The 230,110-nt window shown below is 40.9% G+C and overlaps 1 protein-coding gene across 1 annotated transcript; it reads right to left on the bottom strand.

Annotated features, from left to right (window-relative positions):
- Positions 1-49,180: 49,180 nt before the first annotated feature.
- On the bottom strand, positions 49,181-229,132 carry MTHFD1L (methylenetetrahydrofolate dehydrogenase (NADP+ dependent) 1 like). Its single transcript, XM_072140896.1, has 28 exons — positions 228,867-229,132; positions 212,800-212,884; positions 210,547-210,597; positions 210,255-210,308; positions 208,869-208,987; positions 204,689-204,789; positions 203,857-203,996; positions 197,625-197,718; positions 190,385-190,458; positions 190,209-190,306; positions 183,584-183,757; positions 180,749-180,885; positions 178,108-178,154; positions 176,133-176,240; positions 175,877-175,951; positions 168,425-168,527; positions 167,437-167,513; positions 165,389-165,529; positions 160,553-160,621; positions 147,082-147,193; positions 114,871-115,010; positions 112,653-112,694; positions 109,429-109,529; positions 107,306-107,483; positions 100,791-100,898; positions 99,516-99,668; positions 69,450-69,550; positions 49,181-49,384 (listed from the first exon to the last, which is right to left on the bottom strand). Exons 1-27 carry the CDS (start codon positions 229,019-229,021, stop codon positions 69,461-69,463), a joined length of 2,826 nt encoding a protein of 941 aa, XP_071996997.1. The 5' UTR covers positions 229,022-229,132; the 3' UTR covers positions 49,181-49,384; positions 69,450-69,460.
- Positions 229,133-230,110: the final 978 nt, after the last annotated feature.

Raw genomic sequence — 230,110 nt, forward strand, 5'->3', positions numbered from 1 at the left:
GATGCATCATGAATTGTGAAACTAAATTAGAACAATGAAATAATTCCACAAACTCTACATGTTTTACTTTTGAGCAACAATGGTCATTCTCTGCACCGTATTATGCAATATATCCCCATATCCTTTTTGTCCCTACTGCCTCTTTTTATGAAATTTTCATTCAATAAAAAGTAAACAAAAGAGCAAAAACATTTTTGTGAACATGAAATGTTTCTCTGTGGTCATTGAGATTGAGGGTGGACAAGATGACAAATATCTGGGTCCTTCAGGACAGGACTTTTCTGAAGGCATCTTTTAGGCAACACAGCTAGATTTTAAGAAATATTTATTATCTTACAGTTGGTGGCGAGTAGAATATATATCACTGCCTAAATATTTGATGCTTATGTGAAGATGTGAGATTATGAATCTGATGATGGAGGTTTGTACTGTAGCCTCATTTATACAGGTATTTCTCTTTAATTATGTAGACACAACAAAAGTGTTTAGTCTGTAATTCAGAGGAATGTACATGAGCTATCACCTAAGGAATCAGGTACATTCCTAGGTATTTTGTATAGACCCAGGGCCGTATCTACAGCTCCTGCTACCCTAGGAACCAAGTACAATTACACCCCCTTTAGACTGATCCAGGCCTGGTTTCTGGCATGAAAATTTACTACAATTTATTCCAATTGTAGCAAGGCTGTGCACTTATGAGACCAGTGGCTTGTCATATAATAGACTTATGCTACACAGGGCTAAAGGGGTATCAAGTATGGGGTGAAAGATGCCAGTCTTGATACAAGCCTGCCACTGTCTAAATATGCATCTTTATAGTTGATTTAAACCACAGATTTTTTTCCTCTTCAATCGAAAGTGGACAAATACAGCTAAAAATAAAAATAAGAAACTTTAGAGCGAAAAAGAGATAAATATGGTATGCAGTACATGTAATGATGGATATGAAATATATACACTCACCGGCCACTTTATTAGGTACACCTGTCCAACAGTTTAACACTTAATTTCTAATCAGCCAATCACATGGCGGCAACTGAGTGCATTTAGGCATGTAGACATGGTCAAGACAATCTCCTGCAGTTCAAACCGAGCATCAGTATGGGGAAGAAAGGTGATTTGAGTGCCTTTGAACGTGGCATGGTTGTTGGTGCCAGAAGGGCTGGTCTGAGTATTTCAGAAACTGCTGATCTACTGGGATTTTCACGCACAACCATCTCTAGGGTTTACAGAGAATGGTCCGAAAAAGAAAAAACATCTAGTGAGCGGCAGTTCTGTGGGTGGAAATGCCTTGTTGATGCCAGAGGTCAGAGGAGAATGGGCAGACTGGTTCGAGCTGATAGAAAGGCAAAAGTGACTCAAATCGCCACCCGTTACAACCAAGGTAGGCAGAAGAGCATCTCTGAACGCACAGTACGTCGAACTTTGAGGCAGATGGGCTACAGCAGCAGAAGACCACACCGGGTGCCACTCCTTTCAGCTAAGAACAGGAAACTGAGGCTACAATTTGCACAAGCTCATCGAAATTGGACAGTAGAAGATTGGAAAAACGTTGCCTGGTCTGATGAGTCTCGATTTCTGCTGCGACATTCGGGTGGTAGGGTCAGAATTTGGCGTCAACAACATGAAAGCATGGATCCATCCTGCCTTGTATCAATGGTTCAGGCTGGTGGTGGTGGTGTCATGGTGTGGGGAATATTTTCTTGTCACTCTTTGGGCCCCCTGGTAACAATTGAGCATCGTTGCAACGCCACAGCCTACTTGAGTATTGTTGCTGACCTTGTCTATCCCTTTATGACCACAATGTACCCAACATCTGATGGCTACTTTCAGCAGGATAATGCGCCATGTCATAAAGCTGGAATAATCTCAGATTGGTTTCTTGAACATGACAATGAGTTCACTGTACTCAAATGGCCTCCACAGTCACCAGATCTCTATCCAATAGAGCATCTTTGGGATGTGGAGGAACGGGAGATTCGCATCATGGATGTGCAGCCGACAAATCTGTGGCAACTGTGTGATGCCATCATGTCAATATGGACCAAAATCTCTGAGGAATGCTTCCAGCACCTTGTTGAATCTATGCCACTAAGAATTGAGGCAATTCTGAAGGCAAAAGGGGGTCCAACCCATTACTAGCATGGTGTACCTAATAAAGTGGCTGGTGAGTGTAGATAGAAGATAGATAGATATGGGGAAGAATTTAACATAATAAAGATGATAGACACAGAATGGAAATAAGAGATAATGGCAATGAGAGACAGACATGAACATTTAAATCCTTTGTTGTAACTATATTTAGATGCCTGTGTTTCACGATGTCCCCTCCTCCCCCACATGTCGCGACTTCTCAGCTGCATAGGGGAACACTTACTAAGAACAGTGCAAACTGCACTACATCCAGTTTGCCTATGTAGTGTGCACCATTTTTTGGGTATCTTTAACAGGTGGCACACAACACAATTCTGTAGGACTTTAAATCTGGCATGCGGTCCGACTGAGCACTTAAGTCCATAAATTTGTGTGGCATGAAGAATAGTGCAGCCACGACACAAAAGGGTCGCGTGGCACGGACCCTTCTTAAATACCTGTGCAAGTAGTTTGCACTAGAAAGAGCATACAAAGTCTGACAGAAAACTGGCACAAAGAGCTTAGTAAATGAGCCCCATAATGAGCTGTTAACATGAAGCAGCTGAGGCAGGTGTCAGTATTTCAGGTCCTGCTGGATCAGGATCAGAATGAGGGAATCAGGAGTCTCCAGAGTGGACAACACAGAGGAAGGACCCATGTCTTTGATTGGTGGAGCAGTAGAGTGACTGGCCCCTCATCAAAAGGCAAGCGTCCGGCTGATAAAAAAAAATTAAAAAAAGGAAATCTCACTGCTGGAGTTGCCCCTCTATATTAGACACCATAGTCACCGCACCCCGTTGCCTTTGGCAGCCCTTTCAGAAATGTTTTTGCAAATGTTGGAAATGGGGTTGCCATTCAAAGTTATCCTTTATCTGCAGTAGGATTATCTCTAATCTAGGAAGCTCCTTCTAAATGGTAAGTTACATCAAGTAGGCAGGCTACTTCTCTATTTATTCTCTAGGGGACTTCTGGAGTACAACACATGGCGCAACTATGTCCAAACCATCTCATATAAAGTGAAAGTGGCAGCAGTGGAGATGGGATAGCAAAATATTGCTCTTATTAGTTGTTCCAGAATTTATGTGGTTCCTGAATTTCTGTTAGATAGAGGATAAGGGTTCCTAATCACCTTTCCATGAAATCCACACTTTTTCAATCTCTTTCTAATGCCATGAGCACAAAGATTTTGTATGTTTACAAAGGACTATATGTCGGGTTCTGTAGTTCTGACTTTGGCCTTGGAAGACTGCAAGTTGTCTTCATTTGTACATCATTTTTCAAACTGTGGAATTATCTGATGTCATGTCTCCTGAAACCTCCCCATATCCTCTCACAAGTAACTTATGATCCTCACAAGACCTCCTACATACCCCCACATCCTGCTCTCTTTTTAAGGGTACATTAAGAGGGCAGTCTGTGGGGATGCATATACGTCCCCATAGACGGCAATGGTGGCCCATCAGCGTTACGGTGCCACACATGTGAGATAGAGAGGCGTCGCTCCGTGATGCACATGGGGAGAAGATAGAGCATGCTCTATCTTTCCCCATGTGTGCGGCCGTGCACCACTTTTCTCTATGGAGGGGTCACCACCTCCTCCTCCTCTCCAGTGCACAGCGGTATGGCCACCGGGCGGACATACGGCTGTGTAAATGTGCCCTTCCCCTGTGTGTGCAGCCGTGCTCTGCTTTTCTCTATGGAGGGAAGAGGGGTCACCTCCTCTTCCTCTCCAGTGAACAGCGGTATGCCCGCCGTCTGTGTAAATGTACCCTTAATCTGTTCCTCCTGTAATTGTCTTCAGGATTTCTACCTTTCATTCTACATCCTCTGTAATGAGGATGATATTAAAGCCTACTGTAAAGTGTAAAGTAACCCTATTATGCAACCATATGGGTATCTTCGGTCCTTACCTTCTACCTCCTTAAGATAGTAAACCTTTACAATTCCATCTCACCCTCTGTACCAGTTTATTTAATTTTGTGTAATTGATTAACAACATTTGGCTACTAATCAGAGGTGTAGCTAGGGGTTCAGCATGGGGGTGGATAAAGCCACCCAAGGGGGCCCTAAACCAGGTGTGCCAATATTCCACCATACAGTGACCATACAGTTTTATATACTGGTTCTCCTTGGCCCTCATTATTAACAAGCACAGGACATAACTTAGGGACTTACAGGAGACATCTCTGTACTCATACATATTTCCTATCTCTTCCGTCTGACTGACTTCTAGCAGCACAATCTTGGATTTGTTAAAGAGAATGTGTCAGATGGATTTGGGACACTAAACCACGCACAGGTCTTTATGGGGTGTTGATACTCATCTAGATCAGCAGGGGCCTAACTTAAGGAGGTGCACAAGGTTTGGTCGCAACCGGACCCGAGAGCTTTAGGGGCCGTAAAAGTGTTGCTTTCCCATATGAGTAAACTATACAATATCGTTCAAAAATAAAAAAATGTAGTTAGCTCACCTGGACGTATGAAAACGGCAACAATGTGACAATTCGTGAGCAATGGAACCTTCTGCTCTGAAGTACATAGAATATGCAATATATGTGCAATATATGCAATAGGCAATATTGGTCTCCTCACTACCCTAAGGTTGTCTGCTTCAACCATTTTCTTTTTTACGAAGTTGTCTCAATAAAGGTAAAAGATTTTTTAACTTACTTGGACATCGTTTGAAGCTGGATTTGTTCGTTATTGCATATACATTATAGTTGTGGGGCTGGCACAGACTTTGCACTGGGGCCCATCAGCTTCAAGAAACCCAACTGCCAACGGGGCACATTGGACTCACATCTGGAGCTCTCTGCACCTCCTCTCTCAATGCTTCAGTGAAGCTGGAATAAAACATAAGCTTAATAGGACAGTGTATTTGGATCTTAGACTTCAGTCTATGGGAGAGTGAGGGAACAATAAATTCCCTGCTCTGCCATAGATAATCAGAGGTTTACCAAGATGGCTGCAGCAGGAATGTCCTGCCATCTTGGTACACCTCCGATATCCACTATCCTGACACTGCAAGGGAAGGGAAGGAGGTTGGCGCGCATCGGGGGAATGATACAAGGCAAGTACAATTATTTTATTATTTTATTTATTATTTTACCTAGGACTATATATAGTTATTTTAGGGGAATTGTATATAGATATTGTGGAGGAGTGTATATAATTGTTATCAGGGGACTGTATATAGTATGTTATTATAGGGAGGCGGTATATAGTTGTTATAGGGAGACTGTATAAATTTAGTTACTAAAGGGGGACTGTAGATAGTTATAGAGGACTCTATATAGTTATTACGGGGAGGCAGTATATAGTTATTACGTGGAGGCTGTATATAGTTATTACGTGGAGGCTGTATATAGTTATAGGGGGGCTGTATATAGTTATAGGGGGACTGTATATAGTTATTATAGGGAGACGGTATATAGTTATTATAGGGAGACTGTATACAGTTATTATAGGGAGCTGTATATAGTTATAGGGGGACTGTATATAGTTATAATTTGAAGCTGTATATAGTTACTATAGGGAGAAGTATATAGTTATAATGGGAGGTTGTATATAGTTATAGGGGGCTATATATAGTTAGAGCTGGACTGTATATAGTTATTTTAGGGAGTTTGTATATAGTTATAGGAGGGCATTATATAGTTATTATAGGGGTCTGTATATAGTCATTATAGGGGTCTGAATATAGTTATGATGGGGAGGCTGCATTTGGTTATTATAGGGAGACTATATAGTTATTATAGGGGGCTGTATATAGTTATAGGGGGGACTGTATATAGTTATAATTTGAATGTATAATGAATCCTTGGGAAGCTGTATATATTTATTGTTGGGGACCTGTATATAGTGACTACTGGGGTCTGTATATATAGCGATTGCTGTCTGGACTAGGCCTGCACCAGATTTTGTTATGTGAAAGGAAAATCTTCAATTTAGATCCATTAACTTAGCTTTTGCATTACTAGTACTGAGCCAGATATAACAGGATATGGGTAGTAGTTATATTTGGACTAGTTTAACCGGTCAAGGACCGGGCCCGTTCCAGTTTTTTCATTTCCATTTTTCACTCCCCACTTTCAAAAATCTATAACTTTTTTATTTTTAAACGTAAAAAGCTATGTGACGGCTCGTTTTTTGCATAACAAATTGCACTTCATAGTGATGGTATAAAATATTCCATGCCATGTACTGGGAAGCAGAAAAAAAATTCCAAATGCATACCAAATTTGTATAGGTTTTATAATGTTTTCATACATTTACAAAAATGAACAAAAATTTTTTTTTTATTTTGCCCTCTTCTTGTGCTTATAACTTTTTCATACTTTGGTGTATGGAGTTGAGGGTGGTGTCATCTTTTGCGACTTTTGATGATGTTTTCAAAGATATTATTTTTAGGACGCATGACCTTTTGATCACTTTTTATAGAATTTACACAAGCACTAGTAGTAGAAGACAGCGCTCGGCACTATCCAATTTCACTGATCGCGGTGCACACCAATCGTGAGGCACTCTTATATCACTGTGACGGACTCCGGTAATACAATCCTTGTTGTCAATTACACTGCTGGTGGTGCTCTGCTAGATAGACAGAAAGTCCAATGGTATCCACAAACGATAAGAAGAAGAAGCGGCACTCACCATTGCTGTGAAAAAGTAGATTTCTTTATTTCGGGTGCATAGTACAGGGAGGAGCAGGACCGTTGTACTATGCACCCGAAATAAAGAAATTTACTTTTTCACAGCAATGGTGAGTGCCGCTTCTTCTTCTTATCGTTTTTATAGAATTTTTAATTTTTTTTTAAATGGCAAAAAAGTGCCAGTTTTGACTTTGGACACGATTTTCCGTTACGGGGTTTAAACGCTGTGAAAAACCGTTATTATATTTTGATAGATCAGGCATTTTCGGACGCGGCGATACCTAATGTGTTTATGATTTTTACTGTTTATTTATATTTATACCAGTTCTAGGGAAAGGGGGGTGATTTGAATTTTTAGGTTTTTTTATTATAATTTTTTTTTTAACTTTTTTTTAATTTTTATTTTTACTATTTTTCAGACTCCCTAGGGTACTTTAACCCTAGGTTGTCTGATCGATCCTACCATATACTGCCATACTACAGTATGGCAGTATATGGGGATTTTACTCCTCATACATTACAATGTGCTGATAGCACATTGTAATGAATTGGTTAACCCGAAGTAGCTTCAGGTCTTCGTGAGACCCGAAGCTACCATGTCAACGGATCGCCGCTCCCCAATGACGTCACGGGGAGCGGCGATCCTTGGAAAGATGGCGGCGCATGTGCAAGAGCTTTGCCGGCGCCGTTCTGCAAGAAAACACCCGCGATCGGTGCCGGCAGAGACTTACTGGCTATGGAGAGGGCTCGGCCCGCAAGCCCTCTCCATGCATTGGAACGCGACCGCCGCCGTGAATACACGGCGGGCGGTCGCGAACCGGTTAAGACTTTGGATTCCTAGTTTGTCTAGTTTATGACTGAAGTTTCTGGCGCTCGGGCTAGGCCATGCCCCTTTTTCTCAAGACCATGCACTCGATTCTTACAAGTCTGAAAACTCTCTAAAATGGTTTAAAACCCTCAATAAATGTGGCAAAGAAAGGGCCCAATTACTCCACACTTCAGTTTCCTTTGAGTCCTCCCGTTTCCTCCCACACTCCAAAAACATACTGGTAGGTTGATTAGATTGTGAGCTCCATGGGGACAGGGACCAATTTGGCAAGCTCTGTGTGCACTATATAAATAAAGAATTATTATTAAAGAACTATTATTATTTCTGCCATAGAGTCATTGATACATTTTCCCAAATATAATTAGGGTTCAATGGATGGTTACTTGTGGCTTATTAATTCCTGTGTAGTTTGAAGGTTTGTATGAAATCATAAAAAAATAAAAATTTGGTCCTTAATAACTTTGCAAATCAAGCATTTTTTTACATCCCTAAGGGTATGGTTAACTTTTTGTAAAAACTATTTCTATTTGTTTGGACCTTTTTTTTAAGTCAGAAGAGGATGTTCATGTGATAGAAAATTTAAGAAAAGAATAAAAGGAATGTGTCTTTTTTTTTCTTATGTTTGCATCCATTACACATATGGTCAGAAGTTTTGAAAAACATTTAGTTATACAAATCTGATAAAATCATGTAAGCTCTTAACCATAATTGCATTTTGCTGAATGATTACATGTAGATTTTATTTAAATCTAATAAAATAAGTAAAACATTTTTTATCAGATTATCCAAGTCACATGAATTGTTGCTCAATGACTTTCAGATAAGTTCAAAGTTTTCATTATTTTTACACGCAAAATGTTTATCCTTGAAAGACCTACGGATTACCGAGGTAGGGGTTACCCCTTGTAGGGTGTGAACGATTAAAGGGGAACTTCCATTAAAATTAACTCACCAAAAATAAATACTACTTAGTAAAACTATGATTTAAAAGCATTGCTCTTATCCTTAAATGGTTCCTTTCCATGGCTGCAGGGTGATGTCATATAAGGTACTTTTCTAACATTTGCAAAGTCTATCATATGTACAGTATTTATGTCATCACATGAAATAACAGCAGTGCATCCCTGGAGGCATGGGGAGAACAAGCTGCATTCCGGGTAGGATAATACAATTGATTTTATGAGGATGCATTTAGTAAATAGGCCTCTAGATTACAGAAACATAGTATGAACTCATAGAGAAAAAATAGTAGAGATTCAGCTCACCCTTCTGTGGTCAAACATCAGGTGCCGGTGCACGGATATGCTGAGCCGATTCAGTGCATCTTGGACAAACGAACGATTGATCCAGCAACCAGGCTTGAGATAAGTGCTATAAAACTTCTATTTATTTCATCGTGGTAAAAAAAGGCTTAAAAAAGGTACCATTATACAGACATCTGACGCGTTTCGAACTCTCAAGAGTTCTTAGTCATAGATAAGATTCTAGTAAATGTGAGCATTCATTATAAAGACATATCAAACGGAAGTAAGAAGGTTGCGAGCAGGTAATTAGTCACGTCATAGAACCAGAAGGTAAAGGGGAAGAGGAAAAACGGGAGCAGGAGGAGAGAAACAAACCAGCAAAAAACATATGAAAATATGAAAAAAGAGAAACACTAGTGAAGCAACATCATAATGATAAATTAATATATGTACTTTAAATCATTTTTCAAATTTAAACCATACGGAGATCGAGTTTGCATGGTGAGTATGCAATATGCTTCTCTGTTACGCAAGGCTTTAACCCAGTCTCCACCTCTTTTTGGGCACTTAACCCTTTCAATGGGTGTAACTGATAAATATGATGTCTCTCCATTGTGTATATCCCTACAATGTTTGGAAACTGTGGATATATGACGATCGCGATCATGACAAAAAGATGAATTGATATGGGCTTGTGAAGTGTGTTCTGCAATTCTAGTTTTAAGACTACGTTTTTTACTTCCTATATACAGTAATGAACAAGCTGTACAGGTAATTAAATACACTACATATGTGGTATTGCAATTTATGAAGGACTGTATTTTATGTTCCATACTGTTTCGTAATGATGATACCACATGTGTCTTTTGTATGTATTTGCAAACAGAACATCGTGATGAGCCACATTTGAAGCTGCCTTTCAAAGTTAACCAAGTGTTGGGTTTCTGTGTAGAGCAAAATAGATTTGGGGATAGTAGGTCTCCTAAAGTAGCAGAATTTCTAGCAGAAAAGCGGCAGCCTGGTTTTAATATTTCATAAAGAACTGGATCCTGAAATAATATAGGCAGATGTTCTTTAATAATATTAATAACTTGATTGTATTGACAGGTATATTCAGTGGAGAATGTAAGCTGATTAGTGTAATTTTTGACTTTGTCGGATCTCTCAGTGTGGAGTAAGTCTGATCTGGATCTAGAAGATAAATCTTCTCTAGTGCTCCGTGTAAGTGTTTTGTTGTAACCTCTGTCATGTAATCGTTGTGCTATTTGTGTAGATGTTTGTTCATACTGACTCTCTTGTGTGCAGATGCGTTTTGCTCGTATGAATTCCCCTTTGGGGAGATTTCTAACTACATGTGGAGGATGACAACTGTTGGCATGAAGCAGGGTATTGCCTGCAGTGGGTTTGCGATATAAGCTACATATTACATCATGGCTTTGTGAAGATCCAGTTAAACAGAGATCTAAAAATGTTATAGTGGTGGAAGAATAGGAGAAGGTGAATTGGATATTGTAATTATTGCAATTTAGATCATTGATAAACATAGTTATATCTTCTTCTTTACCTGTTCTTATCATGAGGCAATCGTCAATGAAACGACCATACCATTGAATATTAGATATGTAAGGGTTATGTGAAGAATAAATGTATTCCTCTTCGAACCATGACATGAAGAGGTTTGCCAGGGATGGCGAAAACCTTGAGCCCATTGGGCAGCCTTGCTGTTGAAGAAAAAATTCTTTGTCAAAAGAGAAATAATTATTAGTTAATAGAAATTGTAATACATCTAATATAAAACAAATTCGTGTTTTGGAAAAAAGACTGTACTTCTCAAGGTGATATTGCACTGTGGTAATGGCTAGATTATGAGGTATACATGTATACAATGAAATTACATCACAGGTAACCCCAAAAAAATGCTTGTTCCAAGTAAATGAATCCATGATTTTCAACACTTCAAACGAATCCTTGATGAACGCTGGGGTCCTTGTGACAAACGGTTGTAAAATATTGTCCAGCCATGTGGAGCTGAATTCCAACAAAGATCCAGTACCAGAAATTATAGGACGCATGGGAGGAGGGAAAATGTTCTTATGATATTTTGGAAGGGCATAAAAAAATGGCCATATTAGGAAATTTAGGGACAAAGGTTTCCTGAGTCCTTTTATCAAGAATGCCTAAGGCAATGCCATCCTGAAGTAGTTTAGTAAGTCTCTCTGAAACATGTGCGGTTGGATCATTCTTCAAAGGTGAGTAAACATTTTTATCTAGTAGGAGTTTTCTGCATTCTTGAGCATATAAACCGGTGTCCAATACAATGATGCAACCACCTTTATCCGAATTTCGGATTATTATGTTGGTGTTATTTTTCAAATCTTTAATTGCTGTTTTTTCGGCATAAGTAAGATTGTTTTTAGATTTAACTGTAGCTTTGTTTGATAATTCAGCCAGTTCTTTTTCCACACGTGTCTGGAAAATGTCCATAGTGGAGACTCTGGATTGAATTGGATAGAAGCTGGGGTTAGGCACCTTTGTAATATCAGACAAATTAACATGAGTCTCGCTTAAAGGAGATGAAATTTCTTGTAACTCAAGCAGTTGCATAACAGCAACTTGTTCATTGAAATTCTTGATGTCTGTAAAGGACGTGGTTCCCTGTACATTGAAGAAATTTTTTGGTTGTCTTGTTCCCAATTCAGTTTTATCTGCTTGAAAAAAGTGTTTTTTAATGGTTAAAAGTCTCATAAATTTATTCACGTCTTTTACCGTTTGGTATAAATTCATGTTTGTTGACGGAATGAAACTTAAACCTTTTGATAAGAGTCTGATTTAGACATCCGATAAAATGCATGCAGATAAGTTTACCACAGAAAGATTTTTATTTGTTTCAGAGGAGTTTGTGTCTGTTATTTCTGTTTTTTGGTATTCTTCTTTGAAGCGGTTTTGGTTGTGTTTCCTTCCTGATCTGCGGTTGCGTTTCTGTTTTTGTTCTGAATTAAGTCGTTTTTTGAACCCCTTCTGGTTTGCATGCCTTGAAAGGAAACATTTCTTTGTATATTGGTATACTCTGTGTTCGAGATATGAACTCATAGACTTAAGACCCCATTACAAAAAGTGTATGTGGCTTCCCAATACTTCTAGGCCCACAATATTGTGGGAAAAAAGGTTTAGGGAAATGGAATTCAACTGCTGAATTCTTTTGTTCTTCCAAGATAAGCCATTTTAAGAGTTGTCTAAGTGTAACTCTCTCCAGCCCACAGCAATCTCAGGTGAATGGAAACCTATTTGTAGAAACCTTACTATAGTTCTACTGTACTCAGGACTTACAGGAATAATACTGTCCTGTGATTAAGAACTGAAGGAAATTTCTGCCTTAAAGCGGTTTACAAATGAAAAAATCCATTGATCACAAAAATGAGGGTTGCCTTTCAAGGGAACTTGTCTCCACATTTGCACATATACAGCCACTAACACAGGGTTAGGGAACCTATGGCTCGGGAGCCAGATATGGCTCTTTTGTTGGCTGCATCTGGCTCTCAGGCAGATCTTTAATAAATATTGATGGCTCATGTGTGTCTCTTAGAATTAAAACTGGACACAGGCAGCAATGTTACCGCTGCCTACGTCCTTTGTACGGCCCAGGTGCCATCGCCGCTATCATCTAAGCCTGGGTCAAAGATAAGAGCGTGGGAGCAATGGGGAGCTGGCTGCAGGGAGCGCTGGGAAGTGAATATTCATTTTTTATTACCTATCTACTGGGGGTAAATGCTGGGGCTACCTATCTACTGGGAGGCATGTGCTGTGGCTACCTATTTACTTGGGGGCATGTGCTGTGGGACTACCTATTTACTGGGGGTATGTGCTGGGGCTACCTATCTATCTACTGCGAGGCATGTGGTGGGTGTCAGGATTTGGAGAAGTGAACCCCCTGGACCGCCATGGACGATGATGTAAGCAGACACCTTGGACCGGAATCTAAGTGGCACCTGGTCTTCACCAGAGCCCGCCGCAAAGTAGGATGGTACCACCTGGTCGTTCCACAGGTACGACTTGTCTGCGGTGGCAGCCAAGGTTGAGGTACAGGATCACTAGAAAGTCTTGTGTTCAGGAACAGGCAGGCGGTCAAGGCAGGTGGCAAAGATGCGAGGTAGGGGACGGAGCAAGAGGTCAAGGCTGGCAGATCAGGAACAGGTCCGAGGTCAACGGAAGCTTCCTCATATCCATGAAGAACTAAGATCCAGCGGGGAACCAAGAAAGTGGGTAGCCCCAATCATCAGAGCGCTTGCCCTTTAAATCTGCGAGTGCTGGCGCGTGCGCGCAGCCAGGACGGTAGCAGTCACATGGAGACGTGAGTGAGCTCGGAAAGGGGCATTGCCACAGTGAGGGGCATGGGTGTGCCTGCGATCTGAGACGTAGATCGCAAGGGCACCCATGACACTGAGACTACCTATCTCCTCGGGGGCATGTGCATATTGTACGGCTCTTCTGGAATAACATTTTAAAATATGTGGCGTTCATGGCTCTCTCAGCCAAAAAGGTTCCTGACCCCTGCACTAACAGGTTCCTATAAAGCTCCATTAACTGACTGTCCCATTCACAGCCTCCTCCATAAAAATATGATGTACTCTTTAGCACAATTTTTAGTGTTCCTATACATTCACTGTATTCCTGAGATTATTTTTCCATCAACATTCACAACTTTGTACGCTGCATTTTATTGTTCAATAAAACACAGGCATGCTGGCATGTGCCCTCTTGGTTTAAATGCCAACCATGCTGGGAGATGGAGGCGACTTCATGCCTCTTGCATGATGTTACCCCACTCTCCCAGCATGGGAGACAGATGAGGTGGGGCATGCATAATTAGTAGGCAGAGTGTCAAACATCTTGTCCCCATGCTGATAATAGTAAGTTTGTTGTGTATGTGAAGAGGAGTGTGGGGGAGTATTTGTAGCCTTTTTATGTTTCATAGGTGGTTCATTTTCTTTAAATCTCCCAGAAAATAGGACTATGCCAAATAGTTCTCTTTAAATAACCATGGCCAGTGATATCACTGGCATTGTGGAGTGTCCAGAAGGTAAGAATGCATGTTGAATTAGAACCCAGACAGGGAGTAACATATCCAATTTATGTCCTATTGTATATGAAAGCGAGAATCTAAGGCCCGACCAGTAGTTACCAATTCTAAACAATTAAATATTTTAAAAATATTTCAGTATTTGTCCGAGAGAAAGACATAAAACCTGTTCTACTTTTACCAAGGCAATTGAATTTATATACTAAGGGGCAAGGTCTGGCTGGCTGTATACTGGGGGCAGGGGCTAGCTGGCTATATACTGGTGACAAGGGGCTGCTGGCTATTTACTAGGAAGCAAGGTGGCTGGTTAGCTATATAGAGGCAGTCCCCGGGTTACATTCAAGATAGGGTCTATAGGTTTGTTCTTAAGTTGAATTTGTATGTAAGTCGGAACTGTATATTTTATCATTGGAACCCCAGCCAGAACTTCTTTGGTCTCTGTGACAATTGGATTTTAAAAATTGACTAAAGTACAATAAACTACCAAAATCCAGAGGTCCGTTTGTAACTAGGGGTTGTATGTAAGTCGAGTGTTCTTAAGTAGGGGACCGCCTGGTACTAGAGGGCATGGGCTGGATGGCTATATACTGGGTGGAGGCTGTGACCAATGCATTTCCCACCCTATGCTTATACTTGACTCAATAAGTTTTCCCAGTTTTTGTGTTTAAATTAGGTACCTCGGCTTATACTCGGGTTGGCTTATACTCGAGTATATAAGTGACATGGGAAATCTGTAATGCTTAATTTCACCTGTGGAGCCGCTGTAGAAAATGAAGCCCTAAGAAAGCCTTGTAATCAGCTTATCATCAGGAGACCCTACTAACAAAGAACTTTAAGTACTGGGTATGGAAAATATTTTTCTACATGATCTTGTGCTTATTTAATTTAATACTCAATGTAAGTAAACTAAAATCATCAGATGCGCATGAGTCTTAATCTATTTTCCTACTTCAAGCCGGGTCTAATGGAATTACAAATGATAAAAAATGGATTAGAAACAGTGGGTACACCCTGAGTTTACGCACAAAATGCTGGATGTTTATTTTACCAATACAAACTAAGAACCTTTTCTATTTTTAAATATATTCACTATTTTTTTTAAACACACAAATATATGAATTCAGTTTGTAAGGAGTCAGATATGTAAACATGTAAGACGTGCTTTGGACATATGTGTTAGGTTATGTTCACATCATGGTTTTTGAACTCATTCGGTGTATATGGAAAAAAAAGTTCCTGGCATTTACCTGGGCATCCTTTAGGCCTCTGTCTGATCAGTGTACTACGCATATGGCCAGAAACACAGTGAACACAATGAAAAAGCATAGTAGATGTCACTATTTCTTCCTGCAAGTTGCTATAGAAAAATACAGTAGTATAATATTCAGCAACACATAGCATGTATACAATGGGGACAGATGCTGTATACCATTCACACATACATGAACCGTTACCCCAATAGGGAGACACCCTGAACATCAGCAGCAGCAAATCACTACCCGCTGCCAATGTTGGCTCCTCCTCATGCTAACAGGAGAGAAGCAGTTAAACAGGAAGTATCAAACTGTATAAGCACACAGTGAGATACGGTGCCAAACTCTGCTGTATGTAGACATTGAGAATCCTTCAAATGCAGTAATACAATGGAGTAAAAAAAAGGATATATGACCACGATCATGGCCTTATTCAGTTAAATCAAATTTTTCTTATGTTATACTGTAAACCGAAATGTAATGCTATAAATGCCACATTATAGCAATTTAATGTACATTGGCTCATATTGGTGTTATTGTGCATTTATATTGAAATTATTTCTAGGAAACTTTAGTGCAGCCCCATTAGACTGCATTAAATGTTTGTGCTACTTTAAAGGGCTTTGCTTAAAGCCTTACCAACGCGCACCGTAATAGTATGGCGTGCGTTGGGTGCCGGTGCATGGAGAGGGCTCACGAGTCCTCTCCATAGCTGGTAAGTCTTTGCTGCATATTGTAGCAAAGACTTACCAGTAACACCCGCGATCAGTGCCGACGATCGTCGCTACCCGTGATCCATTGCGATGACAGCTTAGGGTCTTCTGAAGACCCAAGGCTGTCTCGTTTTAACCCATTCATTATAAAGTCACATTTTTGCCATTTTGAAAAATATATAAAATTCAATAAAAAGTGATCAAAAGGTTGTACAGTTGTATGGTAGCATTGAAAACATAATCAAAAGTCACAAAAAATTACACCACCCACAGCTCCGTACACCAAAGAAGCGCCAGAAGATGACAAAATAAAAAAAAATTGTACATGAGGTTTTAAGTTTTATAAATGTATGAAAACATAAAACCTATACAAATTTGTTATCCCCATGATTGCACCGTCCCAAGAATAAAGTAGAGATGTAATTTGTGGCGCACAGTGAAAACAGTAAAATCCAAGCCCACAAGAAAACTTCGTAAATGCGTTTTTTTTCACCATCTTCACTGCATTTGGAATATTTTTCCTGCTTCCAAGTACACAACATGGAAAATAAAATACCATCACTAGGAAGTGCAATTTGTTACGCAGAAAACAAGCTGCCACAGAGCTCTTTACATGTAAAAATAAAAAAGTTATAGATTTTGGTGGGGAGTGAAAAATGGAAATTAAAAAACAAAAATGGGCCAGGGCGTTAACGGGTTAAAAAAACAACTAATTCCCTATAAACATCTAGAGATAGCAGTGATGCACTTCCATAAAGAAAAATAAAAAGCAGGGACCCAATGAACGGTTTTCGGGACTATTAGAGCATCTCAAATTAGTGATGAGCAGTTCAGTCCATACCGAATTTCACAGTTTTGGCAGCCACATACAAAAGGATGAAGCTGCTTAACAGAATGCTGAAGCAGCCAATCAAGCAGCTTGCAGCTCCTTAGCAACCATAGGCATGTCGTCTGTAGACATGCTTGTGATTGGCCGAGCTTGACATGTGCAGTGTCCGGTTGCCATTATACACAGGAGACAGCTAGGGAGAGGTTGCTGCTTGTCATATGGTCAGTAAGCTAAGCTAGGCCTTGTGAAATAGCAGCTACTGCTGTGGCCGTGGCACATACCTGTATAGCAGAGGCTCCTATTATTAGTGACAGGTGGAAATTGCAGTTGTAATGGCACTCTGAAGACCTGCATCAGTGCAGGGATATTTTTACTGGTTATAAACGATTATACAGAAATATTTGCAGAGCCAGATGGGATTTTTAGCATTTAATGCATCTTCCAGCAAGATCGTGAAGGCAATGTCTGCACATCCGGTGGTTTCATAAAAGACAGGAGGATCCGCCTCTATACAACCATTGTGGATATCCTAACATTTATTAAGATTAACAAAACATCGATTCCATGGAACTTGGTTTTGTGTGTGTGTAGATAAGTTCCGGATTCCCATAATGTAAATTTCCCATTTTTTAATTACGCATTCCTGGAACTTCAAATATTTCAATTCCAGATTAATGGAACTTCAATTTCATTTTAGATTAATCGAATTAAATTCAAAATTCTATTCTGCATTCAAATAACTGGGTCTGAACACTCAGGGTGCCTTTAACCTCAGTGAGAGGAAGGTTGTCTGGTTTTCCCATTGCTTCTTTCACCACTATGAGAATGACGAACTCGGTCTGAACACCCAGAGCAAAGTTCAAAGCTGAGCTGAGCAACCAGAGTTCAACTCAAAGTTCCCCCCAAAGTCTGTTTCCGGAACCAAATTTTGTAGGGGAATTCAGACACAGCTGAATTTCAACCAACCATCTCATCTCTTTCTCTTAGCTCCAGTTCCACATCCTGCTGGACCCAGGAATTACGTAGCTGAATGGGGAAAGATGAGAGAAGGTGCTGGAAGTCCAGTAGGGATAAAGTTTTGAGGTGCTCTGCTAACACCCCCATAGCCTGATTTGCATATTTCTACAATGACATTTCTTATATGCACACTGTTTAAGTAGTAGAGATCCAAAACAGAGCTTACAACAAACAGCACAGACGGGGACAAATATGGACAGAGTGGCAGCAAATAGTAGGAAGAAGACATTAAAAGGAAACAGAACAATGCAAAACGATTACAACAGTTTCAGTTAGAAAGTGCAATAATATATCAAAAACTCCTACAAAATATCAGTGAAATACAAATATCACATGTATGACTCAACCACCCTGAAGAACAAAAAACAAGTGCTGTATGGTGCAGTGAGGGGGACACAGCCACTGACAACTTTATTTTCTTAATTCTCTATAATTCTTACAAGTCTATACAGGCTCAGACACACAGGTGAATGTGTGCCCTCAGAAACCTATATGACTGTTGCATTAAGGAGTTGCAAGACAGATATTAAATGTACTGTATATACATCATGCAATAGAATAATAATGACCACCAAGTTAAGCGGTTCAAGGTAAGAGCCAATCAGCAGGTAACTGGCAGTAACAGTTGAAAGAAAGGCTTAGAAATAAAGATAATACTGAAAAATGTGTATCAGCTATATTCCTGGAATTTGCCAATGGACACCAGGTAATATTTACATGTAATTGTACAGTGTAGGTTCCCAATAATGGATTTTAATGGTGGCCCCTAAGCATCCCAATCCAACACTGTATCTATGGGGGTCATTTACTAAGGGCCCGATTCGCGTTTTCCCGACGTGTTACCCGAATATTTCCGTTTTGCGCCGATTTTCCCTGTATTGCCCCGGGATTTTGGCGCACGCGATTGGATTTTGGCGCATCGGTGCTGGCATGCACGCGACGGAGATCGGGGGGCGTGGCCGAACGCAAACCCGACGGATTCGGAAAAACCGCCACATTTAAAAAACAAAAAGTGTCGCGGGACTTGCACTTACCTTCACCAGGAATAGGCCGGTGTACTTGAGTGCATTCCAGCAGGCCTCAGGGAACTTCATTTCAGCAGCGCCACCTGGTGGACGTCGGAGGAACTACCTTAGTGAATCCCGGCCGGACCCGAATCCACCGCAGAGAACGTGCCGCTGGATCGCGAATGGACCGGGCAAGTAAATCTGCCCCTATAGGTTTTGGTGTATGATAAGTGATTGCTGGTACTGTTATGAGTTATTATACATTAGACTGAGATAATAGAATGAAAGGAAATCAACCATTATAGCTATACTAATTTACACCAAATATACGTACTTGATGCCGGGACGTATCTTTATTAACCTTGATATGTCAACTACATGTAAAAAAAGAAAAAAAAAATGTAAAAAATATGCTCTGTGTACTCCAGGCTAAAAATTATGCACATGCGATACTCACTTCCTCTTACTTGCTGGAGCCCACTAGGTAACACACAGCGGCTGGCGCTCTCTGCTCAAATTTATGCATGCCTCCTGCAAGAAGTCACTGCGTTTTTTTAAGATAATTTAATAAAAGATTACAGATTTTTTTAGGAAACCATGCTATTAGGGAATATGTCAACAGGCAGGCGCCTTAGCTAGTTTCAGAGCAAAAGGATGGACCATGTCATTACAATATGCAATTTGCACATTCTAATGAATGAGGTGGAAAATCCCCATATACTGCCATACTGTAGTATGGTAGCATATGGTAGGATCGATCAGACAACCTAGGGTAAAAGTACCCTAGGGGGTCTGAAAAATAGTAAAAGTAAAAAAAAGTTAAAAATATATATATACATGATTTAAAAAACCCTGAAAAAATGAAATCACCCCCTTTTCCTAGAACTGATATAAATAAACAGTAAAAATCACAAACACATTAGATATCGCCTGAAAATATAATAATGGTTTTTAACTGTTTTAAACCCGTAACGGAAAATAGTGCCCCAAGCCGTCAAAAATGGCACTTTGTCATTTTGTAAATTATCAAAAATAAAAATTTCTCAAAAGGTCGTACAGTCCTAAAATTGGTAGCATTGAAAATATCATCAAAAGTCGCACAAAATGAGACCACCCACAGCTTCGTACACTGAAGTATGAAAAAGTTATTGGTGCCAGAAGATGGCAAAATCCCCCCAAAACTTTTGTCCAGGTGGTTTTAATTTTTGTAAATGTATGAAAACATTATAAAACCTATACAAATTTGGTATCCCCGTGATCACAGTGACCCGAAGAATAGAGTAGACATGTCATTTGGGGCGAATAGTGAAAGCTGTAAAATCCAAGCCCACAAGAGAATGTTGCAAATGCGTTTTTTCCCCCATTTTCACAGCATTTTTTTCCCACTACCTAGTACATGACATGGAATATTAACTGGTTCGCGACTGCCCGATGTGTATTCACGGCGGCGGTCGGGTCCCACTGCATGGAGAGGGCTCACGTTACTGCCTTTTTAGGCACAGGGTCTCTATTTGTCTCATAACTTTTATTTAGTATTCTTAAAATCTGCTTGAAAGTGTTATATTAAAATAGATGGGGATCACAGATCCCTAATCACAGATTGATAACAGAATTGTTCTGAAACCACCGCTTTGATATGTTAGTTGTGGAAGGTGAACCTTTGGCCCTGTCTGTGGTGCGAAATACTCCGGAAAAGCTTTTGATCCAGGATATGTCTGTGCTTGGCTACATTTATCTTTCCTTCAATTGCAACCTGTTATCCTGTCCCTGCAGCTGTAAAACACCCCATAGCAGGATGCTGCCACCACCATGTTTCACTTTTGGGACTGTATTTGGCTGCTGATCAGCATTGCCTGAGCTCCTCTGTACCCCCGACACTTTTTCAGCATCTGAGCATGCAGATTATTGGGAAAACCCCCAAGAAAATCCCTGCTAAAATCCCCCAACCTCCTGCACCTACCAAGTCTGCTTTTGGGCACTTTTTGCGCGGAAATCCAGCCAGATGAGGATGTCTGCTGCAGTCCCCACGTGGTCCCAAGATGGACACCTCCGCAGCGCTATTCCTGAATCTCTTCCTGCCAAGCGCCGGATCACTCCCCTTCTCCAGGAATAGTGGCCAGTGCCTCTACTCCACCTAATCACTCTACAGCCCAAGAGCAGGTGGCGACCCCTGTCTGTGGGTCCAACACGCTGCAGCCCAGCCAGCCATCTCCAGCAGGGTACTGGATACTGCGCGACTCTGCTGCCCCACGGCACATATCTGCATTACAGCTCAACCAGCTACCTCCAGCAGGGAACAAGAGCCAGTGCAACCCTGCTGCACTACAGCATACGTCAACACTACAGCTGTCTCCAGAAGCCCATCAGCCTCAGAGCCTCCTGCCTTGGACTTCCACTTACTAGATAACTCCCACTGCTTCTCCTCAGCAACCTTTTCCCCAGTGAGCACCAGCACCTCCCCGCTCACCCTACTCACACGTTCCTGCTGCTAGGGCATCTAGCCTCCACCAGCTCCATTGCCTCAATCCCTGAGGTCCATACCTCCATTACCCCTCCCCACTGAATGGAACTGTCCTTAGCCTCTCAGCTTACACTCATTATCAGCAGGATCACTTAAGGGGATACTGGTGGTCTCCGAGCCCCACCTCTGTCCCCCATTTTAATCCCAAGCAATTCCCCTCAGGCTTCCTACTGTACAGGATATCCCTGTTCTCCCCCCTACCTTCTAAGAAGGATGTGTCTCAATTTGCCTAAAAAATCTTGGCTAAATGCTGACAATAGTTTACCAGCCTCTGTTCTGATGTTACTTCTTTGTCTGCCAGAGTAGACAACCTGGATCAGGCACAATCTTCTAATCTGGGCCTGGAACTCCTGCAGGATATGATTCAACAACACCGAACGCAAATACATGGATGATATAGAGAAAAGAAGCAGGTGCAACAACTTGCATATCACTCTCAGAATCTGTCCAAACTGCATCTCTGTTCCCCACAGTTACTGAAATTCTCAACAACATCCTAGGACAGCCTTCTAACACGCACACTGAAATTAATAGAGCTCATCAAGCCCTGCGTCATCCTGATCCAAACGCATAAAATCCAAGAGACGTGTTGTGCCGGATTCATTTTTATTCAACTAGAAGTACAGATTCTGTTGAAACTGAGGAATCAAAAGCAGATCATGTACCAGGGAGTCCACTCAGGATTCTGCCTGATTTCTCCAGTTCACCCCAGTTCATATCTTCAGTTCACTACAGCCTCTGCTGCACCTACTAAGAGAGAACAATCTTCCTTACAGATGGGGTTTCCCTTTTTCTCTTGTACTGGAGGGAAAGATGTCATCCTACGCTTCCCTGATGACCTGCAGTCATTCCTTCAAGCCTTACATCTACCCATGGTGAAATCGGGGCATTGGCCAACATATCTCCCCCCCTGAACTTTACCCCCAAAGACCTCCGCTGCTAAACTTGCGCCTCCCCAGGATGCGATCCCTGAAGCAGCAGGTGTTTAACGGGAGCGGTGGCTCAGCTCTATCCTCCTATTTGTTACAACTCCAGTTCCATTGCGATGGCCTGTTTTGACTCACCCTGTTGGTCGATTTGCTTGTTATCTTATGCACCTTTGCATGGGAGAAATGGACTGTGTGATGCTCATCAAGCCCTGACTATTTGCACTCCTCAGTACACCCCCCAGTAGGTTAAGGGATCTCGGACAACACTAGTTTTTGGCCTGACAACGTTCTAGCTTCAGCTGCTTGTTTACACACCTAAGTTGTTGCTGGTTTCCTATTTATTTCTCTGCTAATCTTTCTGTTCTCCCCTTCTTTCCTTAAGCTACTAAGCCTCTAAGGTTCTATGCTAACTACCCACGGACACGATAAGTTGTGGTTGCAATAGCCTTGAACAAATCCCTTCCCCCACACAATTGTGGACTGTATGACTGATCCCAATGGTAAGAACATTTTGCTTAACTTAATCGTTAGTGGCCACCCATTCTCTATCCTCAGTATGTATGCCTCAACCAAAAACAGGAGAGGAGGGCATAGGCCAACAAGACTATGTCAAAGGTAGCAAGGAAGGGGAAATAAATGTTCTTTGAGAAATATAATTTAGTTATTAGGACTGACAGTCAATTAATAACAAACTTTATAATTTGTTAAAATACTACCTGAACAGCCGAACAGTATAGTAAATTTTGTCTTCCATTTTAGTTAATTTTACAGTTTTTGGTTTTCTTTTCAATTAAAGCCATGTTAGTCCTAAAAGTATAACAAAAAAGGAAAGTACATCAATGCAGTTAGCAACGATAAATAAAAAAGAATTAAAAAATGTATCAACCTATAGAAACATTACTCTCCAGGGAGATGGAATATTTCTGGACAAAGCACACACTATATGGGAAAAAGTTTCAGCATTTATTAGACTTGCAGAGAAGTAGCTGCTAAACAAAAACACATGGAAACACGTACAAGTCAGCTGGTATTGGATTGGATTTTTGGTGTAAACTTGATTTAGATCACTTTAGATAGTCTCTTAGGACAACGGCTCACAACTTTAATAAAAAAAATTGACTATTTTCTTATGAAGTCCTTGCTAGTAAGTGGGTATAGACAGGAGCATGTCTCATGAGGCATTGGTATTTGGTAGCACAGCAGGAATATTCAATACAAAAAGAGAACCCATTGAGCAGTGAGGAATGTCTGGTCCCTTCTGTGAGGGCTTAACAACTTTCAACAACATTGACAGCAACTTTTCTAAAGCTTAACTATTACTCCCTGTTGTGTCTTGAACCAGTGTCATTCCAGAAAAATAGGTGGTGGCAATGTAATTGTTCAACCCCAACATCCCACAGCGAATGTCAAATTCCCACGTTTGCTTTAATGACCAGGCATAACTCATACGGCTCAGTATATTGCCTGCAATAAAAAGAAATGTTAATAAAATCCAGGTCAATAATTTTTAGTGTTAGCAAAAACTCTAAAACTGGACAAAATATCATGGTGTTGCCTTTTTTTTTTTGCACATAACATAAAATGACAATATGAAATTTACTTGTGTTAACTATACATTTAAAACTCTCCATTATTTTAGTTGCATTCTAAAACTAGACAATTAAATAGCAACTTATGAAAACACATTAAATGCATATGTAAAATATATTTGTAACATGTACATCCTAGTATGTTATTTTAGGTAACGACCTATAAGACCATAAAGTAAACCAGATACTGTATATAAGCCCATGGAAAAATTAGGGTAAATGTTAATCATTAAAATAAAATATTATGGTAAGCCTAATTTTCATGGTTGTGAAGTCAAGAAAAGGTCAGATTCAGCCTATCCAATGGATTTACACACTCTAATTTCCCAAGATCTCCAATATAGGGTAAAGTTTATTCATTAAATTCATCTGATATAAGAAGGCATATCCTCCATGGTTGTGACTTATCTTATTACTGGAAAAAGAGGTTACATTGTGCCTATGCAATGGTATTTCATACTCTATTTCCTGAAGACACTTATGATGCTTCGACTACTTTGAGTTTTTGAGTCTTGGACTGTTAGTTTCATGGACACAGATATGCAGCCTTATCAGAGCTTATGGTGGCTGTTCCATACATACATTATAGGTAAGGTAGAAGGAAAGTGTTCCTGGAAGCTTTCTAAGTTGAATGGGAAAACCTAAAAACCCACTGTACTGTACCTTAAAATTTGTAATCAAAAATATATGAAAAGGGCTTTATTATGGCAATAGGGTGAACATATCTGATTTAACAGAGTATATACACTCGGTGCCAAAAGGGGATCTACATGCCACCTCTAGGCCAAAATATAAAGATACTGAAGTGGTTGTCCAGCTGTGACAACAAGTTAGCCCCTATCCATAGGAGATCTCATCACTGAGACCCCCACTAATCGTAATCCTGTGGATAGGGGGTAGTTTGTCACCGGACAACCCCTTTAATCCTCCCACAAGTGACGAAAGTCTACTTACAGCATATCTATTTAGAGTAAATTTAAGAGCCAATCACAAGCAGAGAGTTCATAAAAATTGGACAATAATTCTATGAACTAATTACAAAAACAAAAATTACTTGTGATTATATGATAGATAAGTATTAGAATTCAAATTATTGCATTTTTTATAATGAATATTGGCTAAAGACCACCTACTTTTACAGGTTATGTGCTACAATACACTGCCATGGCCAGTCTGTGAATCATGTTCTGTGCAGTGGCCAGACCAACCACAGTACTGAGGACATCCATCATCAGTCTCTGTGCATCATATTCATACATGATGCAAGGAGTCCCTTCACCCATACAAAACAACAGAGCCAAAAAAAGAAAACATAATTCTGCTCCAGGTTTCCCTGGGAATCTTTCCCCAAAATATTTAGCCTCTAGGTCCTCATTTAGTGCCTTTTTTGGTCGATAGCAACCATGGTTTCCAGCTCTCAAAAAAACTACAAATCAGCAAGATGGAGGGGCGGGGCCTGCCTCCTGTGACCTCATCACAAGCATGTGCTGCTGAACAATGAGACCATATCTATCTAATATCTATCTTTCTATTAGTCTATCTATGTATATCCTATCTATCTATCTATCTATGTACCTACCAATCTATCTATACCTTCAGCACAGCACATGAGAGGACAGCTTGAAGACTTGGAGAGTCTCTCTGCTATTTCCTGCTGTGGAGTGTGAGGTGAATGGGGGAGGGGGGTTGTGATTGCTCTGATTCTTGTGTCTGTGTGGAATATTAGTTTATATACAAGTGTAGGGAAAGCTGAGGGAGAGAAGTTTGTAGTTGTTACTACATTAGTTAGCAGCACATGAATGCTGGAGCACTAAGCTGTGAGGTAAACAGTTGATTGCAGGGTGGAGGGGTGGGTGTGTCTCTACCTCCTAGTCAGCTGCCCAGTAAAGACAGAATGTGCCTAACAACAGCTATCTAAGGAGTCACTAACAAACAGGGGGAAGGCTGCAGAACGCAAGAGGAAGGAGCAAAATTCGGGTAACTAATCCAATTGCAAAAGGGATTAAAATTACCTGCCCTACAATATATCAAAAGTTTTTTAAATGACGGTTACACTTTAATGAGCCCTTCCTGTAAATTTATGGACAATTGACTGATTGATCTGATGATGATGATAATGAAGATGACGTAATCACTTTTCTCCCTGCCAGACAAAATAATCAATTGCTGCACCATCCCCCAGCTGCTGTGTACGAGTGATCCAGCTCAGGTTGATTAGTGCTTGATTAGTCATGCTTAACTAACTGCCATTTGTATTTCCAAGCTCCCGTGTGTTGTGCATTTATCTTGGCAGCCATGCTGTCCCAGCTCCTGAATGTAATAATGGTTTTTCAGCAAAACCACTGAGCTCAGGGATTAACCAAGATATGATCCTGCATCAGTGTAGCTACAGCATTCTCAAGGTATGTTTGCTTCATAATGCATCAAATCAAATGGTAGGTTTCCTTTAAGAAGTGTGATACTTATGATATAAATCGGTGGAGAGAACTAGTGGCATCCGTACGGATCCACTGATATGGACATGGTTGGTTGGTTGGTTTATTTGTACAGGTGAAAGGCCCGTTCCACACTTGCGAGTGTGATGCGCTGCACACCAGGAGTGAACTGACATGCTGAGTTCACTCCCGCGGTGCAGCGTTCGGGCCGTGCGTTCCCAGCATCTTGTGTTGCGAGTTCATCGCATCACACTTGCAAGTGTGGAACGGGCCTAAAGCCTATTCCTTATTATTTAGACCAGACAATTCCTATAAATACAAAAAGTGTCAACTAACCACAAACAGATTTATGGCAATTATGAAAAAAAGATATTAGGGGAATGGTTGCTATGGTTGATATTAAAATATTAGAAAAAACAACCACAAATCATCAATTTTAAACTCAAGGACTCATGAGAGACCAGGATAGTCTATTTGACTTGATCTTACACTGGATAAATTCTCTTTCAAGATATCTTGCCTTGTTTGGGCACAGAATATCTTGTAATAAGACAATTTAGTATCATATGGATCCATTTATTCCCTGACTGCATGTTCATTCTTTTACAATGATTTGTTCAAATGCACCTAAAATATTATTAGGGTAGACCTGGGAGTGAGAGGAGGTGTGCACAAAAGTATATGTTCTCTCCCTCTCGTGACAGAGCAGGTTAACAAAATTCAAAAGAGATACGAGCGCTAAAAACGATATATGTGAAAAAATCCCTCCTTTGTAAGCGGTTGGACTCTCACCTGGTGTGGTGGATCAAAGTGCATATATGATCAATTTCTGAGTATCCTGGCAGCATTTCCACAAGCAGGTCCCGTCCCCCGTGTTCCAGGGGCACCGGTGGATGGTTTTCAAAGATGTGCAGGTACTGCTGGTATTTCAAGCTTGTATATTGGTAGCGCCTCAAAAGGATATCTCGGACTCCCGTTCTTAAAATCAATATTGTGCTTTATTTCATTAAAAGCATAATTAAAACATTGCGACGTTTCGGTTCTGAACTAGAACCTTCCTCAGGCGGATACAATGTTGCGACTAATGCATTTCCCACCCTAGGCTTATACATGACTCAATAGGTTTCCCCAGTTTTTTGTGTTAAAATTAGGTGCCTCAGCTTATACTCGAGTAGATACAATAATCTCATCTTTCAGATCGCAACAGGCTGTATATCAATCTGCAACTTACATTCTCAACTAGGTCTGTCCCATTCTGTAACTCAGAATCACAGGCATGAAAGATGAGATTTCTATCTTCAACATGACATCAAAACACATTTTTCGAGGTACTATGGGACCAAAGATATGAGCAACCTCTAAAAGTGGCTCATCTTATTCTCATATGAATTTGGAAGCTATGCGGGTGAGATTTCACATAAAAGAGGACATTCTAAAAAGGGCATACTGTAGTTTACTGGAGGACGCTGGTAGATATGTGGGTAAAATCTGGAGAGTCCCTTTAAATTGTGCTAAAAGCAAAGAAGCCATTAGGCTGCCTATATGAAGGATCTAGTGACCATATTAGATATATTGATCTAGTTGCTTAGATTGTAGGTGGATGATTTCTCCATAAATATAGCATATCTGCCAGCATCCCAGTGTTTTAATTTTTGGTTACATATACAGACAAATAAACTTGAATGTGATCCCAATAATCCCTCAGTATAAAAAACAGTCATTAAATTATGTGTGAATGAAATATAAAATATCTTGGTTAATTATTATTTGACACATTATTTGATCACTTGCTGTACATTAAAGTAAAATAAAATATTAATTGAATCCTCTACCATTCCCTTACAACAAGACAAGGTCATGAAAGGTTTCTTTCACTGCCAGCTTTTTGGGAGAGGTCATTAAAGGAAGATAACGTCACAATCACTTCTCATCACCCTTTTTTTCCAAGGATTCCTTGGATAGAAGATGAACATATGATTAAATAATTTGGTCATTTGGATTACATCACCTGTATATAATTTAGGTAATTAATAAAATATGTGGAAAAAAATGAGGTCCAGTCTTAGAACATAACTGGGCACCATGTTCATGGACTTCATTTACAGAACTACCTGTCTAAGTACAGTGATTGACTGTAAGGTGTTGATTGTCTGATGAAACAAATCTCTATCCCACCAGACTCTAATCATCTAATCTCCGATGCCCAGGTGGAACATATGGCGATCCTCCTCAGTGAACGGCTTCTTCATGCTGATTGAGTTATAGTTCTGGAATTTTAATAAGATAAAGCGTGATCATTTCTGTGAACAAGAAGGATAGTCTGGATTTGATCCTTTTTTTTTCCCTTAAAAGTAGCAACAATATTTTTTCTCCAAGTCACAAGTCTTTAATTTACGGTAATGAATTCCATGTGCATTTTACTTTATAAAACGAATCAAAGCAGCATTTTGTTTCTGCATTGCACGAGAAGTTCTGTTCGTGTACTTTTATTGATGTTAACCTAGATGTCTATGATTCAAAGAATTGTAACAATTTCAGAAATTACAAGATGTATAATTTGTGTATGAGATTCCTTACTATAGACAAATTATATAAAAACACACTGTAAGTAAAAATTTAGAGGATAAATATGGATGGATATACCTTAGGTTTACCTTAGTTGAATTTTTATTTAAGTCAGAATTGTATCTCCTAACAGATTTTTTTTTCCTCATCAAAGAAAAAGGGTTGTAAGATCAAGCTCCATAAAAACAGCTCGCTACTTAATTGATCCATTTGTAAATACAGAGAATGCATCAAATAAAAACACAACGTACACCAGAAGCGCGACTGCCTCATTTACATAATAAAGAAAAGATGATCTTGGGGTGATTAATGTATGAATTAACTAGATAAAGGCTGGGATGGAATCCTTGTGAGCTGCTCTAACAGGTAGAATTGACAGAGACCTGATGACAGGTGTCCTTTAAGTCGGGACCGCCTGTATATAGAAACTGAATAATTGGCATGTGCCCTGAGAAATAATCCTTGTCCTATCTTATTCAGAAAAAATTGGGGCTGGTATCGCACTGCAGCAGCAGCCTTCCTGGAATACATAAGACCACATTTTCACTATGGAGAGCATCTAGAGGATTAGAAGGCCAGTTAGCTCATTGAAGAAGACAAGTGTCCAGGTGATTAAATTAAACCATGCAAAGTCCTGAAATAAAATCTGACATAAGGCAGAGGCCAACGTTGTTATAATACATGAATCTGACAAGGGTTCTAATTTTCCAAAATGTAGTGATATACCAAAATACTTATGTTTTTTTGTGCCAGTTTCACTCCTACTCTCTACTACACATTTACAGGGATTGCAACAAACTGATTTTCAATATCTGCTTTAAGTTTAAGTTGCAATGGCCATTTGGACAATATTTGTTTGGAGAAGTTGCAATGGTCATTCATGTTTACGTCTATTGCAACTTCTACTGTAGTATACAATGTAATCTGTTACTTTGTCTTGTAATAATATCTCTAACAGTACCGTAAGATTTATAGCCTCAAAAACAGCGGCGAAACTAGAAGAGGCTGGGCCCCATAGCAGATTTCTATATGGGGCCCCCCTTTCCCATAAAAAAAAATATATACATATTTAGGCTGCATTCACATAAACGTGTGTCCGCCCGGCTATAGCGTGGCAGGCACACGTCGGGCGTGCTAGAGAGGAGGAGAGGTGATCGCAGCTCACCCCTCCCCTCTTCATAGAGAATGGAGCCGCATGGTCGTTCTTACGGCCATAGATAGTTCAGGCTCTCTCTCTTTTGCGGCCATGGCTCGAAACAGTGAGTACTCGTTGTGCTCACCGTACCAAGCCCAGGCTACAGACGCCTATGAGGGAAGTATATCCCGCAGTAAATTTGCAGCCAGATATATGTCCCTCATACACTCTTATGAATGTATCTTTATACAGACATGTTTATACAATTACACACATTTATAAACTCCTATATACGTACATTTATATACTTATATACACACACATACATTTTTACACTCGTATGCACCTAAATACATACAAGTATACACACACATTTATGCACTCTGTTACACTGTATATACAAACTCAAAGTATATACCCACATACTGCATATAAATATCACACATACTGCATACACATTATAAACTATATATATATATTAAACACACATACAGTATACACTGACCATAAATACACATACATGCAGTATATAAACGCCATATACACACATGCTGCATATACATACAGAATATACACACATACAGCAAATACACACACATTCAGTACATACAGCATATACATACATACCATATACACAGCATATGCAAAAACACACATACATCATATATGAGTATATATTTAAATGTGCACATATATACGCTTATATAAATATGTGCGTGTATAAATACAGTAGATGCATATACACAGTATATACATATATACACAGTATATACTCAAGGAAAATACAAACAGCACACAAAAGTAGAGAGTAGTGGGTGCAAGCTCAATAGGACCAGGCCCTAGGTCCTTCAATATATAATCACGAAAACAGGCAGCACTCCAAGACGTCCAGCTTTAGGTGAAAAAAATGTTCTTCTTTATTCCATGTATGAAAAAGGCTCCTAGCGAGCCAAAACGTTGCTGTACTTTGTTGTACTTTTCAAACACGGAATAACGAAGAACCTTTTTTTCACCTAATGCTGGATGTCTTGGAGTGCTGCCTATTTTGGTCATTATACACAATCGACGCATATATACACACATTATATACACATATACACAGTATATGCATATATACACATATACACATAGATATATAAACACATACACATAGATAACCCAAATTTAGTGCGTCCTTCAGTTTAGTTAGGATGAATTCCCCCCTAAACTCTAATCAAATACCCTACAATAAGGGAAACTCGAGAGTAGTACATTTAAAAAAAATATTTTAAATTTTTATTTCATATATATTAAAACTAATATAGACATTGATCTATACAAAAACTAAAAATGATCCCAAGATAGTAGGGGAGACTTCAGCAGCTCATCTGTAGCAAGCTAGTTACAATTTTAAACAATGCATCAGATAAAAAACATTTCTTTCTATAGTAAGTAGTGTGCAGGTTATTACCTTCTTGCTATGGCTGTTTGTCTGCCATGCGCCCCGATGCGCGTCTCGCCTATTGCTTCCTCAGGATGCTGGATGTCTTGAAGTGCTGCCTATTTTGGTCATTGTACACATAGATATATACACATATACACATAGATATATACACATATACACATAGATATATACATATGTATATAATATATACTTACCTCTTCAGATGTTTTGGGGCTGTATGGGTGAACACCCGGCCGTGACTTTAGGCGGGTATTTTGGCGGGTAGGTGGGTGATCGGATGGGTGCTTGTTCGTCCGCGGGGAAGGAGGGGGGTTTGGCTGGGGGACACGCACTCTGGGGGAGTGTGCACCGCAGGGGGGCCTTTGCTTATTTGGCCTGGGGGGGAGTAGTCGGGTGGGCGCTTGTTTGTCCACGCGTGGAGGGGTTGTTCGGGCGAGTGCTTGTTTGTCTGCAGGGGGGGGTTCTGGTTAGTGGGGCGGTTGCTTGTTTGGCCACATGATGAGTTTTAGACTGGGCCGTAGAGTGGGGAGGAGGGGCATCCTGTGCCAGGGGGTGGACGGTCTCCTGTGCAGGGAGCGGGTTTAGGAATGGACACAGAGGTAGGGGCCCGGGGGCACGATCTGGCATGCACCGACACTGCAGGGACACACGGAGTCCATGCATCCCGGGCCCCGTAGCAACCGCTACGACTGTTATGGCGGTTGTCACGCCACTGCTCAAAAATGATACCAGGAGATATTTGGGAGACCAAGCCACTCAACTAGTTTTTTGTATCATAGTTTAAAGCAGGACTGAATTATTTTTTATTGACCAGATTTGTGGCTGTGATGTGGCCCAAATCAGGGCAGTCTTACCCAAAGACTTGCCAAAATTGTACATTTTTCAAGGTGGTGGCTGTCCCAAGAGGTGGTGATTAAGAAACTAATATGTAGACAAGAAGGAAAGGGCCCTAGTACCTCTGGATTAGATAACCCCTTTGTGTTTTGCCAGGCCAACAGTTTCCCGCTCAATTTCTCCAGTCTTCTTCTAAAGGAAGGACTCAGAAAAAGGTCTGTTCCAAAAGGGAGACTATAAAGGACATATATACGTTAAATGGTATATTCCACCACCTAATACAAAACTCATTCACATCCAACCTATGTTGTGAATTCATTTCAGTAAAAGGAATTATTGTAACAACTGTTAGGCCAAAATGACCGCCATACCCCTCAATTATTTCATTGCGGGATGTAGTTTGCAAACTTGATTTTATTTTTTTATTGAGGTTTTATATTTTCCCTCCAAGACTCTTGATTTGTTAGCACATCCTGTGTAATTCTCCAAGTTCTGCCTGAAATGCACATAGTGTTTTATCATTCCAGAATCCTTTTGTATTTTCAGGCTAGCATTTAGGATCACATGTTGGGTTTTCTCAGGTCAGGAGGCATGGCTTCCTAATCAGAGCCCAGACATTTAACAGTGGCACAAACTGGGCATCACATAATGGGCACCAAACTTTCCAGGAATAATTGGGCATCCATTGCACATCATATTTGGAAACCACTTGTATGTTCAAAATGCTCACTACACCACATACACTCACCGGCCACTTTATTAGGTACACCATGCTAGTAACGGGTTGGACCCCCTTTTGCCTTCAGAACTGCCTCAATTCTACGTGGCATAGATCCAACAAGGTGCTGGAAGCATTCCTCAGAGATTTTGGTTCATATTGACATGATGGCATCACACAGTTGCCGCAGATTTGTCGGCTGCACATCCATGATGCGAATCTCCCGTTCCACCACATCCCAAAGATGCTCTATTGGATTGAGATCTGGTGACTGTGGAGGCCATTTGAGTACAGTGAACTCGTTGTCATGTTCAAGAAACCAGTCTGAGATGATTCCAGCTTTATGACATGGCGCATTATCCTGCTGATAGTAGCCATCAGATGTTGGGTACATTGTGGTCATAAAGGGATGGACATGGTCAGCAACAATACTCAGGTAGGTTGTGGCGTTGCAACGATGCTCAATTGGTACCAAGGGGCCCAAAGAGTGCCAAGAAAATATTCCCCACACCATGACACCACCAGCCTGAACCGTTGATACAAGGCAGGATGGATCCATGCTTTCAAGTTGTTGACGCCAAATTCTGACCCTACCATCCGAATGTCGCAGCAGAAATCGAGACTCATCAGACCAGGCAACGTTTTTTCCAATCTTCTACTGTCCAATTTCGATGAGCTTGTGCAAATTGTAGTCTCAGTTTCCTGTTCTTAGCTGAAAGGAGTGGCACCCGGTGTGGTCTTTTGCTGCTGTAGCCCATCTGCCTCAAAGTTTGAAGTACTGTGCGTTCAGAGATGCTTTTTCCCCGAGCACCCATACAACATTTTATATGCACGTGTGGGGTACTTAGTTTTACACATTTTGGGGGGGGTTATTTTATCTGTTATCCCTTATGGCTTACAAAAATTAGGAGTAATTGTCACCTTTAGGGTTCTACTCCATATTGGGATATGAAGGGTCTTCAATTTTAATGCCACAGTAGCCGTAGAGTTGGTCTTTGACTTTGATACAAGAAATGGCTACCACACCTCTATCCAGTTGTAGGGGATGCCTAGGTTGCTAATTGTTTGCCATGCAGCTTGTAATACAGGATGCGAATTTTCGAGCACCATATGTTCAGACTGGGAGCTTCTTTCCAACCCTTAGTAGAGTCAAACTTGGGACGGCTCGTTGCTCGGACGAGTATTTCCCCTGCTTCATTGAAGAACAATGAAGAATAGAATAAAAACAGTGAACACAGGATCATTTAAGTGAAAAACACAGTGAAGAATAGATTGCAGATGTTTGGCACATCTGCGTACTTGTCGGGAGATACGCGCGGAACGGTGCGAACAAAATAGTATGTGAAGAACAATATATATGTGTGAAGAACACATTGAAGAACACGGTGAGCAGGACAGAGACACCGGGGAGCAGCACAGAGACATGGGGCAGCGGCAGAAGCACGAAGACATGGGGCAGCGGCAGCGGCACGGAGACATGGGGCAGGGGCAGCGGCACGGAGACATGGGGCATCGGCAGCAGCACGGAGACATGGGGCATCGGCAGCAGCACGGAGACATGGGGCATCGGCAGCAGCACGGAGACATGGGGCATCGGCAGCAGCACGGAGACATGGGGCATCGGCAGCAGCACGGAGACATGGGGCCGCGGCAGCAGCACGGAGACATGGGGCCGCGGCAGCAGCACGGAGACATGGGGCCGCGGCAGCAGCACGGAGACATGGGGCCGCGGCAGCAGCACGGAGACATGGGGCCGCGGCAGCAGCACGGAGACATGGGGCATCGGCAGCAGCACGGAGACATGGGGCATCGGCAGCAGCACGGACACATGGGGCATCGGCAGCAGCACGGAGACAAGGGGTAGGGGCAGCAGCAGCAGCACGGAGACATGGGGCAGCGGCAGCAGCATGGAGACATGGGGCAGCACGGAGAGATCAGGGAGATTTCAGTGGAAGAAGAGGAGCGGATCCCGGATCTCCCGACAAGTAAGCAGATGTGCCGAACATCTGCAATCTATTCTTCACTGTGTTTTTCACTTAAATGATCATGTGTTCACTGTTTTTATTCTATTCTTCACATCTGCTAACTTGTCGGGAGATAATAGACGCGTGGAACAGTGAAGAATAGATTGCAGATGTTAGTATACATCTGCTAACTTATCAGAAGACATTCTTTTTCAATTAACACATTGTATTCCCGAACCATGGTCCCTTTGAAAAATGCTCGAGTCTCCCATTGACTTCAATGGGGCTCGTTATTCGAGACGAGCACTCGAGCATCTGGAAAAGTTCGTCTCGAATAACGAGCACTCGAGCATTTTAGTGCTCGCTCATCTCTACTGGCCACCAATCCTCAGATATCATAATATGTCAAAAGACAGAAGATACCATATCACATACATCGGGAAGAAGGTGAACTCCAGCGGACCTCATCGGGGAAGCAATATATGCAGGAAATTGGCCGCACAATCTTCGTGAATTGCGCCTGAAAACGCACCTTGGGGATCCTGACAGCACCGGGTAAATAAATGTGCCCCATTGAGATTTTGTCTGGATTGTAGCATTGTATAAGTCTGATAATTTAGATATTTATCGAATGTTGAATGTTTTTCCTTTTTTTTAACACTTGGATGAAAGTATTAGTGATAATGCATGGGCCTTGCACACTATAATATTGTTGTGGTATTTTTAATATTTTAGTAAATCCAAATTTGTACAGCCATACTTCTCTCATTATTTGTAGTGCCAGTCTATATATGCACATTCATCTTATAAAGATCCTGAATTTACCCAGTCACTACGGACAAAAAGTTTATATTCCCAGTTTTTTTTCCTGAAGTTGTAGAATTGAATAAATGTAACTAGCTGCACAAATTTACAGTGACAAAACTAAGAGCAATTGCATCTACTATTCTTCAAGGAGGGGTGATGACTGAAACATAATTGATTTAAACAGAATTACTATGGAATTATAGTTTTAAATGAATTTATACATTTAAATCATATAAAACATTTGGGTTGATGGAATCTCCTGATCCCTTTATGTGGTTTCTTCATGAAATTAAAATTTTAAGTCATAATTAATAGAATTTTTGCAAATTTATCAAGTCTTATGATTTCATTTTATTTCAAACGTTTTGATAACTAACGTTACTAACAAAATATAGTTTTAGCAAAGCTGGAGATAGACTTTAATAACAATTTCAACTATACCTGTATCATGCAGCTGAGTTTTTCCTAGCCTGAGATATATCTGGTATATTTGAAATTATTTCTTATTAAATCAGATTCAGCTATTCCTGATGTGGGTGGGTACTTCCTGGTTGTGACATCAGCTCAGGGCACTGAAGCCAGAACAGGACAGCATGTTTGTAATTGGCCAATCTGAAGCATGTGATCACTCAAAGTCCAATTTTTTTCCATTCCTCTAAACGAACAAGCCTCTTGTCATCTCCAGCTGTTCTATACAATTTCCCATGTTTACCAGAAAGCATGGCAAATTGAGATTAGCCTGGGGGGCAAGGTAAAAACCTCTGCTAGCTGCTAAACACCTGCAGATTGCTAATTAGAGTAAATTTGAGATCTGCTTATTTTGACTTAGTGCAGGGTTAAGCAAAAGTTTTTATTCTTTACAGGTTTACCTTAATTGTGAATGCTGACATGCTTCTGTGAATCACATCTGACACTATGTCTACACAATAGGAGAAATGCAGTTATTTTAATAAACAGAAAGAGATGCTGAAGGAGGAGAGCGTGTAATTTATTTTTCCTCTCTAGTAAGAGGGGGACATTTATCATGAAGTCTCTGTATGTGAGGAAAGCCCAGTACCCTCAGAGCTACCTGATGCATTAGGAGGCTCAGGCCAACCCTGTTCCATGCACAGATTCTTGTCCTATTCTGCTACAGCATATCACAAACATATGATTATGACTAACATTTTACTTGGGCTTTTAAGAGATGGTGGCCTCCCCAACCTTCTACTTTTTTAATAATGTGATGTTTGTTGCATAAAAACAGTAAAAACAGGACCTATTATGATTTTTCATTTCCACATTGGCATACGCAGGAATAAGTAACTAGTCACCTATCACTGTAGATTTTCCATGTGTTGCAAAAGAGACACTTTTGCAGCCAATGTTTTCAGCAAAGTGTGTATGGGATTGTCATATACAGGCGATCCCCTACTTAAGAACACCCAACTTACAGACAACCTTACAGACAACTCTTAGTTACAAACGGACCTATGATCGTTGGTAATTTATTGTACTTTAGCCCTAGGCTACAATAAACAGCTATAACTTATTAAAGGTGTCTGTAATGAAGCTTTATTGTTGACAATCCAACATTATTTAAATCCAATTGTCACAGAGACCCAAAAAAAAAATTTGTCTGGAGTTACAATTATAAAATATACAGTTTAGACTTGCATACAAATCCAACTTAAGAACAAACCTACAGGACCTATATTATACATTACCCAGTGACTGTCTGTATCCCACACACTACACAGCTACTGGATTTTGCTGCAGATATGCAGCGTGGAAATGCTTTGCGGCAAATTTGCTGATAACAGACAATTGGGGGGGGGGAGATTTATTAATGCACTTGTGCCACAATTCTGGTGGTTTTGCAGCAAAACACTGTCCAAAATGACTTGCACCCCATGTATCAAGGCTTTCAGACCGTTTTTGGCAGTTTTCTGCCTGGTCTAAGTGGGCGTGGCCTCCGTTAGATGGGTGTGATCTCACAAGAAAGGGTCGAGGTTTGTAGGAATCGACAGGCTTATCCTGCATCAGAATTCATTATTACAGTGATAAATCTGGCGCAGGGAAAGACAAGTGTTTTCCAGCTATAAAGTGGTGAAACCTGAGACACCTGTTGAATCCCCCTAATGTGCGCAAATTCTCTTCAGGGACTCAGCATGTTTTGTGAAGCGAGGCTTTAGTTTTTACAGTATAGCCTTTAATTTATGAAAGCTTATTATATATATTGTAAAGGTTGTCCTGGTTATATTAATATAATGGCTAATTTAGTTTGAGTCTTCCACATTACTTAAATTGTATTAATTTTTTGTGTTAAAACATTTTTGTTTAAAAGGATAATATAGTGACCTATAGAGAGATCTCTTAGAAGATACATCTCTATATACCAGTGCATTGAGTTGTTGTAACAGTGTAAGGCCCCATGCACAGACCCGCATGATGGCAGCCTTAGACATCCATTGCATGCAGGAATGGTGAGCACATTTTTGTCTCACTGCACAGTGTCTGAGCTGAGCGCACGCACCACAAAACAAAACTCCTTCGGCCAGCTCGCGCCTCACAACACACATCTGCTGCTGCGGAAATGTGGATGAGGCCCAACTGTATGGAAGCTCTAGTAAAGCTATTAGATAAAATCCTTCCACTGACAGTAGGTAAGTGTATATGGTAGTGGTTCAGATCACTGTAATACTATTGCCAGCAAGAGAATCCGACCAAAAGAGAGTTAATTGGGTAACATTAAATAATTCAGAGACCTTGTGTGTCTGTGGAAGCCCTCAGAAATGTAGAAATACCAGATATGGTGATGTGATTTACCCAATTACATTGGTTCCTGCTCTGCAGACATTCAACATCTTCTCTTATAGGAACCAACAGAGTACCCAAACTCATCCAACACTACAGAAAAATAGGCAGGCTAAACTATATGGGCGGTGACCACCGGTTAGGAGTATCAACTACATTAACCCCTTACCAACATGTGCCGTAATACTAACTGGGCTGAGCCCTCTCCATAGCCGGTAAGTCTTTGCTGCATATTGCAGCAGAGGCTTACCGGTGACAACCCCGATCGATGCCAGCGCCAATCGCGGACGTTTTCCAACTAATCGCCACCGGCAACTTCAAAAAGGTGGTGGCGCATGGGCGCATCCTTTCTGAGGGTCATCGGTCTCTGTGCCGTCATCGGGGAGCGGCGATCCACCGCCATGGTAGCCTCGGGGCTATCAGCACATTGTAATGAATGAGGAGTAAAATCCCCATACATATATATGATAGGATCTTACAGACAACCTAGGGTTAAAGTACCCTAAGGAGTCTGAAAAATAGTAAAAAAAGAAATTTAAAAAAAAAAAAAAAAAAAAAAAAAAATTTAAATCACCCCCCCCCTTCCCTAGAACTGAAATAAAAATAAATAAACAGTCATAAACACATTAGGTATCGACACATCCAAAAATGCCCGATCTATAAAAATATAATAATGGTTTTTCACTGCGTTTAGTCCCGTAACGGAAAAAAAAATTTAAAATTTAAAACTCTAAAATGTAATCAAAAGGTTGTAAAGTCCTAAAAATGATAACATTGTAAACATCATTAAAATCTGCATAAAAACTACACCTCCCAAAGCTCCGTACACCAAAGTCTAAAAAAGTTATTAGCGCCAGAGTACGGCAAAATCCTCCCAAAATTTTTTGTACAGGAGGTTTAAATTTTTTTAAGTGTATGATAACATTATAAAACCTATACAAAAATTTGGTATCCTCGTAATTGTACCGACCCAAAGAACAAAGTAGACATGTCATTTGGGGTGTACAGTGAAATCCGTAAAATCAAAAGCCCACAAGAATATGGCACAAATGCATTTTTTTTACCAATTTCACTGCACTTGGAATTTTTTTCCCACTTTCCAGTACACGGCATGTAATATTAAATACCATCATTTTGAAGTGTGGTTTCTTACGCAGAAAATAAGCCATCACAGAGCTCTGTACATGGAAAAATAAAGATTTTTGAAGGTGGGGAGTGAAAAATGAAAAAGCAAAACGAAAAAGTGCTGTGGCAGGAAGGGGTTAAACACTGGCTCCAATCCAATATAAATTGTTGACACAAACAGATTATATAAAATGTTATAAGATAAAAATACTAGTCTTCACTCCTGTGCACTTGTATGAGTTCTATGAATCTGTGCCTCCTTTGCTCTCTAGGCCTCTGACTGCAGTTACAGCCCTGCCAGCGGAGGTCTTAATCTCTAGTTAAGATGCATTTGTCACATGAATTGCTCAAACGTTTTGTGAGGTTTTGTGCAATTTTTAATGGTTTCTATAATATGTACCTGATGTACATGTATGTCATAGGGCTGTTGTGGATGAATGAAAAGGGCTCAAAGACTGAGCCCTCTTCATATATACCAGGTGTTTGCTGCATTACACAGCAAACAAAACAGCAGTGTTACATACTAAAATGCAGCCACCGGCATTTAAATCCTGGAAGGGCATGGGGGCAGGTTGTGGCTACCCATGATGTTATTGGGGAGTGACGATACATGCCATGACAGCCTGAATCTATACACCATTCTAGACCTTGTCATTTCAGTAGATCTGTTACAATGGGCCACTGGCACATAAATAAGGACAAATCATAAACATGTCAGATATTGCCACGTGCCATATAACAGTGTTAAAGGTCGTACAGTCACAAAAATGGTAGCTTTGAAAATGTCAGATTATCGTGTAAAATATTACACCACTCTATAAACAAAAGTATGAAGTATGTCCTAATGATGAACTTTCATTAACCCTTTCTCTTAATATATTTTTTGTAAAAAAGAACACAAATCTCAATTTTTTTCTAGTAATAATATGTTGCTGTATTTATTGTGGATCCTAAAAAAACTTTGTGTCAATACCAGATTAATATTTATGTGCATAATAAAATCATTTTGGGAGAAAAAACTTTTTTCGATGTTTACTTCTGTCCCCAACTTTAGAATTTTTTGTCAATGTGAGGGTTTTTTTTTTTATATATATAGACCTGTAGTTTTCATTTGTACAACATTGAGGTTCATAAAAGTTTTTGATCCCATTTAATGTAATTCTTTGTGTGATGGATGATGAAAAAAAAAATGTCAAATTTGGCAGGATAATTACATTTTCTAGAATGTTTTGCTAAGGCCTGAAGGTACCAAGTTTTTTTGTTTTAACTTTTTTTTTGAAGGTTTGGCATTAATGTATCGGTTTTATTTCCTTTTTTTAATACATAATTGTTATTTTTCAAAATATTATGTACTTGTGGTGTTAATTAATGTAATGACATTATATTACATTGTATTATGATTATATTTTGTCGTCAGAACAAACAGGCATGCCTCTTACCCTCAAAGGGTCCCCATCTTCTGTGTGACACCACCAGAACCCTACAGTTGCTTTTGTTGGGAATCAATGTAACTGTGGGAGCCCTCTCCCTTTTTACCCATTTAGACACCACAGCCCATGTTTGACTACAACATGTAAGTGGCTAAACATCCAGGATCTGAGCTTTCCTAATCCCGGTTGTTAGTGCCAAAACACAGCTGTGATAACACAGCCAGGCACCAGCAGCAACATGACACTATGTCCTGCAGTCCTGTGTTGTCACCATAGACACCTGGTGCATCCAAAACCACAAAAACCAGATGCAATGGTCATTAATGGGTTAAGTAGAACATAACTGTTTGATTAGAATCCTAGACCTGTTTATACTGTTTATCAAAGATAGCAGTAATTTCATCTTACTACAATAATACTCTTCCAGGGCCAATTTCCCTATTCCCCTTGTTCAATCTAATGTTGATTACTGTATTTTTCTTATTATTTCACCTTTTCAAAATTTAAAAGGGGTTAGGGTTATGTGGGTGATATGGAAGTTAACCATTAACCCTGGGGCATTTACAATGTCATGCAAAGGCGTTTTCTATCACAAAGTTCAACTCTTGGTACCAGTGTCCATTCCAAAGAGGCAACAATGGGAGAATGGATCAGCCCTGAAAATCCCCTGTACTTTGTTCTCCAGTAAGGCTGCCTCTATCCACGCCATTCTAAAGACAAATGTTAGTACAAAGAATGTTTTTGATGGGGGGGGGCAGCTGATATAAGTAAAAGGGGTTTAGCTGATCGGCTAGGAATGTCACAGGCAGAGTCCCTAGTGCCAAATATTGCCCATTGTGGGGCAAGTTTGAAGTCGGAATCTATATTGGAGACCACAAATCTTTTTATCTCATCCCCCAGAAAGTGTTAATTCGGAGACATTCCCGTACCACAATTAGTGGTAAAAAGTAGCAGCTCGCAGCAGGTTGTTTATCTTGTGCCCCTGTGAGGGGGAAAAATAAGCCTTAGCTAGCAACTTCAATGTCATGTCCGAGTACACAGAGTATGGCATATAACTGAAAGCCTTAATATCTGGAGGTCCAAGTTGGGAAAATGTAATGACCATCTAAAAGACCCTTTTGCACTGTATTTATCATATTATGACTTGTCAAGACTTTAACCGACTTCTACTTTTTCAAGAAAAAGCACCACTGAATTTGGTCAAGCTGCAATACTCAATACAAGTGTTTCTTTTTTCTTTTTGGGAAACAAAGTATTCAATATCATTTAAAAGGTAGGGGCTGGGTAAAGTCTGGGAGGCTGATAGCATGTGGTGGTTGAATGAGAGACTTATGGCAGTAATCAGTCTGGTGAACATTTTTTTTCTTGTGTAATTTTTTTTCTGCCATCAGGGCTTCTGGATTTTCCTTAAAGATAGCTATATCTGCCCTCAAGATTTCAAAAATGTAGCTTTGCAGGAAGTCTAGCAGCAGTTACCATGTTTGGAAACAAGCCTGGAGATCTGTGTATCCATACCTTTCTGTGTGTTAGTAATAGAAGGATTGTGAAAAATGCATTTATATTCCAGGATCATGGCTGGACTTGTAGCACTGGGGGAATCCTCTCGATTTTATATGTTCTTGGACCTGTGCATTCAAACTGCTCCCAAGCACCTCACTTCTGCTGTTATATCTTACCAGAAGCCAAGAGCAAAAGGATGGGTCATTGCTATGCAAGGTGATGAGATTTCACGCACCAGTACAATCCTTAAAAAAAAAAACTTCAAAATAAGTACAATTAACACAGTCTTGCTGTTACTCACACAAGCAAAGCCATAGGTACACTTCTTTCAAGGACTGTTATCCAACTCTGTTTGCTGCTTTGTGTGGTTAAACTACTGATAGATTTCCTATAAATGTTGGAACCATCTTTATTTATGGTCATTGTGAAATTTAGACTAAAAAGGGATGGATTAGAGGAGTTTTTCTATTCATCAATATCATATGGAAGTCAGTCTTTTACTACTTAAAATGTTGTTCTTGAAACACAGAACTAACACAATTACATAATTTAAGAATTGGATTTAGCAGAAACAAAAACCACAAGCTAAAGTCCTCCAAGTCTTGTATTCGTAAAGAAGAAATGTGATCTGGCAAAGCCTTCTGTTTGTTCACCCAGCTTACTGATGATTTCACAGCTGCCTGCCCACTCAGGAAACCCACTAATCTGCTTCACCACACTCACCCAGAAAGTTGGCATTTGACCAAACCTGGCCACTGAAGCACCTGCTAATTCAGAATCCCATAGCCAATTAGTTTGGCCATAAAATGTAACAATCTACTAACATCAAAATGAGAAATTCTGAATGTGGTTCACAATGGAAACAGTACAAACATTATACAGTACATACTGGATAGGTATGAAATAAAAGACAATAAAACCATAAAAAATATTTGAATCAAAGAAAACACAAGGATGGGTGCACCTTGTGTTATTTCTATTTTTTTTCTTAATAGCAGGAACAAATCCAATTAAAGTATATCACCTCCAAAAGTTACCCATAAGTTAAAATAGCTTTTGGTTATTTTAAAGAAAAGCTCAGTTTTATGCAAATTACAATCTCTATGCACCAGGGTTAGGGTGGTGAGTGCTGAACAGGTTTTCTTACTTCTACATCTTCTTTCACAAAGAGGTAATCACTGTAGATATGCAGAGAAAAAGGGAGGGGGACAGAGAGAAACAGCGCTACCTAGTGCGAGATTATCCTTGGTTAGTTCCGGGGTGCTCTTGAGTAAGAGGTGTTCTTGAGTGAGATTGGGTACTCACCTTTGCTGGATGTGCTAGAGACAGGCACAACGCTGGGTCAGGCATAAGTGATGAGTAACCGCTACCACGCAAACATAGGAATATCTTAGAGTGTGTGTGAAACTAAATGCCGCTGGTAACAAAAGCTGGTGACCTGCACCCAAACTTCAATATGGATCGCTAAAAAGTGAACCACTAGGAACAATAAACATAAAACAATGATACAAAACAATGATGTAAATGACTGGATATACAAAGAAATTACAGCCAAGACACCTCTTAAACACCTTCTATCAGTACCTATACTCAATAAATATACTTGTTATGAATTAAATAACTAGCTATATGTGGAATTGGGTATAGTGGTGTACATGTAGACAATCTGTTTGTATGATGGTACCAGAGTTAAGGCTGTAGCAGACTTGGTCTCCGAAGTGAAGCTCTTTCCTCGGAGTCCAAAGGTGTGTAAATTCTTGTAGATCCACAAGAAGTCTTCTCTGAATTAGTATATCCAAAGATAATCCACTGGTTGTTGGGTTTAAAGACTTGGAAATAACTTTTGCAGGTGGAGTGAAATCCCGGCTGGTGGCTAACACTCCGTACACAGTCCCGATGCGTTCCATGTGGAGACGTCACCAAGCTACGGTACGGTAAGTCCAGATGGACAAACTGTGGATACAGGTCTTTTCTAATAGTCTCTGGTGTATCTAGACATTTTAGAGCCAGCTTGTTGAACCCTCAGTAGAGGTGGCACTGATAATGTGTTCCAGGGTAACTAGCAGAGGCAGGGTCCCATAGCAGACTTCTGAATGCCCCCCCCCCCATTACAGTGTATGTTATGACTGAGATAGCAGAGCTGAGTATGTCATATGTTATATGCATCTCATTGATCTTATCAGATAAATGAAAGTCTATATAAGACTGGACCTTGATAATCTAACCACATTGTCAGCACACAGCATTTCACAGCACTAGAGGGATCATAAGAATGTTGTCTGCATCCTCCATATGGTAAGGTTGTTACAAAGGGATTATTTTCACTGTATATGTGTTTCTAATCATATCACGCTACATGTAGATTAGCTACATCTACTGTGTATAATTGCAATTCATCAGAAAAATGTATTTATATATATTACACACACACATTATATATATATTTAGAGAAGATGTAGCTCTTATAGATAAATGGTATTGAGGTATAACTGTGTATAGGGAATCTATAGACCTCTAGGCTTAGACCTCTACATATCCTGTGGGTGGCTTTGCCTGCCATAGTTTATCGTAAAAAAACCTGCAGACATTCGGTGGTTAATGCGCACAGGAGCGGGACAGGAACAACCCGCGCTGGGGAACTCTGCCACCGGCCATGTCCTCTTCACGTGGAGATGGTGTGAATGGGAAAATAATCGCAATTACGGAAATTAAGGACTTGTCCCTTTAGGTCAGTGATGGCGAACCTTTTAGAGCCAGAGTGCCCAAAATACAACCAAAATCCACTCTCATGTTGCAAAGTGCCGACATGACTATTGAAGCAGTAACTTGTTCCTCACTGCTGTATGACATGTTTCAATCATATTGCTATCCTGAGGACATGAATACAATAGAAAGAAGATGGAGAAATTTGAAATGTACCTTTCTTCCAGGCAGCCAAGGATGTGTCGCTTTAAAATAGCACTGAGCATGGCACATCCTCGCTGTCTTAGACCACAGTAGAAAGCCTTTAATCCTTTCTGGCAAAGAAACTATGCTGGGGTGAAGGTTTGAGTGTCCACAGAAAGGGCTCTGAGTGCCACCACTGGCACCCGTGCCATAGGTTCGCCACCACTGCTTTAGGTTTTTAACTATTAGTATCTCCAGTTCTACAACACAAAGAACTGTATTTCTGGTGTCTTTTGAGCCTCAGAGCTTTGTGCTTTTCTTCAGCTCATTTTCATTTAATTTTAAAGCAGATTTTCTTGTAGTATTAGCATAGAAGAGAGAATGCTTACAATTAAATATACCCAGCCATGTGTGGGGAAAAAGAAAAAAAACAAGAATGGTGAAAATGCTACTGACCAACTGTCTAAGTATGTATTAATGCAAGCTGCAGAAGCCAGTGAAGTTGGATGTTTTATCCTGATATCAATATCAATGATTACGAGAAGGTTAAGACATATGCTACATTAACTCCAGATCAAATGTTTCTCAAGTTTATCTCTACATGGCCCTACTGCATTGGTTATTGAAATATTTAGACCCCTTTAAAAAATGTTCACTCTTTGTTTCATTGCAGTTAATTGGTAAGATCAAATAAGATTTTTGTTTTGCTAATTAATGTACACTCAGCACCCAATCTTGACAGAAAAAACTGAAATATGTAGATATTTTTGCTAATTTATTAAACATTGGCGAAGTTAAAAAAAAAAAAAAAATCAAAAAATAAGTATTTAGACCCTTTGCTGTAAGACACATTTAAATCGCATACTGTCCATTTCCTTCTGAACCTCTTTGAGATGGTTCCACTCCTTCATTGGAGTCCAGTTGCATTAAATTAAACTGATTGGACTTGATAAGGAAAGGCACACACCTGTCTATTAAAGAACTCACAGTGCATGACAGAGCACATAAGAATCATGAGGTCTAAGGAACTGTCCAGGGAGCTTAGACAAAATAGTGGTAAGGCCCAGATCTGGCCAAGGTTACAAAATAATTTCTGCAGCAAGCAAGGTCTAAAGAGCACAGTGGCCTCAGTAATCCTTAAAAGGAACGACCTGGCCATCCAGCCATACTAATCATGGGAGAAGAGCCATGGTTAAAGAACAACCCCAAGACCAATGTGGCTGAGTTCCAGAGAAGCAGTAGGCAGATCGAGAGTTTCAAAGTCAACTAACACTGCAGCCCTCCACCAGTCAACGCTTTATGGAGTTTGCCGATGGAAGCCTCTTCTCAGTCCAAGACATGTGAAAGCCGCATACAGTTTGCAAAAAAAAAAAAAAAACATGAAGGACTCCCAGACTATGAGAAATAAGATGCTCTGTTTTGATGAGACAAAGTTTGAACTTTTTGGTGTTCATTGTAAGCATTGTGTGTGAAGAAAACCAGGCACTGCTCATCACCTGCCAAACACAATCCCAATAGTAAAGCATGGTGGTGGCAATATTTTTCACCATCAGGCACAGAAATACTTGTTGCAATTGAAGGTAATTTGAATGCGGCCAAGTACAGAAAGAAATTGATAAAAACTTCTTCAGAGTGCTTCTGGATATCCGAATGAGGCGAAGGTTCCCCTTCCAAAAGACAATGACCCAGCTAGAGCCCTGACCTAAACCCAATCTCTGCTCAATTTGGCTGTCCATTAACATTCACCATTGAACCTAAAAGAACTGCAGAGGACCTGCAAGAAAATATGGAAAAGTATATCCAAATCCAGGTATGAAAAATTTGTTGAATCATTCCCAAGACAACTCTAAAATCTTCAGGCTCCTCTAAAGTATTAGGGTCAAAGCTTACAGATTTACATTCATCCAGTCTAGTATATTACAGGATTCATTGACAGCCCTGGCACCACCCACTTCAGATGTTCTTTCTTCTATTGTATAAACAGAGCTAAAAATTTTGTATCTCCTCCTTCTCCAGTCACCAATGCCCCAATTTCAGAATGTAGCATTGATATACTTAAAAATTTTCTTTGTTTTGCCATCGTTGTCCACCTGTCTGGCTGATTTTATCTTCTTCTTACATAACTTCTTGTAACTCCCTGAGCTTCTACTGTCTTCTCTGTGTAGCCCATGGCACAGAAACTATTCCAGAGAATACTACCTTGGAAGTCCTTCACATAAGCTGAACTTCAAAAATATTGGAAGGGTTACTAAAAGACTATATAGAGGAGTATGTGACATTATATTGTATGATAAGTAATAGCCAGCATGGGTTTACGAAGGATAGAAATTGTCAGGCTAACCGGATCTACTTCCACGAAGAGGTGAGCAGATGCCTGTACAAAGGAGCTGCTGTGAATATTGTGTTCTTGGACTTTGCAAAGGAATTTGACACTGGCCCTCTGATGCCTGATGGGTAAAATCAGGTCTATTGGTTTGGAATAAATCCTTTGCAATTGGATTGAAAACTGGCTGAAGGATCGTATCCAGAGAGTTGTGGTCAATGATTCCTACAGAGAATGGTCACCAGTTATGAGCGGTGTACCCCAGGGTTCTGTACTTGACCCACTACTATTTAATATAGTTATTAATGATATTGAAGTAGGAATTAATAGCACTGTACTTTTGCAGATGACACTGAGCTGTGTAGTGTAATATAGCCTATGGAGGATGTTCATAGACTGCAGGGTGACTTGGACAAACCATGTTTGGTCATTCATTTGGCAAATGAGGTTCAATGTAGATTAATGTAAGGTTATGCATCTGCATCTAGGGGCTAATAATCCACATGCAACACGTATCCTTGGGGGAGTAAATCAGGGACAGTGCCTTGCTGAGCAGGATCTGGGTGTTAACGAGATCATAAATTAAATAACAGCATGCAATGTCAATCAGCTGCCCCCAAAGCCAGCAAGATGTTATACATCAAAAGTAATATGGACTCTTGGATAGTAATATTACCACTGTACAGGGCACTGGTTCAGCCTCGCCTGGAATATGCTGTCCAGTTCTGGGCACCAGTCAATAAAAAGGATGCCCTGAAGCTGGAGAGGGTACCACAAAAAGCCACAAAAATGATAAGGGGTTTGGAGGGTCTCAGTTATGAGGAAAGATTAAAACAACTAGAAACGACTATGGGACAACTAAGGGACATAATTAATTTATATAAATATATGAATGGTCCATACAAAAAGTATGGTGGAAAGTTGTTCCAGGTTAAAACAAATCTAAAAAGACAAGGGGGCACTGTCTAGATCTGGAACAAACAAAGTTAATCAAGAAGGGACAGGGCTTTGTTACTATGAGGATGGTTAATCTATGCAATAGCCTGCTTCTGGTGCTGCAGGGACAGCAGAGAGCTTCAAAAGGGGTGTAGATGCCTTTTTACACCTAAATAACAGACAGTTATGTTATATACAATTGTTTCCCCAAAATCCCTTCTTCATCCAATCCTTTCTGTATCTAGGTTGAACTTGATAGATAAACTAAAAACTAAAGTATGCATATACAAACTATGTAAAAAAAGTGTGTAAAAAAAAACCAAAAAAATCAACAACTTGAGAAACCTCTCGACTATATAGAGCAGTACTAGAAACAAACACACTGCAGATGGTGACCCTTTTGCTGAACAGCAGAGGTACTAGGATTGATCTCAACAGATCAGCCGTTAAGCAGAGTTCTACTTTGCAGAAAGCAGCATTTAACATGTATGAACTATAAAGGCTTTTATTTTGAGGTAACATGAAAAAAGTAGAACTGAACACACAGACTTGTTGTCCTTTCTTCCATTTAGAATTGTATTACTTATTAAGAAAAAACAGGATTCTTAGAAGGTCCAGTTGGCTGGGTGAAAATCGAGTCATATGCATTCTTGGGATTCACGCAGAGATTCCAGGCACAGGCAGTGAGGAATTCTGGGGAGGAAAAGAAAGTAGATACCTATTTTAATATTTTGCTTCACAGCAGGACTGGTGAAACACACAATCAATTCACCAAGAACAGACAAAAGACCCATTGTACTACTGAGACATAGTTTCATGGCGGGCAGATGAAGATTAGATGGAAAACAAACACATGTGTAAACATTACATATGCTGGTCGTATAATACCAAATGATCCAATATAGCTTCATAGTTGTATATAGTAACTGCAAAAATGGTTGGCTACTTAAAGGGGTTCTCCAGCCACTGGGGTCAATTTTATTTATAGCCATAGCTAGCACATGTTAGCAATTGTATATTTATACAGTCCTTTTGGGTTATAATTTATAAAGCATACCTTTACCCCTCTGTTTAGCAGGTCCAGTAAAAGAGGATGGGGCGCCATGCCTCCTTGGGACTTTGAGGCCCATCAACCTTTGGGGTTGGCACGTGCATGATATACGCTGCTCACTAATTGTGGTCGTGCCACAACGTCCTGCGCATGCACATCAGCGCAGCAGAGGGCCGGTGTGTGAGCACACCTGTATGCGCAATAACACAGCGTCTGCACTCTCTGCTCTGTGTGGCATGTGGGCGCATTCACAGTAGATGCAAGTGAAAGAGTGACCCCGCAGAGCACGCTCCCTATTCACACACAACAAACAAGGGGAGAACTACGAGTCGCTACAGTAGAGTTTCAGCTATGAAGAAGAGCTGGTAATAAAAGTTACTTTTATATCTAAAGAACAGCTATTTATTGGTAATTAAAGCCAATTAACTTTTGGGTTGTATAACACATTTACACCTTATGAATGATAATCTTCCTTCCACAGTGACATTTATCCTCAAACCTTTTAACCCTTTCATGACTGCCATACCTCCTTTATACACAGGAGCATCTCTCCTTTAATATGATCAATCATTTGTGTATGGATGCTTAACAGAACCAGAGATATTCACCTTTAAAGGAAACCTACCATTTAGAATGGTAGGGGTAAGCTGTAAGTACCGGGCACCAGCTCAGGGTGAGCTGGTGCCGGTACTTACTTTTGTTAGTGTTATAAACCGCGGTATCGCGGTTTTAACACGTTTTAAACTTCAGAGCAGAAGGGGCTTCGGCGCTGCGCGCGACCGTGCGCGCGCAACATCTCCGCTATTTCCTATGGAAGCGCGCGCCTGATCGTGCGCACGCAGTGCCGAAGAGTCTTCTGCTCTAAAGTTTATAAAGTGTTAAAACCGCGATACCGTGGTTTATAACACTAACGAAAGTAAGTACCGGCACCAGCTCACCCTGAGCTGGTACTCGGTACTTACAGCTTACCCCTACCATTCTAAATGGTAGGTTTCCTTAAAGTTGTACTTAAAATGTGATTTTTATGTACAGCTTTCTATTTGTAACTTTAAGAGAGGATATCTCCAGTTTAATATGACAACAGAATTGTGTTTCTAGGTGCAAGGGTGCAGGAGAGGGAGGCATTTAAAGCCGGCCAGCTGAAGGCAGAATATAGAAGAAGCTGCTGAAGATATACACTTTCACTTTGCAGAAGTATATGCGCCGACATTCACAATGTGCTGTGAATATAGCCTTAGTAATTAAAAAAAACGTATTGAAAAATTGACAAAATAAGCTTATTTTTTCACATTTGTAGTCAATTATTGGCAAATTTTATAAAGAAAAAAAATGTAATAAATAAAACTATCCTATCAAATATAAAGTCGCACATGTCATGAACCAAAGTTAAAATTGTTATGATATTTAAAGCTTTTTCAGAAATATCGTCATTTAACGCCTTCCAGCCGCAGCCCTTTTTCGTTTTTGTGGTTTCATTTTTCACTCCCCACATTCAAAAATCTGTAACTTTTTTATTTTTCCATCTACAGAGCTGTGTTATGGCTTATTTTCTGCGTAACAAATTACACTTCAAAATGGTGCTATTTAAAATTCCATGCCGTGTACTGGGAAGCAGGAAAAAAAATTCCAAATGCAGTGAAATTGGTAAAAAACGCATTTGTGCCGTATACTTGTGGGCTTGGATTTTACGGATTTCACTGTACGCCCCAATTGACAGGTCTACTTTATTCTTTGGGTCGGTACGATTATGGGGATAACAAATTTATATAGGTTTTATAATGTTTTCATACATTTAAAAAAGTTAAAACCTCCTGTACAGAAATTTCTTCTGGGATTTTGCCATCTTCTGGGGCTAATAACTTTTTTATACTTTGGTGTATGGAGCTGTGGGTGGTGCCGTTTTTTGCGGATTTTGATGACGTTTATAATGTTATCATTTTTAGGAATGTACGACCTTTTGATCACTTTTTATAGAATTTTAAAAAATTTTTAAAAATGTCAAAAAATGCCATTTTCAACTTTGGGCGCAATTTTCCATTACGGGGTTAAACACAGTGAAAAACCATTATCATATTTTGATAGATCGGGCATTTTCGTACGCAGCGATACCTAATGTGTTTATGATTTTTACTGTTTATTTATATCAGTTCTAGGGAAAGGGATTTGAATTTTTAGGGGTTTTTTATTATAATTTTTTTTAAACTTTTTTTTATTTTTACTATTTTTCAGACTCCCTAGGGTACTTTAACCCTAGGGTGTCTGTACCATCCTATCACATACTGCCATACTACAGTATACTACCATACTACAGTATACTACATACGACAGCAACCCTCCAGTTTCTCAGTTTGAGCTAACGCATCTTTGCCTGATGAGTCAGAGGTTGCAGGGAAAGCAACACTTTTGAAGCCAATATCTTGGGTTCTGTTAACAAAAAGGGAACTGAATCTTTATCTGTAGCACACATTACTAACTATGACTTTACCTGCACATATTTGTGGTCCTGTAGATCACAATACCACAAGCCTGATAACTTCCTTTTTCGATACCAAAACCCTAGATACTGGGATACAAACCGATGTTCCCCCCTCCAGCCACTTAGCTAGAATTATCTCAGTCAAAATGTTACAGTTTTCTGCTAATTTTGGAAGAGCGCTAGAGGATATTTCTTACCCTACCGGAGAGGGCTGGTAGTTTGGTGGGGATAAAGCAGGTTCCCTTTAGAATGAAGTCTCTTCTTACTCATAAAGCTCTCTCTATTTTTTAAATCTAGAAAAAAATTTTTATTTTAATCCTTACTTATGGAGGCAATATTAATTTAAAAATTCAAAAACTACCAGTGGTTGCAGGTAGGGTAAATAAATTCATGCAAATAATCTGTGAAGACCCACACAAATAGCAACTTAATAGTTCAGCCAATTAGTAGTAATTCCACTGTTCTAGTTGTAGTGATTCTGATATTTAACACACAGTAAATGCTGGGGAATTGATTTTATATGCAGATTATACAATACATCCTTCATGGTTCTTCAGCTGACCAAAATAGACTATTTTCCCCCACCAGATAACATCTTTCTGTGTAAAAAGGCAGATACCCCAAGTGAAATTACAGTTAATCTGCTTTAAAAGGGCCTTTTATGAACAGTATAAGATTAAGGATATAGAGCAGTGGTGGCGAACCTATGGCACGGGTGCCAGAGGTAGCACTCAGAGCCCTTTCTGTGGGCACCCAGGACTTCACCCCAACACATAGTTTGCTAGATACGACTCAAGGCTTTCTCCTGCAGTCCAATACAGCCCAGGACGGGCTCAGCACTATTTTAAAGCAACATCCTTGGCTGCCAGGACTACAGGAGGCGTGAGAAGGTGTGGATAGAGATGGATTGTCATTGGAGCTCCTACTCTGGGTCCCCTGATTCTTCCTCTTCAGGGCACCCTGGAGGGAAGCTACAATCCAAATTTCTCCATCATCTTTCTATTGTATTGGTGAACTCAGGACAACAATGTGATTAAAACCTGTGATACAGCAGGGATCAGCAACTGCTTAGTTACTGCTTAGATTGTCATGATGGCACTTTGCAACATACAAGCTTATTTTGGTTGTAGTTTGGGCACTCTGTCTCCAAAAGGTTTGCCATCGCTGATATAGAGGATAGAGAGTAGTACTTAAGTCCTAACATCTGGGTACATGTTGGTTTGGATGCTGGGGGGCCCTAGTCGTATGAACAGCCAGGGGCCCATGGGACCCTTAATCTGCCACTGTCGACAAATATACTCAAAACTGTAAATTGATGCTAGATTTTCTATGTGCTTTTTATATTACGCTTTTTCTTATAGTAAGAGTGCCTTGGATGTTACATTATCCAAGTTCCTTGGGTATCCAACTGCTGCATTTTTTACTTAAGCCATGGCTAAAGTCGGAGGGAAGATTATATGTACTGCAAAAAACTTGAGCATATCATTAAATAATAAACATATTAAAAAAATACTCTGAGGTATTGAACTGACATGACCTACTGTAGTCTGTACGGTTTTGTACATTTTGTGGATCTATAGTACCAGCATTAATGGAATTCTTCGAAAGGAAATGACATGAATACAGCAAGCGCATGATACAAAGAAATGAAGTTTAAGTGAATTAAGTCAATATCAGGAGGATAACCACCAGTGTTTGCCGTGTGACTCAGTCATGGGAACCTTATCAATCTTACATAAGAAAAAGATGATGAATAGAGGGATTTACAATTGTCGATCATTGTTTCAGCTGTAAAAATAAGCCTCACACTGGCAGCCATGTGAAACTTTCAATTCAAAACATTTCATTAGTATACAGAGTTCAGGTCGCTGTGAGACATGAAATAGTAAGTTACTTTATATTTTCTTTCTTTACTACTTTATTTACTGCTACATTTTACTCAAGATTCATATAAAACAGAGATTTAAGCTTTTCTGATAAAAAGTATTTGAAATAACTTAAAAAATGTATTACTTAAAAACAATATAAAAAGTATTCAAAATAGTATAAAAACTAAAACAAAACAATACTTTGAGTCACACCTATGTAGGCGCGCATCAATTATCTGGACTGGAGCTGTAGTTTAAGGCCTTGTTCAAACATTGATTTTTTTCCCCTTTCAGTGTGGAACTACAGTTTTTGGTGGGTGGTAAAATACATATATAGAAATCGATGCATCTGTGACCGAGACAAAGACTAAATTCACAAGTCAATGAAATATAATCAAGAGAGTAATTCAGGACCACCATCAGGGCAGTACTGGCGGTACTACTGTCTTGAGCCAAAGGTTGATCAATAGATTTCCTGGCATCTTTCCGAATGCTTGTATGCTGTCCCGAATGCAAACAGTGTGATAATATCAACAAAGTTAACTCACCTTCTGACGCCCCCCAGGAGGTCCTCTTCTGTCCATCGATCCCTGTCTCCGCACGGTACCGTCGCTCGAGCTGTGACGTCAGCGGCTCGCTGACATTCTAGTGTGTGCGCCACCATCAGCACACACTGTGATGTCAGCGAACCACTGACAACTCAGTTCGAGCGAGGGCACCGTGCGGACACAGGGAGCCGGGGCATTGATTGACAGAACAGGACACTTTTTTTTTTCTTATAGGCTGGACAGGGGCTGTGTACTCGCGGCTGCTGCCTCACTCTCTTCTCCTCATTTTGAGGGGTACAATAGGTAGTATTTATTTTGGGGCTGCAGGCTGTACACTGGGGGGCCGGGGGCTGCAGGCTGTACACTGGGGGGCCGGGGGCTGCAGGCTGTACACTGGGGGGCCGGGGGCTGCAGGCTGTACACTGGGGGGCCGGGGGCTGCAGGCTGTACACTGGGGGGCCGGGGGCTGCAGGCTGTACACTGGGGGCCGGGGGCTGCAGGCTGTACACTGTGGGCAAGGGGCTGCAGGCTGTATACTTGGGGGCAGGCTCAAACCAATGTATTTCCTACCCTCAGCTTTTTTACTCAAGTCAATAGTTTTTTTTCCATTTTTTTGTGTTAAAATTAAATACCTCGGCTTATACTCGAGTATATACGGTAATTTGCTATCTATGGTATATATAATATTATAATTCATTATTTTAGGTTTCAATTTATAATGGGAGCACTATAGTAATATATTTTACGGAAATTGTGGGGCATCTCTACAGATAATATAATTCATTATGGTCCGCTCTACTTAATTCATTTTAAAAAACATACGATATGCATCATCAGGGAACAATAAATAATTAAATGGGCAAATACATACATAAATTTTATTTCTGGGATATTTTCAGTACCAAACATGTTATAAAAGACCCTTGTCCCTGCCTTTCTGATAGATCTGAATTTAATTACATTGATTAATGCATAGTGAGTGCTAAAGAGAAAACATGGTCGCTGAGCAGTATATTTTATTTAAAAGCACAGTATGGGACAAAAACCAAAAACCCAGAAAAAGGGATTTAACATTTTCTGTAACCTTTAAATTGAAGAGCTCTGAAAAAGCTCAAGTCAGACTAGTACCTTGCTATGTTTTTTTAAGCCATATGGTGGGCTTTTAAAACAATTTTAAAAAGTAGCAGCTACTTTTTATCCCAATAGAGTAAGGAAATTTCAACTGCAGATTGTATTATAAATGCATATGAAACATAAGGCCATCTGTACATGGTACATATCAGTTATGATAACTCTGCAACGTAATTGAGTACCAACTCAAACTGCATGGAAATCTGTTTAGGCTGCAGATTTTTTAAAGAGCTTTGTTCGCACTGCTGCAGCATAAAAGTGCCAAAGAAATAAATAAATTTGGCTGGTCTCTATCAGTAAATTCTGCAGCCCCTGCATCTAGTCACAGGGTACAAATGCATGTTGCAGGAACTGCATGAGGCTCAAGCACTATTATTTTGGATTTACCTGAGAAATCATGCAGGTTGTATTACTGGACCCAAGCAGTGCAATGTTACCACTGCCTGTGCCCTTTATGTGACCCAGTTGGCGCTGATGGCTTGGCACCTGACACCAGAGAGGATGTTGGCTGCCTGTGCTGGGCTACCCGTCGGCTGGCGGCCTGTGCTGGGCTACCCGTCGGCTGGCGGCCTGTGCTGGGCTACCCGTCGGCTGGCGGCCTGTGCTGGGCTACCCGTCGGCTGGCGGCCTGTGCTGGGCTACCCGTCGGCTGGCGGCCTGTGCTGGGCTACCCGTGTACCTCGGGCATGTGTTGGGCTACCTGTATACGGGCGGCATATGCTGGCTTACATACATACTAGCCGCGTGTGCTGAGCTTCTATTTGCGCTCGATTTACTGCATTTAGGGCTCCTTGTAGATGATCCCAGCAGTTGGAATATTTTTTTAAATTAAGCATGGGAGCCATTTCATTTTTCCCCTCATGACCAGGCCCCAATTCTGCCACATTTTTGCTACAATTTTATGGGCAAGGGACACAATCTTGCTTGTCTGCTGGCCATACATGCAGCAATTAGCAAATGCAGTAGGTGGGGTGAAATTTCATCCAATTACAGTGCAGCATCCACATTTATTGAGCCCCACGTCTCTGCATTAGCTATAGCCTGCGCAATTCTACACCCTACAGATTCAAACCTGTTCGTATACAAGGCAGGGACATGCAGGCAGATCATGACGTGCTGGTGCCTGATCCACCAACACTGTTAAAATTCCCCTCTTTGTGACAGAGTCTGTGCAATCGGCAGCTTCAGTGAATGAATGGGAGAAGCATGCAACTTTTTGATACTATGTGGAAACAGTGCCTCTGCATAGAGCAGGGGTCAGGAACCTTTATGGTTGAGAGAGAGAACCATGAACGCCACATATTTTAAAATGTTATTCCGTAAGAGCCGACCATATGCACATGCCCCCCAGTAGATAGGTAGTCCCAGTGTCACGGGTGGCCCTGCGATCTATGTCTCGGAGAGCAGGCACACCCCTGCCCCTCTCCATGGCGGCGCCCATTTCCAAGCTCACTCAACTCACCACTTTCCGGCTCCCTTCCCGGCTGGCCAGCGTGCGCGCGCTGGCACTTGCAGATTTAAAGGGCCAGTGCGCCGCTTATTGCTGCTGCCCACTTCCCCGGACTCTTATAAAGACTGGCAGCTCCCAGCATTCCCGCTTGATCTTAGTGCTTCATGCCTATGAGGAAACTTTCCACAGTGTTTCCTTCCCATGTGTTGACCTCCCGTTGTGACCCCGGACCTGTTCCTGATTCTGCTCCTTCACTGCCAGCCCTGGTCTCTTGCTCCATCCACAACCTCACATCATTGCCACCTGCCTTGACAGTCTGCCTGTTCCTGACCACGAGATTGCCTAGGGGGTTCACTATTCCAAATCCTGACACCCACCAAATGCCTCCCAGTAGATGGGTAGCCACAGCACATGCCCCCAGTATATAGATAGCCACAGCACATGCCTCCCAGTATATAGGTAGACCCAGCACATACCCGCAGTAAATGGGTAGCCATAGCACATACTCCCAGTAGATAGGTAGCCACAGCAAATGCCTCCTAGTATATAGGTAGCCCCAGCACATACCCCCCAGTAGATGGGTAGCCACAGCATATATTCCCAGTAGGTAGGTAGCCACAGCACATGCCCCCAAATAGATAGGTGTCCACAGCACATGTCCCCAGTACCCCAGTATATAGGTAGCCACAGCAAAAAAAAGAAACAAATATTCACTTACCAGCGCTCCCTGCAGCCAGCTCCTCATTACTCCCATGCTCTTCTGTACGACCCAGGCGCCTTTCCTGTCATCGTCTATGTCTGGGTCAAACAAAGGATGTAAGCAGCGGTAACATCGCTGCCTATGTCCAGTCATCAGTTTAAGACACACACAGCAGCCATCACTATGTATTAAAGATCTGTCTGAGAGCCAAATGCAGCCAACAAAAGAGCCATATCTGGCTCCCGAGCCATAGGTTCCCTACCCCTGGCATAGAGTATAGAGAAAGTTCATGCAATATATGAACTATGGTCAGTGTTGTTATAATGAAGCATTATTCCACTTGAGAAATGTTCTTTTATTGGTTATTGATTCTGATGCATGCATAAGTATACACACAGTAGTCACACATTTGTCTGAATGGTTAGAAGGTTAACATTTCCTTTAAGCTTAATGGAGTAAAGAAAGGATTGCTGTTTTTACAACCATCCTAGACAGGAAAGATTAGTGGAATTCAATATTCAACCGCCAGGCCTTGAGATAGTTTCCAGTGTCAAAAACATTTTCCATTCCCAGACTAGAAATAGTTGTAAATGATGACTGGAAGTATATTGAGTGTGGGATGCAGAAGGCATTTGATTTTATATCTCAGGCATGAGAGCCCATTAAATACCGTGTAATAAGAAAGAATCATTAAAATACCTGCAATTCTTGGACCGTCCCTCCTAAATTTCCCGATTCTACTTTTAATAATTGTAAAAACAATGTTACCATTGGAAAGAAGTACATCATTAGGTACATTAAATACAACTTTGAAAAGTTAATATCATTCGAATCTTTTTATAATTTACAAACATATCTGAATGAAAAGTAATTCTATTGCCGGAACAAAATAGGGAAATGAGATCTAACTTTAGTAAACCATTGACTAATCTGGACAACACCTTCTAAGACTGCCCAGCATCTACCTCTCCAATCAGTAGTTAATATTCTTCAAGGTTTAGTGACACTATTTTGTGGACCCTGCTAAACATTCAAAAGGTCCTAAACACATTTAATTTTCCACATACAGCGAGTTTACAATGGGGCTATGAATACATTTTCAACATTACAGACAAACATTTGACATTTTTTGTTTTGAGCAACACAAAGTATCAAGTATTTTAGGATGTGTAAAGTAAATAATACTTCATTTTCCAAAAGTTAGCAACTTAAAAAATAAAAAAAAAGTGTGGAGAACATATGTATTCAGAGTCAAAACTTTTTAGGAAGTAGAATTTTTCCAGATTCTTTTTTGCAAAATACCTCTAGCTCTGTCAGATTGGTTGGAAAAGTTTGTAGACAGCTACCGTACTTAAGTCAAGCCACAGATTCTCAACTGGAGTTGGGTCTGGAATTTGGGCCATTTAAATGAGTGAATATGCTCTAATTTAAACAATTCCACTGTACTTTTGGCTGTATTTTAGGGTCGCTGTGAGCCTCTGCCCCAGTCCCAGGTCGTTTGCAGCCTCCAACAGGTTTTCCTTCGGGGCTGCTCTGTATTTACTTTCACCCACATTCCCTTAAAAATCTGAGCAGCTTCCAAGTCCCTGTTGAAGCAAAGCATCCCACAGCATAATCATTATTTATGGTGGTGTGTCCGGGGTGATGGATTTCATGCACATATAGTTCAGATATTCAGATGAGACAAAAACTGAATATCTTTACCTAAATGGCAGAGTACCTCCTTCCATATACTTGACACCGAGCCTTAAGAAGTGCTGATTGCAAAAATGGCCAACATTCACATAAAGTCTAGATTCGTGGAGCACAAGACTAACTCGTCTTGTGAACGGAATCTCCCAACTGTTGATCTCTGCAGCTCTTCCCTCTTTCAGACGGATTCTTGGCTTTTACTCCATTTAGCACTAGGCTGTGAGTTTAGGTGGATGGCCATGTCTTTGTAGTTTAGGTTGCAAGTTGCACCATGCTCCTTTTATGAAAGATTCAACAGTGCTCCAGAGATTTTTTTTAACCTTAAAACTGCAATACACTTGGTTTTTGCTTGGTTTTCATGATGCTGTTTATCAATGTTCTGTAATACTTCTGAGAATTTTACAAGACAGATGTAGCTACACAGAGAATAAATTAAATACAGATGTACTCTATTTACTAATCAGGTCACTTACAAAGACAAATTAGACGCACCACATTTTCTCTAGGAGTATCAAACAAATTTTGAAAGGTCTTATTTTCTTTATGGTTGATATTTTGTGTTGCTCATTCACACAATCTAAAGTTTTGGCTATAACATGCAGAATTTAGGAAAAGTTCAAGTGTTAAAAGAAGAAAGATTTGAATTTATTCTCTCTTTTACAAATTCTATGCATTTCAGTGTTTTAGAGAACCTCTTCTCCCCACCAGAGAATAGCATAAAGGAGACCATATCACACATGGATCTACTGCACTGTGGTGTCTGTTTTAAGTAGTTAAACTAAACTAAACTGTTGAGGGCACCTTTAAAAGCATATAGACTCTTCAGTACCATGTATGCTTTGCTAAGGATTGTGGATGCCATAAATAAAGCAGATCCCTATAAATGTCAGACTTATTTAATTTTTTTTTTTTTTTTATAATTGTGGTTAAAAGGCAGAAGTGCTTCCAGGGGCATCACCAGCGCTCGCAATGCACGTGGCCTGCTTCTACGCAGTGCACCTGCACAAGCCTGAATAAGCAGGTGCACTGTGCAGAAGCAGGCAGCATACAGCGAGATTAAATGGCTGTGCGGGAAGTGGTTTAGGAGATGAATCCAGAGCCATCCAGGGATCCGATAACCCCGCTTCTGCCTAGTGAGAATTATAAAAACTAAATCTATATGGTATTGAATGGTCAGAGCCACTGAATAAAAGTCTATCTGCGATATGTCTTCTAACAGCTACACTGCAGTGCAGATAGTTTAAGGGAGTCAAGATCAATGGTTTCCTTTAATGCCTTTGGGACTCAGCCTATTTTGGCCTCTAGGACAGGGACGATGATATCTTTTGTGTTTAGTTCAGAATAAAATGGAAAAAAAAAAATTAGAAAAATTTAAAAATATGAAAAAAATCGTAAAAAAAGTAAAAGTTAAAATCACCCCCCTTTCCCTAGAACTGATACAAATATAAATAAACAGTAAAAATCATAAACACATTAGGTATCATCGCGTCCCAAAATGTCCGATCTAACAAAATATATTAGCGATTTTTCCCAGCGTTTAACCCCGTAACGGAAATTGCCATTTTGAAAAATATAAAAAATTCTATAAAAAGTGATCAAAAGCCCATACAGTCCTCAAAATGATAGCATTAAAAACGTCATCAGAGGTCACAAAAAATGACACCACCCACAGCTTCGTGCACTGAAGTATGAAAAAGTTATTGGTGCCAGAACATGGCAAAATGAAGATTTTTTTTTTTGTACAGAAGGTTTTAATTTTTTTAAATGTATGAAAACATTATAAAACCTGTACAAATTTGGTATCCTTGTGATCATTCCGAACCAAAGAATAAAATAGACATGTGATTTGGGGCGCTCAGTGAAAGCTGTAAAATCCAAGCCTACAACAAATCAGCGCAAATGCGTTTTTTCACTGCATTCTGAATTTTATTCCTGCTTCCCATTACACGGCATGGAATGATAAATACCATCACTATGAAGTGCAATTTGTTACGCTGAAAACAAGCCCAAACAGAGCTCTGTACATGGAAAAATAAAAAAAGTGAGATTTTTTTTTTTTTAAAGGTGGGTAGTGAAAAATTAAAATGCAAAAACGGGCCACGTCCCTAAGGGGTTAAGAAGTTTAACCCTTTAGGTGTTTTATAGGGGTTAAAACAAAATGGAGGTACGGTCTACAAATTGTAATATTTTTTGACAATACACCGACTTTGGGTGGAAAATTAAACATTTGCAAAGGATTAAATGAAAAAAGGCTCCACAAAGTTTGATACCCAATTTCTCAGAATACACCGATATCCTATATGTGGTGGTGACCTGCTGTATGGGCACACAGCTGGGAATAGAAGGGAAGGAGGCGCCATCTAGAGCAGATTTGCATTGTCAAATTGTAGACTATAATTTATTTTCTTTTTTTAATGTGGACCTATAGGGGCTTATTTTTTTGCCACATGAGATGCACTTTTGTGGTACATAATTCTGGGGCATCTATAGCTAATTGGTGAGAATTTATTAACTCTTTGTTAGTGGAGGAAACGAAAATCATCAATTTTTTAGGAAGATTTTTTGGGGCCGCTTACCATACCATAAAAGTAGTGTATTATTTTTATTCTATGGGTCGCCACAATCATTTTTACTGAATAAAAAGCAATTTGGCGAAAAGGTTGTTAATTTTGCATCACCGTCTTTCATATGCATAACTTTTTTATTTTTCGGCTGACAAATCTGATTAAGAGCTTATTTTTTGCGAGAAGTGTTGTTCTTTTTAGTGGTCTTATTTTAGAGTGCATAACTTTTTTTTATAACTTTTTAGAGCATTTTTTAAAGGGTATTAATAAAAAATTATCTTTTTTCCGAGCGTTTTTTGGAGTTGTTTATTATGGGGTTTACTGTGCGGGTCCAATAACTATTCTGTTTTATTATACATATTGTCAGAGACGCAGCAATATCAAATATGTGGGGGTTTTGTGTATTTTATTCAATTTTACTGTATAAAAACTAATTTGGAGAAAATCTCGTTCATTTTAGCATCAACATCTTTTCACAAGCATAACTTTTTATTATTCGGCTGACAAATGTGGTTAAGGGCTTAAATTTTCGTGAGAAGAGTTGTTCTTTTTAGTGATCTTATTTTAGAGAGTGTAACTTTTTTTAAATCACTTTTTAGAGCATTTTTTAAAAGGTATTAATTAAAAATTATCTTTTTTCAAAACTACTTTTGCGGGTTCTTTTTTTGCCTCGGCCTTTACTGTGAAAGGTCCAGTAACGATTCTGTATTATACAGGATATTACAGACAGGGCAATATCAAATATGTGGGAAGTTTTTGTATGTTTGTGTTTTTTATACTTTAATTGTTTTTATGGCAAAAGTGACATTTTAGGGGCTTACATTTTTATTTACCTTGTATTTAAACTTTTTAATGTTTAAACTTTTGTGTTTTCAACTTTTTTTTACTTCTACAAACTGAACCAGCGATGCTCTGATCCGATCCGTAGGGGGATGACCCTTTCACTCCGCTGTCATGCTTGGAGTCCGCTCCAATCGCGAGTATTAGAGCGCGGTGTCAGCTGTAATATACAGCTGACAGCAGCTGCTTCTGGTGCCGGCTCCATTCCTGAGCCGGCGCCAGAAGCGTGACGTTATAGAACGTCCCCGTGCGCGTAGGGGTTAAAAAAGCCTAGGATGATATTATGTGCAATAAAAGCCAAAACATTAAGTTTTTTTCCCAAAAGACAAAGATGCCTAAATGAATATAAGGCTGTTTGGATGTCAGTGTCCTGCAAAGACAAACAAACAAATCTCCACAATGTTATCTGACCCACATCTTTGGCATCTTACCTACCCAAAGGGCAACAACTGGCAGTGACCGCTGCTGCAATAATATTGTGTAGGCCGGCATAAATTGGGCAAACTGGGACTGCTGGCTGTATAACGGGGCGCAGGGAGAAGGCTGGCTATATACTGGGTCAGGCTGTGACCAATGCATTTTCCACCCTAGGTTTATACTTGAGTCAATAGGTTTTCTCAGTTTTTTGTGGTAAAATTAGGGGCCTTGGCTTATAATCGGGTCGGCTTATACTCGAGTATATACAGTAATTTCTTCCGCGATTATCCAAAATCATATAATTAGGATTCTTGAAATTGCTGTAGATGGAGCCTTTTTATTTAAGGTAGCACTAAGAGCATAGTTTTACATTTTCCAACCTTGGAAAACCTATTTTCAAGTGTATTTAAGGGAAGAATAGTGATACAATCTGTGTTATTCTTTTTTTCATATGAAGAAATCTGTTGCGACAACAATTTTGTGAATATAGGACCACAGACTAAGGCAACTCTGTGCTACATGCAAGTGTTAAATCTATAACAAGATGGATAAGTATTTTACAACATACACAAATCCACATGTCACATTTCTAAAAGAGGACAAATTAAAGACAAATAAATGTGTTAGTGTTGAATCTTAAAATTTATGGACATAATTTTAACTTTATGGATCTGCGTTAATCATTTATAATGTAGAAGCTTTTTTTTCTAAATGAAAGCGCATATTGTGCTGACCCAGCTCTTTACGGAATGCTCTTAAAAGGGACCATACACTATATAAGTAGTTCATGAAGGATGAGTAAAACACAAGTACCAGTAGTTCTACCTATATGTTTATTTTGTGTCTGCATTGTTCACAGAGAGAACAAAAAAACAACAAAACCAACTGATGAGGCCTCATCGTATCCATCTTGTTACCCCATGCCACCAAAGTCAATTTTCCCCCTCCTGACTGCCCTATTTTTAAAATCTGAAGTGACGATTTAAGTGGTTATAACTTTGGAAGGCATTAACATATCCAAGTGATATTGAGAGTGTTTTATCATGAAACATTGTACTTCACGAAATTTGAAAAATTTGGGTGATGTGTCTAACGTTTATTTCTGAAAAAAGGTATGGCCAAATTTGTAGCAATTCTCCATTTTCAAAATGTTCTGCTTTACAGAGTGACAGTCTTGCCACCAATGTAAACTTAATATTTACTGAATGTCTGCTTTATTTTTTTACGCATCCTCTCATTTCTGAAGGATGTTAGGAGGCTTAGAACACATTTTCATGAAATTGCCAAAACTTGCATAATGATGGATCACATTTCATGAAAGAGTCCTGAAAAATACACCCTATTTTAGAAACTGCACCTTTCAATTTATGTAAAACAAATTTGTAGGAAGTTTGTTAACCATTTGTTTCACATGGGTTAAAAATTAAATTATTTGAGCCTAAATGAATGTAGTTTCCAAAAAAAATGAAACATTCAATGAAAAAATGCACTGGAAAGTTTGATACTTGATTCCATTAACCTATATATATGGTGGTTGAAGGGAAGGCGCACCACTGCAGAGAAGTTTTGCCTTTTTTTTACACTGTACAGGTTATTTTTTGTTAAGAGATTTGTTATAAGGGCTTTTTTTGGCAGGATGAGATGCGCCCTTCAGATACTTCTTTTTGGGGAGTTTAGTTTACTGAAGAGATTTTAAAAATTCTTTCTGGGTAGAGGAAAAGGAAACCATCAAAACTTGCTTCGGATTTATTTTTTGCTGTTCAACATACCATAAAAATAATGTTAACTTTATTGAGGAGTCACTACAATTATAGGGATACCTCACTTTTACATATACAAGCGGTCCCCTACTTAAGGACATCCAACTTACAGACGACCCCTAGTTAAAGACAGACCCCTCCACCCACTGTGACTTCTGGTGAAGCTATCTGGATGCTTTACTATAGTACCAGTCTGCAACGATCAGCTGTAAAAGGTGTATCTAATGAAGCTTATTTGACAATCTTTGGCCCCATTACATCAATAAATTTTGAAACTCCAATTTTTCCAAAGCTATACTTGAACAAGTGTTCATCTGATCACTTGTTCAAACTAATACAACGGAAGGAGGATCTGACATTTAGTGACATTGGGTAACTCCAGTTCTCAACACAATGCAGTACTATAACTTCCACTGTCAGGTGTCTATTGGGAGTGTCTATTGGGGGTGCCTATTTACGTGCCACAAGATCTTCATATTTTTAATGCTTCAATGTAATTTTTTTCTTCTTAAATTTTGCTTTAATCCCAGAAAAAACATGAAACACTTAAAGAGGACCTAACAATCCCTCTAGGTGCTCTTACTAAAGTAAGCAGCACCCTACCCCCAGTAATAGAGTTAAATCGCTAGTGCCTGGCAGTCACCACCGGCATATGGTGTGGGAGTGGTGGCCCGGGGAAGAAGCTGAGGAGAGGGGAGTGCCTCGGGCCGCCCCTTCAAAAACAGCTTACAGTAGTCTGGGATTTGGACGGCTACATACTGCAGTGCTTACCGGCACGTTCTGATATAGCTAGCGATTTAACACTATTATTACTGGGGGAGGGCTGGGGAGCTACTTACTTTAGTAAGTGTTCCTAGAGCGTTTATATCGGTCGACATGTCTTCTTTAGATAATGATTTTATGGTTGATGAAAGGGGAATTATAGATATACTCAGTTAACCTGCACGCGTTTTTATATATGTAATAATAAAGTCCTGAGGAATGTGGTGCTGGGTGTCCTTTATGATCCCTAGCTAAACTCAATGTCAATCAGATGGTTTTAATTAATTTTGCAACTACTTCCTAAATACCAATAGTTGGTGAAATATCAATCACATACTTAGTTGTCCTTCTATTTTGAAGTATAATGATGTCTGAATATAAGCTCCACATTCTAATGTCAAATTTTGATTTAGGGCTTTGTGCTGCCAAATCATCAATAAATTGGACAAACCGCTTCAGAATGCATTGCAGAAGCAATCCCCTGAGGTCTAGTTTATATGGTTTATAAGGGCATTTTAAATAAATCCAGTGCTTAAAGTAAGGCACAGCTATAATACGCGATGTATTAAACGATTACCCAAATATAATGGGTATACAACCCAAGTTCATATTTGTCATAGCACTTACAAGAGGACTACTCCATTACACAAACTCAACCTGGAAAGCAAGGTCTCTGTCCAATCTGCTTTTTATGGGCAGATTTGTTTAGGTGGCATTGGTGACAAAAAGTCCACAGTTTAATGTCTAATGGCTCTTTTTTATATCATTGGTTAGAATATTCATTTGACACTTTCAGAAAAATAAAATGGATTTTGAGAATGTAAATTATTGCCCAATGGACAACAAAAAAAAAATTTCAGGAAAAAAAAAAAAAAAAATCAGAAAAGGGTTACATTAGTCTTTATACTGGATATTATATGCACAGATATTAAGAAATTGGTGCATATTTACTTATCTGGACCCTGCACGATCTCAGTTCCGGACTGTCCAACGAGGATGAACTCTGCCACGATTCATGAAGATTGTGTGCCCGGCGGAGTCACCTTCTTCATGGTGCATGTAAGTGCAAGGCTCGCGACACAATTTTTTAAGTTAAATCCCGCGGTTTGTTAGAATTCGTCGGATTGTTCAACGACCTGGACCCAATTTGTGTTGCATGAAAGCCGGCGCGATTGTGCCAAAAACCCCTTTTAAAACCCTGTTCCAGCGGCCCAAAACGGAAATAGTCGGGATGTCCGAAAGTGCGATCCGCGGGGCCCTTAGTAAATGAGCCCCATTATGCTACAATGGGCTGTAATGAGATTGTGGTATACAACATTAATAGTTAAGTTATAATGTAAAGTAATAAGCAAGTTATTTTACAGCATAAGATCATATAACAGCATCGCCTGGACCTCTAGATTAGAGAACTTCTGAAAAACCACTTGGTCCACTTAGCCAATGATTTACTAAATTAAAGTGGCAATGATTATCTGTATTCTGAATACAATTTGTAGTCCAAATTCCAATTAGACGACACAACCAAGACCTATATCCTTTTCCAAGTAACCTAGATTATATTATTATAATCTACCCATTATCTAACCACTTCCCTACTGCTGTATGACTATACACATTGTAAAGCAGTAAGAGCTGTATGGAGAGAACTCACAGGCTGAGTGGTGAGGGTCAGGTGAATTATACAGCTAACACTCATATGTCTCCGTGGGTAGTAAAAAATGGAAATGCAAAAGGGCTCTGTAAGAAAAGGGTAAACACCGAGGTTGTTCACCCATGTTGACCCAACATCTGAACATTGGGGCCCTGCAAAACACTGAAAATGGATCCCAAGCCCTTTTTTCCCCTTTTTGCTGCATGGCAGAGGATAAGAGGTTGTAGTGATACATGTCTGTTGGCTGGAATTTCATCTAACACCTACTGTATTCCAAAGTTAAGTGATTAAAGGGATTTTTCCAAAATCAACATTTAACAAAAAAAAACAAAAAACCCCTCACAAACGTATATTAGGATTAAGGGTTAAGAAGACTAGCATTTCATTAATGTTAGTCTGTATCGCAAAACTGAAAAAATAGTAAGTGGAAAAAATGGTTTTAGCAGCTGGCACCCAAGTGACAAATGTTATAGTCAAGGATTTAGTCAATGGTTATTGCAGTCACATGTGAAGCCATTCCGGCCTGTTATGCACATTAAGACTTCGACCACAGTAAATGTGTTGGATAACAAGACAAAACTCTCCTTTACTGTCCTATGAAACCTTTGGTTGATGACCAAATTTCAATGATGCTGTGCCACTTTCCATTTCTAAGACTAAGGTGGTAAGAAGTCTGGACAATATACTATTTAAACAGTTTTGCAAATGATAAGGGCGGTTACCGGAATTTTAAGAACATTATTCTATTGATAAATTATTAAAGTTAACCTACCATCAAAGTCAAGCATGATAACCTGGGGTACTTACTCATAGGTAAAGGCACAGCGAGAGTGGTATTCTTATATTTGTTATTCGTAGCCTCCTTCCTAATAAACAACATCTACTATAATAGTACGGAGCACGCTGAGAGGATAGAGAAGGCTCACGGGCTGAGCACCCTCCGTATCAGGTGGGTGTCGGCAAACACCCAGCAGTAACACCCACAGTGCAAAAAATGAGACCATCCACATATCTATACGCTGTAGTATGAAAAAGTGATTATTTTTATTAAACCTTATATAAATTTGGCATCCCAGTAATCGTACCAACCCAAGGAATAAAGTGGTGTTATCAATTGGAACGAAAAATGAAAGGCATAAATACAGAGCCTACAAGAAAGTGCCGCAAGCATGTTTTTGTTTGCCAATTTCACCACACTTGACAATTTTTTCCCACTTCCGAGTACACGCCGTGAAATATTAGATATAAAATCAATGGAAAATACAATTTGTAAAACAAAAAACAAGCACACACACAGTACATATAAAGAACTTATAGATTTTTCTTTTTGAAGGTGGGGAGCAAAAAATGGGAACACAAAAATGAAAAAGAGCCAGTAAGTCATTAACGGGTTAAAATTATGCTTGTGAGCCAGAAGGGCTATGGGCGTGTTACAGAAGTCCTCTGGCTTCACAAATCATTGTTACAAGCATGTCTCAATATTCCCCATGCTCCCTCAGCACTTTCTGTAATCTCAGCAGCAATGAGCAGACAGTGGGAGGAAGGAAGGAAGTAGAAATTAAACATGGATTGGTTATGGGCAAAAAAAAGAGAATTTAAATCACATATCATCCACAATGTCAATTTACAGATTCTGCCTTACTGATGAATGAGCTCATAGGAGTCTCTAGTTGATGTAGCTCTACATTGACCAGAAAAAGTTAAAATGTTTTGGAAATTGGGAGGACAAAACATCTTTGATGTATGTATCATACATACCACTGAATTGATAATAGATAAGAAAATATATGGCACACCACACTGTTTTTTACTAAACATCAAACAATAAGTTAACAAAAAGTAGTTTACCTGCTGCACAATTAAAACAATCCCTTCACTTCTTCTGTGTCAGCATCAAGATCAATATCATAGAAACAAGGTCTTGTAGGTAGCCCAGGCATGGTGCTCATCTGTAGAAAGAAAAAAATGCAGAACTCAATATCTAGACAGTGCCCTTATAAACATATATACCCAGTGCCCATAAAATGATGTAGCCTCCATGCACAAGATGTGTGCAGTTATACAGGAAGCAAACCAGACTGCCCGGGATGTAAACCAGACCAGGAATAGGACATGTTCTATATTATGCGTCTTGGGAAGTCAGCTCAGCTCATCCTCTGTCTTGTGCATGAGATCAAAAAAGAAAATGGGGAAATGGCAGGCAAATGTCCTAAATTCCTTGTTGTAATTCAAGCACACTGAAATACTGGCGTGCGCTCCCTCCGGCAGGATCTGCTCTTCTTTTATCTTCATATGCCTTGGTTTTCACAAAAAACAAAAAGGCTTTTAAAATTATTCAAATGAGTGACAGGCTCCATTAACAACTATGGAACCTGGAGCCTCTCAGTCTAATTTGCATAATTTTAAAACTTTCTTTTTTCATAAAAAAAACAAGGACATAGGAAGATTAAATAAGAGTGGATCCTGCCAGAGGGGGAACACCAGTATGTCAGTGTACTTGGTTTACAATCCTTCATCCTGGTGATAGAATAAAGGGACGTGTTAATAGCCCCACTGACATGTCCAGGTGTGGTCTGACAAAACTATAAAAAGCACTTTGACAGTAGACTGATCTTGTGAATAAGCCTGCAGTGTTATACTCCTTTCTTTGCTCAGAATTAGCTTTTGCTTCACAAATTCACCATAATAAGCAGAAGTTTGGAGAGAGCAATTTCCGCAAGCACAAGGATGAAGATTTGGAATCAACATGTGCCTCACTTAGTGTGCAGAATACTGCAGTTTATCCATGAATGAGAATCTCACTTTACAAGCTTATAACAGCCTGCCAATGAAAAACCGCAAAGGTGACCATACAGAACACGGTGTATTTTATACTGGCCTACATGAACGCTACTTTACGAGTTCCTGGAACTGGATTTCAGGGCAATACAATTATTGAGTCAGATCATCTGATTAGATAACTTTATGGTAAAATAAATCTTCGTGTGGTATAACAGGATTTTTTTTGTTTGCAACCAACAATAAAAGCATTGTAATGTTATAAAACAAACACACTATGCAGTGTACAGACTTCACAACACCAATAACAGCACGTTAGCATAGACATGGGTAATATAAATTTAACATACACTTCAATTGATGGGGTCCTTCATATGCCCTTTAAGGGTACATGTGATAAACCTGCCTCTCCCGAATTACATCATGGGGTGCACTTGCAATAGAGAGCTGCCAATTTAGTTTATCTACTATCTAGCCCAGTCCACCTACACAAGATTGCGTCTTTACACTAAATTCTACTCTTCTAGCACCCAATTTTGTCAGGGACACCAGATTCTACGCAGCAAACACATACATACATACATACATACCAGTTGTGGAGTGCACAACCACACTTTTACCCCCCTACCACTTATGTGCCACTGCATACAGCCACTCTGCCACCACTTGTAATTATGGCTTAAGAGATGCCTTCACCAGGACCGCACACATACACGCAGCTACACAGTTATACAATTCACCTGGACACACAATCCATATAGCTAGCTGCTATCACATACACTCATACTCACAAGGTTACACAGCTTAGCGGTAATTCACATCTCCAAAAGGCTTGGAAATGTATATAGCAACAAGGAACAAACTTATTACAGGACAATTTAATATGCAAAAAGGTACAATGCTTATAGGTTACAAAATGATGAAATAAACAGACATACATAAAAGCAAGACAGTCAAAATAAAAACGGATTACATAAAGAAAAAACAGCGATGCCTCCAGCGAATGGACGTGTCTCTGCCTGCACTGCTACGAGGAAAGAGAAGAAGGAAGAAGAGACAGAAGGCAAGTTTCATTTTTTATACACTGCAGGGCATTTCATTAGGGGACTGCAGATAATTTCATTATTTGCGGGACTGCAAAGCAGGTCATTAATTGGGGCTACAGGGAATTTCATTAAGGGGACTGCAGAGCAGGCCCGGCGCCAGCACCCGGCTAACCCGGGCAAGTGCCGTGGCCCCGTCTTACTGGAGGGGCCCACTCGGGCCCCCGTCTTTCCCCGGGTCAGCAGAACGTCTGCTGCAGGGGGGGCAGTGTGTATACAGGGGGAGGTGGGGGCAGTGTGTATACAGGGAGAGGAGGGGGGGCAGTGTGTATACAGGGAGAGAAGGGGGGGCAGTGTGTATACAGGGAGAGAAGGGGGGGCAGTGTGTATACAGGGAGAGGAGGGGGGGGCAGTGTGTATACAGGGAGAGGAGGGGGGGGCAGTGTGTATACAGGGAGAGGAGGGGGGGGCAGTGTGTATACAGGGAGAGGAGGGGGGGGCAGTGTGTATACAGGGAGAGGAGGGGGGGGCAGTGTGTATACAGGGAGAGGAGGGGGGGGCAATGTGTATACAGGGAGAGGAGGGGGGGGCAATGTGTATACAGGGAGAGGAGGGGGGGCAGTGTGTATACAGGGATAGGGGGGGCAGTGTGTATACAGGAGGAGGGGGGCAGTGTGTATACAGAAGGAGGGGGGCAGTGTGTATACAGGGAGAGGAGGGGGCAGTGTGTATACAGGGAGAGGAGGGGGCAGTGTGTATACAGGGAGAGGAGGGGGGGCAGTGTGTATACAGGGAGAGGAGGGGGGGCAGTGTGTATACAGGGGGAGGAGGGGGGGCAGTGTGTATACAGGGGGAGGAGGGGGGCACTTTGTATACAGGGGAGGAGGAGGGGCACTTTGTATACAGGGGAGGAGGAGGGGCACTTTGTATACAGGGGAGGAGGAGGGGCACTGTGTATACAGGGGAGGAAGGGCGGCAGTGTGTATACAGGAGGGGGGGGTGTGTACATGGGGATGAGGGGCCGTGTGTCCACGCGGCAGAGGGGGGGGGGGCAGTGTGACTACGGGAGGGCGCCCCATAAAGGGACCCACTAAATCCTGGAGCCGCCCCTGCTGCAGAGCATTTAATTAATAGGGGGGCTGCAGCATGGCATTGCATTATGGGGGGTGCACTGGGCATTTCATTACTGTGGGAAGCTGCTGGGCATTACATTACTGGGGGAGGCTGTAACCAATGCAATTCCCACCCTAGGTTTATACTCAAGTCAATAAGTTTTACCAATTATTTGTAGTAAAATTAGTGACCTTGATCGGCTTATACTCGAGTATATACGGTATGTTCTTTTTGAATAACCACAAATTGGCACTATTGTCTAGGTGTAGCCCCGCATCTCTTGCATGACTAAAGGTGAGACGTTGGGGACATGTTTCCTAATTAGGTCATATCTTCTTCCAGTGATCTCCTGGAAACAATTTGCCCAACACATTTTCCAGGATGAATTAACAAATCCACCAAAAACAAACACCATTATGAAATATTTAGCCAATTGCCTAATATCTACACTCACCGGCCACTTTATTAGGTACACCATGCTAGTAATGGGTTGGACCCCCTTTTGCCTTCAGAACTGCCTCAATTCTTCGTGGCATAGATTCAACAAGGTGCTGGAAGCATTCCTCAGAGATTTTGGTCCATATTGACATGATGGCATCACACAGTTGTCGCAGATTTGTCGGCTGCACATCCATGATGCGAATCTCCCGTTCCACCACATCCCAAAGATGCTCTATTGGATTGAGATCTGGTGACTGTGGAGGCCATTTGAGTACAGTGAACTGATTGTCATGTTCAAGAAACCAGTCGGAGATGATTCCAGCTTTATGACATGGCGCATTATCCTGCTGAAAGTAGCCATCAGATGTTGGGTACATTGTGGTCATAAAGGGATGGACATGGTCAGCAACAATACTCAGGTAGGCTGTGGCGTTGCAATGATGCTCAATTGGTATCAATTGGCCCAAAGAGTGCCAAGAAAATATTCCCCACACCATGACACCACCACCACCAGCCTGAACCGTTGATACAAGGCAGGATGGATCCATGCTTTCATGTTGTTGGCGCCAAATTCTGACCCTACCAGCGGAAATCGAGACTCATCAGACCAGGCAACGTTTTTCCAATCTTCTACTGTCCAATTTCGATGAGCTTGTGCAAACTGTAGCCTCAGTTTCCTGTTCTTAGCTGAAAGGAGTGGCACCCGGTGTGGTCTTCTGCTGCTGTAGCCCATCTGTCTCAAAGTTCGACGTACTGTGCGTTCAGAGATGCTCTTCTGCCTACCTTGGTTGTAACGGGTGGCGATTTGAGTCATTGTTGCCTTTATCAGCTCGAACCAGTCTGCCCATTCTCCTCTGACCTCTGGCATCAACAAGGCATTTCCGCCCACAGAACTGCCGCTCACTGGATTTTTTTTTTTTTCGGACCATTCTCTGTAAACCCTAGAGATGGTTGTGCGTGAAAATCCCAGTAGATCAGCAGTTTCTGAAATACTCAGACCAGCCCTTCTGGCACCAACAACCATGCCACGTTCAAAGGCACTCAAATCACCTTTCTTCACCATACTGATGCTCGGTTTGAACTGCAGGAGATTGTCTTGACCATGTCTACATGCCTAAATGCACTGAGTTGCCGCCATGTGATTGGCTGATTAGAAATTAAGTGTTAACGAGCAGTTGGACAGGTGTACCTAATAAAGTGGCCGGTGGGTGTATATTGTTGGCTTCCTAAGTCCATGGTACCCTAGAAATAGCAGAGGATGCTGATTGGTTGTCAAGAATTTCAAATAAAATGAGATATGACAAGGCTAGCTTTTAAGTATGATTATGACATACTCCTAAACAGCCATTTTATCAGTTATATACCTGGCATTTGGGGACAAAGTCTCCATCAATTAACATTTGCTATTCATGGGACAGAGGACACATAGAAGAAACTGTTGACCTTGTAACTTGGTGCTGATTACATTACCTTTTAGCCAAGGTGGTTTGAGCTGGTGGGAAGGGGGCATCATACCTCACAAATCAACACAGTACACTAATGTTAAAGTGAAGGGTCTTGTTCGGTAGTAATAAAAAGATTAAGACTGGCATATATGACATTAGAATCTCTTAAAGGGGAATGCTAAAATTGCTTCACATTGTCCCTATGCAAGGTATGGACTTAAATGTGGCTCAGTGATTTATGTTCGCATATTTTGGCTCAGCAGTGAAACAGATTTAGAGCTACAGATATAAAAAACAGAAAAGAATCTATAGGCAATGTCACCGTTAAAAGGCAGAGTAATTATCAAGATATATTAAAGAGTTCTTTGGACCTACAAAGGACAAATGAATGGATACAGTCTGTTTTGTTCCAAGTCATTTACCTTTGGCTTTGCAGAAATCATTACGAACAAAAGGATAAACATTTGGTGGTTTTCACATGTGAATAGTTCTGTAGTTGCACAGTTTATGAAGTGCATGTAATTTCATGAAAAATTTACATTTTTTGGTGCTGTACATCCATAAACATCCACACCAGATGTTGGTGGAGAAACCTGCAGATGACCATCGTTCTTCTAAATCAGAATTTACAGAGGTAACATAGGGAGCATTAATAATTCCCATCTAAATATTTGCAATGTCTCCCCACTCGTCTGACACAGAATTCCAGATGCTGCAACAGTTGACGGATAAATCACGGCACAGTTTGCTTTGTCTTGTAACAATGTGGAAGACTTTGGATTTATTTTAGAAAAAAGTGTGACCTGAATAGAGTCAGATGGCGTGCCAAACAATACTGCAGAGGCCTTAGGAGAAGAACCATGAAAAATATCACTGCATCCAGAATACTTCAGTTTTCGCAAGTGTCTTAAATCTGAATGGGCTCAGTGCAGAGCCTATTTAAAACACTGCACCCTACAATGGGCAGTGTGTATCAAGCCCATATGACAGAAACACTGGGGTTGATTCCCACAGCAACCAGAGTACAGTGTTGTATAACAATTATCTGAATTATAAATTTTTTTTGGCAAGTACAATATATATGTAGAAACCCGTGTCCAAGTCTGATCAAAATACCCCTCTATTCTATACGTGCTCTATCTTTCCCCTGTGCACCGTACAGAAGCACCTGGCGCAAATTGCCATATTTTAAAAAGTACATTTTTTTGGTGTAACAAAGGTGTTTCAGGACAAATCAATCAGGCAGACCAGTAAGTTTATTTTGTTAAAATCTTGTCTATCAAGTGGTCTAAGCAATTTTAGGGTCTTAGGACCAGGATGGATTTTTTAAATTTGCCCTGTGTCGTTAAAGGAGGTCATACATTTGTAACGCTTTAACATATCCAGGGGATTTTGAGATTGTTTTCTCGTCACACATTATTCGTACTTCATCATGTCAAGTTATAGAAAAAATTGATGATGTCTTTTGTGTTAAGTTATGAAAAAAATGTTAATTGGCAAAAATTTGTAAAAAAATATTCATTTTCAAAGTTCTAAATGTTCTGCTTTTCAGGTAAAATTAGTCATAGTACCCAAGTAACTTTATAACTAACATTTCCCAAATGTCTGCTTTATATCGGAGTGGGCTTTTATGCATCCTCTCTCTTTTCTAGATTGTCATGACGTTCAGAATTGTGGGTGGAATTTTTCTCATTTTTATGAAAATCACCAAAACCCTTAGAGGCACCTGCTCAGCTTTAAGCGACTTTGAGAAGGCTAAATAGTAGAAATGGCATAAATTATGCCATTTTAGTAACTACACCCCTGAATGTGTGAAAAATCCACTTTAAGAAGTGTTAACCCTTTAGAGGTTTCACAGGGTTAAAACAAAATGGAGGTGTAATTTACAATCTGTAGTTTCAGACAATATATTATATTTTGGTATAAAAGGTATAAAAGTATTAAATTATGAAAACTCCACAAAGTTTGATACCCAGTTTCTCCCGAGCATGAGGATGCCCCATTTGTGATGGTAAACTGCTGTATGGGCACAATGGGCATAGACAGCTCAGCATTGAAGGAGATCTGGTTAGTGATGCGTCTGGATGCAGGACTGTCAATTATAATGAAGAGGGCATTCTGAAGTGAGGAAAGCTTGACTTCAGTGTCAATCTCTCCGCCTCCTTGACTTTATACAACCAAATTACATGTCACTTCAAAGTTGATTTTCTGGATGAAGCCACCACGCTGAGTCATGAAATAGACATTGGGGCACATTTACTTACCCAATCCTGTCGCAATCCCCGATCCGGGCGGTCCAACGAAGATAAAGTCCGGCGCGATTCACTGTGCGCCCGAGAACATCGAACATCATGCATCCGAGATCCTGCATCTGTTGCTTCCCCGCTGAGGTCCGTCGGAGTTCACCTTCTTCCCGGTGTATGTGAGTGCATGTTTTGTGTCACAATTTGCGATGTTAAATCCCGCATGTTGACCGAATCCGTCGGATTGTCCGACGGCCTGCCCCCCCGATTTGTGTTGAGTGATGGCGCCGGCGCACAAAAATCTGATTGCGTGCGCCAAAAACCCCTGTTAAATGCCGCGCAAATGCGGCCCGCGGACCCTTAGTAAATGAGCCCCATTATCTAGAAGGTGTTCAGCTGTTTCATGACATACTGGGAGTGGTTTATTAGGTCAGTATATTTAAAGGCTCCCTTTAAATATACTAAAGATAACAAAACAACACACTATCTCACTGTTACCGTATTTTTCGGCCTATAAGGCGCACCAAAAATCCTTTAATTTTCTCAGAAATAAAAGGTGCGCCTTATAGGCCAGTGCGCCTTATATATGAACTTATACAGAAATGTACTAAAGACAAGATGTACTGTACATTTACCAGTGTTTAATAGCTCCATCCCCAGAAATGTCCTGCACCTTACCACACAGTATACAGGGTCCCTAGCTCCTGAAGTGCCCTGGCACCACAACTAACATTGTGTCCATCCTGCCCTCCCCTAGTATGGAGAGACCAGAGCTGCCATAGTGGCGACCACGAGGCAATCATCATCATCAGTAAACAATCCCCCATACCTGACAGCCCTGTAACAGGGAAAGAGAAGGAGCCACAGGGAACCCCACAGGAATAACACCCTGGCTGAGGAGGGAAGGAGAAGGGGCAGAGGGAGACCGCTTAACCCCTGCTGCATCACCCTCATTAACCCCAGCAGCCCATACCTCTGAGATCGGAGCTCTCTGACACGCTGAAGACAAGTTTCCCGGGAAGTGTAGCTGGCTTGAACTGTGCACAGGTCTGCCATCTGCTGGTCATTTTTAGGTACTGCATTTGATCCTGCGCCTTATACTCCAGTGCGCCTTATATATGAACCTAGATGTCTTAGCAGGCATTTATTAGAGGTGCGCCTTATAGTCCGGTGCGCCTTATAGGCCGAAAAATACGGTAACTTAAATACAGCATTTCACAGATATTCGGTAATTACAACCTGTCTCCATCAGTCCTGGTCTTTGCAATTTTTTAAAATTTTATTCTACACTTCTGGACAATAAAGGGATCAACATCCTGTATCAATAGAAGTCAATTTAATAAAGGTGCTATGTCTTAAGGCTTATTAGTGAATCTGATGACAGGTTCCGTTTAATCTTGTAACTACAGATAAGAACAGATACTTGCAACAGTGCACCCAGAAGAGTGTATAAACAAGGACTATGGCTCTTCCCTTATCAAGGCATCATCACATGGGAGAAAATCCTACTGGCTATGTTGTGTGTTCAATGACAGTATACAGCTGAATCTCCCTCTGGTGGTAAATATTTGGAGATATTAAAAAAGATTTTAGAATTTGTAATATTTCCACAAATGTGTAAAATTTTATAAAAATGTGACACCTCCAAAACAATGAACTAAATCAGTAGGTATGTAAACAATTCAGAAGTGAACAATTCAGTATATACTTGAGTATAAGCAGAGGTACCCAATTTCTCCACAAAAAAGTAGAAAACCATTGACTCCACTATATGTCTAGGTCGGGAAATGCAGCCACTACTCTCCCCTCATGAATGTTGACAGCAGCCCCTCCAATTAATAAAGTGTCCAGCAGAGTCCCCTTAAAGACAAACTTCGTATTCACCCTCCGGCCCTAACCCCGGCGTCCTGTTCTCCCCGCAAGTCAGCAGGCGGCGATAGTGCCACCTCATAGTTTCTGTGCTGCCATCTGCCGAGACCCCAAAGGCTTGCTACAGGGAGAAGAGGATGCCGTGGGTCAGTGTCGGAGGGGAGTACCAAGTTTGTTTTTTTTATATAAAATACTATATAAAATTGTGCTGAAAAACTCTGCATATACACGTGTATATAAAAAATTATAAATTGAGAAGTGTTGCAATACACTGTGCCGTAAATCATGAAACCAGGTTCCCTCGGTTGCATTTACGTGTAAAAAGACCAAACCTAAAAAAATAAATATATGCATGTGTGAGGAAATATAAATAAACAGAGTTTATAATTCTTTTGATAATTATAATTCCTTTATTTATATAGGACTCACAATGTAATCAACCTACCAGTATGTTTTGGCGTCAAGAAGGAAACTGGAGGACCCAGAGAAAACCCATGCAAACACGGAGAGAACATCCAAACTCTTTGCAGATGTTGACCTGGTTGGGACTTGAACCCAGAACCCCAGCGCTGCAAGGCTGTAGTGCTAACCACTGAGCCATGGTGCTGCCCTATAGAGTTTAGAAAGGTCAACTGAAATTACAATTAAATTAAAATTTTCATTTCTGTGTGTTGAGCACTTGACATATTTTCAGTTTGGGGTTTAAAATGAGAACAGAATTTCAATGCACCGATGCAATTAGTGCTTGAGTTTGTAGGATGCATCAATAATGCATATCACGTTCTTTTATCTTGTTCCATGGGCTGAAGAGCACAATGAAAACACCAGCAATGCTGTCAGGTTTATTCATAGATTATCACTCATCAGCAAAATACTATGAGGGAGATGTATTGATGTGTCAGTCTTTAGACCAGTGCACAGTGCAACTAGACAGAGCTCTACTACTGCAGACTGGTGAGTTGTACTTTGCACTTCCCATTAGTTGGTCTAGTTTGCTGCACCACAATATTGAATTTTCTGGTGCGGCCATACCCCCTTTTACTGATGCACCCCTTATTTCGGAGGAGTTGGAAAACATCCTAAAATGGTCTAAAATCTTCAGTAAATGTGCAACAGATGGATACATCTCCCCCTCAGGAGGGAATTAAGCTCACAGGATAAAATGTTCTACTAAAGTTAACTAGACAACAGTACAGTCATGGCCAAAAGTTTTGAGAATGGCAAATATTATATTTTCACATGATCTGTTGCCCTCTGGTTTTTATGTGCGTTTGTCAGATGTTTTTATCACATACAGAAATACAAGTGCAATCATATTATGAGTAACAAAAGCTTTTATTGACAGTTAGAAGGAGTTAATGCAGCAAGTCAATATTTGCAGTGTTGACCCTTCTTCTTCAGGACCTCTGCAATTCTCGCTGGCAGCTCTCAATCAACTTCTGGACCAAATCCTGACTGATAGCAGTCCGTTCTTGCACAATCAATGCTTGCATTTTGTCACAATTTGTTGTTTTTTGTTTGTCCAACCTTCTCTTGATTGACCACAAGTTCTCAATGGGATTAAGATCTGGGGAGTTTCCAGGCCATGGACCCAAATTTTCTATGTTTTGTTCCCTGAGCCATTTAATTATCACCTTTGCTTTATGGCAAGGTGCTCCATCATGCTGGAAAAGGCATTGTTGATCACCAAACTGCTCTTGGACGGTTGGGAGAAGTTGCTCTTGGAGGACATTCTGGTACCATTCTTTATTCATGGATGTGCTTTTAGGCAACATTGAGAGAGCCGATTCCCTTGGCTGAGAAGCAACCCCACACATGAATGGTTGCAGGATGCTTTACAGTTGGCATGAGACAAGACTGGTAATACTGCTCACCTTGTCTTCTCCGAACAAGCTGTTTTCCAGATGTTCCCAAACAATTGGAAATGGGATTCATCAGAGAAAATGACTTTACCCCAGTCCTCAGCTGTCCACTCCCAGTACCTCTTGCAGAATATCAGTCTGTCCCTGATGTTTTTTTGCTGCCCTCCTTGACACCAGGCCTTGCTCCAAGAGTCTCCGCCTCACAGTGCAACAATGGAACCTCTCTCCTTGAATTCCTTGATGATGCGATAGATTGTTGACTGAGGTGCAATCTTTCTAGCTGCGATACTCTTCCCTGCTAGGCCAGTTTTGTGCAGTGCAATGAGGACTGCACGCGTTTCTTTAGAGATAACCATGGTTAACAGAAGATAAACAATGATGCCAAGCACCAGCCTCCTTTTAAAGTGTCCAGTGGTGTGACTCTTACTTAATCATGACGGATTGATCTGCAGCCCTGTCCTCATCAACACCCACACCTGTGTAACTGGAGCAATCACTGGAACAATGTTAGCTACTCCTTTTAAGGCAAATGAGTTTTGGGGGAAAAAGTTAATTTTCTAGGCAAATATTGACTTTGCAATTAACTGCTGTTAAGCTGATCACTCTTTATAACATTCTGGAGTATATGCAAATGGCCATTATAAAACCTGATGCAGTAGACTTTGTAAAAATTACCATTTGTATCATTCTCAAAACTTTTGGCTATGACTGTAGAAACCAGGGAAGATGTCTCAAAACCATGGGTGTCTTGGAAAAAAAAAGAAGTCACTAAGTGGTTAAAATATTCCTTTTCAAGGAATCAACCATTTAGGGCCAGTTCCCATTTAATTTCATTCATCAGCTTTTTGAATCAGTTTTTATGAGCAAAACCTAGGTCTGGTAGAACGTAAAGAAAAGTTGCAATCTTAGAATGTGTCACAATTAGTCACAAATTCTGGATTTATCTGTATTGCTACAGAAAGTTCTCTCTCTAAAAATAACAATATACAAATGTATATATGAATTCTTCTACAGTACAGGGAACACAAGCTTTAGGACTGATGTATACATCAGTTTTTATCGTGTGACCCATCAGGGTATGGGGGAAGGAGCACTAAGTTTTAATGGATTCGGAAGTCTGATTATTCAACATGTCCTATTATAGTCCATTTGTTATTAAAAGACTTTAATTCCATGAATGGGTTCAAGATCAATAAAAAAAAAAATTATTAAAAAAGTGAACATTAAAAGATACTGAATGTGGAACTGCCTAAAAAAATGAACACTCATATCTGTTCTTTATGGATGAAAAACAGATTCCTAGCTCACAACCTGCATCTGAATTACTAGTGCTGGTAATAATTTGATACAAAGATAATGATTAGTGACTGGTTAATATGACTTTAATAAGCAGGTGAAAAGTATTAAACCAATTTTCTTAGGTGAATACGTTTGTAAAGATGCTATTGATCTGAAATTCTCACCAGATACAATCCACAATCATAAATGTCTGTAAATGAAGTAATGCATAATAAAGAGCAATGACACATGGAAAGAGTATTGAACACATTTACTGAAAATGTTAATAATTTGTTGCCGATGACAGACTCAAGATATCTTCTGTATGGAGAAACTAGTAGCATGCATTGCTTAGGTGAGATTTTGGGCGATTCTTCCACACAAACACTCTTAAGAACAGTTCTGTTGGCTTTCCCTAAACTCTGAGCTTTAGTCCCTTCCATAGATTTTTTATTAGATTCAGGTCTGTTGATTGGTTGGGCCATTCAAGCAGCATTGTTTTATTTTTTAGAAACCAATTGTCTTTGCTTGGCGGGATAATTTATCAGCACTTGTGCATCAGATTTCCAGGAATTATGATTATTTTGCCCTCCATCTAAGCGTGAGTAGAGGGGCATTAAAGGACACCTGTCATCAGGTCACTGTCACTAGTTCTATCACCTCTACCTGTTGGAGCAGCTCACAAGGATCCATCCCAGCCTTTATCTAGTCAATTCATACATTAATCATTATAAAATTATCTATTCTTTATTATGTAAATGAGGCTGGTCACATGGTCAGAGGCAGTGATGTCACTCCTGTTACCCCTCCCCTCTCATCCCCCTGCTCATGTCTGTGTGTAATGTATAGTAAAGCTTGGCTAGTGTGTGTGCTGTATCTGCTGACATGCTGCATCCTCCTAATACACAGAGACACAGACATCAGCTACACAAGTACCTGACATGTTCTGCTATAACATGGTTGCCTGGAGCTGATGCATCTCTCCAATACACACATGGGCTGCAGGGGGTGTGGCCACCAGCAAGCACATTGAGCAGCCATTACATCATTATACAGGCTGTCAGTCGAGCCCTGGAGGGTGTGGCTGTGCCTCCCACTCATGAATAAGCTGGACAGCTTGAATATGCTAATGACTCATTGGACATTTCACAGATCATTTGAATACAGCTTTAGGAACTCATTGCTTAAGTTTACAGGGAAGTAGAGGGACAATGAAGGGATAGAGGCAATGCTTTCTAAAGGCAGGTTACGAAAATCTATTTAGATTAGGGGGGTTATTTGGCATGACGGGTTCTCTTTAAAGAGGTCACAGCCAGCAGAGTGGGCTATTCTTTTCCCATCTCACCATAATTTTGCCTTCACACTTCATTGTAGGCATGTTGTGGTGATACTGTATGCAGTGCCTTTTGCCCTCCAAAAATGATCTGTATTACGGCATACAAAATTTGTTTCATTTGACAAAATTTTCCCAGTACTTTACAGGTTTGTCTAAATATGGTTGAGCAAACTTTAAATGCATTCGCACATGTTTTTACTTCAGCAATGGAATCTTGCACGGTGACGGTGCATGTAGATCATGGAGATTGGGTGCATCTATTACGATGACTCCTGTTGACTCCAAGTCTTTCTGCATCTCTCCACAGGTTGCCATTGGATCTTGGACAACTTTTCTAAAATCTTGCGGGGAGATCCTGAGCATGACTGGTTAATAGTGAAATTATGTTCTTTCCACAGTGCTTCAGTAGTTTAGAAATTATTTAATAACCAATTCAATCAGTTGTTTCATAACAATAAGGTTGTAAAGGTCTTGAGGGAGCTCACTGGTTTTACCCATCACCAGAGGTTTCCTGTGTTGGTAATGAGGCACCTTTTAATTGGCAATCACCTAAACCAGCTAATATGAAGCGATAGAGTTCAGGTGGTGTTATGGCTTCCATGTCTTCTTGCACTTCTTAATTTAGATGTTCATTACTTTTTCCTGGTGCAAGTTCTCATTATTACAAAAAAACATTTTTTGGGCACCTATACCCTGATTTATTTGCCTGTATGGAGTGGATGGGTTGTCACCAAATTCTAGTAAGGATTTCATTATCAAAACATTTAGCAATAGATTTGCCTACAAAACTGGTGAATTGTTTGCAAATTTATTTAACCCCTTGAGTATTTTGCCTTATTTCATATAAAAGAAATAATGAACATGTTAATATGTTAATCTTCCAAATGTTTACAACAGTTACTTGCATAGTTGTGATGGTTCGGCACTCGGTCACTTGCGCCTCGTGCTCGTGGACAAATGGTGCTTATAAATAGACACGGAAAATCCCGGCACTTCGAGGTAGGTGAAAATCAAATATTCTTCTTTTATTTAACAAGACATCATAAATAAAGTATAACACGCAAGAAAAACACGTTTTTTCGGCTCCACCTGAGCCTTTATCAGCTGGCGTCTTCCTGAACAGTGGTGTTTCTTAAGCAGGTGAGCGTCCAATGAATGCATTGCTACCGGAACACATCATCATTCTGCTGCGTCATCAATCATGTGATCTAACATTAACCATGTGACCGATCACGTGATCGTGATCAGTTTAAATGAAAAACAAAATCTAGCGGATGCTAGTTACTTGCAGCCAGACTTATCAATCTTTTATTGAAAATCTGCATAATTTGTAAGATTCCAAAAACATTGGAATAATAATTGTTTTCTTAAAAGGGTATTCTAGGAATATAAACATCTCATAGAAAAACCCATAATACTACAAATAAATGAATACAACAAAACGCAATGTCAAATGACAGAACGGAGCGTAATTAGTTTCTATTTTATTATCGACAAAATTTTATGCACTTTCTAAAGTAGGTGGAGTTATCTAGAAGATGGCTACCACTGGATACTATATGATCCTGCAGTTCTCAGTAACAGCTCCTCCCTCTTATGCTCTGCTCCCAGTGATGATCTAACAAGACTGTTATACTCAGTTACCATGGTAATGATGTGTGCAACTGCCATCACTGCCCACTGAGACGTTTGATGTGGACATGTGACCAGCGGCCATCTTCTGTCCTGTGTCTTCTCCACAGGGACAAAGTCACAGGGCTGATTAAAGGGCCAGTAGCATATTAATTATCCATTATAGTGTATGTCCACCACAATTTTCTGCTAAGGGGAACGCATTTTTTAACATTAAAAGTTTCTATGAATTGACCACACACAAATCTTAAAATTGCAGAAATTGTAAAATTGGTTCTATTTTATATGTAACTTAATACACTGTTTGCATTCTCCATAAATCTTATTAAACATGTGTCACATTAAAATTTCTCAAATTTCAAAGAGTGTTTTGCTAACTCCACAAGGTCTCTGCAGTTCTAACCACGTAAAGATGTCTTTTGATGCAATGTACACAGGACCAATAACTGTGGATCAAGCCACCAGCTTACGCTGCCCAATTTCAGGAAAAAAAGATTATATCCCTCAGAAATAAACAATTTTTAAAGTCTTACTTTTATGTAACAATGATATGACCCAAAAAACAAAAAGGTAATCTGCAGCACCTGTAGCAACTTATACACGTGTATAATCCACTTCCTCTAGTACATCCTCATAGGACTAACAGAATAAGTAAAGAATGAATGGAAAAGCAAATAGCAACTTTTGAGGAAATTGTGTTTCTAGCCCATTGTAATATTTGAAAATTTAACCTCTTAACAACTTGCAACTTTTGCAACTTCCTGGCCCATTTTTTAAAATCTGACATTATACACAAAAATAACAAGTAAACATAAAAAGTAACATTTACCGAATGTCTGCTTTATGTTGACATGGTTTTTTTTATGCATCCTCTCATTTTTGTAGAATGTTATAAGGCTTAGAACTTTAGGTGCTATTTATCATTTTCATAAAAAATGCAAAATCATATTTTGGAGGGTTCCTGCTCAGCTTTCAAGTCCTAAATAATACTAAAACCCCATAAATTAACAGATTTTAGAAACTACACCGCTCAACATATGCAAAACAACGTTTTTTTGTTTGTTAACCCTTCAACAGGGGTTAAGACTAAATCAGTTGCAATTTTGAAATTTTCATTTTTTATATGTCTACTTGATGTACACTGCTCAAAAAAAAAAGGAACACTCAAATAACACAAAATATCCTCATTGAATACTTTGTTTTGTAGTTGAATTCACGAAAAAAAAAAAAATCAGAAAAAATTTATCAAAGGAAATCAAATTTATTAACCAGTGAAGGGGTGGATTTGGAGTCACTCACAAAATTAGAGTGGAAAAACACACTACGGGCTTATCCAACTCTGATCTAATGTCCATAAAACAAGTCAAAATGAGGCTCAGTATTGTGTGTGGCCCCCACATGCCTGTATGACCTCCCCTACAATGCCTCGGCATGCTTCTGTTAAGGTTGCGGATGGTCTCTTGAGGAATCTCCTTCCAGACCTAGACTATAGCATCTACCAACTCCTGGACAGTCTGTGGTGCAACATGACATTGGTGGATGGAGCTACACATGATGTCCCAGATGTGCTCAACCGAATTCAGGTCTAAGGAACGAGTGGGTCAGTCCATAGTTTCAATGCCTTCATCTTGCAGGAACTGCTGAGACACTCTAGCCACATGAGGTCTAGCATTGTCCTGCATTAGGAGGAAGCCAGGCCCAACCGCACCAGCATATGCTCTCACAGGGGGTCTGAGGATCTCATCTTGGTACCTAATAGCAGTAAGCAGATCGCGCAAAACACAGGCCAGCGGCTGCAGGATCACGGCTCCAAAGCTGGAGCTACTACGGTTGTGAAAAACTCCGGCTTCGTGGACAAGTGCGCGCAGCTCCTTGTAGCTCCGCGCTGAAGATGTAGTAGAATCAAAGTGGCTACTGGGGCGTGGAGTAGCAACGCCGTATAGCCTCAGCTCTGGCTACTCCACGCCCCAGTAGCCTCTTTAGAAAATTTGCATATTACCCTGATTAAAGATTAGCAAAGGTAGAGGGGAGTAAAGGTTTAGCCCTAAAAAGGTCTATCCTTACATACGATAGATGCACCTACCACTGTAATAGGTAGATCAGTTCGGCTGTGAATGTTAAATAAGAGGTTTGTCGTTAATGGCACATTGTCAGATTGGACCCACAATGGTCAGTACTGGGGCCAATTCTTAATATTTTTTATTAATGGCTTCATAGAGGGTTTACACAGAAGACTTTCGATATTTGCAGATTAAGGTCTGTAAAGTAATTCATACAGAGGAAGATTGTATAACATTACAGAGGGGTTTGTGTACACTAGAGGCCTTGGCTGACAAATGAGGTCCAATGTAAGGTAATGCACTTCGCTTGAGAAAATGAAAATTATTATTATGTTTAACCCCTTAACGACCTTGCCTTTGTTTTTTCATTTCTATTTTCACTCCCCACCTTCAAAAATCTATAACTTTTTTTTATTTTTAAACGTAAAGAGCTGTGTGACTGCTTATTTTCTGTGTAATAAATTGCACTTCATAGTGACGGTATTTAATATTCCATGCCGTGTACAGGGAAGCGGGAAAAAACTTCCAAATGCAGTGAAAATGGTGAAAAAACGAATTTGCCGCGTTTTCTTGTGGGCTTGGATTTTACAGCTTTCACTGTGCGCCCCATATGACAGGTCTACTGCATTCTTTGGGTCGGTACGATTACGGGGATACCAAATTTGTGTAGGTTTTATAATGTTTTCATACATTTACAAAAATTAAAACCTCCTGTACAAAATTTTTTTTATGGGATTTTGCCATCTTCCGGCACCAATAACTTTTGCATACTTGAGTATACAGAGCTGTGGGTGGCGTCATTTTTTGTGACTCAAAGTTTTAATTGATATAATTTTTAGGACTGTGATACCTTTTGATCACTTTTTATTGTTTTTTTAAATATTTTTCAAAATGGCAAAAAAGTGCAATTTTTTTACTTTGGGCGCTATTTTCCATTATGGTGAAAAACCGTTATTATATTTTGATAGATCAGGCATTTTCGGACGCGGCGATTCCTAATGTGTTTATGATTTTTACTGTTAATTAATATTTTTATCAGTTCTAGGGTAGGGAGGTGATTTGAATTTTTCAGACCCACTGGGGTACCTTGTTTGATCGATCCTAACATATACTGCTATACTGCAGTATAGCAGTATATGGAGATTTTCCTCCTCACTCATTACAATGAGCTGATTGTACATTTTGCACATTGTAATGATGGGGTTAACACGAATCAGCCTCGGGTCTTCGGAAGACCCGAGGCTGTCAAGATGACAGATTGCCTGCCACTCCCCGATGTCACGGGGAGCGACGATCCTTGGCAAGATGCCGGCACCGATTGGCAGGAAAACACTCACACTATGCAACAAAGACTTACCGGCTATGGAGAGGGCTCAGCCCGTGAAAACTCTCCATGCACCGGGACCCGTCGCACACCGTACTATTACGGTACGCGTCGGTAAGGGTCTAAATTGTAACGGTCTTGGAAAGACTGAAGGAGAAAAAAAGACTTGGGGGTATTTGTGGATAGTTAACTTAAATTTTAGTGATTAGTGCCAGGCATTTGCTGCTAAAGCACATACAGTTATGTGATGTGTAAAGAGGCACAGATTCTTATGACAAGGACATAGTTTTGACTTTATACAAATCACTGGTCAAATAACAGAGAATATTGTATACAGTTTTGGACATTAGAGTATTAAAAAAAACAAAAACATAGAATTGGAACGGGTGCAGTGGAGAGCAACCAAGATTATTAAGGGAATGGGGGGACTAGAATGCAATGACAAATTGAAAAGATTGGGACTATTCAGCTTAGAAAAAAAAGACAAAGAAGGAGAGACCTCATTACAATGTACAAATATCTGAATGGGCAGTACAGAGATCTACCCAAAGATCTTTTTATACCTAGGCCTGTGGCCAGAACAAGGGGGGCACACATTATCCATAGAGTAGAGGTGGTTGTAACATCACCATAGACTTGGATTCTTTTCTATGCAAGCAGTGAGACTAAGGAACTCTCTGCCACTAGATCTTGTAGTGTTTAAGAGGGGCCAAGATGCCTTTCTGGAGAGCAATATAACATCTTATGAGAATAAAAATGTTTGAACAAAGTTTCTGTTGATCCAAGGAGTTAGACTGACCACCATAATAAGGGTTGAGGAGGATTTTTCCCCTAAATTGGACCAACTGCCATAGTGTCATTGTTCCATGTCCAAAAATGTATGTTTGCACACCACACTGTACCTCCGTGTGCCAATCTCATATCCTGAAGAAACATCCTCACACTTATATTGTCCCTTTTCCTGTAGAATGCCCTCCTCATGCCAATGCCCCCTTTCTCTTTAGCTGTCCCCCCTCCTCCAAAGTCCCTTTTCCTGTAGCATGCCTCCGCTGCTTCCCTTTAGTGTAGCATGCCCACCTCCTTCCAATGTCCCCTTTCCTGTAGCTGTCCCCCCTCCTCCAATGTCCCCTTTTAAGTAGCCTGTCCCCCTCCTCCAATGTCTTTCCTGTAGCTGCACTGCAAAATGTTCACAAGACCCCCCCCCCCCCCAATAAAAGAAAAATTCTCTCAAATGACAGTTACACTTTAACAGCTAGTGCCTTGCTCAGTACTGTGCTGCTGCTACAATTTCTTCACTGCTAGACATCTTAAGCCTTGGACATCATGTTCCAAACTGTATTAATGTCCCTACACAACCACAGGTCTCTTGTCCACTGCACGGCCAGATACCTGCTGCACAAATATATTGTTGTTACAGTGTTCTATAATTTCTAGCAGGGTTCAGGTTTTAAAGAGCTGTCCAGTTGTTGGATATAGTCTAGTACACCTCAGTGGGCCATAAATATCTTTTCAGGTTATTTCTAGCTTATATCTATTTATATGTAATAATTCAGACAGAGTTGGCTAGGAAGCGAAACTGGGAAGTTCTGCTTATCTATCAAAACAAACATACACACATACATATACATACACGCATAAAGTCAGAAACAATATAATATCAAGCAAACGTTCTTCTGCACATTTTAATATGAAGTAGGGTGAAGAAGAAAAACTTGGTTGAAAATGAGAATAGCTTCACCCAAACAAAACCTTCATCCTTTGTAAAGTAACTCTGGTGGTCTTCAAATTTTGATTTCCAAGAAAAACTCAGACCTTGCCTCATGTCATACCCTCTGCAAATTGGAATAACTAGCTCCAGCTGTCAAAGAGAACACACTTCCTGATGAAAAATACCTAGCTGCAGATATCATCCGTAGGTTGGAAATTAATCTACAGAAGTACATGTAATTAGATCTAATCACTGAAATGTGCAGAATGTTATAATGAATACAGCTAGAAAAAAAACACAAAACCACCAGGAATCTAGGGTCAGGAAAGGAAATACATTCCTGCGAGTATTTCATCAGCTGGGTGGAAGCAGGAAAGAGGAGAAAAGTCAAACAGAAGACAGAGCCAATTCCCAGTTTCTTGAATGGATCAAAATATCTGATAAAAGGGAAATAACTTTTTTGTAATATGTATCCAAGGTTAGTATGCACCCAAAAAAATTGCATCTAAAACTGCTTCAAAAATGTTGTCATATAGAATACAATGCTGATGCCCCTTTATTAAGCTAAAACGCGCATTTATGGAAAATGAACGTTGATACAGTGAGTCTGTCTGTATAGTTGCTTCTTACTCAAATACTGTTGGATGGAGACTTAGCTTGCTGATGTCAATGGTCACTCTCCCCTCGGCTGAGAACTTCTTGAACCTCAGGGAGCTGAGGAATGGAGAGAATAGAAACCAGTACACCAGCAGGCTTAGCCACAACCTTTGTTAACATAGAAGCTTCTCTGCATAAAATATTCCCACAAATGTTCTTTTAAATGACTGTACAGTAAGAAAGAGGAAAATATGCTTGACAAGCTTATCATGTCCATGACACAATTCTGTTTTTACTTGTGAGCTGCTTGGGAGCAAGTAGACTCCCATTAAGATTTCTTTTATTAAAAGTTACATTGAAAAACAAAGGTGCTATAAATGTCCAAAATTAGGCAGCATTTCTTTTCAGAAAAATATGCTTATTGAATGCAATTAGCCTTGCATGTCTATGCATTATGCATAGGCTGTGATGCCCTCACAAGTCAGTGCTAAGAATCTACACTAGAGAGCCTTAATTATTCCCACATCAAACCCTAAGTTTCCAGATTTAATCGATTTTGCAAAGATGGGGTGACATTCCAAAAAGACAAACCCTCCAGCAGCAGTTTGACCAGATGGCGGCCAAAGGGAGACTTAGCCCTGCCAAGTCTGTGATTTCAAGGATACTGCATCTTTACAACACCAACACAAACTAATTCAAGTCAATCAAGAAGGCTGCTTTCCCTCAAAAGACAAATGAAAGAGGACAGGATATTGCAGAGAATCTCCATGGGTAATCATTTCAACACTATAGCTGGAATTACTTGCTATTTTAGCACCGAACAGGCCATTTGACACAGTGCCACTATGCAGTGACCAAACCTCTCATTAGTAGAAAATATAAAAAGGCTAGACTCGCCTTTGTTGGAAAGCATATTGTGTGGACAGAAGAAAAGTTCATTTTAATGATAAAAGAAAGTTTAATTTGGATTTGATGGGAAACATTGGGGGCAGATTTATCAAGCCGTCTGAAAGTCAGAATATTTCTAGTTGCCCATGGCAACCAATCACAGCTCCCCTTTTAAATATTCATGAGCACTGGTAAAATGAAAGCTTAGCTGTGATTGGTTGCCATGGGCAACTAGAAATATTGACAGCTTGATAAATCTGCCCCATTGACAAACTGGGGAAAGACTGTATCCAAAGTATGTAAAGAAGTCAATGAAAGGTGGTGGAGGAAATGCTATGCTTTGAGGAATGCTTTTTGCAGGAGTTGGATCTCTCCTATAGCAACAAGGCAGAGTGAATGCAAGTGCATATCAGAACCTCTACCATCATATGGTTCCTTGCTTTCTTACTATCCTATACTATACTATTTTCATGCAGGACAATGCCCCGTGTCACACAGAAAAATGGGCCAAGCTTTTCCTTAACCACTAGTGCAGCACCTGACCTCGCCTCATGCACAGGCAGTGGTGAGGGAAAGCATGCTTGGTGACGGCCTGGTGCTCAGGCGTCGTTATATCGACGACGTCATTTTGATTTGGGACAAAAGTGAAATTTTTGGACTTGCAAATTGACATAAAAGAAGGCAAGCTAGAGAGCAGTACTTACAGAAAACCCACGTCGAGAAACAGCTACATATCTAGGCACAGTTGCCATCTCCCTAGATGGTTAGATAATATACCTTATGGACATTTCCGAAGACTGAGAAGGAACTGCACGACAATAGAAAAATTTGAAGAAGAAGCAAGCCAACTAATATTACAATTTCAAGAAAAAGACTATAAAATCACTACACTAGAACCAGCTTTACATAAAGCAAGACAACTCACAAGAGAACAATTATTGAAAAACAAAACCAAACCGTCACACAATAAAACAAATGAAGAAAAAGACACAGAAAACACCCCACAAGAGAACAAAACTAAAATCATTTTACCATATAAGACACAGTATAAGAAAATACAAAACATAATTACTAGACACTGGGATATGTTAAAAACGACAGAGCACTTTATGAAATGCTACCTGACAGACCACCTATAGTCTATACCAAAGCTCCGAATTTAGGCTTACAAATAGCTCCATCCATCAAAAAGAAAACGCGAACCACACCTGAGACCTGGCTCAATCTAAAAGGTTTTTACAGATGCGGAGAATGCACTTGTTGCAAAAAAACTTCATTTAAAAAAAGAACTTCCCAAGTCAAATAACAATAACACATGCATATAATAAATGAGCTGCTCACGTGCAACAGCACAGGAGTGATGTACATTGTAACTTGCACATGCAATAAACAATATATTGGCAGAACAATCAGACCCTTGAAAGAAAGGATTTCAGAACACATAAGAAATATTAAGAAAGGCTTGGAAACACATTCTTTATCAAAACATTTCAAAATAAGTCACAATATGGATTTTTCTCAGCTACAATTCTGTGCACTCCAGTCTATTGCAAAAGACTGGCGAGGTGGAGATTATATCGCAAAAATGTCCAAGGCAGAATCTAGGTTTATATATGAGTTTGACACGCTGATACCTAAGGGGTTAAATGCAGAGTTGGAAATTTTTGGCTTTTTGTAATGGATGGGGCACAGCTGAACACTCTCCACGATAGTCAGGCTGTTTTCCAGCACTCGTGGGGGTCTCCTACTGTCCCCCACCCAACATACAAATATAATTGTATTGTTCTACTGTGAAACTACATTTATTGACTATATGTAGGTAATCTTCATATACCGATCTCAAAAAGAACTTTTTGAAAAATCCACACCAGGTTTACAAGGTGACCAGGGGAAGGAATCCAGGACGGGTATTAACAAACAACCAACAAGGGGTATAAAAGTGAGTGAACAGAAGGAGGTATACACATTTTTTTAAAGCTACTGAAGAAGAAGCTTCATTCTTCGAAACGCGTCTAGCATATATCATAAGGATTGAGCAGCTTCATACCTTACAACATCTATGATTCACATTGGTGGACTATTTATTTGAAAGTACAACATAACCTTGCTCCGGAGCTTCAACGCCGTGTGTACCACAAAAGCTGACAACACGTGATATCAAGATCAGCTAGTTTGGGCTGCGGGAGGTGAAAACCCATGATCCACAAGCCGGTCAAAGGCGCCATCAGAGGCGTCTTCAACGGCGTTCCGAACGTCACTACAGAACAAAGAACGCATCCAGCTTGCACAGCCCAGAGACACTCTACATAACGTCCCCTGGGACGACAAAGCGGCGAAATAGACATAGCTGGTGATCGGAACCCGCAGAAAAAGGCATCACGGTCCCGCTAAGAAACACTAACATCAGCCCAGCTGAACATCAACTAACCGTGAGTGCCAAATAATATAACAAAACAGTCGCATATTACAGACCATAAAGGGACCACATGAAGGCTACAATTGTCTTAAAAGATTGAAAGCTGCTCAAAGAAACAAATTTTATTGTCTATTTTTTTTTTAATTTTCATTTTATTTTTCATTTTTTTGCACAAAAACGTGTATTACAGGCATAGGGCCCTATGACCTGAAAACACAAACCTCCTGGAATACTTACCCCTTGGTCGTAAACCTCAACACATATATGTTAATCAACAAATATATATTTCATCTATCAAATATCTGCAAACCTTTTTTTTTTTTCTTTCCCTTTTGGGAATTTTATGAAAGTACCTTAAAAAAGGATTTCATGTTTTACTTCTTTGTATAATCGCGTCTTTTGTCTACATATAATTGCTATTTTCTTATGCGTGAATATGTTTTTAAATGTCTTAAACATTGGTCTTCAACTATTGTAATTGAATATTATATCGAGACAAGCAAATGGAATTAAATTGTTTTTGTTAACAAGTTGTTTACAAATTGGGTTTATGTTAACAAATTGTTTACAGATTGGGTTTGTAGACACATTGTTTACAAATTGTTTTTTGTCAGCAAATTGATTACATTTTGTTAACAAATTGTTTGCAAATTCTTGTTAACAATCTGAGACCGTTTCTATTTTAGTGCCCACATTCTTTGCAAAAAATCAGTGGTGAGGGAAGACTGAGGGCCCACTGTTCTGCATTATTCCTGTACTTCTGAACAGTGCTTGGGCATAGCTCTTCCTTGACTTCTCTCAGGCATTATGTTGTTGAGTCATGGTGGGCAGAGCTACCAAAGCCACATCCCTCTGCATGTTGATGCCTCTGGACTGTAGTGATGAACAGTCCGGCTTTTTGTAGTGAGCTGGATCATTAGGTTCATGTCATTATAAAGAGACTGCTCTTCTGGCTCATGAGCAACTCTTGCATGTAAGTACATGGAAGAGTTGACTCATTTACCTGAAAGATCTGGGTCAGTCATGAACGATCCATCATTTCTGGATTACAATATCCTGTGGCTGCAAGGCACATCAACTTTCTGTTCAGATGGAAAAATGAAAAATATGCTGAAAAGAACAATGCCCTTACTGTGAAACACGGAAATAAGAAAAACAAAAAAGGAAGGAAAGCGCAAATCATGTAGTATTTTCAGGTTATTAGATTATTCTTTGCAGTGATAGTTGTTTGCTCACCTTTCGAGGTTGTGTATTAGTCACAACCAACTGTTTCAGCTTTTTGATGGTGATCCACGGGGCAGCCCACGGTAATCCCACCTTCCTAAAGGTTTAGTGGGTGTAGTAGATCCAGGATGACGTGCTCGGTACAAGCCATGAAACACATCTCCACATTTTTATATGTTAATGCCTTAGCACTCAGCTCCTACTAGTATGGTGCGGGCTCCCATGATTCGCGCTCAGCGAAGTACTAGAACAGCGCTGAGTCGATGCCGGTTTGGCTCTGCACCGAAGCCGAGCCGGCATTGGGAGTCGCGGGGTGTCTGTGTTAATCTACCGCTGACATCCTCCAGTAACACCAGCGATCAGAGTGAGCTCCGAGTGCAGGTGTGTAACCTGTTAAATGCCGCGGTCAGCGCGGCCGTGGCATTTAAACAACCTTCTGGGGATCTCTGCCCCACGATCACCCCCCCTCCCCCATCTTTAGGCGGCACCGATCGCTCCCATGGCAGCACTGAGGTCCGATCAGAGCCAAAAATTATGATTTTTACCTATTTACGGTAATCCCACAAAAAATGCAATGAAAAGTGATCAAAAAACATATGTACTCCAGAATGATACTGTTGTAAAGTACAAAAATCCAGCAAAAAAAAAAATCAACCAGCTCAGTATCCAAAAAAGTAAAAATGTTATGCCACTTAGGAGACGGCGATGAACAAATGATAGATTTTTCCGCACATTAGGGTTTTATTTGTCAAAGTAAAACAGAAGAAAAAATATTCAATATGGTATCCCCGTAATCGTAGTGACCCATAGAATAAAAGTAAATATAGGGAAAAGAAAAAAAGGTAAAAATTTAGCACAGAATTGATGCTTTTGTACACCTGCCCTAAAAAAAAGTTCATAAATTTTCAACAATGGGGGATACCAACCCCAAAATGGTAACACTGGAAAAACCATTCTGAATTTCACCTCCATTTTAATTTAATTACCATGAAGATTTCAAGGGGTTAACAATATTCTTTTGGTTTGAGAGGTGCAGATTTGAAAATGGGTTGATATACAGGGGGGGGGGGGGTTAAATGTTAAATATTTAAAATTTCTGTCAAAAACAGTAATTATCCCCAAAATAGTCAATTCTGAAAACACAGAAAACCGATATTTGATTTGTAAGACGTGGGACTTCAAAATAACTTTTCCAGACATTTCAGGTTATCCAGGTGGTAAATCTGCCTGAAAGCACAAAGATTTAGAATTTCAAAAAATTCTGTTTTTTTTTCTTTTCTTCTTCTATAAATAAAAGCAAAACTTATCAGCCAAAATTTACTACTAAAATGAAGTAGAAAATGTGAGGTAAAAAATCTCAATCGCTTTGATAAGTAACAGTGTTCAAAAGTTATGACCATATAAAGGGGCTGATCCTTAAGCTATGAACTAGCTATGTCCTTGAGGGGTTAAAAGGGGTGTTCCCATTACAGAAAATCAGCAAATTAATGTTATTATTTGCAATTTAAAAAGTTAAAAGTTAAAAAGAGGAATTGATACAGAAAGTTTATTGGAAAATTGCATAACTTTTTATCATAAAATCATTAATATTTATTTGCTAAAATGGGAACACCCCTTTAATATGTTTTTACTGTGCATTTGCACATTTTTAATGAAATTTTAAAAAAAAAAACATGTTTTGGGCGCCATTTTTTTTCGCAAGGGGCTATATGCGCACAACCCCTGTATCTACTGTGAAACATGGAGGAGGTTCTGTTGTGTTGTGGGGCTACTTTGCTGCATCAGGCACAGGGGTCTTTAATATGTGAAGTATACAATTAAATCTTAAGACTATTAAGGGATTCTAGAGAGAAATATATTGGCCAGTGTAAAAAGCTTGATTTCAGTTGCAGGTCATGGGTCTTGCAACAGGATAATGAAAAACACCCAAGAATGGATAAGAGGAAAACATTGGACTATTCTGAAGAGACCTTATATGAGCCCTGACCTAAATCCTATTGAGCCTTTTTGGAAGGAGCTGAAACATTCCATCTGAAAAACGCCAAACCCCGGACAACTGGAGCAGTTTGCTCATGAGGAGTGGGCCAACATACCTGAGAGACGTGCAGAAGTCTCATTGACAGAGACAGAAAATGTTTGATAGCAGTGATTGCCACAAGGCGTTGTACAAGAAAATATTAATTTAAGGGCACCAGGATTTCTATTAATTATGTTGAAGCTTGTTAAAAAGCAAGGTCTTCCCTTAATTTGTTCGATAAATTTAACTTATTTTTACTTTCATCAGATTCATGTTATTTCGGTGAGCATTGTGGGTTTTTCTTTCATCAAAACAAGGGGTACCAACAATTTTGTCCATGTTTGTATATCTCAGTGGGACCATGAGCATGTCTGCCAATGTCCCTTTATGTTTCCTTCAGTAAGATTGATTTTAACTTGCATGTTGCATGCCACTGGAACAGTCATTTCCTACCAAGGAAAATGACAACTTGCTAAGCTGTAAAATGTTACACACACCCACATGACTACATTTTAAAGTAAATGGTCATATAAGTGGCTGTGTCATATTTCTGATATCTCACTAGATTCCTTTGGCTTATCTGATATGTTACATGCGAATATATTAGAAGTGACTAATAGATATTTAAAGCTTTAATTTTAGTTAGAGAGGAAAATTTCACAACAATGACAAGACAAGTGACTTCACGCAATCCGCACGTCATCATGAATGAATTCTTCTTCCGTAACAAGCACAGGGAAAGCTATGCTCGAGGCAAAGAAGAACATATCACAAGTCTTCCTGAATTCCAGGAACCTTTTTGTTCTGGAAGTACTTCCTTTTCCAAATACATCATTGTTCTTAATGGTAATGAAAAAGAAATGTAGCCAGCCATGCCTTCTAGGCTTACGTGAGCCAGAAAGACTACAGAGCGATCTGGGTGGGTGAGATAACACAGCAGAAGAGCTCATGCGGAAATAGGGTCTTTGCAGCTCGACATAAGCGCAGCTATGGGACCTTTCTATGTATAGAGGACAATAGGAAATTAGGTCGGGGTTTCTTTCAGATAGTATGAAAAGAACTACAGATGGGAAAAGAAATACAAAGCCACAACACAGAATCTTTAGAAGTTGTCCCAAATTTATATCCTGGTGTTTTGTGATGACAGTGCAGACTTGTACTACTACATGAACAAATAAAGTTTATTATAGAAGAGTATTCCCAACTACCACGAATGCAGATTCTGCTTTTGCTAAAATGCATGGGAGATTTTTTTTCTCTTTGCTGTACACTGAACTGCCTTATGCGCTTTTAGCACTAGTGTGGCTTTATGCTGGTATATGTACATAAAACTGCCAAGTTATAATATAGATGTTAATGTCCAACTGTCCACCAACTGTGTACAGCCTTCTGATATTTTTTAACAAAGGCTCAAGGAAAAGCTTTTGGCCAAGTTATTTATGTCCTTATGACCTACAGAAGTCACACCCAAATCAATTCAAAGCAATATGGATTTGTATAACAGACATTTGTTATATATCCTTAAGTACTGATTTGGCTATATGAAATGCAAAAAGCCAGCAGTGCCCTGGAGTAAGGACAGAAAGTTTCTACCAGAGATACTTTGTCCATGACCAGTCTTGGCTCCATTAGACTGCATTCACACGATCTTAGGGGGATGTTCATATGCCCCCCATAGACCGGCAATAGCTGCACGGAGCAATACAGTGCCGCACACGTGCTTCACCGTCCCGCTCCATACACTGGAAAAAGATGGGACATTTCCTATCTTTACCATTGTTATGGGCCTTACGTAATGCATTGCAATGGAGAGGGGGTCACGCCTCCTCCTCTCCATTGCGATGGATGTATTCCCGCCCGGGTGTAGCTGTGCGGGCATACATCAGTGTGAATGCAGCCTTACATAAATGGGAGGACCCCTGAGTCAGTACAGAAGTTGTAGTTTTGAACAAAGTTCCACGTCCAGATCACAATATCTCACAATATCATACAACAATATTACAGGCGGTCCCCTACTTAAGGACACCCGACTTACAGACAACCCATAGTTACAGACGGACCCCTCTGCCCACTGTGACCTCTGGTGAAGCTCTCTGGATGCTTTACTATAGTCCCAGACTGCAATGATCAGCTTTAAGATGTCTGTAATGAAGCTTTATTGATAATTCTTGGTCCAATTACACCAAAAATTTTGAAACTCCAATTGTCACTGGGGCAAAAGAAAAAAAATTGTCTAGAACTTCCATTATAAAATATACAGTTTCGACTTACATACAAATTCAACTTAAGAACAAACCTCCAGACCCTATCTTGTATGTAACCCGGGGACTGCCTGTATACTCAAAATTAAAATAGAAGGGTCCAAAATTTAGTAATAAATCCCTGACCAACTTCATTTCACCATTTTCCAGGTCCCCTGTTTCAATGAGGACATCAAAAACAAGTAAACCATATAGATTTTTTTTTTTTTTTTTTTACCAATACCAACATAAAAAATATCTTTGTTATGAAATCCTTATGAATAAGGTCTTATGTGTTCCAATATTTTAAGCTGTAGGTTGTGGATTATGTCTTTGTGTAATATTGTACATATATTAATGTCAAATATAATGCAAGAATTTTATATACCACATAACTTACCGTTCCCACAAGTGGATATATGAATCCAGCGCCAATACTGGCACGGACATCGCTTATGGGTAGAATGAAGCCTGTGGGTACGCCTTTCTTATCAGACTGGTGTGATAAAGACAGGTGTGTCTTGGCCATGCAGATTGGGAGTTTATTAAATCCCTGGAGTAAAAAAGAAAAACAAAGAAAGTTAATTTAACAACAACATTTTAAAGATAACTGGTCCCACCATTTTTTACAGTTTTAACATTTACCAAAATTGCCACCTATGATATAGAATTTTATTTTTCTTAAATGGGTTAAGCAATGTAGACATTGCCCTCAGAGGCTTAGTTAGGAGCTTTTGTCTCAAATGCCACAAAAAAAGCATGGGAACTAGAGTCCTGCATGTAAAATAACAGAGGTCTTTTGGCTGCTGTTGGTGATTATCATTATATAGCACAGGGACTTCTCTGCAGTTTTTTTCTTTTATTATTAAAGGGTATTCCAGGATTAAGCATAATTTACATACAAATAGACATTAAAATATAAGCTAATATGTAATTAGTTGTTTAAAATGTGGCCGCTGGATACATGTCCACATCACATGTCCTGCAACTGGGCAGGTCATGTGATCATCACTATGTTTAGCTGTAGTCCAGTGGTGGCCATGTTGGTGATAACTCCGCCTACTTCAGAAAACCCATAACATTTTGTGAATCATAAAATCAAACTATTTAAGCTCCATTTGTGACTAATGACATTGAGTTTTGTTATATTCAGTTATTTATAGCATTATGGGTTTTTGTATCAGACGTTCATATTCCCAGAATGCAGATTCACTGCATTTTAAAACCTCACATAGATGTTATTATTGGTCAGATCAGAACCCCTGGCAAAAGCAAGATTAAACTATTTAAGCTGGCAAGAAATAAACCCAAATGGACTTACCAAAACAAATCTGCCACTGCTCACCTCTACATAGCACAGTATTAATTTTTATTACTGTAAACCAATGTTGTCTATTAAATTGTCATATTACCTAGACTTAGTGGTAATACAAACTAAATAAAAATCAAATTAACCAAGGATGCTAGTATTAGCTAGGAATGTGAGCTCTATTTTTAGGCAAAGCTCAAATAATATTTGTGTCTTGCCTTTATATTCTTATTAAAACTAGTCTGGACGTTTAGTAAGGAAGAGAGGATATTTAGTCATTTTGCTGCTCTTGACTTGATCATAATTAGTTACTATAAAAGATATGGTAAGGAAATCATTTCCCCACAATGAATAATAGGTTTTTACCTGTTGTGTGTAGATCTCAACCTTTGACTGAGCTTTTGGCGAGAGTTCAATATCTGATGCTCCATACACCTTCTGAGCTATGGTTCGGATTTTTTCCACAATAGGGAGCTGATAAAAATAAGCAGAATATGAATAATATAAGAGGTTTTGTAAAAAAAAAAAGATAAAACGGAAATTCTAATTCTTATGTAAAAAAAACAATGTACCAGTAGAAATGTTTGTTACTATGTATCAATAAAGCAAGTCACTCGGATTCGTCTTTTCATGCAGATAAATGAAACATTTTCAAGAAAAACCTGAAAATTGTTTGCAATGCTAATTTTGTAGTCAATATACTGTACATGTGCTATGAGAGTCTTGCTATTACCTGACTCCAAGCTGGTCAAGCTATTGGTGAATTGGAGAATATTACTAAAGAGGCATATTGACAAAATAGAAGCACTGTCCTCCCAGCAGGCAGAGAGGCATGTTCCACATTCTGCATGTATTTTGCAATCAAGTCAGTTTTTTTTTTTTTTGTTGGACTCTTATAGTAGATGAGTGTGTCAAAGCAGAGCCCAGTTTAAGGATTTAAACAAAAACTTCTTGTATGAAAAGAAAAAAAGACATGACAGAATCGCTCTATGATCAAGTTTCTAAATTAAGCAATACTAAAGAATAAACAAATAAATGACTAACCAATAAATGACTAACAAAAACCAGTTAACTAATTTCCCCAGATAATCGGTCACACTGGACACAGCGGTAATGGCTTATGTGCTCAACGTCTTTAGCTTTGCTTTCCTGCCTTTCATTGATCTAAGAAGTCAGTATCAGAAGGCTAACCATCTGCACTAAGTGCTCTATGCCTATAATGTATAAAATATTTATACATATATACATACATACATACATACATACATACATATACACACACATACACACACACACACAAACATACGCACAAACACAACTGTATAAAAATTTTTAGTGCCCCATCTTAACATCAAGGAAATGTTAAGGAAATGGTATACAAAAAGGATGCCATTTCTGCATATACATAATATTCTGGAACATTACAAATTTACTTTATTGGGTTAACCTCTCAAAGTCTCAAAGCTCCAAAAGAAAATGAGTGAAAATCACTTAGTAAAGAATAACCAGATAGATAAAAACACAATCATTTCATGTAATTCTCGGTGTCCTTGTCCGTTAAAAGGGTTCCATCTGCTGACTAATTAAGTAACTTTAGATGATATCTAGAAAGACAACATACCTTTCTTGTACAAGGTCACCAAAAGCATTAGCTGTACCAAATACAGAGAGAACATCTCAAATGAACCCCCACATCTGCTGTGTGGGAAAGCAGCAGAGTTTAATAAGTGCTTCTTGTACAAAAACAGGAGAAGTTCATCCTGACACAATCGCTCTGTGATCAAGTTTCTCAATTAAACAATACTTACATTTCTTTAACCTGCTGAACAACCCCACCCAAACACTGCTATAAGGGAGAACATCTTCTCATCTTAGAGGGGCAGAAATCAAGAGGAGTTGTGCAAGGGAAAATAGTTATCTACAGAGTATCCCTTAAAGGGTTTTCCCAGGATTAAAGGGATTTCTTTATTTTTGTTGTTATATAGGTCCTGGGAGAGTTAAAACTCTCCTCACTCTGGCTTTCAGGCCCAGCATCACATCCCATCATGGCCGATTTGTCCAGGTGGCTTAGTGATTATGTGGCACCAACAGGATGAACTTACTACAGACTGTGGCTGTGGCCTGTAGTAGGCTGTAACAGGAAGGATAGCATGGAGCCTCCGTATTCAGAAGTCCCTGGTTATGGGAGACGCCACACTGCACTAGCACTGGAGATGTGCAAGTTTATTTTTATACACCCAGAAATCTTATCTCCCATTTATAGACACATTCACATTGCAAACACATCATCACCAAAAATCATCACCGAAGGCATTTGCATTTGGACAAATACATGCGTTTGCAAGTAGCAACATGTGTTTTGGATTGTAATGTGGCTAATTGCAAAGATGTTACATGTTGCAAAGACAGCAGCTAGCTCACAGCCGCCATAGATGTGCAGTATGCAATGCAGTGTGGTCAACACTGGGGCACACTTACTAAGGGCTTTGCCAGTCGTCTCTCAGACTTTGCACTTTTTTTTCTAGTGCAAACTGCTTGCACAGGTATTTTATAAGTGTCTGCACCCTTTTGTGGTGCAGCTGCACTATGCACCATGCGACAAATTAGGGGGCATTCCGGTGCTCAGTCGAACCACGCACCAGATTTTACATGCAAGTTTGACAGAAGTGTGTCGCATGCCCTATGTTAAAGATAGACCAGAAAAATGTAGTGCACTCTGTCGGACCAGTTCAGGGAGCGCCAGATTCATGAAGAATGAGCGCCAGAAATCGTGAATCTGGTGAACCCTGCATTATACACAGGCAAGCCACACTTTGTACAGTTTGAACCATTCTTAGTAAATGTTCCCCACAGTGTCTGAGCTGTGCAGGGGCACCGCTAAAGATAGAGAAGGTCCTATTCCTGCCCGACTTTGCAACGTGGCCGCTCAGCTCCAAATGGAGAGGGGAGGGGCGAGGATCGCTTCCCCATTCAGCTTACAGCACAAGGCACTTGTGCTGCTGTGAACTGATGCATGTCGTCAACTGCCACAGATGTGCTGCTATATAAGTTTCACCTGATCACAAGTGTCATACAGCTATATACATACCATATATACTCGACTACAAGCAGAGTTTTCAGCATAATATTTTTTGCGCTGAAAATTCCCCACTCTGCTTATACGGTATACAAAAAATAAATAAACTGCGTACTCGCCATTCCAACGCCCTTAGCAGATCTTCTTCTTTCTTCGTGTGCGTTGGCTCGACTAGAACGCATACTATGATGTCAGCAATTAACATAATAATTTGTGCGGTTGCCGGGCCATGTGCAGGGACCTGTCTATGACCTAGAGCCGGCGCACATTAAGAAGAAAGAGCAGCTGCCCGGGGCATGGGAATGGTGCTGGGCATACTGGGTGCTGGCAGGCTATATTCTCCAGGGGGCTGGCTGGCTACATATAGGGAGGGCTGTGACCAATGCATTTCCCACCCTAGGCTCAGTCAATAAGTTTTCCCAGTTTTTGGTGGTAAAATTGGGTTATTCGGCTTATAGGTCAGCCTCTAATCGAGTATATATGGTATGTGCGAAAGGCACATAACCTGTAGAGAGGGCACTCATGTCAGGGCAGGGGCACATTTCAAACTGCTTATACCATTTAAATTGTGGTACCTAGAAACAGACTCCTAATGCATTAAAGAGATAAATCTCCCCAAGGTCTGTCAAGACTAAAACAGACACACAGTCTTGTTCTAGAAGTTATAGATGATGTAACTACATACAAAAAAAAAATCTTGAAAGTAATTAATCCCCCAAACCTCTTTGTTGGAAAGAGGTCTATTAGTCTTCAGAGTTCATGAGTTTTCTATGTCAAAAGATAACTCAGCTTTTTGTGCAAGCAAAATTTATTGAAACAGATTTTGGAAGAAAATTGTAAACAAAAAAGAGGTCTGCAAAATGTAGGCTGCTTATCTGTTATTTTACCGAGTTCCTGTGATTCCATAGTAATACCATAAAAAGGAGTTTGCCATTTTTGACATAAAGTGAACTCGTTTGTTTAAACCATTTAAGGTCAGGAACAGACAAAGCTTATTTTCCCTGGGTTTACCAGGAGGAATTGCCTCCTGACCAGTCTTATGTTAAACAATTGCCAAGCGGCTAATGCCCCAGAGACACAGTTTCACAAACTCTGCTCCTCAATGAAAAAAATAATATTTACATCACCTGAACGTGAGTTTATACAAGTTATATGCAGATTATGGTTTCCAAAGTTTGACTGCAGGATCTGTTATAAATCCTCAACTAAATAGCCGGGTAAATTATACACAATTAACAAATCCAACATAATGAACTCATCAAAATTGCTTTAATTTACATATTTGAGTAACGTTTTACAAAGATTTCAATAAACAGTCCCACCATATTATCGCATAGAGTGATGACAACAAGAATCACTGCTTTATAATTATATGCTTTTACGTATCAGGGAACAAAAACAAACAAACATGTTTCTTAGAAGGTGTCAGATCAGTATGTACAATTATGCAAACACAACTTAAAAGAAAAGCACAGTATTTTACGGACTATAAGGCGCACCATCAATAAAGGCCTGCTAAAATGTCTAGGTTCATATATAAGGCGCACCGGAGTATGAGGCGCACCTGATTAGGATGAATGACTGTAAGTAAGGTTCGTATATAAGGCGCACTGGACTATAAGGCGCACCTTTTATTTCTAAGAAAATCAAAGGATTTTTAGAGTGCCATATAGTCGGAAAAATACGGTATACCTCTAAAACCCCCTGCACGAATGTGTGGTGGAAACAGGCCCTTATGTCGGTCCGATCCAATCCACAGCACACCTTATATGGAAGGGAATTCCATGCAGTATGGCTAAATATGGGCTGGTTTTTCAGCATCAAATCCATACATGTGCCAGATTACTAGTCAAGAACCAACTAAGCTGAGACAGCATTTATGTTCGAATTTGAGCCAATAAAAACACTAAATACAAACTTAGCAAACGCTACCATCAGAGACCAGCCTTAGACTTGTTGCCCATTAGTGTTTTTCACCTTTGAGTCATCACATTGGATTCGCACTAAGCTCTGACACATAGCTGGTATATAGTTTTATTCAGACATTTTAACCGGTTAAGGACCGGGCCCTTTCCTGTTTTTTAATGTCCATTTTTCACTCCCCACCTTCAAAGATCTGGAACTTTTTTATTTTTACACGTAAAGAGCTGTGTGACGGCATGTTTTCTGCGTAACAAATTGCACTTCATAGTGATGGTATTCAATATTCCATGTCATGTACTCGGAAGCAGGAAAAAAATTCCAAATGCAGTGAAAATGGTGAAAAAACGCATTTGCGCCATTTTCTTGTGGGCTTGGATATTAAGTCTTTCACTGAGCGCCCCAAATGACATGTCTACTTTATTCTTTGGGTCGGTACGATTAAGGGGATACCAAATTTGTAAAGGTTTTATAATGTTTTCATACATTTACAAAAATTAAAACCTCCTGTACAAAAATTATTTTTTTGATTTTGCCAACTTCTGGAGCTAATAACTTTTTTATACTTTGGTGTACGGAGCTGTGGGTGGTGTCATTTTTTTGCAAATTTGATAATGATATGATATCATTTTTAGGACTGTACGACCTTTTGATCACTTTTTATAGATTTTTTAAATATTTTTCAAAATGGCAAAAAAGTGCCATTTTCGACTTTGGGCACCATTTTCCATTATGGGGTTAAACGCATTGAAAAACCGCTATCATATTTTGATAGATCGGGCATTTTCGGACGCGTCGATACCTAATGTGTTTATGATTTTTACTGTTTATTTATATTTATGTCAGTTCTAGGGAAAGGGGGGTGATTTGAAATTTTAGGTTTTTTTATTATAATTTTTGGGCACTATGAATACATGGCAGGCGGTCGAGAACTGGTTAAACAAAACAAAAAGAAAAACAAACTTGTGATTCCCCACACTAAGCACACACACGCTTGCGATATTCAATTAACAAAATTTAAACGTGCTTTGTCGGCAATAGGCCTCCCAGTTTCTATACTAAGTTGGGTGTCTCTTCATTCTGCTTATTATCCTAGGTCATGTTACTAGGCTTCTTGAATGTGAAGAATTGAACTCTAAAAGGAGCAGCTTTCTTTAAAGGGGTTGAACCACAAAAGGTATCCAGCACTCAGTGGAAAATACCACTCCAATACTTAATTCTATTAAAAGCATATTGTACAGCGCTCCATATGTAGATGCAAACATGTTACCAGGTACACAGACCTATGTGTTTCACTTTACAGCTTAATCATGGTCTTCTTTAAAGGGGTTGTACTAACTTTGATTGTTAGCCCTTTTTGAGGTTCCCAGTGCTGATCACAAGTACAAACAACGCAGTTCACAAAAAAGGAGGCCCCATTCTCAATAATTCAATACTAAATTAACACTGGAAATTGTTAATCACAGTGGTCAGCAAGGCAGTCATCTCCCTGTCCTTGCCAGAACACTATTCCTCTCACGGAATGGGGAATTTAGCAGCAAGTGAAAAACTGCAGATTTCATCACTATATCACACACCCCTCATTGATCAGAACCAAACTGCAGTGAGGGGAGCCCGATGGGGATGGGCGGAGCCAACAAAGTTTGGGGTGTGATGAGACAGGTTTAACCGGGGACACTTGTACTGCACTTTTCAACAAAGTCACAGTGGGGGAAATGAGGGGACGTGACCTCACAAGTTTGAAAATATCTGACCGCGTTGAACTCTGTATGTGTGGTGTGGAGGAGGGAGGGGGATAAGAAACTTTTTTGAGAAATAAGGTAATTACTACAAACATCAGCCCAGTATTTTCAGAATGCAGAACTAGATGTGCAAAGTATCTTACCTCTAAATCATAAAGATATTGGAAGTCATTATCTTGATTTGCAGCTCCCTTCACCGCGTCCGCTAGTTCCAGTGCACCTTTACCACCATACGACCAGTGATTACATGGAACTGCGTCATATGCTCCAGAGTCCTTGGCAATTTTGCAGACTAGGTCAATTTCAGCTTGAGTATCTGTTCTGTACATTTAAAAGAAATATACCATTTAAAAGGGTGAACACAACAATAGTTTTGGAAGAGATAACATAAGAGCTATGAGAAAAGATGTTTGCTCTTTATAATCAGGCTCTGTAAGACAGCCTTTGTATGACAGCCATCATCCTCCTCAACCTGGACTCATTACATATACCTGCACAGTATAGAATAAAATCTTGGACCTAATTGCGGATATGTCCATCATAGATTTGTCAAAAAGCCCAATCAATAGTTTAGCAATAGTTTCTTAATATATGCAACTATAGATTTGAACGAAGGCAGCAAGGTGTCAGCAGATGCAGTAATTCCAGCCCCATGACATAATGTAGCGGCCATTAGTGCCTTATACTTGTGTCAAGAACAAGAGTGATGTCAGTGTCCTGGTTCTTCTGAAAACATGCTCTTGCAGCTGGGGAAAGTTACACCCAACAATAGTTAGCGCTACTAAATAGCAATTAGGAAAATTGGGAGTTTAATTTTACTCACAAGACATCACACTTAAGATAATAAATAAATATATATTTAAAAAAAAGGCTGTGATGAATAAAACGATGGAATAAACATTCCTTTTCCATATACATTAGGTAATGCAGAATAATAAAACTATTCCTGTATTGTGAGACCTCGTTATTAAAAAGCAGATGTGGTATGGATAGGCCTGTGAAACTATGGCCCTTAACAAGTACCCTTATTCTTTGGAGTAAGTCAGACAAATAATTGGGCATAACAAACCCCATGTGGGCATAATAGGTCCTATTGGTCATGCAATGCTCCTCCGGAATAAATGTTTGAAATTATTTTTCCCAGAATAAAAGCCAACAGTAGTAAAGGGGTTATCCGGGTTTAAAAAATTTCTTATGGCCGGGCTGGGGAGGACTATTTAAACACAATAAACATGTACTTACCTCCTCCGGTGCTGCCGATGTCCCGCGCCGCGGCCCGTCTTCTCTGTGCGCCCGTTTCATTACAAGTGCGCACAGGGAGCTTCCGGCCGGAAGCTCCCATGCGCACCATCTCCCAGCGCTTACAACGCTGAGAGATAGGGATGGATGGGAGGAGCTGTCCACAACGCGGACCGGAAGCTCCCTGTGCGCGGCTTCCGTGCCCCTGTAAACAAACAGGGGCACGGATCGAAGGGACCGCGGCGCGGGACATCAGCGGCACCGGACGAGGTAAGTACATGTTTATTATGTTTCCCTAGCCCGGCCATAAGAAATTTTTTAAACCCGGATAACCCCTTTAATTAGAAGCTGAAGAACCCCAGCATTATGTGCCTTTCACATGGACGTTATTGGGATGTATAAATCGACAGCAAATTTGTGACCGAATACATGTCCCCATAGTATGGTGCCCAACCACGGTACAGTGAGCACACACGTGTGCCACAGTACCATGCACAGAAAAAAGACAAAGCATGATCTATCTTTTCCTGTGTATCTGTCTGGGTCTCATGCCGAGCTATGGAGAGGGGAGAGGTAAGGAGCGCTCATCCCTCCACCTCTCTAGTGTGCGGTCGTCTGCTCGCTTGGGCTAAGGACGGTCAAGCCTATGTCCATGTGAAAGAGGCTTTATTTTGTAATCTAGAACTCTGTTTGATCTTGATGTTATGGGGAAATATGTGAAGGCTGTAATTAAATGCTAGACAAGTTGTGTTCAGTTCTGGTGAGCTAAATTAACCAAGTAAACTTGCCTCCCTCTGTGTTTTATGGATAGATTGTGTGCGATTCAGAATGGTACCTCTTGGGCACACAATGGTTAGCCAGTAGGATAAACTGTAAGAAAGGATAGGACCACTTCTTCAAAGCTGGTCTTCTTTTCTGAATTAGGTCTGAGCACATGGCAAGCTATCTGCTACAATAAACCCACAAGATCCACATCCATGCTAGGTTAAACTTTAACGGATTCTATTGGTGGTACTGGAGAACTTACTTGAAAATATTTAAAGCGACCACGACTGGGACACCAAAGAGCTGAGAAATCTGGATCTGCTTCTGTAAATTGCAGCATCCATCCTGGACCAGTTGGAGATTCTGTAGGCAGACAATAGAGGTGTTCTTAGTATCTCTGTATTCTTCATTCCAGAAGAAAACACAAATACCCGTGTTTCCATGCACGTGAATTATTAATAACTGGTGATCTAAGTTGTTAATGTTTGAACATATGGCAAGGCTGATGCTTTCAAGCATGTTGCGTGAGACCTGTTGCCAAATGTCACATTGTCATCATTATGCCAGAGCAGGCAGCTTGAGAAAACCTGGCAGGCAAAGCTATAACAAGCAGGCAATGATATGGCTACTATAGCTCCATCTACAGTAAATATCAAGAAAAACAAGCTAAATACATATGAAATGATAATTTTATTGAAAGCACCTTTATGTGCTATTCAACTACCTATGAGCTAATGTCACTACTTTGGTAACTACCAGGTATTAGAATAGATTTCACAATTCCAACTAAATGATTCATATAGTACAATACCCAATTGTCATATTTGTATTATGGACCTAAGTCTTCATCCCTGTAACTTTATATGATCATAGAAATAGTTGTCTACTTCTGAGATCTCATATAACACTTACAGATAAAGGGCAAAGAACTGGAAGTATTCATATAACCCAAGCGTTGTGTACAGGAAGCCCCCGGGTTACACACCATAAAGGTTATAGTGGTTTGTTCTTAAAGGAAACCTACCATTTCAAATGGTAGGTGTAAGCTGTAAACACCGAGCAACAGCTCAGGGTGAGCTGGTGCCGGTGCTTAGTTTCATTAGTGTTAAAACCGCGGTATCGAGGTTTTAACACTTTTTAAACTTTATAGCAGAAACTGCTTCGGCGCTGCGTGCGCACGATCGTGCGCGCGCATACATAGGAAATGCCGCAGGCGTTACGCGCGGACGGATGCGCGCAGCGCCGAAGCAGCTTCTGCTATAAAGTTTAAAAAGTGTTAAAACCGTGATACCGCGGTTTTAACACTAACAAAACTATGCACCCTGAGCTGGTGCTCGGTGTTTACAGCTTACACCTACCATTTGAAATGGTAGGTTTCCTTTAAGTTGCATTTGTATGTAAGTTGTTACAGGTATATTTAGTAAGTGTAATTCCAGCCAAATAATTTTTTTTTCTGTGACAACTTGATTTTAATAGTTTTGGGTTGGAAACAAGGATTAACAATGAAGCTTCATGGCAGACACCTTACAGTTGGCCACTGCAGCCTGGGACTAAAGTTTAGTAAATTATTAGAATCCAAAGAGTTTCCCAGGGGGCACAGAGGTCCATACCTTATAAAGGTATGGGAGTGGGGCAAACAATGCATAATGCAAAGATTTCAAATATAATGCAATGTCCCTAGCAGAGCCCCCCAATGCAATAGCAGAGCCCCCCAATGCAATAGCAGAGCCCCCCAATGCAAAGTCCCAAGCAGGGTTCCCCCCATTACAATGTCCACAGCAGCAGAGGTCACATTAACGCCTCACCATCTGTTGACACATGATCAAGCAACACATGACCCCCAAAAATAATTTCCAAGCATAAAAGTACACTTTGCAATTATCCCCTGTAGCGCGCAGGCTGAGTGGTCCAGCACACGCTGCAAACCTGCGAAGGATGGAAATATCAGTAGCAGGATTGCAGTGCGTGCCGGACTGCTCAGCAAGACACGCAATGCAGTGTCCACAAGACTGATAACAAAGCTTCTGTCACACTGCTGATATTAAGCAGGGTGAAAGGGGCTTTGTTACTGGCTGCCCCTCTACCATGTATTATTACCCCCTGTCGCTGTATCCTGTGACTGAGCACAGGCTGTGGATGCTGCGGACACAGGTCTCCAATTCAGGGGGTTCAGCTTCCCGGTAAGTTTGCCGAGCCCCTACATACAGGCAGTGTATTTCCTTGCTGTGTGCCAAGACTGCCAGCACTGCTGATCCCTTTGCACATTTGCACTAAGCCATTGGCAGGATCCGGGCTGTCTGATACCATCGGTACCCTGTCACAGCAGCCCTGAACAAAGCGCTCATACTGAGTGCTGTGCCTGCGGAGGGATCCTGTGATGTCACTGATATGTCATTGGGATTCCCCAAGAAGGGCAAGATGGATGCAGAGAAGATGCAATGTGTATCCCCTCTGCATGTCTGTATATAGATCACTGATAACAGTGATCCTGTGGGATGTCATTGTTTTATGAAAAACACAAAAATTACAAACACACAAATTGGGGAGGAGACAGGGGGTTGCTAGTTGGTATTGCCAGCCACAGTCTGGTCTGGGGTTTTTGGTGGCAATAGCCACAAGAGGGGGGGTGGGGCAGGGCATCGGTGACAGGGTCAGTCAGTCTGTAGGTTGAACTTTCTAAGATGACAAATAAAAAGGTTGTGTACCCTCTGTTTGTATAAATAGCATCTATTAACATTATAGATAGCTACGAGTTAAATATTTGTATTACTAAAAAATTTCATCCTCCTCCTCGGCTAAAAATAATCAGCAAAAACAATAAGAGGAGTATTATTATCCTTCTGTAAAATTGTTAGTGCGACCTCTGCCCAGCAGTGCTCCCCCCAATGAGACTTCTCCAGCAGTGCTCCCCAGCAGCTCTACACCCAATGCAATGTCCCCAGCAGTGGTCTCCCCACATAAATGAAATGTCCCCAGCAATGCTCTCCCCCATTAATGAAATGTTCTCAGCAGTGCTCTCCCCACATAAATAAAACATTCCCAGCAGTGTTCTCCCCCCATTAATCAAATGTCCCCAGCAGTGCTCTCCCCCCAGAAAATGTCCCCAGCAGTGTTCCCCTATTAATGAAATGACCCCAGCGGTGCCCCCCTATAAAATGTCCCCTGCAGTGCAACCCCCCCTCCCCCCCATGAAAGCAGCTGGAGCTGTGGGGTGAAGAGGAGCGCAGCAGGTAAGTACCCAGTTTTTTTTGGAAGTTCAAGTTTTTTGGAGTGTCCCGGGACCGGATGTTCCACAGCCCGGTGGTTTAGCGGAAATGGGTAAATTATACTCTCAAATAGAGTAACGCTAGAAAAATTGTAATCCCATCATAATCTAATTAAAATAAATATTTTAAAAACCGTTTGGAGTCTGCTTTTATTGTCAGGTGACACAGGATCTGATAGGATCAAAGACATAGATCATGAAGTTACAGAAATATACATTACCTCTTCTGTGTACTCTTTTGCTAGTGGAGCCCCAGCAGTAACCTGAAATTTAAGGCATATAATTTAAATAGACATTCTGAGAATTACTAAACTGTGTTAAGCAAAATGACATATTTGAAAGATCGTAAAATGAGCTGCCTTTTATTTTATTAAAGGGAACCTGTCAGCAGAAACTGATCTAATAAACTCCTACCAGTTTGTTGTCCAGCAGATTAACACCTTCCCACATTTATCTGCACTGCACTATGTGCAGTTTGTCTGTGGAGAATGCAACAGATTCATAAAAAGTAGCGCATGGTCTTCTTTAATCTGAATCCCCCCCCCCACCACCACACACTTTGTCCATGCTGCAGATTTGTGGCACACGTCAGTAATAAATGTGGCACAAACTCCAACTAAGCAGTAACAGCCCCTTTAGGTGCACATTTTTTCTGTCTTGTCAGACACAGTGCAGTCGCGACACAAAACTGCCGCAGGCACTTCATAAATACATGTGCAAGGAGTTTATACATTTTTTCAGTGCAAAGTCAGACAGAAAAGTGGAGCAAACACTTTAGTAAATGTGGGACAATGTTGGAGGAGCCCAGCATGGAGGAATAATTCAGAAAATCTGATCTAAGCGAGCGGTAAAGTGTGGCACAAAAGTCAAGCTCTCAGCATTACAACATCCCTTCTGCTGTGATTGAAATCACTCACCAGACTAACCAGAGCCAATTATGATGCCTTTGGATGCAGGACCATCAATCACAGTGAAGGGGGAATTCTAAATAGGGGAGAATTGAATTTAGTGCTCCCCACCTCATTGACTTTATACAGCATATTTACATCTCACTTCAAAAGTGATTTTCTTTATGATGCCACCACACTGAGCCATGAAAGAAACATGATCTGGAAGGTACTTACATGATTTAAAATATACTGTTATTGGTTTATTAGGGAACCAACACCATTATAAAGGTAGATTTGGCAACAAAGTAACAATGTAGACTATAGCACTGAATCACAATATCCAACTTATTATGTGCCCTTCCATATAAATTTAATTCACGAATGAGTAGAAAACACTAAAATGTAACCTATAATCATATTAGTTAAAATATTGGAGGACCAAACTAGCACTAGGCCCTATCTTTGTGAACCATAAAATATTACATATTTAAACTGGCAAGACAGTGATTTCACAGGAGACCATTTTGTCAATTCCATAAGAGTGGCCACTGGGTACAGTACATGACTATGATGCTCAGACCGGAGGGTTCAACTAGGATAAAATTAAATTACGTGATAATAAATAACATGGTTTCAGAGGAACTAGAATACAATAAGATTACAAAATTTGGGATTATTCCGTTAATAAAAAAAAAATTTTTTAAGGGGAGACCTCATTACAATGTACAAATACCTGAACGGACTGTACAAGGATCTCTCCAAAGATCTTTTTATACCTAGGCCTGTGACCAGGACAAGGGGGCATCCTCTGCGCCTAGAGGAGAGGCGATTCTACCATCAACATAGACAAAGGTTCTTTACTGTAAGAGCAGTGAGACTATGGAACTCTCTGCCGCAGGAGGTTGTTATGGCGGACTCTATGTACATGTGCAAGAGAGGCCTGGATGCCTTTCTGGAGAGAAAAAATATCACGGGTTATGGGGATAAAACATTTATTTAATTCTTAGAGGTTTTGACTTGATGGACTTGCGTCTTTTTCATCAACCCTCATATACTATGAGCTCATCCGTTTCACGTGTGAAAACCCTTTTTGAACTGAGATTATATATAAAAATATATAAAATCTCAGCTCATTAATATGGGAGTTAAATAGCATGCAACGGTAGGCAAGCAGCTAACATTTATCTATAGCGTCAATTATACTTCGCTAGAGAGGAGTCTGACAAGTTGCAATGAAATGATCTCCAGCAAAGTATAGCCTGCCCTTGTGTCACAGTTGGACATGAACCCCAAAACTCACTAAAGAGTCTGTTTTTGTTTGGAATGTGAACACAGGAAGCTCCCATATAGATATTGGACATCAACCTGTTGGTGGTTTAGTGTTGAAAATATACCATACCAAAATGTGATATTTTTCCTTTCATATAAATTTTGTAGTGAAAGAGGCATATACTTCATAAAGCCTTTAAACATGATATTACTGTTTAACTTGATTGAATATAACTCTACCACAAAATAAAATGTAATAAGAAAAGCTTTGGAAACTCACATTGGGTCCTCCTCCATGCATCTTCAAAGCTCTAATAGTAGCCACAAGCACAACCACATTGGGAACTAAGCCAGAGGCTCGGCACTTAATATTGAAGAACTTTTCCATGCCAATGTCTGCACCAAAACCAGCTTCTGTCACTAGAAAACAGAAAAGAAGCACACTATAAAGCGATATACAGCACATATCTGTACACATACAAATTGACCAAATTTGTTGAATTGTCGCAAAAAACAGAGCATGCAGTAACATTTTAGTAGTGTGCCTCTAGGGGATAGATTTTTGACTGCTAGACCAACAAACTTGCCTAGTTTACAGAGGGATGTTGCATTATTGGACGGTGAGCATGATGGTTGTTCCAACATAGCTGCTGGAAAGTGTTTATAAGAGAGGTTACATGATTCTAGATGGCCAAGAAAAATTACCGGTAGAGAAGATGGTTTTATCCATTGACAAAATCCATTGATAATTTCCAGGTTCTTAGAAGAAACACCTTAAGCACTGAATTGGAAACTTACATCTCAGTGATATGAGAAGGACGTCCAAGAGCCATGTGTTGCCTCATATGCTAGAGCTTTCAACTGGCATTTTTGCAGCAGGATACTACCCATCCACTTCCAAGTGTATCCAAGGAAGGTCTCCACCAAAATGCAAGGCTTCTTGGCATGACTGGCCACCATTTGTATCACCGACTTAGCAATAACTAGACCAGCGAAGATTCTAATTTTGGTAACCTTCAGTGTGCTGGTTCTACAGGCCCAGCTTCAACATCTTTGAAAACTCCACTTTTCAAATCACCTCTAAAAGCATACTACTAAAAAGTAGAGATGAGGAGGCTTGAGGTCCGTGTTCAGCTGCTTAACTCAGACACGTTGCCGGCTGTCATTTGCCAGACTGGTTGTTCAGACGCCAATCTGGCAATACATCCAGGTTGGATGGCGAACCGAAACTGGCACAGCAGGATTACTGTGGTTTCCAGGGACCCCTGAGACAACTCTCAGCTGCAAAACTCAAAGCAGTCCTATTCTTCATTGGTCATTGGTATGAATGTGGATCTCACGTGACACAGGTGGCAAAAACATAGGACTGTGGATACTTTGCAGCCAGAGAAAACACACATTTGTGTACAGGGTAAATCAAACTGAAAGTTGCAGAGATGGCATAGGGCAATTTCTAGTTTCTAATCATATGAACAGTTAAAGCACTTACAGAAAAAAAAAATAATCCATAACTGTGTCCAGTTATAGACAACCTGAAAAGGACAGGTCCAAGAATGTCAAAATGTGACGTTACTTGACAGGAAGGAAACAGGATACAGTTCTAAAGCTGCAAGGATGAAGGCTACACATTGCATAGGAAATGAAGCGGAGGCGAACGAGAAGAAAACAATGCAGGGAGCCAAACTCCCCTACTTGGAAACTTGCCTATGATCATACACACACACCACACTAACTTCTATATTATTTCCGCTTTCCAAATCTAAGTGCCAATGAAAATATCAACAAATGCAGTCCTGCAGGACATCTGAGGGTTCACTATAGTGTTACTTCTCTAATTACTAGATTAAGGAAACCATTAAAAAGGGCCATCACAAGAAAACATTAGGTTAAACACATAATTGTGTGGCATATTCTGTAAAGAATTACACAAATACAGTACAAATTACACAGTGGTGGAATTTTAAAACAGGAAAAAAATTTAACATTTTAAGAAACTGGGACTGACCAAAATCAGATGCCTTCCACTTATTGACCTAAGCTCAGCCTGTCAGATCATCAGATCAGTCCATAATTAACACCAATCATCTCCTTTTAGGAAATCTCTGATCATCAGTCACAATAAAATACAGGTGTATTACATCGATTTTCCTCATTACAAATACAATGAAACTATAATTCTTAAAGGAAACAATTTGCTTTTATGCATCATGAATCAAACATACCTTGAGAATGCTGTAGCTACATTGATGCAAAAACATATATTGTTTAATCCCTGAACTGAGTGGTTTTGCCGAAAAAACTATTATAAATTTTTGATAATGAAGGCTCTGTCGCTCCTGTAGCTGCCTCGGCGATCTCCTCTTACCCCAATTATGCCCTGCTTCAGCCTTGGCCTACCCAGCATAAGCCGAAATATGTCATCATTGTGTTGCCACTGACAAGCAGAAGTTATCTATTTCTGCACCATCCCCCAGCTGCTGTGCATGAGTCATCCACCTCAGGTTGATTAGTCATGTCTGGACAGTTCAGACAGCTCACATGTATGGAAGCCAGTCTGCACCCAGCTTTCCTAAGGTATAATTGTTTTTTGAGCAAAAACGACTTGGTTCAGGGATTAAACAAAATATGTTTCTGCATTTAAATATCTTGTCTATAACCCGTTCATTATTCTTCACATTATTAATAAATACATTTACAACTAGGTGTAACTATTCCCCTCATCAGTGACTGTAATGACAGCACAATGACAGATACACACCCAGCTAGTAATACCCACTTGTAAATGTATTTCTAAGCTTTAAAAATAGATAAAAAACAAAAATTTTTAAAGGGCTATTCAGATTTCAGCAAATAATTGATAAAGTTTCTGTATAAATTCCTTGCACTTTTCTAGATTGCTGCTGGTTGTCTTTCATCTTAAAGCTTCATTGTTTACTTCCAGTGGACAGAAATATGACCATAGTCACACAAGTGCGTGGCTTGTTAAAACACTCAGCTCTAATTACTCTGTGCACCTGTGTAACAATGGCCAGATTTCTGTCCACTGGAAATAAACATAGATACTGTATATAGAATGACAGCAAGCAAAGATCAAGAAAGCCGTGAGGGAAAAATTTATAATTTTTCATCATACAAGCTAAAATGACACTACCTGGTAACAATTGTAAAAAAAAAAAAAAAAAGCAAAATAACTTATTTTTAATAGATTTTAAGTTTAAATACATATTACATAAATACATAATAAATAAAATAAAAAGATTAAAACCTAGAAGAAATCTCTGCTGAGTTGGAAAAGAGGGGACAAGGAACTGCCTGAGTTAATAAATGTCAGGCTCCAAGGGTAGTGGATCCACTGGATCGCCGCAAACGATAACATAAGCCGACACCTGGGACCGTAATCCAAGTGGTACCCGCTTTTCACCAAAGCCCGCCACAAAGCAGGTTGGACTTGTGGCAGTGCGGTACCACCAGGTCGTTTCACAGGTGTGACTTTGTCCGCAGTGGCAGCCAAGGCGAAGTACACAGACGTCAGGCAGAATCGTAAAATCGGGGACGGGCAGGAGGTCTGGACAGGCAGTACGGGATCAGAGTTGGGACGTAGCAACATGTCATAGGTAGCAGAGGAGCAGGGGAACAGAACCAGGGTTTATATGGGTCGCAGGAAAAACCAGGACAGTAACCCCCTTCTTCTTAGGCTGGAGAAATCTCAGCAGAGATCATGGTCCAGGATATTATCTCTCCTATTGCCCGAAGCCCTTCCAGTCAACCAAAAATAAATGTTTTCCTCTCACCATCTTCATATTTAGGATCTCTTACTTCGAAGATGTCGGTGGAGTCAGCAGGAGGAGGTTCTTGCCGGGAGAAGCAGTCCAGGATGACAGGCTTGAGAGGCGATACATGGAAGGAGTTCCGGATACGCATGGTGGGAGAAGGGCGCAACTCTTAGGCCAATGGATTGATGTGGCTCACCACCTCAAAAAGGACCCAGGAACTGAGGACCAAGTTTGTAGCCAGGGATCTTCAGCCAGACATACCTGGAGGACAACCAGACTGTCACCTGGAGAGAAGATAGGAGGCGGCCTGCATTTTCTATCAGCCTGGAACTTGATTCGGGCAGAAGCCTGTAGCAAGGTCAAGCAAGTCTGCTCCCAAAAGGACTTCAGATTCTGTACCAATTCTTTAACTGCAGGAACATCAGAGAACACAGGTAGAGGCAGTGGAGGGCGAGGATGCGGTCCATAAGTGATAAAGAATGGAGCGGAGCCGGCAGATGCTGAATCCAGAGAGTTCAAAGAAAACTCTGCCCACAGCAACAGAGTTGACCAGTTGTCCTGACAGGCAGAAACAAAATGACTGAGATAGCAGCCCAGATTCTGGTTAGCTCTATCTACTTGCCTATTCGACTGTGGGTGATAGGCAGAAGAAAAGTCCAATTTCACTTGAAGCTGGTTACAGAGGGAGCACCAGAATTAAGAAACAAACTGAACCCCCCCGGTCAAAAATGATACACTGGGAAAGTCCATGGAGGCGGAAGATGTGCTGGAAGAACTGGCTGGCAAGGCGTGAAGCAGACAGCAGAGGAATAAAATGGGACATCTTGGAAAACCCTCATTTACCACCCAGATAACAGTATTGCCTGAGGAAGGTGGACAGTCCATGATGACATCCAAGGCACAAGAAAGGGAGTCAGCCCTGATGTTCTTGCCGCGGATTGGGTCGCTGTGCAGTGTGGAGAAAGAGGAGGTTCTTATTTTCTGTGAAGATGCAGACCGTAAAAATCTCCCTCCAGAAGATAATGTCATTCTTGTAAGGCAAGTTTTATTGCCAATAGTTCCCAATCTCCTATGGAGTAATTCCTCTCTGTAGAAGAGAAAGTCTTTGAAAAGATACCACAAGTAAGAGTTCGGCATTTGGGCCCTTTCTGGGTGAGCATCGCTTCCGTGCCTACAGAGGCGGCATCCACTTCCAGGTGGAAAGGCTTCTCTGTATCTGGCCGTGTGAGATCTGGAGCCGAGGCAAAGGCGGACTTTAATTTCGAGAAAGCCTCTTCAGCCGCCTGAGGCCAGAGTTGGGGATTGGCACCTTTCTTGGTGAGTGCCACAATGGGAGACACAAGGTGAAGAGGAGAAGTGCAGAATAAACTGCTGGAAATGATTTGCAAATCCCAGGAATCTCTGTATTGCACATAGTCCTACTGGGCGTGGCCATTGAAGTACTGCAGACAACTTAGTAGGATCTATCTGTAGATCCCTGTCAGAGATAATGCAGCCAAGGAAGAGAATACTCTTCTGATGAAATTGGCACTTTTCAAATTTGGCGAAGAGTCGATGGGCTCTTAGACGGCAGAGAACTTGGCGTACATGGGATCAATGGGATTCGAGTTCGATAGAGGAGAACACCAGGATATCGTCAAGGTAGACCATGACACAGGTATAAAGAGTCTTTGAAGATGTCAATGACAAATTCCTGAAAGACGGCTGGTGCATTACCAACGATTCCAAGCGGCATAACAAGGTACTCCAAGTGCCCAACACGGGTATTAAAAGCGGACTCCCACTCATTCCCCTTGCAGATACGGATGAGGTTGTAGGCCCTACAAAAGGTCCAGTTTGGAGAAGACCATGGCTCCACATAGACGATCAATTAGCTCAGTGATCAAAGGCAAAGTTTGCGGTTCTTAATAGTGACCTTGTTAAAACTGCGATATACAGGAATGTAGTGACCCATCCTTTTTAGTCACAAAGAAGAAACCTGCACCAGCCATAGAAGAGGATTTACGTATGAACACCATCTGCAGGTTCTTTTAAATGTAATCCGACATTGCTGTGGTTTCTGGCACAGAGAGTAGGTACACCTGACCCCAAGGAGGAGAAGTACCCGGCAGCAGGTCTATAGGACAGTTGGAGGGGCGGGGCGGTGCGGTGGCAAAGTCTCTGCTTGCTTCTTTGAGAAGACACCTTTAAAAGTCTAGATAGGAAGCTGGAAGATCCTCCAGAAACTTGGAGACCACGGAAGAGACCATGATGGGTACTGGAGCTGCAACTACGGAAGACCTAACATGAGGGATAAGGTGGAGCGATGCAGCACATAGAAAGATAGTCTCGCCTTATATAGAGCTCCGACTTGCAGGAACAAGGGCTCTGTGCGATACTGGACCAGATCGGAGAAGATTTGGCCAACAAATCAAGGCAGGTGGCAGAGGAGCATAGTCGGGAACAGAACCGGGGTCACAATGTTAAAACACACTAATAGCAAAGGACATGGGAACAAGCTTTTTCTAAGGCTGTGAGGCACAATGATCCGTCAGAGTATGCAGGGAGAGGCTGGAATATAAAAGGATTCTGGAAAGTGGCCAGCACCAATTAACGGTGCGCTGGGCCATTAAATCTTCTGAAGTCATGCTGGTGAGCAGCGAGGGGCACGGGTGAGCATGCGACTTGTGATATGGGTCAATAAATTTGTCATAACCTGCCTCCTCAGGTCCTGCACTAGGTATAGCCGTTTCAGATTCAGATACCATACTCTCTTAACAAGTCATTTTAAAACAATTTCCATGCAGGAGAGTAACCTGCAGATGCAGGGCCCCAATGCCAAACCTGTTCTGGTCACTGGTGCAACTGCACCCCCTTTGCTGTGACACTCAAATTTAACTCACATGCTGTCCATTCTTGAGATGGTTCTACTCCTTCATTGGAATCCAGCTGTGTTAAATTAAACTGAATGGACTTCATTAGGAAATGCACACATCTGTCTATATAAGACTTCTCAACTCACATTGCAGAGCACATGAGAATCATGCGGGAAGCAGGGAATATATGAAACTTGGGGGTGTATGCAATAAATGTGCAGCACCCCCTTTATTACCATTTACCAAGGTATCAGCTAGATTTTGGGAATGATTTGGCTTGGTGCTTTGAATGAATAGGGTGGGGCTGCAATATGCAGCCTGACACCAATATGGACTAGCTGCTGTGCCAATGTACACACAGAAAAGGAGGTGGTAAGACTGAGTAATTCATTGCCCTATCACTATGAAGACTGGCAGGGAGTCATCAATGTCACTATAGAAGTCTTCAATGCCAATGCCTTGGAGAACCCATTTAATACACAGCAACAATCCAATGATAACACAAAGGGATTTCTGCTCCATCTGTATGTTTTGCTGGTAACATAACAGACAGCTACGCGACAGCAGAAGTCCATTTCTCTTCATTAACAAAGGAGGATAGGATATTTATGTACAGGCTATACACTTGTATACTTTACATTAATCTCTTCATGATTTATTATGTCCAAACATGACGTATGAAAGGAGTCCCTCAGGATTCTGTGCACATCTGGGATTTCAACAGCATTCTGCAATCTCCACAGGCAAAGCCAAGGTCAACTTCACTACCACAAATCATTGTGGAGAAGAGGCATTTGTCTTGACCAGGGATCGCCCCATATCTGCTCCAGGACACAGGACTCTATTACCTTAATAGGAGAACAATGCAAGGGAAACATCAAGTGCAGACTGCTCTCTACCACTTTCTTTCTGCATGTAAACAAATCATCCTAAGTGCAGCTGGACATCTGCAAAATCAGGAAAAGAATAGTCAGAAACTTATAAAAGTTCATTTCCAGTGGAAAGAAAATATGATGATTTATGTTATCATCATTTATATTGTGTAATCATCCAGTTTGCTGAAAGGTCAATTAAAAAAAAAAAAAAAAAAAAAAAAGTGTTCTCCTTTTCGGGACACATGCAGTGGGTATTAATGGGGATGTACAAGATTTTAAAAAAAAAACATGGTTTTTTTTCCCCCGCAAACAGTGTCACATCCTGTGACGTTCCGGACACCTTCAGGGCATGCAAGATCAATTAGTTATGGTTATTTTTTATTTTTTTTTTTATAGACCCTACCTCATCGCACAAGTTTAGTGAGGAACAGAAAGTGAGAGAGAGTTGTGCCATAGCTCGTCCACAAACCTGAATGGCTGAAGGACCCCTTACACTTGTCTCAGTGAAACAGACTTATCAATATGGTAGTCTGCCTGAAGCTCTCTATAGATATAAGCCCGGTCCATAAAAGGATTGTTGTAATTGACCAGAAGTCAACCCCGGTGGTGCTGCACCAGTGGGGATATTATGGCAAGCACTTTCAGATTCTTCCTGCCTTTTCAATGCGATTTTGTGCTGTAATGATGCCTGATGGACAAGAACAATGGTCAAGGGACTGATTCGTTTACATTGGTGGTGTAGACACACCCATCCTGCCCCTAGTTGGGTTCTTTATCACCTCCTCTGACCAGATTCAGATCCTTAGATGAATGTAACTTTTCCATGCAAGGTCATAGGATACTGTTATGCGGCAGACACTTTCGTCTTGAGACCAAACATGACTCGCTTTCCATTGATAGCTCATAGATCCTCATCTGTGGTCTCCAGAAAAGACAGAAGCAGGTATGTGTTCAACCTGTTGCCTTGATCCTAGAAATGTATTTGACATCTGTCTGGGGTGGACAATATTTCCTTAAGAGTCATATAAATTTATTGGCCATACATTCCATATTAATTCTGGAGGGAATTCTAGGTGCCGATGGGTGTGCTCAAAGAGTGAAATGGCTTGCACCCCCCTATGGAGTTAATTACCCTATCCAACTTGTATGCATGATAAGGCTGGGAGAGGGGTTTGAGGGATAGTTGTGACACGTGTAATCCATTGATGTACATGAAAAGACCTCACACCTGTGAGAATGTGTGGTATTCATTCCAAACGGATGGAGCCAAGCTGCAAAGCCATACACAAACTATGGACAAGGGCAAAACAGTCAATGGATGGAATAAGCTACTGTTATTAAAGTCCTTGAAAACCCCTCTCCTGGGCATCCATCACCATGATTTGCATGTCCAAACTAACTTCTATGCTGAATACAGCTATGCCCACAGATAGTACTTACATTTTTGTTTTATTCTTCTGCTGCTCATTCTGTGCTAAAAGTTAACAAAGCAATTAAGGCTGCAAACAGTGCAGAGTTTTAGCCGATGTCCATAGGTAATGAGCAGCCTCACCATGCTATGCCAGTGCACAATACAAGTCTATGCAGGCCAGTGCCCCGGCCTAAATAAATCACAAGCAACAAGGCAACAGCTTGACAGCCCCTCGATTCACCTCCATTGCATCTCCATTGCAACACCTTTTCCTAACCTTTCCCGTTCAGAGAAGTCTCTCCTGGACCCAGCGAGTGTAGCAGGGCTGTTTTTGCTGTGAAGTCGGAGCACATAGGACAGTGTGTGGGCCTGGCCCACAATCTTTGTCCTAGTCCTTCCCTTAGAGGCTTACTGAAAGGTGAGGCACACTTGAATGTGTTCCTTTCACGCTCCTTAAAATCACCCACCCATGCATTTGTGGACTTTGCAAGATCTGTTCATTAATTGGAAAACTGGTGTAGATTTTCTGATCAAAGCAGTTGAAACCACTTGAAACAAAAAAAAAAAAATTTTGGAATTACAGCAGGCTCTAAGATTTGCAACTTTTGGCATGTCATTATGGCAGAAAACAATCACTCAAGCCAGGCTGAATTGCGCAAGCAGAACATTGTGCATGAATCTCACGCTTACTTTTCAGTAGAATTGTTGTTTTTTTCTATACACTTCAGATTTTTAATTAATAGTTGACTGTGGAAAATCATGGAGGAAGAAATTTCCTTCACCTTGTTTTGAGGGAAATGAAAAAATGGTGGCGCCGGATCTACTGCATGACCAGCAGCACCCAAAAGACTTTACTGGACTGTACCGAGTGTAGGTCATCGCAAATGCACAATTTTGTTCAGAATTTTTGATGCACAGAGGCGTGAAGCTGATATTTCTTTGATAAATGAAAGTAATGCTTTCCATTGTAATGCTACTGCTAATAATTTTCATATCATAGTTTATCATAGTTGAAAAAAGACACTTAATAATAATTCTTTATTTATATAGAGCACACAGAGTATGCAGTGCTGCACAAAGCATGTCAAATTGGTCACATATACATCGAGTTCAACCAAAGAAGGGAAGGGATTGGATGAGAAAGGGATTTAAGAAAACAATTCTATATAACATAACCATAAATGTTATTTAGGTATAAATAGGCATCTAGACCCTTCTTGAAGTTCTCTGCTGTTCCTGCTGTGACCAGCGCCTGAGGCAGGCTATTCCACAGATTGACAGTTCTCATAGTAAAAAAGCCCTGTTGCCTCTGGTGATTAAACCTTGTCTTCTCCGGACGGAGACAGTGCCCCCTCGTCTTTTGATTTGACTTAACCAGGATTTGACTTACCACCAGGTGTACGTTTTGTATGGACCATTCATATATTTATATTATATGTCTCCTCGCAGTCTCTTTTACAGACTAAATAAATCTAGTTGTTTTAATCTTTCCTCATAACGGAGACCCTCCATACCACTAATCATTTTTGTCGCTTTTCGTTGAGCCCTCTCCAGCTCCAGTGCATCCTTTTTGTGGACCGGAGCCCAGAACTGGACAGCATATTCCAGGTCGAACCAATGCCTTGTACGGTGGAAATATTACTATCATGAGAGTCCATACCAATTGTCACGGATGCACCCACGATCCTCGTCGCGGATCGTGGGCACATCCGTGCCCCCCAGCCCGGAGTTACCATTCCACGAGCCCGCTTCCCGTCCGACAAGGCCACGCACATACCCGCTGCATGCCAGCTCTCCAAGACTTAAGGACCAGCGTCCTCCTGATTGCCGCTGGTTAAACCGGCTCACCCTTATAATCCGGCACCTCCCTTCCTTCATGCTGGATCTTCTCCTAGTAACTCCCAAGATTTCCACACTTTGCTTTCCTAAGCGGTTCCTGTTGAAGAGAAAGCCCTTCCAGCGGTCCCAGATGCTACCAAGTCACCAGCATTCCTCCGTGGGCCTTTCCGTTCCTGTCTGCCTGTGTTGAGTGCCAGCTTGCCTGCGGCGAGTTCCAGCTCATCCTTCCAAGCTGTCCTCCTGCTGTCTCCCCAGGCTCGAACTGTGGCCTGCATCTCCTATCCCTTCAACCTTGGCTTCCACCGGGGGCCTGGTCGCACCCCACCGCAGCAATATCATACTGCTTTGCGGTCGGTCTCTGGTGAAGACCAGGTGCCAAATAGACTCCGGTCCCGGGTGTCGGCTAGTACGATCACTTCCCGCAGTGGTCCAGAGGGTTCCCAGACTCCTTCCCAGAATCTTCCCAAAGAGACTCTCTCCTTCCCGATACTTCCCAGTAGTACCCTCCTGCGTGTCATCCCTACTAACTGTTGTACCAGCTTCTTCCTGTGAAACCACTTTTGATACAGTACAAGATCTTGCTGGCTTTCGAGGCAGCTGATTGACATTGCATGCTATTATTTCATTTATGACTGACTAGTACGCCCAAGTCCTTCTCAACAAGGGACTCTCCCAGATTTACTCTCCCAAGGACATATGTTGCCTGTGGGTTATTAGCCCCCAGGTGCATAACCTTACATTTATCCACATTGAACCTCATTTGCCAAGTGGATGACCAAACATTCAGTTTGTCCAAGTCACCCTGCAGCCTATGAACATCCTCAATAGACTGTTTTACACTACACAGCTTGGTGTCTTCTGCAAAAAAAAAATAGACAAAGTGCCATTAATTCCTTCCTACTGGTGACTGTTAGGAATCATTGACCACAACTCTCTGGATTCTTCAGCCAGTTTTCAATCCAATTGCAAATGATTCTGCCAAGCCACTCGACCTTATTTTATCCATCAGCCATTTACGAGGGACAGTGTCAGATGCCTTTGCAAAGTTCAAGAACACAATATTCACAGCAGCCCCTCTGTCCAGGCATCTGTTCACCTACATAGAAGCAGATCAGATTAGTCTGTCAACTTCTATCCTTAGTAAACCCATCCTGGCTGTCACTTATTATACGATTTGATATCACATACTCCAGTATATAGTCTTTCTAATCCTTCAAATATTTTCCCCACTATGGAAGCTAAGCTTACAGGCCTGTAATTGCCTGGCGAAGTTCTAGAGCCTTTTTTAAATATTTGCACATTTGCCTTGCGCCAGCCACTTGGCACCACACCAGACATTACGGCATCCCTGAAGATTTTAGACAGCACTACAACAATAACAGAACTTGGTTCTTTAAGAACTCCTGGTCCATCTGGTCCAGGGGCCTTGTACACAATTTAATTGAGCCTTCATTCTTCCAGTCCATTATATTACAGGATGCATGACCCGCATTGTATAAAAGGAGCTTAAAAGAGGACCAGTCACTGCAGAAAACCCACAGACCAAATGTGCCCCCCCATAATCCTCCACCTAGCACCTTTCTCCCTAGCCCTTTTTTTTTTTAATTTATGTGCAGTAAATTGATTTAAAACGATCCGACCTCTTACCAAATAAGAGGTCAGATCGTGTATCTGGCATGCTGGCAGTCGGCCTTACACCCCCAGCACGCCCCTGCCAGCGGTCACATTGTAGGAGAAGCCAGCAGCATCACATCACTGCCGGCTCACCACACTAACAGCGGCTGCAACCTGGCTTATTCACATTGCCGGCCGATGCGATGCTGCCGGCTTCTCGTACATTGTGTCCGCTGGCAGGGGCGTGCTGGTGGTGTGTCGGCACGCCCCCTAATGAATACCGCCAGCTGCCAGCACGCCAAATACACGATCCAACCTCTTATTTGGTAAGAGGTCGGATCGTTTTAAATCAATTTACTGCACATAAATTAAAAAAAGGCTAGTGAGAAAGGGGCTGGGGGAGGATTAAGGGGGGCACATTTGGTCTGTGGGTTTACCGTGGTGACAGGTCCTCTTTAAAAAAAAAAAAAAAAACACTTGGTCTCCAGTCACCAATGCCCTATTTTCAGAATAAAAGGGTCCAACCTGCTTTGACCCATTTTTTTCACATTGATATATTTAAAACATTTCTTAGGATTTGTTTTTTTCGTAAGTGTTTTGTAAAGTATTGAAAGCATCAGGTGACCGGACAAATTAAAATTTTTTAATTGCCCTCTTTTTATCATGCCCTTTTAATTGAAGCTGTAAGCTACGCGGGGTGTAATCTAGCCCATCTATACTTGTTACCTATTGGAATAAATTTTGAAGTACAGGCGGTCCCCTAAGGACACCCGACTCGCAGACAACCCCTAGTTAAAGACAGACCCCTCTGCCCACTGTGACCTTTGGTGAAGCTCCCTGGATGCATTACTATAGTCCCAGACTGCACTGACCAGCTGTAAGTTGTCTGTGATGACACTTAAAGGAAACCTACCACTGCTGATGGTAGGTATTAAATGTAAACACCGGGACCAGCTCAGGTTGAGCTGGTGCCGGAGCTTACCTTTGCTAGTGTTTTAAACCGCTATATTGCGGTTTAAACACATTTTGATGAACAGCCACAAGGTAGCCTCGGCGCTGCGTGCCTCCATAGGAAGTGCCGGAGGCGTCACGCGCGCACGGCCGCGCACAGCACCAAAGCTGCCTTGGGGCTGTTCATCAAAATGTGTTTAAACCGCAATATAGCGGTTTAAAACACTAGCAAAGGTAAGCTCCGGCACCAGCTCACCCTACCTACCTACCATCAGCAGTGGTAGGTTTCCTTTAATTGATAATCCTTGGCCCCATTACAGCAAAAAATTTTAAACTCCAATTGTCACTAGGGAGGGACAAAAAATTTTTTGTCTGGAACTACAATTATAAAATATACAGTTTTGACTTGCATACAAATTCAACTTAAGAACAAGCCTATGGAACCTACCTTGTATGTAACCCAGGGACTGCCTGTATAATGAATTTTGTATTCTTCTATCCCCAAAATGCCTAACCTAATACCTAACATACTTGTCTGAGGCCGTGAGGACACACGATAGGGAAGCTTTTCAAAAACAGATGATAAAGATGTGACTTTGCGTGTTAAGTTAGCTTTTTGCATATACTACAGCGATCAGCATGATAAAGCCCAGAAACATTGCCACAAAGTTTGATGTCGAGGCTTGATTTTTGTTTTTAATAGACTTAAGGAGCGGTCATCTGGTGTCTGTCATACTAAAACATGGCAGTGTAGATGGGCAGACACCCAATGTAAAGTCTAGATATTTCTAGGACGTATGAAATACAGTATAGGTCGCCTTGTACATTCCTGACATGCCACTTGGTGGATTTAAAACTACAGTATTTAACAAAGAAAAATCTGGAAAGGTTTGTTGAGGAATTTATTCACATAGTTTACTTTCTTTTGATTTAGAATCATTTGCATAGAATTAACATGCTTACCTGGCAGCAAGTCAAAGTTTAGAACTGGGTTCCCCATGGGACATAAACCTAGAGGATTGTCTATAGGGGACCTGTTGCTGACTAAACGTAAATGCTAAAATGTTTTAGTAGAGGAAACAAAACTCATCTACACGTTTCATTTGTAGGGCAAATGAAATGTGATGCAGCTTTTTAAGCAACAGCATTCACATTTTTGAGGTGGTTTTAACCGCGGATCCCAAAGGAGTGTACCAAAGAAATTTTACTAAACAATTTTGCCCCCTTTTTAGTAGTCTTTAAAATGAAACATGCAAAATGAAGACATTTACGGCCAAAATATATATACATACACACACACACACACATATAATTTTTATATATACACATACATACACACACAAATTACGTTTATATATACAGTGGATAAAAAAAATAATTGTCAGCCACCAATTGTGCAAGTTCTCCCACTTAAAAAGACAAGGCCTGTAATTAACATTATAGGTAGACCTCAACTATGAGACACAAAATGAGAAAACAAATCCAGAAAAATCTGTAAATTTTTTGAAAATTATGGAAATTAACAATTTGGTCAATAACAAAAGTTCATCTCAATATATTCTTTTGGCAATGACAGAGGTCAAACATTTTATGTAAGTCTTCACAAGGTTGGCACACACTGTTGCTGATAGATTGGGTCATTCCTCTACGCAAATCTCCTCTAGACCAGTGATGTCTAGGGGCTGCCGCTGGCAACACAGACTTTCCACTCCGTCCAAAGGTTTTCTGTGGGGTTGAGAGCTAGAGACTGGATAGGCCACTACAGGACCTTGAAATGCTTCTTACGCAGCCACTTCGTACCTCGGGGCTGTCCATGTGATCAGTGTGATGCTGAAAGACCCAGCCACGTTTCGCCTTTAATGCCCTTGTTGATGTAAGGAGGATAGCACTCACAATCTCATGATACATGGCCCCATTCATTTTTTTTTTATGTACACAGAAGAGTCATCCTGATCCCTTTTCAGAGCCCCAAAGCAGAATGTTGCCACCCCATGCTTCACAGTAGGTATGGTGTTCTGTGGATGCAACACAGGCAGGGTGACATGTCTGGCCTTGCAAGATCTGAGTGCCTGGCGGCATAGTGCGTAACTGACCGCAGCCTTTGTTACGTTGGCTCCAGATTTTTAAAGTTCATTCACTAGGTCCCATGTGCAGGGCCGCCGATAGGGCAGTACAACTGGTACTGCCCTATGGGGCCCGGACTCTAAGACACTAGGGGGGGGGCCCGCAGGGCCGCATCTGCCATGAGGCGAGATGAAAATCTCGCCTCGGGCGGCAGAATGCGGCCCTCTTTAAAAGCGGCATTTTGCAGCTCCAATCTGGGCGATTCGGGCGCCCGCTGGCGCCCGAATCTCCCTTCAGATAAATCGCACCTGTCTCTTTAAGAAACAGGTGCGATTTACATGCGGAGCGGCGCAGCGCCTTTACGGCTGCTGGCGTCGCTCCGTACAGTGCAGTGACACAGGCGGCTGATGATGACGTAACGCGCCTGTGTCACTCAGCCAGAAGAGCCGCTGCCAGAAGAGCCGCGTGAATATGGGAGCCGCGCGCCGTGGGAGCACCCTGCCGTGAGGTAAGTACAAGTTTTATTATTTTTATTGTCCAATTATTAATTAAATATATATATTAGGGGGCGATTACTACTGTAACGGGGGGGGGGGGTTTGTCTTCGATATATACTTTTTTACTAGGGAGGCTGTGTATAGTTATAAGGGGCCAGATCCCATTTTTCCTGGGGGGGGGGGGGTTGTATATATTTATATGAGGGGCCAAATTCTTATTATACTGGGGGGGGGGGTGTATATATTTATATGGGGGGCCAAATTCTTATTACACTGGGGGGGGGGCTGTATATATTTATATGGGGGGCCAAATTCTTATTACACTGGGGGGGGGGGCTGTATATATTTATATGGGGGGGCCAGATTCTGTTTATTCTAGGGGGGCTGTATATATTTATATGGGGCCAGATTCTGTTTATTCTAGGGGGGCTGTATATATTTATATGGGGGGCCAGATTCTGTTTATTCTGGGGGGCTGTATATATTTATATGGGGGGCCAGATTCTGTTTATTCTGGGGGGCTGTATATATTTATATCGGGGGCCATACTCTGTTTATTCTGGGGGGCTGTATATATTTATATGGGACCAGATTCTGTTTATTCTTGGGGGGGGGGGGGGTATATATTTATATGGGGCCAGATTCTGTTTATTCTGGGGGGGCTGTATATATTTATATGGGGCTGGATACTGTTTATACTGGGGGGCCTATAAAAATAAATTATATATATATATTCATTAGGAGGTGCTATATATTTACTTCAATCAGGGTAGTACTCTATATAAATTCACATGTAACATAATAACTGGGTGGGATATATTATTCATAAGATACAATAGATTACTTTGCATCATGTAAACCAAATATTGGGGGGGGGGGTCTGTATTAATAAATTAGGGGTGTTGTATATTGATTGGTGCTGTACATGCTATAATTCCAGTAGAATATTTATATATAATGAGGGGATGTGTTCTATGTGGGGTAGCGTGCGGTCACTTGTGTTGTGAGGGTTATTTAGGAGCGCAGTGTTGTTATCCAGGAGACTTTATACTGTAAGTGACTGTGGTATTTTTAGGGACGCCGGGTGGAGATGCTGCACGGAGCTGAAGATATCCAGCTGTGAATTCACCTGTGATACGTCATGGATTGGAGAACCCGGAATAAAGTCCTCCTGATGGAAGAGATTGTCATCTATAAGGTACTAGATGCCACTAATGACTCTCAGATCCTGTAGTCAGTCACACAGTGTCAGGGAGCTGTCTGTAGGGATGTTAATTGTTAGTAAAGTTTTCAGCATTTTCTGAACAGGTAGCGGAGGGGGGGGGGGGGGCAGCATTTTAATATTCGCCTCAGGCAGCAAATATGCTAGAATCGGCCCTGGGGGGGGGGGGGGGTCGGGGGAGTGCGCAGTGCGCTGCGTACAGTTCTTTCATGCTTACCCTGCCGCCAGCGTCGCGTCGGTCTCTGCGCGCTTCCTCCTGGGCTGGCTGTGTGATCCCGCGAGATCCAGTGCTGGGTCACAGCCTGGTCTCGCGGGATCACACACTGTCTGCAGGAGAAGAAGGCGCGCGCAAGAGAACGAGAAGAAGACCGGAGAAGCCTTTTCCTTTTTGTAAATATATTTTGTGGCTGGGGCCCCGGGGGGGGGGGGGGGGGGGGGGGGGGTTGTGGATAGGTCTGATGGGGGCAGAAACGGCTGACCTGAGGTCTGATGGATAGGGGCAGAAACGGCTGACCTGAGGTCTGATGGGGGCAGAAATGGCAGACTTGAGGTCTGATGGATAGGGGCAGAAATGGCTGACCTGAGGTCTGATGGATAGGGGCAGAAATGGCTGACCTGAGGTCTGATGGGGCACATTAAGCTGACCTGAGGTCTGATGGGGCACATTAAGCTGACCTGAGGTCTGATGGGGCACATTAAGCTGACCTGAGGTCTGATGGGGGCACAAGACGCTATTTGAGGTCTGATGGGGGCACGATACGCCGACCTGAGGTCTGATTAGGCCACGAGACGCCGATCCCTGTACTGTGACATCACTGTGTTTATTATCCCTGTACAGTGACATCTCTGTGCTTATTATGTCTGTACTGTGACATCACTGTGTTATTTTTATAGTGTGGTACATGAGTATTTTGTCTTTATATATATCCCTTGTTTAAAGGGAATCGAGCACCAGGTGCACAGCATAGTACCTGAAGGTATCATGCTATGCACCTGATGACCCTGACTTCAGCACTGTAAGTTCCATCAAAATGGCCTCTATGGTTATCCTTTAATGCTTTTATAAAGAATTATGTTAATTACCAGCTTAGGAGCAGTGGGAGTGCTCCAGTGCACCTAAGGGCTCCTTATGTCACCCAGCGGCCAGTCCTGCGGACTGCGGTGATCCGAAATCCCGATACCTGTGCCTGCTCAGCAGCCTCTGTGAATCAGTGTGCAGGTGCTGGGACTTTAGGTTTCCTTGGGGCATGCAATGAACGCTCCTTCTTTTCCTTCCCATTGGTTCTGAGGAAATATGAAGTCCTGACCCTTATGCAGTGATTCACAGAGGTTGCTGAGCAGGCACAGGTACCAGGACTTCAGATTACCTCAGGACTGGTGGCAGGGTGACGTAAAGAGCCCTTAGGTGCACTGGAGCACCCCCACTGGTAATTAACACAATTCTTTATTAAAACATTAAAAGATAGTGGCGGCCCTAGCAATTGCACTTTATAATGTTATATTTGTTATATGTTGTCTGTTAAACACTTTTATATGTTTACTGTTCACCATGCTTTAGTTTTTGATGCCATATTTGCACTATAATAAATATACTTGACCAAAAGTATGACTCCTATTGGCAATCTACCAGAAGAGTGTGCCTTGTCGTAGCAACAGGCCTCAAACCCTGTTTGTGAAAGGTCACTGCGGGGGGCAGGAGGCTTGTTCGGTTTTGGGGTGTGTTGGGGCCCAGACACTTTTGCTGTATGGGGCCCCGAATTTCCTGATGGCTGCCCTGCCCATGTGCTACTGGGATTTTTGCTCACCGTTCTTCTGATCATTTTGACCACACAGTGTGAGATCTTGTGTGGAGCCCCTGATCAAGGGAGATAAATGAGTGGTCTTTTATGCGTTACATTTTCTAATTATTGCTCCTACCGTTAGTTTCTTCACACCAAGGTTCAGCTTTGTGCAGGACTACAACTTTGTTTCTGTTGTCCTCTGTCAACTCTTTGGTCTTCAACATAGTGGAGTTTATAGTGACCGTTTCAACTTGTTATCAATATAAAAGACACCTGTCCACAACCTCAAACAGGTGCCATTACTACGGGTAATAAGGGAAGGACAAGGTAGCCTCTAAAGCCCTCAATGTCGTGAAGTATCTATATATCACACATTGGCTGCAGGTGTTCAGAGAGGGCTCATTGGCTTACCTCTCCATACACAGCGAGTGTTTGCTGCATATTGCAGCAAACACCCCACTGGTAAAGCCCACGATAACCCTGTGGCAAAGCTGCTGGCAAAGATAAAAAGCTGGACACCTTCATCTTGGCTTTGATCATCGCTGTATAGCATCTGCCATGGCTGTATATTATGTGCCAAAACGCATTGTAATGCATAATCAGTAAAATCCCAATATACTGCTATACTGTAGTATGGCAGTAAATGTTAAGATATATACATACATACATACATACATACATACATAGGAAAGACGATCTTCTAAGGATGCAAAGATAGCTGGTGTTTCCCCCATATAGGTCCCCAATGAGAACCGGTGCCTGGGTGTGAAGTAAAATTGTATTTATTTACAACTTATTATATATAAAAACAATAAAATAACGAGACGCGTTTCTAATCGGGAATGAATTCTTCCTCAGTCGGGTATAGACATATTTATGTGTGGGTGGTATTAAAGCTGCAAATTTTGGCACCCAACGGTGTAGGTACCGGGTTGCAGCAGGAATAGTAATGGATTACAGGCCCAGTTCTAGGCCCAGACTGAATGTTGAATATAGAGGCATGTGCTTAACCCCTTACCGACGCGCACCATAATAGTATGTTAGGTGTCGTGTCCCGGGTGCATGGAGAGGGCTCACGGACTGAGCCCTCTCCATAGCCGGTAAGTCTTTGCTGGATATTGCAGCAAAGACTTACCAGTGTTTTCCCGCCTACCGCCGGCTTCAAAAAGCCGGCTTCCGGAGGATCATCGTTCCCCATGATGTCATCAGGGAGCGTCGCCGTGACAGCCTCGGGTCTTCCCTTGTTTACCCTGCTATCAACACATTGTAATGAATGAGGAGGGAAATCCCCATATACTGTCATACTGTAGTATGGCAGTATATGATAGGATCGATCAGACAACCTAGGATAAAAGTATCCTAGGGAGTCTGAAAAATAGTAAAAATAAAATAAAAATTCAAATCACCCCCGTTCCCTAAAACTGATATATATATAAACAGTAAAAACCATAAACACATTAGATATCGTCGTGTCCAAAAATGCCTATCAAAATATAATAATGATTTTTCACTGCGTTTAACCCCGTAACGAAAGATAGCGCCCAAAGTAAAAAATGGCACTTTTTACCATTTCGAAAAATATAAAAAAAAATTCCATAAAAACTGTTCAAAAGGTCATACAGTCCTAAAAATGATAGCAATGAAAAATTCATCAAAAGTTGCAAAAAATAACACTACCCACAGCTCCGTACAAGTATAAAAAAGTTATTGGCGCCAGAAGATGGTAAAATTAAAAACAAAAAAAAAATTTTGTACAGGTGGTTTGAATTTTTGTAAAATGTATGAAAACATAAAACCTATACAAATTTGGTATTCCCATAATTGTACCAACCAAAAGAATAGTAGACTCATGTTATTTGGGGCGCACAGTGAAATCTGTAAAATCCAAGCCCACAAGAAAACGGCGCAAATGCATTTTTTTCACCATTTCCACTGCATTTGGAATTATTTTCCCGCTTTGAAGTACACATCATGGAATATTAAATACCGTCACTATAAAGTGCCATTTTTTTTACACAGAAAACAAGCCACCACAGAGCTCTTTATGGATAAAAATAAAAGTTACAGAGTTTTGAAGGTGGTGAGTGAAAAATAGAGATTAAAAAACAAAAAAATGCCAGGTCGTTTAAGGGTTAAAGGACACCTTTCATCAGGTCTCTTACAATTTCTGTCACCACTACCTGCTGGAGCAGCTCACAATGATTTCCATCTTAGCCTTTATTCATTTAATTCATTCATTAATTCTAAAATTATATTTTCTTTAATATTATTTATTATTTTCTTTATCATTGCCTGGGCACATGGAGAGAGAAGTGAAGTCACCCCACATAGAGAAGACAGCACCAGGAATGTCACATTATGATAGTCCTATAGACAAGAGTGACAACCTGTATCTTATACACACACATACACACACAAACAAACTGCAGGGGGTGTGGCCACCAGCACCAGGAGTGTCATCATTATACATGCTGTCAGTCATGTGTATAGGAGCATCCCATACACACACAGGCTGCAGGGGGCGTGGCCACCAGCACCTGGAGTGTCACATTATACAGGAAGTCAAGCACTGGGGGGGTGTGGCTGTCAACATGAAAATACATTGTGATCTGCGGGAAGCATATTATAGGTCAGAAGGAGCAGATTGATTTTGTGGAAAATGATTCTACATCAGTCATCAATTATCAACAGATATCTCTGCTCTTTATGTATTAAAAAAAAAAAAAAAAAAAGGAGACAGTATAATCAGTGGCTAGAGATATCAAGGTGGTGGTCCTATCAGGGTCTTATAGATATCTCAACAGAGAGCAGAGATATAATTAGATAGAGAACAAGTTCTACGAAATATTCATGCATGTAGATGTAAGAGCGTTTTCCCGGCTTTAACCGTAACTGCATCTGTTCCATTTTCTGTCCCAGTCATGGAATTTCTAGAGATCTGTCTCCAGAAGATGAGCCCTTTTTTATAAAGCACTTAATCACCTTGGATTCAACCACTTTTGTGGAGAAAAGCAGATTTTACGGTTTCCCAGCTGTGTGCTGACTACAAGTGAATAACCTGTCAGGGCACGGCAATGTAGCCACATCAAATTTCCTGAGATTATTCCAAGCTTCCTTTGTGATATCTCCATACTCTTTGTATATTGTCCCAATAGTTAGACCTCCAGCCATGAGAGATAGGTGGTAGGTGAAAGCTCTTTTCAGCTTGATCTTTTTGAATTTTAAACCATCCGTTTCCATTTTAAAATAAAAACAATACATTTGTAACTGATGAATTGATTAACCTTGTTAAAATAGAATTGTTGTTTTCCCATTATTGTATTAGAATTGTTATAAATAGTGTTCTCAAATAATATTTATTGGATCACATATGGAATTTCTTAGCAAGGTATAAATATGATTTTTATCTATAGCAAGCATAGTCTGGCTCAGATATTACATATACAAAGAAAGTCAAACAACGTTTACAGTACAGAGCATTAGTCCATGTTTAGAGATTCTGTATATTTTCATTCTTAAAAGGGAACCTGTCACCAGCGACCCACCTCCCACACAAACCCCACACAGTACACACAGTACCTTTTTAGATGGCTTTATACATTTATGGTAATATCCGATTGGAGCTATCTTCTAAAAAAGAAAATTGATGCCCTGGGGTATCCAGTATACAGTCAAGCTACCCCTCCTCCTAACCGAAGCCAACACGTGCTAACCCTGCCCCTCTCAGGGATGACGTGGTAGAGGGTGGGTGTTTGGCTTTGTGACTTGCTGAAGATAATTCCTAATAAAGGGGGTATAATGAGGTTGTGAGAGAAGTTGGCTCTCTCACATCACCCTTCCCTCAGGAAGTCTCTTGAGCATCACCTCAGCATCTTTCTCAACTCCCTCATTAACCCCTACGTCAGGAATTCTGACTTGCAGAAGGTCACTAAGGTATCACATTACTTGGAATCTCATAGGGGAGGAGCAGCAAGTAACAGCAGCTTGGTTCCACCCAAACACTCTCGGACAACTGAAAATAGCTGTTAATGGAAGAATGGCCCAGAGTTTAACCCCTTAACGACCTGGCCCGTTTTAGTTCTCACTTCCATTTTTTACTCCCCACCTTCAAAAATCTATAACTTTTTTATTGTTACATGCGAAGATCTCTGTGATGGCTTCTTTTTTCCATAACAAATTGCACTTCGTAGTGATAGTATTTAATTTTCCATGTCGTGTACTGGGAAGCGGGAAAAAAAATTCCAAATGCCGTGAGAACTGCATTTGCTCCATTTTCTTGTGGGCTTGCATTTTATGGCTTTCCCTGTGCGCCCCAAATGACATGTCTACTTTATTCTTTGGGTCGGTGTGATCACGGGGATAATGAAAAAGATTCAAACGATCCAGCACTTTTTATAAGAAAAATTCTTGCTTCTTTATAAATCGATCAGCACATAGTGGTTTCCACAAACAGCTACATGTTTTGAGTAAAAACTCTTCATCATGGCCAACATTATACTATTGCTAATTTAGTGTTTAAAACATAATTGGAACCAAAGAGAGGCTGATGATGTCACAGAAAAAACACACACTTGCATTCAGTATACTGTATATATATAGTGGGGAATTGCTCTGGTAGATGCTTTGTAGCAGTGCAGGAAGCAGGGACACACGAGTTAAAGTCCAAAAATCAAGTGTTTATTCACGCTTCCTTGACAAAACACAAATTCAGCCTTGGCTTAGGCACATACAAAATACCATAAATAAACCCTTCCCGGATGGGCACTGCCTAATACAATAACAGCCCCTAACTATACATGTACCAGGCTGCCTGGCACATGCTCTTGGCGAGCAGAATATCAGGAGGCACTCAGTTACCTTTGCTGTGTGAACACAGTCCAGCCTTCAGCTCTCCAGGTAGTGCCTCCCCTACTGCTTCTGGCCTGCAGACTAAATCAGGCTCCAAGGAGGTCTGTGACCTGCACCGGTGGGCTATACAGAAACCCAGGACCGAAGCCCGGATGGAGTAGGAGTCCCACTACCAGCCTATCCCTGCTCCATAATAAGTAGGCCCAGTACGGACATTACAAAGGTGTCTATGCTAGCTAGGCCAACATAGACCAAACAGACTTCTCCTGCTTACCACATGTCTGCATTAACCCTTGGGTTACTACAGACAAATTTAGGGCTTTTACCACACACCCTTCATCTCGAGTATAAGCAGAGTTTGGGTTTTCAGCACTTTTTTTGTGCTGAAAAACTAGGTTTATACTCGAGTATATATGGTAGACCATCTTTTTTTTTTTTTATTTAGAACAAGGGGAATAGAGTTTTTAATTCCAAAATCCAGAAAGCTCCTCTCTTTCTGAGAATGCTTTCCCAGTTTACCCCCCTCCTCAGGAAATACACCCTTTCAATGCCATAGCAGGAGAAAGTTTATTTGTCTGTTGTGGACTTCAATGAAAAGTCTTGCAGCACCGGATATACCAGTATTTATTTTTTTTTATCAATAACAGATAAATGCTCTGCTATTCTTGCTTTCATTTTTCAAATGGTGCTACCAACATATTTTTTATTGCAGCTTGTACACTCTATGATATCAGAAGACCAAAGGCTGTCATGGCGACGGTCGCCACTCCCCGATGACATCACAGGGAGCGACGATACTCGGCAAGATGGCGCCGCCCGTGCGTATCCATCTTTTTTAGGCCGCCAGCAACGTTGCCGATTGCGAGTGTCAACAGAAAGTCTTTGCTGCAATATGCAGCAAAGACTTACCGGCTATACACCGGGACACAACGTGCACCATACTACTATGGCGCGCGTCGGTAAGGAGTTAAAAGATTATACAAAAGAGGCATTAAACTATTTTTCATGTAGTGTTCTTTACTTGCTGATCAGTGGGGGTCTCAGTGCCGAGACTCCCACAGATCACGAAAATGAGGGGCCCCATGTCGGACCCCTCATCTCTCCGTCAGACTAAGGCTATATTCACACTGCCGTTGCCCGCCCGCCCGTACCGTACCGTAGCGGGCAACGGCAGTGCACGGGGAGAGGAGGAGGAGGAGGCGAGCGCAGCTCACCCCCGCCCCTCTCCATAGGAAGTAATGGCGCACGGCACCGTACTACGGGTAAAGATAGGACAGGTCCTATCTTTTTCCCGGGTATGGAGCGGTAACGGTGCCGCACGTGTGCTGTGCACCCATTGCCGTCTATGGAGGACGTATATCGGCCATATACACGTCGGCCGTATATACGTCGGCCGTATATACGTCGGCCGTATATACGTCCTCCATACGTTAATGTGAATGTAGCCTAAAGGAGCAGGTGGCCACGCATGACCGTTCTGCTTCATTAATCTCTATGCTCGATTTTTTTTTTTTTTTTTTTAAATCGGCTTTGCATATCCAGGGGATTTTGAGATAGTTTTCTTGTGACACATTGTACTTCAAATTAGTTGAATAACTTGGATGATATATTTTGTTCAGTTATGGAAAAAGGGTAATTTGCTGAAAAATTCTCCAATTTTAAAGCTCTAAATTTCCAGGTTTTCAGGAAGTCATACCACCCAAATAACTTAATAAATAACATTTGACAAATGTCTGCATTATATTGGCATTGCTTTTTATGCATCCTGTTATTTAGCTAGGTTTTTAGGAGGTTTTGAATTTTGGGTGCACATTTTTATGAAAATCTCAAAAACCTTTATTTACAGGGACCAGCTCAACTTTAAGAGGCCTAAATAGTAAAACCCTTTAAATTATCCCATTATAGAAACTACATCCCTTACCATATGAAAATTTATAAGCCGTTATTTTTTTTAGACCATACATTAATTTTGGCCAAAAATTAAACAAAGGATTAAATGATGAAAAGTTTAATACCCGATTTCTACAGAGTATGCAGATTTTCCATATGTGCTGTTTGGGCAGCAGATGTGCATGGTCACATTTTACAGGCTATAAAATGATTTTTTTTTTTTTAATTATTTGGATATATGGGGGCTTATTTTTGCAAGACCAGATCCACTTTTTAAGTACCATATATACTGTATAAAATGTGAGGAAAAATCTCACCTCGGCTTATACACGAGTCAATTAAAAAAAATAAATTATACTCACCCTCCAGTGTCCAGATCCACCGGCGGCGGCTCCCGAAGTTCAGCACATTAAATAAATAAACTTAGTTCTCACCTTCCGACGATGCTCACCCCCAATCCTCGGCGTTGGCTCTCGATCCCCGGCGGCGGCTGTTTTATGTAATATTTTCATTAGATGGGGTCATCAGGGGACTTTTATTTTTTTAAAAATTTTATTTGCCCCTTTATTTTTATTTTTTTTACCGTTTTATTTTGTCCTAGTGTAGGAGACGAACAAGCGATCATATGCAGCATATTGCATTAGTCAGCCTATGCATTTCAGCTTTTTATGCCCTTGTTTTCAAGAAAAAAAGTTTCAAAATTATGCAAATGAGCCTGAGGGGCTCCAGGTTCCATTAACGCCTATGCAGCCCAGAGCCTCACAGGCTCATTTGCATTATTTTAAAAAATATTTTCTGGTTAAAAAAACCTGGGAGAAGCAAGCTAAAAAGAAAAGCAGATCCTGCCATGAATATGTCATTACAATCCTGGATTCTGGTCCCCATCACTTATACATAACCTATGCATAAGATGAGATATTAGCATCATGAAGCTAGAAGGCCACGTTAAACAATCAAAGATATATTTTTAGTTTTTTTTTTATTTAGTTGGTGTGTTTTTGTATATTAAAAACACAGGTTTACATCCATGTAGATTTGTTTGTGTGTATGTCTATTGTGTAATCTCCTTGAAAAATTCAATATCATGGTTTGTTTGTTTTTTTCATTTTTCACGCTGTCAAAAAAGCATAAAAATTAAACTGTATAGCAGACCAGGAACTTTAACCACGTTACTCTGCTTTTGGTAAACTTCAGAAAAGGATGCTTTTCCGAAGAAATATGGATAAGTTATTTTGGATTGTTTTTGCTTTGTTGGAGGGGTCAAATGTCACTATATATTAGAAGTCAGATTTTATTTATCATATATTAAACTGTGTTATCACTGGTCATCCTGCCATAAGAAATTACAGTGGTAGCATACATCTTCAGAGATATCATGAGGTTTCCAGTCCCCTCTGTCCCCATTGCAGTCATCTGGTTACTAGGGATTAGATTTCTATATTTTTGAGTATCTGTCCAGTAGGGTGGTCTATATCTCACGAGTACACAACTGGTCAGTCAATGGTTTATTTCACTATTTTCATGTTGGGGTCAGCAAGTGTGTTTTAGGACATTGTTTTTAAAAAAGAAACCCCAAAACTCTCCCCATTAATTTAATAGAGATGACACTGTTTAACTTGACCGATTAAGGGTATGGGGGATTCAGCACATGAAAAATACCATACATTTTTAAAGGGGTTCTCCAGCTACATACAAGTTATCCCCTATCCACGGGATAGAGGCCAACATGCTGGGGGTCTCAGTAAAGGGACTCCCCATATCACGAGAACAGGGGTGTACTGTATCCCCTGCATATCCCGAGATTAACAGAGCAGCTGGTTGCGCATGCGCTGGCTGCTAGGTTAGACTCTATGGTGCTGACAGAGGTTGCAGAATACGGTGCTCTGCAGATCCATCAGCACCATAGAGATGAATGGTGCAGCCAGCTGATGTACAAACCCCCATTCTTGTGATCCAAGGGGGGTCCCATCACTAAGACCGCCATCGATCATCAAGTAAGCCACTATCCTAGTGTATTTCATGGCCAGAAATGTCTGGCTGATGAGATAAAAGACAGTAGGCTTCAATTTACATATCAGTAAAGCTGTGTAGAAGTTTTAATAGATGTATATTGCTAAATTATCTAATATCCTGCCCCCAACACTTACACAACAGAAAACATGGGATAAAGTAGCAAACCCCTTTAAAATATTACATTTTGGAAAATCACCATAGCAAATCAGTTGGATGATATATTTCAGAAACACTTTATTTCAAAAGACATTTATGACATCTTTAGGAGTCACTTTAAATCCTAATTCCTATAGTAATAAGACTGTATATCTAGAAGCATGAATGGTAAATTGAAGTTAAGGAAAAGTATCCAGACATCATCAAGTGGTAAATAAACCACTTGCAAAGAGATTTACAATATACCGAATTGCATTGTTGCGATAGTGATACACATAGAGCAAAAACAGGAAAGAAGAAGCTTAAAGAGTAGGAAATCACTATGTGTGGGAGACTTCCTTCTATGATGCTCAGAGAAGTGGATGCCTACGTAAAGAAATAAGTAGTCTGGAGCCAAGCCAAGCAAAGTGGTCAAAGCATAGGTGGATGTTTCAATAATGAAAACATCAAGGTGTCAAAATAGTCTGGAGTGATCGAGATGTTGACTGGATTCACCGGCTCAAACCTAACCATTATTTACTCCTCCGATAAGAACCATGTATTACATGTAAAGTGGTATCAATGAGAAAGGTGGAATTCAGACTTCATTAAGAACTTGCTTCCAGATTTCTAGTTTACAAATAAAATTGCAGGACATCCCACCCGTCACATTTTCTAATCATGTACCGGTAATTAAATATTTTTAAAACCTCTCCACATAGACCAAATTAATAATAAATAAGATACATAACATACTGATCTGACCCCAGGGGATCCAATGCTCTCTGTAGGACCTCCTGCTCCCTGTATTCATGGGTACAACATGTGAGCGCTGCCTCTAATCAGTGAACACAGAGTTCATTATATTACATGGCTTCTGTCACAAAGCTAAAATGCCAGCAATAGGGCATATCACTGCGGCAGTAGCCGCATGCTATATGTAACACTACAGGGACCAGGAGGACCAAGAGAAGTGAGTGACATATGCATTCATTGTCATATTTAGCTATTTGTCTAGGTTCTACAAATGGTCTTAAAAAATTGATATATATTTTAGCAACTGTTGCTCTTCATCCTGACCTGCTAGATATACTAAGATGCTCCAGGCATAACTGTACTATTACCTGCACTAAAAACAGTAGCTTATGCACCCCATAAGCATTACGCCAAAAATTGTGACTTTGGTTGCACAATGTGGTACTGTTAACCTAAGTTGAATGCTATTGAACCATAAAAATTGTGCCTTTAATGACATGATAAATCCCCCTTTAGTTCTCTAAGGAATTAATAAATGTATAATAATTTCTCCATGATCCTCCTCACTCTTCTTCTAAAACACGGGGCCATTAGTAAAGTGCAAACAAAGCTATAGCAGTCCATGAAATTAAGATATTTTTAATGGGATGAAAATGAGACCTTCATCTACTTTTTTCTGGATTTATTGGTTTACTTTGAGTAAATATTCCAATGTGTCCTGACATAAGGATAAGTGACTGGCCCTGCATGGAGACTCCATTCCTAAAACCTCAAGTCTAAACAAAAAACATACTCCATAATACAAGAGGGTAGGAGGGGGGTGAAATTGAAGACTGAGAAACTACTGCTGTAAAGATGGGGATGACATCCAGGCGAGTCAGAACACACAGGATTGCTCTCCAACCAGCAATAACGAAACAAAATGTAAAAAACGAAAAGCTTAAAAGGTAACCATCGACTACACAATTTCTGGGTGTACTACATAATATACTTTTATGCGGTCGAGTGAGGAGCAAATGTGAAGATAAAGCACCACTAATACGAGAGTTCAGTCATGTATAGATCTACAAGTAGGCATGCCAAAACTCCAGTGCTACTAAGGGTTCACAGCAGTGTGAAGGGGTGTCTTTCAGCACTGAAAGGCTGTCACACTGTCAGCAATTTACATTCATAGGTATGAAAGAAGTATATCATAAACAAGGGGCCTACAGTTCAAAGTTACTTGTAGAAGAAAAACAGAAATGTTTGGCATGAATGGAATGTTTTCAGTTACCGCTGTATTATATCTTAAGAAGAAAACTTCACTCCTGGAAATTCCTCGATATATAGCGGGATGAAGAGGAACAAGCCTCAGGGTGGAAGAGCTTGCATGCTCTGCCTTTTCAGGAAACCAATAGAGAGATTTAGAGGAGACCATAATGCACAGAAAAATCTTTCTACAATCCTCCATAAGACTGCTGACATCAAACCAAATGTGGCCCAGAGGATCCACCCAGTGGATGTTGTTTAATCTACCTTTTAAATAGTGGGAAGCAATCTGAACAATTTGACACACTGAAAGGTCATTTTCCTATTTTAACCCAACTACAAGAAGTAAAGAAAGAGGATGGTATTGTCTTGAAGACAGGATGTTTATATTATGAGACTTAGCAGGAGGAGAAGCAATAAGAAGTAGAGTGATTTCTAGAAATGAAAGACCCTTCTCTTCTCATAGGATGGGAGGGGACACCCTGAAACACATTCTCTTGTGCCTCAGATGTGCCTCATTATCTCTGACATTTCAACCTTTAAACAAAAAGGGCTTTTTCATTCTCTATAACTGAAATAACATTTGGCCACCTAGGCAAAAATCATTGGAAGTATTCCTTACATTGCTAGTGTGCTTCCATCTTTTATTAAATTATGTGGACCCATATTTCATATTGAAAAATGATTCACGCATGTGCCAGTTCTGCTAAGGAGTCTCCTCTGTTGTGAAACCAAAAACACATGAAAGAAACACATTCCCAAAACAAAATCCTGACAGCATGCCAGTGATAAAAATCACTACAAAATGTTATTAATATTAATACATAGATGGAATAAAAATACAAAGAGGCAGTGAGGGAGATAGAGACTCAGATTGACTAAAGCAGGAGAGCTTACAGGAAATTTACCACCAAGATGAAGGATTGTAAACCAATCACACTGACAAACTGCTGTGTGCCCTCCCTGGCAGGATCTGCCGTTCTTTTAGCTAAGCCCTTGTTTTTAAGAAAAAAAGGCTTAAATGATGCAAATGAACCTCAGGGACTCTAGACATCATTAAACACCTATGGAGCCCAGAATCCCTCTGGCTCATTTGAATAATTTTAAAAGCCTTTTTTCTTAAAAACAAGGACTTTGCAGCTAAAGGAAGAGCAGATCCTGCCAGAGGGGGCACACACCAGTATGTCAGTGTGATTGGTTTAAGGACACTTAGGCAGCAACAGGTTCCCCAGCTGTATGGGTGTAATTTGGGTGTAATACCAGTGATAACATACAACCATAAAAAAATAACTGAAATGAAAGAAATAAGTATGATACCAACGGAAATGATCATGCACACTATTTAAAACAACTAATAATTCATAATATTATCCATAAATCTGAGAATAGCATTTCATAAATCATGTGCAAACTCAAGTATAAGTGTGCTGTGCTAATCCTAATGTTCTGATAAGTTTATACTAAGGGCAAGAAGGGTGTCAAATACACCCAGGATAGGGCAAAATAGCCCAATATCCAATGTATGACACGGCAAATGTGACACGGTACATGGTATCGGGGACTGAGCTAAACACCTCTTCTGTTACAGCCACATGCCTCTACTAGACAAATGGACACTATAGTAGTCGTCTTATGTAGATTAAATTCTACACTAAACTTAGGGTTTTCGAGGAACAATTAGTTTTACCCTTGCTTCTTTCATGCTATCCTATGAACGGCTTAATTACAGACAATGTAATGTATATACAGCCATGCTGGTCACCTCCATAAAGAGACCTATCTATACCTTTAAACCCTTTGTGACCGATGGTCATTGGTGACAGAAAGACCCGATCAATTTTTGACATTCTGCTATGCACTTCTTTAAATGACGATATCTCTGTAAAAGCTTTACACATCATACCAAATTTTACTTTGTTTTTTTTCAAGACATGTGACACTATCTTGATATGAAATTGTTAATAATTACAGGTTTAAAAGTTCCCAATGATGTGACTACAAATGTAAAATAATAAGCATTTTTCCAATTAAAGAGTTTTTAACAAGTAGTAACTTTTACCAAAATATGTTATGAATGTGTTCAGCTACAGAAGCAGAGGGTGTATGTACTTCTGCAATAATGAAAAGTGAGTGTTTCCGGTAGCTCCTTCTATATTCTGCCTTCTGCCGTCCGTCTGGTGGGGTGAAACGCCTATATCTCCTGAACCCTTGCACCTAGAATCAAAACTCTGGTGTCATATTAAACAGTAGAGTTTCCCCTTTTATATGATATTGTGTATGGATGCTTAAAAGAACCGGAGATATCCACTTTTAAAGTTACAATTGGCATAGAAAGCTGCACAAAAACTTTTTTAGTACAACTTTAAGGGTGGATATCTCTGGCTCTGAAGCATCCACACACAATCCATATATCATATTCTTCTGGTTAATTCCAGACCAGAATTGTGTTTCTAGATGCCAGGGTTTAGGAGATATAGCCGTTTCAAGTTGGTTACTGTCATGACGTAAATTAACGTCCTTTTGGCAATCTGTCACAGTAAAAGCTGCCGTATATTTACCTGGGGTGGTTGTGTAGGGGTTTACTCCAACATTTACGTTCAAAAATCACACCAACGAAATTCATAAAGATTTTACTTCACTCCTTTGGATCTTCACACATGAAGAGGGGACTGTTCCAATGAGTCAACTGAACATTGTGGATGTAATTCTGCTCACTTACCCACAAAGCCGTTTTCACCCACAAGCTTCAAAGCAATCTTGTCCGCCAGTACAGAGGAACTTCCATGTGCAATGTTGGCAAACGGACCAGCGTGAACAAAAACTGGAGTTCCCTGTTAGAACAAAGACAAATGTGAATGTGCCACCAAAAACTTTTAAAATAATAGGATTAAGTATCAACAATAGTTCCCCCCCAGTGTAGGAAAGCTCTGACAATTCCACTAAAAAAAATAAATAAATAATTGATGGAAAAGTCCAGGATGCAGAGCTTTCTTAAAATAAAGAAAAAAAAAAAAAAAGTAAAATAATGGAAACCATTTTAGTCAATAGGTTTATTTGGGCCCCAGTATTACTCAGCACGAGGCTGCTATTTGCCTGCATGATGCACATGGCATGAACTTAAACCCTCCCTTTGCTCCATCCCCATAAGTGAACCTTAACGGACACAGACAATTAAATTGTGCACTTAACAGATAAATGTATTTTATATGCAGACATCATATAAATATAAATGAAAGGGATATACCACTAGTAATCTAGTAAATGATACGTATATAATATTTAGTGGGATAAACTCACTCCGCCTCACATTACAGCAGAGCAACAGACTGTGCCTAGTTAAGCACGTCCAGCTTAAAGGGAACCCATCACCGCCGTTTAAAAAAAAAATGTATCTGAGACTGGACTTAAGGGCTCTACGGGAACCTAAGGGCTCCCCTTTTTCAAATTACACCAGCGATGCTCAGAAAAGTAGAAAATTACGTTTTATTCTCCACCTGGTAACTAGGCAGAGAACCCAGCGAGTCGAGTTGGGCGGGTCACCTCGGCTTGAGTCCTAGGCACGTCAGCCAGCACACGCCTCCATCTTTCGTTTCCTACTCACTTTGGCTGAGTGCCCGCGTGAACGTGCAGTAAGCCGGCAGTGTTCGCGGAACGCTGCAATGCTCACTGCCAGGGAGCCTTGTGATGTACAAAAGATAGAGGCATGTGCTGACTGACGTGCAGAGAGGAAGCCAGTGGACCTACCCCACTCAACTCGCTGGGTTCTATGCCTAGTTACCAGGTACAGATTCAAACTTAATTCTCTGCTTTTCTGAGCATCGCTGGTGTAAGTTGAAAAAGGGGGAGCCCTTAGGACCTGTATCAGATTAAAGGGAACCTGTCACCGCTGTTTCAAAAAAATTAAAGTGTTGGTGGTCGAGAGAGTCAGCAGGCATGGTGGTCAGAGGAGGTGGAGCAGTGACATTACTGCTGTACCTCCCAAGCAGTTGCATGGTGAGAATGGTGAGCTGGAGCAAGTAAAGTATCATTTATATTTTTTACTTTCCTCCCACTCAGGCTGCCCTGGAGTTTGACATGTTGTATGCGAGACCTAAAGTATAGCAAAGAACTATCAACAATACTGTAACAAAAAATGTACTAGTTATAAAGTAATAGATTTCATTCTTGTTTTAATATTTTTCTAAATTGCAGCTTTTTGTCCACTAGTGGGGTCTAACATTTTGCCTATTTACACATAGGCTTTACAGGAGCCACATGGCTTTAGACAACAATAGACTGGATCCAAATTATTAAACAGGGATTTCCCATTAATTCAATGTATCCTCTATACACAGAGTAGGGTATAAAAGTCTATGCACTGATTTGTAAAGCACTTACGGAATATGATGGTGCTATATAAAGATCATTATTTTACATCAAATTTGAATATCACTTCCAAAGTTATGTCAAAAGCCATAGAGGTAGAGAGCACAATGTTCAAGCTCAGAACAGTCCACTTTGGACTCCTTTGGGGAGTATTCCCCTTGCAACATTTTATGGGAAAACAATAAAGGACTACGGGGACCGTGTGTGCCACATCATGCTACACTGCTCAATATTCCTCACTCCGAGGACCTCAGAACCACTCATTCTGCAAGCATCGTCTGCTGAAGGACCAGATATGACTAAAGAAGTAGCTGACTAAGTGCAGAATGTTCCTTATGGGGGAGATTTATCATAAGTGAGAAAAACTGCTAGTTGCCCAAGGCAGCCAATGAGAGCTTGGCTTTCATTTTCCCACAGCAGTTTATAAAATTAAAGCTGAGCTCTGATTGGTAGCCACGAGGAACTAGAACAGTTTTAACTCAGGCACTTCTGATAAATAGTGATCTATGACTTTATATAAGCATAAGGTGATACCTGCATGCAAAGGACAATGTGAGAAAGATTTGGACATTTTTTGAACCATTCGCTACCATACACTCGAGATCACATAGTTTTTCTGCACAGAGATGGAAAAACACATATCCTCCATTCTTATGCAGAACATCTCCCTTGTAGGTAGATTCCAATTGGCACATTTAAAGTCAGGATCTACAATCTGGCGGTGATGTTCCTATGATGTGCTGTCCTCGGAAATGAGTTTGGGTCATTAAATCTGGCCAGCACTGGTCCAAAATTCATGGTCAAACCAGGTCCGTTTATCACTGGCCTGACAGCGAACAGTTTTAGGTTGAACACAAGTTTTGTGTTTTTTTTCCCCAACCTATTAACTTTGGAAGAGCTTTCTTATTCATAAAGCCTAAATATGTATTATTGTATGTATCTATTTATTTTACAAGGCAGAATAATTCTGGAACATTTTACACACTTCAACTGAATGAGCTTTATGAAAAAAAATCCTACATCTTTATTCACTAATGTGAAATAGCGAAGTTATACAATTTGTTATACCTAAAAAAAATACTGAGATCCATGATAAAGAAATGCATAGGGAGGGATTCATAAATGTGTCACTGGCTCCGACACTGCAGAGCCCAACAACACAAGTCTTTTGCTGTGGCAGATTCATCATTGTATCATAGTCGGAGATTGCCCAGTTCTACTTTTAGACCTTCTGTTAGCTACTCTAAATTGTGCTTGCGCCCCTCCACTCCCCATTTTCTGGAGGCCATATCCATGTTGAATGCCACACCCCCATTTGCCTGATAAGTCAGAAAAGTGCCAAAAAAACCACCTTGATAAAATGTGTTGGAAGGCGTTTTACAGTGATAATTTGGCGCAGTTCTCCATCAAAATGTTTAAAAGCCACAGTACTTTTACTGGAGGCAGTGCAAATAGTTGAATATTGGGCTGAATTTTATGCTAATAATTAAAATAAAATAATTATTTACCATTTCCAGTTAGCCAATTTGTATGGCAAACTGGGCATAATACTGAATACTACACCCTAGCATCTCCTCTGCAGTGCAGAACAGCATATATTTTCCCTGATCACATATTCACATGTCATTTCCATCTGTCACCACTACCTGTTCATTCACATAGTTATCTAAAAGAATGTTTATATGTGGTTAATCGTCACTTTGCTCAGTCTGAACTATGCTGCCAGCATCTGTGAAAATATGACCCGTCTTTTCATTTCTGCAGTGTAAACAGGTACAGATAGCTCTTGGAAAATTCCCACATACTGTCTTCCTTTTAAACCCTATAGTCAAAAAACAAATGTAAAAGAAACAGACCAAGAGATAGGAAGAGGGGAAAATGCCTGCATATCGTCTGTCAAACTAGAATCACAATCAGCACTGCCTATAAAATACAAGTGGGACAGATGTGATAACATATGAACCTTCCAAAAGACCAAAAGTTGTAATAGCACCACTTCTAATGTCCCAACCTTTCCCGCAACATGCACCTTCCAAATGAAAACAAAACAAGGTGTTAGAAACTGAAGGCACTGGATGTGTGCTGAAATGTAAAAAATGTTTATACAGGCAGTCCCTGGGTTATGTACAAGATAGGTTCTGTAGGTTTGTTCTTAAGTCAGAACTGTATATTTTATAATTGGAATTCCAGCCAAATTATTTTTGTTCTCTGTAATAATTGGATTTTAAAAGTGTTGGATTGTCATCAGAACCAGGAGTAACAATAAAGCTTACTGTAATTGCAGACACCTTTTATAACTTTATATAGCTGTTTATTGTAGCCTAGGGCTAAAGTACAGTAAATTACCAATTACCAGAGGTCCCTTTGTAACTTGGGGTTGTCTGTAAGACGGGTGTTCTCAAGTAGAGGACCACCTGTACAGTGCCTTGCGATAGTATTGCGATAAAATTGTAATTTTTTTGGAGAAGAATCTCCAACAAGTGGGACACAATTGTGAAGAGGAACAAAATTTATTGGATAGTTTAAACTTTTGTAAAAAAAAACATTAACTGAAAAGTGGGGCGTGCTATATTATTCGGCCCCCTTAAGTTATTACTTTGCAGCGCCACCTTTTGCTGTGATTACAGCTGCTTGTCGCTTGGGGTATTTGGTCTAACAGTTTTTTTTTTTACATCGAGAGTGAAATTCTTGCCCATTCTTCCTCGGAAAATAGCTCAGCTCAATGGAGGTTGGATGGAGCGCGTTTGTGAACAGCAGATTTCAGCGCTTTCTTTTCTCGATTGGATTCAGGTCTGGACTGTGACTTGGCCATTCTAACACCAGGATACATTTAATTGTGAACCTTCCATTTAAGATTTTGCTTCATGTTTGGGAGCATTAACTTGTTGAAAGATTATTCTGTCCCAGGTCTTTTGCAGACTCCAACAGGTTGTCTTCCACAATGGTCCTGTATTTGGCTCCATCCATCTTCCCATTAATTTTAACCATATTCCCTGTCCCTGCTGAAGAAAAGCCCAAACCATGATGCTGCCCCCACCAACATGTCGTTTGGCATTCTGGCAAAAAAAAAAACAAACCCCCCCCCCCCCCCACAAAATCGATTTTGGTTTCATCTGACCAGAGCACCTTCTGCCACATGTTTGGTGCGCCATTGTGGCAAACTTTAACCCCTTAAAGACGTAGCCTGTTAGTACGTGAAGGCTCAGTCAAAAATATTTGACAGTGTCCTGCGGTAATAACTTTTTAACACTTTAACATATCCTTCTGGTTTTGGTTATGTTTTCACGTTAGACATTGTAGTTTAAGTTAGTAGTATAATTTCATTGATCAGTTACTTTTTTTTTTGGGGGGGGGGGAATTCAATAGGTTAGGAAAGTGGAAGTGAGCTATAAAAGGAAGGCTTATGTACTATAAACCACCACAATTAACACCATTTTATGAACATAACATCTTAAAACTATTCAAATCAGCATTTTAGAAGTCTGAAATTCTTTCTCTGGAAGCAAACAAAAATGGATTGAAAATTTTGAAATTTCAATTTTTGTATAAGATTATTCTCATTTAGCCCTAAAATGTACACATTCAGAAGGAATGTGAGGCAAATATACATCCCAAAATTTTTGGCCTTCTTCCAAGTACGGCAATACCGACTTGTGGATGTCAACTGCTGTTTCGTCGCACAGCGATGTCCAGAAGAGAGTTCGTGCTATTAAGTTTTTGGAAGGCCAATTTGGCTACAAATGTTTTGTGGTGCCACAGTGTATTTGAAGAGCCCCTGAAGTACAGTACAATAGAAACCCCCCAAAGATGTCACCATTTAGGAAAGTACACCACTAAATTAATTTATCTAGGGCTGTAGTGAGCATTTTAACCTCCAACATGCTGGCAAAAATTTAATACAAAGTGAATGGTACAGAGTAGAAATTGTCTATTATTGGCACATTTGAGAAAAAAAATGCAGACTGGGCACACAGCAGGGTGGAGAAGGGAAGTAGCGAAATTTAGCTTTAGGACCTTCGTTTTCACAAGTTTAGATTTGGAGTGAATGTGATGTTCGCAGAGCCCATGAGGTACCAGTACAATAGAAACCCCCAATAAATGACAACATTTTGGAAACAACATCTCTCAAAAAAATTAGCTTGGGTTGTGGTGAGCATTTAACCCCTAACGTTCTGAAAAAATCTAATGCAAAGTAAATGGAGTAAAAATACCCCAAAAATCATTCTGCGGCAATAGCCCATATGTTCCAATAATCTATAGGATGTGACACAACAGGGCTCAGTAGGGAACAGCAAATTATAGATTTTGGAGGACCATTTTCAGTAGACTGGTATTGGGCTGCCCCTGAGGTACCAGTACAATAGAAACCCCTGAGAAGTGACCCCATATCAGGAAAGGGCACTCCTCAAAGAATTTATCTAGGGGTTATTATGAGTATTTTTACTCCCCAAGATGCTGGCTAAAATGTAATTGCAAGGTGTAGAGCAGGGGTCTCAAACTCGCGGCCCGCGGGACAATATTTTGCGGCCCCCACCTGCATGGAGAGGGCAGGTCGCGCTGCATGGAGAGGGCTCACGGGCCGAGCCCTCTCCATAGCCGGTAAGTCTTTGCTGCATATTGCAGCAAAGGCTTACCGGTAACACCCGCGATCGGTGCTAGTACCGATCGCGGGTGTTTTCACAGCGATGGCTGCCGGCAAAGCTGTCGGCAGCCTCAAAAAGAATAGCGGCGCATGGGCGCCGCCATCTTACCTGGGATCGCCGCTCCCCGTGACGTCATCGGGGGGCGGCGATCCGTCTCCATGGTAGCCTCGGGTCTTCCGAAGACCCGAGGCTATTTCGTTTTAACCCCTTCATTACAATGTGCTGATAGCACATTGTAATGAATGAGGAGGAAAATCCCCATATATTGCCATACTGTAGTATGGCAGTATATGATAGGATCGATCAGACAACCTAGGGTTAAAGTACCCTAGGGAGTCTGAAAAATAGTATAAATAAAAATACAAAAAAGTTAAAAAAAAAAAAATGATAATAAAAAAACCTAAAATTTCAAATCACCCCCCTTTCCCTAGAACTGACATAAATATAAATAAACAGTAAAAATCATAAACACATCAGGTATCGACGCGTCCGAAAATGCCCGATCTATCAAAATATGATAACGTTTTTTCAATGCGTTTAACCCCGTAACGGAAAATAGCGCCCAAAGTCGAAAATGGCACTTTTTGGCCATTTTGAAAAATATAAAAAATCTATAAAAAGTGATCAAAAGGTCGTACAGTCCTAAAAATGATATCATTGAAAATATTATCAAATTTCGCAAAAAATGACACCATCCACAGCTCCGTACACCAAAGTATAAAAAAGTTATTAGCGCCAGAAGTTGGCAAAATCAAAAAAATAATTTTTGTACAGAAGGTTTTAATTTTTGTAAAAAACATTATAAACCTATAACAAATTTGGTATCCCCTTAATCGTACCGACCCAAAGAATAAAGTAGACATGTCATTTGGGGCGCTCAGTGAAAGACGTAATATCCAAGCCCACAAGAAAATGGCGCAAATGCGTTTTTTTCATCATTTTCATTGCATTTGGAATTTTTTTCCCGCTTCCAAGTACATGGCATGGAATATTAAATACCATCACTATGAAGTGCAATTTGTTACGCAGAAAACAAGCCGTCACACAGCTCTTTACGTGTAAAAATAAAAAAGTTATAGATTTTTGAAGGTGGGGAGTGAAAAATGGACATGAAAAAACAGGAAAGGGCCCGTAACCGGTTAATCCCCTTCCCTCCGGTACTTGAAGAAGATGAAGTCGCCGCTCTGAACGCACTTGGTGCAGGTCAGAGCGGCGACTTCATCTTCTTCGATGGGAGGCAAGTACCGGGGGGGGGAGGGGGGGATGGAGTGTCCTGGGCTCAGTGCGGTAGGAGCTTGGGACCCCTCGGTGCACAGGACGCGTTCATAGAGAGAACACGTCTCCCAGCATGGGGCTTTCGTTGCGCTGGGAGACGCCATGACATTTGAATCTGAATAATGATATTTTGTAAGCGCATTTTGTGTGGAAAACTTGATGCGGCCCAGCCTTACCCACAATCTACCTCCAGCGGCCCCCAGGTAAATTGAGTTTGAGACCCCTGGTGTAGAGTAAAACTTGCATTGAAATTTATCAAATATGCCATTGTAGCAAGTATTTTGCTCAACTCATCCCACTGGAGACAAACACCCCAAAAATCATTATGTGGGTTCTCCCAGGTATGGCAATACACATTTTGTGGCAATCTACAAGAAGGGGAAAAGGCAGGGCTCAGAAAAAACAACTGCGATTTGCCTTTTCTTTATTCCCCATGTAGAGCACACCCTGCATCTTTTATGTCCTTCCCTTTCTGGCAAATTGGGGAACATCTCCTGGAAAGTGCTGCCCTCGTACAACACATGTTGTGGCCTCGCTTCCAGAAGTACTGGCACACCCCCATTCCCGGTATCCAAATATCAAATACTTGACTACCACCTCCACCTCTTGAAATTTTTCCGGTGCCAAAATACAACACCATGGGGGAAACCTAGCATAAACTTATATATGAATAAGGTTGTGTAGTACTAGCACTCGGCTGATTTGTTTGCTGGCCTATATAGAAGGCTGATGCACATTGTGATTTTTACGGTTTCCATGATTTCCTATAATGGGAGCGGATATCATATTTGGCACTAAATACATAGCGTGTGCACATAAAGTAGCTGTAATTGGACTTCGGAGAAATAATTAACCATGTGATTCCACCTATACAGTTACCAATTATATACAATATATTCATTGTTGGGTTTTTTACCCTGTTCAAAACCAGGCCTATTCTGGCCTTAAAGGAGTATTCCCACAAAGACAAGTTTCTTATATGTACTCAGAATAACACATTCTCTAATTCACTGATATTAACAAAAAATGCAGCATTTTACAGATATAAGTCCAACCTGTCTATCAGTCCTGGTGTACACAATTTCAGTTTCCTCTAGACACAACCCTGTAACTTATGAATTAGGGTCGGGTGACCGCCGTCTTGGATTTCTGTGCGACTGCCTTGCTTTGGTGTTTCTGTGTCTCTCTGCTTTGACCCTGTAGCCATGCCCCCTGCACGGAGCTCAGACTGACTCCCATATACTGATCACTTCCTGTCAGCACATCGTGAGCAGAGAGCAGCTCCAAGGAGTTAAGTGATCTGTGAGAAGAGGGGAGGCAGGCACATCTCTGTGGGATGTAGCAGAGCTAAAAGTGTAATTGTGTAAAAGTCCGTCAGCCTCTGTGTAATAGGCATCATGCATCTCCTCTCTGATCTGTCTCCTCTTTCTATGTGTCAGTGTGTTAGTACAATGTCAGAAGCCAGATAAAAGTGCAGATACACTTGTACCCTGGTAAAGTAACCACACTGTCACCCCACAAAACTAGTTGGATAATAATGCGTCTGCTTAGAGAGTCCCCGCCCACACTCTGGGATTTTGTATTGAGCAGTCGAGGGAGTGATACTAGCTAAAACAGTAATAAAACTGAGTAACGTTGAAAAGTAAGGGATTAAAAATGATCTTTATAGCGTTGACATCACTAGGGGATTGAGATGTGAGAATGTTCTTTCGTGGGAAAAACCCTTTAACCCCTTAACGCTCTGCGCCGTAGCTCTACGGCGCAGAGGTATAAGGGATGTATGAAGAGGGCTCACGGGCTGAGTCCTCTTCATACAAAGGTGGGGGTTTTTGCATATTGCACAAAACCCCCACCGCTAATAACCGCGGTCGGTGCTTGCACCGATCGCGGCTATTAACCCCTTCAACGCCGCCGGCAAAGTCGCCGGCGGCGTTTAAAAGACGGCGGCGCGCGGGCGCCGCCATCTTTTTTCCGATCGCCACGCCCCCGAACGTCATCGGGGGGGCGGCGATCGGTTGCCATGGTAGCCTCGTGTCTTCTTTTGACACGAGGCTATCTGGCAGCTGCAGATTCGTTACAATGGAGCCAGTGGCTCATTGTAATGAATGTGCTGCAAAAATGCCATATATTGCAATACAGAAGTATTGCAGTATATGGTAGGAGCGATCTGACCATCTAGGGTTAATGTACCCTAGATGGTCTAAAAGATAGTGAAAAAAAAAAAAAAAAAAAAAAGTTTAAAAAAAAAAAAAAATTAATAAAATATTAAAAGTTCAAATCACCCCCCTTTCCCTAGAACGGATATAAAACATAATAAACAGTAAAAATCACAAACATATTAGGTATCGCCGCGTCCCAAAATGCCCGATCTATCAAAATATTAAAACGGTTACAGGCGGCGGTGACCTCCGAGGCGGGAAATGGCGCCCAAATGTCCGAAATGCGACTTTTACACCTTTTTACATAACATAAAAAATGAAATAAAAAATGATCAAAATGTCGCACAGACCTCAAAATGGCAGCAATGAAAACGTCGCCTCATTTCGCAAAAAAGGACCCCTCACACATCTCCGTGCGCCAAAGTATGAAAAAGTTATTAGCGTCAGAAGATGGCAAAAATTTTTTTTTTCTTTTTTGTACACATTCGTTTAATTTTTGAAAATGTATTAAAACACAATAAAACCTATATAAATTTGGTATCACCGCGATCGCACCAAACCAAAGAATAAAGTAGGCATGTTATTTGGAGCGAAGAGTGAAAGTCGTAAAAACTGAGCCCACAAGAACGTGACGCACGTGCGGTTTTTTTTCAATTTTTCCACATTTGGAATTTTTTTTCAGCTTCGCAGTACACGGCATGTTAAAATAAATAACATTACGGGAAAGTAAAATTTGTTACGCACAAAATAAGCCCTCACACAGGTCTGTACACGGAAAAATGAAAAAGTTATGGATTTTTGAAGTTAGAGAGCGAGAAAAGAGCCGGAAAACCCTCCGTCCTTAAGGGGTTAAAGTCCATCAAAGCTCCCAACTGTTATAATAGCATCTCACAGGAAAACACAAGCATGGAAGCTGCAGCTTAGGCCTCCAGGACAAGATTGAAAAGGTTAAGGTTTTTTTTTTTTTTTTTTTACTTGTTTTAAACACACAATGCAGCATAGATTTATTTATTTATTTATTTTTTTAATAAAGGAACACAGGCGTCATTATCTATGTACATTATGATCTTAATATAATAAAACTCAGGGCCGCATTTGCTATGAGGCAAAATGAAAACCCCGCCTCAGGCGGCAGAATGCGGAGCCCTTTAAAGAGCGGCAAAATTTGCCACTCTAATGTGGACGATACGGGCGCCCAGTGTTGCCCGAATCACCCAGCAGATAGACACAGATGCGATTTACATGCGGAGCGACGATATATCCGTCTCCTGGCGTTGCTCCGTTCCATGCAGTGACACAGGTGGCAGGTGATGACGTCACGCCACCTGTGTCACTGAGTGAAGCCGCGGATGATGGAAGACTTGTGAGAAGACAGGAGCACCCTGACTCGAGGGGAGTATAAGTTTTATTATTTTTCACAGACAATTAAATCCAACTAATAAGGGGTGAATACTGCTATAACGGTGTGGATGTGGGGGACTTCTATATATATTTATATATATATAAACCAAAATGTTGGGGGGGGGGGTCTGTATTAATAAATTAGGGGTGTTGTATATTAATTGATGTGCTGTGCATGATATAATTCCAGTAGAAAAAATATATTTATTTAGAAGGCATGTTTTATATGTGTGGGAAAGTGTGGTCAGAGGGGTATATATTATTTAGGAGCAAAGAGTTATCCAGGAGACTTCACTGTAGGTTACTTTGCTTTTTTTAGGTACGCTGGGTGGAGATGCTGCACAGGCATAAATACATCTTGCCATGAATTTAGCAGTGATAAGTCATGGATTGGAGAACTTGGAATAAAGTCCTTCTGATGGAAGAGATTGTCATCTATAAGGTACTAGATGCCACTAATGACTCCCAGAACCTGTAGCCAGTCACACAGTGTCAGTGAGCTGCCTGTGGTGATGTTAATTGTTAACAACTTTGTAAAAGTTTTCAGCATTTACTGAACATGGAGCGGGCAATGGAACGGGGGAGGGTAGGGGAGAGAATTTTAATATTCGCCTCAGGCAGCAAATATGCCAAAAGTGTTAACTGACGCAAAAAGCACAGTGAAATTATCCAGATCAGCAATAATTATGAGATGTATCAAGAGAAGCTTAGATACTCATGACACAGTTTTGGGTGGACCACACAGAATATTGTGTACAGTTTTGGGCACCAGTGTATGAAAAGACATAATATAACTGGAACGGGTGCAGAGAAGAGTAACTAATATTATTAGGGGAATTGGGGGGACTAGAATACAATGAAAAATTACTAAAGTGGGGTTATTCAGCTTAGAAAAAGACAGCTAAGGGGAGACCTCATTACAATGTAAAAATATTTGAATGTACAGTACAGAAATCTTTCCAAATAACTCTTTATACCTAGGTCTGTGACCAGTACAAGGGGGCATCCTCTACGCCTAGAAGAGAGGCGATTCTACCATCCCTATAGGCAGGGATTCTTTGCTGTGAGACTACGGGACTCTCTGTCTCAAGAGCTTCAAAGCGGAAGCTTTGGAAATGTTCAAGAGGCCTGGATGCCTTTCAGGAGAGCAAAAATATCACAGGTAATAGGAAGAAAACATTTGTTTAATCTTAACCCCTTAAGGACGCAGGGTTTTTTGGCTCATTTCTCGCTCTCCAACTTCAAAAATCCATAACTTTTTCATTTTTACGTGTACAGACCTGTGTGAGGGCTTATTTTGTGCGTAACAAATTTTACTTTCCCGTAATGTTATTTATTTTAACATGCCGTGTACTGCGAAGCTGAAAAAAATTTCCAAATGTGGAATTGCGGGCTCAGTTTTTACGACTTTCACTCTTCGCTCCAAATAACACGCCTACTTTATTCTTTGGTTCGGTGCGATCGCGGTGATACAAATTTATATAGGTTTTATTGTGTTTTAATACATTTTCAAAAATTAAACGAATGTGTACAAAAAAGAAAAAAAATTTTTTGCCATTTTCTGACGCTAATAACTTTTTTCATACTTTGGCGCACGGAGATGTGTGAGGGGTCATTTTTTGCGAAATGAGGCGACGTTTTCATTGCTACCATTTTGAGGTCTGTGCGACATTTTGATCATTTTTTATGTTATGTAAAAAGGTGTAAAAGTCGCATTTCGGACATTTGGGCGCCATTTCCCGCCTCGGAGGTCACCGCCGCCCGTAACCGTTTTTATATTTTGATAGATCGGGCATTTTGGGACGCGGCGATACCTAATATGTTTGTGATTTTTACTGTTTATTATGTTTTATATCCGTTCTAGGGAAAGGGGGGTGATTTGAATTTTTAATATTTTATTAATTTTTTTTATTTTTTAAAAACTTTTTTCTTTCTTTTTTTTCCCACTATTTCTTAGACCATCTAGGGTACATTAACCCTAGATGGTCTGATCGCTCCTACCATATACTGCAATACTACAGTATTGCAATATATGGCATTTTTGCACACTATACATTACAAAGAGCCACAAGCTCAAACGAAGACCCAAGGCTACCATGGCAACCGATCGCCCGCCCCCCCCCCGATGACGTTCGGGGGCGCGGCGATCGTAACAAAGATGGCGGCGCCCGTGCGCCGCCGTCTTCTAAATGCCGCCGGCAACGGAGGGGTTAATAGCCGCGATCGCTTATAGAGCGTTAAGGGGTTAAAGGTCGGACTTGATGAAATTGTGTTCTTCACAACCTTATCACTAGGATACCATGACAACAAAATCTTGAAAAAGTTGTTGTTGAAAAGGTTCACTTACCTCCAAGGTCTGCATCAGCGTTGGTTTTATTGCATCTTTCATCAAGACAGCTAAAGCCCCAGTAATGCCCTGAAAACATAGAACATTAAAATAAGAATTTGGCATTAAACACTGTATTTAAGAAGCTGCCAACTGAAGAAGTGTTAAAACAAAATATAAAAATCAGTATATATTCATAGCATTGAATAAAGATTTACCACAGATGGAGAAAGTTTTTGATAACAATTTCAATGACACCCGTTTCATGCTGCTGGCTTCTTCCTAGCCTGGAGAGATATCTGGTATGTTTAACATTAGATTCAGATTCAGCTATTCCTGATGTGGGTGGGAACTTCCAGGTTGTGACATAAGATCCGGGCAACGAAGTCAAAACAGGACAGCATTTATGTAATTGGCTGATCTGAAGCATGTGATGAGTGACATGCTTCTGACATCACTGAATGTCCTTTGCAAAGCACCATGTACTTTCAAATGATGCAGGACAGCTTGTTTGCAATTGGCCGACCTAAACCTTGGATGAGTCACATGATTGTGACATTACTAGAGGGCCTACAGCTCCTCTCAACAAGCCTCCCATCTTCACTAGCTGCACTATACGGTTTCCCATGGCAAATGGAGATTAGCCTGTGGGACAAGGCAAAACCTCTGGTATCTGGTAACCAGCTGCAGCCAATTATAGTAAATTAAATTGCTTATTTTTGCTTAGTGAACAGTTAGGCAAAAGTTTTTCTACTTTACACTTCAAATATATTGTATGATATCCGTCCATCACCTTTTCCCAGGTTCAGCTACAGATGCAGAGGATGCATGTTCTTCTGTAAACTGTAACCTCCGTCTCCCTGCAGCTAGTTCTCCATTCTGCCTTCAGCTGACCGTGTACTGATCCAACCTAACAGCTACATCTTTGAAACGTTGGCCAGTTCTTGCACATCACACCAAGATAAAGAAGTTTTCATGAATTCGATCATTTTGATCATCCTTAACCCCTCAGATCTTTACAAACGTGTTGGAGGGTTATTTTATTCACTAGGTAAAAATGTCTTCTCAGAGGGCTAAAATACAATGCTGTGGTTGGTCCAAGAGTCACGGACCCTGCACTGACCAACCACAGTACCGAGGACAGTGATATATGATGCAAGGAGTCTATACATCCTTGTATCATATGGAAGTTCCTCCTTGGACTCCATGCTTCATATACAACCATGATGCCCGGAGAACGGTCTTCATCACGTTGTCCGGTCTGTGATTTCCGAACAGCAATTTTGAATTCCAGGTCTGGGTTATGACTCTAAAATTGTATTCCTTTGACAGGTTATGTCTGCCAGAGGGGCAACTACTTTTACAGAGGTTCCTACTGTTCTAGCTCTAAGAGGACACCTTTTCAGCCCACCAAGGCTTTCAAAAGAGACTGGTGTGCTAGGCAAAATTATTATTTACACAAAGATGTATAACTTGGCAACAGTGATATTAACTAATATAATTATTTTTTAGGTTCCCTATGCTGTATGAACCCTCGGGAGTCTGATCACTTATACAATATTCTGCAATACTACTGTATATTGTCAATGCACTAGCAACGGCCAATAATCGAACACTCCAGGATATGCAGGTTGTTTTCAATGCAACCTTTACACACAATTTTACAAAGTTTCTCTATATGTGTACCTTTCCCCCAAGGTTTAAGAAAAAAAATACTGTATTGTATGTATTATTTTGAAGTACATGTCATTCACACAATGCAGAATAGAGAAATGGGAGCTCCGTCATCTGGTAGCACAGACATTTTTCTTGAGCAATTGAAAAAAACACACACAACCCCATTGTTATACTGAAAACAAGGCCTTGTTAATTTTATTGGAATAAAAACTCAGCTAAGCTAAGGAATTGTTACAAGTATTGTGTGCTTTTATTGCGGTGGTTACTCACTGTGGTTAGCTAATCTATTTTTGATTTGCTGATAATAAAAAGAAATAATAAAAAAAAAAAAATTAAGAACCATGTGATGCAAGGGTTAAAATTACATTATTATTATTAAAACATACAAAAATACAAAGGGGGTTAAGAGTTGCATATGGAAGAGTCAATATTAAACTAGAAAGGAAATCCTCTGCATGCAGCCAGAGCACATGCTTTATTAAACAAACTTGATGATATTTGGTTAATATATCAAGTGACCATTGAGCCCCTAATCTATATCAGATCCAATTCACTTAATTGATACAACAAGGTGGCAGCCGTCAATCACATTCCTCTCTAATAAACACAACTCCCAGCAGATCTGTACAGAACTGTTTATTAAAGGGAAAGAATTTGGCAGAGGATAAGAAATAAATTGGCGAGAACCAGATTATTTCCAACGGTGGGTTTCATACTTTGCAGCTAAAAAGTCTAAATTTATTTTTGGTAAAAATGAAAGGGAAACATATAAAAATGGAATTAAGATATATACATTTTGGTTCTCCAAAGAATATACCATAATTCAAACAACTGTTGGAAATAAATCCAAAGAAAACAAATAGAAACAAGATAAAGCAGAAACAATGAGCACGCAAGGTTTGAAAAAATGGTTTTTATGCTGAGCTGTACCAGAAAGCTCGATAATACAGCACATGGAGAAATGAATGGTCAGCCTTATAACATCATTGTAGCTTTCAGTGTCACACAGGTTTCTATTAAGCAACTTAATTATCGGTAGTTGTATCTATCCATCTATCCATCTATGGGCAGCATTTTACAGAGTAAGGAAAATTTTATATAATTTTTAAGGAAGCATTTCATTCATTTAAAATCTTTCCCTTGTTGTTTCTACTTATGGTTGTGCACCTAGAGATATCGATTTGGCAAGGTCTATGCAGCGCTGCGTAATCTGTGTGCGCTATATAAATAAAGAATTATTATTAGAATTATTAGATAAATCGGTCAAACACTAAGGAGCAGATTTATCATACACTAGCGCCAACACCACACAGGCCACCAAAGAACCACTGATCCATTGTTGGCAGCCAGTGAAATGCACACGTGTAGCATAGAGTGCACGACCACATGCATTCGAAATCTGGTGTTTTTTTGTTAAAATACATTATTTAACCATTGTTCCAGCTTGTTACTTCATTAGTTATTTGAATCCGTTATTGTGAACCAAAACCAGGTGTGGAGACTATACATAAAGATACATAGATATTAATTCAGCCATTCATGGTTTTAGCTTCCAATCACTAATAATCATTGCAAAAAATAAAAAAAGGGCAGTATAAAATTTTACCCCTGGATGAAACTGCTAGGTGAAGCACTTGTGGGAGAGGGAAGTGCTCCTGCACAGCATAACAGCCTGCGAAGCTGCAGCTTGGAGGGCAACCTCTGCCAGAGCCATTCAGGTTCATTAGCATAATTTTAAAAGTTAATTTTAGAAGGAAGAAGGCCATGGATAACAAATATAAGAAGAGTACAACAGTCACGGTGCCTGGATCTATAAATAAGTACCTATGGTTTATCATGCACATAACTCTGGCTACACAGACAAGTACATACAGCTATATTGACAATGTAGCATGCACTTTTGTGTCATCGCCAGCCATTGTTTTCAACAGAGGGCAGCAATAATGGGCAGCGCTATGCTGAATGAGAGTGTCGGTGAGGTTTTGAGTCGCCTTTAACATACAAAGTAGGAGTTATCAGTCAGTATGCCAGAAAACTGGCGTACAATCCCTAAACAGGTGCAATTCCTAGCGCACTCCTGTGAAATGCATCTACTAAGGGTGTTTGTGGCCTAGAGGGAGGTGAAGGAGGCATTCACTGTGGTGGAGTGGGGCATTATTACCCTGTGCATGAGCACTACCTATAGGTGGGACCCCCATTCTCCTATTCATTGGTGGGGGCCCTTAAGCGCAAGATCCCCATAATCCGGCCTGGCCTACGGCCATCAGGAAGGCCACATGAATGTTCAATAAAGGGAAATAAGGTCACTACCTGAAAACTTCCAACCCTGTAATAACACAGATTGTACAGTTGTTTTAATAAATATCTTATCAGTTGTTGCCAGAGTCTCTGTATATTGAGATCAAAAGAGGAATAAAACTAGTTTTTTTATGGCACCACAGTTAAGGGGTTTTCCAACAATAGAAAAACAAACAAACAATGTTGTAAAGTATATGTTCAAAACAATAAAACAAGTGAATAAAAAAAAAAACGGCTTCATCATGTGAATGGAGTGGTACAAATGGCAAGAATGGTAATATGCATGGTCACTCCAGTCACTTCTATTGCTCTGCCAGATATCACCTTTTAGCAGCTCAGTAGAAATTTAGAAATTATCATCTATGTATTTATGTATGCAGTTGTATGAAGTTATACAAATTATATACGTATTCCATTTGAGGAGAATCCCTTTATTTTTGGTAACCTAAAATTTTTTAATGAAGACTTGTCAGGTCTTTTTGGGACTGCAGGACCTTATGGAAATGTAGGTTAGGGTCCCAAATTAACCTTTTTGAAATTTTTAAATGGAAAAAAGTTTAAGAAAATAAACTTAATACTTACCTAGATGTGTGTATAATGAGGCATCTTGCAGTATCCCCGGGTTATGCTCCGCCAGGGGTAATGTTCCGGCTTCACTTGCTGGAACACGCAGGAGTAAAGGGATCGAAGCAAGTATAAAAGTTTTTTTTTCTTTTTACCCAAATTCGTAAAAAATCATACAGGGTAATTTGGGACACTACACCACCCACAGGACCTTATGGACCGGTGGTTTAGTGTCCCAAATTACCCTGACAGGTTCCCTTTACGTATAATAAAAATATTTCTGATGAAACAAAGCATTAAAAAGTGAAAACCCCTTACCAGATCTTCTGCTGTCACAGGCTGTCCTTTTTTGTCACTGGCTACTACCATCCTTCCAAATCTTTCCTTCATATCGTGAAGGTTGTTGGTTAAAGCAAGTATAGCCATGATCTCACTTGCCACGGCAATGTCATACTGGGCCTGCACAAAAGTTTCAAAAGATTTAATAGAGAATGAATGTTACACATTAAAAGGGTTGGTCCGGGGGTTGAAAACATGGCTGCTTTTTTCCAAATACAGCAACAAATCTGGGCATGGTTTGTGCTGGTATTGTAGCTTATCTGTACGGAAACGAATGAGCTGCAATACAAACCAATATTCATGGTCAAGAGAGTTATTTTAGGAAGCAAGCAGCCATGTTTTTCAACCTCCCTTTAAGTCAATATGTTCTATAGACTGACTTGGTGACAATGTCTGTACATTATAAAAGCACTTCTCGGATACTTAGAACAGCTGTGGTGAAATAAAAGGATATATTTTGGTAATAGACAAAATAGACCTGTCACCACATTTGCACATATACAGCCAGTGACAGGTTCCTATGGAGCCCTACTCACTTACTGACCCCCTTCTTTTAGCTAAAATTGTTTCACTTACATCCACATAAATCACCTTTTATCTTATATTACCTGGAATCAGAGAGGGGCCTGTCCTGCTTGGCCAACCCCTCCCATCTAATCCTGTCCATGCCTTATGCCTCCAACTGGTCACAGTTCATGTCATGTGACCAGACTGACATCTCAGGTACCTTAGCCTCTTAACAGTAAACTGTACCCCATGTATGTATCTGACCACATGAAGTCACAGCAGCATCCATGGACTTCTACTCATCTCCATCCTCCATGGACGCTGCTGTGATTTCATGTAATCACATACATAGTGTACAGTTTGCTTTTCTTAGGTGAAGAACCTGCGATGAGGTCACTGGTCACATGTCATGAATGTAACACAAGCTTATTCACACCTTATGGGGAAAAGTGAAGCAGATCAGAGGGATTACAGGCTATACAGAATATACCCCTTTATGGCATAATGGGACTCTTGGGTCAATTTGCTAAAATAGAGGACAGCGAGTATTGGATCTCGGTGGGTTTGGTTAAATTGTCCCAGCAATGAGAGGATGGTAGCATTAATTAATTTCAGCAACTGCAGGAGGAGCTATCCTTACCGCACAGCAGCTTCTATAGGTATCTACAGATGCGCCATGCATTTGATGCGGGGGGCGGGGAGGATGGGGTGGAAGGGGCTGTTTTTTCCTCAATTGGGGCACTGTTGGTGTTGTGTTGTATTGGTTTCTTTAAAATGTAAAAATCAATAAAGATCAATCTGGACCACGTGAAGCTGATGAATACAGTACGGCAATGCTTTTTAGAGTGGAAGCAGGGATTCCTTGCATCATAGATTGGTGTGATGCAAGGATTCCCAATCCTGAGGTGGTCAGCATGTGGCACTTTGCATGGTCCATGATCACATACTGTTTGTTTAAGCCCTTATATGTATATTAATCGAATTTAACCTGCATTTTGGTTACCCCATTGTAACCGGTCTACTGTAGGATTGAATGTGACTAATATATAACACTGCTTTATAATAAGTTGGATTCTGACTTTCCCAGAAACCCTATAAATAAAGTGAAAGAAGCGCCATATCCTCTTCTACAATACATATTTTGCAGGAGGCATTATGAGGTCATAGACTTTCCTAAAATCTAATCTAAGGATTTATAAATAATCCACAGTGAAAAAGAAAATAAATAATTCTGGAATAGAGGAAAGGTTGTGTGTCCCCTTGAGGATTGTGGAATTTATCCCCAGGAAATTTTGGCCTAGAAAACTATTACCACAATTTATCTACTTTGAAGTAAGAAGAAGATACTTGTTTATGCTGCTCCTTAATTATAATGTGCAGATTACACATCATTCTTGAGGTCAAGCAGAAAACCGGAACCACAAATAAGGATGAGCTAAAACTAAATTCACTTGCACCACAGAAATGTATCAACAAAAGCATTATGGTTGGACCATAAAAATATTTTTACAAAATTGTACCTGACGTGCGCATCCTTTCTCAGTGTTTGCCTGTCCGATAGTGATCTTCCTAAGAAAACGGTCGTTTGTGTCCACCACTATAGTAAAACAAGAGAACAGAGGCCATGATGAGGACTTATTACATACGATTGGATGTCATTACAGATGACCTACAAGATGCTCCCCTCTGGCATCTATATTGTGAAGGGATCATTTTATCATTGCTGCACACACACTCCGTTCACTTGTAGAACGCAATTCTCTTATACAGGAAGTACTGTAAGTACCGTATATACTCGAGTATAAGCCACCCGAATATAAGCCGAGGTACCCACTTTTACCACGAAAAAAATGGGAAAACGTATTGACTCGAGTATAAGCCGAGGGTGGGAAATGCCGCAGCTACTGATGTCTGGTGGAGATGGTTTATGGCAACAGCAGTGGTCCAATGTCCTACTTCTGCATAATAAATATAATCCCCTTTCTCATGTATTATTTCAGCTTTACTAGACTGTCACAGACAGAACACACACACACATACATATATATAAATATATATTATATATATTCTCTCTAGGAAGTCTAGGAAGGCTGATCTAATACATGAGAATTGGATTATATTTATTATGCAGAGTGATGCAGAAGCAGGACATTAAACACCTCCACCAGACACTGGTATATATATGTATATATATACTGTGACAGCCTATGAGTTATTTTCCCTGGTCACACTGCCAGCCCCCCTCCTGCACAGTGCATAATTTACCTATACGGTATGCAGCATTGTTAAGGAAGTGTCATCCACCTCCTCCCAGCCCGCGGTGCATCCATACAGTATACAGCAGCGGCACTGACAGCCCCTCCATTCCCTCCATTCTGTTCCCGCACACACAGGACCCCCGGTAAGAGTTTAAATGGACATATTGGACATGTTTGTGACATCCTATTAAGAGAATATGGGACAGGAACATTCTTTCATATATAATAATGCAACCACCGGATCACCTACCTCTTTGCCAAGTGATTGTTGAAGGGTCAATGTCCAAACGTACAAATCTGCTGATTTCTTCTGTAGTCAATGATCCCGGATCAGTCTTTTCAATTCCTATTCTCTAAAGAGAAAAATAGAACAATTATGTAAGGACAATTTTCTTACTGGAGGAAGGGAGGCAGTAATCACTGCTATGTAATTTGGTTGGGATGTCATCTTATTACTTGTTTGACCGAGCTTGGACATCGTTATTACAGAAAGTAGTGTACATACAAGTATAATAATGAGGGACAAACTAAGGTAGATATTAAAAAAAAAAAAAAACAAATCTATCTTCCAGATCCAGGAACAAAAATTTGTTGTCACGGTAAAAACATGGATACTTTTGACTATTTACAGTGCCACTTTCTATCCATGGGTTGGGTCTGGTATTGAAGGTGCTGGTGAAAGAAAGGCCAAGCTTGCTAGTTACACAAGGCCAGGGGTATCACAGGTGAGTAGTTGAATTACTTATCCCTAGCCTTAACTGTTCCTGAGAAATCAATGTCTGCTGGCCAGTGGCAGTCTAGATAGTCTAGTCAAAGACCACCCACCCTTTGCCTAATTAACATATTGAGAACATAAACTTCCCTGACACTATGTTAACGGTCAGAAGAGTAGTCCTGGGCTGGAGCAGACAGCCTGGCACTGCCCATCTGACTTTACAGTTTAATAAATACACGCAAGCACGTTGCAGCAGAGGATACTGAAAGCTAGCCGGTGCGTGGTGAAAAAGTGGATTAAAAGTGGTGCATGCGAAGTCTTTTTATCCCTCCGGGTACTTACAGGGCCAGAGGTATGATGACAGGCGCACTGCGAATGCGTAAGATTTTAAACAAGACCACAGAAAGACAGGGAGGCGACTTAGAGCAACGAGATGGCAGCTCCACGGAGGTAAGGAGCCGGGGGAGTTCCTGACGAAGTGCCTTGAGGGCAGGTGTCTGCTTAACTGGTGTTTCCCCGAACCCCACCCTCCTTGACTGGTCCATGGACAGCCAATATAAGGTACATTTGGTGGTTTATAAGCAGCTAGTGACAGGTTACTTTTAAAGGTTAATAAAGAGGAAATCTACAGATTTGCTTTAAATGCGATAAGATATAATTCATGCCAGATTGGCAAATTGAAAATAAGGCACACAATACCCAACCTCGGGCTTCTACTCTTCTCTAACATATTTGGTCAGTTTTACATTTTTGAATGGAGACATTAAAGATCATTTCTATTATTTGTATTTGGTTATTTTAAAGGGGGAAACATGGAATACATTTATTTTTGCACTACAGGCTTCAAATATCTCACATCCAAAGGTTCACAGTGAATATTAAAGATTTTATAACCCAACAAATACATTATTTAAAATATAGGAAGAGTAGGGCTCTTGTATATTTCACTGGGTAAGATCAGCAAATTCACGTACAGTTCAATGAAAAAGACTCCAACATCCCGCACACTTGGCGCAAGTTTTATACTGCACCAGGAGTAATTTCACTTAGGATTAGAAAGCCCGGTACTTCAGAAAGAAAGCATCAACTTCCAGCCTGGTGATGATTAATATTTCTCTCACTAGAAAAATGTTACTAATGTATTATGACCCCACTGGTTTAATGCAATCCATATGTAATAACAACTGCTCTTAAAATATTAGACATGTAGAAAATCAAAGTCTTGTATTCCATTATTCAGAAGGACATATGGTTTAGATAAGAAAAAGAAAAATCCCACCAGAAATGGAAGGCACATCCTTTTGCAAACACATGGTACACAAAAGGTTATGACCGATTACCGAAATGTACACGCATTGTAAAGAGAAAAGTATTTATAGTGCAAGAATTTTTCTAAATATATAGAAAATTTTGTTTCAGTATATCAAACAGCCCCTGATGTGTGCTACTAACATCAATGCACTAGAGTCTGGCCTCTCTCGTTCAGTCTCCTGTATCCAATAGGAACTCCTGGATCCTACCGTGCAGGATATGCATAGATATGAGCAAGTCACAACAAGAACTGTTAGGAGCTTTAGGGGCAAAGCAAAAATCAAAAGTACAGGTAGAGGGTCACCTAAGTAACAGTGACCACAATATTATTATTCAATGTGACTTTCAGAAAAGAGGCAACAGGAACTCTGAAGAAGGGCAGATTTTTAACAGCTAAGAGAAGCCTTGAGGGAATAAACTGGGACAATGTTCTCAAAAGTAAAAGCACCCAAAATAAATGGGATGTTTATTAAAATATACCAAAATGGTACAGTGAAAGACATATACCATATTGGAATAAACAGAAACAGGAAAAAAAAACCCGCGGTTAACTTCTACTAAGTTAAGGCACTTAAATTACTGTAAACAAGAAGGTAGCGATGAGGCATTTAAACAGGGGTCGGGAACATTTTTGGCTGAGAGAGACATAATCGCCAAATATTTTAACCGGTTTGCGACTGCCCGCTGTGTATTCACGGCGGCGGTCGCATTCCGATGCATGGAGAGGGCTCGCGGGCCGAGCAGCTCTCCATAGCCGGCTTACCGGTAACACCCGCGATCGGTGTCGGCACCGATCGCGGGTGTTTTCTTGCTGATCGCCGCCGGCAAAGCTTGGGCACCGCCATCTTTCCGAGGATCGTCGCTCCCCGTGACGTCATCGGGGAGCAGCGATCCGTCGCCATGGTAGCCTCGGGTCTCACGAAGACCCAAGGCTACTTCGGGTTAACCCATTCATTACAATGTGCTATCAGCACATTGTAATGTATGAGGAGTAAAATCCCCATATACTGCTATACTATAGTATGGCAGTATATGGTAGGATCGATCAGACAACCTTGGGTTAAAGTACCCTAGGGAGTCTGAAAAATAGTAAAAATAAAAAAAAAGTTAAAAATTCAAATCACCCCCCTTTCCCTAGAACTGATATAAATATAAATAAACAGTAAAAATCATAAACACATTAGGTATCACTGCGTCCGAAAATGCCTGATCTATCAAAATATGAGAACACTTTTTCACTGTGTTTAACCCCGTAACGGAAAATCGCGTCCAAAGTCAAAAGTGGCACTTTTTTGCCATTTAAAAATTTTTTTAAAATTCTATAAAAAGTGATCAAAAGGTCGTACAGTCCTAAAAATAATTTCATTGAAAACATCATCAAAAGTCGCAAAAGATGACACCACCCACAACTCCGTACAACGAAGTATGAAAAAGTTAATAGTGCAAGAAGACGGCAAAATAAAAAAAAAATTTTGTACATGAGGTTTTAACTTTAGTAAATGTATGAAAACATTATAAAAACTATACAAATTTGGTATCCCTGTAATCGTATTGACCCAAAGAATACAGTAGACATGTCATTTGTGGCGTGAAGTGAAAGCCGTAAAATCTAAGCCCACAAGAATATGGTGCAAATGCATTTTTTCCCCATTTTCACGGCATTTGGAATTTTTTTCCCGCTTCCCAGTACATGGCAGGGAATATTCAATATGATCACTATGAAGTTCAATTTGCTACGCAAAAAACAAGCCATCACATAGCTTTTTACGTGTAAAAATAAAAAAGAGTTATAGATATTTGAAGGTGGGGAGTGAAAAATGGAAATGAAAAACAGGAAAGGGCCCAGTCCTTAACCGGTTAAAATGTAATTCTGCGAGAGCCAAAACAGTGCCAGAAGCTGCGGGTGGCAGCTGTATACTACAGCCGACACACACCTCTAACACCCAAGATCAGAGACTCCTCTGATCGCGAGTGTTAACCCCCTTACATGTCGCGGCAGGCCCAGGGTCTGCCAGTGCCTTGAGGCTGCACAATCTTCTCCGGGAAAAGGGCAACTCAACATATAAAAAAAACAGCCCTAAAACAGCTCTGGCAACCGAAGAATAAGTTAAAGTTATGTCTCTAAAAAAATGGTGATATAAGAATAAAATAAGATTATCTTTATTGTTTTTCTTGCATGGAATTATTATTTTTGTTACATCATACGGCTCCAAAAAAATACAAAGAGAAAAGAAACCAAAATTGCCGATTTTTTTTCTTCCATACATTCAAGAGTTAATAAAATCTCAGTTCTCAGATCTAGTTCACTACCCTGTAATGAGGAGACCCAATCAGGTCGAAACTGTTCTGTCTACAGTAGGGAATCTATTCCTTCTGGAATAGATATACTGGTTGGTTTTAATCCAGCATCATGTGATAAGGCCTCTTGTAGGTCATGCTTGATGTCAAGGGAGCTGCCTTACAAGGTAGCAAAAAGAGGTGTGGTTTTCCTTATCCCATCCTGGAAAACTTTGCATATTTTCCCAGAATCCCCCTAGCGGAGCAGCAATGGCTATAAGTCTCCACATGCCTACATGGTGGCCTTAATTGGCAGCCTCCGTAAGGAGAACTCTTACTTCCCAACCCTAGACTATAGTAACAGACTTGACATGGTTTATGAACTTCTATACTTAATGCACCATGGAGGAGCTACAATAATATATTCAAAAGGCTTGCATGAAAAAACAATTAATGTAGCTTCTCTGAACCTGAAGTACAAAAAAATAAAACTTCTGCACTAGGACACATCATTTAGTTCAGATTAGGGAAATAAGAATGCAAATGGACATAATTTCGGTAATTTTCACACCAATACAGACATATTTAAGAGGCTGGCAGCACTGCCAGATTTTTATGAGATACAAATAAAAAGATAATTTGATATATTAAATATTTTAACACAAAAATTACTTAAATCTACATTTATTACATACACTTCTCACAGGCCACATTAGTGATTAGTCACTAACAGAACAGAGCAATTAACACCGGGGTACAATTGATTTTCAGTCCCTGATTATAGCCAGGTGCCATTCAGCATAAAACTTTGAGAGGCAGAATGTTTTAAAACATGTCTTACTCAGGGTCCACACAATAATAACTGAGCTACTGCCACCTAGTGGCCGTATTTAAAGCCTGTATAACTTCAACAAGTGTGTCCAAAACAACCTGCCATCAAGATGCTCAAGAAAATGTTGAATTCAGGAGATTTAACTTTGCATTTATAAAAAAAAATAAAAATCCTGGGGAAAACTATACTGCCTTAGTTATTCTAAAATGCATTAGATCACAAGATCTCCTGAAAGGAAACCTACCATTTGGAAACTGACATTCTGTCCCACACATACATGCACAAAGGTGTAGCGGAGATGATGCAGGAACATATCTTGGTTAAGCACATAAACCGGCTATTTCATTATAAAATAATTTCTTATATTATGCTAATCACCCACTGGGCGCTTCATTATGCGTCACACGGGAAGATCCACGCTTGCGCATAAGCATAATTATGCAGGCACGTATAATCCCTGAACCCTCCTTTCCACTCTCCCGACAGCTGGTGACGTCACCAAGCCACCAGGACCACTAGTGCATGCATATGGAAAATGATGTTTCTATTTGAGATGTTTATTTGTGACGCTATATGTATGTATAATTTTCAGATCAATTGGGTTGGGCAGTTACAAGCTTGATGATCAGAATTTCTAGAGACACAACCGAGTAAAGTATATAGTTTGTTTTTGTGTTTTTATAAAAGTATATGTGTTTATGTTTTAATTCTAACCATACGACAACACACGGGGAGGAAAGGGTGTAACAATGAACAGGTGGAGATAATCTTACCGTAATCCACTTCCTCCGTTCTTATTTAGTCCGTGAGATGTCTTTTGTATACTATACAGCCATGAGGAAGGACGCATAGTGCGTTTGAAACGCGTTGCTGATGTATTTTTAATCTGTCACACCAGAAGAAAGTTTTTGTATTTCGCGACCAAGGTCCGCTAATAAAGACATGAAGTTCTTCAACTTTTAAAGATTTGATGTCTGAATTCCTGTAGCGTGATCCTAACTCACAAAGTGCCATACTTCCACCAGTTCACTAGAACAATGTGCCTGTCATCTCAGGCGGATTATACATGTGTTCAATAGGATCAGGGACGTTTTGAGGTACAGGCAGTCCCTGGGTTACGTACAAGATAGGGTCCGGAGGTTTGTTCTTAAGTTGAATTTGTATGTAAGTCGAAACTGTATATTTTATAATTGTAGATCCAGACACAAAAAATTTTGGCCCCAGTGACATTTGGAGTTTAAAATTTTTTTGCTGTAATGGGACCAAGGATTATCAATAAAGCTTCATTACAGACACCTTACAGCTGATTATTGCAATCTGGGACTATAGTAAAGCATTTAGAAAGCTTCATCAGAGGTCAGAGGGGTCTGTCTGTAACTATGGGTTGTCTGTAAGTCGGGTGTCCTTAAGTAGGGGACCGCCTGTATATATTATACTGGGCTCTGTATTAAAGTGGACATACCCCTGAGGAAGCCCAATAGGTGAAACATGTCTGATCTTCTTCTGACCGGTCGTATACTGCTGATACGCTGCGTTAGGATACGGTTACTAAGCCTATGTTATGTAGAGAACATGCGTTATCCGTCGTTTCAAGGGCTAGCACACATGTATTTCTGTGGTCTCCTCAGCCTGGTGTATGAGCTGCCTGCCCTCGCTGCAAACACTCAAATATACCATAGATCGTAGTAGGACACAGAGCCACAAGACATTCTTGATGGAATTTGGAGGGTTATGTGATGACATGACTGCAGTATAAATGTTGATTTTCTTTTTTGTTCAACAATAAGTGTGAATCCTTGTTCACGCAAAAATAAGACATCCCCTGAAAATTATATACACAGTATGTCCTGCTTAGCAGCCAAGTAGGCGGGAAGGGCTCACGCTCATTTAGCCAGAACTATGAATCCTAGCTCAGATTCAGAGCATGCATTGCTGTATGTATTCATACACTATCTTTATCTCAAAAGATAGAGGTTATGGGGTAGATATATTATATACATACTTATACATACACACACACACGAAGGAGCAGTATGCTTTCAATGTGAGGCCCCATTCACAAGGCAAAAATAGTGGCCGTAATGCGGCTGTACAAATTGCAGCCAGATCACGGCCACAATAGAAGTGTATGACACCCGGTCAGTTATTCAGCTTTCAATGGAGATGGGATGAGCTCTCACTCCCCTTCCTTCTCCACCCAGCCATGTGATACACATGGCCATATGAATGAGGCCTAATCTTGTATTCACGTTGCTGTCAGGGGGTCCGTGTAAAGTTTAATTTAACATTTAGATTTGACAAAGAATAGCGCCGCACTCCCATTACCATCAAAATCCATAGAATCTATTGTAAAACAAGGTTGTTTGTCAGACACTCCAAGTCTGTTCTGCAGTGGGCCGAAGATAAAACCCGCCTCAGGAAAAATACTTGCCCATTTACTGCATTTCTGATGCACTTGCAGTTTTTATAAGCTAAATGTATATATTTTTTATACAGGTTTAATCAGTAAAAACCACAGTTGCAAAGATTTTCATGAAATGATGCTATATTGCAGTCCAATAACTTACCCTTAACCGAGCAATCTGGATTGGAGAGAACTTCCTCACTCCATTAATAGATGGAACAAGACGATTATATAAGGCCTGAAAAACAATGCATTTATGTTTAAAAACTTTATATATCTACAATTAAAGGGTAAAGTTTGGGGTTCGGTTGAGTAAATCTAAGACAAACTTGTTTGTGGCCAACAGACCTTATCATTTTGACCATGGCCTACCAAACACCAGCTAGGGTATCCCAGCACCCACAGGGAGTAATAATCACCTTGTCTGACTGTGAGCTCTCATGCAGGATTCTTGCATCTATGGCAGCCGCTAGTAAATTATTGGCGGCTGTGATCGCATGGATGTCGCCAGTTAAATGCAAGTTAAACTGTAAGAAAGAAAGAAATATATTAACTATACTTTAATAAAGCAAGCCAAAAACTTGAAGCCATTTTAAAACAAACATTCTTACAGAATTGTGTAGAAAAAAAATAATTCTTGGTAACTGCACCAAACAAGTGAAAAGGGTTTTACAGGAGGAAGAAGAAAGAAAAAAAAAAAAGTTGGCACAATGATATTGTATGCCCACTGAAAACTAATAAAACGCGCAGCGGGTGTGTGCCGTCAGTGTGACAACTGAGGCCAGTGATGACAGAAGGAGATAAGCTGCACCAGAGGTAACAAATATTATAAGTAATAGTGGATTCTTTATCCCTTACAGGACTCAGCCCTTTTTTTTTACGTTTACGGAGATGTGTGAAAGCTTGTTATCTGTGGGACAAATTGTACTTTTTAGGGGCAAAAATTGAGCTGGAAAAAATTCCAAGCGTGGTAATACTGACCAAAAAAAAAAACATTTGTGGAGTTTTTTTGTTGGCCCTGTTTTTACTGCAAGCCTACAAGTCTCAAGATGGCAGTACCCATGAAATGGCAAGTTAGACAGAACCAACCGAGGCAGTAACAGGCGGGTGTCAGCTGTACTATAGAGCAGATACCCGCTATGTATGGAGCGAGCTCAGCCAGTGAGCTCTCTCCATACACCCCCTGCAGCACCGGGATGTTATAGTACATTCTGGTGCGCTAAGGGGTAAATTAACTCTACAAGCCCAGGGGTTGGAAACTAAACATTATCTTATTGCAGCCACAGGAATCTCATAAATTACTAAAACTTTAACAGGGTCAGTAAAAGACCCTAAAATGGTCACCCATATTATACCTTTTAAAGTTTGAGTATGTTAGAGTCATAGGTCATGCGACTTCCCGCTGGCTTCTGGCGGATGGAGAGGGCCATGTAGTCATTACTGTCTACATTCCCCTTCCATCATAACCACTCCCATATCATTGGAAAAATCATGAGGCTGTTGATGTGATTATAATATAATATATATATTTTATGAAGTATATATTGGGGGAAAACCTGAATATAAGTTACTAGTATAGTTTTCATTCTTTACAACTGTATTACAGTATATACTTGTGTATAAGCCGTTTTTCAGCACAAAAAATGTGCTGAAAAACCACACCTCTGCTTATACACGAGTCAATTCAAAAAAAACAAAAAACGTAATACTCACCCTCCTGTGTCGCGGCTCCCGATCCCTGTCTCCCCGATCCCTGTCTCGGCTCCCTGTGTCTCCTCTTCTATCTTCTCTAGCCGGCAGAGTCGAGTCCATGCGATCTGCCAGCCGTCGCACACTATGATACGGTGGTGTCGCCGCTGATGACATCAGCGCCGCATTGTAGTGTGCGACGGCCGGCAGATCGCATGGACGCTACTCTTCCGGCCAGAGAGGAGAGGAGACACGGGGAGCCACGACGAACATCGGGGACACCGGAGGGTGAGTATTAAGTTTTTGGTTTTTTTTCTGTTTGGCAAAACTGCGGGGGGCAGGCTGTATGCCCCATGGCATACTATACTCGAGTCAATAGGTTTTCCCAGTTTTCTGTGGTAAAATTAGGGGTCTCGGCTTATACTCGGGTCGGAATATACTCGAGTACATGCGGTAATACAGATATTCTACTCTAGAACATGAATACAAACCTAAAAACACACATCCTCAGTAGGTGCTCTATTATGAATGGTACATTGCGTATTGAGACCTCCCATTACAATATATATTTTTAAAACCGACATGAGGCCTTCAATGGTAGTATAGAGTAAATAAATAAATGAATGAATGAGAAGTTAGTGACCCATGAAAGAGAAGATGAAATGTATGGTTATAAAAACCTTAGAGTATTGTTTTAGTCCATACCTCTTCCATAGGAATAACTTGAGCATATCCACCCCCGGCTGCTCCACCTAAAACATGCACAGGGTCAGTTGTGAGAACACTGCATCGACATGGACGTCACAAAATATTTCTCTTTTTACTTTTGTAGGGTACAATATTGGTTAAAAAAAAAAAAAAACACATGGAAAAATGCGGCATAGGGTAAAAACTGTCTCTATGGATAAAAATCATCTATATTATTATTGAAATCGAATATCATTGACATGTACAAGTATGCAACCCCATACACCAGCTGCAGAGCAAACCGTAAGGAGGAGGAGGGTGATATATCAAGGATCCAGGAATAATAATCTGTGTTGCAAGATTTAGTTGTCTCCCAAAATGTCCATTGTGACTGTAAATCTACATGTTAATGCTCATTTATCAGTTGTTTAAAGCCCTGTGATAGGTAAATGACATTACTCTATTTATAGGAACAGACGCCAGTTTCTCAGGGCAATGGAAGACGTTGAAAAAAGCAGCAATACTACAGTAATCTTCAGGGGAAACTTACTTTTAATATCACACACATATCTTATGACGTGCAAGAGTTTTAGCAAGTACTTTTCACCCCAAAATAAACACAAGAATGTACAAACACAAAATTGGAGCAAAACTATTAAGGTGGTTCCTTTACTATTTTTACTAGTTCTCACTGTGAGGATCCGGCTGGTGCTACCCAGGGACAAAGACAGCGGAAAACTGCCTGTAGGTCTCGTCTCACTCTACACTACAAAAGTGCTGAAAAATTGATAATTGTTTGGCCAATATGACTTAGTTATTTAGTTTTGTGTCTCTGTAATCGTTAATAAAAGGAGTTTGGTGTACACTACTGCATTCATGCGGTAGATTTCATTTAAAATGACACAGGGTCCGTTCTTTCTTTATCTTCTAAAGGTCTAGTTTTTGAGACCATTATTTTTAAAATTACGCAAATGAGTCTCAGGGGCTTCTACATCACAGAGGCCCCTTCTGGTACCGATTTCTGCTAGTTATGTGCCCGTTTGTATGGCCTGTCTCCTCTCATGCCATCTCAACACAAGAGTCCGTGATTTCAGACAGACGCTGGTGTGTCTCCCCTGTACTCTAAGTGTGGTAGATTTCCGTTACCAGAAATTACTTAATGGTAATGGATGTTTCCTCAAACCATGACCACAAAAAATGATTTTTTTTCTGCTTTTCTCTGCTGCACCTGAGCACACAAGATCAGAAGAAAATACCTGGGTGGGAATATACCAGGTGCTGTTGTAGTTGTAAGTAATTTCTGTTTTCTACCACACCATGATGGCACCAACCAGTGAGAATTTCAGAGAAAGATTAGGAAGTGATAATAGAAGAGAGAACCTTCCTACCGAAGGAAGTATCTTAAGAGTTGAAATTCCGCCCACGACAAGTTGTCCATGCAGGCTGCTGTGATTGCTTTATGTGGTCAGATATGTACATTGGGGTACAGTTTGCTAATGTTAGGTAGCTAAAGGACCTTTGATGATGTCACCCTGGTCACATGACATTAGGCTAAGCCCCTCATCTTGCTCCAAAGATACCTAGACACCAGGCAAGATTATAGGAAGGACTTTTGACAACCAAAGTCTAGACAGATTCCCAAAAAAGATTTTTTGTATGGTAGGAGTCATGGCTGATTTTTGGGCATTTATGAGCCGCCCCAGACAAAACAGTATTCGACATATCCTTGATACCTGGCCTCTTACCACCAGTGGACCCACTAGTAGAAAATCATCTAGGTATGGAATGAACAGGCTCCTGACCCTCCCTTCTATGTGAAGCCGTTTTGGGGACAATTTTTGTAAAGACCCTTGGAGCTATGGAAAGGGCTGTGAATTGAATTTAATCTATTTTAACCCCTTAACGTACCGTCCCTTTTTAGTTTTTTCACTTCCATTTTTCACTCCCCACCTTCAAAAAACTATAATTCTTATTTTTCCACGTAAAGAGTTCTGTGATGGCTTGTTTTCTGCGTAACAAATTGTACTTCATAGTGATGGTATTTCATGTCCCATGCCGTGTATTGGGAAGCAGGAAAAAATTTCCAAATACAGTGAAAATGCTGAAAAAAGTCTTTTTCTTTGGGTTGGTGCAATCACAGGGATACCAAATTTGTAAAGGTTTTATAATTTTTCCATAAACTTTCCATCCAGGAGAAGTACAATAACTGCTGGACTCTCCCTTTAACGTTCCCCAGCCACAACGCCTCTCTTCTCTGGCTTCGTTGCTCGGCCAGAAATTACACAAGTTATTGTGATGACTTTTGGTCCGGACCCACAGCCTGCATCCTGCAGCATTTGGTGGGGTAAGGAAGCCTAGACAGGCTTGCGCAAGGAGCCTTCCGCTGTGAATGTGTCCCTCCAATTTCCCAGTCACCCGAGTTGGGGCACAGACAAACCATGCCGCAGTCACAGGTATTGGGAAGGATTTAAAGAAAATTGGCCCACACTCCGTGCCTGTGGTAATTTTATCCATGGCCTCCTTCATTCTAAAACCAACTTGTATCATTATGCTAATGAGACTGGAGGCATCCCCCTACACATCCTACTGCTGCTATATTATACAGTGCTGCTTGTTACCTCTTTAATGGAATTCTTGTTCTCCTACAAGAAAAACATACCTTTAACTCCAAATGTGGGTCCTTGTGAAGGTTGTCTTAGACATGCGAAGGAATTGGTATTTTTATGAGCCGTCAGGGCCTGAACCAGCCCAATAGTAACTGTACTTTTCCCTTCCCCAAGGGGTGTTGGTGTTATTCTGATGAGGAAAACAAAAAAGGTTAAATATAAAGAATGCCAAAAATATCTACTATTAAGAATAATTTGGGGGAAAAAGGTGGCAACTTTGCTATGGATGGCAATGAAGTGGCTACAAAAGGGACCTGCTGGGATACATCTTTTTTTTATCTTAAAGGAAATTAACCATTTAAAAAACAAGAAACCAGCTAAGGATACCTGCGTTCCTCTTCATTCCAATCCCGGTGCTGTCATCTGCTAAGCTGGACATGCCAGGATCACCTAGAAAAAAAAATGTTATAAAAAGCAGCAGAGCACAGGGACAAGATTTCCGGAACTCCGGGCTGCTAATTGGTGGGTGAGGGAGGTGTACTCACACCTCTTGCTTAAAGCCACCTCCCTCTCCCAGCATGGAAGAGGGAGGTTGTGAGAGTGTGCATAATTAGCAGCCCAGAGTTCCGGACATCTTGTCCTCGTGCTCTATGCTGCTTTTTATAACTTTCTTTCTAGGTGACCCTGGCATGTCAAGCACAGCGGAGGACAGCGGCAAGAATGGAAAGAAGAGGAGCACAGGCGAGTATCTTTAGATGGTTTCTTGTTTTTTTAAATGGTTGATTTCCTTTAAGGTCTAAAAATTTGGAAGCATCTCAATTCACAAAAAATTCTCTGTACTCCACTTAGGTATACAGAGCAATTTTTACAGAAGGTCCAACAGTTACACAATGCATCTAGCTAATAAACTCTGCATAAAGACAGATTACAAAAACAAAAAGGTGGAAACAATCCCAAAAACAAAGTGTGGTGTGAATCTTTTAGAAACCCAAAAATATCCAATTGAATAAAACACAATTCTTTCACTTTTAACCCTTTCAGGATTGAACCTATTTTGGCCCATTGTTAAATTTCTGAGGGCCTTGATTTCCTTCTATTACAAAAATCTGAGAATTTTTTTTATTGCTGTATAACTTGGGGGTATATTTAACATATTAAATTTGAGTTAAAATTATTCTTTCTGGCAAAGATTGTAAAATATAACAGCACTTGTTCCATTGATTACAGTACCTAAATAATACATATATAAATATAGGTGTTATATACATATACCTATATACATATAAACACAGCTGTACAATTGATATTGAAAGTTATTTATTATTAAGCTGCTGCATTCCAAGCGCCAAACATTGAGTGTGTAACCATTGGTCAACTTTCAGGAGATCCCAGAACCACCATTTATTATAGCTTTTCCTCTGCGTACATGTTATTATCAGATTATCAGATTATTAACACTCAACATTTGCATTTTGAAACATTGAAAAGCTTGTGATCAAGAATTAGCACCATGTGTTGGCATGTAAACAATGGTGCTAATCACAAGTGTTACAGAAGAACCAAACCTGTGATTGTGCCAAGCCCCTCCCTGCAGCTTTTGCATTGGGTTTCAGAACACAATTCCAAACGCTCTCTTCACTTATATTTAAAATATATATATATATTTTTTTAAATATGCTTCAGAAATGTTATTTCATGGGTAATACAAGTAATTTAAAAGGAAAGAAGGAAAGGAGAGCATTTCTTAAAAAAAAAAAAAGTTATTGGGGTACATTTACTAAGATTAGTGCAAACTGCACTAATTTTGGCTTGCCTGTGTATAATGCAGGAGGCGCCAGATTCCGGATGTCCGGCGCCCGTTCATCATGAATCTTGCGCTCCCTGAAATGGCCCGACAGAGTGCACCAATTTTTTCTGGTCTATCTTTAACATAGGGCGTGCAACAAGCTTCTGTCAGACTTGCAAGTTAAATCTGGCGCATGGTTCGACTGAACACCGGAATGCCCCCTAATTTGTGTCGCATGGTGCCTAGTGCAGCTGCGCCATAAAACGATTGAGTGTGACACATTTGTAGGGCAGACACTTCTTAAATACCTGTGCAAGCAGTTTACACTATAAAGAACCTCCAAAGTCCAACAGAAAACTGGCGCAAAGCCCATAGTAGATGTGCCCCATTGAGTTTACAGCAAGCTCTTGTGATCTCCTTTACCGATAATTACTTTATTTAGATAAATGTGAAATATGTACTATATTTTATTGGAACTAGGGTATAACCACTATAGCAGTGATGGCAAACCTTTTAGAGACCGAGTGCCCAAACTACAACATAGACACGCAAAGTGGCAACACAGAAATTTAATTTGTGATTTATACTCCCTTCTCTGTCACAGTTTTCATTGATACCAGCACTCGGAGGACACCAATAAAGCAGAAAATAGTCCCAGGTACAGCTGTCACTTTAAAATACCTCTGCACATCAAGTCCTGGGCTGTCTGGGACTGCAGGAAGATACCTGGAGTCATCTCTGGTGACGGCCTGAGTGCCCACAGAAAGGGCTCTGAGTGCTACCTCTGGCACCAGTGCCATAGGTTAGCCATCACTGCACTATAGGATGTCTTACAGCATCTGTCAGGGCGGTGTGAGTGTTCACAGCGATCATGTCGAGATGTTAATGTTGAAAGTGCAAGAGGAGCCAAGCAATCTAGCCAGCTCGTCCTACTTTCTAACATGCTGCCTGTACATAGGACAATATATACTCATCTTTTCTTGGTTTTGAAAATGCAGCTTGCAGACCCCCCCCTACATTATTATGGTTTTCAGGTTCATCATCCAGCAGTTTAATGCGAGCAATTACCTACGGCTTTAAAAAAAAAATTAAAAATTCTTACCCAGCGACCAAGACATATTTTCCATTTGGCTGCTCTTTTAACCTCTCCAGAAGGGACAGACGTACTTTGGCTTTTGTACTTCCATACATCTCAATTTCATCTGTGAGCAGTCCTATCTCCTTGGCAAGCATGTCAACAGATTTTGGATGCTGTCCACGGGAAATCTCAATGTCACTGCAAATATTAGCAGATAAACGTCACATGCAAGGCTTTACAAACGCACTAATACTGGTTACCAAATGGATCTTAAAACGAATATTGACGTTTTCCCCTTCTCATAGGAAGTACCTTAGGACATTAACCATTACCAATGGAAGATGTGCCCAAATAAGAAGTTCCCAAGGAACGATGTTCCTCCGGATTTCTTTAACTGTAACTCTTTGCCACTATTATGGAAATATAGAGTTATATTTGAGTTATCTAAAAGTGATGCCGATTACCCTGGGGCGCTCCGGCTGCATCATGCGAACGCCTCACGGAGCCTTGTATTTTTGTGCACTCCCCCCCGCTATGCGAGGAGAGCATAAATTAAAATGAGGCTCCATGAGGCAGTTGGGCGACATAGCCTGAGCATCTCAGGTAATTAACACAACTTTTATAGCTTATATAGTTATAATAAAAGAAGTCCTGAGGAACTTCTTATTCGGACACATCTTCCATTACTAAACTGATGGTAGATGTCCTTTAAATGTGTACAGTAACACAAAGCAATGTGGCAGCAATATTACATTTTTAAGTCTCCAGATATCTTAGTGAGAGCACTAGAGACCTCTAGCTTTCCATAACTAGAGTGCAGAGAGGTGTGAAGGTTTGCTGTCCATCCACATAAAATTGTTTTTGTATATATTCAGCATATACATAGACATATACTGGCAGACGGAGGCATATAATGTGGAAAACACATTCCCTCCTGTCGAGCGACGTACATGTTCAAAAGAGGCCAACAAAGGCAATGTAGGACAAATGCTAAGTATTGCATCCACCCCCAGCCTCCGCTGAGAGTACATTCAGGAAGTGTCTCCAGTGACACCCACAAAATGGCTGCAGCCTATCACTGGCTGCGGACTAGGTTTACTCCTGCGTTCAGGGAGTAAAGGAGAAACCGGAAAATGTATCCCTCGATATGAGCATACCACAGGATACGTCTTGGCCCTCTGTTTTAAAGGAAACTTGTTACTGCTAGCCTAGAAACATACATGCCTTGTGTCATATTAAAGAGAAGAATCTCATTTTTTCAGATCTCATCAGGCTTAAAGGAAATCTACCACAATGATGAAGAATTGTAAACCAAGCACACTTACACTTGTGTGTGTGCCCCCTCTAACAGGATCTGCTCTTCTTTTAGCTTCTTAAGTCCTGGTTTTTACAAAAAAAAGGCTTTTTAAATTATGAAAATTAGACTGAGGGACTCCAGCCTCCATAGGTGTTAATGGCAATTTGCGGCTAATTTGCAAAAAGGGCATAGGTAGCTTAAAGAAGAGCAGATCCTGCCAGAGTGGGCACACATCAGTATGTCAGTGTGCTTGGTTTACAGTCCTTCATCCTGGTGGTAGATGTCCAGTTCTGTAGCTCGCAAAACTGTTAAAGGACATATAGGCACATAGAATGGAAATGGATCTTGATCTGCAGATTGTATTTCCAACTATGTGTTAAGCTGCCTGTATCTTTGGTTCTGTAGCTCACGTGACCATAGCCCTGATGTGATCTGAAAGATTAGATTCTTATCTTCAATATAACATAGCAGGCATGTTTCTACGTACTATAGAACCAAAATATAGGGGCTTCTAAAATGGCAGCCACCTGCAAGCACTGAACTTGACTCATGTCAAGTGAAAATGAGATGAGGAGAATCATTTTTACCAATAAAAAACAGTTCTTGCATGGAATTCAGGAATTGTTCCCACAGGTATTTATTCCTCCCCAATTGAAAGAAAAAGGGAGGAATAGCCGACTGTAGGAGAGTATGTAAAGTTAGTGGTTACCAATAGGTCTAGTCTTATTTTGTTCCCCATTTTTCTTACACTGTTGAATTATTATTTTTTTTTTATCTGTACAACCCTACTTGGTTACAAGTCTACTGCATGTCAGCTTGACTCAAATGACTGAAAATAAACATGTGTTGCAAGTGAACTTTCACATTGGATCATATAAATGATATTAACATACGCAAGCACAAATAACGTCAACAGCAATAAATCAACCTAATAAGAAGAGACCATTAAAAGCTGCTTGTGGAATATCAGGAAATATGCAAGACAGGAACATTTATAGAATTAGTTTTATTGGACATGATGTAAACATTTTGAAAAAGAGAATGATCCAATTTAACCATCAAGGTTTGGGTGAGTAGGTCTTAAAGGGAACCTGTCACCAGGAGACCCATTTTTAGCACTACCCCAGTCCCCATAGAGCAGTGGTTCTCAACCTTTCTAATGCTGTGACCCCGCAATACAGTTCCTCATGCTGTGGTGACCCCAAACCATGCAACTCACCGTAAAAACACAGTAAAATTGTGGCTCCGATTGCTTTAGGCGACCCCCGGTTTTGGCCGTTCGACCCCCGCTGGGGTCCCGACCCACAGGTTGAGAACCACTGCCATAGAGCATAGTTCATACACTGCCAAAGAGTTTTTGTATAAAAAAAAAATAGATTTTACTGAAAAAAAGACCCTAAAAATTGAGTCCCCTGGTGACAGGTTAAAAGGTAACTAAACATTTGACAATTGCATAAATCACTAGTGCAGTTAAAGATTGTGAACGGTGCAATGTAACATATGTTAAAGTTATATGTTTCTGCATCATCCTTTTCCTCTGCCTTTCTTCACTAAGGGAATATAAGCTGATTCATTAACCCCTTCCTAACATAGGACAAAATAGTACTGCACAACATGAGGAGACTTCCTTCATTGTGCAGTATATTACAGCTGACACCCTTTAACACCCACAATCAGAGATGACTCCAATTGCGGTTGTCAAAAAAGCCTGCACTGCACAAGAAGCTCCCCACTCGATTAGAGCCTTGTGCCGCTCACCGCGGTATCAAATCATTCCTACGACATCCCAGAGCTCTAGTAAAAAAAAACCAGAGCAACTTGATGTCAGTGGTTGTCAGAACCTTCTTCCAACAGGACTGACACTAACTGTATAAGCATGAGTCAGCATGATTCATTACTTCTGCCTGTGAGGCACAACACAGTGATTACATCATTCTCTCGAGCAGGGCATAACTAATGTGAGAGGAAAAGCTCCGGAGCCAGGCACAGAAGCGACAGAGCTTCATCATAATTTTATAATAGTTTTTTCAGCAAAATCAAGATATGTGCCTGCATCAGTGTAGCTACAGCATTCTCAACGTATGTTTGGTTCATAGTGCATGAAAAACAATGGAAGATTTCCTTTAAGGGAGGAAGACATGACACAGAGGCCAGGGGATGAATTTGATAGAACAGAGGCCTAGGTGCCAGCCTTGCACACTTGGGCAACTGATGCTGATTTCGAACAGCCCAGGAGGCCCACACCTACCCAGTTGAATGGGCATCAAGTGGCCACATTGCGCTACATGCACATCATAACTCAAAGGGGATCTAGCATCAAACTATCCATTGCTAGCCTCCAGTATGCCTTGCTTTTAACCCTTGGAAAGTCTTATTATATGCAATGAAATGAAAAGTTTGGACCAATGTCAATGAGTGTCACCATTTCTTTATTTTTAAATTGATCAAGTTTGGCTTTAAATTTATCTGTTGCACTTAGCTAAGCACTTTCAAACATTGCACTTTACATTGCTAATAAATATAATGTGTGTGACAGTATATTCGCTTTTTGGGGATTTACAATTGCAGTACTAACCCCTACAACCTGATGAATGCATCTACAGATTCTGCATCGTTGTGAAATTTTCCCCAATAAAAAAGACCTATAAAGATATATATATCCGTAATTATAGCTTTCAGCCAATCGAGGTGGCCAGCCAAGCCCACCTAACACCAGGTGGGCGCGGCCGACTGGAAGGCGCACCTTCTGTATCCCTGTAAATAAGCAGGGACAAGGCCCCAAGAAACAGCGGTGCAGGACACAGAGATGGACTGCGGAGGTAAGTACAAGTTAATTTTTTTTAGGCAGCCCCCCTGGCCATGTATAGGTGTTTAGGTCTCGGACAACCCCTTTAGCAATTTTTTCCTCAAGTTGGATATTGTCATTTAACAAACCAAAAGCCCTCCAGTACTAAGAAGTGCAACATTGACTTCAAGAGCAGAGGAAATCACATGGCTCACATAAGGTGACTTAAAGGGGTTGTTAGAACAAAAAAAAAAAAAAAAAAAAAGTTGGCAGGTGGGCTGGGGAGGGCTTTTAAAAAATTAATAAAGCTTTACTCACCACCTCCTCCAGTGCCGCCGATGTCCCTCGCCGCAGTCCCCCAAAGCCAGGCCTCTCTTTGTTTAACCCCTTAACACTAAAGCCACTTTTCACCTTCCTGACTTTTTCAAATCTGCCCTGTGTCACCATAATTGGTTATAACTTTGAAACGCTTTAACATATCCAAGTGATTTTGAAATAGTTTTCTCGCGACACATTGTACTTCATGTTAGTTACAAAATTTTGCTGGTATGTTTTGCATTTATTTATGAGAAAATTGGATATTTAGTGAAAATTTGGAAAAATTCTCAATTTTCGAAATTCAAAATGTTCTACTTTTTCCACACATGAGTCATAACACCAGAAAACGTAATAACTAACATTCACCAAATGTCTACTTTATACCTCCGTGGTTTTTTATACATATTATCATTTTTGTAAGCTGTTATGGGGCTTTGAACGTTAGGTGCGATTTTTCACATTTTCATAAAAAAAGCTAAATCCTGCTATTGAGGGACCTGCTCAGGTTTGAAGTCACTTTGAGAGGCCTAAATAAAAGTAAAACCCCATAATTTACCCCATTATAGAAACTACACCCCTCAACGTACGTAAAACAACTTTTATGAAGTTTGTTAACCCTTTAATTGGTTTACAGGGGTTAAAACAAAATCTGATGCAATTTTGAAATTTTTTTTTTTTTTTTACTAAATTAATGTGTTTTTCATAAAATGTACAAATTCTCAGTGGATAAAATACCAAAACGCTCCGCAAAATTTGATAATTGATAATTGTATAACAATACCCCATATGTGGTGGTAACCTGCTGTATGGGCACACGCCAGGGCATCGAAGGGAAGCTGCGCCATTCAGAGCAGATTATGCATTGTCACTTTATAATGGCTATACAATCTTTATTTTTTTGGCAATTTGGACATATAAGGGCTTATTTTTTGCGACATGAGATGCACTTTACAAATACTTCATTTTAGTGGGTCTGTAGCTTTTTGTTGAGATTTTATTAACTCTTTAATGTATGGAGGAAAAGAAAATTGTCAATTTTGGGGGTTTTTTTTTGTATTTTTATTCTCTAGATCACGATACGATTACGGTGATACCTCATTTATATAGGTTTTTATATATTTTACAGGAAAAAAACGAATATAAAGAAAATCTCATTTGTTTTTGCATCGTCATCTTTTCGGAGATATAACTTTAATATTTTTTGGTTGACAGTGCTAGTCTAGGGCTTATTTTTTACGTGTTGAGTTGTCCTTTTCAGAAGCTTGACGTACTATTACTACATTTTGCGGGAACGCACCTCCCGCCATGCAGTAATAGTACGTCAAATGTCGGGAAGGGGTTAAATGGGCACAGTGGAAGTAGTCAGAGCGGAGCTGCTGTGTCCCTGTAAACAAACAGGGACACGGCTCCTTCTGACTGCGTCATGGGACACCGGGAGCGCCGTAGGAGGATTTTAAAGCTTTATGGTTTTGAAAAAAGCCCTCCCTAGCCCACCTGCTAGTATTTTTTTAATAGTCAGACAACCGCTTTAAAAGGAAATCTGACATCAAAATCAGATAAATCACGATAAACCAAAAACATAACTCATAGATCCAGACAACGTGACTGTGGTCATTTTATGTTATCCATGGCCTATTTCCTTCTAAAATAAACTTTTAAAATTTTGCTAATGAATATAATACACTAACACCCAAGGAAGTTTCATGACACAGTGGTAGGGATAAAGTACTTATTTCCTTTAATTATAATTTATAAAACTAACCTGTATCATATCAAAGATTTAACTAGGAGTAATACACACACTGCTGTAATACACCATTGCGATTGGTACATACCGTATACACTCGAGTGTAAGCAGAGTTTTTCAGCACAAAAAAAAAAATGCTGAAAACCCCTAACTCGGCTTATACTCGAGTCAAGAAAAAAAAAAAAGTACTCTCCTTCAGACACAAGGGCAGGACCTTTTCCATCCATCGCAGTTCTGGCATCGGCTCCGTTTCAGGCATCCTGACCGTGTAAGTACATGGAGCCGATGCTGAAAACGCGATGGGGCCTCTCAGGCTATATACTGGGGGGGGGCCCAGCCTATATACTGGGGGAGCTGTGACCAATGTATTTCCCACCCACTGTTTATACTCGAGTCAATAGGTTTTTTAAAAAAAGAAAATACAGAAAATAAGTTCAAAAATTGTATAAAAAACAAAGATAACATTTTCTTTGCGTAGAACGATATAAATATAATTGCGTACCTGGGAACGGGAGACAGGGGCTGCAACTTTAAACAATGAAGATTCCATTGTTTGTACTTCTGAGCATCAAACCATCTTTTACTGCTTTCAGCTAAATTCTGTGGACAAGAGAAACTATATAAAGTTTACAGCAAACAAGACACTGGGTACAAGAATGAATATTACATTATAAAAACCTTTAGTCTCAGGGCAGCTGCCAATGGTCCCACTGCTTGGCCAGGTAACCCATCACTGCTCAGTTCAGAACCACCTGAAGAAAATCACATACCGTAAATAGAATTAAAAAAATAAAGAATAATAGAACAAGTGGATCACATGAAATGTCAAGTTTCAAGGAAAAATAAGACACCAATGAAAACTACCACGGTGGTCAAACACAGCCCTGCTACATCCATTTCATCACACACTACACTTATTATTATAATGATATTCATATAGTGCCATCATATTCCATAGCACTTCTAGAAACCAGCATCAGTGCAAATAAAACTTATTTTGTCCCATTACCAACAGCACAAAATGGTTTAAAGGGGTTGGGCAGTGCTAGATCCTCCTGTCTTTGGACTATGCAGGAACTTATTTTTTGCAAGACTCCATTTCATTTGAAACTGCCCAAGTATCAATTAAAAAAAATTAAAAGTGAAGGGGGTTTTACAAAGTCTTTATTGATAGAGTATAAAAAGATACCTTTTATTCAATACATCATCAATGGGATTTATTCTTTTAATGTAGAGAGCCGTTATAGTACAGCATAGCTTTAAAGGGGGTTATAACAAGTTAGAGTTTACATCTATATTATCCCAAAATGCTATAAAATGTTGATGTTGATCGAAAAGGTTAAAATAATAGGTTTAAGAAAGTTTGATTTAACGCCTTGACGACCAGGCACCTTTTTTCTTCAAAATTCTATTAAATTATATTTCCATGTAGAGAGCTGTATGGCTTGTTATCTTCATAACAAATTTGACTCCATAGTGACAGCATTTAATATTCCATGCCATGTACTGGGAAGCAGGAAAAAAAGTTCCAAGCTTGGACATTTTGGGACACAGCAAAACATGCTTATGATTTTTATGGTTTATTTATAGCAGTTCTAATGAAAGAAAAGGAGATTTTAATTTTTAGGTTTTTTTTTTTTTAAATTAAAATCTTTAATGTTTTTTTTAATTATTATTTTTTACTATTTTTCAGACCCCCTATGGTAATTTAACCCCAAGTTGTCTGATTGATTGTACCATATATACTGCCATACTACAGTATGGCAGTATATGGGGATTTTACACATTATCCATTACTCAGAATAAAATCAGTTAAAATCAGACAGCTTTGGGTCTTTGTATGACCCAAGGATGTCATGGTAACATATCGCTGCCCCATTCCAACCACCACCAGGACGACTTCACATCGCCGCCCCCATGCACGGCCAGGATACAATCGCGACTGCGGGTGTTACCCGTGGGTGTATGCTGCAATATGCAGCAAACACCCACTTTGTCTGGAGAGAGCTCAGACCGTGAACCCTCTCCATACACCCGCAGCTAACGTGACCTACAGATATGATAAGTCAGAACTCATCAATTTTCATTTATGATTAAAATTATAATGATTACCTAATTGATTGCCATTCAGAAATGCTCCCTATGCACTGTAGGATGTGTTCATCCCCATCAACTCAATTAGTAGTCTGCACTCTGAGCAGCTTATTCCCAGGGTGCCTCCACTTATAGCAATGCTGGAATGTGAAACGCCATCATTCCTGGAAATTGCACTGAGAAGTCATAACCAAGAGGGGAAAGGGCCCTGCTGCAAATCTACATTACAAGACAGCAATTCCACTCCATGTATGCATGTACCCACCCATGTATGCACCCACCCATTATTGTATGTACCCATGAATAAAGTGAGGATAACGTGAACCTATTCTAGTGTCTGTCAAAATGTCTGAACTGCAAGTTTTTTTTGTCATACATAAAAATTTTAATAAAAAGTTATCAAAAGGTTGTGCTGTCCCTGAAATGGTATCAATGAATAAGCCTGCTGCTTGCAAAACAATGACATTTTACACAGCTCCTCAAAGTGATGTATGAAAAAAACTATGCACGCTGCATTTTTACAGTTTTTCAGTAGGTTGCATGAAATTTGTTCTAAATTGTAATGCAGAAAGCAAGCCCTCAATTTTTTCTATAAATTGATAAATAAAAAGTTAAAAAAAAACAGGAAAATGGAATGAGCACAAAGGGGTTCAAACTAGAGCACGAGAATATTGGGAAGAAAATTTTTAGCATCATGTAAAATGTCATTGTGACCATAGAGAGCAAAGGCTATTCTGCAGAAAGCATTTCAGACTTTGGAGAAATATATTAAGTTTCACCAGGATGAGGTAAGGAAACGGGCCACCAGATTTTCTTCCTTAACTTAATAGTTTTAGGAATCCTAATTCTACATGTAAAATGATCCAAAGTGCATGACTAGAAGTATAAATATACTATGATGGAATTGCCAAAGAGATGGTCACAGTGAAATTCCTGGAAGGAAATCCACAAATTTAGGATTCTGGCACCATCTAGTGATAAAAAAATAGAAAGACCTACCCAGTTTTGCAAGGATGGACATTGAGATTATAGTGTTAACCAGTAATGTTCCAGAAGCTACAAAAATAACCCAGTTTTTTGTATCCATGTGTAAAAATAAATTAAAAAAAGAAGAAGAAAAGGTAACCTGTAACTACAGAATGTAGGGCAAGAGCTCAGGTTCTTTTCTGCAAGACTCTTTGTCCTACTTTGTAACTACTCCATCTATGAAGACTACATCTATGAATGACATGATTGATCAGAGTAATATGTACATCCCAATTGCACATAACCTCTGCAGATAACATGTTTACATCTGTCAAGACGGTGCCACACATCAAACGGCAATATCCTCTGTACCATGGCACCTGGAAACAAAAGTTCTGGTGCCCTACTAACCCCTTAAGGACGCAGATTTTTTTCACTCATTTTTCACTCCCCACCTTCAAAAATCCATAACTTTTCATTCCATGCCGTCTACTGGGAAGCTGGAAAAAAAAAAGTCCAAATTGGCAATATTTGGTTCGGTACGATCACGGTAATACCAAATCTATATAGGTTTTTATTGCTAGCACTGATCGCAGGCATTGGCAATATGCGGCAAACCCACCTCTGTGTGAAGAGGGCTCACCCCGTGAGCCCTCTTCATACAGTCCCCGCACCTCTGTGTTGTACATGTTCAGTAGATATAGTAATTTCTAGTGTGGCCACTGCTGCTTATCAGCTGAACGGAAAGAAAGATGCACAGAGATAGAGAAGAGAGTGTACATAAGTAAATGTAGACTCTGCTGAATATGGGCATAAGTGACAGATTGATACCGTACATACTTTGGGAAAGGTTTATTCAGTTACACTCCTCATTAAAAACACTTGGTTATAAAGTTTATATATTTGGTGGACAAATTACTAAAAGAAAAACATTTAATAAACTTATCCTACCAAGTTAAAGGGATTGTCCGAGACTCGTAAAAAAAAAATTCTATGTGGCCTGTGGAGGCTGCTTGACCCCTTAACGACTTGTCAGATTTCAAAGAAAGGGCCGTGTCAGGAAGGTGCAAAATGGCCAAGTGTCACTAAAAGTGGTTATAACTTTGGAACACTAACATAGCCAGTTGATTTTGATTTAGTTTTTTTCGTGACACATATTGCTTAAATTTCTCAACCAACATGAAGTACAATGTTAAGTATTTATTTATTAAATAAATTGGAAATTAGGTGAAATTTTTTTTTCTTTTAAATCATGTTTTCCAAATTTTCTACTTTTTGGAAAGTTAGTCATATCACCAAAATAACTTGATAACTAACATTTTCCATATGTATGCTTTAAAGGGAACCTGTCACCACTAGTGGCAGGTTCCTATAGAGCTCTAGTAACTATCTGACACCCTGCTTGTAGCTAAAAGTAGTTTCACTCAGATCCCCATAAAATCAGAGTTATAATCTTGCCTGGTATCTATGCAGCTTTGGAGCGAGTCCAGGGGTGTGGCCTAATGTCATGTGACTAGGGTGACATCAAAGGTCCTTAAGCTACTTAATATGAAAACTGTACCCCATGTACATATCTGACCACATAAGACAATCACAGCAGCCTCCATGGACTTAACTCCTCTCCATGCAGGCTGTTGTGATTTCATGTGATAAAATATGCTGTGATTTCATGACATATGCTTAGTGTACAGTTCCTAATGCTACAAAAGCTATAGGACCTGCGGTGATGTCACCCTGGTCACATGACATTATAGCAGCATACAGCAATAGGGATGGAGAGAAGCTGCTGTATTTAGCCCTAGGAGGCCACGCCCACCCGGACTCGCTGTAGCCATGCTTAGTTACCAGATAAAACTATAAAGTTTAATATATGGGACTCTCAGGGGAATAATTTTTAGCTACAAGCAGGGTGTCACAGTTACTAGAGCTCTATAGGAACCTGTCACTACCTGTATTTGTGAAAATAGTGGTGACGGGTTCCATTTAAAGGGGTTATCCGGGTTTAAAAATCTTTTTATGGCCGGGCTGGGGAGGGATAGTTAAACATAATAAACATGGACTTACCTCCTCCGGCGCGGCCGATGTCCCGGCCGCGCCGGAGGAAGCCGCGCACAGGGAGCTTCCGGTCCGCGTTGTGGACGGCTCCTCCCATCCGTCCCTATCTCTCAGCGTTGTAAGCGCTGGGAGATGGTGCGCATGGGAGCATCCGGCCGGCCAGAAGTTCCATGTGCGCCGGTGTAATGAAACCGGCGCACGGAGAAGACGGGCCGCGGCGCGGGACATCGGCAGCACCGGAGGAGGTAAGTACATGTTTATTATGTTTAAATAGCCCTCCCCAGCCCGGCCATAAAAAATTTTTAAACCCGGATAACCCCTTTAACTGGGCATCATTTTTCAAATATCCTTTCCTTTTTTTAGGATGTTAGGAGGCTTCTAACTTTAGGTGTGATTTTTCAGATTTTCAACAAAACCTATTTTTGGAGGGCCAATTTATAATTATACCACAAATTATACCATTTTAGAAACTGCACCCCTCAAAATATTTAAAACATCCTTTGGCAAGTTTGTTAACCCTATGAGCGTTTCATGAGGGTGAAAAATAAAAATGAAATTACAGAAATGTAATTTTATCTTACAATAGATTCATTGAACACTAAAATGTTCACCCTCACAATGGGTTAAAACGGAAAATGCATTTCACAATGTTTAGTGCAATTCCTCCCGAGTATGCCAATACACATATTATTACTGTACCCTGCTGTACGGGCACAGGGGGGCACTTGAAAGGGAAATTGATGGAAATTGTAATTATTTCTGGAAACTTCAGTGCCCATTATGTGACACCCAGGTTGTGCCACTATGAAATGTCATCTCTCTGATTAGGAAGCCATGTTTCCTGATGCGAGAAAGGCCCTACATGTGATCCTAAATGCTCGCCAGAAAATACAGCAGGGCTCCGGAATGATAAAGAACTTGGCATATAAATAAATAATAATAATAGTAATAATAGTAATAATAGTAATAATAATAATAATAATAATAATAATAAATAAAGAACAGAGGCTTGAAGGGGAAATAGAAAACATAAAACCCTAGTTTGCAAACTCCTTCCAAAATCCAGGGGACCTCTATGGTTTTTGCATACAGTGCCGCACGCTACAGAACCTCTGGAACTGAGTGATGGAATAGGGGAAGGCTGGGATAAAAGTTATCCACATACAGTGGGTACACAGGTCGGTCAGTCGGAGCTCTCTGGGAGATGGCATGATGCCACCAGACACTACCCCTTCCATTGATAATTGGTGCTGTTCTAGACAGCAAAAATAATCGCTGAATTTTGCTTTCACCCAGCGCTGGTCCAGTTTGACAAGACAAAAGCAATAAGTGCAATAAGAGTGAGCCAATAGCAGCCATCATGAAGTGAAAGGGGGGGGGGGTAGCGAAACCCCTCTGGTTCATGGGGTAGGATGGATGGCCATCAGGAACAGCCGCCATCTTGCCGCAATCACTGTGTCTGAGCCATGTCGGCAAGTGCTGACACCCATTCTGTACGGAGCCGGCACCTACCGCACGCTGTGCTATTACATCGTTAAGTCACTTCCCACCACACCGTACTATTATAGGGAAGGGGTTAAAAGAAATAAACCTGTTTGGTTACAGGGGCAAGGAAGCCGCCCTCAGCCAAGCTTCCCACCAGCCAAGGTGGCCGGCCACGCTCACCAATGCTGGGAATGGTGTCGCGTGAGCGTGGCCGGTCAACTCGGCAGGCCAGCAGCAGGGCTGAGCACGGCTTGAAATATTTCCATTGATTTTCACTAATGAGGACCACTGAAGACAATAAGGTCTATGGGCCCATGAAAAGAAACTGATGGTAGGTCACTGATGAGGCTGAGAAACCAGGTGTTATGTTTTCAAAGCAATGTTAACCCCTTCGTGACCAAGCTCATTTGCTCATAACTTTCAGAAAGTTATTCCTTTTACCATATTCTGACTCCAATAATCTTTTCATACGAGAGTACGGATATGGCCAAGGTGCCATTTTTTCCGGAAACAGCTTACCTTTTTTATGTGTTGCAAAAGGGCTAAAAAGTGGCAATTCGGACATGTGAGCGCATTTTTCTGTACGGGGTTCACCACCAGGAACTTTTGGGACATTTTACTGAATTTTATTTTTTATGTTTTTTTGTACTTTTTTTGTTTTTACAATACCGGCATATGAACTAGTGATCATGTGATCACTAGTTCATACTGATGCACTGCAATAACCATGTAATGCAGTGCATTAGAAGTGTCAGTCCATGCATCTGCATTGGCTGACAGGCAGCTTCATTAGGTCTCCGGCTGCAAAGACAGCACCCCACCCTCGTGTCCCAGGAGGGAGCCCCCTCCCTCTGAGGGTACTGCTCTCCCCTGTATGGGGGGGCCTGTGCAGACCTTCGGTTAGGCCGACGGAGAAACCCGTCAGCCTAGCCCAAGGCCCCTCAGTGACCGACTAAGAAATCTGTACGGGCAGTCACTAAGTGGTTAAACCTTCAGGGTTTTTTAGCGGATTATGAGTCAAGACGCAAGCAAAACAGAGACAAAATGCAATGGATGCACAGCACCAACACCAATGTAAAACTATCTTAAGTGTCATAGTCATGCTGCTGTTGTATCCATTCTCTTCTTTGTGACCCACAGTTCTAGAGGGATTTAGGAACAGGTACACTTCCCTTTAAGTGGCATCTGGAAATGCTGTCTGTTTTGGGCTTGTTTGATTTATTTGGGTCATAAATCTGGCATACGAGTCTTTCAGACCCAAAAAAAGGTGCAAAAAAAAAAAGAAGAATGTGATAAATCCCCTTATAGTGCCACCTACCTGAAAAGATAACAATGGTTCCTTGCTTTATCCAGCTGACTGGAATCCACTGAGGTTTAGCACTTCCAATAACAACTATTTCAGCAGCACTGAGCTAGAGTGAAAATAAATGAAAGCAAGTTAAAGGACATGGGATACATTAAATCGTATACATATTGGGCCTCATTTATCAAAAGTGCAGGACAGCATGGCATGGCAACCAATCAGAGCTTAGCTTTCATTTTATAAACGGCTGGGAAAAAATAAAAGCTGAGCTCTGATTGGCTAAGTTTTGCTTTCAGACCTCACTGCCAATACAGAGTATTCAATTCAGAAATCCTAACAGTTATTAGCTCGTCTAAGGGTCTTCCAGTTATGGATCGGATCCCCCATGCTGCTTACCAGGGGGGGGGGGGGGGGATCCGATTCTCTTCGGGGCTGCTCGACCTTCTAGGCCAGTGATGGCGAACCTTTTAGAGACCGAGTGCCCAAACTGCAACCCAAAACCTAATTACTTATCGCAAAGTGCCAGTACGGCAATTTAACCTGAAAACTGACGGTTTAGTTTAGAATACACAGGACTGTCTGAGCTCGGATTACAGCAGTCCTATACACACTGAAACGCCACTTTTACACCATTTTACATCACATAAAAGAGTAATAAAAAGTTATCAAAAGGTCACGCAGTCCTCAAAATAGTAGCAATGAAAACAACAGCTCATTAAGCAAAAAAATCACACCTCCCCAGCTCCGTGCACTAAAGTTATTAGCGTCACAAGATGGCAAAACTATTCTCTTTTTCGTACACTGTTTTAATTATAGAAAAAGCATTAAAACACAATAAAACCTACAAACCTACACTGTGAGTTTACCGAACCAAAGAATAAAGGACACAAATGATTTGGAGCGCACAGCGAAAGTATTAAAATCTACAGCTTCCCAGTACACGACATGGAATAATAAAAGAGAAGTAAAATACGTTACGCAAAAAATAAGCCCTCACACAGGTATATACAAATGCACATATAAATTTATATATATAAATACATATGTTACTTGCTCTTGCTTAGGTGTCTGTTGTTCCGGAGGGGGGGGGGGGGGGGTAATGCAACATCTGGAGTTCGGGGCAGTGTGGTTATGAGGCATCAGTTCCAGGGGAGGGGGTGTTGGGGGGGGGGGCAGCGACCGGAGTTGAGCAGGGGGGGGAGTGAGAGCGGCCGGAGTTCTTGCGGGGGGGCTGTGATAGCGGGCAGAACAGGCTGGAGTTCGGGCGCGGGGAGGGCTTGTGGTAGCAGGCACAGTTTGTGCAGTGACTTTCGGGCCGGTTGCTGAGTTTTATGGGAGGTACGGGAGCGGGCAGGAAATCAGCCTCCTGCTGATCTACTATGCCCCGTGGATGCGCTGAATTAAAAAAATAAATAAATACACTCACCTCAGACTCGGCGTTCCTCCGGCTGATCACTGCAGCGCACACGGAGTAAGGTTCCACAGCGCTGGCAGCGTAATGACATCATTTCGCTGCCAGCGCTGGGACGCTTTACCGTCCTGTGTGCTGCTGTGATAAGAGTGACAGAGCAGGCAGTGTCGGCGCCCTGCTCTGTCATGGCTGTTAGCAGTATCAGAGCGCAGCTCCGATACTGCTAACAGCCATGACAACCAGGTGTGGACAGTGGTTGTCCGCACCTGGTAGTGGTTGGGAGGATGGGGCGCGTGCCAGCAGTGAGGGCTGTGCGTGCCCCCTCTGGCACGCGTGCCATAAGTTCGCCACCGCTGTTCTAGGCAGTCAGACCCAAGGGGGTCTGACTGTAAACTATCTGCAGTTTATACTGCTCTACAATAAATAAGTATTGTAGAGTAGTGTGTTGGACTTGAATAAGAGCACAAACATGCAAAAAAAAAAAAAAAACCACATATTTGGTATTGCCGCATCCGTAAGAATCACTATAATAAAACAGAATCATTACTGGACCTGCAAAAAAAACAAAAAAACCCGCAAAACACATTCCGAAAAAAGATAATTTTGAGTTGCGCTCTAAAATAAATACTCTAAAGAGTAATGAAAGAATGTTACGCAATCTAAAAGAAGACCACTTAAAAGAACGCTTCTCACACAAACTAAGCCCTTAACCAGATTTGTCAGCCGAAAAATAAAAAAGGTTATGCATATGAAAGACGGTGATGCTAAAATTAAGAACATTTTCAACAAATTACTTTTTATTCAGTAAAAATAGGAAAACATTTATTTTATTTTTTTTAAATCGATATAAAATTAGCTATTTCTTAATCGTGGCGACCCATAGAATAAAATTAAATATACTATTTTTATGGTACGGTAAACGGCCAAAAAAAAAAAATCCCCAAAAATCTTCCTAAAATTGATGATTTTCATTTCCTCCACCAACAAAGAGATAATAAAATCTCACCAATTAACTATAGATTCCCCCCAAAAAAATGTACCAGAAAAGTGCATCTCATGTGTCAAAAAAATAAGCCCTTATAGGTTCACAATAAAAAAAAAAGAAAAAAAAAAAAAAAGAAAAAAAAAATTATATCCTGTACAATGTGACAATGCAAATCTGCTCTGGATGGTGCTCCTTCAATTTTATGCTCGTCCGTGCGCCCATACAGCAGGGTACCACGACATATGGGGTATCCGTGTACTCAGGAGAAATTGGGCATCAAACTTTGTGGAGCCTTTTTTCATTTAATCCATTGCAAATGTTTAATTTTCCACCCAAAATGAGTGTATTGTGAAAAAATATTACAATTTGTAGACCGCGCCTCCATTTTGTTTTAACCCCTATAAAAAAATGTCTTAATAGTATTTTTCTATATGTAGTTTTCCATAAAAGGGGTAATTTACAAGTCTTGCTATTATTTAGGCCCCTCAGTGTCAATTAAAAATTTGAGCAGGTCCATATAAATAAGCGTTTTGCTAATTTTCCAAAAAATTTTGAAAAATGGCACCCAAATTTTGAGCCTCATAACATTCTAGTAAAATATTTGGAATAAAAACCATGCCAACATAAAGTAGACAATCTCAAAATCCCCTGGATATCTTGTAGCGTCCCAAAGCTAAACCACTTAGTGACACAGGACAGATTTGAAAGATGGGTCCGCGTCCTAGAGTCCAAAATAGGCCAAGTCCCAAAGGGACAATCCAATTGTCACAGAGAAAAATATTTTGTCTGGTGCTACAATTATAAAATACAGTTGACTTGCATACAAATTCATTAAGAACAAGCCGACATGTACGTAACCCGGGAGACTGCCTGTATTCCTCATATCCTGAACTACCAGGAAGAATATAGGTCTTAATCCTGTATCACTAGAGGGTCTTGCTAATGTCTGCAAAGTCATTGTAGTGGCTGACACACTGATGTGTGTACAGTTGCAACAGTGGATGAGATTCAAAGAATAATTAATCTTTCAACAAACTTTGCACAAACCAATTGTTCAGTCTAAATATTAGGAATAATCAGTTCAGCTCTTGCTCTGGCCGTACACGACTGTGGTTAGTCCGAAATAAAAGTTTGTGTAAACTGGATTTCAAAAACCAACCACAGTGGCGTAGGCAGAAAAAGTGATGTATGATATACGGAGTCAGTGTTTCCCCTTTCCACATGGAACATTATAGCCGAACTCCAAACATGATTACAGTAAAACGCTGCAGTTTTGCGGGAAAGCAGGCAGTAGAAACTGTAGTAATAAACCAGAAGGCTGCTACACACAGGCATGGTTACCGCCACACACACACACGCTTACCGCCACACACACACAGGCATGCTTACCGCCGCGCGCACACACGCGCGCACACACAGGCATGGTTACCGCCGCGCGCACACACACACAGGCATGGTTACCGCCGCGCGCACACACACAGGCATGGTTACCGCCGCGCGCGCACACACACACACAGGCATGGTTACCGCCGCGCGCGCACACACACACACAGGCATGGTTACCGCCGCGCGCGCACACACACACACACACACAGGCATGGTTACCGCCGCGCACACACACACACACACATAGGCATGGTTACCGCCGCGCACACACACACACATAGGCATGGTTACCGCCGCGCGCACACACACACACACACACACACAGGCATGGTTACCGCCGCGCACACACACACAGGCATGGTTACCGCCGCGCGCACGCACACACACACACACACACACACACACACACACACACACACACGGTTACCACCGCCCACACACACACAGGCGTGGTTACCACCGCCCACACACACACAGGCGTGGTTACCACCGCACACACACACAGGCGTGGTTACCACCGCACACACACACAGGCGTGGTTACCACCGCCCACACACACACAGGCGTGGTTACCACCGCCCACACACACACAGGCGTGGTTACCACCGCCCACACACACACAGGCGTGGTTACCACCGCACACACACACAGGCGTGGTTACCACCGCACACACACACAGGCGTGGTTACCACCGCACACACACACAGGCGTGGTTACCACCGCACACACACACAGGCGTGGTTACCACCGCACACACACACAGGCGTGGTTACCACCGCGCACACACACACAGGCGTGGTTACCACCGCGCACACACACACAGGCGTGGTTACCACCGCGCACACACACACAGGCGTGGTTACCACCGCGCACACACACACAGGCGTGGTTACCACCGCGCACACACACACAGGCGTGGTTACCACCGCGCACACACACACAGGCGTGGTTACCACCGCGCACACACACACAGGCGTGGTTACCACCGCGCACACACACACAGGCGTGGTTACCACCGCGCACACACACACAGGCGTGGTTACCACCGCGCACACACACACAGGCGTGGTTACCACCGCGCACACACACACAGGCGTGGTTACCACCGCGCACACACACACAGGCGTGGTTACCACCGCACACACACACAGGCGTGGTTACCACCGCACACACACACACATAGGCATGGTTACCACCGCACACACACACACATAGGCATGGTTACCACCGCACACACACACACAGGCGTGGTTACCACCGCGCACACACACACAGGCGTGGTTACCACCGCACACACACACAGGCGTGGTTACCACCGCACACACACACAGGCGTGGTTACCACCGCACACACACACACATAGGCATGGTTACCACCGCACACACACACACATAGGCATGGTTACCACCGCACACACACACACATAGGCATGGTTACCACCGCACACACACACAGGCATGGTTACTACTGCACACACATAGGTATAGTTAAACAGATCTCCAGGGATGCTTCCCAACATTTTATGAACATTTGACCAATTCCCTTTACATAATCTAATACCTGGAAAAGCACCTCCTAGCAATTAGAGAGTGAAATGCAAATTATTAGAAGGCTTAGTGAAGCTCCAGAGGAACCAAGTTTTGTTTACATTGCCACAAAATTCAATGAACGTTAAAAATTTACTAGTGTGTGCAGGAGAAATCTATAGGCAGTTCAGTAACCAGGTACAAGAATGAATGAAACAAGCCTTCTCTGGGCAAAGGGCACAGATAGTCAGCCTTGTCTAGCAAAGTAGAATAAATAAACCTTCTGCTGGGTCTTCTCAAAGTGGCTGCTATTTGGAGAAAATCTCTGGTGCTGTACTGCAAGGCATATAATACACTTGTGTCTCAGAGCAATGCCTGTTTGTTGTACATACAGATGAGCAGGTAGTGCCCTAAAGCTGCTTCTTCAATTTAAGCTCCACTTTCTCATCTGTAGCATTATGCCATTACTACATGTCATATCATTAATGGCAATATCACTAGTGGGAGGTTCATCATTCCCAAAAATTATGCTTATTCTCAGCTGTGAGAAAGATATTAATAAACATCTTGTTGCACTCTCAGAGACGTTCTTATGCTCAGGCCCACAGGACATAACTTACTCTTCTTGACAAAAAAAAAAATCAATTATTGGATATTTTTTTAGCATTTTATATTTCCTTGTTGGTTATTGCACCAAAAGACATTAAAAATCAACCCAAATCCATAAAAACAACAGCAAAAATACATTAAATAAATATCATGTGTGTACTTGGAAAGGTAAAGATGGTTATATAACATGTTTGCTCTTTACATACATTCTTTTAGGATCAATCCAACAAGAACAAATGTTTCAATGAACCAACTTATACATTCTAAAAGCAAACATGGTGACACATGGTGACTCAACAGAGCAGCGGCAGCTGTTCTCCATCTCTCTACCTTGTTCTGCAGCTGCTGGGACTGCCAGGGGCTGACCAAGGACACGGCACCTTTCCTCTGCAGCAGACATTGCAGAGGCGCCTCCAGGGAAGCATCAGCGCCAACGATTAACACATTTTTCCCCTCCAATGAGCTCTGATCTACCAAACAAAATGGAGCGGTTAATGTTGGGTACACCAGGTCTACACCAAGATCATGTGTATATCACAGCAGTAATGAGCATGGAAGGGTGTTCAGTCTCATGGCATAAAGAATAAAATTATTTTAACTATATTCTTATAGGAAATCTACAATCAAAATCAAGCATGATGAACTAGGGATATATTACTCACAGAGCCCGTGCTGTGACTGTAATTGCATAATATTTCCTATCCATGGCATCCATCCTTCCTTCTAAAAACAACTTTTAATAATATGCTTATGAGCCAGAAGGGCTGTGGGGGTTGTTACCAGAACCCCTCTATCCTGTAGCTGCGTAGGGTGTTCTCACCGTGCAAGAGCCCTTCTGGCTCATGAGTAGAATTGCAAAAGTTGTTTTTAGGATGAAGGTAGTCACGGTAACAAATATACAAATATTCCCACGGTCACAGTGCCTGGAACTATAAGCAAGTGTCCCTGGTTTATCATGCTTGAATAAGGAGTTTTGGCACAGTCCATCTGTAACCCAGCAGATGCATTTTGTAATGTTACAACATAGTAAAGCGGATCTTGTTTATTTAGTGCTCTTGTGTAATAGACTAGACGACGGCTCACAGCCGCACCATAAAACCAATGGTAGCTCATTCACAGAATCTTTCTTAAGAGAGGTACGCGACTAAAGAATAGACCTTACCTATTTGTTCTATGAGCTCAATAATGCCAGTTGCAGTGGGAGAGATAAAGCCATCTTGGGCATTGCTACGGATCATCTTTCCCAAGTTGACATCAGTAACCCTGGCGGAAAAAAACAAAAAACACGAATATAAGATTTGCTGTACATTGCTCAAAAAATAAAGGGAACTCTAAAATACCACATCTCAGATCTCAAGGAATTGTAAGTGGAATATCTCATTATTATATACATGCGGTCCCCTACTTAAGGACACCCGACTTACAGACGATCCCTAGTTAAAGACTGTTCCCTCTGTGACCTCTGGTGAATCTATCTGGATGCTTTACTATAGTCCCAGGCTGCAATGATCAACTGTAAGGTGTCGAATGAAACTTTGGTCCCATTACAGCAAACATTTTGAAAATCCAATTGTCACTGGTCCAAAAAAAAAAAAAAAAAAATAGTCTGGAAGTACAATTATAAACCTAAAGAACCTATCTTGTACCCCGGGGCTGCCTCTAGTGGAAAGAGTTTACAACAATAAAACAGAGATGATCAATGAAAATCAAAATTTAATATTCAGTGGGGATCGGGACTCAAAATCTAAGTGAAAAATTACATTTCGGGCTGATCCAAGTGCTGCAGAAATTCCCCAAAAACAGGAGTGGTGGAGGTGCAACATGGCTTTGATGGATGGATGACGGAGACAATGGGGCACATTTACTTACCTGGTCCCAGATCCGACGAGGATGAAGTCTGCCGGGATTCAACCACCAGCGCGCACCCGATATTCCTGCATCTGTCTCTTCCCCGATCAGGTATGCTGGAGTTCACCACCTTCTTCCCGGTGCATGCAAGTGCTCGGCTTGCGACACAATTTTAAATGTAAATTCTCACACACTGTCAGAATCCATTAGATCGTCCGTCGGCCCACCACCCTGATTTGTGTTGCGTGGAAGCCGGCGCGATTGCATCACAATCCGATCACGTGCGATGCAATTCCTGAAAACGTCGGGAAACACGGTCGCAGGACCTTAGTAAATAAGCCCCATTATCTGCCAGATGTGCTTTATTGGATTCAAATCTGGAGAATAGGTAGGTCTGTCCATAGAATCAATGCCTCCATCATGCAGGAACTGCTGACACACTACAGCCACATGAGGCTTGGAATTGTCATGCATCAGAAAGAACGCATGGCCTAATACACCCGTATGGTCTCACAGGAGGTCTAGGATTCTCATTTCAGTACATAATGGAAGGTAAGGGTACTTCTGGCTAATACAGCCTCACCAAACCACTATTGATCCACAATCAAACGGATGTTGAAGGGAGCAGAATGTTCTATAGGAATCTGCAGACTCTTGGTGTTCTCTGGCAAATGCCATTCACCCTGCACAGTGTTAGGCTGCAAGCACAACAATAACTTGTGGGTGTCGGGCCCTCTTGCACCCACCCTCCACACTATAAAATCTGTTCCTGACAGTTTGAGCAGACACATGGATACTCCTAGCCTGCTGGGAGGAATCTCCTTAGTGCAGAAAGGAAGAGGTAGAAGTCCTGCTGCTGGTTTGATGCCATCCTATGGCCTGATTCATATCTCCTATACTGGTCTGTCTCATGGGATCTGCTCTATGCTCTGGACAGACACCAGAGAATGGAGAAGATTCATGCTCAGTGTTGAAAGACACAGCTAACCTTGCCACAGCTCGCATTGATGTGCTATCTTGGATAAGCTGCACTAACCTGAGCAACTTCTGTGGGTTATAGCCTAATGCAATCTCTACGGGCGACAGAAACAAAGTGCAAAAGTGACCAAAACAACAGTATAAAAAGGAGAACAGAAAAATCACCACCTACAGAACCTCTGCTTTGTAGGGGTTGTCTTGCCAATTGGCATCATTTCTGATTCACCATTGGACAGGTTGAATTCACAGAGAGACTGACTTGGAGCAACATTGAGTTGTTTAACCCAGGACGTACCATTAGATCCCAGGGCTGCAGGGGGTGTATAGAGAGCTCACAGGCTGAGCCCTCACCATACACAGCTGGTATCGACTGTATAACACAGCTGACACCCACCTGCAACTGTCGCACATAGCAGAGTGGTCGCTGCCATCATGGATGGCCGATTCGGCACTCCCAGTGACACCTGAGGGCGCTGATCGGTTGTCATGGCAACAGTAAGATTACTATATACTGCAATACATTAGTATTTTAGTATATAGCAGTGGTGGCGAACCTATGGCACGGGTGCCAATGGTGGCACTCTGAGCCCTCTCAGTGGGCACTCAGGCTGTTTCCCCAGCACATAATTCATCAATCAGGACTTAAGAGATCTTCCTACAGGCCCATGACGTGGCACACTCAACGTTATTTTAAAGTGAGACTGCAGGAAGAATAGATGTGGACATGGTTGGATTTTTATTGGAGCCATTGAAGCTCCTGGCCCTACAATTCTTCCTGTTCAGTGGGTTGTCAAGGGAAGCTCCAATGGCAATCCAAATTTTCCCTCCTTCTGTCAACGATATTGGTGTCCTCAGGACTGTTGAAAGCTGTGCTACAGCACGGAGCAAGAAGATTTTAATAAGTTAATGCTAGAATTGCTGTGTTGGCACTTAATAAATAAGTGTATAAGGGTTGCAGTTTGGGCACTCGGTCTTTCAAAGGTTCGCCATCACTGGTATATAGTATCAGCAATAAGACCCTGCAGTAAAAAAGTTTAAATCACACCCCCCCCCCCTTTCCCTAGAACACAAAAATAAACAGTAAAAATAAAAAACTGTTAGGTATCGCCACACCCCAAAATGGCCATTTTATCAAAATATTTTTTTTTTTTAAAAAGGGATTATTTCTGGCTGTGAACAACATAACGGAAAATAGTGGCCAAATGTCCGAACCAACTCTTATTCGCCATTTTTCCATCCATGAAAGTTTCATGAAAAATACAACTACCAAAGAGTCATATAGGTTACGAATTGAAATTGAATTAAAACATCAGCGAGTACCTCAAAAAAAAATAACGCCTTACATAGTTCTGTACACCAAAGTGTAAAAAAGTTATTGGTCTCAGATTTTGGCAAAATGGCAAATATTTTTTTTGATTTTTTTTTTTTTTTTTTTAAATTCTACTGAAACCTAATAAAACCTATGTAAATTTGGCCATGTGTTGTAATCCATTACTGGGTGCAAGGACCAAATACAGATAGATCAGCTGGTAACACATTTTATAAAAGCATTACTCCAATGAGCCTCTAGTCATGGCTAAAGGATGATTAACCCCTCCCGACTTGCGCCGTACTAGGGAGGGAGCCCTCTCCATAGCCACTAAGTCTTTGCTGCATATTGCACTGATCGTGGGAGTTTTCCCGACGATCGCGGCTTGTCATCAGGCAGCAGCGATCTGTCACCATGGTAGCCTCGGGTGTTCTGAATACCTGAGGCTACTTCGTTTTAACTCATTACAATGTGCTATCAGCACATTGTAATGAATGAGGAGTAAAATCCTCATATACTGCCATACTGTAGTATGGCAGTATATGATAAGATAGATCAGACAACCTAGGTTTAAAGTAAAAATAAAAGAAAGGCACTTTTTGCCATTATGAAAAATATAAAAAAAAAAAAAAGAATAAAAAGTGATAAAAGGTCGTGCAGTCCTAAAAATTATAGCAGTGAAAACGCCATCAAAAGTCGCAAAAAATGACACCCCCTACAGCTCCATACACCAAAGTATGAAAAAGTTATTGGCGCCAGAAGATTAAAAAAAAATTTTGTACAGGAGGTTTTAATTTTTGTAAAATGTATGAAAACATTATAAAACCTATACAAATACAAATTTGTTATCCCCGTAATCGCACCGACCCAAAGAATAAAGTAGACATGTTATTTGGGGTGCACAGTGAAAGCTGTAAAATTGAAGCCCACAAGAAAAATGTCACAAATGTGTTTTTTCACAATTTTCACTGCATTTAGAATTTTTTTTCCCGCTTCCCAGTACACGGCATGGAATATTCAATACCGTCACTATGAAGTACAATTTGTTATGCAAAAAATAAGCCATAACAAAGCTCTTTATGTGGAAAAATAAAAGTTATAGATTTTTGAAGGTGGGGAGTGAAAAATTGAAGTGAAAAAACTAAAAAGGGCCAAGTCGTTAAGGGGTTAATGCCTACATGCAGGGACAGAGGATGATGTGTATTACCCATCTACGTCTTTGTCCGGCTGCACTGCGTTCAGCACTTTAGTGGTGGGTTCTGCCAAATGTAGGACCAGTCCATGTACTTTTGGGTCTTCATTAAGTTTTCTTATTTCATCAATTATCTAAATAAAAAAAAGAATTAACATCCAGAAAGGCAAAAACTATTTTGCAAGCTAAAAACAAGAAAGAAACATACAGATTTAAGACTGGACAGATCTGTCTCTTCTATGCTTTGAAACCACCGCTAGTTTTGCTTTACAAATATTGATACAAAACTGCTCCATGTGAAAGCAGCTCAAGAAGTAACATAATATAAAAGGATTCCCGGGGAAGAAGAAACTGTCCAAATGGAAAGGTCTTGTTTACCTAGTAACTTAGAATTAGAAATGCTGAAGACCAATTCAGCAGAAGGGACATTGACAATAAATACAAACTTTAAAAATCACAGCAGCAGGAAGATTGCGTTGCCCTGTAACACAGAAGTTCAGATGAGACAAGCACATGTTGCTATAGGCAAAAGAAGAACCTCCTAGCTTTCAAAGCAGCAAGAGCGATTTATACTACAACCCAACACTCATTAGAATAGGAGAAATCATAGAATATTCATGTGTGTGTCTTGTTATCTTTGGTTTCACAATTGTTTGGCCATGTTTACATCTACATCAGAGGCTCCATTGAAAAATAAAAAATGTCAATGGTTAAAAAAAAACACCACTGAATAAAAAACAACAACCTAATAATCAGCAGTGTCCAATCCAATATCACAGAGATGTGCTGCCTGCTGAGAAGATCTATTTTGGGGGAATTTGTCATGACTAACACCCAGGTGAATAGTCAAGAATTGCGATTTTTTCCTTCCCATCACTACCTGCTTGCCAAGTGACCTGCAGCCATGTCCTGCTGCTTTAAGTATAGGCAGAGCCAATTAGATTGTGATTGTATGTAAGACAGGACCTGATCATGCTGGAGCCTCTTACTATATCCAACGAGAGCAGCAGGGCAATCGAAGCTCCAGCTTTCCCTAAATTAGCCCCCTTGTCTTTTTCCATGCATAAAGCAGGTTACAGGTTCCTGGCAGAGTAGCTCTGTGATGGGAGCCACAATGCCAGTTACCTCTGCATCCACTTACTGTGAACATGAATACAGTATGTGACTACAGTAGGCCAAGACTGGGTGCCCCGACAGTGAGGCACAGTGAGGCAAGGTAAAAAGGCAAGAAAGTAATGACTGTTTATTTTGTCCTATTTCCAAGGGCTCTGAACATGTTATAACCTGGCCAACCCCCAAATGGATCCGTTTTACCATAAAATACACTGGACACACAAAATCCGCAAGAAACTTAGAATTAATACAGAATTCAAGCAAATTTATTCTGACATCAACACTGACCTCTTCATCACTGCTCTCCCTTGGCAAACGTATGTAACGGACATCCACTCCCAGCTGCAAAAATGAAAACAGATATAATGATGGATGTGTTTGGAGATTCTGCATTACACCTTTTAGAGGACGTACGAATAACAGTTCACAAGCCGAGTAGTAGAGCCGACAGTCCCAGCCAGAAAGCAATTTTACTATTTACACCCTGCAGCACCACAGGGAGAGATCATAATGTATATGAGGGGCTTTAGTAGTATTCTAAGCATACACAACATCTCACAATACAACCCAAACAACTTACCTCTTGTGCAAAGTGTCTGGTTGGCTGCAACGTTACATCTTCTGTCTCTGACTAGAAAGGACATGAAGAGTCACATTTATTATTCCACCAACATGAAGAGAAGATAAAAAAAAATGGTTTGGAGCATTAAACAGGGTCTATTTATTTATTTATCCCAAAGCAGCATAAAGATTAGATAATTAGATAAAAATTTTAATTTTACAAAAAGGCCTGTATAATGTCTCCACATGGCCCTCACTCCTATTGTTCCACATGACCGTTTGTACTTAATGTAATATTATATTTGTATATGTCCCCTATGATTTGTAAAGCCCTATGGAAATTGGTTGCACTATATAAATAAAGATTATTATCCGTCTGAATGTTGTTTGTAAGACCAGCATGCACAAGGTGCAGAAATAACCTTGTTCAGACATCTGAATGTATGTCATGAAGGGTTGGGCCACCAAGCACATCTGTTCAAAGGGGTCAATTCCGGCAAGTTAGAGTTCTCTATATGAATCAAACCAGAGGCCACACCACATTTTTTCTGGAATAGTAAAATGACCCCTCCAAGAATATTTAAGTAGTTTTAGTCAAAAAGTAGAAGCAAAATTTATAGTAAAAAGGCATACAAAATGTCACCACTCCAGGAAAACCATTAATACGTTGCTACCTTAGCATTTGATGCATAAATGGAATGTAACAACTGTGACCAGTGATTGGATGTGAAACCAAGGCAGCTCCAGAGAGGTGAATACAAGCAATTTTGTATTTTAAAACTTTTTAATAAATCTTTGCAAAATACCATATACGGCTTATCAACAGGGAAAAAGATGTATTTAATCAACAGTCCCATCGCTACCAAAAATGACCTTTTCCCCTGTTCAAGTCACTGATCATGTGACCGCTGACACTTCTATTCCAGCTAGCAATGTAAACCTGGTGACACACCTAGGAAATGAGAAGCCAGAAACTACAATGATCGGGAAAGCAGTGGTGCACAGTTACACCTAGACGCACCAACTGTGACTACTGGAGGATCACTTTGACAACGATAAATATTCATAACAGTAGCAATATTACGATTAAGAAGTAGCAATGAAAATAATTTTGCGGTTGGGGGTCACCACAACATGAAGAACTATATAAAAGGGTCACTGCATTAGTAAAGTTCAGAACCACTGGCCTAGGGGATTAAATATTTGTTCTCGTACCTCCTCTCTCCGAGGACCCCTGACCCCTGGAACCAGCCCAAGATCCACTAGGTGGAGTTAGGGGGTAAAGTGATCAGGCTTGTCCACCTGAAACTACAGGGGTTACTCAGGAAACTTTTGAAACAGTAAGGCCCCTTCCACACTTGCGTTGCAGATCATGTCAGAGTTTGATCAGGGTTTGGTCAGTGAAAAACGTGCATTTTGCATCAAAGTGCAATCAGTTTTCAGTCAGAGTTTGTTCAGTGTCTCAGTTTTTCATGCGCATTTTCAGTGCAATTTCAATGCGTTTTTCCCGCGCAGGTAATGCGCGTGAAAAGGACTCAGGACTGAGCTCTATCTTTTCTATGGCAATTGATGCTTAAAAAACGCATTGCACTTGTATTGCACTTGCAAGTGTCTCAGAGTGAAATGCGTTTTTGATGCGTCTCCATAGACTTGTATGGTGCGTTTGTGCGTGAAAAAAAAAATGCAAGTGTGAAAAAGCCCATAAATTACAATGGGTTAGAGTGCAATGCAAGTTCTGCGCGTCAAAAGCACGTGCAGAAAACGCGCGTGAAAAAACGCAAGTGTGGAAGGGGCCTAACAGTGTCAGCACTGCAGTTATGGCCTGGTAAGCAGGGAGTCCTTGCATCAGTCCTTGATGCGTGGGATCTCACCATTCACGCAGTTCCAATGTTAAGTTCCAATTGCTGCTTTGCCTTAAACTGCACTCTATTCCCTTCTATCGGACTTTCAGGTCATCCATGTCCCGTAGCCCCATAAAAGTCAAAGTGGAACAATGCGAGAATGTGAAGCATTACTGGACCCACATACATTAGCAAATTGCTGGAGGTCTCATGAATGTACTTGGAGGGATTGAAATATGGGATTCATCGCATAATACTGTATATCCAACAACAGCCCATAAATACAGAAACAAACAGCAGACCCATCTGATCTACTGGCAGATTCATGGTCCCCGGAAGCGAGGTGCGAGTTTATCTTCATTAGTAAAATCACATGTTTATTAAAAGAAACCCATCTGTAGACTGTGCATTGAATCTCATGCTCTACTTACTTGAATTATGGCCAGAACTGGCTTGAACGCAGCATTTTCATTTTGCAAGGTTCTCAATGTGTCTTTTGAATGTTGAATTATGTTACTACAGAGAAAGAAGCAGAAAAACAAACAAATAATATATAACATACAGCAGAAAAACCTATCCCCCCCCAATACACACTTTAGTGTATAACAAGATCAAACAAATTATACAGCAAAGTTCTTTACTTCTACTACCATAAAATGATATACAGGCAGTCCCCGAGTTGCGTACAAGAGACGGTCCGGAGGTTTGTTCTTAAGTTGAATTTGTATGTAAGTCGAAACTATATTTTATAATTGTAGATCCAGACAAAAAAAAAAAAAATGTTGGCCCCAGTGACAATTGGCGTTTAAACATTTTCTGCTGTAATGGGACCAAGTATTATCAATAAAGATTCATTACAGACACCTTACAGCTGATTATTGCAGCCTGAGACTATAGTAAAGCATTCAGAAAGCTTCACCAGAGATCAGAGTGGTCTGTCTGTAGCTATGGGTTGTCTGCAAGTCGGGTGTCCTTAAGTAGGGGACCGTCTGTACTATATAAAATCAAGAGTATTTTTCTCCAAAACACAAAAGGACTGTACCACATCTGTGGTCATTAATATTTTTAGAAAAATAAAAATGCACCAAAAAAAAAAAAAAAAAAAAAAAGTCACCTGATCATTAATTATTTTTCCATGTTGCAAAATAATTGTGCATAAAATAAAATTTAAAAAAACACACATAGATCACACGCGTGACAGCGTGATGTGAGGCGTCACGTCACTGCCGCTTCCTCGCTGAAGGCTCCTCCCCCGCTGGAATACATGTAGTATGAGACGCAAGCTCTGGGCCAGGTTCCCCTGCTCAGGACTAAAGGTGTGTGACCGAGCGAGAATGTGCAGGGGCTACTACTGGTGAGAGCGGTGGCGATCGCACGGTCTCGCAGTCCAGACCCTAAGCTGTGGCAGTGGCTAAGGACACCTCCGGTGAGAGCGGACGTGGTGTACAGGCGAGCGGTGGCCGGCCCTCCGTCCTGAGAGAGGGGACAGAGTGGCGGGCAGCCAGACTGGACATTTGACAGCCCCGATCGGTAGTGGTGACCGGCTGGTGCAAGGAGGACTGCAGCCCAGGTGGTGGCCTCCGGTGAGAGCGGAGGGTGAGGAGGCGGTGTATAGCGGTGTTACCCCCCGTTCTGGGTAAGAGGACAGCGAAGCCGACAGCCCTGTTCAGTGACCCCTTTGAGGCCAGTGGGGAGCAGTTAGCCCCAGCTGGTGGCAGAAGTTGGGGCTGGTAGCACCCGCACTACTGGAGGAAGTCGGACACAAGCGACCAGTTTAAATCGCCTGCTATAATGCTCAAGGACCAGGGAGCTTTAGGAGGAACCGGGCAGTATCTACTATCAAGACACCCGTGAGAAGATTAAAGGAGAAGATCAAGAGGGTAAGATGTGTCTACTCTGGTGATATATGGCTGAAAGTACTAACTTGCATCTAACCATTGACTAATTACTACAAAATTTTTACTATCACTAACTTTGCACTAACCTTAAGCTAATTGGGGAAAGCATTTCTTTTGGCAGTGATGTTGCACTGGATAATTTGAAAGAATTTATATCTTTAACCTCGTCTCTTTTGTGGAAAGGTTTCCACCCTCAGGAAGGGGAAAAGGAAAAAAAAAATCTATGGATATTTGGAGACTGGATGAATGCTTTGTTAGGAGGGTAAACTATCAGACTGTATAATATTGTATTTCAGTTCGGTGTTAATCTGGTAGAGTCCTCCTTAGCTTTACCACTGAGTACTGGAGCAAGGAGATAACAATTGCATGGTGTAAGACTGTAAAAATCAGAGCGTAAATTGTGGCAAGGTATCTTTTGAGTTTAGTTCCCGCAGGAGACCTTAGGAATTAAGATAGAAGTGCTTTACTGGAACCGAACTGTTAATACTATTCCGGGGGTTTAAGAAGGTTGTAAAGCAAAAGATTGTTGAACGTACTAATCAGAAAGGCGGTACAGTGCCGCATTGGTTAAATTTTGTGAATATTTAAGGGAGATCATTAGCGGGTAGTACAGTGGAACCATGTCGGCGCACTTAAGGGTCTGGGATTTGTGTTGCCTCCCCGTTTTGTTTTCTTTGTTTGTTGAGAAGGGAAAAGGACAGAGGGGGAAGGATGGGTCCGAAAAACGCAGCACGCAGGTCCACGGGGATAGATAAGATGTGGAAATCATCCCCTGTACAGCCACGACAGTCAACGAAAGATAAGGATAAGGATAAAGAGGAGGATGGAACAGGGGAAGTAGAGAGTGGCTCAAGATTTTCGGTTCTACAGAGTGGAGAACCCCTGCAAGGGGATTCTTCAATTTTGAGAGAAATTTTGGATACAGTAAGGGAAACTAAAATATCCATGGATTCTTTAAACGCACAGATGAGTGTTGTTAGAACTGTGATAACCACAATTAGGGATGAGGTAAATAAATTGAGATTGGAATATAAGGAGACTGAAGCCACGGTAAATCAGGTGGTGAAAGAGATGAAGGAAGTGAGGCAGGAGCTCTCTGAATTAAGGTCATCTAATAAAACATTGAAAGAAAAACTAAATGACCTGGAGAATAGATCTAGAAGGTCCAACATCAGGGTGGTAGGGTACCCCGAAAGTTGGGAGAGTAAGGATATGTTGGAAGAAATCCAAAAATGGCTGTCGGAGAATTTTGGACCAGAGGGCCTTTCAACCTGTTTTGGGATCGAACGGGCGCATAGAGTCCCATTTAAAAATCCACCACAGGGAGCCAGAATAAGAGCCATTCTGGTGAAATTGCTCAGTTCCAGGGATAGAGACTTTATTCTGTGGAATGGCAGAAGTTGGGACCCTATACTGGGAAATGGGCAAAAGGTTTTCATTTTTCCAGATTATTCAAGGGACACTCAAAGCAAGAATGAGCTTCATAGGCGTGAAAAGGAGACTACTAAAATGCAATACTCACTTCTCTTTCCTGCAAGATTGAGGGTGATTCACCAAAACAAAACCTGTTTTTTTGATTGCCCAGAAGAGGCTTCAGAATGGCTCGAAAGGGAAGGCTCCTAAAGTACAGTTAGGGACACTGCTCAAGAGGTTTTGGAGTGTAAAGAGTGTTTTTACTGTAAGGGCCGAAGAGTTTGTAAGATGTATTTTTGTTATGTGAGGAGGGGGGGGGGCGGAAGGGTAGAGGAATGGCGTAGGAGGAATTGAGAGATCTACGGGTTCTGGGACAAGGATTTTCGCCTGGAATGTTAGGGGTCTAAGTGATAGACCAAGGAGATGTGCGATCTTTGACAGAATTCACAAACACTTACCTGCTATCGTCTGTTTAACTGAAACCCACTTGACAGCATCACACCCCAACAGGGTAAGGAAAAAATGGGTTGGAAAAGAATTCCATTCATATGGGACTATATACTCAGTTTTCAGTATAAATACACTTAAAAATCGACTTTAAGTTACTAAGTAAACAAATTGATAAAGAAGGGAGATTTATTTTTCTGTATGGAGTGTTAGAGGGCCAGCAAATGGTGTTGGCATTTGTATACATTCCTCCACCCTTCTCTTTGGGCGTCTTTTGTGAATTGGTGAAATTTAGGGAAGGCAAAGAAAGTTATCCTGTACTAATAATATCGGATTTTAATGCACTATTTAATGTTAGTTTGGACCGAATGTCCTTGGAGGAGGGGGGGGGGGTGGGAGAACATACTAGCGGAAGGGATTCTGGACTTTCAACTTTGTGTGAAGAACTTGGTCTAGTGCAGTGGTTCTCAACCTGTGGGTCGGGACCCCAGCGGGGGTCGAACGACCAAAACCGGGGGTCGCCTAAAGCCATCAGAGCCGCAATTTTACTGCGTTTTTACTGCGAGTTGCATGGTTTGGGGTCACTACAGCATGAGGAACTGTATTGTGGGGTCACAGCATTAGAAAGGTTGAAAACCACTGGTCTAGTGGATGTATGGCACACAAAATTTGGCACAAAGAAAACCATGATCTCTGATCATGGACCAGTAGTAGTTGTAATGGGCCCTGTGGAAAAGAGAACTCGAAATTTCAGGTTGAATCCATATTGGCTCTCAATATTAGGAGACTCATTGGATATTAAACAGCTTATAAAAGAGTTTTGGGAGGTAAATAAAAACGTGGAAGATAAATGCTGTACCTGGGACGCTCTTAAAGCCTATCTAAGGGGTGTGTATAAAAAAAGTAAAGGAGAAGAAAAAAAGAACTTTAATCATAAAGAACAACTGCTGAAATATAGGTATTTAGAGGTGGAAAAAAACTTGAAGTGTTAACATACCAGTGAGAACGGGAAAGCCATGTTAGAGGCAAAAACAAATTACGAGGAGTTCTTGGATGGGAAAGCACAACGTGGACAACTTTTTAGAGGTCAGAAATATTTTTCAGAAGAGGGGAAAGCTGGGAAAGTACTGGCCCATATGATACAACCTCCGGGTACAAATAGTTATATCTCCGCAATACGGGATCATTTAGGCAGAGTAATAAAGGACCAAGGCAGGGTGTTGGGTCAATTCAAAAAATGTTATGAAGATCTGTATACCTCGCAGTTATCCTGTTCAAAAGAGGAAATTGAGGGGTATTTGGGAAGAATAAAACTGCCCAAACTCTCGAAAAGCCAAAGGGAAAAATTAGAGGCCCCTATTACGCTAGCAGAAATTAAAGATACCGTTAGAGGCTGCTAAAGACTCCTCTCCAGGCACGGATGGCCTTCCATGCGCTATATATAGAAAATATGGAGATGTTTTGCTACCATTACTATTAGAGACTATTGAAGAGGGGGGAGTAAATAAAGTCTCAAATTCCATGTCGGAAGCAAATATTATTGTAATTCCCAAAAAAAAAAAAAAAAAAAAAAAAAAAAAAAAAAAAAAAAAGAGAAAGATAGCTTGGAAACAGGATCATACAGACCTATTTCTCTTAAATACAGATGTAAAAATTATAGCCAAAACTTTAGCAAATAGGCTCAAGGAGGTGGTAAACACCATTATTCACCCAGATCAAAATGGATTTATTCAAGGGCGGAAGATGGATGATTGTATCCATAGGCTGTACTCAGCAATCGAGATGGGGGAAGGAGAGCTCCGCTCCATCCTGTCATTAGACGCCATTAAAGCATTTGACAGGGTGGAGTGGAATTTTCTATGGGCGGCTCTTGAATCTTTTGGCTTTGGTCCGGCCTTTATTGGACGGATTAAGGCCTTATATAAGGCCCCAATGCCAAGAGTAGTAATCAATGGGACCCAGTCTGACCAGTTTCCTCTGTCGAGAGGAACAAGACAGGGGTGCCCTCTTTCTCCTCTGCTCTATGCTATTTATATTGAACACCTGGCCGCTCTTTTGAGACAAGATCATAGGATAGCTGGAGGGGGGAGCAGTGGGGTTTCAGACAAACTTTGTCTATATGCCGACGATTTGATTTTATATCTGCAGGAAACTATGGATACGGTCCGAAGAGTGGGTTATCTGGGTTATTGAAGAATTTGGGAAACGATCAGGGTTACAAATAAATTGGGAGAAGTCACAGCTATTGCCGCTAGATGAAGCAGTAAGGAAAGGAATGTCAGACCAAAAAGTCCTTATCTGTAATGGGGGATTCAGATACCTTGGAATCCGGGTGACAAAGGAATTGGAGAAGTTTGTAGAACTCAATTTAATACCTTTATTAAAAGCGATTAGGGACAAGATTCATTGCTGGGATAGACTACCCCTTTCAAGGGCGGGTAGAATAGGACTTATAAAAATGATTTTGCTACCCCAAATTTTATTTGTAATATCCACAAGTCCGGTATGGATTAAAGAAGCGCACTTTAAGCTGATAGAAGCTACGTTGAATGATTTAATATGGGGACGGAAAAAAGTTCGTATGAAGCTTAGCTACCTATATCGCGCAGTGGAGGAGGGGGGTTTAGGTATACCATATTTTTTGGGTTATTTTATAGCAGCACAAATGGTTAGATGGAGGGATAATGTGGGATTTTGTAAATTGTTGAATCTTACAAAGAGTTGTAGTAGTTAAATTTTTGAGGTTTTGGAAAGTGGAGCACTAGAAAGTGGTAGTATGACACATTGAGTAACTTCTAAACTTTTGGGGAAAGTATGGGGGAGTTGTAAAAAACTACTGGGGGTACACGGGTTTTTGGAGATGACACCGTTATGGGATAACCTCCAGATTCCAGAATTATTGGAGGTGCCCCAAACAATGTTTTGGGAAAGAAAACGGGTTAAGTATGTTGCACAGTTATTGAAGGGGGGGGGGGAAAGAGTTTAAACAGTTTGATTATTTTAGGAAGACACATCACCCTCGTAGGGGGGATTTTTTGAGATATGGACAGGTGATATACGCATTAGGGGCATTCAGGAAAAGAAAGTTAGGCCCCTTCCACACTTGCGTTGCAGATAACGTTAGAGTTTGATCAGGGTGCGATCAGGGTTTGGTCAGTGAAAAACGCACATTTTGCATTAGAGTGCAATCAGTTTTCAGTCAGAGTTTGTTCAGTGTCCCAGTTTTTCACACGCGTTTTCAATGCAATTTCAATGCGTTTTTCACGCGCAGAAAATGCGTGTGAAATGGACTCAGGACTGAGCTCTATGTTTTCTATGGCAATTGATGTGTGAAAAACGCATTGCACCTGCAAGTGTCTTAGAGTGCAATGCGTTTTTGATGCATCTCCATAGACTTGTATGGTGCGTTTTTCACGCGCGTGACTTGCAAAAGTAGAGCATGTCAAGATTTAAACACGCGTTAAAAAAAATGCAAGTCTGAAAAGACCCATTGATTACAATGGGTCAGAGTGCAATGCAAGTTCTGCGCGTCAAAAGCGCGCTTGAAAAACGCAAGTGTGAAAGGGGCCTTATGGATTAAGTGTGGTTTCACAATTGAGTGTATAGAAGAGGTGTGTAACGGCATTTCTAAAAAGGGACATATTTCTAAGATTTATAAGCACCTAGTGAGGGGTTTGGCACAAGATAAATGGGAACAGGTAGTAGTGGCTGAAGGGAACAACCTCATCGCATGGAACAGAATATATAAAAAAAATTAGAAAAAGTTCTCTGGGTTGGAACCATAGACTAATCCTATATAGTATATTACACATGATATACTATTCCCCACTCCATCTATATAAAATGAAACTAAAAGAGGACAATAAGTGTGCAAGATGTGGAATGGAGGAAGCAGATTTTTGTCATGTCATCTGGTATTGTCCAATAATTGGAAAATTTTGGCAAGAAATCTGTACCTACTTGTCAAGTTTGCTTAGCATGGAACTCCTTCCCACGATACAGGTAGTGATTTTGGGGGGTACTGAGGGATTGGGTGTAGATCAAGGAACTCAACAATTGCTGAATAGAGTTACGCAAGTGGGACGGTGTGTGTTTCAAGAAAATGGAGGAATTCAGAGGTTGTTCCCATATCTGGCTGGATAAATATGGTTAATAAGATTAAGCTGTATGAAAAGATATGGTTTACCAAGCAGGGTGGGGAGGGTAAGAGGAAGTGGGAAAATATATAGGGAAAATGGAAGTAATAGTGCATTAAATAACATCTTTGTAACTCCAGGGCGGAAAAGCGAAAATCGTAAAAGGTATTGACCCCCCCCCCTTTTTTTTTTCTCTCTTCTTCTCATCCAGTCGGTGTGGGGTACAAAGAATTTGTAGAGGATTGAAAGGACTTTGTCTGGTAATGATGCAAAGGATAATAACCTGTATGTAATCCTCCTATACAAAGAACTGAATTGTTGATGTGTTTTATCTGTTGTAAATTTTTGGAATATTAATGTTAATAAAGATCATTTATTATTAAAAAAAAAAAAAAAACACACGTAAATTACTTCAAAAATCCCATTTATTTTTTATATGATATATTAATACCATGCATAATACACTGTCAAAATCAAGCATGAAAAATCAGGGCCACTTACTCATCGTTCCTTGTACTGACTGTGGTAATCCCCTTACAATTGTTATCCATGGCCTCTTGCCCCTAAAAGTTGATTTAGAAGGTAAGACCGTGTAACACTCTGAAAGCCAGATCAGAGAGGGGCTATGATAGCCCCTCAAGCTCATTAGTATAATTGTAAACATTGATTTTAGAAGGAAGAAGCCATATATAACAAATTTAAGAAGATTACCAAAAGTCACAGTGCCTGGATCTATGATGAATTGCCCTATGAATTATCATGCTTCATTTTGATGACAGATTTCCTTCAAAGGGATTATCTAGATTCTCTCTCCCGTCTGATCTGACATCAGATATTGGAGAGGAACTGCTCCACAACACACAGCTGCCAAGAGAACTGACCACTACCAAACAAGTATCCTATATTATACACATGGAGCAGAATAGCTGTAGAACTGAATTTATCCTATTAAACCCTGGATCAAAAGGATGTTGACATAAATGGGATACAGTTCCAATGGCTTTAATTTCCATTTAAAACATATTAACCTTTTTTTTTTTTTTCAAATTACCATCACTGTATTGGGGTTTGTTTTTGTTAGTTTTTTTCAAAAAGTTAAAAAATTTTTTAGTAGCACTATTTGAGTCAACTGGATCTCAAAAGGTGCCATAAAAGGTATATACGTCCTACCTGCAAATTCCACATGCAGATAGTATGTGTATACACCTCATGACAGTGGCCAATCTTCAGACCCAAGGTAAAAAAAAAAAAAGTGTCAAAAGAGAATGGACCCTACAATACATCTGGTTTGAGTTTATAGGTGACACAGAACAAAAAATATCCACTGTTAAAATTGCAGTTAAAAAACATGCTTTTACACACAGCTCTCCATTCCAGACTAACTTGGATAAGTAGATCTCTCTGGTTCCGTGTCATCTAGAATCACAAACCAGATATCATATCAAAGCAGAACTTCTTATTAAATATGGCGCCAGATCTAGGTACCGGAGATATAGCCATATGAAGTGTCCCCATCCATCCTGTTAGCCAATGGCAGAATGGAGAAGCAGCTGCAGAGTCACAGCTTAAAGTTTGCAAAAGAAACTGGAGAAGGGGGACGTTTTGACACCATACATATTTTGGTAAAGGTTTAATAAATGTTATTACTTAAAAACTTCAAAAATATGCATATTCTTTCAAATGTTTGTCTGTAAATGTTATAGAGAATAAACATGTACTTAATAAAACTATCAAGTTAAAGTCCAAAAGAACTGAACCGCAGCATTTGACCAATTAAAGGAAACCTACCACTGGTAATGGTAGGTATTAGCTGTAAACACCGGGCACCAGCTCAGGGTGAGCTGGTGCCGGTGCTTACCTTTGCTAGTGTTTTAAACCGCTATATTGCGGTTTAAACACATTTTGATGAAGGGACCTGAGGGTAGCTTCGGCGCTGCGCCGAAGCTGCTTCGGGTCTGTTCATCAAAAAGTCTTTAAACCGCGATATAGCGGTTTTAAACACTAGCAAAGGTAAGCTCCGGCACCAGCTCACCCTGAGCTGGTGCCCGGTGTTTACAGCTAATACCTACCATTACCAGTGGTAGGTTTCCTTTAAACTGAATTTCACACAAGCAAAGCAAATATGTACGATGTTACATAGCCGCCTTCTAGTAATTCTAAAAAGAAAGCTATAAAGTGAAAGCACATAACACAAGCCTCCTGTCATCCCAGGCCGGGATTGCATCACACAAGCCCAGCGGATGCATGTTCTGCCCGAGTACAGAGTGATCATTGTAACACGGCTCAGCCACACACACACGTACAGCCAGTCATCTACCAGTACTCCAACATAGTAGCATCCCTGCCTTTCCTCCACACGTGCCCTTACATGTAACCAGAATACAACCAGGTCTTGCGATCCTCATACAGTCAGCATTTGATCTGTTGATACAAGTAACAAAATTTTTTTTTTTAGTAAAGTAGAAAATGTAAAAGAGAATGTGGCAGAACAGGCTCCATGTCTTGTTGGTTTGCAGCTGCTCGGTTTCCATTGCTTCTGGTGTACAACCTCTGTGTAATATGACATATAGCAGAATGCAGTTGTGGCTTCTACATTACAGTAATACAAGCCTTGTCCTTCTGCACTCTATACAGAGGCCTGGAGAAGAGGCTGCTATATACATGGCTTATTGTAAAGCTGCAACTTTATGAGGGAGATTTATCAGTGCTTCTATGTATTCTTCTTTCATATGTAGCGCAAGAAATTGCAATAATTACAGTGACTACCGTAGCCGCCGGCGATAAGGGAATGCAGAGGGTGTGCGCGTGCAATTTTTTTAAAAATCATCAAGCATTCACTGGTGGCTTTATCATAACCAGGGATACACAAGCGCCGACTTGTCATAAGTACCTCCGCAGGCCCAGTGCTCAGTATGAGGGCTGTATTCAGGGTCTGCTATGACATAGGACTGATGGCATCCCTCCACAGGTCCAGTGCTCAGTATGAGCGCTGTATTCAGGCTCTGCTATCACATAGGACTGATGGCATCCCTCTGCAGGCCCAGTGCTCAGTATGAGGGCTGTATTCAGGATCTGTTATGACATAGGACTGATGGCATCCCTCCGCAGGCTCAGTGCTTAGTATGAGGGCTGTATTCAGGGTCTGCTATGACATAGGACTGATGGCATCCCTCTGCAGGCCCAGTGCTCAGTATGAGGGCTGTATTCAGGGTCTGCTATGACATAGGACTGATGGCATCTCTCCGCAGGCCCAGTGCTCAGTATGAGGGCTGTATTCAGGCTCTGCTATCACATAGGACTGATGGCATCCCTCCGCAGGCCCAGTGCTTAGTATGAGGGCTGTATTCAGGGTCTGCTATGACATAGGACTGATGGCATCCCTCTGCAGGTCCAGTGCTCAGTATGAGGGCTGTATTCCAAGTCTACTATGACATAGGACTGATGGCATCCCTCTGCAGGTCCAGTGCTCAGTATGAGCGCTGTATTCAGGGTCTGCTATGACATAGGACTGATGGCATCCCTCTGCAGGCCCAGTGCTCAGTATGAGGGCTGTATTCCGGGTCTACTATCACATAGGACTGATGGCATCCCTCTGCAGGCCCAGTGCTCAGTATGAGGGCTGTATTCCGGGTCTACTATGACATAGGACTGATGGCATCCCTCTGCAGGCCCAGTGCTCAGTATGAGGGCTGTATTCAGGGTCTGCTATGACATAGGACTGATGGCATCCCTCTGCAGGTCCAGTGCTCAGTGTGAGGGCTGTATTCCGGGTCTACTATGACATAGGACTGATGGCATCCCTCTGCAGGTCCAGTGCTCAGTATGAGGGCTGTATTCAGGGTCTGCTATGACATAGGACTGATGGCATCCCTCTGCAGGCCCAGTGCTCAGTATGAGGGCTGTATTCAGGCTCTGCTATCACATAGGACTGATGGCATCCCTCTGCAGGTCCAGTGCTCAGTATGAGGGCTGTATTTAGGGTCTGCTATCACATAGGACTGATGGCATCCCTCTGCAGGTCCAGTGCTCAGTATGAGGGCTGTATTCAGGGTCTGCTATCACATAGGACTGATGGCATCCCTCTGCAGGTCCAGTGCTCAGTATGAGGGCTGTATTCCGGGTCTGTTATGACATAGGACTGATGGCATCCCTCTGCAGGTCCAGTGCTCAGTATGAGGGCTGTATTCAGGGTCTGCTATGACATAGGACTGATGGCATCCCTCTGCAGGCCCAGTGCTCAGTATGAGGGCTGTATTCAGGCTCTGCTATCACATAGGACTGATGGCATCCCTCTGCAGGTCCAGTGCTCAGTATGAGGGCTGTATTTAGGGTCTGCTATCACATAGGACTGATGGCATCCCTCTGCAGGTCCAGTGCTCAGTATGAGGGCTGTATTCAGGGTCTGCTATCACATAGGACTGATGGCATCCCTCTGCAGGTCCAGTGCTCAGTATGAGGGCTGTATTCAGGGTCTGTTATGACATAGGACTGATGGCATCCCTCTGCAGGTCCAGTGCTCAGTATGAGGGCTGTATTCAGGGTCTGTTATGACATAGGACTGATGGCATCCCTCTGCAGGCCCAGTGCTCAGTATGAGGGCTGTATTCAGGGTCTGTTATGACATAGGACTGATGGCATCCCTCTGCAGGTCCAGTGCTCAGTATGAGGGCTGTATTCAGGGTCTGTTATGACATAGGACTGATGGCATCCCTCTGCAGGCCCAGTGCTCAGTATGAGGGCTGTATTTAGGGTCTGCTATGACATAGGACTGATGGCATCCCTCTGCAGGCCCAGTGCTCAGTATGAGGGCTGTATTCAGGCTCTGCTATCACATAGCACTGATGGCATCCCTCTGCAGGTCCAGTGCTCAGTATGAGGGCTGTATTTAGGGTCTGTTATCACATAGGACTGATGGCATCCCTCTGCAGGCCCAGTGCTCAGTATGAGGGCTGTATTTAGGGTCTGCTATCACATAGGACTGATGGCATCCCTCTGCAGGCCCAGTGCTCAGTATGAGGGCTGTATTTAGGGTCTGTTATGACATAGGACTGATGGCATCCCTCTGCAGGTCCAGTGCTCAGTATGAGGGCTGTATTCAGGGTCTGTTATGACATAGGACTGATGGCATCCCTCTGCAGGCCCAGTGCTCAGTATGAGGGCTGTATTTAGGGTCTGCTATCACATAGGACTGATGGCACCCCTCTGCAGGCCCAGTGCTCAGTATGAGGGCTGTATTTAGGGTCTGTTATGACATAGGACTGATGGCATCCCTCTGCAGGTCCAGTGCTCAGTATGAGGGCTGTATTCAGGGTCTGTTATGACATAGGACTGATGGCATCCCTCTGCAGGCCCAGTGCTCAGTATGAGGGCTGTATTTAGGGTCTGCTATCACATAGGACTGATGGCATCCCTCTGCAGGCCCAGTGCTCAGTATGAGGGCTGTATTTAGGGCCTGTTATGACATAGGACTGATGGCATCCCTCTGCAGGTCCAGTGCTCAGTATGAGGGCTGTATTCAGGGTCTGTTATGACATAGGACTGATGGCATCCCTCTGCAGGCCCAGTGCTCAGTATGAGGGCTGTATTTAGGGTCTGTTATGACATAGGACTGATGGCATCCCTCTGCAGTTCCAGTGCTCAGTATGAGCGCTGTATTCAGGGTATGGCTTACAATGGTGCAAGAGCAAGCAATAGCATGAAGGTAAGCGCACACACTGATATAACAGGGACAATGGATCACGATTACTGCTAGCTTATGGATAATGTAAAATATGAATGTGCACCATCCCTGCCGATGCAAGGCAGAGGGGTTATTGCAAATATGTCCCACCATGTAGCTTGCAGCCTGTGTAGGGTCTGATCAGCCCCACAGCATGTCACTACATAACCTGACCAGTGGAAGTAATAAAACCCCTGGTCAGGAAAGTTCTAGAGTTCAGAAGAAGAGCTCAAGTCAGACTCAGAAGAGTCAGTGCAGTCAGCACACCAGACCCGAGCAGAAGAGCTCAGCTCCGTGCCTGAGTGGAGTGAGTTAGTTAGTTAGTGAGAGGAAAGGGGTATTATCCTACCTTCAAGGGTGATATCTGAAGCAACCCAGGACAAGCTGAAGCATCCTACTAGGACACAGCTACCTCCCAGCCTGCCCTTGCTTCGAGACTGGTGATCTACTCCTGTGGCTCCCTCCTCCAACTGCATCTCCAGCATTCTACCATTTGTCAAGGCACGTTGCTACGGTTCCTGTCGGTTCCAATAAAGAACTTCAAGTTATTTTTGTTCAACGTCTGCCTCCGTCTGGTCCCTGCTACTACGGCTGTCACCATCACGGGCACCCTACCACCACACAGAGACTCATACTCCAGACCAGAAGGGTTGCCCCAAGGAAAACCGCTATAGCAGCCTCTCCCTCATCATTTTTTGCCAACACCACCTTGCTGGAGACCTGCCAGGCTGCAGGACAGCCCTCCGGTTCCCCATACCAAGCACCGTGACACTAGCGTGCCTAGGCTGCAACCGCCAGCAACTCAGGTATTCCGGGCCTCGCCTGTCTCCAGGCCCCAAGAAAAGGCTGGGCCCCGGTGGGGGATGTTGCAGATGTTTACTGCAGATGCATTTTATTAACTTCTTAACATTTATAATTTGTTATAACTGTAATAAAATATGGTTTTAATTCACGGAGTACAAAGATTTGCAGACTTTTACGGAAGCTGCAGACGTGTGCAATGCTCGGGCACACAGTCATATTAGGTGTCAGTTTTTGAAAAAGCCCAATAGAGCAGTCATACAGGGACAGTACTGCTACTAGAAGGACATCTGCTAATTTAATATGTACACGGTTGCTCCATCGAACAATGTATAGCTCTATAAAGTACACGGGCCTCAGTCTTTTACGGGCGCTCATGTTTGGAATTATATCTGTAATCTCATCTTATTGTAGCAGAGAGTAAACACATGCAATTCGCACTGACATTAGGCAGCTTGTCAAAAGTTGGCACTTTTCCCTTGTGTTTGATGTCAGTGATTTACACACAAAAAGTTGAGCGAGGTCCAAGTATGTGAAGAACAATCTGCTTGTTGATAGGAAAAACATGGGACGCTCAAAACACATGGTAATACTGTCAGACATATAAAGTGACTTGTACACATGAAGTAACATGGGATGGTTACTAATGCAGCAGAGCCTAGTGTGTGCACGGCAAAGCCGTTAGGATTTCTATATGGAGAATCCACTGCAGGTTACAGGAGCTTTCAATGTGATGTGGAAGTTACTGCACCCTGGGGGATCAATCATTGCTGGTATGGTTCTGTTTGTATTTTGGATGAGCCTGGGTTCTGTCCTTGGACCCAGGTAATACACCTTATTGCAATATAGTGCTGCTCTTTTCAATATATATTTTATGATAGACATATTAGAACCCACAAATACAACACACAAACTAGTAACAATATGTCTTGAGATGCTTCCACAAGTAAACGAAGCATGACACAGTGACCCCATTGGCTATTTAAGTACTCTGGCGAGTTTCCAAAGCAAGCAGAGATCTGGCAGGCCAATCCACAGCCTGTGCCAGCTCCCAAGCAGTTCATGAAGTCATAGGCGTCTAGCCAAAGCTTTCCGCTGCTAACACCTAATCTGTGTTGTAGAGTTAGTAACATAATATGTACATTATAACGGTGCACACAATACTTAGCCCATTTCATACTTCTGATAGGAAAAAAAACAGTGGCAACATCCTCACGGAGGAAGTTTTCAAGGGAGACGTGTCCAGAACAACATGGGTAGCACCCAACACTAAAAGGCCGATTTAGCTTATACTTGAAGCCAAATAGAGAGAGGTCCTATGTCTCGTCTTACAAAGGTATTTCCTAAATGAGGGATGCCCCTATACCACGTCCATATGTTCCAAGAGGTCATATGGACAGGGGACAACCACTTTAGAACGGCCCAAGGAAGAGAAACATGTATCCCCTGTGGCGCAGAGTGAGCTCCCATACAGAATCATTAGATAAATGGAGGTGGGGACAGTGCTATGGACAGTGGTACAGGCACCATTGGGCTCGGCTTATTATTATGGACATATATAGCCTTCTCTTACAGATGTTTATATGTAGTTATTGTCCTGTACAAGAAACCCTACATTTTGTTTCCTGTCGGACATAAGAAATGTAACAGCCAGAACCTTGTATTAGTCAGGAAAAGTACATTAGAAATCAGATACAAGTCGCTATACATTTGCAGGACTTCTGTGGCTGTACATTTACTGCTGTTTAGGCAGTAACAGAACTGTTGGGATCTATAGTTCAGAAGCACCGACACACAGACATACCCTGCCCTACATCACAGGATATTAATATTACACTTGAACTACAGCTCCCATAATTCTCTGCGAGTTACTGCAAAGTACGAATCCCCAATTCCCTACTTCCTACGTAAAGTTGTCAGAAAAAGTCCCCCCCCCTCCTTTCTGTCATATGGTAGCTCCCCGCTATAAAAGCAGCATGATCTCCTGGCCAGTCACAAGCCTCCATCTTACAGAAGACCACCTACTGTATGAGCACATCCCTCCTCAGCATGCCAGCTCACACATGCCATGTGCCCTGCCGTACCTGGTCACTGCCCCGTGCAGCTCCTGTGCGCTCCTCCATGCTGTGGCCGAGGATGAGCGGGCGGCAGTGACTGTCCACCCCGGGTGTCTGTGGATCAGGCTCCCCCTGAAAGCCGGCAGGCAGTGGTAGAGGCGGCGGAGAAGCATCCAACGCATGGTGACAGCCAGTGAATGAGAGGCGCGCGCACACCGGCACTGGCTACTTACTACACAGCGCACGAGTTGGCACTGGCGGAGTATGCTGTCTCCTCCCACATTGGGCGTGGCTATGGTGGTCGGGCTGTCTTCAAGCGGCAAAGCCGCAATAGACCAGCTGTCTGTGTGTGAACCAGGTGCAAAGAGTTATCAAGGCACCGCAGCTGTGCGCAGAGGAGCTTGTGCATAAAATGTCCTCATAGGTCATGTAGTTATAATAAACCTGTTATTTTAACCAGGCAACTTTGTATTCACCACTTTAGGACCATCGTCCGTAATAAGCATAATTTCTCAAGACTTTTTGTAACTTTTGTTTTAAAAAGTCACAAATTGACTGAAGACAGAAGAAAATTTAGAAAAGTCTCAAAAACAGAAGGAAAAAAACAGACTTATAATACATGCGCCCCATTGTCCACCAGGTCTGTGTATGTTTTTGCTGGACATGTATACTGGCACAGTGATTTCTGTCACTAATTCTCTGAGGAACAAGACAAGAAAACTGCGGTTCCGCTATTGTCTTTTCACAATGTAAATTTTGCAGAATTCTCTGGCAGGCTTCAATAACATCATCACTTCTCTGCGACAATATGGTTGCAGCGCCAAAGCTTGTTTTCAGCTTAATGACCAGACTCAATTCGAATCTGACATGTGTCACGATAATTGGTTATAACATCGGAATGCTTTAACATATCCAGGTGATTTTGAAGTTTTCTCAAGACACATTGGGGCAGATTTACTTACCTGTCCCTGCACGATCCCCGAGGTGCGTTACCTGACTAATGCACAGCTGCCACGATTCACAACGAGCATGCGCCCGATATCCTGCATCTGTCGCTTCCCCGATCAGATCCGCCGGAGTTCACCTTCTTGCCAGTGCATGCAAGTGCCTGATCTTGCGACACAAATTCAAAGTTAAATCCTGCGGTTTGTCCGAATCCGTCAGATCATCTGACGCCACCCCCCTATTTCTGTTGCATTAAAGCCGGCGCCGGAATTCGATCGTGTGCAACACAATCCCCAGTGCGATCCCCAAAAAGTCGGAAAACCCAA

This window comes from Engystomops pustulosus, chromosome 3 (assembly GCF_040894005.1).
Source record: "Engystomops pustulosus chromosome 3, aEngPut4.maternal, whole genome shotgun sequence".
Lineage (NCBI taxonomy): Eukaryota > Metazoa > Chordata > Amphibia > Anura > Leptodactylidae > Engystomops > Engystomops pustulosus.

Excerpts from the sequence above, each read along its gene's own strand:
- MTHFD1L (XM_072140896.1), bottom strand. The coding sequence starts at position 229,021 with ATGCGTTGGATGCTTCTCCGCCGCCTCTACCACTGCCTGCCGGCTTTC. Across the intron at positions 208,988-210,254 it reads GGGAGAGCAGTGATGAAGAG|ATAATTGATGAAATAAGAAA; the intron begins GTCAGTGTTGAT and ends TTTTTTATTTAG. Across the intron at positions 190,307-190,384 it reads CAGCTGCCCTGAGACTAAAG|AATTTAGCTGAAAGCAGTAA; the intron begins GTTTTTATAATG and ends TCTTGTCCACAG.